Source organism: Microcaecilia unicolor, chromosome 9 (assembly GCF_901765095.1).
Source record: "Microcaecilia unicolor chromosome 9, aMicUni1.1, whole genome shotgun sequence".
Taxonomy (NCBI): domain Eukaryota; kingdom Metazoa; phylum Chordata; class Amphibia; order Gymnophiona; family Siphonopidae; genus Microcaecilia; species Microcaecilia unicolor.
In genome coordinates, this window is record NC_044039.1 from 10,955,288 (window position 1) to 11,243,645 (window position 288,358).

General features: G+C 44.3%; 3 protein-coding genes across 9 annotated transcripts in view; 1 reads left to right on the forward strand and 2 right to left on the reverse strand.

The window, feature by feature from the left end:
- Positions 1-98,879: 98,879 nt before the first annotated feature.
- On the reverse strand, positions 98,880-218,518 carry KCNC2 (potassium voltage-gated channel subfamily C member 2). 3 transcript variants are annotated; one of them, XM_030215267.1, is made up of 6 exons: positions 218,286-218,518; positions 216,904-217,498; positions 115,137-116,064; positions 108,948-109,112; positions 100,990-101,088; positions 98,880-99,621 (listed from the first exon to the last, which is right to left on the reverse strand). In XM_030215267.1, exons 2-5 carry the CDS (start codon positions 217,477-217,479, stop codon positions 101,027-101,029), a joined length of 1,731 nt encoding a protein of 576 aa, XP_030071127.1. In that variant the 5' UTR covers positions 217,480-217,498; positions 218,286-218,518; the 3' UTR covers positions 98,880-99,621; positions 100,990-101,026. The 3 variants fall into 3 exon arrangements, with proteins under 3 accessions (XP_030071127.1, XP_030071128.1, XP_030071126.1); XM_030215268.1 differs by lacking the exon at positions 108,948-109,112; XM_030215266.1 differs by lacking the exons at positions 98,880-99,621; positions 100,990-101,088 and adding an exon at positions 101,099-101,926.
- A 13,786-nt stretch (positions 218,519-232,304) lies between these two features.
- On the reverse strand, positions 232,305-280,764 carry CAPS2 (calcyphosine 2). Of its 5 annotated transcripts, none has more exons than XM_030215148.1 (18): positions 280,688-280,764; positions 275,323-275,421; positions 273,104-273,150; positions 268,033-268,078; positions 263,703-263,819; positions 262,959-263,144; positions 259,822-259,944; positions 257,422-257,489; positions 256,034-256,153; positions 253,455-253,529; positions 249,659-249,754; positions 249,374-249,467; positions 245,963-246,081; positions 244,903-244,976; positions 244,614-244,768; positions 239,429-239,548; positions 236,454-236,550; positions 232,305-232,835 (listed from the first exon to the last, which is right to left on the reverse strand). In XM_030215148.1, the coding sequence occupies exons 2-18, from the start codon at positions 275,401-275,403 to the stop codon at positions 232,660-232,662; spliced, it is 1,794 nt and encodes a 597-aa protein (XP_030071008.1). In that variant the 5' UTR covers positions 275,404-275,421; positions 280,688-280,764; the 3' UTR covers positions 232,305-232,659. The 5 variants fall into 5 exon arrangements, with proteins under 5 accessions (XP_030071008.1, XP_030071006.1, XP_030071007.1 ...); XM_030215146.1 differs by lacking the exon at positions 280,688-280,764 and adding an exon at positions 277,329-277,422; XM_030215147.1 differs by lacking the exon at positions 280,688-280,764 and adding an exon at positions 277,223-277,298.
- The window catches only part of LOC115477769 (coiled-coil domain-containing protein 107-like), a 14,282-nt gene continuing 6,582 nt past the window's right edge, over positions 280,659-288,358 (forward strand). The window contains exons 1-3 of the mRNA XM_030214845.1: positions 280,659-280,854; positions 285,668-285,864; positions 286,945-287,017. Coding sequence (XP_030070705.1) covers positions 280,704-280,854; positions 285,668-285,864; positions 286,945-287,017 — 421 coding nt within the window. The 5' untranslated portion in view covers positions 280,659-280,703. The remainder of the gene's footprint in view (positions 280,855-285,667; positions 285,865-286,944; positions 287,018-288,358) is intronic.

Below are 288,358 nucleotides of genomic sequence, written 5' to 3' on the forward strand. Positions count from 1 at the left end.
TATCAGTGTTTGTGAAGACAGCCTGATGAACGCCTTTGTTCTAACTCAGTATGGTGCTAGTCACTTGGGAGGGGAAAACATTGAATTATGGCAACTGTGTGGTGATCATGCCAGAAAGTATATGTGCAGGTTTCTGTCACTGAAAGGCTGCATGTGGAGGAGAAGGAGGTGATTTTAGAAGGAGGAAGCACCATTTGCACATGTGAAAAGCTGACTAACGTATATAAATAGACATCATGTGTAAACAGCAACTTTTAGAAATTTCACTGCTTAAAAGAGTGTAATCTGTAGCATGCATTGGTTTCAAGAGGTTATGCTCAGAGAATATAAAATGACCCCTTATTTGGAATTTCCTCACACCTTTTTCAGTAGTAGCTCAAGGTGAGGTACACTGGGTACTTCTAATCTAAGTTTGTACCTGAAGCAATGGAGGGTTAAATGACTTGCCCAAGATCAAAAGGAGCAGCAAAAGAGTGGTGCTCTAACCATTAGGCCACTGATAAGTACATAAGTGTTGCCAAACTGGGACAGACTGAAGGTCCATCAAGTCCAACATCCCGTTTCCAACAGTGGCCAATCCAGGTCACAAATACATAAGTACATAAATATTGCCATACTGGGAAAGACCAATGATCCATCAAGCCCAGCATCCTGTTTCCAACAGTGGCCAATCCAGGTCACAAATACCTTGCAAGATCCCCAAAAAATGATATATATTTTATGACACTTAGCTTTAAATCTCTGTTTCACTCTACTCTTGAGTGTCGGCATCTTAGAGTCAGTGGGCGCCATTTTGAAAGGTTTCAGGCACAGTGAAAGGCTGTAATTTGCTTAGCTCCCTGAGGAAGCTCAAGAGTAGAGTGTCATAAAATATATATTTCATGATGTGCCTCAGAAATGTTATAAATCGTTAAGAAATATCAAATAATTTATGGAATGAAAATTGATGTAATAAAAATGTGGAATTTTTCGACCAATGATAATAACAGCGTCTAGAAGAAGCTGGCACTTAGAAAAACAATTTTTTGATCTGCTGCCAATCGTAGACTATTGAGGTCTTTTTCTCCACAATAGAAATTAGAATTACATCACATGGTAACAGCTCATGGTGATAAGTTGTTATTTTTTTTTTAATTTCAGCTTGCTAAGTGTATTTTCACATTCGATTTCGCTGAAAAGTTGTCTGGTCAATGTACTAACGTTCCCAATTAGCAAACCAACTTTTTTAAAATTACCGCCGCATATTTTGAAGGCAGTAGGGGCTCACGTGGTATCCATGCCCTAGTTAGCGTGTCGTAATGTAGATGTGCACACTCTCTACTCCTCACATGCCTCCTGAAAAAAAAAACACAACATTTTTTTTATCGCGCGTGCATTTCGAAATTACTGCACGATGCCTGAGCATGTCCTATGGTACTACATTTGTTGTTGCATTAGGTATTCTTCTAATGTGCTCATTAAAGGCTTCCAATCCTCGGGTTACCATATTTGTGGAGACAAAAAGAAAAAGAGGACACAGAAAATAAAATGCCACCCTGCCCCACCATGCCACAGAGTTGCCTTGACCCCCCTCCCCCCCCCCATCACACACACACACACAAGAAAGACAGATTCTATAACCAGTGAAAATACTGGTAAAAGTAAAAGAAATGCATTTTCTTCCGTACTCTGCGAAATACAAAATTAGAAAAGATGTACATTGCCAAACAAGCAAACATCCATGAGCAGGATCTCCCCTTTCCTGAGTGGAGGAGTAGCCTAGCGGTTAGTGCAGTGGACTTTGATCCTGGGGAACTGAGTTCGATTCCCACTGCAGCTCCTTGTGACTCTGGGCAAGTCACTTAACCCTCTATTGCCCCTGGTACAAAATAAGTACCTGAATATAGGTAAACTGCTTTGAATGTAGTTGCAAAAACCTCAGAAAGGCGGTATATCAAGTCCCATTTCCCTTTCCCTATTTGAGATTCTACATGGAATGTTGCTATTCCACTAGCAATGATTCCATGTAGAAGCCTGCCCACATTGCTGATCTGCAAGGGCAGGCTTCTACATGGAATGTTGCTAGTGGAGGAGTAGAGGAGTAGCCTAGTGGTTAGTGCAGCGGACTTTGATCCTGGGGAACTGAGTTCAATTCCCACTGCAGCTCCTTGTGACTCTGGCAAAGTCACTTAACCCTCTATTGCCAAATAAGTACCTGAATATATGTAAACCGCTTTGAATGTAGTTGCAAAAACCTCAGAAAGGCAGTATATCAAGTCCCGTTTCCCTTTCCCATCCGTTAGCAGCATGTCCCTCTCTCCTCTCCATCCATATGCTGTATTTTCCCCTTCCCCGCCATATACGATGTCCCTTTCACCATTCTTTTTTCCAGCAACCCCTCCCTGCACCCACACTCCATTCACCTTTTTTTTACAGCTCCCTCCCTCCACCCACCCATGCGACTCCATTCATCCATCCAGCCACCTCACCTCCCTTCCAGCCCTAACTCAGGGCGTCCTCCCCAAACGTACCTTAACACGCCATGGTGGTCTAGTCTCTTCAGGGCAGGAAAGAACCCCAAACTGACCTGTTTACTGCAGCTGCTTCTTCAAAATGGCTGCTGAGACTTCAAGCAGTGACCTCGCAAGAATTCCGTCTCACGAGGTCACCACTTGAAATCTCGGCAGCCATTTTGAAGAAGCAGCTGCAGTGAGAAGGGTCAGTGGTAAGAGGCAGGAAAGAGTGGGATTCTTTCTAGATCATCAGGGCACCCTGAGGCTCGGGGGAGGGGAGACTGGCATTTCTATATGTTTTATCTACGTTTAAGCAGGGCACATTTATGAAAGTGTATGTCTGTGGTCAAATATACTGTTTTATCTATAGAAAGGTAAAAATTGTTCTCCATAATAAATACACAGGAGTCCTTTTACCATGCTGCACTAAAAAGGGTCCTGCGGTAGAGGCGAGGGCCGTTTTCCCACATTCCAGGGCCCTTTTTACCGCAGCAGGTAAAAGCCCCCCCCCCCAGAAATGGCCATGCGGTGGGAGGCACTTACCACTACCTATTGAGGCTGCGATAAGGGCTTCCGTGATAACCCAGCAGTAACCGGGCAGCAATTGCCATCGGGTTAGCCAGGCGGTAAAAATTACAAAAATATTTTCCGACGTACTGGATATGGCGCACACTCAAGCTGGAACTGCCGCCAGCAGCCGCATTAGGCCAGTGGTAGTTTCAGGTTGCCATGCGTAGAGGAGTGTGGTAGCCGTGTTAGTCCACTCTTAAGGTTATCAATAGAAATCAAACAAAATAAAACATGGAAAAGAAAATAAGATGATACCTTTTTTATTGGACATAACTTAATACATTTCTTGATTAGCTTTCAAAGGTTGCCCTTCTTCGTCAGATCGGAAATAAGCAAATGTGCTAGCTGACAGTGTATATAAGTGAAAACCTTCAAGCATTACTATGACAGTCTGACAGGGTGGGAGGATGGGGGTGGGTCGGAGGTATGCATGGGGACATCAAAGCATATCATTGATATTCTAACAGGATGGGTGTAAATAATTGAGGGGTGGGGTGATCAACAGAGAAATACAGCTTTATGGTTTATAATGGGCTAGGAACCCCAGATCCTTGTTAAGTCCTTTCTGTTGAGTGTTAAAATATTCAATCATTCTGACTTCAAAGGTCTTACGTTCTTGTATGGTTTTAAAGTTACCTTTCAGGATTCTCACTGTGAAGTCACTGGTACAGTGTCCTGGTCCTGTAAAATGTTGACCAACAGGCGTGGGAACCCTGCTGGCACCAGTATTGTTCATGTGATGTCTATGTAAATTGAATCTTGTCTTAAGCATCTGGCCTGTTTCTCCAATATAGCATCCTTCCTTACATTTTTTACACTGAATGATATATACAACATTAGAAGATGAGCAAGTGAAAGATCCCTTTATGTTGAATATCTTTCCTTTGTGGATGACTGTGGGGTCCTGTGAAATATTTTGGCATAGTTTGCAACTGGATAAATTACAGGGAAGTGTGCCCTTCTGTTCCTTTTCAGTCTGTGATGGAAGTTTACTTCTGATTAGCTTGTGTTTTAAGTTGGGTGGCTGTCGGAAGGCCAGTACTGGTGGGGATGGGAATATCTCTTTCAGTAATTCATCCTCCTGGAGTATAGGTTGCCATGCGGTAACCCTTTCATAAAAGGGCCCCACAATTTGGATATCTATAGCCAGCTTATGCAGGCAGAGCAGCAAAATCAACTTAATGTTTGTTCTTCTTATCATGTTTGCCAGGACAAGTTCAAGGTTTCCAGCTTTGAAATGATATCACAGAGCACATTTGTGCAATGGACAGAGCTGAAAGAGCAGCATTTAAAATCTTGTAGCAGGATCCGAAACAGTAAGCACCGCTAGAGAGCAGGTTGAATCTGAACTTTCTTAGTCCTTTATGACCGAGAAATCATTTTCAATTATTTATGTCTCTCTAACAAAGGCCAAATTGTCAAATTGAGAAACCTCATCCAGCCTCGAAGAGCTGCATTAGACTTTCTAGTAGTCACAGCTTTATGGCTTGTTTTGCTGTTCTCTCCAATCCTGGGTGGACCTCAGGATTTTAGATTCCAGTTTGCCATCATTTTCCATTTCAGAAAACGATCAGAAGCTGTAAAGGTCTATCTGCCAAACCACAAAGGCTTTACCAGATGCAATACACCCTTCTCAGAATTTGTAATCAGGGGCGTAGCCAGACCTCGCGGTGGGTGGGAGGGAGCCAGAGCCTGAGGTGGTGGGGTGGCACATTTTGGTCTGCCGCCCCGCCGCGCCGCTCCCCACCCACTGCTTCAGCAAATACCTTGGCTGGCAGAGGTTGCTGAAGTGTTGTCCAGCGCCGGTCTCCGGCACCTCTGCGTTGCCTGCCCTGCTCTGTCTTCCCCTCGCGTCCTGCATGCTCCTTGTAGTGATATTGAGCATGCTGGATCTGAGGGGAAGACAGAGCAGAGCAGGCAACAAGGCGGTGCTGGAGAACGGCGCTGGACAATGCTTCAGCTAGCGGGGGTTGGGGACCCAGGCCAGCAAAACCAGGAGCCCACAGGAAATTTGGGGGGGGGAGGGGTCCAGGGCCCCATGGCCCCATGTAGCTATGCCACTGATTTACATATGTGCATCACATGGGCAGCTGTTACACGTGGAAACCCACACCATGCAGAGATGAAGGGGCAGGGCTTTTTTTGAGGGGGTACTTGGGGGTACTGAGTACCGGCACCTTTTCCACTGTCTGCTAAACTTGACCCATGGTTCTCGTATTTTAATGAAAGAGCTCAGGTTCTACATACGTTCCGCCTCGTCAGAGATTCTATGACTGGTTGCAGGGGTCCTGGCTATTGTGGGGTGGGTCCCTCAATGATCACTCCACCCCTGAAGGGTGGCCTGGCATTTGAGTACCGGCACCTTTTTTGCTAGACAAAATGCACTGTGAAGGGGGCCACAGTTTAGGCAGGACTAAAATCTATGGGCCCAATATTCAGAAAATGCTGAGCCCTCAAAGTAGCTTCTTAAATTTGTGCCCTATTTTCAGCCAAATTTTGTATCTTAATTTAGGCGCTTAAATGTTTTGCTCATAAATTTAGGCTGCATTATTTATTTGAAGAACGTAGATTTAGGTGCAAGTTAGAACACTGAGTACTAGAGCTAACGGACCGCTACCCTGAGGAAGGTGTCAAAACACTGGCCATGTTGGCAGTGGGTCCAATAGTATAGAGATAAATAAACCAATAATAATTATAATAACTGGAGGAAATAAAAATGCAACTTGATAAAAAGGACCGATGAGGACAGAGCGACATGAAAAGCAATTCTATACTGCATTGATATTATTTGCTATTTCTGATGGTCCAAAAAACATATTTATAAAAATGAAATGAGTCAAGGAATGTTACTTGGGAAGAAAATATAGCTGGCATTGATGTTAACTGTTCATAAATTTAGGCCTGCCATTTGTTTGCCTAGATTTATGAGCTTAAGGGGCCCTTTTATTAAGCCGTGTTAAAAAGTGGCCTTCGGTAGTGTAGGCACGTGTATTGGGTGCGCTCCAGACTAAGTTATACTGCATCTACAAAAAATGGCTTTTTTTTTTACTTGAACGGGAAAAGGGCCTACGGTAAAAATGACCTTGTAAAATGTCCAAATCCGGATGCGGGGAAAAGCGTATTTTTGAAAAAAGATGGACGTCCATCTTTCGTTTCAAAAATACCAAGGACATCCTTGGATTTGGACGTCCTTAGATATGGACGTCTTTGACTTTCGGCGATTTTCGAAACCAAATACGTCCATGTCTAAAACGTCCAAATACAAGCAATTTGGACTTGGGAGGAGCCAACATTTCTAGTGCACTGGTCCGCCTGACATGCCAGGACACCAACCGGGCACTGCAGTGGACTTCATAAAATGCTCCCAGGAACATAGCTCCCTTACCTTGTGTGCTGAGCCCCCCAAACCTCCCCAAAACCCACAACTGTACACCACTACTATAGCCATTACAGGTGAAGGGGGGCACCTACATATGGGTACAGTGCTTTTGTGGTGGGTTTTGGAGAGCTTGCTGTTTCCTCCACAAATGTAACAGGTAGGGGGGGATGGGCCTGGGTCCGCCTGTCTGAAGTGAAACTACTCCAGGGACCTGCATGCGCTGTCATGGACCTGAGTATGACATCTGAGGCTTGCATTGAGGCTGGCACGTAATATTTTGATTGATGTTTTTTGAGGGTGGGAGGGGGTTAGTGACCACTGAGAGAGTAATGGGAGGTCATCCCCGATTCCCTCCGGTGGTCATCTGGTCATTTCGGGCACCTTTTTGTGCCTTATTCATAAAAAAAAACCATTTCCGGGTGAAAACGTCCAAGTGTTCGTCATGGACGTCCCTGCTTTTTTCGATTATGGGTCAAAGACGGTCAAGTCTTAGGCATGCCCAAGTCCTGCCTTTACCATGCCTCCAATACACTCCCTTGAGATTTGGACGTCCTTGCGACGAAATTCAGCTAGAGACGTCCAAAATCAGGTTTTGATTATACCGATTTGGACTTCTCTGAGAGATGGACATCCATGTTCCAATTTATGTCAAAAGATGGACGTCCATCTCTTTCGAAAATGAGCCTGTAAGCATGTTATTTTTTTTTGCACTGATTTTTCAGTGCTATTTATAGAATTTGGTCCTATATGGATAAATTCTGGCTATTTAATTTTATAAATGGCCACATTTTGTAAGGCTAATAAGGCACTAAGACTGGGGGAGGAGATGAGGTGAAACCAACAATTATCCAATTAGCAGAGTGAAAAGCAAACTTAAGCAGTCACCAGTGCAGTTACTGCTTATATGTATACTCAACGGCACTACTTAAAGGATAGTGCTACTAAATATAGGGATCCTTTTACTAAGGTGTGCCAAAAAATGGCCTGCGCTGGTGTAGACGCATGTATTGGACGCATGCAGGTCTATTTTTCAGCACGCCTGCAAAAAAAGGCCTTTTTTGTCCGAAAATGGACATGCGGCAAAATAAAAATTGGTGGGCATCCATTTTGGGTTTCAGACCTTACCACCACCTATTGACCTAGCAGTAAAGTCTCACGTGTTAACCGGGCGGTAATGGTCTATGCGCTTACAATGCCAATTACTGCCCGGTTAGCACTGCGCACCAGAAAATTTCCGGCACGCTTAGTGGACACGCGTAAAAAATGAAATTACTTCCCGGGCCACGGGGTAGCCGGGTGGTAGTTCAAAACTGACATGCGTAGGACGCACCTACGCAGCTGCTGGTGGACGGATGCAGCCCACCAGTTCCTGGATTCATCTGCTGTGACTAAAGGAAAGAAAATTATCAGGTATGTCTTAATTTTTCCATCATGATTGCTTCTAAAGGAGCAGGGGGAAGTTACTTAACCAAAAGCACATCCAAGTCGAGAAACTTGGAAGTCCGATCTGTATGTCCTTTCTAAAATCTGCTTCCATGAAAATCCCTACACTGATTCTCTGGATAGTTTTGTTATGATGTGCTTTGTCCTAATACTCAAATGTTTTAGTGAAAACTGTCACTTCCATTAACATTGCATTAATATGGATATGCAAACTCCATATGTAGTTTAAATGGCAGCTTGCTAACAAGTAAAACTGATTATGTTTAAATAAGGGGCACATACCAAGCTTCTCTTCTAGCAGAGCTAAATAACCAATTTATAGCATAACACACTCAACCATGTTACCAGGCTGTCATGTTTTCCAAGGGATTTCTAGCAACTGTCATAAACTACAAGTAGCCTGAGTGGTTTATATTAAACTAGTAAAAAAGGCCCGTTTCTGGAACGAATGAAACGGGCGCTAGCAAGGTTTTCCTGGGAGTGTGTATGTTTGAGAGAGAGAGCCAGAGTGAATGTGTGGGTGTGTGACAGTGTGTGTGTGAGAATGAGAGTGTGTGACAGGGCCCCCTCCCCTGTTCCTAATGACCCTCACCCCGTTCCCTCCCCTCCTTTTCCTCCTCCTTCCTACACTTTGGGTTCCTTAAGGCTTTGAAAAGTCTATGTACCCCCGTGGCCCTAACGCCCAGTATCCGGATACCCCACCGCTTTCCTCCTCACCCCTCCCCCAAGATGTAATACTTTCACGTCCTTCAGTTTTTTTTAAAAAGTGTCCTATGTACCCTGTGTACAAATGCCCGGCATTCAGATTGTGTTCCTCTCGTAAATTTTAATTTCTTTCATTCATTCAGAACTTGCCCCCCCCCCCCCCCCCTGAACACTTTTGGTTCCTTCAGTCTTTTAAAACTGTCCTATGTATCCTGTGTCCTAATGGCCAGCATTGAGATTGTTTTCCTGTCCCAAATTTGCATGTCTTTCAGTCATTCACAACTCCCCCCCCCCCCCCCTTCTCCAGTTTAACACTTTCGTTTCCTTCAGTCTTTTAAAACTCTCCTATCTACCCTGTGTCCTAATGGCCAGCATTCAGATTGTTTTCCTTTCCCAAATGTTCATGTCTTTCAGTCGTTCAGAACTCCCCCCCTCCCCCCATTTAACACTTTCGGTTCCTTCAGTCTTTTAAAACTCTCCTATCAACCCTGTGTCCTAATTGTTTTGCTTTGCCAAATTGTCTGTCACTGATGTCACTGAGGTCAGTGCGTGCCTGCCTAGCAGACCACTTCCGGCAGGCACGGTCCCAAGCACATCCTGTTGGAGGTGAGAATTATTATATAGGATCTGGAATCTCCATAATAGCTTGTGTAATATGCAGTTTTGATTAAGGATGTGTATTCAGTCAGCACATTTGGTTCAGAAAGACGCCAGTGCTGGTATCACAAAACGGCGTCCCCGAGAAAGAAATTTTGAAACAGGAACTCCTGTAGGACGTTGGAAACTTTCAGTGTATTAGCGACTAAGCTGATAATACAGATAAGTCTGCTCCTGTTAGCGTCATACTTCCAGTGCTTTGAATCCACAATTGTTATGGATCCTCAGAAGCTTAGCAGAGATTGGGTGGGCAGCACCAGTGGTTGGGAAGCAGGGCTAGTGCTGGGCAGACTTCTACGGTCTGTGCCCTGAAAATGGAAGATACAAATCAAGGTCAGGTATACATATAAAGTAGCGCTTATGAGTTTTTCTTGTTGGGAGACTGGATGGACTGTACAGGTCTTTTCTGCTGACACAAATTGGGAGACGACCGACCTTCTCTTAAGGCCGGCCAAATCGGTATAATCGAAAGCAGATTTTGGCCGGCTTCAACTGCTTTCCGTCGCAGGGCCAGCCAAAGTTCAAGGGGGCATGTCAGCAGTGTACCAAAGGCGGGACAGGGGCATGGTTAAGAGATGGCTGGCCTAGGCCGATAATGGAAAAAAGAAGGCCGGCTCTGATGAGCATTTGGCCGACTTTACTTGGTCCTTTTTTGTTCATGACCAAGCCTTGAAAAGATGCCCGAACTGACCAGATGACCACCAAATGGAATCGGGGATGACCTTCCCTTACTTTTCCAGTGGTCACCAACCCCCTCCCACCCAAAAAAAAATTAATTAAAAACAATTTTTTGCCAGCCTCTATGCCAGCCTCAAATGTCATACCCAGCTCCATCACAGCACTATACAGGTCCCTGGAGCAGTTTTAGTGGATACTGCAGTGCACTTCAGGCAGGCGGACCCAGGCCCATCCCCCCTGTACCTGTTACACTTGTGGTGGTAAATGGGAGCCCTCCAAAACCCACCCAAAACCCACTGTACCACATGTAGATGACTCCGTTACCCTTTAAGAGCTATGGTAGTGTTGTACAGTTGTGGGGAGTGGGTTTTGGGGGGCTCAGCACCCAAGGTAAGGGAGCTATGCACCTGGGATCAATTTGTGAAGTCCACTGCAGTGCCCCCTAGGGTGCCCGGTTGGTGTCCTGGCATGTGAGGGGGACCAGTGCACTACAAATGCTGGCTCCTCCCATGACCAAATGGCTTGGATTTGGCCGGGTTTGAGATGGCCGCCATTAGTTTCCATTATCGGCAAAATCCAATGGCAGCCATCTCTAATGCTGGCGATCTCTAAGGGCGGCTCAAATGTTGAGATTTGACCAGCCCCGACCGTATTATCGAAACGAAAGATGGTCGGCCATCTTGTTTCGATAATACAGTCAGGTGCGCCGCTTGATGGGGCCATCATTCATAGGAGCCAACTTTTCAAAATTATTGGGGGTGCTAAGCCCAATGGAAATGACCCCTCCCTGGACACATACAAGGAATTTTCTCAATATTGGGGGTGCTCAAGCACCCACAGCACCCACAGAGTCGGCTCCAATGCCATCATTAGAGATGGCCGCCCTTATAGATGGTTGGCCCCGTTCGATTATGCCCCTTCACATTACTAAGTAAAAGGGCCCCAAACACTTTAAGTTCACTGAAAATCCAGACCCATTCTAATCAGTATTCAGTATGGTCCACAAGATGGCAGCACAGCCTTTTGAAAAAAATGGCCTAATATTTATGCAGCAGCAAAACTCCCCCCCCCCCCCCCCCCGTTTTTATTTGTAATCTTATAATTACACTATTATAGCTGGTTATTTAAGGAAGACCATGCGGTCCAAAACTCATTGTTTAGAGTACCTATTAGATTGTAAGCTCTTTGAGCAGGGACTGTCTTTCTTCTATGTTTGTGCAGCGCTGCGTACGCCTTGTAGTCCTATAGAAATGCTAAATAGTAGTAGTAGTAGTAGTAGTAGTAGTACCTATGATAGTTTCATTTGATATATTAACAGTTTCTTGAACTTTCTATTCACTCCAACTCACATCTGGGAATACCCAGGACAAAATTCATTTTATGGGTTGTTATTTTGTTTTTTTTATAAACTACGTAGAACAGAGCAGAGATCTCAGTACAACTGTGCACTTTTCCCTTCAGATAACAAGCTTGGATCTTTTGAATGAGTGGACCTAGAACTCATATTAGGTAGATATTTAGATACCACAGCAAGTGAAAGACAGTCAGTATGCTTCATCTGACATGTGTAACACAAGCATATAGGGGGAAAGTTATAAGCATGAGCTACTGCTGAGGAGATTTTACTGTTAATCCTAGTTATTAGTAACTGGGTCTCATTGCATAAAATAGGACCTGTGCTAAAACAGCACGAGTTAATGGTAAAATAACCCATCTTAACGGTAGCCAATGTTGATAACTTCCCCCCTTAGTTTGAAGAGTTTCAGTTTCTGGTAACCAGAGCTGATATTGCGATGTCATAGTGCCTCATTCCACCAATGCCTAAGAGCCAACCCATCAGTGATGTCACAATGGCTTGATTGTCCTATACTTGGCTCACTCTTATTACAAATAGCAGTGATTTAACCAGAGCAGAGATTGTGATGTCATAATGCCTCATTCCACCAATGCCTAAGAGCCAACCTCATCAGTGATGTCACAATGGCTTGATTGTCCTATACTTGGCTCACTGTTATTACATATAGCAGTGATTTAACCAGAGCTGAGATTGTGATGTCACAATGCACCAATTTCAAAGAGCCAACCTCATCAGTGATGTCACAATGGCTTGACTGTCCTATACTTGGCTCACTCTTATTATATATAACAGTGATTTTGATTTCTACAGACATTTCTCTTTTATTTTTTAATTAAGGGGGGATGTTATCAACATGGGCTACCATTAAGACATGATACTTTACTTTTAATTCCAGTTATTAATAACTCTCATTGCATAAAATGAGACCTGTACTAAAATAGCATGAGTTATTGGTAAAATAACCCATCTTAACGGTAGCCCACGTTGAGAACTTTCCCCCTTAGTGTGAAGAGTTTCAGTCTCTGGTAACCAGAGCTGAGATTGTGATGTCATAATGCCTCATTCCACCAATGCCTAAGAGCCAACCTCATCAGTGATGTCACAATGGCTTGACTGTCCTATACTTGGCTCACTCATCCTATATAATAATTCTCACCTTCAACATTCTGTCTAGCTGCCTGGGACTGTGGCTCCTTCCGAGTTGGTCTGCTAGGCTCCGTAGATCAGGCTGACATCACCGTAGCCATTATGATGTCAACTTCAGAACCCGGGGAAAAAAAAAACATACCTCGCAGCCGATCCATGTCCAGAGGAGGGTCGGGCGGGACTCAGGGAGGGAAGGCCCGAAGGGAGGCGATCTGCTGGCGCTGCGCTTTGACACGGAGGTGAAGGGCTGCCGATTTGAATGCAGGGGGCCCGGTGGCGGATGGAGGGGGGGCTGTCGATGGAGCCCTGGGAGGGCGGGTGAGACCAGGGACTGCGGTGCCGGGCCCCCCTTGGAGGCCCGGGCCCGGGGAATTTTGTCCCCCCTGCCCCCCCTCCCTCAGCAATGGCATGTCAGCACAAATCCAGCCACCCACAGGACTATTGGATGCTATGCAACCAATGATTTCTGGTACACAGTTTGGATTCAATGGCATTTCTGAGGCCCCTTAAGATGGCGGGAAAAGCTAGGATGCTTGGGTGTATAGGGAGAGAACTTTCCAGCAAGAAAAGGCGGCGATAAAACCTCTAAGTCGAGACCTCGTTTACAGTACGGTGTACAATTCTGGAAGCCACACCTATCAAAAAGATATAAAGAGGTTGGAGTCAGTCCAGAGAGCAACTACTGTTGTAAAGTACATGGGATCTAAGGGAGAGGAAGGGATAGTAGATGGCATGGATTTGGTTTTTGTCTTCATTTTTCTCTGTTTCTATTTTACGTTGAAATGATGGCATGTTCAATGCCATTGGCTTATTTTTTTGTGGCTTATGAGGCAGCAAACATGCCTTACTTTGGTTGTAACGTTTCATAATCAGGAATAAAATCTACTGGAATTTATTTAGTCTCTCTAGCAAACCAATGTTGCAAGTCTTTAATGAAAGCTCTATGCAGACATCTGTTAAAAAGTGTAACCTCAGCATGACTTCCAATCAAGCTTTATTGTACACAGTTTGGTTCCATTGTGCAGAATGGCAAGCTCTTAACTCAAGTCATTGAATACAAGCATGTTATGATAGCTCCCATTTCCCACCAGCAGTAGCTAATATTTACAGGGATTTTTATTCTCTCCTTGTGGCCTGATTTCTAAAGAGATCCTTTATAAAACAAAGCTTTGTTCCACTCTTAGAATAATGGATATTATTGCTTGTGGAAATTGCTCCAGCTGGGATTTTACATACTAGCTGACATCAAAGGAACAGGTCAGGTCGGCCAATGTCAGAGAGGGGAAGGGGAAGTGGGAATTTCTCCTGCACCCATCTGCCTTTGTATATATGTGGGGGCAGGAGAAGCTAAAGTATCAGACTGTGGAGGCCGTATTGGGAGGTGCTGGCGCGAGGTCAAAGAGCTGGAGGGGTTTGCTTGTTACCCTGCCTTATTCTTTTTGGCATTCTTTACAAATATTTCATTGTTTTTAATGTTATCGTAAGCCACCTTGACCTGGTTCCAGATTTGGCGGGATTTCAAATTTGAAATAAACATTAAACTACAAAAGCCCTTCATTGATAGTGGGGAGTGCAAAGAGCAGGATCAGATTGTATCAGGCCCGACTCAAGGGGATGCAGGGGAAAATCGAGCCAGAGCAAGCCATTGACATTGAGAGGGCATTGAAGGGAATAGGAGGGAATAGTGAGTTCGTTATTAACCATAAGTGCCAGAGGATTCTGGAGAAATGGCAACAGAAAAGCCAGCATTGCAAATACTCAGTGGCGTACCAAGGGGGGGGGGGGTGGTCCGCCCCTGGTGTTAATGGGTGGGGGGGTGCTCTGTTGGCGAGTCCAGCTCCATCCACCCGGCAGCTGCGTAGTGCGGCGCCTCGCATCTGCGCTGCTGTAAAAGAAGAAAATCGCCTTGTTGGCCCTTCCCTTACTCTCTCTGTCCTGCCCTCGAGGAAATAGGAAGTTACATCAGAGGGCGGGACAGAGAGAGTAAGGGAAGGGCCGACGAGGCGATTTTCTTCTTTTACAGCAGCACAGAGTCGACGGAGCTGGTAAGACAGGTGGGGACTGGGACTGGGGGGGTACCATGTCACCTGGGTCGGAGGGGGGTCACGCCGGGAGGGGGGTGCCGTGTTGCCCTGCAGCCGGGGGGGGGGGGTGCACGCAGCAGTGATCCGCTCCGGGTGGCAGTGAACCACGGAACGCCACTGCAAATATTACACCAATCCTAGGAACACTTACAACCTCTTGTTGAGAAAAGAGAACATGGACTGCTACAAATCCCAAAAACCTCCGAAGAGGAGTGAAGTAGTACTTCACTATATCAATGTCCAGTCTTCTTAGAGACCATTATAAACTTGTCTCTGTATTTGAGACTGAAACTACCTAGTCACAAAACACCTCATCTTGGTCACATATGCAAAATATGGATAGACCCTGACCATCTACAGCAGTGGTTCTCAAACCTGGTCCTGGAGACACCCCAGCCAGTCAGGTTTTCAGGATAACCACAATGAATATTCATAGTAACATAGTAGATGACGGCAGAAAAAGACCTGCACGGTCCATCCAGTCTGCCCAACAAGATAAACTCATATGTGCCACTTTTTGTGTATACCTTACCTTTATTTGTACCTGTCTTTTTCAGGGCACAGACCGTATAAGTCTGCCCAGCACTATCCCCGCCCCCCAACCACCAGCCCCGCCTCCCACCACCGGCTCTGGCACAGACCGTATAAGTCTGCCCAGCACTATCCCCGCCTCCCAGCCACCATCCCCGCCTCCCACCACCGGCTCTGCCTCCTTATCTCGGCTAAGCTTCTAGGGATCCCTTCCTTCTGAGCAGGATTCCTTTATGTTTATCCCACGCATGTTTGAATTCCATCGAGAGAGATTTGCGTACCGTGGAGGCAGTGCGTGCAAATTTCTCTCATTAATATTCATTGTGGATATGCTGAAAACCTGACTGGCTGGGCCCCAGCCGCTGGGGTGCCTCCAGGACCAGGTTTGGGAACCACTGAACTACAGAATATATGATCACATATTCAAAATAGAAATGTGCAGACAAAAACTGAACTGGTAAACCCAAGAAGCTGGACCGTATCTGTAATACAACACATGAAAAATAGAAACAGAAGTGCATTCCCTCCTGTATTATGCAAAATACAAGATATCAGAAATGTTGCACAGATTCCCTAAGCTAGAATCATCAAATCACTATAAACCAGAACTAAAACATAGTTTTCCATCTTCCTTGTCTGAACAGCTCAGTCTCTGTAGCCCATGACTCTCATATTTTGCAGGGACTGTTATGTGCTGGCTGCAGCTTGCGCCTCCACCTTCTCCCGTGGTCTTGCGCGCTGAAGATTTTGCTTTCCTCCTGGGGGGCATTCTCTATGTGTGCATTTGGGGTGTGCAAAGCCTGGACTCTGTACTTTGGAACCATTGGTCAATTTTTAGCAGGCAATGAAAAAGTAGTATTAATAACACTGTGTATCCCCTGAAAAGAAGGCCCTGTTTTCAAGCCAAATCACATGACATCAATGTCCAATCACTAGCAAGAATATCAGAATCAAACCAAAGATTTACTCAATGAAAATTCAAATAATCTTGTGCCACTCACATCTTCAGCATTCAAGCTGCAAGTATTTGCAAAGTCTGCAGGTATTCAGCCTATGACTTTCCATTTTCCCTTTAAAAATTACCTACACTCTCTTCAACAACCGTTATATTTAATTATCAATCTTTATTAAATGTTTAATTCAAATTTTAGTCTTGTGATCCATATTTTAAAACCTTTTCACACAAACCACCATTCACACCTCACTCTTACTTTCATTCACACTAAACAGAATAACTTCATCTCTATTAAACATTCTAAAAATCAAATACAATTCTCATTTTCATGTTCCTCTAAAGTCATTACCAGAAACTACAATTCAATAGTCATTCTTCTTCAAGTCACAGTCCGTTTTCCCAAAAGGGTTACTAATTCAGTTTTCAAGATGAAGTTATACTATCACGTCTCTGATCCCGCCTACTTTCCTGCAGAAAAAAAGTGCACACACACACTTTTATCCAAATGCAAGGTGGGCAGTATTCAGGAGAATGGCACTACCCTCCCTCCACAGAAGGAAGATCTCAACCACAGATAATTTAACAAACAAGGATTACCCATTAAAAATAGCGCATGCCATCGAATTATTTGAACTTCTACCTTTAAAAAGCCACATAAGGTTAAGACCAGGGTCTAGTCATAAAAAGCTGGATTGGTTTTGTACACAGACTATTCTGAAATCAATCTTCTACCATTTTGGGCCCAAGATTCACAGTCAGCTCAAAAACATTGTTTTAGATGTTGTGGCCTTGAATTAAAGATTTAAGTGAAGCCATTGGGATGGTGACATTCACTGTGCCTTCACGTTTTTCAGGGGAGATAGCAGGCAGGTTGCCAATGTATCCACAGTGAGCTATAAGAAAAAAGTCTCTCTTAAGGTCTAAAATATATAAGAGAGGCCACCGCATAGCTGTTCAGCTTTACTTCCTACTTCCCAAAAAACCAAAGCAGCACCAGGAAAGATAAGGCAACAGCTATGAACAGAGTCTATAAGAGAGTCATTTTATAACTTGGCACTGAAGTCAAAAATCCACAGGGAGCCTATTTTTACAAAGGCAATTTACCTGCTTATTTCTGAAGGAGAAGGGCTCCCATCTTCCGACACAAACCGGGAGATGGGCGTCCTTCTCCTAAGGTCGCCCAAATCGGCATAATCGAAAGCCGATTTTGGGCATCCTCAACTGCTTTCCATCGCAGGGATGACCAAAGTTCAAGGGGGTATGTCGGCAGTGTACCAAAGGCGGGGCGGGGTGTGGTTAAGAGATGGGCATCCTCGGCCGATAATGGAAAAAAGAAGGCTTCCCTGACGAGCATTTGGCCAACTTTACTTGGTCCCTTTTTTTTTCAAAACCAAGCCTCGAAAAGGTGCCTGAACTGACCAGATGACCACCGGATGGAATCGGGGATCACCTCCCCTTACTCCCCCAGTGGTCACCAACACCCTCCCACCCAAAAAAAAAATAAAACACATTTTTTCCAGCCTCTATGTCAGCCTCAAATGTCATACCCAGCTCCATCACAGCAGTATTCAGGTCCCTGGAGCAATTTTTAGTGGGTGCAATGCACTTCAGACAGGCGGACCCAGGCCCACCCCCCCCCCCTACCTGTTACACTTGTGGTGGTAAATGGGAGCCCTCCAAAACCCACCACAAACCCACATCTAGATGCCCCCCTTCATCCCTAAGGGCTATGGTAGTGGTGGACAGTTGTGGGATTTGGGGGGTTCAGCACCCAAGATAAGGGAGCTATGCACCTGGGAGCAATTTTTGAAGTCCACTGCAGTGCCCCCTAGGGTGCCCGGTTGGTGTCCTGGCATGTGAGGGGGACCAGTGCACTAGGAATGCTGGCTCCTCCCATGACCAAATGGCTTGGATTTGGTCGTTTTTGAGATGGCTGTCCTCTGTTTCAATTATCGGCAAAAACCGAGGTCGCCCAGCTCTAAGGACGGCGATCTCAACATTTAGGTTGACCTAAATGTTGAGATTTGAGCGTCCCCGACCGTATTATCAAAACGAAAGATGGACACCCATCTTGTTTCGATAATGCGGGATGCCCCGCCCCTTCGCCAGGACGTCTTTAGAGATGGGCGCCCAGTTCGATTATGCCCCTCATTATTTAGATTGTAAGCTCTTTTGAGCAGGGATTGTCTTTTCTTCATGTTCAATTGTGGAGCGCTGCGTACAACTGGTAGCACTATAGAAATGATTTATAGTAATAGCAGTCATAGGTACCCATATTCCTTTATGAAACAGGCTCATGCAATGACCGTCAGCAGTGTACAAAATCTCTCACACCTGCTCTGAAGAAGAGGTAAATGTGTGCAAATTGGGGAAAATTCGATAAATGGGGGTCAAAAATAAGAACTGAAAAAAAAATCAGCACGCAATGCTATTCTGTAATGAGCATTCAAAGATGAACGCCCATTGTCAATGGCATTGAGTGCCGATATCAGCACCCAAATTTAGGTTCCAGGGATGGCGTCTGCAGAAACCAGGTGAAATTCCCGGTGCACAGTTTGGGCATACATCCTTGTAGAAACGCCCCTGTCCTGCCCTTGTACCTTCCATGGCCACACCCCCTTTTGGGTTGTACACTGTGGGATTTCAGTACACATTGTTATAGAATAGTTCACAGCTAAATGTGCACCCAATTATTGACACTAATTGGTTTCTTAGCTCATTCAATTGGGCGTACATCTTGGAACGGTGCCCAATGTTTGGTGCCATATATAGACTCTGGGGGATAGGAGTAACTCTTTAGACGTAGCCTAATATTATGTCATGGGGTGACATTAAAAGTAGTAGTAAAGAAATGGGTCTTTAGTAGGGACTTAAATTTAGGTATTGAGAGTTTGTTCCATATATACGGAGGGAGATCCTTCCAAAGCTTCGGTGCTAGAATAAAGCAGAATGGTGAGTAGTTTCGTGAAGAACTACCCTGGAATTTGGAATAAACCAATTTGAGTCCACAAAATGAAATGTATATGTGAGAGTATAGGGTATTGCCAAAGCCGATCAACATGGTGGTTCATTTAACTTATGGGCTTTGTATGTCAGGAGAGGTACCTTCAATAAAATGCAATAGTGAACAGGGAGCCAATGCAAACAAATCAGTAAAGGAGTAACAAGGTCGAACTTTTTAGCCCTACACAAAAGTCTTGCTGCAGTGGTTGAATGCATTTGAGCTGAGTAATGGGCAGGCCAACATATACGATATTACGATAATCTAAACAAGACGTGAAAAGTGCATGACATTTCTTTTAAAAAGTGCAGCTTTTATTTTTTTTACCAATACCTCCACCCAGCGATAATCAAATTCTGCAATATAAGAACTTCTTAAAAGTCTCTCAACACTACCTAGAAATCATTCATAGATCTTTTTAGTACCAGTCAATAATGTTGAGATTAATAACCACCACTAGAAGTCCTGCTTAAGAGAAGTACAATCCATAATTCCACAAGCGTCCTTGACAATCATGTATCTGTTGCACACTATCATACCTTCTTCAACACATCATTTTTTTTTTTTAAATCACTGAGAACAATATTGGATTTTTATGTTAAACACAGCGACTCCGAACTGCAATGAATGCCAAAGTAGAATACAAATCAGATCAAGCAGTGCTTTGATTGGATTTGGAGGATCAGCTGACCTGATAAAATAGTCACAGAAGTGCAATTGGAAGCGTTCCACTGGAGAGGTAGAAGATCTATGAATGATTTCAGCAAATTAAATGTTTGGCCCTTAGAGCAGCTCTTACCCTGCTCTCTGCTTTCCACTCACTTTAGAAACTGAAAAATGTTTTCATGCAAGAGTCACAACAATAGAAATGGCTGGCTTGGTATAACTACCTATTATGGTGAGTTATAGGAAATACAGGTATCTAAATTTTTAATTATCTAAAAATAAGGAGGAAACGACCTCATTAAGTCCTTTATCAACAATATTAGGGCTTAAAGCCACATATTAATGTGATTGGTCAAAAAAGTCATCATAGGTCTAGAAAAACATCCTAACGATGGTTGTATGATAGGAAAAAAAATTTTAACTCTTTAATTCAAATGAAAAACGTCTACCAACAGCCAAACAAAACCCAATAACGTTAATACTTAACTTTGAGCTGCACAGCAAAATGACTTTACTGTTGATAAATATAATATCTTCTCATCAGTTTCACTGTCGCCAACTTAACATCTTCTCATAGGATTATTGGGAATCCAATTGTTTCCATAGGCATCATCAATGCAGCATCTGAATAATCAATTTCTACAGGCAAAGGTCCCAGTCTGCTTGGTATAACCCCATCCCCCCCCCCCCACCCCGAAGCATAGGAACCAGCTTTATGGGTGCTTGAACATCCCCAATATTGAGAGAGTTCCTTGTATGTTGTAACCAGGGACCTCTAGGTGCAGCCAAGGATAGAACAATCTCCTCCAGCCACAGGCTCCCGGTACAGTCAAGAAATAAATGTCCACCAGCAACTTCAATCTTAAAGACTTTATTCCATGCAGGTTTCTAGTAGACCTGATACACAGTTCCAACAGTAGCATTCACCTTCAATCTTAAGCACATATAAGCCACCTGAAAGTGTGTGGCACATAGTCCCCTTTAAGCAGCAGGCTATCAGCACATACCAGGATTCAATACAGGCTCACAGTCAGCTCCAGTCTGGGCTCTTTATCCAGTGCACAATAAACAGTAGTTCAGTTCCAAATAGAAGCAGTTCCTTCAATTCATCATCACAGTTAAATCACAAAGCAGCAGTTTCTACCTTCTACTCTCTTTACCTTCAGAAGAGTTCAATACTTTAGGGACTCCTCATGCCCAAGGGATTTCACCCTGCATCAGCTTCACTGGTAAATTCAATACTTTAGGGACCTGCCTTGCCCAAGGATTTTCAGCCTGCAAATACTTTTGGGACTTCCTCACACCCAAGGGATTTCAGCCTGCTTCAGTACTTTAGGGACCTCCCTTACCCAAGGGTTTTCAGCCTGCAACTGCTTCTCCCCTTCTGCTTCTCTCTTTCCTCCCTAGTGGCAGCCCATCTACACGTCCTGCCAGCTTACACCCATGTCTTCCCCCATTGCAGCTAGGAGTCCAGTCCGGGTTCCTCATCTCACCCCCTGGCTCCTTGCCTGCAATGCCTTCTGGGACTTGTATTTCAAACTGACACTGCCTTAACCCAACTATCCTGGATGTGACTTTATCACAATATGTCCAGGGAGGGGTTATTTCCATTGGGCTTAGCACCCCCAATAATTCTGAAAAGTTGGCTCCTATGCCCCCAGGCACACCTATTTTAAACCCTGGTAAGGAATCTCTTGCCGGAGTTGGAAGGGGGGAATAATTTACCTATAGGGTCCACGGTATTTAACTGGAAGCAGTTCCTAGAAAATGCTGAATAATACGATAGGATACGGTTGCAAATCAGATCAAGGATTTCTCTTGGGACATTTTTCTTCCCTTTCTTGAACTTTAGTTCCCCTTTAAACCGGTGGCAGGTTCCCTGATTCTCCAAGGATCTTTGCTGTAGCAGTTTTTTTTATTTTTGGGGGTTTTTTTTTTCTGTAATGCTTGAATTTAATGCTTTTCTCCTTTTTCCTATTACACAACTGGGAATTTCTGAATAAGCACCTGACACACACTTCTCACTATTCCTTGATTCGTTCCTAGAGATCGGAGATTTATACTATCAGGGCAGGCACATTCTCCACTCTGCTGCTGGATCCCTCAAGAACAGCTTTTTATTGATATAACAGCCTGAGGAAACCAGCAGTAAGGAGTGTTATATGAATCCTCAGTGCTTCGACCATAATCCATCAACAGAATACAACCCTTTAGCTGACCTCTAAGTTGGCAGGCAGACTGCTGTCCTCTAGGTGAACTTTGTAACTTTCTGATTTTCCCCCGAAAGGGATAGAAGATACAGGAAACTTGTAGAACAAAAGATCAATGTGTATTTTAACACAATTATTTGGATAACAGCATCTACTTAATGGATAAGTGCTATTGACTGAGAAAGAGTCACTATTTGGATAAATGCCTCGCCTCTACACTGTGCATATAGTTCTGGGATGTGGGCGGAGCCAGGATGATCTGGAACTTACCCGGATAGTGGCAATATTCAGTATGCTAGCTGGACAACTTATCTGGATAATTTAGTTATCCAGATAAGTTGTCCATATAGCAGGCTGAATACTGTACTTTTCTGGATAGGTTCCAATGCTGACCACCTATCTGGATAATCTGCTCTGGCCACTATCCAGACAGTGGCACAGAATAGTCACATATTTTTGGACTTCCATAGTCAATGTTTAAAAAAAACCAAACAAACACTGACCATGGTGGCTGAATATTAAACCCTTAGGGATCCTTTTACTAAGGTGCGCCAAAAAGTGGCCTGCGTTGGTATAGACGCATGTATTGGATGCACACAGGTCCATTTTTCAGCGCACCTGTAAAAAAAGACCCATTTTGGCCAAAAATGGATATGCAGCAAAATAAAAATTGGTGCGCATCCATTTTGGGCCTGAGACCTTACCACCACCCATTGACCTAGTTTTAAGGTCTCACGCATTAACCGGGCGGTAACGGTCTATGCATGTACAATGCCGCCTACTGCCTGGTTAGCGCCACACCCCAGAAACTTTCCAGCTTGCTTAGTGGATGCGCGTAAAACATGACACTACCACCCGGGCCACACGGTAGCTGGGCGGTAATTCAAATTGATGTACGTAGGACGTGTGTAGGCGCGTACGCAGCTTAATAAAAGGGCCCCTTACTTATTTCTAGTTTGACTCTGTACGTAAAATAACCTCTGATCTGTATTGTGCTTCAAAATGGAGTAAAAATTCAAGTGTTACAATGTTGCAATATAAATAAAAGGTATAATTATTGAAACAAAGTTATAATATGAATACCACAATGTTACAAATTATAGATTGACTGCCTTACTTCCTAGAGGACTTTTATTCAGACAGATCACAGTTTTCATAAAGGAAGGTGCATCCTTCATGGTTTCATTGTCAATCTTACTCAGTAAATATTAATTACAATTTGCAGAAGAAACCCTCAGCAGACTCTAAATTACAATCCAGTCAAGGAGACTGAACTAATATGGTGCATTTAGAGCAATCTCTCCCGTCCCCCTCCCTTCATCCATTTAACTAAGAGATAAGCATCGCCACACTGGGACAGACCAAAGGTCCATCTAGCCCAGCACCCTGTCTCCGACAATGGCCAATCCAGGTCACAATCACCCAACAAGACCCACGGAGCAAAGCATTTTGTACTGCTTGTCCCAGGAATAGTGGATTTTTCCCTACGTCCATTTAATAACATTCTATGGCCTTTTCCTTCAGGAAGCCGTCCAAGCCTTTCTTAAACTCTGCTAAGCTAACCGCCTTAACCACATTCTCCGGCAACGAATTCCAGAGTCGAATTTCATGCTGAGTAAAGAAACATTTTCTCTTATTTGTTTTAAACTTCCTGCACTCCAGCTTCATCGCATGCCCCCTTGTCCTAGTCTTTTTGGAAAGCGTAAACAGACGCTCCACATCTATCTGTTCCACTCCGCTCATTATTTTATATACCTCTATCATATCACCCCTCCGTTGCCTGTTTACTAAGCCGTGCTAGCCACTACGGTGCGCTAATGCCGACACATCCCGTTCACTTTGAGGGATCATTTTAACAAAAAGGGCCCTGCAATAGCAGTGAGGGCTATTTTTGCCATGCATCAGGGCCCTTTTTACCGCAGCGGGGAAAGCACCCCTAAAAAAGACATGACCATGCGGTAAAGTTGTTTTTACTGCATGACCATGTAGGGGGGGGGAAGCAGTTATTGCCACCCACTGAGGTGGTGGTAGAGGCTCCCATGGTAACCCAGCGGTTACGGGACAGCTCACGGTGCTGCCTGATTACCGCTGAAATAGCACCACACTAGAAAATCTGGAATTATTTTCTGTAGCACCGGAAACGATGCGCTCGAGGCGCAACTACTGCAGCCGCGTTGGACCAGTGATAGTTCTGGGTTGCCGGCACAGCAACCCTTTAATGAAAGGGCACCTGAATGGGCCATGTCGGCATTGCCGCATGGCTTGGTACACAGCAAGCTATGTTCATGACTTTGCAACTTGAGCGCAATGCATTACAGTGTTCTAAGTTCGTTTCAACACTTAGTTGTATAATGGGGTCTTTTACTAAAGCTTAGCTTGAGTTATCTGCAGCAGGGCCCATTGGAATAAATTTGAAATATATATTTAAAAAAAAGTATATTTATATCTTACAACTGTTTGTCATTGTAAGGTGGTTATATGTGACCGCTCATTTTGAATAGGAATCCTAAGCGCAAAGGACCGCTTTCTATAAATGACCTCTAAAAATTGGCACTGAAAAAAAAAACATGATTAGCGCTATTCTATAAACCTTACCTAAAGTTAGGTGTGGTTTATAAAATACACACAGTGACCATCCCCGTGACTAAAATTTAGGCATGACCATGTACACCAATGGAAACCTGGGGTAAATGCCCCCGCCTAACAGACGCGAATCAGGGATAACAGTACATTTTAGGAACACCTATGACCTACCCATGCCCCTCCCATGGCCACACCCCTTTTGTGGTCCGTTCATTAGAACTTATACACATAAATTCTAATTAGTTGCCAATTATTGGCACTGACTGGTTTGTTAAACAATTAAGTTGCGCATGTAATTTGGCCATGTGGCCAAAATTGCATGCGCAACTTGTTGCCATGTAGAGAATCCAGAGGCGTAGCCACAGGTGGGCCTGGGTGGGCCGTGGCCCACCCACTAAGGGCTCAGGCCCACCCAACAGCAGCACACATTTAGTGGTAGCTGGTGGGGATCCCAAGCTCCGCCAGCTGAAGACCTCCTCCTGATGGTGCTGAAAACATTGCTCTCCAGAAGTCTGAGCTTCCTAAGCTGCCGATACTGGCAACTGCGCATGCTCAGTTTTCAGCGCGTGCCTGCTGCAGGCTGCCAAGGTAGAGAGCAGTGTTTTCCTGCCAGCTGAGATATTTTTTTAAGTTGGTGGGGGAGGAGGGAGAACACTTGTGCCCACCCACTTCTTGTCTAGGCCCACCCAAAATCTGCTGTCTGGCTATGCCCCTGACAGAATCTGGGGGATAACATGGTATGTCAGTTGGTAAGTGATAACACAGGCTGATAAGGTCAAAAGTAGACTCGAGGAAGAACTGTGGGTCAATTTTAATGCAATGAATTGAAATCATGTAGCTAAGTGTTCAGACTGGCAATCATTCAATTACGGTTTCAGGAAGTAACGTGCAAATTGATTTTGTCCCAAATGCTAGGGAAGCTCGCTCTGTTTTAGTTTGCTGATAGAAAATCCGCTTAAACGTCGATATACAAAAAAAAAAAGAAGAGACAAATATTTTATCATATTATATTTACTGCGGCAGTGTTTATGTGGACTATAAAATGTTGATTTTGCTCATCATGAGTATTTGATGTAGGAATTAGATGTCACTTCTATCGTACTATTCTAAAGCCATTGTAATACGTCAAAGGCAAGGATCGGTTTTACTTATGGTGGACATAACCACTCTTTCCTGGGCTTACTTCCCCCATGGTCTTCCTGTCCTCGGTAATTGATCACAATTATAAGACATTGGTATATATTAGTATACATTTTAAGTCATCTGCAGTTCAAAATTGTTTGTTTAGCTCACAAAGCTTTTCACACAGGTCCCCCTTCCTATTTAACATCCTTAACTACACCCCTATACTCCCAATCATGCTCTTAGGTCCCTTGATGCAAATCGCTTTGTTTTGCCCTCATCGCAATCAGCTCATTATGGGCCCCTTTTACTAAGCGGCAGTAAGCCCAATGCAGGCTTACCACTCGCTAAACAGGAAGTACTGCCAGGCTACTACATCCCAGCGGTACCTCCCACCCCTAGCATGCTGTCAGTGGAGTAGCTGGGGGGGCGCCAGGGAAGCGACCACTCCCCCAAATGGAGTTCTGACGGTGCCAGCGCCTATTTTTTTCCCAACATGTTGCATTGAAAATGTGTGCCGGTGGAAATCCGCTCTCGTGCCGCTTTTGCTCCCCTCGCGCCATCAACCTGGATCCACTTCTGCATGCCGTCATATCCAACGCTACAAAAATATATTTATTTTTGTAGCGCCGGAGTGTACCTGGTGGTAATCTGCCTGGTTACCACTGGGTTAGCACAGGAGCCCTTACCACCACCAAAATGGTGTGAGACTTGTGAGTTCTTGTACCAAGTAGAGCGCTGCTGAGCCCAGTACTCGGACCAGGTTCTGCTTAGCGGCTGGACAACCCCGGGTTTCACCTGCGCAATCCGCCGTTCCCCAGAGGTTGAGCCCCTAGGTGCGGGCGGCCTGCAGGACTTATGGGACAGAGCTGGAAGCGGGGTGATGAATGTATCGGCCAGGCAGGCAGCAGGTCAAGAGAGTAATCCAGGTACAGGCGAAAGTCAATAGGCAGGCGGCAGGCAAGAGAGTAATCCAGATGCAGGCGAAAGTCAGTAGGCAGACGGCAAGCAGAAGGGTAAACCAGGTACAGGCAAAGTCAGCAATGAGGGACCAGTAGATAAGAAGCAGACTACAGAGAAACACCTACCAAAGTAGAAGCCAAAGCATGGAGTCCACAGAGAGCTCAGCTGATAAAGTGCTGGTGTATGACATCAGCAGGGAAAATGGGCACAGCCATAGGACAAGAGCAGGGGAAGGAGGAACCGGAAGACCAATAGGAGAGAAGCAAGGGAAGCCAGGCAGAGGAAGAGCAGACCCAGGTGGGTGGAAGCAAAGCAATCAAGGAGCCTGGAAGCCAGAGAGAGAGCAGAAACAGGTGTATGGAAGCAAAATAATTAAGGAGCCTGCAACCACCGCTTTCTGAACAAACCCAGAGAGGACTACACACACATGACTCAGGCAGTGCCAGTCAAGTGTGCGTGTCGACGCCGCTTGCATTGAGGGCGGGGACATGACAAATGTCTACGCGGCCAGTGCTTTACTTGCCACACGGCCATTTCCTACAGGAAAGAGAGAGTTCTCTTTTACCTGCTGCAGTAAATGGGGGCCTCGGCGTGCGAGAAAAACACACGCCGAGGTCAGCGCAGGCCCCCTTTTACCACAGCTTGGTAAAAGGGGCCCATCAGCTTACCCAGTCTTCTGCATTTTTCTTTTTGGTTCCTTGTCTCTGGAATGATCTGCCTTCTCATATTAGAGGTGAACCTTCATTTGCTACATTTAAGGCTCATGACCCTGTTGTCGAAGAAAGACAAGGAGGCCAGGGCTTTTCAGCTTGGAGAGGAGACGGCTGAGGGGAGACATGATAGAGGTATATAAAATAATGAGTGGAGTGGAACAGGTGGATGTGAAGCGTCTGTTCAAGCTTTCCAAAAATACTAGGACTAGGGGGCATGCAATGAAACTACATTGTAGTAAATTTAACTCTGGAATTCGTTGCCGGAGAACGTGGTGAAGGCGGTTAGCTTGACAGAGTTTAAAAAGGGGTTAGACGGTTTCCTAAAGGACAAGTCCATAAACCGCTACTAAATGGACTTGGGAAAAATCCACAATTCCAGGAATAACATGTATAGAATGTTTGCACGTTTGGGAAGCTCGCCAGGTGCCCTTGGCCTGGATTGGCCGCTGTCGTGGACAGGATGCTGGACTCGATGGACCCTTGGTCTTTTCCCAGTGTGGCATTACTTATGTACTTATGTTGTTAAGCCATGAGCTTGGTGTCCTGTGTCCATGGTCCTCAGCACTCCAGTGTCAGCCTCCTTCTTCCCCTTTGGTATGTCTGGTTCTATCCCGTTGAATAATGGTGTTCTTTTTTTTTTTTTTTTAAGGGTCCAAAAAAAACATGTTTTATCAAATGATGTCAAATATTGCATTTACAAGGAAATCTTAAATGAAATACTCCTCTTTTTTTTAATTCATACTTCTTTTTATGGAGAGGTGGTCCTATGGATATTAACTTATTGCGTAAAGAGCAACAATTAATTTTCAATTTAAATACTCTTTATCCGAATGGTCTGAATGCAGATACAGATCTCTCTGTATATCAAATTTTTAATAAGCTGTAAACTTTATATCCTCTATCTCTGTAGTAAAAACTGTTTCGAGAACAGGCCCCCAAAATAAGAAGGCCCTTGACAAAACATTATCTTAATAGGTAAATTATTCCAGCACATAATTCAAATGCAAAATAATGTTCAAACAGAAAGGCATTGTTGTTTTATTTTGCTGTACATTGTGACATACTTTCGTTTATGTAAGCCAAAGTAATGATATGTGCATTGATTGTCTAGAGATAACCGTGTGTCATGGAAAACTGCAGGTCCCATGATGCTGTTATAATCAGATTCCCCAGGTGCCTGATTCTTCACAATAGCCACATGCCTTGAAGTTGAAGTCACGCTGCTATGAAACGTCTTTTGTGTTTCACATGCACTTTGAGGAGGAAAATTTCTTTATGCTGGCAGCTGATGTCAAAATATTTCTCTCGTCACATTAGACAAGATTTAATGTACCTCTGACATGGTTAGCTGCCATTATCATTAAAATGTTCTTTCAATGTACTGCGCATTATAAAGTGTTCCATTGTAACTACAACTGTACTGAATACAAATAATGAAAAATATTATTTGGCCGAATATTAACAGAGGGCATTGAGCTTTAACATAATGAATAATAAAAGAAGCAAATTGAAATCAGAGATCCAGTGTTTATTTCAGTACAATTTAGCACAGTACAGCCCTGGGTTCTTCGTATTCAAATTGAAATCACTATTCAGCTGAAATACGAATAATGTATTTGGGGCCAAATCGGAACACAGAAAAGCGTAAGTATATTTTATTTTATTTATTTGTTTGTTACATTTGTACCCCACATTTTCCCACCTATTTGCAGGCTCAATATATAAATATTGAGAGGAGGAGTGGCCTAGTGGTTAGGGTGGTGGACTGTGGACCTGAGGAACTGAGTTTGATTCCCACTTCAGGCACAGGCAGCTCTTTGTGACTCTGGGCAAGTCACTTAACCCTCCATTGCCCCATGTAAGCCGCATTGAGCCTGCCATGAGTGGGAAAGCACGGGGTACAAATGTAACAAAAATAAAATAGATACTATTGGAGATTCTACATGGAAGGTTGCTATTCCACTAGCAACATTCCATGTAGAAGGCTGCGCAGGCTTCTGTTTCTGTGAGTCTGACGTCCTGCAGGACGTCAGACTCGCAGAAGCCTGCGCGGCCACATTGGTGATTTGCAAGGGCCGACTTCTACATGGAATGTTGCTAGTGGAATAGCAACATTCCATGTAGAATCTCCAATAGTAGCAACAGTGGAGGAGTGGCCTAGTGGTTAGGGTGGTGGACTTTGGTCCTGGGGAACTGAAGAACTGAGTTGGATTCCCACTTCAGGCACAGGCAGCTCCTTGTGACTCTGGGCAAGTCACTTAACCCTCCATTGCCCCATGTAAGCCGCATTGAGCCTGCCATGAGTGGGAAAGTGCGGGGTACAAATGTAACAAAAGAAAAATACCCTAAGATCTATCCAGTCTGCTTATCCCATGCCATCTATTCTCCCTGTCACTCGCAAAGAGGCAAAAACTGATCAGACAGCCCTTCAGTAATATTTATTTATTTGTATTTATTTAGAACATTTATATCCCACAGATTCCCACCATGGCAGGCTCTATGTGGCTAACAACATTAGGAAATGAACATCAAACTAATTCAAAGTAGAGAATAAGGTACCTCTTAGGTGGGGCAAACAACAGGGGGTACAAAAAAAGAACTGTGGGAAGTTAAGTAACAGAGGAGTATGTTCTACCACATAGATAAGTCTTAACGGACTTCTTCAACAGATTGTGGTCGGCAGTCTCCTTTAATGTTGATGGAAGAGCATTCCAGTAACGAGGACTCGCAAAGCAAAAGGAGGAGGCGAAGAGTAATTTGTATCTCAGATTCCTACAGTTAGGATAGTGGAGATTGAGATAGGTCCGAGAAGGCTTGCAGAAATGCTAAAAAGAACTGGCCTAAGAACCGAACCTTGTGACATACCACTGGTAACATCCTTTTCCTCAGAATGAGCTCCATTTACCACTGCCCTCTGTCGCCTTCCACTCAACCAGTTCCTAATCCAGTCAGTCACTTTAGGGCCCATACTAGGGCGTTCCGTTTATTTATTAGTCGTCAAGGGCTTTGCTAAAATCTAAATACACCACATCTAGTGCTCTCCCTTGACCCAACTCTCTGATCACCCAGTCAAAGAAATGAATCAGATTTGTTTGACAAGACCTGCCTCTCTCTAGTGAAACCATGTTGCCTCGGGTACTATAATCCATAGGATTCCAAACACTTTACTATTCTCTGTTTTAAAAGTGCTTCCATTCATTTACCAGCCTGTAGTTCCCAACCTCTTCCTTACTTTCGCTTTTATGGAGAAGACTCACATCTGCTCATCTTCAGTCCTTTGGGACCACTAGAGAAGCATTGAAAAGGTCAGCCAGCGGCACCGCTAGAACTTCTCTAAGGGGTTCTTTTACTATGGTGCGCTGAAATATAGCCTGCGGTAGCTTAGGCGTGTGTTTTGGGCACGCGCAGATCCATTTTTCAGCGCGCCTGCAAAAATTACCTTTTTTCATTTTTGCCGAAGATGGACGTGCGGCAAAATCAAAATTGGCGCGTGTCCATTTTGGGCCTGAGACCTTACCACCAGCCATTGACCTAGCGGTAAAGTCTCATGCGGTAACCAGGCGGTAATGACCTACACGCGTCAAATGCCACTTGGCACATGTCGATACGCGCGTCCGAAAATAAAAATTATTTTTCGGACGTGTGTATCGGACGCACACCAAAAATGAAATAACCGCAAGAGCCAAGCAGTAGCTGGGCGGTAACTCCATTTTGGTTTACGTTGGGTGCGTGTAGATGCTTGCACGGCTTACTAAAATGACCCCTAAGTTCCTTCAGTGCCCTCGGATGTAGGCCATCCAGCCTTATCTCTTTGTTCACCTTTAGATTAGCCAGCTCCTCATGAACACTGTCCTCTGAAAATCATTCAGGGACTACCACCCCTCCATTTCTATTTGTGTTGGTCTTTGCAGTCCTGCTCCTGGCCCTTCAGCTGTGAACATCTAATGAAAACTGTTATTGTTGACATCTTTCTACAATGCCATTCTAAAAATCTGTCTGTGTTCTTAGATGTTTCAATACATTGTCAATGAGAGTTTTAATATGGATTTTTAATAAATGCAGCATTGTATATACAATAACTAGGGTTAACAGTAAAACAACATATCTTAACAGCAGCCCATGTATATAACTTCCCAACTTAGTATGAAGAGTTTCAATTTGTGGTAATCAGAGCTGAGATTGTGATGTCATAATGCCTCTTTCCACCAATGCCTAAGAGCCAACCTCATCAGTGATGTCACAATGGCTTGATTGTCCTATACTTGGCTCACTATCAAACATATAAACGGCAAGTGACCGACTCACCTGCAAATGCGCAGAAGAGTCAGAACGCTGAGAGTGTAGAAGTCCAAGCCCCGCCTCCACCAGCAGTACAGCCCTATAGGGAGGAGGGCTTGGACATGGGCGTGGAAATCGGAGGAGGAAGGAGCAGGGAGGGAAGGAGGGGGCGGAACTGAGGGAAACAGACGCTGGGGGAAGGCAGGGGAAAGAGCAGGGTTGGTGGATGGGGGGGGGGAGGCCATAGGAAAACAAAAAACTAGCCCGTTGTTACGGGCTTAATGGCTAGTTATTACATATAGCAGTGATTTTGATTTCTAGAGACCTTTCTTTTTTTCTTTAATCAAGGGGAAAGTTATAAACATGGTAACTAGGTCTCATTGCATAAAATGGGACCTGTGCTAAAATAGCATGAGTTAGTGGTAAAATAAATAACACGTCTTGGTATCCCACATTGATAACTTCCCCCCTTAGTGTGAAGAGTTTTAGTCTGATATTGTGATGTCATAATGCCTCTTTCCACCAATGCCTAAGAGCCAACCTCATCAGTGATGTCACAATGGCTTGACTGTCCTATACTTGATTCACTTTTATTACATATAGCAGTGATTTCAATTTCTAGAGATATTTCTCTCTCTTTAATCAAGGGGGAAATTATAAACATGGGCTACCGTTAAAACGTGTTATTTTACTATTAATCCCAGTTATTAGTAACAAGGTCTCATTGCATAAAATGGGACCCTGTGCTAAAATAGCACAAGTTAACAGTAAAATAACACATCTTAACGGTAAGCCACATTGATAACTGCCCCCCCCCCCCCTTAGTGTGAAGCATTTCAGTCTCTTTTAACCAGGTCTGATATTGTGATATAATGCCTCATTCCATCAATGCCTAAGAGCAATTCTGGTCGCCACATCTCAAAAAAGATATAGTGGAATTAGAAAAGGTGCAGAGAAGGGCAACAAAAATGATAAAGGGGATGGGACGACTTCCCTACGAGGAAAGGCTAAAGCGGCTAGGGGTTGTTCAGCTTGGAGAAAAGACAGCTGAGGGGAGATATGATAGAGGTCTATAAAATGGACTTGGGGAAAATCTACTGCTTATTTCTGCAGCATAAAATGTTTTGTACTTTTATTTTGGGATCTTGCCAGGTATTTGTGACCTGGATTGGCCACTGTTGGAAACAGGATGCTGGGCTCGATGGACCTTTGGTCTGTCCCAGTATGGCAATGCTTATGTACTTAGGCGCGTATGGCAGATAACAACCTGAATGGCAGTCTGTCCAGGAGGAGAATAATTCTCAGAGAGGCCAATTTATCCAGGTAAATGGCTTTGAAAATTGCCCTCTAAAGATCGTTCTGTTAGATGAACTACAGAGAAGGACAAAGCTATTCTCTTTCACTTTGCAACAGCCACTGTTGTTTAACATTCAAGTACAGTCCTACTGCAGCATAGCCAAGCCCTGGAACCAGAAATAGCTTAAGGGGACAGCAGCTCTTTTCTGTAGACTTGTACATTTCCATCATTATCAAGCAACAGATATCTTCAATAGAGCCAACCAAATGAACGATATTTTATCATAATACAGTAAATAGCAAGCTGATGTTCAAAAAACTGTGTCTGGGTAACTTAACCCAGACAAGTATTTGGTTTTTAAAATTCTTCTCCCACACCCTCTGCCCAGCGTCTGGCTGACTCATTGGCCACAGGACATCGACTACTGTTAAAGAGGCAGCACTGAAGGCAGTATACGAGTATGGTTTAATGTTTTCCAGACAGCACTCATATTTACCACAGATTAGGGGCCCTTTTACTAAGGCACACCCAAAAGTGGCCTGCGCTGGTGTCGGTGCGCTGGTCCATTTCCTGAGCATGCCTGGAAAAAAGGGGATTTTTTAAAATGTGCCGGAAAATGGACGTGTGGCAAAACGAAAAGCAGCACCTGTCCATTGGCCGCCTGACACCTGCACGCCACCCATTGACTTAGCAGTAAGGTCTCACGCGCTAACCGGGTGGTAAATATTCAGCACGCACCAACTGCCGATTACCGCCGGGTAAGGGTCCCATGGTAAAAAAAAAATAGAAAATATTTTCTACCACGTGTTTTGGGCGCGCACCAAAAATGAGCTGGACGCACGTAGGTGCCTACATGCCTTTCAGGCTCATTTTCGAAAGAGATGGACGTCCATCTTTCGACATAAATCGGAACATGGACGTCCGTCTTCCAGAGATGTCCAAATCGCTATAATCAAAACCCGAGTTTGGACGTCTCTAACTGAAGTCCATCGCAAGGACGTCCAAATTTCAAGGGGGCATGTTGGAGACGTAGTGAAGGCAGGACTTGGGCGTGCCTAACACTTGGATGTCTTTGGCCCATAATCGAAAAAAGCAAGGGCGTCCCTGATGAACACTTGGACGTTTTCACCCAGACGTGTTTTTTTTTAATGAATAAGGCACAAAAAGGTGCCTGAAATGACCAGATGACCACCGGATGGAATCAAGGATGACCTCCCATTACTCCCCCAGTGGTCACTAACCCCCTCCCACCCTCAAAAAACATCTTTAAAAATATTTCGTGCCAGCCTCAGATGTCATGCTCAGGTCCATGAAAGCGCATGAAGGTCCCAGGAGCAGTTTTAGTAGGTACTGCAGTGCACTTCAGACAGGCGGACCCAGGCCCATACCCCCCTACCTGTTACATTTGTGGAGGAAACAGCAAGCTCTCCAAAACCCACCACAAACCCCACTGTACCCACATATAGGTGCCCCCCCTTCACCCATAAGGGCTATAGTAGTGGTGTACAGTTGTGGGTAGTGGGTTTTGGGGGGCTCAGCACACAAGGTAAGGGAGCTATGTTCCTGGGAGCATTTTATGAAGTCCACTGCAGTGCCCCCTAGAGTGTCCTGGCAAGTCAGGGGGACCAGTGCACTAAAAAATGCTGGCTCCTCCCACGTCCAAATGGCTTGCATTTAGACGTTATTGACTTGGATGTCTTTGGTTTCGAAAATCGCCGAAAGTCAAAGACATTCAAATCCAAGGATGTCCAAATCTAGGGATGTCCAAATTTAAGGATGAAAATACCACACACAGATCGGTGCTGCTCGCTAATATTGATAATCTCAAAAACCAAAACAAGCAGTTACATAGTGTCTACAAGGGGAAAAGTCTCAACTGTTGCGGCAACAACTCATGGCTGTTAGTTGCATGCACAAAAAAAGTCATCATCGACTAAAAAACTCCTGTGTAACTTTTTCATATTTGATATTTTTATATTTTAATTCAATTATTGAATTTGTTCATGCATCATTTCATATTGTTATCATAGAGGGGCATAATCGAACAGAAACGCCTATCTCCATGGGCGTTTATCTCCGAGAACGGGTCCGTGAAGGGGCGGACCCAAGCGTATTTTCGAAAAAATTAGACGTCCATGTTTTATTCACCAAGTTATGAGCTGGGCGTTTTTGCTTTTCAGCGATAATGGACAATGAAATCGCCCAGCTCAAAAACGAATAAATCCAAGGCATTTGTTCGTGGGAGGGGCCAGGAGTCGTAGTGCACTGGTCCCCCTAACATGCCAGGACACCAACCGGGCACCCTAGGGGGCACTTTTACAAAAACAGAACAAAAGGTAAAAGAGCTCCCAGGTGCATAGCACCCTTCCCTTGTGTGTAGAGCCCCCCAAATCCCCCTCAAAACCCACTGCCCACAAGTCTACACCATTACTATAGCCCTAAGGAGTGAAGGGGGGCACCTACATGTGGGTACAGTGGGTTCGGGGGGGGTTGGACGACTAAGCATTAAGCAGCACAATTGTAACAGGTAGGGGGGGGATGGGCCTGGGTCCACCTGCCTGAAGTCCACTGCACCCCCTAACAACTGCTCCAGGGACCTGCATACTGCTGCCAGGGAGGTGGGTATGACATTTGAGGGTCAAAATAAAAAGTTGTGAAACATCATTTTTTGAGGTGGGAGGGGGTTTATGACCACTGGGGGAGTCAGGGGAGGTCATCCCCGATTCCCTCCAGTGGTCATCTGGTCATTTAGGGCACTTTTTGGGGCCTTATTCGTGAAAAAACAGGGTCCAGGAAAAGTGCCTTAAATTCTAGCTAAAAACGCATACTTTTGTCCCATTATCTGTGAAATGCGCCCATCTCTGTTCGGCAGATAACCACACCCCAGTTCCGCCTTCGCCACACCTCTGACACGCCCCCATAAACTTTGTCCGCATCCGCGACGGAGTGCAGTTGAAAACGCCCAAAAATCGGCTTTCGATTATACCGCTTTATTCGTTTTTGTGAGATAAACGTCCATCTCCCGATTTAGGTCGGAACTTGGGCGTTTTTCTCGTTCGATTATAAGCTGGATAGTCTTTCAGGCAGTCAAATCAAGGTTTCTATGTGCGAATACACTTATCTTTCAACCATGTACTCCATCTTGTGTGATGATTCCAACGGTCCCGCTTCGGTAATCTTCCTCAGGGAACCACATAGCAAGACATCTGTTGTTAGCTAATGCTGGAGCAAAGAAAGAATTTATGATCAAGTTGAATGCATGAATCAAGCAAAAACACCTTGTATTGTGCATCTATATTGCGTGTTGAAAAAACGTGTTGAAAAAAAACGTATTAAAAAAATCAAAAACTAGACACAATGTCCTCATGCTATTACCTTCATGCTGGAGAATTTTTCAACTGACATCAGCGATACTGGATCAGGTAGAATTTAAAACAACTAATTACCCAATCCAAGGCTGACACGTCATTACTGATGCGTACTAGTCAACTGCCTCCTAAATCAGCTGATGCTGACATCTAACTATAGCAGCGCCATCCTCCAGTAAGGAAATAATGAACTAATCAATTGATTGGAGGTAATCACATCACAGGCGTTCTGATCGTCAGAATCATTCTTGCAGAAGCACATGGAACAGACTTTAAATAATTGGTAAACAACTTCTTTTGACAAAAAATCTAACTATAGCAGCGCCATCATCCAGTGAGGAAATGATAATAAGACTGGAGGTAATCACATCACAGGTAGCTAAGCGTGAAAATTATTCTTGCAGAAACACTTAGAACAGACTTTGGATACTAGGACAAAAATCAATCACTGTATGACACATGATATGAATACAATAGTGAATCAAAGAAAAGCTGCCCAATGTATAGTTGAATTTAAACCATGCGGTTCCAAGGTTTTTAATCTATAAATCCATCTCTGTTCTATTTATAATAGCCTTTTGCTGCGGTCTCCACCGCGGATGTGTTCGTTGACGCAATCAATCACCCAACAATTGAACTCATCAAAACTGTGGTTCAAAGTTCTGCAGTGAGCCACTAATGGTCTCCAGCATGAGGACATTGTGTCTAGTTTTAGATTTTTTTTTATACGTTTTTTCAACACGCAATATAGATGCACAATACAAGGTGTTTTTGCTTGATTCATGTATTCAACTTGATCATAAATTCTTTCTTTGCTCCAGCATTAGCTAACAACAGATGTCTTGATGTGTGGTTCCCTGAGGAAGATTACCGAAACGGGACCGTTGGAATCATCACGCAAGCTGGAATACATGGTTAAAAGATAAGTGTATTTGCACTTAGAAACCTTGATTTGACTGCCTGAAAGACTATGATAACAATATGAGATGATGCATGAACAAATTCAATAATTAGAATTAAAATATAAGACTATCAAATATGAAAAAGTTACACGGGGTTTTTTTAATCGATGATGACTTTTTCTGTGTGTGCAACTAACAGCCTTGAGTTGTTGCCGCAACAGTTGAGACTTTTCCCCTCGTAGACGCTAGGTAACTGCTTGTTTTGGTTCTTGAGTTTTTCAAATTTAAGGATGAACTTGGATTTGGACGTCTTTAACGGTATTTTCAAACAAAAGATGGACATCCATCTTTTGTTTGAAAATTCGGTTTTCTCCGCCTCCAGATTTGGGCGTTTTACAAAGACGTCCAAATCCAAACTTAGACATTCAAAAATGCCCTTCCACGTAAAAGAGCTCCTCAGCTAGCTGGATAAGCCTTATCACAGCAGTGGACTGTCCTAAATCCTCTGGTTAACTCTAACCAGATATATTCAGCAGCAGCCTTATCCAGATAGGTAAATCTCAGCGATGAACTTAAACTGCTACTCGATGGGACCTAATAGTTAGAGAAGCAAGCTGCAAACCAGTAAGACCAGGGTTCAAATCCCAATAACACTCCTTGTGGCCTAGGACAAGTTACTTAACCCTTCATTTCCTCAGGTACAAACTTAGGGTGTAACCCCCTGAGGACAGAGCAGTGGCGTAGGAAGGGGGCGGTGGGGCGGTCCGCCCCAGGTGCACGCCGCTGGGGTGGGTGTCGGCTCCGCTGGTTCCCTGCTCCCTCTGCCCCGGAACAGGTTACTTCCTGTTCCGGGGCAGAGAGAGCAAGGAACCAGCGGAGCCGACGCAGCTGCCATAGAAGTGCACTCAGGGGCGGATCGGCCCTCTTGCCCGCCCCTCGCTTCCTAATTGAAGTAAGAATGCGCTCCGGGGGGGGGAGGGTTCACTCCGGAGGGAGGAGGGTGCGCGCCGAGAGGGGGGACGCTGTGCTACACCCGGGGGGGTGTGCAGCGGCGACCCGCCCCGGGTGTCATCCACCCTCGCTACGGCACTGGGACAGAGTAATATTCACTGTACCTGAATGTAACTCACCATGAATTACCACCAGAGACTGAGCCAAATTCTAAATAAATGCATCTGATTGCTGATTTGTGCTTTCTAGCTGTGCTTCTCAACTCTCTTCTGGAAGCACACTTTTCCGCTCAGTTTTTCCCCAATTACCACAATGAATATGCATGAGACAAATTTGTGTGCAATGAGTCTTCTAAATATGCAAATCTATCTTTTGCATGTTCAGGTTCTTTTCCAAGCCTGAGCTCACAGCAGTTACATTCAGGCGTATGCCTAGGTCCCTGCCACAGAGAGCTTTCAGTCTAACACTCTGAATACCGACCTCTGTTGATATATTAGCCTGCGTTATTGCGATGCAATGCGTGCCCTGATACTGTCAATGGGGACTGCACTGTGCATTGGCAGGTTGGAGCCCTTTTACAAAGCGTCCATAATACCCAACGTGGGATTACCGCACGCTAACCCAGAACTGCTGCCGGCACACAGTGAATGCCGGTGGTAGTTCTGCCTCAGTGAGCTGCTGCGGCTAAGAAAGCAAATAGAATGTTAGGTATTATTAGGAAAGGAATGGAAAACAAAAATGAGGATGTTATAATGCTTTTGTATCGCTCCATGGTGTGACCGCACCTCGAATATTGTGTTCAATTCTGGTCACCCTACTAGACCCCAGAGACCCCCCCCCCCCAGTAATCTCAGGGAGTAGACCAGAGGTGAGGGGCATATGTAGGGGGCTGCTTCTTGAAATATTTAATCCTCGGGGGGAGGTGGAGCCTCAGCAGAGGGTGGCACATGGTGAACGGTTGCCGACACATGACGGAGGATTATATTAAAGACAGTTGCAACAGGGAGGACAAGTATCAAGGGTTGCATCGGGGGAGTGATTGTGGAAGGTAGCCATCAGGTTGAATAATCAAAGACCATCTGCCCTTCAGAAAAATGTTGAAGATCCATCTCTTCAAAAAAGCTTACCCTAATGACCCAACTTAACTTTTTAAGTCCACCCACGTGATTCCTGTCCTGATGATTATTATAGCTTAGACCATGTCTCCCAATCTCCTTATGCTTATCCCCAATCTTGTCTTCTCCATTCTTCCTACTCCTTACCTCTCCCAATCTCCTTTCCTTTTGTACATCTTTGTTTACCTCTCCACGTTCAATTTACATATCCTTAAAACCCCTATGTTTACTACAATTTGTAATACTCTCATTCAAAACTTGTAATTCTATTTACTACGTAAGCCGCATTGAACCTGCTATGTGTGGGAAAGCGCGGGGTACAAATGTAATAAATAAATGAATCAGGGGTTCCAGACCGATAGTTACAATTATCTGCTTTAAGAGGTAAAAAGTACCTTGGTAAAAGGTCTCCTTGGTGCACAAAATTGCATGTGCAAGTTATCAAATACTGTCAGTTTCACTCATAACTTAACAATTAGATGTTAGCGTAAGTGCTCACGCCAAAAGTTAGGCATGTAAATATGGACTTACACTATTATTCTTTATATAGAATTTGCAGTTAGCGGCACCATCCCTTTACAGGGCCTGAACATTAACTGTTGGGGGCACTATGTGCGTGTTACCGTTCAATTACTATACAGAAAAGTGCTTTAGCATGCGATAAGCATACTGACAGTCTGCTATTGAGATAGACATGGGGAGAAAGCCACTGCTGTCCCCTGGGATTGGTAGCATGGAATGTTGCTATTATTTAGGATTCTAGAATCTTGCTACCCTTTGGGACTCCGGAATCTTGCTTCCCTTTGGGATTCCGGAATCTTGCTTCCCTTTGGGACTCCGGAATCTTGCTACCCTTTGGGACTCCGGAATCTTGCTACCCTTTGGGACTCCGGAATCTTGCTACCCTTTGGGACTCCGGAATCTTGCTACCCTTTGGAATTCCAGAATCTTGCTTCCCTTTGGGACTCTGCCAGGTACTTGTGACCTTGATTGTCCAAGGTTGGAAGCAGAATATTGAGCTAGATGGACCGTAGGACTGACTCAGTATGGCTATTCTTATGTTCTGATAGCAGTGGAGATGCAACTTAGCAACTATTTAATTGGTGGTAAATGCATTTGTACTAGCTGTACTAATGACAGTGCATGATAAGTGACTGTACGTGGACTTTAATGTGCAGTCTCTGCCCATTTCCCTCTCATAATAGGTATGCAATTAGCTTATGAATTAGCACATGCAGCTGTGCCAACACAATTATGGTTACCATGGCTGTACGCAATGCACTAATTCACATGCTAACTGCTTAGCACCCTTCGCTAAAAGGACCCTTTATATATAGGGGTAAGCAGCAAATACCTTGAGAAAAAATAACAGCAGAGCTTATTAAAGGAACTAATTTAAGGAAAAATGGGAAATATTTAATAGTCTTAATTTTGCTTTGTTGCTGGGAAAAAATCTGCCCCGCATTACATTTTAATTAAACAGATAATTCCACCTCTCCAGTGTGGGGTTGTCAGACTAATAAGGAGATAGAGCAGCAGCTGATAACAATAAATGTTAAGTAGAGCAGGCAATATAAATTGACAGGTTCTCAGCTCTTCTATCCCTACCAGTAATTCTAGCCTTGGAAATGATAGAGAAAGGTTGGGGGGAGGGGGGGGGGGAATCACAATGACTTTTTCCTGCTCGTTAAAACATAATCAGTGTACATCACCACGTGCCGGATTTTTAAACCAACTGATTGGAATCTTGTTCTTATAGACAGAAATATGTGAAACATGCTTGCATACAGCTCTAAGGACAGGGATGAACCAAGTGACATTCATTTTCAGCTAAAGGGAACAATTTTCTATCGCTATTTTGTTTCACACAACAAAATGTCTTTGATTGAACTAGATCTGAAAATAATAGAAGGCCAAGCTTGCTGCATTATTCAAAAAAAAAAAACCATGCAAAATCCACCCTCAATCAAAATTTGCTTGTAAGTTCTTATGTAAATAACTATTCTGGGAAGAGATGTTGATCTTAAAAAAAAAAAATCTGCTTCTAAGCAGCTGTGTAATATAAAAAAAAAAACCATAAGAAACAAAACACGTTTTATTTTTAGAAGCGTTATAAGAGAAAAGAGCTGTGGCAATTACTGATCGCAAAGCTTGAATCAATCCTTGTTCAGAACATACACCTCGGCACCCATCCATTCATTCAAGAATGTAATAACATAGCATAGGCCGTGCTGGGTCAGACCTATGTCCATTGAGTTCAGCATCCTGTCTCTGAGATTGACCAGTCTGGATCACAAGTAACAGGCAGATTCCAAAGCATGGATCTATTTCTCATAGCTCCTTTCCAGGGATAACTACTACTACTACTTATCATTTCTATAGCGCTACTAGACGTACGCAGTGCTGTAGGCTTGAACACGAAGAGACAGTCCCTGCTCGACAGAGCTTACAATCTAATCAGAACAAACAGGCCAGATAAGGGACAAGGACAAAGAGTAGCAAGATTCCAGAATCCCAAAGAGTAGCAAGATTCTGTGCGGAATCCCAAAGAGTAGCAAGATTCCGGAATCTCAAAGACTATGATATGATACAGACGTTCAAATATTTGAAAGGTATTAAACTGCAAACAAACCTTTTCTGGAGATGGGAAGGCGGTAGAACGAGAGGACATGAAATGAGATTGAAGGAGGGCAGACTCAAGAAAAATGTCAGGAAGTATTTTTTCCACGGAGAGAGTGGTGGATACTTGGAATGCCCTCCCGCGGGAGGTGGTGGAGATGAAAACGGTAACGGAATTCAAACGTGTGTGGGATATACATAAAGGAATTGTAACGATATTTACCTCCAGTTTTCCGGTTGTTTGAGTTTCAGTGTAAAATGTTTTTCTAACTGGATTTGTCCTCCGCCTAGAATTTAAAGGTTAAGCGGACTATAAATGCCAAAATTAAATTAAATAGTAACCTATAGTAACTAATTATACCAACATAAAAACACCAAACCACACTCTTCCAATTGCGGACACACTGAAATTCCTGGGCGTCACTATAGACCGAAATCTCACTCTAGACAACCATGTGAAAAATGTTACAAAGAAGATGTACCATGCAATGTGGAAACTTAAAAGAGTGAATCCTTTTTTCCCTAGGGAGGTTTTCTGCAATTTGGTGCAATCATTAGTACTAAGCCATCTGGATTATTGTAATTCCATCTATGCCGGTTGCAAAGCACAAATTATTAAGAGACTCCAAACAGCCCAAAACACTGCTGCTAGACTCATATTCGGAAAAGCGAAATATGAAAGTGCCCAACCCCTCAGAGAAAGGTTACACTGGCTTCCACTAAAAGAACGCATTGCATTCAAGATCTGCACTCTAGCTCATAAAATCATACATGGAGATGTCCCGTCATATATGTCTGACCTCCTAGACTTTCCAGCAAGAAATAGAAAAAGCTCATCACGAACTTTCTTGAACCTCCATTATCCCAACTGCAGAGGACTTTAAGTTCAAATCGATATATGCGTCCAGCTTTTCTTACATCTGCACGCAATTGTGGAATGCACTGCTGAATACCATAAAGAGAACACACGACAACCTTCCGGAAGCTACTGAAGACAAATCTATTCAAAGAGACTTAAAGCAAAAATCCATCACAAAAGACTTGATATCTAAGATGCATTAGAACAAACGAACATGTTTTCATCAATCCGATTACTTAATTCAAATCAATGCTATTGAACGTTTTATTGTGTTCTACTCTTACACGCCTGTTATGAATTACTCATCTATTTCTCCTATTCATTCGTTACTTAATGTTTGCAACTAATTCTTATGATATTTCCATTTATCGTCATTGTAGCACTCTCTGTATTATTACTCCGTTAATGGTGATCGCCATTGCAGCATAATGTAAGACATTGAGCCTGCAAATAGGTGGGAAAATGTGGGGTACAAATGCAGCAAATAAATAAATAAATAAATAAATTTAGGGTTTCTTTTACAAAGCTGTGCTAGCCATTCTCATGCGGCAAATGAGAGGAAGCCCATAGGAATTGAATGAGCGTCCTCTCATTTGCCACACCAAGAATCGGTAGCGTGGCTTTGTAAAAGAGGTCTTTAGTGCTTTGAAAGTGAGCCCAATAACCACAAAGGCATGGTACAGTCGCATTTTCAATATGGTAATACTAGAGTCCAGCTGAGGAACAGATTATTTTGAGTTAGTCTTCACAGGACCAAACTTGCTTTCCTTGTGCCTTCACCATCCAGCTGGATAGGCAGTGCCTTAAAAAGTGGAAGATGAAGATTTTTATTTTTTGACATTTATATCCCACATCATGCCAAGCAAACTCGGGTTCAATGTGGCTTACATTTGAAAATACAGAGTGTGTGTGCCAGTGGCGTTCCTAGGGGCGCTGACACCCGGGGCGGATCGCCGATGCACCCCGCCCCCCCCCCCCGGCGAAAGGACACCCCCCACCCCAGTGAAAGAACCCCCTCCCCCCCGGGTGCACGCCGCTGGGGGGGGGGTGCCGCGCACCAGTCAGCATCGTTCGTTTCCATGCTCCCTCTGCCCCGGAACAGGTTACTTCCTGTTCCGGGGCAGAGGGAGCATGGAAACGAACGACGCTGACCGGCACGCAGCACCCCCCCCCCCCCCAGCGGCGTGCACCCGGGGCGGACCTCCCCCCCTTGATACACCACTGGTGTGTGCGTGTGTCTTTGTCCCTCTCTGGGGGTTTAAAAACTGAATTCTTTTCCCCACACACCAGCCTATGATATAATTTGGTTTGCTTTGGTCCTATGTCTCCTGATTCATCAAGGAAGTATGAATGCCTGTGAATCGGCACAGTTTATGGAGATAGTGGTTTTATTTCTATGGTTACCCTGTGCAGATTCTGGTTTTCTTTTTTTGCTCAGCAGTACATCCTGCCTCTCACTGACATTCCCAAGGATCAGACTATGAGGGGAGGAGGGAATGTCAGAGCTGCTCTCCCAGAGGTCTTAGGCTGATTCATAGTAGGCCCTGAAGCCTCAGTTAAGCTAACTCTTAGGGCCTTGCACGGAATAAGGTAATGCTGACATTCATAATCTCGTAAAAAACCAGACACTAATAGAAAGCAGGGCTTTTTTTTGAGGGGGTACTTGGGGGTACTGAGTACCGGCACCTTTTCCATTGTCTGCTAAAATTGACCCATGGACCCCAAGTTTTAATGAAAGAGCTCAGGCTCTACACACATAGATTCTGTGACTGATTGCAGGAGGCCTGGCTATTGTGGGGTGGGTCCCTCAGAAATCACCCCACCCCTGAAGGGTGGCCTGGCATTTGAGTACCGGCACCATTTTTGCTAGAAAAAATACACACTTAGAGAAAGTGAAATAATAATGTATCTTTGGAGCAAATGGCTCTCTTTACTATAAAGAAAGGTAAACAAGTAATCAAATCTTCAGGAGCAATCCCCTTAAATCTCCTGTAAATAAAACAGGCCAATTTAAATTCAGTGGAAACCTGAACCAGAAGGCAGTATAATCAGCTCAAAAGAGGAGTAACCCTTTTCGAACTTATATAATTTAAATATCAACCTAGCAGCAATAATTTCAAAATACTTGAAGTTCTTTATGGGTTTTTTTTTATTATTATTAAAGTTCCAACTGACACCTGAATAAAGTGTTACAATAATGTGGTTGGGGAAAAATCTAATTAATTGTAACTGACAGACTTTCCTAAAAAAAAAAAACGTTTTATAATCATGTTTAACTGACAATTTAAAGATGGTGAAGATTCCAAAATAATACCTTATATGCTAAATATTGACCCTATTGGAAGAGAAAGGCCAAAAGGTAAAGAAACTCTCTCAGGAATAGAATCATGAAGGTTACTGGACCATAAAACCTTCATCTTAGCGCTATTCAATTTAAAGAAAAGAGACGACCACTGAGGTTCTTCTGTCTATATTGCTTATCACTCGTCCTTCCCTACACCCCTTCCCATGCACTCCGCTCCATGGATAAATCCTTCTTATCTGTTCCCTTCTCCACTACTGCCAACTCCAGACTTCGCGCCTTCTGTCTCGCTGCACCCTACGCCTGGAATAAACTTCCTGAGCCCCTACATCTTGCCCCATCCTTGGCCACCTTTAAATCTAGACTGAAAGCCCACCTCTTTAACATTGCTTTTGACTCGTAACCACTCACCTCCACCTACCCTCCTCTCTTCCTTCCCGTTCACATGAATAGATTTGATTTGCTTACTTTATTTATTTTTTGTCTATTAGATTGTAAGCTCTTTGAGCAGGGACTGTCTTTCTTCTATGTTTGTGCAGCACTGCGTATGCCTTGTAGCGCTATAGAAATGCTAAATAGTAGTAGTAGTAGTATCACATCCTGTCTCGTGTTCTTTGAAAGATTCCGTAGCATAGGATGGACATTTTTAATCTTAAATCAAGGAAAATACAGCATTTTGACAAGCAAGCTTTCAAGAGATTCCAGTCTGCTTCACTGCTTATGAAGACGGATTAGATGCTTTTCCTCTGCTCTTTTGTGAAGCTCTAAAAATGATTCTCCACCTGCCTCCCCCACAATACCTAAATCACAAGAGAGTCTATAATGGATTACTTTCTTTTAGTTCTTTGACTAGTCAACTTATAATTTACTAAGGGGCCTTTTTCCCAAAAGGCAGAACGAGCCCAGTGGTTGTTCTGGTTTTCCTGTGCCAGGGGGTGTGCCCAGTGGTAATCAGGCAACATCGTGCACTGCCCGATTACTGCTGGGTTACCTCTGGAACCCTCACTTTAATAGGAGCCTTACCTATATACTACTACTACTACTACTTATCATTTCTATAGCGCTACTAGACATACGCAGCGCTGTACACTTGAACATGAAGAGACAGTCCCTGCTCGACAGAGCTTACAATCTAATTAGGACAGACAAACAGGACAAATAAGAGATAAGGGAATAGTAAAGTGAGGATGATAAAATAAGGGTTCTGAACAAGTGAATAAGGGTTAGGAGTTAAAAGCAGCATCAAAAAGGTGGGCTTTTAGCTTAGATTTGAAGACGGCCAGAGATGGAGCTTGACGAACCGGCTTGGGAAGTCTATTCCAGGCATATGGTGCAGCAAGATAAAAGGAACGGAGTCTGGAGTTAGCGGTGGAGGAGAAGGGTGCAGATAAGAGAGATTTACCCAGTGAATGGAGTTCCCGGGGAGGAATATAGGGAGAGATGAAAGTGGAGAGGTACTGAGGAGCTGCAGAATGAATGCACTTGTAGGTCAATAAGAGGAGTTTGAACTGTATGCAGTGGTAAGGACTCCAGTAGTAAATGGCACAATTTTTAAATTACCGAATGGCCATTTACGAACCCTTTTAAAAAAGGCCTTTTTACCGGCAGCGGTAAAAAATTACCTTTGCGCATGACAATCCCAAGTACCGATGCCACCATGGGCTACCTTTTACCGGTATTTGGTAAAAGGGTCCCTAAAAGGGCGGAATTCCTTTTTTCACTTATATATATCCAATCATGGAGAATAATTTTATCAAGATACCGAGTAGATGCGTGTAAAGTGCCTCATATAAATCACGCCACACTTAAAAATATACAAAATGGGCTCAATTTTCAGAAAATGCTGAGCTCCAACATTTATGCTCCCCAGTTAGCCCCCTAAATTGTGCCTTATTTTTAGCCAGAAGGGCCCTGTTTACTAAGCCCTGGAAACAGGATGCTGGACTTGATGGACCTTTGGTCTTTCCCAGTATGACATTATCAACGATTGTACTATTAGCCAAAATGATTGTCTGTGGAAATAGTCTCCGATCCTTCTCAGTTTCCATAGTGTTCTGAAGCATTTTGCTGTGCCTGCTGATACTTGGCTATCCAGAGATAGATGTTTATCTAGAATGATTCCCAGTATTTTTAATTGTGGTTTGATTTGGTATGTTTGCTGGTTGATTGTGAATTGATGTTGGGTGCTGGGATTATAACACTAGGAATTTAGTTATTTCTTTATTGGAGCTTGGGTTTGTAGGTTGTGGCCCAGTTTTCCATATGGTTAAGACCTGTTTTCACCTTATCCAGTATTCTTTATTCATCATTCCTAGTTGGGTGCCGTTTATAGAATAGTGCTTAGCACTGGGATCCAAACCCAAGTTTGGGCGCAAGGATTTACACCAACTGAAGCCTAGTATAAATCCTTGCACCTAAATTTGGGGCACATCTGTGGTATTCTATAATAGTGCGTGCACCCACTCATGCCCCTCCCATGCTCACACCCCTTTTCAGTTATGCACTGAAAAATGTATGCATGTATCTTTATAGAATGGCACCTAGCAAGATGAGTAGCCTAGTGGTTAGAGCACCAGTCTTGCAATCCAGAGGTGGCTGGATCAAATCCCACTGCTGCTCCTTGTGATCTTGGGCAAGTCACTTAACCCTCCATTGCCTCAGGTACAAACTTAGATTGTGAGCCCTCCTGGGACAGAGAAATATCCAGAGTACCTGAATGTAACTCACCTTGAGCTACTACTGAAAAAGGTGTGAGCAAAATCTAAATAAAATAAATGGAATGTTGCTACACTTTGAGATTCTGCATGGAATCTTGTTACTCTTTACAATTCCAGAATCTTGCTACTCTTTGGGGGTTCTACATGGAATGGTGCTACTATTTGAGATTCTACACAGAATGTTGCTAGTGGAGGAGTGGCCTAGTGGTTAGAGCACTGGTCTTGCAATCCAGAGGTGGCCGGTTCAAATCCCACTGCTGCTCCCTGTGATCTTGGGCGAGTCACTTAACCCTCCATTGTCTCAGGTACAAACTTAGATTGTGAGCCCTCCTGGGACAGAGAAATATCCAGAGTACCTGAATGTAACTCACCTTGAGCTACTACTGAAAAAGGCATGAGCAAAATCTAAATTAATAATAATTTCTTGCCAATTAGCACCAATTATTGCCCAATTATTGGCACTAATTGGTTTGTTGCTCAAATTGTGTGCACAAATTGGGTACATGCTCAATTTTGAGTGCCATTTATAGAATTTGGGGTCATGTGTCTTTATTAATAAGCTAAAAAGTAGGAGCCTTCATGCCTTCTCCACAGACGTGATTTGTTATAAAATTACCTTCATAGTCTATCATAAGCTGATTTACTCTTCAAGAATTGTTACACTATTGCCGTTCCTGTGGAGCGTCTGTACTGTAATTTGAAAAATCAAGGTACTTACGCAAGTAATGTACACCCTGTGATTTATAGTTACTAAATAAAAGGGTTGACAGCCACACACATATATTAAATTGTTCTTATATTCCTTACTTGTTTTTCAGTACAATATGTCTCCTAGTGGAACTATGTATGAGCCAAGGAATGAATAAAAGCTATTTTGTCACTTCAGTTTCCAGGAGTCGCTACAGAATAAAAAAAAAAAGCTGATCATATTCGTGAGTATTATTCCCAAACCACAGTCAAACGTAAAATATCAGCCATGTGTTCTAAAGCCAGGGACTTTGTTTGAAGTGTTGGAAAAACATAAATATCCTTAGGGCTCTCTTTATTCATTTTTTAAACTCTATCAATGGAGGTCTTCTGTAAATAGATGATCATTGTATAATTGGATCCAGTAAGAACATTGTAGTTTTGACCAGGAGAAATTGGCCTTTCAGGTCAAAACTTCCACATGGTCTTGTTTTCCTCCCTAACCAAGTCTGTCCATACAGTAACTTTTTATAATCCACTGTCTCGGATCCTGCAAATGGGATATTATGAAGAACTCATTTTGAAAAATCTCAGATGATCATCTTTGCTCCTGAATCATTTCTTTCCCCCCCCCCCCCCCCCCCCCCAGTGTTATGTAATATTCCCAATCTTATCTGGACCTGAGTCCACAAATTAAACTTATCTGTCCCATTGGAAAGAGCACACTGACAGTAACAAACCATGAGATGAGCCTTCCTTTGATTTAGGCTACAATGTTCTGCAATGCAGTATCATGAATTCAGATTTGAATTCTCCTTCCCAATGGAGAACTTTGGTCTATACTTACTGTGGCAGTACATACGGCAAGGGGAGAGTGAAAGTAAAGGTAGCTCCAGTCAATGATGACTCCTTTCTGACCAAACAGTGGTGCTGAAAATATACCTTGGAGGAGATAAACCTCCAGACCAGATGGTAGCAACAGTCACCAATACTAGCTGGGCATTTCATTTAGGAAGGAGAGGGGATGGCAGAGATCACAGAGGGATTAAAAGGAAAAAAAAAAAAACCTCCACAAAAACCTCTTCGTGAAAAACTTCATTGGCTCCCTATCAGAGAACGAATAAACTTCAAGGTCCACACATTGATTCACAAGATCATCCATGGAGAATCTCTAAACTACATGATTGATCTGATAGACCTTCCAACCAGAAACAGGTCAGAATCTTCTCAAACATACCTTAACCTACACTATCCTAATTGCAAAGGTCTCAAGTACAAAACCTCTTATGCATCTAACTTCTCCTTCATAGGCAGCCAACTATGGAATGCACTACCCAGATCCATTCGCTCAATCAACAATTATCTACTCTTCTGGAAATCGCTGAAAACCCATCTGTTCAAGCAAGCATACCCAAATGATCTAACCTAATCTTATGAACCCTACCCAACACCTAATCACTTGACAAAGACTATGACTTAGACCACGTCTTCCATCAACTCCCCCTATGTTATCCCTCAATCTATTCCCTCCTCTGGCCACCCCCATCCCTTTATCCCTTGTTCATTTCAACCTTCCCCCCTCCTGCCTCTCCTACACCCTTCTTACTTGCCCATCCCACCTATCTGCATATCTCCATCATTATTCTATTATACCACAGCTTGTATTCTCTCTGCTATACCTTGTAACCCCTATTACTATGTAAGCCGCATTGAACCTGCCTTGAGTGGGAAAGCGCGGGGTACAAATGTAACAAATAAATAAATAAATAAATATGCAGAATTTGAACCATTAAGGAAAAGACGTAGCATTTTGAAACTGCTACTTTAAAACTCAACGAAACGCCTATCAGGAAAAAAGTCTACTATAACGACAGACTTGAAGAGAAATAGATATCCAAATAAAGAGAAGCACACCAACTGGGAAAGAAACATTCTTATCTGATATTTATGCTCAGAACTTTAGAAACTTTTCAAGTATCTCTCGGGAACTAATTAGTAAGGGGTGCTTCATCGAGAAGATCGCTTGCAGCATATCTTCAGTGAACGGGCTGTGTCGGCATTACCGCACCACAGCCGTGAGCGAGGCTTAGTAAACGGGGGGGAGGGGAAGTTAGGTACAGGATCCGTACCTAAAATTTATGTGATCCCGAAAAACGGGGCACGGAAATGGGAGGGTCACGGGCGTTTCAACGCGGGTCGGGGGTGTGGTTTTGAGTTACATGCAAAATTGTAGAATAACGGAGTTCCACGAATAAATTTAGGCACGGGCAATTTCCTTCACGCCTTTGTTGGTGAAAATGGCAGCACCTAAATTTACACGCAACCTCTCTGCTTAAGCGTTAATTCTATAAGCCACGCTGAAGTTTAAGCACTGCTTATAGAATACCACTTGAGGAGTAGCCTAGTGGTTAGTTCAGTGATCCTGGGGAACTGAGCTCGATTCCCACTGCAGCTCGTTGTGACACTGGGCGAGTCACTTAACCCTCCATTGCCCCTGGTACAATAAAATAAGTACCTGAATATATGTTCACCGCTTTGAATGTAGTTGCAAAAACCTCAGAAAGGCAGTATATCAAGTCCCATTTCCCCTTTTCCCCTTTCCCTTATGACATCACAATATCAGAAGTGAGCCAAGTATCGGGCAATCAAGCCATTGTGACATCACTGATGAGGTTGGCTCTTATTGGTGGAATGAGTGGAGGAGTAGCCTAGTGGTTAGTGCAGTAGACTTTGATCCTGGGGAACTGGGTTCAATTCCCACTGTAGCTCCTTGTGACTCTGGGCAAGTCACTTAACCCTCCATTGCCCCTGGTACAAAAAAATAAGTACCTGAATATATGTAAACCACTTTGAATGTAGTTGCAAAACCTCAGAAAGGCAGTATATCAAGTCCCATTTCCCTTTCCTCTTTCGGCATACATCGAATCTAGCCCAGTATCCTTCTATTCTAAACATTTATGGATCTAACTAGGTAACAGAATCGACCCTGTAAATTCAACCTTAAAGTGCAGGCCTAGTTTTGAATGCATCTCCCTCATATTTCAAAAAGGGAATTGTACGTGCATGGCTTCAAAGTTCAACTATATTTAATACACTGCAGGTCAACAAATTTTCTAAGCCAGTGGCTTAACCACAGGTAAGCCTGGGTCCACCCGACCAAAAAAGTGGCATTCTTGCTGTGGCTAATGGGGATCCCTAAACCCTGCTAGCTGAAGATCTCTACCAGCCAGCACTCTTCCAAATGGTAGCCGGCGGCATATGTCTCGAGCTGATGGCGGCATTGTCACCTCTGCACACGCTCAGTTTTTGCACATGCTCAGTTTCTGCACATGTCCAAGCACTGGCTGGCCGAGGAGGAAATCTTCGGCTAGAAGGTTTGGGGATACCCACCAGCTCATGTATTTAATATTTTGGTTTTGGCAGGCAGAAAGGGGTAGAGAGTGGAGCTGGGGGGAGAACAAATACTATGCCCACCCACCTTGGGCTTATCCTCTCCCCCCCCCCCCCCCCCCCCCCCCAAATTAGCCAACTGGCTATGCTCCTGACCTAAATTATTTACAAAATTAAATTTGAATGGCATATAAAATAATTTTAAAAAAGAGAGAGAGATAATAAAATAAAAATAAGATGGGGGGAGGACCTCACAGGGATACTAGGCTACAAATGTGTATATTATAAAGGAAGGGGACAGGAAGGAAATTACTATACCCCTAATCAAAGACAAGAGGAGGGGAGGGAATAACAGAGACAAACGCCCATAGGTAAAGCATTCAGCAGAGCCATGAGCCAAGGTAATTTTCAATGAAAAGCCATCTTAATTCAGCTTGATTGAGCTAAAAAAGTAAATTTTAGAAAGAGAGAGAAAAAGAAACTCTAAGACCAGCTGATAGTTCCATCATGGATTGCTCCAGGACACTCTTTTACCATTAATTCTGAGAGACATAATTGGAAAAGAGGTTCACTCACCAAAACCAAGACTGAAAGGCGAAGAGATTAAAGAAATAAGTATGTGCCTTTATTATTTTAGGTGGATTTTTTAAATCTTTACCTCCCGAGGTATGAATGACCTTGCCTGATATTGTTGTACGGCTAAACCTGTATCTTAAAATGCACAGAGCTGCTGTGTTCAGCAGCAGCAAATCACTCATTCACCGAGAGCAAGCGTCACTCATTTCACACTCTGATGGAAACCGTAATTTCACAAAAGGTGATCGTTGAAATCCCCTTGGGCTCCTGGGAATGATGATGCTCTTTCCAATGCCATAAAAAGCATTTGCAACAAGTATTAGCAATCTAGCATCGCTCTCAGTGTAAAAATAGCCTCGTCCCCCTTCGGTTTCTGGCACTAAAACCTATTTCTTCTGCAGAGTGAATGCATCTGCTAATTATGCTGGATGTGGGTCAGTTTTCAAACGGGATGTTCAGTGATATCTGCTAATTTGCCTGAAATACACACATAGATTAGGCACATTTTCAGCAACGCTACATACATCATGTGTGTCAATGAAAATACACACCTACCCTACCCATATAGTTATGTGCTTATTCTTTTTGAGTGCTTATGCACTAAAAAAATAAATAAATAAATTCACTACAAAGAAAATGTTCAACATGATGTGGATACTGAAACGCGTAAAACCATATCTTCCCTTGAAAACATTCCGGAACTTGGTGCAATCCACGGTACTCACCAACGCCGACTACTGTAATAGCATTTTCTTAGGCTGCAAGACCCATATCCTGAAGAAACTTCAGACTGCCCAAAATACAGCAGCAAGACTCATTTTTGGCAAATCACGATTTGAATGCGCTACATCTCTTCGTGAAAAGCTTCACTGGCTCCCTGTCAGAGAACGAATCAACTTCAAGGTCCACACATTAATCCACAAGATTATCCACAGTGAATCTCCAAGTTATATGCTCAGTCTGATCGACCTTCCCACCAGAAACATGTCTGAAACTTCACAAACTTACCTCAACCTACATTACCCCAATTGCAAAGGACTCGAGTACAAAACCTATTATGGATCCAACTTCTCCTTCTTAGGCAGCCAACTCTGGAATGCCCTCTCCAGACCCATCCGATCAATTAGTGACTATCTACCCTTCTGGAAATCACTAAAAACCCATCTGTTCGAGCAAGCCTACCCAAATGAACCAATCTAATCCTAGGATCCCTTCTACCCAATACATATCCAGAAGACAACGACAATGACTCAGACTATATACAGTGGGGGAAATAAGTATTTGATCCCTTGCTGATTTTGTAAGTTTGCCCACTGACAAAGACATGAGCAGCCCATAATTGAAGGGTAGGTTATTGGTAACAGTGAGAGATAGCACATCACAAATTAAATCCGGAAAATCACATTGTGGAAAGTATATGAATTTATTTGCATTCTGCAGAGGGAAATAAGTATTTGATCCCCCACCAACCAGTAAGAGATCTGGCCCCTACAGACCAGGTAGATGCTCCAATTCAACTCGTTACCTGCATGACAGACAGCTGTCGGCAATGGTCACCTGTATGAAAGACACCTGTCCACAGACTCAGTGAATCAGTCAGACTCTAACCTCTACAAAATGGCCAAGAGCAAGGAGCTGTCTAAGGATGTCAGGGACAAGATCATACACCTGCACAAGGCTGGAATGGGCTACAAAACCATCAGTAAGACGCTGGGCGAGAAGGAGACAACTGTTGGTGCCATAGTAAGAAAATGGAAGAAGTACAAAATGACTGTCAATCGACAAAGATCTGGGGCTCCACGCAAAATCTCACCTCGTGGGGTATCCTTGATCATGAGGAAGGTTAGAAATCAGCCTACAACTACAAGGGGGGAACTTGTCAATGATCTCAAGGCAGCTGGGACCACTGTCACCACGAAAACCATTGGTAACACATTACGACATAACGGATTGCAATCCTGCAGTGCCCGCAAGGTCCCCCTGCTCCGGAAGGCACATGTGACGGCCCGTCTGAAGTTTGCCAGTGAACACCTGGATGATGCCGAGAGTGATTGGGAGAAGGTGCTGTGGTCAGATGAGACAAAAATTGAGCTCTTTGGCATGAACTCAACTCGCCGTGTTTGGAGGAAGAGAAATGCTGCCTATGACCCAAAGAACACCGTCCCCACTGTCAAGCATGGAGGTGGAAATGTTATGTTTTGGGGGTGTTTCTCTGCTAAGGGCACAGGACTACTTCACCGCATCAATGGGAGAATGGATGGGGCCATGTACCGTACAATTCTGAGTGACAACCTCCTTCCCTCCGCCAGGGCCTTAAAAATGGGTCATGGCTGGGTCTTCCAGCACGACAATGACCCAAAACATACAGCCAAGGCAACAAAGGAGAGGCTCAGGAAGAAGCACATTAGGGTCATGGAGTGGCCTAGCCAGTCACCAGACCTTAATCCCATTGAAAACTTATGGAGGGAGCTGAAGCTGCGAGTTGCCAAGCGACAGCCCAGAACTCTTAATGATTTAGAGATGATCTGCAAAGAGGAGTGGACCAAAATTCCTCCTGACATGTGTGCAAACCTCATCATCAACTACAGAAGACGTCTGACCGCTGTGCTTGCCAACAAGGGTTTTGCCACCAAGTATTAGGTCTTGTTTGCCAGAGGGATCAAATACTTATTTCCCTCTGCAGAATGCAAATAAATTCATATACTTTCCACAATGTGATTTTCCGGATTTAATTTGTGATGTGCTATCTCTCACTGTTACCAATAACCTACCCTTCAATTATGGGCTGCTCATGTCTTTGTCAGTGGGCAAACTTACAAAATCAGCAAGGGATCAAATACTTATTTCCCCCACTGTATATCTCCCACCTAATTTCCCTATACTTTTCCCTGTCCCATCCTCCTCCTGCCCCCTCTACCCCTCTTCCAATGCTCATCTACCCCTTGCTCATACCTCTCCTACTCCCTTCACCCTTCCCCATCTTTACCTACCTATCTCTTTTATTATTCTGCTATTATTAACCTATATTTTCTCTATCAATACTCTGTAATCCATATTATTATGTAAGCCGCATTGAACCTGCTTTAAGTGGGAAAGCGCAGGGTACAAATGTAATAATAGATAAATAAATTATACCTAGTTTTGGCATGTCCAGCCCAAGCATATACAGGGAGACAGATTTTAGAAAGACGTGGAGAAGGGAACTTGCATATCCAACTCAGGACGTGTGGAATTCTCACACTATTTCACAAGATGCTTTGTAAACATAGAACCTCACGTGAAATAGAAGCAGGATTGCACGCACCAGCCCCCTACATGTATAAAATAAGGGACCCCTTTTACAAAGGCGCAAGAGAGCCTACTCATGTCCAGCGTGCGCCAAATCCGCATTACCGCCCAGCTACCGCATGCCCCGGGCGGTCATTCTGAATATGGCGCGTGTCAAAAACACGCAACAGAAAATATTTTCTATTTTCTACCGCTTGACGCTTACCCAGCGGTAGATGGCAGCATGCACGTGCTGCATGCCTACCACTCGGGTAGCGCGTGAGACCTTACTGCTAAGTCAGTGGGTGGCGGTAAGGTCTCAGGCCGAAATTTGGATGCGCGCTGGTTTTTATTTTGCTTCACATCCATTTTCTGGAACCCTTCAAAATAAAAAGGGCCCTTTTTCCAGGACGTGGCAAAAAAATGGCCCAGCGTGCGCCCAAAAGACGCACTTTCACTGCAACTACTTGTGATGTTGGGCAAGTCACTTTACCTTCCATTGCCCCAGGTACAGAATAAGCACCTGTGTATAGTATGTAAACCGCTTTGATTGTAACCACAGAAAGGTGGTATAACAAATCCCATTCACTTCCTGCTGAAAATGACATGAAGCTGGCACTCGGACATCTGGCAGAGCGCCAAATGTCTAGGTGATGTTTGAAAACTGACCTCGTGGACTCAGGTAGATTATAGGGATTGGTGTTTAAAAGTGTATTTTCATCTTACAAAAACATTTCTCCCTTGCAACCCCGTTTGAAATGTTTCTTTCAAGAGTTCTACATTTACTTCAGACATTCAAGAGCACCACAGGAGCTCCCCTGAGAATGGAGCTATAGGCAGGAGCCTTCCGCTCTTCAAAGCTCAGCACAGAGAAAGGTCAAGGTTCTCATCGCTTTATTTAAATTTCAATCGCTTGCTGCTTTAACACAGAACCCTTCCTTCCTTAAGCATTCAGGTGGCATGCCTCAGCTTCATGTTAAGGCATTTCTCTCCTCTATCATCACCCTGCTGGAGTTTACTTTTTGCAGTAAAACCTTCTATCACTAATCATTTCTCTAGCATTAATAGATGTACGCAGCACTGTACACATTCTGCCCCTAGAGAACTCACAAGCTAAAGGGCCATTTTACTAAGCTGCGGTAAAAGGGGGACTGTGCTAGCGTCAGCGTGTATTTTGATGCGTACTGAGGCCCCTTTTTACCCCAGCGGGTAAAAGGCTGTCTTTTGTTCTTGAAAAGAAATGGCCATTCGGTAAGTGACCCATTTACCGCGTGGCCATTTTGAGGAGGGAGCACTTCCCACCACCCATTGAGATGGCGGTAAGGGCTCCTGCGCTAACCAGCCAGTAACTGGGCAGCACGCGCTGCTGACCGATTACCGCCAGGTAAGCACCAGCACTGCAAAAATAGAAAATATTTTTGTAGCACCGGAAATAGCACGCATTGGGGGGGGGGTGTGGGGGAGCTACCACTGGGCTCCTGAGGTAACCCAGTGGTGGTTCCTGATTGGCACACAGTAAGCCCGCGGTGCAGGGGCGTAGCCAGACAACAGATTGTGGGTGGGCCTAGGCAAGAAGTGGGTGGGCACCAAGTGCTTGCCCTCCCACCACCACCACCACCACCAAGAAAATATCTAAGCTGGCAGGAAAACGCTTCTTTCCACCTTGGCAGTCTGCAGAAGGCATGCGCTGAAAACTGAGCATGCGCAGGTTCCGGTATCGTTAAGAGTAGCACTTTTGTCACCATTAGGCGGAAGTCTTCAGCTGGCAGAGCATGGGATCCCCACCAGCTACCAATAAACGTGTGCTACTGTTGGGTGGACCTAAGCCCTAAGTGGGTGGGCCCTGGCCCACCCAGGCCCACCTGTGGCTACGCCACTACCGCGGTGGGCTTAGTAAAAATGCCCCTAATTTTTTACCTGGGGCAATGGAGGGTTAAGTGACTTGCCCAGAGTCGTGAGGAGCCACAGTGGGAAATGAACCCAGTTTAATCAGGTTCAAAGCCCACTGCACTGACCTCCTTTTCTGTGGTTTTGGCCAGACAATACTTCCTCGACTTCACCAAGTCATCTACATCGACTTGGAACCTTTAGAGGACATGTGATGTTAGCACTATGCATTTCACTTAAATTCAAAGGTTTGGTACCAGTGACATGCTGGAGGGAATGTTCTGACAGTAGAAATGTACGTACTGCCTCCTATTTAGATGTGATCACAAAAGTATCACTGTAGAGGAATTCAAAGGACTAAATATGATGGTATGAAATGTTTTAACAAAAGATTTGCTAGTTTGTGTGATCTTACTTCCTACCTATGTTGCCTAGAGACAGATTTGTAACTTAAGAGCATGGGTGTGACTGAGCTAGGAACCCCCCAAATATTTTTAGAGGAGATTGTTTGGTGTCAGCTTACCTTCTGGATTAAACCAGCGTCTTCTAGACTCACCTACTGAAGGATACCATAAGCTACACTAATGTAAGTCTCTGTGTTGAACTGTAGCCACCCCTACGTGGACATCATGATTCTGTTACTCTATATATCCAAGATACCTGACTGCACATTTCAGAGAAAAGATGACTCTGTGTTTCTGTAGCACAGGCACCTGCCTGAGTTAAATATAGCCCTGAGATTTTTGGTGCCCTAGTTGAATGTCAACTTTGTCCCCTTCATCCCAGCCTCCTACTCCTCCTGCATTTTGGATGGTTTTGGGGTGTAATAATCATGTATAGATGTCAGTGATGAATGTTATCCTGGGAGGTGCAAGGAATAAAGAGTCAAGGAAGGGAGTGAAGATCAGGCACATGCTCGATCCCCACGTTGGATCTACTGTGACTATGGATGGTATCAAAGTAGCATTTACAGTCTCCAAGGAAGGAGATGTGATCACTGCACTCACAACCTCCAGGGAATGAGATGTGGGATAAACATAAAGGAATCCTATTCAGAAGGAATGGATCCTAAGGAGCTTAGCCGAAATTGGGTGGCAGAGCCAGCCGGTGGTGGGAGGCGAGGATAGTGCTGGGCAGACTTATAAGGTCTGTGCCAGAGCCAGTGGTGGGAGGCGGGGCTGGTGGTTGGGAGGCGGGGATAGTGCTGGACAGACTTATACGGTCTGTGCCCTGAAGAGGACAGGTACAAATCAAAGTAGGGTATACACAAAAAGTAGCACATATGAGTTTGTCTTGTTGGGCAGACTGGATGGACCATGCCAAAATCCATGCCCACGCTACCGCAAACCATTTTTTTAGCGCACCTTTGTAAAAGGAGCCCTAGGTAATCTAACAATTTTGTCATTTACTATGTTACTATGTATTCATGGCCCCCAGTGAATGAGATGTGGTCACTGCATTCCAGGAGATGTGGTCACTGCATTCATAACCCCCAGGGAAGAAGATGGGATCAAGGCGGAACAGGTGGTTGGGAGGCAGGAAAAACTGCTGGGCAGACTTATACGGTCTGTGCCCTGAGAAAGACAGGTACAAATCAAGGTAAGGTATACACACGAGTTTATCTTGGGCAGACTGGATGGACCGTGCAGGTCTTTTTCTGCCGTCATCTACTATGTTACTATGACCCCAAGGAAGGAGATGTGGTCACTGCACTCACAACCTCCAGGGAATGAGATGTGGTCATTGTATTCATGGCCCCCAGGGAATGAGATGTGGTCACTGCATTCCAGGAGATGCGGTCACTGCATTCACAACCCCCAGGGGAGGCGTTGTGGTCATTGCTTAAGGGTGATAGCTTTTATCCAGATTCAGGGGATGTGACTGTAGGTTCTAGAAGGAGCCCAGGCGCAATGCCCCTGGCCCAGGACCCTCACTGCAATGGCCAGTCTAGATGCATTGGGGGGGAGGAGGATATAAAATAAGAGAACATGTAATAATATTTGTTATTTTACAGCCCTGGTTCCAAATGAGCCAGAAATGAAACCGAGTATGAAGAGAAATTTTCCTCCAATGTGGTATATATCATTCAGTGTAAAAAATGTAACGAAGGATGCTATATTGGAGAAACAGGCCAGATGCTTAAGACAAGATTCAATTTACATAGACATCACATGAACAATACAGCCAGTAGGGCCCCCACCCCGGTGGGACAGCACTTCACAGAACCAGGACACTGTATCAGTGATTTCACAGTGAGAATCCTGAAAGGTAACTTTAAAACCATACAAGAACGTAAGACCTTTGAAGTCAGAATGATTGAATATTTTAACACCCAACAGAAAGGACTTAACAAGGATCTGGGGGTTCCTAGCCCATTATAAACCATAAAGCTGTATGTCTCTGTTGATCACCCCACCCCTCACCTATCCACACCCATCCTGTTAGAATATCAATGATATGCTTTGATGTCCCCATGCATACCTCCGACCCACCCCCATCCTCCCACCCTGTCAGACTGTCATAGTAATGCTTGAATGTTTTCACTTATATACACTGTCAGCTAGCACATTTGCTTATTTCCGATCTGACGAAGAAGGGCAACCTTCGAAAGCTAATCAAGAAATGTATTAAGTTATGTCCAATAAAAAAGGTATCATCTTATTTTCTTTTCCATGTTTTATTTTGTTTGATTTCTATAGATTCTACATGGAATGTTGCTATTCCACTAGCAACATTCCATGTAGAAGTCGGCCCTTGCGGATCACCAATGTGGCCGCGCAGGCTTCTACATGGAATGTTGCTAGTGGAATAGCAACATTCTATGTAGAATCTCCAATAGTAGCAACATTCCATGTAGAATCTCCAATGGTATCTATTTTACTGTCATAGTAATGCTTGAATGTTTTCACTTATATACACTGTCAGCTAGCACATTTGCTTATTTCCGATCTGAGGAAGAAGGGCAACCTTCGAAAGCTAATCAAGAAATGTATTAAGTTATGTCCAATAAAAAAGGTATCATCTTATTTTCTTTTCCATGTTTTATTTTGTTTGATTTCTATTGATAACCTCTTTCGTATGCATCCCTGTGGCAAAGGCCATGAGGACAAAGCACGGGATGGAAATGTTGCCTGTATAAAACAGATATTAAATGAGTCCCCTCATGTATGTAGTAATGTGAATTTTATACAGCTCAGTGCAACGTGTATAAAGCCCTCAGCAAACATCATTTTAAACAGGAGACAATAATGTGCTCTGCGGCACCCTTTCAACACAGTTTAGTAAATAGGCTCTTTGGTTTTGATTGTAATTCTATTCTTAGAAATGCCAGAAGCAACGGGTTGGGCTCTTCAGCCTGGCTTCCCAGGTTTCTATGACTTCTGCATTATCTCTTATCTATTTACAAGCGCTTGGGTGGCTGCACAGCCACAAACCCCTAAAGGTTTTCGTCTGGGCAGTGATTCTACCAGGCAAAGAAGGAGGAACAACAGATCATGAAGTCTAATGGGAGGAAAATGACATTGCTTGTGATAATATTGCATTTTATTTCCTTCCCCTAGGAAACATGCACCATGGAAGGCAAGATCCCTTGAATTACTAGAAAAACAGGTTTAGAACAGTCCAAAGGCCCTCCTCTATCATCTGAATTAATGTACAGTATAAGCCCCAGTCCTCCGTGATAAACATATTATCTGATCATCATTTCCGAAATGGCTCACTAGACTTACTGTGCAATTTAATATTGCTTTCAGTGATTTGCACAGCCAGGTAACTCCACGGGAAAAGGAACAGACTGAAACAGTCCTGGCTGTAAGCCATTTCATGCAGGGAGATAGCCTAAGGAACACAAGACTGCACCTCCCTGCATGAAAAAGAGCAAAGAAACCCCAGGAGTGGCTCAGCATGTTGCTTTTAAAATACATTTATATGATCACCTAGGCCTGTTGTGTATGGATGCTCTTTGAAGGCTTTTAATTTGGCCTTCAGTTCAGCACCACACTCCCATTCAGTCTCACTACCTGGGGCAGACTCAAGAAAAATGTCAGGAAGTATTTTTTCACGGAGAGAGTGGTGGATGCTTGGAATGCCCTCCTGCGGGTGGTGGTGGAGATGAAAACGGTAACAGAATTCAAACATGCGTGGGATAAACATAAAGGAATCCTGTTCAGAAGGAATGGATCCTCAGGAGCTTAGCCGAGATTGGGTGGCAAGAGCCGGTGGGGGGGGGGGGGGGGCGGGGATAGTGCTGGGCAGACTTATACGGTCTGTGCCCTGAAAAAGATAGGTACAAATCAAGGTAAGGTATACACAAAATGTGGCATATATGAGTTATCTTGTTGGGCAGACTGGATGGACCGCGTAGGTCTTTTTCTGCCGTCATCTACTATGTTACTATGTTACCTGCATTTGAATCTGTTTTAGTAATAATTGTCCTGTAGAATTCCATAGAAACCTTTTTTTCCCCCTAAGTTAAAAGGCCAACCTTAGCAGCTAGCTTTTCTTACAGTTCCATTTTTGAGCGCAGTAAATTGTCCACTTTAATCCAGCACTACTTTATCAATACTTCATTTGCATAGATTCCTTTGGAATCTTTAGCAGTAGAAACGATATAGAGTATAGTGGTGGGAGTCTACTACCATCAACCTAGACAGGATGAAGAGAGAGGTAAACGCTAATAGAAATTAGGGGGTCCTTTTACTAAGCCGCGTCAGCATCTACGCGCACCTGACGCACGCCAAAATGGAGTTATAGCCCAACTACCGCACGGCTTTTGTGGTAATTTCATTTTTGGCGCACGTCTGATAGGCACATCAGAAAAATATTTTTTATTTTCGGGGGGGGGGGACATAACGGATGCGCGCCAAGTGGCATTTGGTGCACGTAGGTCATTACTGCCTGGTTACCGCACGAGTCTTTACCGCTAGGTCAATGGTTGGCGGTAAGGTCTCAGACCCAAAATGGACACGCGACAATTTTTATTTTGCAGCACGTCCATTTTCAGCAAAAATTTTAAAAAGGCCTTTTGTACACTAAAAAATGGATCAGCGCATGCCCAAAACCCATGCCCACGCTACCGCAAACCATTTTTTAGCGCACCTTTGTAAAAGGAGCCCTAGGTAATCTAACAATTTTGTGACACAATAACAGGAGATTCCAATTCTAATTGCATTGTGTTAATTCCCGTAGAGTTGAGGGCTGTGTCAGAATTTAAGAAAGTGTGGGATAGGCTCGTGGGATCCCTTAGGAAAAGGAGGAGTTAGTGGCTACTGAGGAGGGGCAGACTGGATGGGCCGTTTAGCCCTTATCTGCTGTCATGTTTCTCTGTTTCTAATTACGGCAATATTCAGTCTCATCTGACCATGCTAGGGAAGTAAAGTTTCTAGATGCCATGAAGGACTGCATGATGGAACCGATGACAGGGAAAACAACTTTAAATCCTGTTCATACTGGAATGCAGGTGTATGGTTATTGGGGCTGCATGAGAATAAGTAACACAAGGCGGGAGGTGGTGGAGATGAAAACGGTAACGGAATTCAAACATGCGTGGGATGTGCATAAAGGAATCCTGTGCAGTAGGAATGGATCCTCAGAAGCTTAGTCGAAATTGGGTGGTGGAGCAGGTGGGGGAAGAGTGGTTGGGAGGCGAGGATAGTGGAGGGCATACGGTCTGTGCCAGAGCCGGTGATGGGAGGCGGGACTGGTGGTTGGGAGGTGGGAAATACTGCTGGGCAGACTTGTACGGTCTGTGCCCTGAATAAGGCAGGTACAAATCAAGGTAAGGTTTACACATATGTTTGTCTTGTTGGGCAGACTGGATGGACCGTGCAGGTCTTTTTCTGCCGTCATCTACTATGTTACTATGTTATGTTTGTCAGAATTTGTAGAACAATAAAGATAAGTACTACTGTATAACGTTTAATCTTAAAAGGGGAGACCAGGATAACATGAGGAAAATTAGAAATAAACTAAATGGACCAGTTGCCAAAGTCAACAATTTGTATGGACATTATTTTAAAATACCATTTTGGAACCCCAGATAACATATATTCAATGCTTCAAAAAGGGTTGAGAAAAAGAAACTAACCCACCTCCCTCCTGTTTACCAAGTCGTGCTAGCGGCTGCCGTGCGCTAATGCCGACACAGCCCATTCACTTTGTAAACAGGGGGGTAAATGATTGCCCACATGATTTAACGGTAATGTGGAAAAGGAAGTGAAAGTCTAAAGGGAATCATTCAGAAAATGAAAAGCAGAACCTAATGAGGTACATAGGGATGAGCAAAAGCACTGATGAGTCAGATGTAAAACAGTAATAAGACCGACCAAGAGAGGCTTTGAAAAAAACAAAAAAAAACTTGCCAGAGACTAAAACTAACACTAAAATCTTTTTGAACTACAGTCGGGGGGAAAAAAATCCATCAGGGAGTCTGTTGGGCTGCTGAATAGAGGGGTGAAAGGAGTTCTCAAGAAAAGATAAGGAAATAGCAGAAAAATTAAAGGGTCCTTTTACTAACCTGTGGTAAGAATCGAACTTATCGTGCACTTACGTGGGTCTTTCCCATGCACTGCTTATTACGGCCATAAAAAGAGCCTTTTTAATTATTTTCACTAATGGCTGTGTGCTAATGTTACCATTATTATGTGCTAAAGAAAGCACAAGGAGCTTTCAAAAATGAGAGCGTCTCAGCTGTACTTTATTAATCAGACCCGACAGGGCTCACAGTGCCTGCATCAGGGGGTCTATTTTCTTGGAAGAAATAGATAATCCAGTGCTGGAAAAGAAAAAGACAGGTCCACTCAATATTTCATAAAAGAGACGCCGAGAAAGCGCGGGAATAAATTGTGAAACTAGTAGGAAGTTCCGCGGTATGAGGATGGCCAGATATAGGCGTGATCAGGGCTGCACCATTTTCGTGTGGCCATTCAAAAAAATCTGTGCAGGAGCACACCGTCACCTATTATTTAGGAGGCGGTAAGGGCTCCCACATTTACCATGCGTTAACCAGTTAGCACGCGGGAATGTAGATATACTAACTGGTTAGCACATGAATGCCAACTCTCCGCCCCGTTAGCACGCACACATGCCAAAACTAACTCAGAAAGCTTTAGTGCACCCTATGTTAGGCACTTAAATGCAGCTTCTTAAAAGGACCCCCTAAATTAATTCTCAACCTGTTCAAAAAGGCATACCATAATGATCCATCCTAAACACTAGACAACAAAACTCATACCAGAACTGGACAAAACGGAACTCTCTATTCTTGAATGCCTAAGTTACTCTGTCACGATTAAACCTTAACGCATTACCATTTTATTTCTCATCACGAAAATGAATTCTTTTTACTTGATTGCCTAATCTACGAACCGTAATGCAATATAACTCTGTATTTCTCCTTCCAGAAACGGCGATCGCCATTACGGAACAATGTAAGCTACATTGAGCCTGCAAATAGGTGGGAAAATGTGGGATACAAATGCAACAAATAATAATAATAATTCTCTGCTTCGGTCTTTTCTGTGTAAAAATATTGGACTTCTACTCATAGTGGAAATCTTCTGTGATAGTAATGATTCCTAACAAGTAAATAAAATCTCTGTAAATTTAGAAGATATAAGATATAAAAGAGCAAACTAATAAACTAAAGTGTAAGAAATCACCAGGACCAAACTGCATAAATGTGAAAGGAAACCGGTGCATGGATCATCTTTTATTGAGATATCAACAGTCTCAGATAGTCAAGCTCGCACATTGACTATCTGATGTTGATTGTTGATATCTCAATAAAAGACGATCCATGCGCCTGGTTTCGTTTTCCTCATTTGTTGGTCAACCCTGTTGTGTTTGCTTGCCTTCGTGTATTGGGGGGGGGGGGGTTCCAGTTCTTCTCTCTCCGACATGCATTCAGTGCACTGACTCACATAGTATCTGTGGCCTGTTTCTCTCAAAGTATTTATTTATTTACGACATTTATATCCCACCCATAGGCAGGCTCAATGTGGCGTACAATAATTAATAAGCAACAATAGTACAAAGTACAGTAGACAAGGTCACAGGAGAGAGAAGAGAAACAACGAAGGAGGAAGAGGAAGAGAGGGGAGGAGATAAATCAGCAAGGAAGGAGTCGTGGGCTAAAAGGGTACAGCACCTGTAGGCCTCTTAGCGTATGCACTGCCAAAGAGGAAGGTCTTGAGCCGCTTCTTGAAGGTGGGGTGATCAGAAGTGAAAGTATCATGTGGCAAAAACTAAGCCATGACACCCAGGGGTATTTATCCTCCGAGTAAGCTTTCACATTCTTTCTACTAAGCACAGGTAGGAGGGGGTGATCGATTCAGGGTGGAGTGGAAGACCTGCAGTTGGAAAAAACTGGTTTAGATCCAGATATGTGGGTAGGAGGGAGGAAAGAGAGAGAGGGGGGGGGGAGAGAACACAGGAAATATAAAAAGTGAATGAGGAAGGAGAAAGAATTGGGAAAGCAGAAATGCAAAGATGGTCTAAGGAGTGTTCTCCCCACTTCAACCTCAGACGGTGGTTATTTCCAAATGGGATATCTACCTACCATTAACAAAATGCTGCTGTAAAGAATTGAAATTTTACATTCTATCAGAACATTCCTTCTTCTTCTGAATGTTTGAAAACAAATTCAGCTGTTAATAATTGTTAATTTATATTAGGAAAAATCCTCCTCCACTGGCAGTTGTTTGGCATCTCGGCTTCATCTAAAGAAGAAGAAAAAAAGCAGCTAATTTGCTTCCAGATGACCCTGAAGGGGAAGTTCTGTCAAACTCCATCTGTCTGCATTTCAGTGGGAAGCAAAAGAAACACCAGGCTGAAAGCTGGAGCCCGGCATGTCCAGGAGGGAATCCTTAGTTCAAGTGCAACAGATTCTTTTACTTACATCTTCTTCTGGTGAGCTCAAAGACCTGAAAAGTGAAGAATTTAAACAAGTCCAGCTAATTGAGAATGCGTCGGTAGATGAAAGTTTAATAATAGAATCACTTTAAGAGGTGGTACTGTGCAGTATATTGTGAAAACATTTCCACCCAGAATTTTAGGAGTCTACTGTCTGGGATGCACCTGTGTGTATGTCCATGGAGCAGGGATATATGTGAATCCAGAAAAAAAAACCCCGTCAGAGTGCGCCTGTTGCTTTTGATGTGTCCTGGAGAAGACACCAAAATCAAACGTTCCTAGAGGGATACACATGCATAGCACACAAACACACACCCCAATCTCATAAGCCTTCTTTCCTGTAGGAAAATTAGCTAAAACCTGGATATATTGACTTAGATATTCAATGCCAGGCCATGTCCGTCCATGCATTAAATATCCAAGCATGACTGGCCAGGAGCTTGCTGCTGATACTTATTCAACTGGGACCCGCATAAAACGCTTATGTGGATCCATGCTAAGTATCCAGCAGGATCCACATAAATGGATCTGTTAGCCCAATCCCCCCCATATACTTCCAAACTCTCCAACCCCCTCCCTTTCCAATCTCCCTCAATCCCTCACTCTACTCCCCCAAACCCCCATGGTTCTGTACAGTCGCCTCATTCTGTTTCCCACCTCCCCATTCCTAGGACCAGAGGTGATCTTTGGTGTCTATGGTGTCTTTGGTGTCCTTTCCAGGAACTCCGTTCACTGGGTAAATCTCTATAATCTGCACCCTTCTCCTCCACCGCCATTATCTTGCTGCACCATATGCCTGGAATAGACTTCCTGAGCCGGTACGTCAAGCTCCATCTCTGGCCGTCTTCAAATCTAGGCTAAAAGCCCACCTTTTTGATGCTGCTTTTAACTCCTAACCCTTATTCACTTGTTCAGAACCCTTATTTTATCATCCTCACCTTAATATTCTCTTATCTCTTGTTTGTCCTTTTTGTCTGTCCTAATTAGATTGTAAGCTCTGTCGAGCAGGGACTGTCTCTTCATGTTCAAGTGTACAGCGCTGCATACCTCTAGTAGCGCTATAGAAATGATAAGTAGTAGTAGTAGTCTAGTGGGCTAGATCAAGAGTGGCCTCCCTCTGCTTCTATCCCATCTGTCTCGGGATTCCAAAATGGTGCACTGACCTCTAGTGGTACTCTCACAGTACTACTGCTGGTGGTCAACCTTCCAAATAAGGGCAGTTCGGTTGGGTACAACTGAATATTGGCAGCCTGTCCTACCCACTTAAACCATACTGAGTAATGACACCATCAATACCAGATTTGTAAACAGAAATATGTAATTTCAATGTATTGTTGTGTTCTTAATGAGTCTCTAAAATGGTATGTGGGTTTTATTAATTATGATTTTTAATAGTAATACCCCAGTTATGGATGTCCCCGTAGCCAGTCTACTTTTCAGGATATCCACAATAAAAATGCATGAGAATTAAGTAAACTAGGACTCCAATTCATGTCACATCCATTACCTGCCTGACTATTGGATCCCCAGAAAGATAAGGAAAGACCTGTGCTATGGTATATGCAAAATATTACTCAGAAAATAAAAACTACAAGGATATTTCAGGCCTCTGCTTATTATTCAAATCCTAAACAGGTAGCCACCCTCGTGTACCATCAGTTTTACCATCTTTATCTGAGAAATAATCTGTTTTTGCAGACAATATCATTGCCTCATTAAAGTTTGTTTTCAATTTGAGTCAAGCACATTGCAATCCAGTTTCCTAGCATAATGAATTAAGTAGATTCCTCCCCTCTATCAGAGTCCAAACGCAGTGTCTCACCGGATGAATGTATCTACACCGAACCCTGAAAATACTTTCATCTGTAATGTTTTAGGAAACTCTAAAATAAATCTGCAACAGTGGGTAGAGATGTCACTTTTATTATTTCCGTCATGAAATATGTGCATATTTTCCAGCAAAGTTTTATTTTCAAATGTCAGATGCTAAGCTTTTTGCATATAGCGGGCTGCAAATCTTCATCTTTTTTTTTTTTTCATAGCAGACATTGCACTATTCTGTTCTCCTTTCCATTCAGCCAGGTTACATTGCTGGAAGGTGGCAATCAGCTGCCCATTAAAAATGTGTAAATCTTCTGCGTTACTTTGCAATAACACACTAGAGCCATGAAAGAACTGAGTAGCATTACTAAAACACCACAGCTTCCAGCAGGCACTCTGGAGACTCAGCACAAAGGGTCCTCAGGAGATCCATGGCAACTTCAGCACTCCATGGTGCTGCCCCTAGGTTTCTGCTGACTATTCATGGATTCAGCTGCAATAATCTAAAGCCGGGTTTCCCAAACCTGTCCTTGGGAACCTCGCAGCAAGTCTGGTTTTCAGAATATCCACAAGAAATATATTTTGCATAGCCTGGGTCTCCAATAGCTGCAAATTTATCGCATGACTACTACTACTACTATTTAGCATTTCTATAGCGCTACAAAGCGTACGCAGCGCTGTACAAACATAGAAGAAAGACAGTCCCTGCTCAAAGAGCTTACAATCTAATAGACAAAAAATAAAGCAAGCAAATCAATTAATGTGTAGAGGAAAGAGAGGAGGGTAGGTAGAAGCGAGAGGTACAAGTGGTTACAAGTCAATAGCAATGTTAAAGAGGTGGGCTTTCAATCTAGATTTAAAGATGGGCAAGGATGGGGCAAGACGTAGGGGCTCAGGAATATTCATTGTGGATATCCTGACTCTGGGGTTGCCAGGATGGCTTTGGGAAGCCAAAGTAAAGTATTAGCAGCATTTCTTTTCCTTGTTCATGTTAGGATTCTAACTGTAAAGAAACTCTCTAATCACAGTAGGAGGTGGTTATTTTGGAAACAGCATCTGCTTTAAAAAAAATAGCTCTCTTTTTTTTATATGAATATGATGCTTAAATCAATCTGGTTCCGAGTGTTTTTATGCAAGCTAACAAACACATAAATATACAGACAGAAAGAGAGAGAGAGAGAGAGAGAGACCAAAATTGGTGAGTGGTAAAACCTTCCATCTCAGATAGCGAAGCAGGAATATAAAATGCAAATGAAGCCAGTTTCTGAACACATAGAGGGGCATAATCGAACGCGAACACCCATCTCCATGGGCGTCTATCTCCGAGAACGGGTACGTGAAGGGGCGGGACAAACCGTATTTTCGAAAAAAAAATGGGCATCCATCTTTTTTCCGAAAATACGGTTTGTGCCAGCCAAATGCATCGGATTTGTGCGGATTTGAGCTGGGCGGTTTCGTTTTTCAGCGATAATGGAAAACGAAGGCACCCGGCTCAAAAACGAACAAATCCAAGGCATTGGGTCGTGGGAGGGGCCAGGATTCGTAGTGCACTGGTCCCCCTCACTTGCCAGGATACCAACCGGGCACCCTAGGGGGCACTTTTACAAATTAACAAAAAACAGTAAAAGAGCTCCCAGGTGCATAGCACCCTTCCCTTGTGTGCTGAGCCCCCCCAAATCCCCCCAAAACCCACTGCCCACAAGTCTACACCATTACCATAGCCCTAAGGGGTGAAGGGGGCACCTACATGTGGGTACAGTGGGGTTTGGGGGGTTTTGGAGGGCTCAGCATTAACCAGCACAAGTGTAACAGGTGGGGGGGGTGGGCCTGGGTCCGCCTGCTTGAAGCCCACTGCACCCACTAACAACTGCTCCAGCGACCTGCATACTGCTGTGATGGAGCTGGGTATGACATTTGAGGCTGGCATACAGGCTGGGAAAAAAAGTTTTTAAAGTTGTTTTGTTTTGGTGGGAGGGGGTTAGTGACCACTGGGGGAGTCAGGGGAGGTCATCCCCGATTCCCTCCGGTGGTCATCTGGTCATTTAGGGCACTTTTTTGGGACTTGTTCGTGAAAAAAAAGGGTCCAAAAAAAGTGCCCTAAATTCTCGCAAAAAAATGGCTATTTTTGTTCCATTGTCGGCGAAAGCCGCCCATCTCTCCTCAGCCAATAACCACGCCCCAGTCCCGCTTTCACCATGCCTGACACGCCCCCATCAACTTTGGCCGTTTCCGCAACAGAGTGCAGTTGAAGACACCCAAAATCAGCTTTCGATTATACCGATTTGGGCGCCCACGGGAGAAAGACGCCCATCTCCCGATTTGGGTCGAAATATGGGCGTCTTTCTCTTTCGAAAATAAGCTGGATAGAGGACCAAGAAAGGACACATGTTCTTACCATTTCAGTCCTTTAAAAAAAAGGTTTGGATGGCTTCCTAAAGGAAAAGTCCATAGACCATTATTACAATGGAAAATCCACTGCTTATTGCAACATAAAATGTACTGTACTGGTTTGGGATCTTGCCAGGTACTTGTGACCTGGGTTGGCCACTGTTGGAAACAGGATGCTGGGGCTTGATGGACCTTTGCTCTCTCCCAGTATGGTAATACTTATGTGCATGGATGATCCTAATGGCTAAACATATAAGAAGTGCCATGCTGGGTCAGACCAAGTTTGTTATGAAATTGCGGACATACCACCATAGTGATACCAAGATTTTAAGCAAGGTGGAAACAACCTGTATGCTGTGTCAACAGCAGTGCTTCAATGTGATATTGTAAATGAGGGGGCATATGACACAGTTAAGAGGGAATAGGCTTAGGAGTAACCTAAGGAAGTATTATTTCACAGAAAGGGTGGTGGAGGCGTGGAATGGCCTCCCGGTGGAGGTGGTGGAGTCGAGGACTGTTCCAGAATATAAAAAGGCATGGGATAAGCATGTGGAATCGCTTAGGAACAGGAAGAATTAGGGGTTAAGAGGATGGGCAGACTGGATGGGTCATATGGCCTTTATCTGCCGTCATGTTTCTATATAAAAGATTGTGACCCTTGTGGAAACATTATTGTCAAAAGCTGGCCATGTTGGGTTCTTATTACAAAAAAGCCTTTAGTGACAACCTGGTTGTTCTTTCCTCACTTCTGTTGACCACCTCTGCACTTGACTTACACTAGTCGTTCACCAATCCATATATGCTCCAGCATATATGGATGCCCTTGTCAACTTACCACCAAGGAATCCGCTTCGATCTTCTGTTCGTACTTAAACCTCCATTTTCCTGCGTGTTCTGGTCTCAAGTATAAAACCACATATGCTTCCACCTTTTCCTATGTCAGCACTCATTTGTGGAATACATTACCTAAATCTGTAAAAATGGTTCAAGATCATCTGACTTTCCGGAAGTCTCTCAAGACCTACTTATTTGGGCAAGCTTACTCTAAAGATCCCGTCCTGCCTCTACGATTCCTGGATCCTCTAAACATCTTGTGGACTTAACTACTTTCTCTTAACCCTGTACCTTTCCGCCCCTCGTATCACTTTCCATTTATTGTACTTCAGTGGCGTTCCTAGGGGTGCTGACACCTGGGGCGGATAGCCGATGCGCCCCGCCCCTCAGGTGCAGCGCCCCCCCCCCCCCGGAATAGCATGACCCCCTCCCCGGCAAAATAACCCCCCCCGGGGTGCAGCATGACCCCCCCGGTGAAATAACCCCCCTCCGGGTGCACGCCGCTGGGGAGGGTGCCGCGCACCTATCGGCTCTTCGTTTTCATGCTCCCTCTGCCCCGAGGGAGCATGAAAACAAAGAGCCGGCAGGCACACCGCACCCCCCCCAGCGGCGTGCACCCAGGGCGGACTGCTCCCACCGCCCCCCCCCCCCTTGGTATGCCACTGTTGTACTTGCCTGTTTGTTACTTAAATGTTGTAAGCCACATTGAGCCTGCCAGTGGTGGGAAATTGTGGGGTATAAATGATATAAATAAATAAATAAATGACAGAGGTAATCCCTCTTTTTTTTTTGTACCCTTTAGTACCGTTTACAAAGGGGCACTTTTACTAAGCCGCGTAAGTGTCTATGCACTCCCAATGCACGTCAAAATGTAGTTACCACTCGGCTACCACGTGGCTCTTGCAGTAATTTCATTTTTGGCGCACATCCGATACACGCAGTTAAAAATCATTTTTATTTTCGGACTCATGCCAAGTGGCATTTGATGCGCATAGGTCATTACCACCAAGTTACCACGTGAGACTTTACCACTAGGTCCATGGCTGGTGGTAAAGTCTCAGACCCAAAATGGACACGTGGCAATTTACATTTTGCCACACTTCCATTTTTTGCAAAAAAAATTTTTTAAGGTATTTTTTGCAGGTGCGCTGAAAAATGATTCTGTGCGTACCCAAAACACATGCCTACACTACCACAGGCCATTTTTCAGCGCACTTTATTAAAAGGACCCCTAAAATATCTTCACACTTTAGTACCTGAGGGCCTCAGCAAGTACTTTCTCCCTCAGGGTCTGCATCAGGAATCAAAGCAAAACTACAAAGTGGTTCTAGATTTTTAGAACCGATTTGACAAAGTCTTTCATGGGAGATTTCCTGGGGCAATCTGCTGCTTTTAACATCTCGGGACTGGGGAGGGAACCTGGGAGCACCTGAAGGCACAGAATTTGTGATATGAATGTTACAGGCTTTTCTAGGTCATTGCAAATACAGAAAACTCTACAGTATGTTTTTAAATTAATTCCTTAAATTAGAAAGGGTAGAATCTTTGTATGCTAAATCCTTTGGGACTTAAGTATTTAGCAATGCAAACACAACTTGACATGCCATCAACTGATATCATTAATCATTTCTGTCTTACAGTTTTCTCATTGAATGATGTTCAATGGAGGAATGATTGCACCATACTAAATTATTTTTTTTTTAAGTTCAAATTTCTTTATTCCAATTTTCAATAAAGAATAACCAATCAACCAGTCCATACCAAAAAAAATACCATTCAAGCACACTAACCCCCCTGTTTACTAAACTGTGCTATCTTGGCTTAGTAAACAGGGGGGGGATAAGCAATTAAATACCAGATATTAGGAGGGCAATTTTTGATATGATGTCTAGGCCCGAATTGAGATTTTTGCCAAAAATGTCTCAATCCAATGTCTAGCACAAAGCCATAATTGAACCAGAAAAACCTCTAAATTTATGTTTTGATTGGCTTTCAGCTGATCATGTCCATCTGTTAGTATCATTTTCGGGGGGGTGGGGGAGTCCCTGGGATAAACTTAGAAAAACAAGCTATAGGGAGGTCTGTCTGGCAACATTTATTTATTTAATACATTTATACCCCACATTTCCCACTAGTTGTAGGCTCAATGTGGCTTACACAGAACCGTAGGGTATGCTACAGTTCAAAAAAGCACAACTAAAAAAAGTAATAATAGGCATATATGTATCATATAAATAACAAAGAATAACAAGGGTAATACAAGGTAATAGAGTCCAGGAAGAAGTAAGATTAGGTTGAGTCTGGGAAGTAAGCCTTCTTGAACAGGTTGGTCTTCAATAATTTTCTGAAATTTTAATAGTTCCGAGTTGATTTTAAGGATTTGGGTAAAGCATTCCATAGTTGTGTACCTATGAAGGAGAAGTTGGAGGCGTAGGTAGATTTGTATTTAAGGCCAATGCAGTCTGGATAGTGTAAATTAAGGTAGGATAAAGGTACAGACCTTAAAGGCAATACGTTCTTTGATGGGAAGCCAGTGTAATCTTTCACAAAGGGGCTTTGCAGATTCAAATTTAGATTTACCAAAAATTTCTAGTGAACTGGCCATAGAGACATCCCAGAAGTGCAGAGGGTCAGTACAGTGAACTTCACATAAAGGGACCCAGATACAAATCCCACCTAAACCCCGTCAATATTGTATGGTGAGCCCTTCAGGAACAGAGAAAACCTACTGTATCAAAGGTCCACCATTACAATAGCCCTAAGGCTTGCAGATCACATATAATTTAGGTACAGGAGGTATTTCTATGATCCAGGAGAGCTCACGTATTGGTATTGAAATTAAAGCGGTGACATGTGAATTGAACCTGGGACCTGTTGCTCACTCACCACTGCACTGACCAATAGGCTACTCCATCGACTTCCTCGCTGCTGTCTTAGAAATGATCATAATATCTGGCGTTGTCATAGAGCCTGATCTACTGTCTTTGGGAGGTGGGAAGGGGTCAGTGACCACTGGGGGACTAAGGAGGTGTCATGCCTTCATCCATCCAGTGGTCAGTTGCTCAGTTAGGGCACCTTTTTCTGACTTAATCATGACTGAAACAGCATTCCAAAAGAAGACACGGTAGTACTTAATCCCCTGAGGAAGCCGAACGGTGAAACGGGGCACCGTAGGGATGATGTTTCCACTGCCCTGCACTGCCATACAAAGCTAAGTTCAACTTTTAGTTTTGTGGATTTGTCACGTCATTTTCATAGTTGAGGATGCTTTTGGTGTGGTTGGGGGTTTCTATGACCAATGATTGAAGCTGGTGCTATGACTTAGATGCTGGAATTTGACATTATAACAGCACAGAGGTTGTCACGGGCATCCGAGGTCTTTTCCCCCACCATTCCTTTATAGTGCCGATTTACAGAGAATTCATTTCTCACTCTTATCTTTAAACTGGCTTTTGAACATGAGCGCCATAGAAATTCCTATTTTAGAATGTTTAGCCTTACTCAACGTCCACTTGTCCTCAGCTTCCTTCTCGTATCTAGGGTACAGGCAGACTATGTTCCATCATCAAGTACCAGTTAATAAGGACATCTCTTTCCAATGACTACATATAAGTTTTTAAGTGCTATAGCAAGTTAAAAATCCAGAAGTGAAGCACTTCCACTTGGCAATAAGCTCTCCAGATTTAAAAAAATAATAATAATAATAAGATCTTGTAGGTCAAACTTTCTCTTTCATGCAGCAGCTGTTGACCATCCTAAAAAAACTTTTAACCACTAGCCTGTCGTGGAATAACTAGATGATTTTTTTTTGAAGATCTACAAATTAGTCGATTAGGCCTGGCCTTGAATATCCAGGTCAGATTCAACCGACGATGGTCAGTGCCTTTAAATTTGCCGACTACTGTGAGCTGAATATCAGGTCCCTTGTTTCCCACCTTTATGTTGCTGTTCCACAGGTGACCGTAATAATTTGAATGGCAGAGTTTTGCAGTAGGCCACCGATTGTTTGTACGGACGAAAGACCAAACTTTTCTATCTATAGTGTAAGATCTTGAAGCGGCAGTTTACCTCGGACCACTCATCTTATGACAGATGAATCACTAGGAGACAGTTCAATGGCTTTGAATTTCATTCAGCAAGTCAACTGCATGAAGATCATTAGACGTTGAAGGGGAAACCTAATTAATTTGATGACTAATCCAAGGATGTGTGTTCTCCACAGCGCTTCTCCTCCTAATGGAGTCTTTGCTTTTAGCTTAAAACAGACTTTTTTTTCTCTTCCGTACTTATGAAAAAAATATTATTCAATAAGCCTCTTAATGTTATACCAAGCAGTTGTTTTGCTGGATTGCAATTCTTAACAAACACACACGTTCACATTTATGCATATATACAAATATAAACACACACACACGCATATGCATATACACATACACATACACATACCTCATATCTTGTTTAACTGTACATATAATTTGTCTTCAGTTTAGCCACCCATTTATGCCAGTTGACTCTGCATTACCCTTCTTGTATCTATCTATACATAAATACGTAAGTATTGCCGTACTGGGAAAGACCAAATGTCCATCGAGCCCAGCATCCTGTTTCCAACAGTGGCCAATCCAGATCACAAATACCCAGCAAGATCCCCAAAATGTACAAAACATTTTATACTGCTTATCCAAGAAATAGTGGATTTTCCCCAAGTCCATTTAATAACGGTCTATGGACTTTTCCTTTAGGAAGCCGGCCAAACCTTTTTTAAACTCCGCTAAGCTAACCGCCTTTACCACATTCTCTGGCAACGAATTCCAGAGTTTAATTACACGTTGAGTGAAGAAACAGTTTCTCCGATTCGTTTTAAATTTACTACATTGTAGCTTCATCGCATGCCCCCTAGTCCTAGTGTTTTTGGAAAGCGTGAACAGACGCTTCACATCAGCCCTTGACCCCTCAGCTATATAATAAGATGTTTCATTATAATGAAAGAACAGCATTAGCATCATTTCTGTTATTTGAATGCTCTAATGTGTTTATTACGTGTTTCATTGGTATTGTGCTGACATCATATTATATGTTACTTGAATGTTCTTCCATTTCATTATGGAATCATTTGTATTGTACTGACATATATCATATTTCTGTTATATGATTGTTCTTCAGTACTGTTAGATGTGTTTATGTCTGATACTGTTTCTCGTTAGTTCTATCACTAAATTTCAAATTTGCCATTTCCAAGTTTACCTCATTGATTACTTATGCTTATGTTTGATCATTTTACTATTGTTATGCTATTAACAAAATTGTAAATTTTATGTTAAACGGTACTTGCTGTACACCACCTTGGGTGAATCTCTTTATAAGGGTGGTTTATAAATCCCAATAAATAAATAAACCGCAGTAACACAAAGCTGACAGGACCTATTTATTTTATAATAGAAATATAAATGTATATATTGACGAAATCTCAAAATCTAAGTTACAGATTATCTTTTTATAAAATTCAAAAGGTAAAACCAGGCCTTCATTAGGCTAGAGTTTATTTCGGCCTACCTTGTCTTTAGAAGCCTTGGACTCAAGTAACTTATTTCCCAGGGGAAGGCCCTCCAGATTGAGCTCAGCTCCTTGCAGGACATAGGCTTAGTGTTCTAGTAGTGTTTTCAAGTGAATTGCTGATGGTGTTTAACCTAAAGTTGTAGATAAAACCAGAACTGGCTCAGAGTGAACTTTCTGACAGAGAATAGGGGTTCCCTAGTTTGTCCCCAACCAGTTATGCTATTTTAAGAGGAAGGTTTTGAATTTACATCTGAAAGCATGGTGGTATTTGTAGTTCCTGATTCCACTTATTGAAACCAGTGCAAGGACTGGCTTAAAATCTCCATCTTAGAATAGAGTAACTTGGCTGCACATAACTAGATACAGCCCTGCACAATGCATATGCATGAGACAGATTTGCATACCAAGGAGGCAGAGCATGCAAATCTATATATTTATTGTGGATATCCTGAAAATTTGATTGGCTGGGTGTGCCCTAAGGACTGGATTGAGAACCACTGTGGTAGGCGTAGGGCTACCATATGGCTCCAGAAAAAAGAGGAGAGATTGAGCCAGTCTGGGTTTTACTTCCATGGAAGCAAAACCCGGACTGGACCAATGTGTCCTCCTTTTTCTGGAGCCATGTTATTATTTATTGCATTTGTACCCCACATTATCCCACCTTTTTGCAGGCTCAATGTGGCTTATGGTAACCCTAGGTAGGCGGACACTTTGGCAAAAGCCAGAAGGAGATTGAGGAGAGGTTTTCCTGCCCAGTGTACCAAACTGGCCAGTGTATCCAGAACTCTGAAGACTTACTAGTTCCCTAAATTATTTTGATTTAAGGGATTGATGCTCGTGCTTTCTCCTCAGGGCCTCCAATAACCAGAGTCTGTACAGGTGGCCCTGGGTGCAGAGCTGCAATGTTACCCTTCCCATGAGGGAGACTTTTTTTTTTTTGGCCAGCCCTGGATTTCTGCCAACCTCATCCTGGTGCATTATGGGAACTGCAGCACTGATTTCAATGGATAGTATCATGGACTACAAACACTGCACCGCTTTGGGATGTGAGTTTAAAACCAGGACCGGCCAAAAAGTCTCCCTTCTGGAATGGGTGGCTTGGCAGCACTGCTGGGCGGCATCCTTCACAATGTCTTTCTCTGCTACTTCACTCCCTCCTTCCTCTTGTACTTTAGGTAGAGGAGTAGTGGTTAATGCAGTGGACTTTGACCCTGGGGAAGTGGGTTCAATTCCCACTGCAGCTCCCTGTGATCCTGGGTAACTCATTCAACCCTCCATTGCCCCAGTTACAAATAAATACCTGTATATACTATGTAAACCCCACAGAAAGGTGGTATATCAAGTCCCATTTCCCTTTCCCTATTTGAGATTCTTCATGGAATGTTGCTAGTGGAGGAGGAGGAGCCTAGTGGTTAGTGCAGCAGACTCTGATTCTGGGGAACTGGGTTCAATTCCCACTGCAGCTCCTTGTGACTCTGGGCAAGTCACTTAACCCTCCATTGCCCCTGGTACAAAAGAAGTACCTGAATATATGTAAACCGCTTTGAATGTAGTTGCAAGAACCTCAGAAAAGCAGTATATCAAGTCCCATTTCCCTTTCCCTAGTTGAGAGTCTACATGGAATGTTGCTAGTGGAGGAGTAGCCTAGTGGTTGGTTAGTGTAGTGGACTTTGATCCTGGGGAACTGGGTTCATATCATATCCCACTGCAGCTCCTTGTGACTCTGGGCAAGTGACTTAACCCTCCATTGCCCCAGGTACAAATAAGTGCCTATATTATATAAACTATGTAAACTGCTTTGAATGTAGTTGCAAAAACCACAGAAAGGCAGTATATCAAGCCCCATTCCCTTTCTCCCTTGTTTATCCTTTCTCTCCCCTCCCTCCCCCAAACAGTCCTTTTTAATGCATTTGTAACCTTGACCTCCTTTTGCAGTATTCCTACCCATCTTCCCCTTCTTGCTTGCTGTTTTTTTTTTTTTTTTGTAAACTGCTTGGATGTTACTTATTAACGGTCTGTCAAATGAACTTCTGCACAGAGCAGAAAGCAAAGCTCAGTGCCGACTGTGTCGGATCTACAACCCCGACTCTTATCTGCCCTTCCCCCTTCTGTTTCTGAGGCTGAAAATAACAATATTTGCAACAGAGGGAAATTGAAGTGAACCTTTTGTGACTAGGTCAGTGATTCCCAAACATGTCCTGGGGGAACCCCAGCCAGTCAGGTCTTCAGGATATCCACAATGAATATTCATGAGATTGGGTTGCATACACTGCCTCCTTGGTATGCAAATCTATTTCATGCATATTCATTGTAGATATCCTGAAAACCTGACTGGCTGGGGTTCCCCCAGAATAGCCTTAGGAACCCCTGGACTAGATACTTGGATTATTGGGGTGAAGGCTGATTTCTTGCTCTTATATTAACCACACTCCTCGGAACCCTCATGCCTTGCAGCCTTAGTTGCTTCAATTCCCCCCCCCCCCCCCCCTTATTTAAGTCTACTGATTACAGGTACCTGCATCCCCTTCCTCTCTTTGCCTATCAGTATGTTTAAATTGACAGTCTCTCTAGCTCCCTACCTTTTAACTTTCACGGACACCCAGCTATCCCTCTGTGGTGACTCTTTGTTATACAGGGTACCTTTTCTCCCCCACTATCTCTCCCATACAGTATGCTCCCTTCACACCACCTCTCCTCCATGAGAAAACCTCTAATTCTAAGCCAGGCTAAAAACTGAGAGGCTGCTTTTTAGAATTGAACCTATAATTGTTTCTGAATATGGCTTTTTACTTGAACCAAGGGCTGCTTCCTCATATGGAGGGGCATTTTCGAAAGAAACGTCTGTTGGAATTTGGACGTCTTTGTAAAAAGTCCAAATTCGGAGGCGGGGAAGAGGTCATTTTCAAAAAAAGATGGACGTCCATCTTTCGTTTCGAAAATACCAAGGACATCCTTGGATTTGGACATCCTTAGATTTGGATATCTTCAATTTTCGGCAATTTTCGAAACCAAAGACGTCCAAGTCTAAAACGTCCAAATGCAAGCCATTTGGACGTTGGAGAAGCCAGCATTTGTAGTACGCTGGTCCCCCTGACATGCCAGGACAGCAATCAGGCACCCTAGGGGGCACTGTAGTGGACTTCATAAAATGCTCCCGGGTACATAGCTCCCTTACCTTATGTGCTGAGCCCCCCCCCCCCCCCCACAAAACCCACTACCCCAAACTGTACACCTTACGGGTGAAGGGGGCACCTATATGTGGGTACAGAGGGTTTCTGGTGGGTTTTGGAGGGCTCACTCTTTCCTCCACAAAAGTAACAGGTAGGGGGGTATGGGCCTGGGTCCACCTGTCTGAAGTGCATTGCACCCACTAAAACTGCTCCAGGGACCTGCATGCGCTGTCATGGACCTGAGTATGACATCTGAGGCTGGCATGTAATATTTTTAATGATGATTTTTGAGGGTGGGTTAGTGACCACTGGGGGAGTAATGGGAGGTCATCCCCGTTTCCCTCCAGTGGTCCTCTGGTCATTTCGGGCACCTTTTTGTGCCTTATTCATAATAAAAACATGTCCGGGTGAAAACATCCAAGTTTTAGTCTTGGACGTCTCTGCTTTTTTCCATTATGGCTTAAAGACGTCCAAGTCTTAGGAACGCCCAAGTCCTGCCTTTACCATGCTTCCGATACGCCCCCCTCAAATCTGGATGTCCTTGTGATGAACTAAATCTAGAGATGTCTAAAATTGGGTTTCAATTATACCAATTTGGACGTCTCTGAGAGATGGACATCCAAGTGCCGATTTATGTCAAAAGATGGACGTCCATCTCTTTCGAAAATGAGTCTGATGGTCTCCAATTAGGCCTCATTCCTTGTGGTTGGCCTCATTGTTTAAATGTAAAGACCCCTCCCAGCTAGTATATCATCTGCCTGTCTGTCTTACATAAGAACATATGAATAACCAAACAGTGATCAAGCCAGGTCACAAGTACCTGGCAGAAACCCAAATAGCAGCAACATTCCATGCAGAATCTCAAATAATAACAAGATTCCAGAATCCCAAATAGTAGCAACATTCCATGCTACCAATCCCGGGGCAAGCAGCAGCTTTGGCAAGTCTGTCTCAATAGCAGACTATGGACTTTTCCTCCAGGAGTTTGTCCAAACTTTTTAAAATCCAGATGCGCTAACCGCTGTTACATCCTCCAGGAATGAGTTCCAGAGCCTTTTCGTTGAGTTAAAAAATATTTCCTCCTATTTGTTTTAAAAGCACTCCCATGTAACTTCCTTGAATGTCCCCTAGTCTTTGTACATTTAGATCGAGTAAAAAATTGATTTACGTCTACTTGTTCTACACCACTTAGGATTTTGTAGACCTCAATCTTAGTAGAGTAAGTTTCATTAACCAAAGTCTATTGTTATTGTAATCTATACAAATTGATATACTTACCCTGACTCTGAAGTGATAGTCTTGTGGCTTCTTAAAGATGATTATTGAAGTTATTTAGATTTTTGCTATTGATATTTTTTCAACTGAATGACGAAGGGGACCTGTCATTTCATCTGATATTTTCAAGTTATATATTGTGTTGATTTCCTTTGGACAATACTCAGCATGATGTAGTTTTTAATGGCCATCTTTGATTGGTTTTCTGAAGTTTTGAAATACACCATTTAATAAGTGGAGAAAGCACTAGGAGCGTGACTCCTGGAATTCTTTCCAATTCCTCTGTTGTTGGGGGGGGGAGGAGAGGGGGAAGGTGGAGGAGGGGTAATTGTGTATGTATGTGTATATGTCTTTGACCTTCAGGAGAGAGGACAGAGGGGTGAGACAGTTTGAATAGAGCACACCAAACATTCCTTTGGTTTAGAAACAATAATAAAATTAAACCAAGTGCGGTAATATATCAAACCATTAGATGTCGCTGTCAGCACATTTAGAAGGATGGATTTTATGGTTTTTAACCACACAGGGTGCTGTTGTCCAATAGCCACAGGTGCTGTCGTGCTTCTCCACCACCATTAAGCTATTTGCATTGCAGTCGGTAGCAAACTATACAGTTCAGTTGGTAGGTGTCATTATACATAGCAACCCTTAAGAAAGCTATATGGTTCAGTAACTAGGTTTCACATTCACAATAAAGTTTACAATGAAGAAAATGGCATATACATCTAAATCACTAAAAGCCAGCCCAACAGGGACACAAGTATGGCAGCAGTTCAGGGGTACATGGCAGGGAAACCTTTTGGAGAAAGCCTCATAAAATTATTTCCAATCCTTCTGTGTATGTAGCATGTGTGTGTAAGTGTGTAACTGTCTATGAGTGTGTTTCTGTGTTGTTTGTGCACGTGTGTATGTGAATGTCTCTCTCTATATATCCATGTTCTGTGGCTATGAGCTTTGTGTGTATGTTTGTGTCAGAGTGTTTTATATGTGTGTGTTTGTTTGTGTGCATGTATGTATATGTAAGGAGAACAGGAAACCACCTCTACGGGAACGCAAGGGCAATAAAACAAAGTACAGGAAACAACAAGCAGAGCCGCTCTGGGGGTATATGTGACTTGCCCAAGATCACAAGGAGCAGCAGTGGGATTTGAACCGGCCACTGCTGGATTTCAAGGCCAGTGCTCTAATCACTAGGCCACTCCTCCACTTATTATTCTTTAGAGTTCTACATGGAATGCTGCTACTGTTTGAGATTCTGCATGGAATCTTGTCACTCTTTAGGATTCCAGAATCTTGCTATTCTTTGAGATTCTGAATTGAATCTTTATTTATTTATTTAGATTTTGCTCACACCTTTTTCAGTAGTAGCTCAAGGTGAGTTACATTCAGGTACACTGGATATTTCTCTGTCCCAGGAGGGCTCACAATCTAAGTTTGTACCTGAGGCAATAGAGGGTTAAGTGACTTGCCCAAGATCACAAGGAGCAGCAGTGGGATTTGAACCGGCCACCTCTGGATTGCTCTAACCACTAGGCCACTCCTCCACTTGTTATTCTTTAGGGTTCTACATGGAATGTTGCTACTGTTTGAGATTCTGCATGGAATCTTGTCACTCTTTAGGATTCCAGAATCTTGCTATTCTTTGAGATTCTGAATTGAATCTTTATTTATTTATTTAGATTTTGCTCACACCTTTTTCAGTAGTAGCTCAAGGTGAGTTACATTCAGGTACACTGGATATTTCTCTGTCCCAGGAGGGCTCACAATCTAAGTTTGTACCTGAGGCAATAGAGGGTTAAGTGACTTGCCCAAGATCACAAGGAGCAGCAGTGGGATTTGAACCGGCCACCTCTGGATTGCTCTAACCACTAGGCCACTCCTCCACTTGTTATTCTTTAGGGTTCTACATGGAATGTTGCTACTGTTTGAGATTCTGCATGGAATCTTGTCACTCTTTAGGATTCCAGAATCTTGCTATTCTTTGAGATTCTGAATTGAATCTTTATTTATTTATTTAGATTTTGCTCACACCTTTTTCAGTAGTAGCTCAAGGTGAGTTACATTCAGGTACACTGGATATTTCTCTGTCCCAGGAGGACTCACAATCTAAGTTTGTACCTGAGGCAATAGAGGGTTAAGTGACTTGCCCAAGATCACAAGGAGCAGCAGTGGGATTTGAACCGGCCACCTCTGGATTGCTCTAACCACTAGGCCACTCCTCCACTTGTTATTCTTTAGGGTTCTACATGGAATGTTGCTACTGTTTGAGATTCTGCATGGAATCTTGTCACTCTTTAGGATTCCAGAATCTTGATATTCTTTGGGATTCTACATGGAATGTTGCTATTCTTTCAGATTCTGAATGGAAGCTTTATTTCTTTAGATTTTGCTCACACCTTTTGCAGTAGTAGCTCAAGGTGAGTTACATTCAGGTACACTGGGTATTTCTCTGTCCCAGGAGGGCTCACAATCTAAGTTTGTACCTGAGGCAATGGAGGGTTAAGTGACTCGCCCAAGATCACAAGGAGCAGCAGTGGGATTTGAACTGGCCACTTCTGGATTGCAAGACCGGTGCTCTAACCACTAGGCCACTCCTCCACTTGCATGTTTGTTTGTGTTTTTGTGTATTTATATAAGAATTTTATATATTGATTGATTTGTATTTTATATTGTGTCCTTCTCTACACAAAGACTACAGGGTAGGTGAGCAACAATGTGACTAGATGTGTGTCTGTGAGCAGGAGAGTAGAGGACAGAAGAACAAATAAACAATTACCTGACTGCTGTGTGTCAGTGCTTATATGTTCACATCAAAAAGCACTAGGCAGCATTTTTTTTTTGGGGGGGGGGGGTCTTTATTTCTCTGGAATCCCCAAACCAATCTGGCTCATTTTCAAGTCTTTTCACTAGGGGGCCCTTTTACTAAGCCGCTTAAGTGTCTATGTGCGCCAAACATGCGCCAAAATGGAGTAACCACCCGGCTACCGCATGGCTCTTGCGGTAATTTCATTTTTGGCGCGCGTCTGAAAAATAATTTTTATTTTCGGACACACGTATCGGATGCGTGCCAAGTGGCATTTGACGCGCGTAGGTCATTACCGCCCAGTTACCGCATGAGACTTTACGCAAGGTCAATGGCTGGTGGTAAGGTCTCAGACCCAAAATGGATGCATGTCACTTTTGAATTTGACGCACGTACATTTTCAGCAAAAATTTTTAAAAAGGCATTTTTTTGTAGGTGCACTGAGAGATGATTTTGTGCGCAGCCAAAACACGCGCCTACACTACTGCACAGGGGCGTAGCCAGACCTCGGCGGGAGGAGGGGCCAGAGCCCGAGGTGGAAGGGCACTGTTTAGCTGCCTCCCCCCGCCGCCGCCGCATCAGGTACCTTGTTTGCTGGCAGGGGTCCCCAATCCCCGCCAGCCGAAGAGTCTTCTTTAGCGCCGGTCAACTCCGGTGCCTTTGTTGTGTGATCATCGGTTTCTGATGCCTTACATCCTGCACGAGGCTACATGCATGGTGCAGGACATAAGGCGTCAGAAACAGATGATCACACAACGAAGGCGCCGGAGTCAACTGGCGCTGAAGAAGACGCTTCAGCTGGCTGGGATTGGAGACCCCTGCCAGTAAACAAGGTACCTGATGCAGGGCGGGGAACAGGCGGCGGTGGGGGGATCATATGTAGAGGGGGCCAGAGCGTAATCTGTGGGGGCCCATGCCCCCGTGGCCCCACGTACCTACGCCCCTGCTACTGCAGGCCATTTTTCAGCACACCTTAGTAAAAGGGCCCCAAGGTTTTTCCCTCATGCTAAAGTTTGTCCCTTTTTAAAATATTTGCTGCCAATTTTCACCCATCAGTCCTGCATTTGAATAAAAGCTGACCTGTGTAATATAATAATGCTTTCATTTTGATTATAAGATTTACAGAATTCCACCTGTTATCAATCCACTTTGATAAAATGAAGATCCACCATAGAAGCAGGAGGATTCAATTTATGAGTGAGTTAATCAATTTACCACCACGAAAGCAGACCAAGCATTAAATTCTACACATGAACTGTAGTGCTGTAGTCCACATACAAACAGATGGATGGTAATTTACAAGGTATTCAGTTTAAAAAAATCAATTTCCTTTTAGTTGTCAAATAATAAAACTTCTTTATTATTTTTCACACCTATCATATACACTACTGAGCGCCTTCAGGTACCTTTATAAAAATAAAATAGGGCCCCTTGCGAAGAACTGTTTCTGGAGTGGGAGGTCTAGGTGAGGGGGGGGACTTTTAAATACCCCCCTGCTCACAGCACCCCTGATTACAACTGATCTGCAGGCCTAAAGTTGCTTTAGAAAATCCTGGAAAATTATGGGAATGATATTCAGCCAGCCGCAGTTAGCACTTCTCGAAACGCTGGCTACCACTGGCTGAATTAAACACAGTTGGTTCAGTGCTAACCCCTATACCAGTGGTTCCCAAACCTGGTCCTGGAGGCACCCTAGCCAGTCAGGTTTTTGGGATATCCACCATGAATATTCATGAGAGAGATTTGCATACAGTGGAGGCAGTGCATGCAAATCTCTCGCACGAATATTCATAGTGGATATCCCAAAAATCTGACTGGCTGGGGTGCCTCCAGGACCAGGTTGGGGAAGCACTGCCCTATCCAGATATGGGCACTGAATGTCCAGGGACTCGGCAGCCTGCTTGGAATTACCAGGTATTGGATTATATGCAAGATGGGTTGGTGATATATATGTATTGCACCCAGTGATCCCTCTAAGCGGAGCACAATTTCGGGAATAACATGTATAGAATGTTTGTACGTTTGGGTAGCTTGCCAGGTGCCCTTGACCTGGATTGGCCGCTGTCGGGGACAGGATGGTGGGCTTGATGGGCCTTTGGTCTTTTCCCAGTATGGCATTACTTATGTACTTATGTACATGAACGATTGCTCATACATTTTAAGAGCGTTACTCACAGTTTTTATATGGTCGGTCACAAAACTGTTTTGTTTTGGTTTTTTTTGCTTTTTGTGCTATATACAGAAATGCATTGCTAATACTGGCACTCAAAAAATGTTGGTTTTTAAAACTTGTTGCTCAAATGAAAAAAAATTTGCACGTGCCAGGCCACTCCTTAGAGGAAACATTGATTGCATCGGCTCTGTTTTGTTTTGCGTATACAGAGCAGAGCTAATTTCACCTCTACTGCAATCAGTATGTCATACTAATATCCTTGGTGTTTATCCCATGTCTTTATGAAATAAGGATCCTCTAGATAGAAAAAATGGTGGTGATGGAGGTGAAATTTCCTATAGCGCATACCAACATCAAAACCCTCCACTCCAAATAGCCAGGAAAAGTGAAATATTATTTTATTTTATTTATTTATTTATTTATTATTTGTTGCATTTGTATCCCATATTTTCCCACCTTTTTGCAGGCTCAATGTGGCTTACATATTGCCGTTATCAGCGTTAGCCGATTTCGGTCTGAACAAATACATGGTTTGAATGAATACAAAGTGGATTGTGGTAGAATGAGGTACATGTGAGGTATGGACAATTGGGGGAACTTAGAGAGGGAGAGGGGAGGAAGGTAATGTCCAATTACGGTCCTTGGTCACATTGTCGCAAGTGTCCGGTGTTTTATGTTGGGTCGGTGGGGTATGCTCTTCTGAACAGTTCCCGTTATAAGGTTAATGGGAGGAAAAAGCCTCAAGGAGCTCTTGACCAATAGATCTACAGAGCTGCTGATGATCCTATAGACCTATCTCGCGGTCTCAAAAGGATCCTGTCCTCATCATAGGCAAAAGACCTTCCCAATACCTTAAATATTAAGTGATGGGGAAAAACTCCTTTCTAGTCCACATCGAAACAATGAGCTTAATACCAAAATAACGACACTGGTTGCTGCTAAACCACAAGACTCAAAAATAGGTAAGAGTGTCGTTCAATTGTGTATGCTTTCATTTCCTGCTTCAAAGCCTTCTAAACCCCCAGACCGACCACGGCCAGCGTTTCGCTCATACTCCAGCGAGCTATGCTGCTTCAGAGTCCAAACGGGTGGCGGTTCAACAATAACTTTCCAGCCGGTCAGTCAAGCCATCAATTGTGAGAATATCATCTGCGTTCTTCATCTTTTACCTTTGGGGGTCCTTTTACTAAAGGGTTGCCGTGGCAATCGGGAACTAGCAGCCCGGCGGTAGTCTCTCAAGACCTACTTATTTGGGCAAGCTTACCCTAAAGATCCCGTCCTGCCTCTGTGATTCCTGGACTCCAACTCCTCTAAAGATCTTGTGGACTTAACTACTTTCTCTTAACCCTTTCCGCCCCTCGTATCACTTTTCATTTTTTGTAATTTCCTGTTTGTTAACTAAATGTTGTAAGCCACATTGAGCCTGCCAGTGGTGGGAAATTGTGGGGTATAAATGATATAAATAAATAAATAAATAATTCCACCCCAGTGAGCGCCATTTTCAACGCTATGAAAATGTATTTCTGTATTTTTACTGCCGGGGTACCCCAGCGGTCATTGGGCAGCACCATATGTTACCCGGTTGCCACCGGGTTAGCGCGGGAGCCCTTGCCGCAGCCTCGATGGGGGGCGGTAAGTGCTTCCCCCGAAATGGCCACGTAGCAAGTGTGATCTTACCACATGGCCATTTCTATTTCAGCCTTTTTACCCTCTGCAGTAAAAGGGGCCTCGGCACGTGGCAAAAAACACGCACTGCCGCTAGCGCAGGTCCCCTGTTACCGCTGCTTGGTAAAAGGGCTCCTTTGCTTGCTCTCTCCATCACTTTTATCTGATTACTGAATGATCGACTGCGATGACAAAATGAATACTTTAATTTGTTCAGGGCTTTTTAATAGTCTGTTCCTATTAATATATGAAAGAAATTACTTTCATATCACACTGCTGTTCCTCTGTTTGTTTTACTCATAAGGCACATTCCTTCCACTGGTTTAATTACATCCATATAATATTCTTTTGGGGGGCTCACAATTTTAGCCTTGGCAGCACTAACTATCAGAGCCCTGTCGCACATTACCCAGGCGTTACTCTTGCATTTGAATTTCAGAAGGTTTTCAGTCCTTGGCCCCATGCTAATGTGTCATTAGCTTTTTGAATCTTAGGTGCAAACTTAGATTGTGAGCCCTCCTGGGACAGAGAAATATCCAGAGTACCTGAATGTAACTCACCTTGAGCTACTACTGAAAAAGGGGTGAGCAAAATCTAAATAAAGAAATAAAGATTCCATTCAGAATCTCAAAGAATAGCAACATTCCATGTAGAACCCCAAAGAATATCAAGATTCTGGAATCCTAAAGAGTGACAAGATTCCATGCAGAATCTCAAATAGTAGCAACATTCCATGTAGAACCCTAAAAAATAACAAGCGGAGGAGTGGCCTAGTGGTTAGAGCAATCCAGAGGTGGCCAGTTCAAATCCCACTGCTGCTCCTTGTGGTCTTGGGCAAGTCACTTAACCCTCCATTTGCCTCAGGTACAAACTTAGATTGTGAGCCCTCCTGGGACAGAGAAATATCCAGAGTACCTGAATGTAACTCACCTTGAGCTACTACTGAAAAAGGGGTGAGCAAAATCTAAATAAATAAAGATTCCATTCAGAATCTCAAAGAATAGCAACATTCCATGTAGAACCCCAAAGAATATCAAGATTCTGGAATCCTAAAGAGTGACAAGATTCCATGCAGAATCTCAAATAGTAGCAACATTCCATGTAGAACCCTAAAAAATAACAAGCGGAGGAGTGGCCTAGTGGTTAGAGCAATCCAGAGGTGGCCAGTTCAAATCCCACTGCTGCTCCTTGTGGTCTTGGGCAAGTCACTTAACCCTCCATTTGCCTCAGGTACAAACTTAGATTGTGAGCCCTCCTGGGACAGAGAAATATCCAGAGTATCTGAATGTAACTCACCTTGAGCTACTACTGAAAAAGGGGTGAGCAAAATCTAAATAAATAAAGATTCCATTCAGAATCTCAAAGAATAGCAACATTCCATGTAGAACCCCAAAGAATATCAAGATTCTGGAATCCTAAAGAGTGACAAGATTCCATGCAGAACCTCAAACAGTAGCAACATTCCATGTAGAACCCTAAAAAATAACAAGCGGAGGAGTGGCCTAGTGGTTAGAGCAATCCAGAGGTGGCCAGTTCAAATCCCACTGCTGCTCCTTGTGGTCTTGGGCAAGTCACTTAACCCTCCATTTGCCTCAGGTACAAACTTAGATTGTGAGCCCTCCTGGGACAGAGAAATATCCAGAGTATCTGAATGTAACTCACCTTGAGCTACTACTGAAAAAGGGGTGAGCAAAATCTAAATAAATAAAGATTCCATTCAGAATCTCAAAGAATAGCAACATTCCATGTAGAACCCCAAAGAATATCAAGATTCTGGAATCCTAAAGAGTGACAAGATTCCATGCAGAACCTCAAACAGTAGCAACATTCCATGTAGAACCCTAAAAATAACAAGCGGAGGAGTGGCCTAGTGGTTAGAGCAATCCAGAGGTGGCCAGTTCAAATCCCACTGCTGCTCCTTGTGGTCTTGGGCAAGTCACTTAACCCTCCATTTGCCTCAGGTACAAACTTAGATTGTGAGCCCTCCTGGGACAGAGAAATATCCAGAGCACCTGAATGTAACTCACCTTGAGCTACTACTGAAAAAGGTGTGAGCAAAATCTAAATAAAATAAATGGAATGTTGCTACACTTTGAGATTCTGCATGGAATCTTGTTACTCTTTACAATTCCAGAATCTTGCTACTCTTTGGGGGTTCTACATGGAATGGTGCTACTATTTGAGATTCTACACAGAATGTTGCTAGTGGAGGAGTGGCCTAGTGGTTAGAGCACTGGTCTTGCAATCCAGAGGTGGCCGGTTCAAATCCCACTGCTGCTCCCTGTGATCTTGGGCGAGTCACTTAACCCTCCATTGTCTCAGGTACAAACTTAGATTGTGAGCCCTCCTGGGACAGAGAAATATCCAGAGTACCTGAATGTAACTCACCTTGAGCTACTACTGAAAAAGGGGTGAGCAAAATCCAAATAAACCTCTGTAATGTTTTATTACAATAAAAGTCAAATTAACTATGAAAACGGACCATATTTAGACATGAACAGTAGAACAGGAAAAACCTCTACGGCGGATCCACACTACTCTAAAGATGATGTTGATGAAAATAAATATAATATTTTCATCAACCTTATCTCCAGAGTTGGTCTAGTCTGTGGTCAGCCTCTACTCCTTGTGTACTTATTTAGACTTGGGCCATTTGGAATCCAGCTTCAGGTTATTAATGTAATAAATACTTGGCTCAATATTCAAATACTATGGTTGGTGTATTTAAAATGGCAGATGTGGCATTTAAATATTTAAATGAAAACTTGAGAGGCGACAGACCACAAAAAGAAAGAAGATAAATGGAGAGGTCTCAAAAAACCAGAAAAGGTAAAACCGTTCTTAATTATTTTGTGAACACTATTGAGTAGAGAGGTGTGGTAGCCGTGTTTAGTCCACTTTTAAAGGTAATCAATAGAAATCAAACAAAATAAAACATGGAAAAGAAAATAAGATGATACCTTTTTTATTGGATATAACGTAATACATTTCTTGATTAACTTTCGAAGGTTGCCCTTCTTCCTCAGATCGGAAATAAGCAAATGTTGGTAGATGACAGTATATATAAGTGAAACATCAGAGCATTTCAGTGGCAGTCTAACAGGATGGGGGTGGATAGGTGAGAGACAGGGAGATATTCATGGAGACAGGAGGATGACAAACAAAGCAGTACATTTTTATGCTTTATAACTGACACCCACCAGACAGGGCTTAACAAAGATCTGGGTTTTCTAGCCCATTATAAACCCCTTTGCTGCCTCTTACATTCCTAAGTGTTCACCTACCTGTGCAAAGGACAGGGTTCTGTACATTTATGTGTGTAAGTGGTGCTTCGTAGATGTCCTGTTATAAAATTGGCTATTCATGTGGATAGTGCTTGGGCAGATTGTAAGAATTTTCAGTGCCATGATCTTAATATTGCCAATGACCTAACCTGTTCAATATAGCCGCTAACCAGATAACATTTGCCTCCGTCCTCGCTCCATATCCATAGCACCCTAGTGCTCTCCGGCTACCGCTGCGCGGTCTGCGCAGAAAATCAGCAGATGGCTCCGGTCCGTGGCACTGTCGTGTGGCTAGCAGGTGCTGTTATCCAGTCAAGTATGTTTGAATATTGGGCCCAGTATGAAAATGGAGTCTATCTTATGCTTCTTTTAAAAAAAGGTAAAATAGGAAATATGCAACTCCCCATGAAAGGCAGCAGTAATGCTTCGCTGAGCTGCAGTGGCGTAGCCACAGGTGGGCCTGGGTGGGCCAGGGCCCACCCACTTAGGGCTCAGGCCCACCCAACAGTAGCATACGTTTAGCAGTAGCTGGTGGAGATCCAAAGCTCTACCAGCTGCAGACTTCCCCCCGATGGTAATGAAAACGCTACTCTCCACGATACCGTCACCTGCGCATGCTCAGTTTTCAGCGCATGCCTGCTGCAGACTGCCAAGGTGGAAAGAAGCATTTTCCTGCCAGCTGAGATGTCTTTTGGTGGTGGGGGGGGGGGGAGGAGAACATTTGGTGCCCACCTACTTCTTGCCTGGGCCCACCCAAAATCTGTTGTCTGGCTACGCCCCTGCTGAGCTGCAACATTCATACAGAGTGAGAAGTAAAAATGCAGAGAGGAAACTGCTTCTCACACTCCTTGATTCAATCCCAGCCGACTGCACGTAGAGCATACGTCGAAAATGGCCACTTTGAAAGAAATATTTCCCAATGCACGTAAAATCAAGTATTGTAACTGTACTTATCTGCATCATAATACCCTACGTACCAGACCTGACTGCAATGAATAACTGCTGTGATTCGCTCGACTCGAGCGTCATTGATACACAGCTGCTTCACGGACTCTCAGCATCTTAGCTATACAACTGCATTTGGATTTCTCAGTCAGCTTAAATTGCTTCAGCACTGCAGATCAACCCATTTCTCTGGCTGCAACGTTCGCAGAAATGCCACTGTCTTCCTTATAAAAGGGCGACCTGCTCACCCAGAAACAGGAAATGAGAAATGTGATGTCAAAAGTTCTAACATCACAAACACACAGCAAACATTTTGTTAAGTATGCTCAGAGCTTTTTTTTCCCTGCCTTCCAAATGTGCCCCTGCCCACCCCATTACATTTACTACTCAAGGTCTCCCAGCTTGCATTTTCCCCCAATGGGTGTATGAGTCAGCCTTGAGTCTGTGACCCATAGATTCAGCAGCAGCAGCCCTCCAGGTAGAGCTATTCTGGGGAACACAGTTATGGAATGCACTACCTAAAATCTTAAAATTAACTCAGGACCACCTACATCCTCCCCGTCTCATCTGCCTGCAACCTCGGAGTCATCTTTGACTCCTCTCTCCTTCTCTGCGCATATCCAGCAGATAGCCAAGACCTGTCACTTCTTCCTCTTTAACATCAGCAAAATTTGCCCTTTCCTCTCTGAACACACCACCCGAGCTCTCGTCCACGCTCTCATTACCTCTCGCCTGGACTACTGCAACTTACTCCTCACCGGCCTCCCACTTAGCCATCTATCCCCCCTTCAATCTGTTCATAACTCTGCTGCATGTCTCATATTTCGCCAGAACCGATATATCACCCCTCTCCTCAGGTCACTTCACTGGCTTCTGATCAGATACCGCATTCAATTCAAGCTTCTCCTTCTTACCTACAAATGCACTCAGTCTGCTGCCCCTCACTATCTTTCTACCCTCATCTCCCCTTACGTTCCCGCCCGTAACCTCCGTTCACAGGATAAATCCCTCCTCTCAGTACCCTTCTCCACCACCGCCAACTCCAGGCTCCGCTCATTGTGCCTCGCCTCACCCTATGCTTGGAACAACCTTCCTGAGCCCTTACGCCAAGCCCCCTCCCTGCCCGTCTTCAAGTCTTTGCTTAAAGCCCACCTCTTCAATGCTGCGTTCGGCACCTAACCCCTATAGTTCAGTGAATCCAGACTGCCCCAATTTGACCGTTCACTTGTCTTCTAGATTGTAAGCTCTTTGAGCAGGGACTGTCTCTCTTTGTTAAATTGTACAGCGCTGCGTAACCCTAGTAGCGCTCTAGAAATGTTAAGTAGTAGTAGTAGTAGTACATTTCAGGAAATTACTGAAGCCCACCCTGTTTAAGAAGGCTTACCTTCATGACTCAACTTAATTTACCTCTTCCTGTTACAGCAAATTCCATGGACCCTTACCTTTATTATTCACTCTTATTATCTCTGTTGTTCTTTACGATACCTATACGTTTACTATTTTTTAAAATTACATTATTAAGTTATTTTACTGAACTATAGTGTAACAAAGAGAGGGAACGAAGCACAAACAAAGACCAAGCAAAAAAACAGCACAAAGGGCCTTTAAAAACAAAAGGGACACAGTGCTTATGTTAAAAACCTTTAATAATCCAAATTTGATTGAAGGGAGACCCGACACGGGCCATGTTTCGGTGTCAGCACACCTGCATCAGGGGTCACACAAACGACAAGGTGGCTTATACAGACAAATTCAGTGCCTCTGTTGACTTGCAAAGTTGTCTCTAAATATATTCCTCCTTATGTAAACACGCTCACTTCAAGAGTGAAATTCAGATTGAAGTGAGCCTCCACCCCACCGCCGCTGCCACCCCTCGAAGCTGCAGTCTCCAGTCTCACCTGCTTGCCTGCTCGGCTCCAGGCCCCCTGCATTCAAAGCAGCAGTCACAGATCACCTCTCTTCAGTTCTGGCCTTGCCTTCCCTCCCTGTGTCCCGCCCTCGTCTGATGTAACTTCCGGTTTCCGCGAGGGCGAGACATGAAGGGAAGGCCCGAAGGGAGGCAATCTGTGACTGCTGCTTCAAATGCATGGGGCCCGGAGCTGAGGAGGCAGGCAGGTGAGACCGGGGACTGCAGCACCAGCGGCCTGACCCTGGCGCTGGGCCCCCCTTGGAGGCCCGGGCCCGGGGAATTTTGTCCCCCCTGCCCTCCCCCCTCTCGGTGGACCTGGTATTTTCTCACTTAACCAAAGTGATGCAAAAGGGGCTGTAACCATGTCAGCGCAATTCTCAATGTGTGTTCAGTGCGTTTTCAGATGCCTAACTATCCTGTCCACATAGATCTTATTGAAAGGACATATAACGTATACTACAAAATACCCCCCCCCCCCCCCCCCCGATATTCAGTCAGTAAAGGACAGCACTTTTTAAAGCGATTTCTGTCGGATTCTATATATCGAGCCTAGTATTCCGCGCATAAATCTAAGCCTATTCCATAACAATGCGTGTAACTTAATTGGCTTAACATGCAATAATGAGCACTAATTGACAGTTCGAATTTACGAGCATAACTCGCTAAGCGTATGCTGTAATAAACTGCACCTAAATTCTAAAGTGCGCAGTTCCAAAGGGGCATGGCTATGGGTGGGAATGGGCATTTCATAGGTGTTCCCCAACGTATGCGTGTTGTTACAGAATATGGCCCAGTCTGCATAAATCTACGCGCAGGGATTTACGCCATGTTTTCATTGGTGTAAATGGATGTGCGTAGTTTCAGGCACTGAGGTATCAACTGAGGTTATTCTATACACTGCACCTAAATCTTATAGGATACACTTAGGCGAAAATTATTTCCATGCGGATTTTCCAAGCGCCATAAATAGAATCTCCCCCTTTATGCCTAAATATTTAGTGCCAGCACCTATCCGGTTTCTGGCACTGAATATCTGGACTCTGGCCCCGTCCCCTAAGTTAATTGGGTTGTAGGCTGAATATCAGCATTTTTTTTTGTCAATCCTCCTACCAAATCCATCCAAGTGCTTCCCTGCTTCCAAACTCCCCCCCCCACCCCCCATCCCTTAACAATAGCATCGCTCTTGCCGAACATCCCCACAAGGGCATTCCCTGAACCAGGGGCGTAGCTACGGGTGGGCCTGGATGGGCCCAGGCCCACCCAGTTTTGTCTCAGGCCCATCCTCACCTTCTCCCACCCCTGCCGTAGCGCTGACTCCTCTCCTGCACTTCACGGTCTCTGTCTCCCACCCTCGCGGCAGCGCTTTCAATTTGCTATCAGCGCTGCCTGCCTGACAGCTGACAGACGCGGCGCGACGTCCTCCTGCTCCGCGGCCTTCCCTCTGCCGCATTGATTCAACTTCCTGCTTACGCAGGGCGGATTGCATGCGGCAGAGGGAAGGCCCCGGAGCAGGACGTCGTCACGCCGCGTCTGTCAGCTGTCAGGCAGGCAGCGCCAATAGAGCGCTGCCGCAGGGGTGGGAGACGGAGACCATGAAGTGCAGGAGAGGAGGCAGCGCCACAGTGGGAGAAGGTGAGTGGAGGCAGCGCCGATAACTTTAAATGTGCTGGACCGTGTGTGTGGGGGGGGGGTTGTAGTGCCCACCCATCCAACCTGCTGGCCCACCCAAAAATTGTCTTCTGGCTACGCCACTGCCCTGAACAGAAGTACATAAGTATTGCCATACTGGGACAGACCGAAGGTCCATCAAGCCCAGCATCCTATTTCCAACAGTGGCCAATCCAGGTCACAAGTATCTGGCAAGATCCCAAAACAGTACAATACATTTTATGCTGCTTGTTCTAGAAATAAGCAGTGGATTTTCCCCAAGTCCATTTTAATAATGATCTATGGACTTTTCCTTTAGGAAGCCATCCAACCCTTTTTTTAAAACCCCGCTAAGCTAACCGCTTTTACTACATTCTATGGCAACAAATTCCAGAGTTTAGTTACACATTGAATGTAGAAATATTTTCCCTGATTCATTAAATATCAATTTAAGAAATGGGAAGGAGAGAAAATTACAGTTTAAATTTTCTCTCCTTCCCATTTCTTAAATTGATATGATTGTAAAACCGCTGTTTTTCCTCTAACAAAGGATATGATGCAGTAAATTAATTATCAAATAAACTGAGCTAAATTGGTTTCATCTTCTGGCCCCTGTTTTTCCTGTGTTGGGTTCTTCCATTAGATGTTCATTTACAAGGAGAGCCGACAGGGATTAAAAGCGCTCAGCTCCGAATGCCTCCTTTACAATCAGTCAAAATAATCCATTTCCCATTGTTTCATAGAGACGTGAAAGACCAAGGTTTCCCAATAGTGATAGTCTGTAAACAACTTATTTTTCTGTTGTCTTTGGTCCTCTGTAGTGTTTTTGAGAGAACAGGGTAAATGAACTAGGCAGACATGCTACAGGATTTACTTTCTCACCAAGAGTTATTCTAACATTTATCATCCAAAATAGAAAACTGTGTAAGGAATCCATTCTTGCCGTCATACCTTTTCTCCAAGTTGACTTCTAAGCACGGTCATTGTTCTTTCTCAGATGGCTCCATTCGTGCTCCAACCTCTACTTGCATCATGCAGATGGCATCAGAGAGTATAAATAAAGCATGCAGGTAGTCCTGGAATATTATACATAGTAATGGGAGGGATACTGGACCATCGTTCCCTCTAAGCTGAGCAGGAGTCCTCCAACTGCATTGCTGTCAGTAGGGGGTGGTGTTTCAATGTTGTTTTCAATCACTAGGGACAGACAGGTTCCACGGAGTCCTGCAGAGCTTGCCTGTCCTTCACTATTGATAGTAAAACAATGCCCCTCACTGGCATTACTGTAGGTTGAGGCAGGGCCACTGAGAGACAAAGCCAGGCCCGCCCCCTCCCCCTCCAGGCCCACCCCGATTACTTGTCCTGCTCCTGTCACTGTGCGCGGCAAAATTCCCCAGGGCCCAGCAGGGGCGTAGCCAGACTTCGGCAGGAGGGGGGTCCCAGATCCCAAGGTGGAGGGGCACAGTTTATCCCGCCTCCCCCAGCCACTGACCACCCCCCCCCCCGCCACTTTCGACACCCCCCTCCTGCCGCTGACCCTCCCCGGTCGCCGCAGCCACCAGGTACCTTTGCTGGCAGGAATCCCCAACCCCCGCCAGCCGAAGTCTTCTTCAGCGCTGGTCTCCAGCGCCTTCGCTGATCTGTTTCTGTCAGTCCTGACTCCTGACGTCCTGCATGCACGTCCTGCACGGGGCTGCATACAGAACGTGCACGCAGGATGTCTGGAGTCCGGACTGACAGAAACAGATCAGCGAAGGCGCCGGAGACCAGCGCTGAAGAAGACTTTGGCTGACAGGGGTTGGGGACTCCCACCAGCAAAGGTACCTGGAGGCGGCGGGGAGGGGGATCGAAAGTGGCGGGGGAGGGTCGGTGGCGGGGGGGGTCGAAAGTAGAGGGTGCCAGGACTAAATCTGTGGGGGCCCATGCCCCCCGTGGCCCCACCTAGCTATGCCTCTGGGGCCCAGTACTAGCATGGATCCCCTGTTCCTGTGCACGACGGTAACACAGAGCAGAAGTCCTTCCTTCCTGCCGCGTCCAGAGGCTGTTAGGACACGGCAGGAAGGAAGTACTCTGCTCTGTGGCGCTGCCGCACACAGGAACAGGACAGCAATTCCAGTGCCAGGCAGGACCCCCTTGGATGCCGGACCCTGGGGAATTTTGCCCCCCTCCCCCCCCCTTAGCGGCCCTGGGTAGAAGACTCCCACCCTAGAGGGAACAATGTTCTGGAGCCGATATTTAAAGGATTTATGCTCCTGACTTTGAGAGTTCTGCTCCTAAATTTAGTCTCTTTGAAAGTTTACCAGGGCTGAGGACCTAAATTTCTACTCAACATTTCACTAAACTCCTAAATTTAGGAGCATAAAAAGAGAGCAGCACCAGGGTTGCGTTTAGGCTACAGAAAAACAGGAGCTTAGCCCTGATTTTTGGTACTAAGCTCCGTAGTCCTAAATTTATAACTTTAACCTCCTAAATTAAGATGAATTTTCAGCTGAAACCTTAGTAGCCTGGCTAAAAAAAAAAAAAGCACAAATTTGGGAGCTCAACTTTTTTTGAATATTGGGCCTATTGTGTATTTGTCTTCTTGTTCGCTGATCTGGATCAATAGTTACAGTTCATCTCCATTTCTATCCAGTTTAGATTAAAGCCAAACCACATTCAGATTCAATTTACAAGAGCTCACTTATCAGTCCCCTCACCCCAGCCCCCCTCTTCCAAACAATAATTTTACAGTGTAAATAGGCTGATACAGGGCTTCTTTTGACACCTAACCAGCATGGAACGTTCTGAAATTTCATAAAAGGCTTTGTCATGTTAACATCGGTAATTTGCATAAACGAAGCATGACCTTGCAGGGTTGGAAAAAAGCATTGTTTTCAGATTGGAAATGCAGAAGCATTGTAAACACAGGCTGGGCTCAGCATAGCACTCAAGCACTGAAAAGCTTCTCACACAGAAAACAGACTCCTTTGTGGGCTAGAGCTTTTTAATTGCAGGTTTCATATATATTCTGCCGGCTTTCACTCCTCTGACACAGCAATTAAGTAGCAAACAAAATATTCTGAACGCCAGGGTTTTTATTCATTTATAATACTTAATAGTTTCGAGGTACTCTAACAATGAAAAAATAATATGTACTATGAACAGAGTCTGCGGTGTTTGTCTGTGGTCGCATTTCTTATCAAAATATACATTGAATCAATATTGATCTCTTTTACAATTATACACAGGAAATCATATCAGAGCAGCACAGTGGAGGAACAGCTTTAGGAAGGATCTACACAGACAGCATCCATGACTCAAGACCTTTTTCAGAAACCACAGCATTTATCAGTAAATCGTGGTGAACAGAAGCTAAAAAGTGCACAGATGGATTTGGTAAGTGTGCTTTTGGGATGACTCACAGTACAGCTTATCTCAGGAACGATGGGAGGAAAAAGAGACAGCATTAGGGGCCTTTTGACACAAGAGTCTCTGCAGCGATGACCTTTGGAGTCCGGCTACGCCGATGCAGAAGGCAGATGCAGAGTTTCCGTGTGCACATTTCATTTACAATGGACTCGTCGGGCGTGGAGAAGGTACTGCTTCCGCTGGCAGCACCGGGCGGCTTCAGTCCATCATCTGCAAAACCCATGTAACCTCTTCGAGGGCATGATATCTTAGCATGACCCCCATTCGTCAACAGCGGCCTCTTTTCAGTACAGTACTTGCCATGGTTACATTCCATTGTCCCTTTGTCAGCGGTCAAAATTCCATGATAAATTCTGCATAACACTGTATTTAATAACAGCAGCACCAAACAGAATATTAATTTGCAATTATATCTTGCTACGGGTGATGTTAGCAAAATGTATCAATGCGCATCTCTAAATATCAGAAAATATCGGGAGGGGAGGGACAGATTTTGTCAACAGATTATTATAAAAATGGATGTCCGACATGCAAGTCATGCTACACGCTTAGGTAGTCTATTAACGTATACATGACATTGTTAACAGTAAAAGTGGTTAGTTTTTCTCTTGACAAAGATAACATGGATGGGAATCAGGGATTATTCAACAGTCTCAAGGATTTTTGAAGCCCTTATTTATTTTTTTTCCCCTCTATTTCCCAGCCTCTTTTGTTCCCTACCAGCCCAAAACATCCCATTTGGTCCTGTGTTTATACTGAGGCAAGGACTAGCTCTTTTTCATCTTAGGCTGGAATAACCAGCCGCCGGGGATTTAGTATCAGTACAGTAATGAATGCTGGTTGCTAAGCAGAGCAAGGTGTCGCAATGGCAGCAAGTTAAAGTGACAAAACCATTGCTAAATACATTGTAGAGGGGGGGGGGATTCTTAACAATACCCACATTAGGTGGTATAAAGGGCATCGGCTTATACTTGAAGCACTCCGTCCGTTGTCAAAAGCAAAAAGGAAGGGATGGTGTGCAAGGCAAGGGCGTAGCCAGACAGCAGATTTTGGGTGGGCCCAGGCAAGAAGTGGGTGGGCACCAAATGTTCTCCACCCCCCCCCCCCCCCCCATGCCAAAAAAAATATCTCAGCTGGTGGGAAAATGCTTCTCTCCACCTCGGTAGTCTGCAGCAGGCATGCACTGAAAACTGAGCGTGCGCAGGTGCCGGTATCTTGGAGAGTAGCGTTTTCATTATTATCAGGGGGAAGTCTTCAGCTGGCAGAGCTTGGGATCCCTACCGGCTAACACTAAGCATGTGCTACTGTTGGGTGGGCCTGAACCCTAAGTGGGTGGGCCCCGGCCCACCCAAGCCCACCTGTGGCTACGCCACTGGTGCAAGGACCGGATATCTTTTGAACCTCTTTCTGCACCTTATTGAGACAGGTGAAAAAAATGCAAATCAAACAAGCAGCTGGACAGACAGGTCAACGAAAAGCAACATACAGGACAAGGAACCTCAAAAATACTGATCAGAGAAATTTCTGAAGCTTGCAAGTCAGATGTTTAAGGCTGGTCAGAACCCCTTCTTGAGAATATCACTCTCCTAAATCTAAAATACAAGACCCACCCCCACCCCCCTCTTGCTTCTCATTCTACCTCTGAAAATGTTGAAGAATCCTGGAGTGATGGTGGTGATGCTACCATGCAGCACTTGGTAGCGTCAAATTGCAAGTCTGGATGGCGTTTACCTTTCGTTTTCACATGTTTTGTGCCTTCCCCAAGCCATTAAGAAAGACATCGGGCCTCTGCTTGCGTGTAAGCAGTAATGACAACCTCTTTGCAGTTATCTGTGTGCAAACAACCGGAGACATTCAGAACTCTAATAAGGGTAGTCCACTGCAGAAGTAAATGAGCCAAGAAATCAAACCATTTAAAGAAAGTGAAGAAAAAAAAAAACCTAAAGGAAGAGATGGGAAATTAAAAAAAAAATGATGATCCCACATGCAGAACACTTGGGTCAGTAGGTTTCATCCCAGCAAGACGGTACAATGCAAGCACATATATCCAGAGCCATCAGAGGTCCGAGAACGCTGGATGATGTAGAAACAGAATGGTCCATGCAAGTGACCTGAACCCCAAGATACACTGCGTGCAACCAAGACAGGGTTCCAGACATCTTCAGAATGAGTTAGAAACCACAGGAAATGCAGGTCCAGTGACGTCATTACCATTTGGAAGCCCATTGGTTTAAATAGGTTTAATCTCCCTGAAAAATGCACGTATTTATTGGATGTACTGGCCAATGGAGCCTGATCCCTGTCCTGTTATTGCCAGAGGAAAGGAAAAGTGCTATTTTGGGCGACGTCAAAGTCAAGAAAATGAGTCTTCTACTAACCAAATGGTTTTTCTTATTCTCTAAAGTGATATCATGCAGGCTTTATAGTATATTACTGAAGCCTATAGTTGGTTCTAGATTGATTGATTGATTGATTGATTGATTTCCATTTTATGGCAAATAGTACTTGGATTAATTCTAGTTAGCAGATTGATGCAGTCTGGTTTACAAGATAGATGGGATGGGAGATCGAGAGCGTCTGAGAGGACAAGGTGATGTCGCTGGAGACAGTCTCAGTGCATTGCCTGCCAAGCCAGCTATGTTGTTTAAGCTTCTGGATTTTTCATACCCTTGTACAAAAAAATGCACAGACGATCAGTTTTCAGCCAGAAAATAGACAAAGACAAACAATGCAATGCAGTTAAACACGACACGTTTGTGTCTGAAGAGGCGGCTTTGCCTGCATAGAACAGATGCTGAGACAATTTATAATGCTGTAAATGATGATGCTTATTGTTGCAGTTAGCGCCAATTCATGACAACAAAATGCTCTGCGTTATCATTGCGACAGAGCTTGGGATTCTGGGAGTGGGGGATTCGGTTAAGGCGGGGGGGCGGGGCTCTCTGGAGAAAAGCAGAGCAGGTTAAATTGTGTCAGCATAAGAGGGAAGAAACTCACATTCCAAAAAAATAAAAACCCCACACAAAAAAAGAGCAACAGGCAAGCAAGTGAGTTAAAAGACATTGCTGTGAAACCCAGTTCCTTGTTTGAACAGATTTACCTGAAAAAATACAGAAAATGCATAAAACTGGCCTATATTAGATTGTACGTTACAGTGGATCAGTTGTCAAAGTACAGAAATAAAAAAGGGTTCACATTAAGCTCACATTTCTAACTAAAAGGGAAAACAATTCAACGCCTGATTGGCTGTTTCTTTTCTGGATCAATAGCAATATCTTATCCGTGCCACTTTTCTGGCACGCAGAACAGATGTAATATTCTGAAAAGTGCTGAAAATGAGTTATAAACATGGCGGCCGTGTCAGGAGCACTCACAATTTGGACGGCTACGTTACATTTATGGGCGTTATTTTGCACGTATACTAACGCTTCATTTCATGGTATATTCCCTCAGATTCTATATAGTGCGCCTAGAGATCAGCGCTGAAATCGGGGAAGATTCTATAACAATGCGCATAACTTAACAAACTAGAGGGTCCTTTTACTAAGGCGCGCCTAAAAATGGCCTGCACTAGTGTAAAATATAGTATCTGTTTTTAATTTTTAATTTTTTAATTCTCTTTTTTTCTCAAAATTTTTCTTCTTCTATCCTTTATCTTGATTGACCACTTCTTTTAAACTAGTCAGTTTAACCCACATATATTATGTATATATGTCTCTGTACTTCAACAGATAAGTGCTCGACTTTTTTCCTTCTAATATAATATTGTCTACAGTGCAGAGACATCCTATATAATAAAAAGCACCTCCAACGTTCTGAAGCTGACTCCGTGGCAGTGAACGTTTGAAGGGTTCATGCTGCCTCTAACGCTGTATCCATCTCCTGAATTGACGTCACATACCTCCGGGTTCGTCACAAACAGCGCTGACCAACCACAGATAGCAGCACGAGGCAGAACCTCATCTATAGCCTTCCCTTCGACTTCATTCCCTCTGATCGCGGAAAGAGGAAATGACGTCAGCAGGCGGGACTCAGAGGGAACGAAGTCGAAGGGAAGGCTACAGACAGGCAGGGCTTTCAAAGACACGGCCGCTTCGACAGAGGTAAACAGGGGAACGAGGAGAATCTCTGGGTGGCTGGAGGGGGAACAGGGGAGAGAGCACAATTGCTGGGTGGCTGGATGGGGGGCAGGGGAGATAGGACAATCGCTGGGTGGCTGGATGGGGGGGCAGGGGAGATAGGACAATCGCTGGGTGGCTGGAGGGGGGGCAAGGGCAGGGGAGAGAGGAGAATCACTGGGTGGCTGGAGGGGGGGCAGGGGAGAGAAGAGCATCGGTGGGTGGCTAGAGGGGGGCAAGGGAAAAAGGAGAATCGCTGGGTGGCTGGAGGGGGGGCAGGGGAGAGAAGAGCATCGGTGGGTGGCTAGAGGGGGGCAAGGGAAAAAGGAGAATCGCTGGGTGGCTGGAGGGGGGCAGGGGAGAGAGGAGAATCACTGGGTGGCTGGAGGGGGAACAGGGGAGACAGCACAATTGCTGGGTGGCTGGAGGGGGGGCAGGGGAGATAGGAGAATCTCTGGGTGGCTGGATGGGAGGGCAGGGGAGATAGGACAATCGCTGGGTGGCTGGAGGGGAGGCAGGGGAGATAGGAGAATCACTGGGTAGCTGGAGGGGGAACAGGGGAGAGAGCACAATTGCTGGGTGGCTGGAGGGGGGACAGGGGAGATAGGAGAATCACTGGGTAGCTGGATGGGGGGCAGGGGAGATAGGACAATCGCTGGGTGGCTGGATGGGGGGGCAGGGGAGAGATGAGAATCGCTGGGTGGCTGGAGGGGGGCAGGGGAGGGAGGAGAATCACTGGGTGGCTGGAGGGGGGGCAAGGGCAGGGGAGAGATGAGAATCGCTGGGTGGCTGGAGGGGGGGCAGGGGAGAGAGGAGAATCACTGGGTGGCTGGAGGGGGGGCAGGGGACAGAGGAGACACACTCACACCCAGCGGTCTCACTCTCTCTCTGTCACACACACACACTCGCACATTCACTCTCTCTCTCTCACACACACACAGTCACTCTCACACACACTCCGAGAAAAACCTTGCTAGCGCACGTTTCATTTGTATCAGAAATGGGCCTGTTTTACTAGTACATACATAATATATGTGGGTTAAACTGACTAGTTTCAAAGAAGTGGTCAATCAAGATATAAGAAGAAAAATTTTTTATAAGGATAAAGAAAATGAAGAAATATGAGGTTTTTATGACCTGTGATGAACTCCACGCCCCCATTTAAAGCCGCCGAAAATCAATAAGTAAACGGTTGGGCGTTTTGAGGTCTTTTCCTCGTTTTTTCCGAAAAATTTCGAGAAAAAAAAAAGAAAATTTAAAAATTAAAAATAGATAGTATATTTGTCCCAGAATTTTACTGGATTCTTCATTACAGTTTGGACTACCACATATTTAGAGTCTCAGTTTGCTTCTTCTAGTTTTAGTGTTTACTGCGCTAATGTAGGCACGTGTTTTGCACACGCGCAGGTCCATTTTTCAGTGTGCCTGTTAAAAAGGCCTTTTGGGGGGCTGAAAACGGATGTGAGGCAAAATAAAAATTGACGCATCCATTTTGGGCCTGAGACCTTACCGCCACCCATTGACTTAGCGGTAAGGTCTCACGCGGGCAGTAATCGTCAGCGTGCATACACTGCTGATTACCACCTGGCTAGGGCAGCGTGCCAAAAAATAAAAAAAATATTTTCCGATGCGCGTATCGGACGCGCTGAAAAAAATGGAATTACCACCCGGGCCACGCGGTAGCTGGGCAGTAGTTCCAAATTGACACACCTTAGTAAAAGGGCCCCTTTGACAATCTAATGAGCGCTAATTGGCACTGATCATAATTTGCACTCACAACTCGCTATGCACATTCTGTAACAAAATGTGCCAAAATTCTAACATGTGCAGGCAAAAAGGGGTGTGGTTACGAGCAGGGAAATGGGCGTTTTTGTGGGGTTCTCAAATTTTCATGCTGTCATGGAGTGAGTGGTTTAGTAAAATCTCCAGGACCCCCTGCTAAGAATGTCTGTTGATGGAACCTTGCAAAAGTTTGTTTCAAAGCATTCTGGTATAGGGATTTAGATTTTAAAATATTATACATTGACCCCAGGATTCTATATATTGCATTTAAGTTCCACACGGAAATTAAAACGTATTCTGTAACAATGTTGCGTGACTTAATTGCTTAACTAGCTAATCAGCACTGTTAATTGGATGTTAACAAGCAATTATCAGCATTAATTGGCATTAAGATTTATGCTCAGAACTCACTAGGCGTATTCTGTAAGGTGGTACGCATAAATTCTAAGGGACCCTTTTACTAAGGCGCGAACACATTGGTGTGCCATATTGGAACTACCGCCCAGCTACTGCGTGCCCCGAGCAGTAATCCCATTTTTTACGTGCGCCCAACCTCAGGCGGTAATTCCATTTTTGACACACAACCAAAACACGCAGTAGAAAATATTTTCTATTTTCTACTGCATGGCGCTTACCCAGCAGTAATTGGCAGTTTCTGCGCGCTGGCCGCTTACCGCCCGGTTAGCGCGTGAGACCTTACCGCTAAGTCAATGGGTGGCGGTGAGGTCTCAGGCTGAAAATGGACGCACCTTGGTTTTAATTTTGCCGCGCGTCAATTTTCAGCCACAGAAAAAAAATGCCTTTTTTTTCAGGATGCGCTGAAAAAATTGACCTGCGTGCTTCCAAAAAAATACACCCTTACACCTGTGCAGGCCACTTTTAGGTGCACCTTAGTAAAAGAGCCCCTAAGTCGCATAGTTGAAAAAGGGGGCATGGCTGGGATGGGGCATCGTGTTTCTAAAATCTATGCACGTTGTTGTAGAATATACCCGCTCTGCACCTAATTTAGACATCGGGATTTATGCCAAGTAAAACATGGCGTAAATGGCCGCAACTATATTTGGCCACATGGCGAGGCGCTCGGCGTTATTCTATATACCACACAGAAATTTAAGCCAATTCTATAAGATTTAGGCATGCGCCTAGGAGCATTCTTTTCTATGCGGAATTTTCAGGCAGCGTATATAGAATCCAGCCCTGATTGTACAAAATGGAAATGTGCTTTACTCCAGTTTAAATATCCTGCTACTGCGTTTCCCACAATCTGATGAAAGTCTACGTAATGGATCGCACTACATTTTTTTCTGCTCAAATGATTTATTGCAGATTCTAAACTTTTAAATTAGACAAATACATCTTTTCCAATTATTAATGCTATTGATAGAGAAAATCTTTGAAAACGGATGGATAGCAATCTAAGGTGAACTGTCTTCATCACATCGTTCAGTTACAACAGACATGCCAGCAAATATTAATCCATGTTAAATTAGTAAATAAATCTATGATTGACTAAAAGCATTGAAAGGGCATTTAAAACAAATGAATTGCCAATCCAGCACAAAAAGAAAATACAGTGCTTCCCCCGGGTTGCAAGGAGAAGTTGGACCAACCTATTATTACGCACTCATCTACATTCGCATAGCTTTCATAGACATAGGTTGGACAAAAATCTCAGTGTTTTGGCACTGCAGCTTGCTGTCACTTGTTTTGTGTCCAGACACGCAGTAAAAACAGAGTAACCATGAGAGCATAGTCTTAGTGAAAGGCTGAAGCAGATGATTTCCATCCAAAGATTAGAAAGATAATCTCTTATTTTCCTTTTTTGGACCAAAGCAAAGAGGGCCCAGGCATGGAAAGGCATGAGAAGGCCGGGTAGCAGGAGCAATAAACGGAGGCAAATGACCTGAAAATAAGAAAGCTCAAAGCTACTAAGGCTATATGAAAAGGAGCAGAGAGACAATGAAGGCGTAAAAATGGAGAGAGGAAGATGAATGGAAAGAATTCCAAATTTGAATCAATTTTGGAAAACAACAAGATAATGAATACTAAAAAAATTTTAAATTAAATTTTTTTTTTAAAAAAAGCTGAAAAAAATTGAAAACTTATGTGGCAAGAACAAATCAATAAATATGTCTGAAGTAAAAAAAAAATTTTGATAAACAAATGACATGCCTTTAAAAAAAAAGTCTAGGTGGCAAAACTACTACAGTCTTCTCTCTCCCTTCCCCCAACCTCCCAGTCACTGACACAATTACGATACAAAATCGATGTTTTTTTTTTTAAATCCTGCTTTATATTTCAGTTCAACCACCTTCAAAATTGGGAAGAACATTAGATACTGACTGTTGAAGCATTCAAGGACATAACAAATTTTTTTTTGGCCTTCTGTTTTGTGAAAATCCCAATGGTAATTAAAAAAAAAAAAGATACCAGGCTAAACCCAGTGGGAGCTCTCATTCACCATCCCAGCTGCAACTGGAGAAAGGAAGCAAGTTCAAAAAGATCCCAAGTCAGTGACCTGACATAACCTAGCAGAAAATCCCCATTGGCAAAACTCTCTATGTAGCTGTAGCTTTCCTTTTCAATTAGTAACTGTGAGGAAATAAAGGTCAACAACCAAGCTATTGGTGAAACCTTTTTATTGGACTAAATGTACCTTTGACAGGTTTTGAGAAGCAAAAAATACAGTGAGGTGAGTCCAAGGAGGATAATAAAAAAAAGTCTTTATTGAAAATACTTTAAAACGACCCTTTCTTCCTCCTTGCTGTTTTTTCCTTAGACAAAAATTTTAGACTTATCTTCTCTTCATCACGTCACTGAAGTCCACGTGGACTAACAGTAATCACAATTCTCAATTCAATTATTAGCTGAAAACTATTGCCTGTCATTAACTAATCCGCTTGCCCTTCTACCTTTTCCCATTGGGAGAGTTGGAAAGCATTAGATGGTGATTTCATAGAGGAATCTAGATTACAGTTTTATCCAGGGGTGTGCTGGTAAAATTTTAACAACGGGCTCTCTCTCCGGACATAGCCGGCCCTGAAATTTGGGGGGAGGAGGGAATACATGCCTCTCTCTCCCCTCCCTTGTGCGGGCACGCTAGGCATACCTTTGCCGAGCCCCACCAGCCAATAAACGGACTGCCACCATTCTCTGCTGCTTGTTTCTGGCTCTGAGCAGCATGATGGAACCTTCTTGCGCTTGCATGAAAAGTCCCAGCCTGACGCTCAGAGTCAGAAACAAGGAGCAGGGGGGCAGCAGCAGTCTATTTACTTGGCTGGTGGGGCCAGCATCACTGCCAGCAAAGTAAAAGAGAATTCAGGAGGGGGCCCAAGCCTACATTTTGGGAGTCAGTTGTTAGAATAGCCATGGGGAGGCCTACTTTAACAACCGGCTCCCAAAATTCTTAAAAACTTAACAAACGGCTCTCGCGAGCCCGTGAGAGCCCGCTCCAGCACACCACTGGTTTTATCCCTCAGAAGAAGCTGTACAAGCAGATGAAGACAGAAGACCCTAGCGCAAAAGACTTTTGGTTTTTTTTTCTCAGACATAGAATAGGAGAAAACCTTAGTAAAAACAAGCCCGGAAGTGGACACACGTGAAAAGACCATCACATGCAACACCAAACAGTTTTTCAGTAAAACATCCAAGAGAAAGGAGAAGGAAGAGAAAGAGAATTTGAACAGTATACAGCCTTCACTATCACACACATTTACATAAATTTTACATAAATTTTGGCCGAAGTCCAGAGTCAAGTGACTTTTTGTATCTAATTAAAGAAGTCCATACCTTTCCTGATCCCTCCATCCGTAGCACACGTGTAATCGCCAGTTGTCAACAGGAAACACGTCCCCCCTCGTCGGTTTTTATCTCTGGTGCTAGAACGTCTCATTGGGTGCCTTTCACCAGGGGACAGTGGCTGGTCACTTCCTGCACTGTCGTCACCTGATAATACTGGTCAAAGCATCATGCCAATTTGCATGCAACAATGAATGAAGAAATAGACATGGCAAATTTATAGTGATATTCCAAGACAATATAACACTACTTACAGTATACATCAGTCTGTGATCCAACACCTAGAACAAACTCTATCATCACTCACCGGCTCCCAGCAAAAATCCAGCAGGGCAAAAAAATCACTGAACACATTCTCGAATGTATCCAATGTATTCTTTCCAGGTTGCGATAGTTTGGTTTGAAAATTGTCCAGATCTGTTAATATCCATGAGCTTTGAAGTCTACATGGAGGGGCATAATCGAACGGCGCCGGCCAAATCGATTGCCGGCCATCTTCGGGGCCGGCGCCATAAGCAGGCATCAGCCAAATCGCTCGCCGGGTTTAGAACAGGATCGCTGGGTTTAGATGAGATGGCCGGCTCCGATTTTCAGCCATAATGGAAACCGGACCCGGCCATCTCAAACCCGGCGAAATGCAAGGCATTTGGCCGTGGGAGGAGCCAGCATTTGTAGTGCACTGGCCCCCCTGACATGCCAGGACACCAACCTGGCACCCTAGGGGGCACTTAAAAAATCTTAAAAAAACAAAACAAAATTAGCTTCCAGGTGCTTAGCACCCTTCCCTTGTGTGCTGAGCCCCCCAAATCCCCCCCAAAACTCACTGCCCACAAGTCTACACCATTACCATAGCCCTAAGGGGTGAAGGGGGGCACCTACATGTGAGTACAGTGGGTTTGGGGGGGTTTTGGAGGGCTCAACATTAACCACCACAAGTGGAACAGGTATGGGGGGGAATGGGCCTGGGTCCACCTGCCTGAAGTGCAGTGCACCCACTAAAAATTGCTCCATGGACTTGCATACTGCTGTCAGGGAGCTGGGTATGACATTTGAGACTGGCATACAGGCTGGCAAAAAATGTTTTAATTGGGGTTTTTTTGTGTGTGGGAGGGGATTGGTGACCACTGAGGGAGTAAGGGGAGGTGATCCCCGCTTCCCTCCGGTGGTCATCTGGTCAGTTGGGGCTCTTTTTTGGGACTTGGTCCTAAAAATACATGGACCAAGTCCGGCCGGCGAAATGCTTGTTCAAGCCAGCCTTTTTTTTCATAATAAGGTGAAGCCGGCCATCTCGTAACCCCGCCCCTTCCCGCCTTCGCTACCCTACCAACACGCCCCCTTGAAGGTTGGCCGGCGCCGCAACGAAAAATCAATTGGGGCCGGCCAAAATTGGCTTTCGATAATACCAATTTGGCTGGGATTGAGAGATCACCGGCGATCTCCCGATTTGTGTCGGAAGATCGCCGGCGATCCCTTTCGAAAATAAGCCTGATAGGCACTCACATTTTCGACGTGACATGGCATCAGAAAACTATCACAATTACCGAGACCTTTTAACTGATGGAAGAAACTTTTTTTTTTATTTTATGCTTTGCACGTCGTGAGATTTCCTATTTAATCATAGAAGCTTCTGGAATCTAAGCGGCAAATTTTGACTTGCTTGCTAAAATAATGAATGTCACAAAGGAGGGAAGTTATCAGGGCAGGCTTTGGTTAAGTCAGGTTATTTTAGAACAAGGTCCCATTTTATTCAGTGAGACCCTGTGCTAAACTAACCCGACATGGTAACATAATCCGACCTAACAGTAGCCCATGTTGATAACTTCCCCACTAAATAATGTTTCAGTCAGTATTACAAACTATATCTAATGAGAAAATTGGAACTTCATTACTAAGTTCCATCCAGGATCTGATTTAATAATTCCAGATTTAAATCAACGGCTTAGGCCTGAAAACTTCTTCAAAATCTGGATATTTTGTGTTTTAGGAAAGGATGAATATATTATGTTGGTGACAACTTAAGCTTCTTGACATTGTGGATCAGGTGGAGGACTCAGTTGCAATGCTGTGGAGGCAGAGATGTCACCAAGATGGTCTTCACAAGCCCCTGCAGTAAGGGAGTCATGTTCATTGCTCACTAGCGACATCCAGTGGCCAGATTCAGGTCCCATGATTGCAAGGTTCCAGAAGGAGCTCTGACACTTGGGAGCCCCCCTTTACTAAGCCACGTGCATCAATTTTGAACCTCTGCCCGGCTACCGCGTGGCCTGGGCGGTAATTTCATTTTTTTACTCGTGTCTACTAAACGTGTCGGAAATTTTCCAGCGTGCGGTGCTAGCTGAGCGGTAATCGGCATTGTATGTGAGTAGACCATTTCCGCCCGGTTAACGTGAGACTTTACTGCTAGGTCAATGGGTGGCGGTAGGTCTCAGGCCCCAAATGGACGCGCACCAATTTTTATTTTGTCGCAAATCCATTTTTGGCGCTGAAAAATGGACCTGCGTGCATCCAATACACACATCTACACCAGCACAGGCCCATTTTTCAGCTCAGCTTAATAAAAGGGCCCCTTAGTCCCCTATCAAATGCTATTTGTACAATGAGCAAACCAAGAAGGCAATTCTATAAGTGGGTGTCTCCATTTAGGCACTCCATGGTCATGCAGTAGAAGCCTATTCTAAAAGAGAAACTGGGCATCCAGGTTCCATTACAGAATACAAAGATAAGCTGGTATCGGTGTGCATAACATTTCAGCACCCACAGTTATACCAGCTGTAGAACTGGCATTAAGGGGCCCTTATACTAAGGTACGCTGAAAAATGGCCTGCGGTAGTGTAGGCGCGTGTTTTGGCTGAATTACAATAATCACACTTTTAATTGGCTCACAAATTAGGCAAGTATGATTTACTTCCGGTTCATGACTTCTTTCCCTTATTTAAGCTTCCTTTTTGGCCATCTTGTTTTTCAGCATTTCAGAGTCGTGTGGGTGTAGGACAGACCTCGCGTAAGTCACTTTGTTCTTTTATTGATCTTTTTTCTTATTTGAATTTGGGACCAAAATGTTTAATGAAGGTTATTTAATTCAAATTGTTAGCTGTGAGCAAGGAATTGACATATAACATCTGTAATTTTTTTCACTTTTTTCCACCTTTGTTCAACCTTTTCTCATCAATTTGGACGTGATACCACCAGCACACAATAGATTTTTGTAAAACATATAGACTATCTTATAAGTCTTTCACTTAGAACAATTTAAAACTAAATTTTATTATTAATCACCATTTAGGTCGCTACCTTTTGTGACATCTGTTATGCTGGGTTTTTTTCCAACTACCCTTTGAAGATATATGCTTCCTCCATTTCTGGACATGTGAGTTTATGATATATTTCATCACATTCATTTGTTTTATTTTTATATCCATTTAGCAATTTTTTTAATATCTATTTTAAATTTTTGATGATTATTTGTATTTTTCCAGTTTATACAGCGATACTAATATTTCCTCGAATGTAAAGGAATATTATATAGGTGGGGGTCTTGTTTGTTTATCTAATTGCTTTTAGGTATTTATGCTCATGAATAATGTTTATGTTTCATTTAATCAACCTGATCTTGAATCACATTACGGGGCATAATCGAACGGAAACGCCTATCTCCATGGGCGTTTATCTCCGAGAACGGGTCCGTGAAGGGGCAGACCGAACCGTATTTTCGAAAAACATGGACGTTTATCTTTCTTTGAGCTGGGCGTTTTTGTTTTTCAGCGATAATGGAAAATGAAAGCGCCCAGCTCAAAAACGAATAAATCCAAGGCATTTGTTCGTGGGAGGGGCCAGGAGTCGTAGTGCACTGGTCCCCCTCACATGCCAAGACACCAACCGGGCACCCTAGGGGGCACTTTTACAAAAACAAAAAAAGGTAAAACAGCTCCCAGGTGAATAGCACCCTTCCCTTGTGTGTTGAGCCCCCCAAATCCCCCTCAAAACCCACTGCCCACAAGTCTACACTATTACTATAGCCCTAAGGGGTGAAGGGGGCACCTACATGTGGGTACAGTGGGTTTGGGGGTTTTGGACGACTAATAAGCATTAAGCAGCACAATTGTAACAGGTAGGGGGGGGTGGGCCTGGGTCCACCTGCCTGAAGTCCACTGCACCCCCTAACAACTGCTCCAGGGACCTGCATACTGCTGCCAGGGAGGTGGGTATGACATTTGAGGGTGAAAATAAAAAGTTGTGAAACGGCATATTTTGTGGTGGGAGGGGGTTTATGACCACTGGGGGAGTCCGGGGAGGTCATCCCCAATTCCCTCCTGTGGTCATCTGGTCATTTAGGGCACTTTTTGGGGCCTTATTTGTGGAAAAACAGGGTCCAGGAAAAGTGCCCTAAATTCTCGCTAAAAACGCATATTTTTTTCCATTATCGGCGAAAGGCGCCCATCTCTGATCAGCAGATAACCACACCCCAGTTCCGCCTTCACCACGCCTTTGACACACCCCCATCAACTTTGTCTGCATCCGCGACAGAGTGCAGTTGAAAACGTCCAAATTCAGATTTTGATTATATCGCTTTATTCGTTTTTGTGAGATAAACGTCTATCTCCCGATTTGGGTCACAATATAGGCGTTTTTCTATTTCGATTATAAGCAGGATTGTTTTGTGGCTCATTCTTCTGGTATTATAAAAGAACAATATATCATATTAACATGTCATTTCGTTCTCTATGTGGGATATCTATATTTCATTGTTTTATAATGCAATAATTTATATTTTATAATTTAGTTTTGGTAGCCTTACGTATTATTAAGATTTTATAAAAGTTTTATATAAAAATTTTTACATTAATTTATATATGTTGCTTTTAGAATATATATATCATTTTTATTGGTTGTTATTGAGTATATAAATCATTGATTTTTATGGACATCAATACATTTCTAAATGTTTTTAAATTTTGTATATTTAGACATATCGTGTTTGTGATTATACAAGTTTTTAAATGTCATGTCATTTGTTTTGTAGCCCCTGACGCAGCCCTGCTGGGCGAAACACGGCCAGTGTCGGGCTGATTCTGAATATTTTTGTCATATAATAAATTGATATTTTTCTCTTTTATCGATCTGCTCTTTTGTTTTTCCATCTTGGAGTTTGCAGACCGGTTGCCCTGTTGTTTTCTTGGACCCTCTGTGGTAGTGTAGACACGTGTTTTGGATGCGCGGTAAATTCTCAGACACAAAATGGGCACGCGGCAATTTTCATTTTGTCGCACGTCCATTTTCGGGAAAAATTTTAAAAAGGCCTTTTTTGTAGGTACGCTGAAAAATGATTTTGCGTGCGCCCAAAACACGCGTCTACACTACCGCAAGCCATTTTTCAGCGCACCTTAGTAAAAGGACCCCTCTGAGCCCATTAACTAATTCTTCTGTGTGTGGATCTGGGATCCACACCAAATTATAGGAACCCAAATTTGGGTGACCTTTATAGAATCCAGGGGGAAACGTGCACAGAAATGCAGGCACCTATAGAATTGTCCTTCACAAATATATGGGAGGGTTTATAAAACAAAAGGAAGGATCCCGGGTAGTCCAAATGAAAAGTTCATGCACCAGAATCCCAGTTCTGGAAACGCAAATGAGAAAGCAGAGACCACAAGCTCAAAGAAAAATATATTCATAGGATAAACAAAGACATTACTACGAAAATCTTCACTTGAAGTTCAGGTAATGAATGAATGAAATTGGTTGCTAGTAATTATAATCTAGAAAATATCTTTCAGCTTTCCAAATTGCTCTCTCTTTTAAGTAGAGCCTTGTTCAATGCAATGACTCATTTGTGTTTGATATTATATAATGTGTTGGCTCGGAGAGCATGACATCAGCAAAGATAGCGAAAAGGCACAGAGTTCAATATATTCTCAAGTCATGCGAGACAAATAGCCACAATGCAACCAATGCATGTAAAAGAAAGAGTAGACCCACCCATGAACAAAGCATTCATGACCCAACAAGCCAAGTACATTTGGATGAACGTAGAATATCATCGCTCTCATTCCAATGATACAAACTTGTGTAAGGGTGAAATAATTACAGCCGCTATCGCAGAAATGTTAATGCTGTCAGATGCCTGCACAAACCGTCGGCCCATAATGCATTGCTGCGCATGCAATCTTGCTAATAGCCTACCTGATCTGTTGTGTTCCATCAGCCTGTTGTCTTGGCCCAGGCATATATCACTCTGCATGCTATTGCATGCCATGTTCATGTCCGTCTTGCATAAAGTAGGGGATCCCGCCTGAGGAGCATGTGGGATGTATTTTTTTCTCTTCCTCGGAAGCTTCTGCTTGGCCATTGCCAGAGAGTAGTACATTCCAAAATTGTTGACAATGACTGGCACAGGCATGGCTATCGTAAGCACGCCAGCCAGTGCACAGAGTGCCCCCACCAACATGCCTGACCAAGTCTGGGGATACATGTCTCCATACCCCAGAGTTGTCATGGTGACGACCGCCCACCAAAATCCAATGGGAATATTTTTAAATTGCGTGTGATTGCTTGCTGAGGGGTCATTCGGGTTGGCTCCTATTCTCTCCGCATAGTATATCATTGTTGCAAATATCAAAACTCCTAGAGCCAAAAATATTATGAGAAGCAGAAATTCATTAGTGCTAGCTCGGAGAGTATGCCCAAGCACTCGCAGTCCTACAAAATGACGGGTCAATTTGAAAATCCGCAGGATTCGAACAAACCTCACAACCCTGAGGAATCCTAATACATCTTTAGCTGCTTTCGAGGAAAGTCCCCTCAATCCCACCTCTAAATAGAACGGAAGGATTGCCACAAAGTCAATGATATTTAAGAGATTTCGGATAAATTCAAGCTTGACCGGGCAGAATATGATGCGCACTAAAAACTCAAATGTAAACCATGCCACGCAGACTCCCTCTACGTATATCAAAGCAGGGTCCGTTTCAATTTCGTAGTGCGAAAGCATCTCCGTTCCATTGTCTATTGGTTCTGTTTTGTTTACAATTCTATTGAAGGCCTCGTGGGTCTCCAAGCAAAAGGTAGTAATCGATACCAGGATGAAGAATAAAGAGGCAAATGCGATGAACTGCAAAAAAAAAAAAGAACAGGAAAAGACACGTGAGTTAAATCCTATACTAACATCAGTCTCAAAGAGGCAAAGTTGAGGAATCACAGAGTATTACAGAGTCACATTTTAAAAGATATTTTTAAAATTCCAAATGTAAACTTATTAGTTGCAAGGTTTACTGCTATAATGTCTAGTAAACCCCCTATCTAAAAAATCATTCTTGATATAGATTAGATATGGCTAGATACAGATGGTGAAGTGATAGGAATGACCACAGTACAAAAGGAGTAGAGGCTGACCACAGACTGAACCAACTCAGGAGATGATGTTAATGAAAACACTTTATTGATTTTTCAAGGGACCCGACACGGCCCGTGTTTCGGTGCACAAAGGCGTCTGCCTCAGGGGTCCAAAGGATGTTCTAAAAAATATATATACATGAATATTATACATATAAAATGGAGAATTTCACCCTTCACCACTTCACCCTATTCTGATAGTCATCTTTCTATAACTGTCTGTATAGATCTTTTTTCTCATCCCTAACCTTGTTGTAACACCAATTGTATCTGCTACCCTGGAATGGCGATGCCATAACAGGACTTTGTAAGCCACATTGAGCCTGCAAATAGGTGGGAAAATGTGGGATACAAATACAATAAATAAATAAGTTTTTAAAAAAAAACAAGTATTAAAAACAATTAAAACATATACATTTCAAATAAAACCAAATTACAAAAAATGCATAAAGATAAAATCAGATTATAGGTTGCCTTTATTTTTAGCAGCAGACCTATTAGCAAAGAAAATGTATATCATACTTGTGAACCAACAAAATAAAATATAATAAATCAGATATCATTGGACTGAGGGAAATCATATCAATGAACTGGTTTAACCAATAAAACAATTTCATAACTATCCCATATGAAGGACATAAAATGTACCACAGTGCAGTGGCGTTCCTGGGGGGGGGGGGGGCAGTGGGTGTGGTCCACCCTGGGTGCATGCCGCTGGGGGGGGTGCCGCGCGCCTGTTGGCTTCGCTCGTTCCGTGCTCCCTCTGCCCCGGAACAGGTTACTTCCTGTTCCGGGGCAAAGGGAGCATGGAACGAGCGAAGCCGACAGGCGCACGGCACCCCTCCCCCCCAGCAGGTAAAAATGCACCCGGGGGTGTCCTTTCGCCGGGGGGGGAGGTGTCCTATCGCCCGGGGGGCGCATCGGCGATCCGCCCCGGGTGTCAGCCACCCTAGGAACGCCGCTGCCACAGTGTACACACGTTAAGCAGAATTATAACCAAAGGTGAACTCTATGAAATTGAAACCAAGTTCCGCCACAATTCATGCAAGAGTGTGGACATAACCGTACAAAGTGGGAGTCATGAGAGTGAGATATATATATTTACATTTGTAGTTTCCCACATAAATCAAGTTGATATTGCCTATTTTTGTAAGTTTAATATATGTAAACCACTTTGGTTGTACTACGGAAAGGCAATGTATCAACCCCCCCCCCCCCCCCCCAACTTTCTACTCCTAAATATACCACTCTGCAACATCAATTCATGTCCTCTACCTACTCCCTATTTATAAAAATGCTTTCTGAAATTCTCTTATTCCTCTGGTCTTCACTGTCTCTACAAGCCGGCTATGTCATTTCTTCCTACCCCATCCATGAAGACGTATGTTAGTCCTCAATCTGCCCCTTTGAGCCATATATCATGACTTCTTGTCCTAGAACTTCCTTTCCATTGAAAAATGCTTGTTTTGCACAAGTAAGGTCAATGGAAAACCATGCAGGTTGAACCACGCAGCTAAAAAAATACCTTAAAACAATTAAAGAAAAATATACGATAAAAAAAACAATGTAAACCATGTCAAAAAGGTTCCCAGACAGTGCTTGTGACTTTAAAAAGGTCCATGGTGTGGCATTACTTATGTACTGTGCTAGCAGCAGACCCGAAGTACTCGTAAACCAACTTGAGATGTTCTAGAATCTACAACAACCAAAATATCTGGAAGAAGCCACCCTAAAAGTCCTTAAAAACATGAAAATAAGTTAAAATAGTGGTGGATCGCATTGAAGACAATGTTCTTCAAGAATTTTATAACATTTATGAGACTTTGAAACCTCTTCTCTGGTTGGAATGCATCACTGTATTTTTCCTAGCGAAAAAAGTGCCGGTACTCAAATGTCAGGTCACCCTTTAGGGGTGGGGTGATCACCGAGTCATCCACCCCACAATAGCCAGGCCCCCTGCAACCAGCCACAGAATCTATGACAAGGCAGAATTGGTGTGTAGGGCCTGAGCTCTTTCATTAAAACTTGGGGACCACGGGTCAATTTTAGCAGACAATGGAAAAGGTGCTGGTACTCAGTACCCCCAAGTACCCCCTCAAAAAAAAAAGCCCTAGAATGCATTGACGACGTCATTGAAACACATTGACATCATTGTTTTAAGGTATGTTTTTACAGGTTTATTTTGTCAGTTATTACGCATGCATGACATCCTTAGGTTTAAAAGCTAGGGTGTCATAGCAAGTTTGTTTTACCTCTAAACGCCTCCAGGTATATGAGCATGTGAGTAAATCTCTTTTCTTGAAATTCTACATCCTAGTTTTGAGATGTTTTTTTTCAGTAATTGTGTGGTTATTTTACTTCTTGTCAGTCAGTGCTTATGTCATTTTGTTTGTTGGACCAGAAGAGGTGACTTTTGCTGTTTTACAACAGCTGGGTAAGCCCCTCTGTTTTCCCCTCCCCTACCTTTCTTCAGGTGGTTTTTAATTTTAATTAGTGGTTCTTTTACAGTTATTTACATATTGATGCACTTTTTAAGTTCTTTTTATTTATTCTGTTCTTATGTATTGATACAGTAGCATTTTTATATTTTAGGTATTAAACATTTGTATAGTTTTTACTTTCAGTCCCCTTCAGGTTTTATAGTTGTTATGCTAATGTCTGTATTTTTGAATGTTTGTTTTTTTTCAGTTGTTCGTCCCCTGATGCAGCCAATTTCTTTGGTGAAAGATGGCCATGTCAGGCACAGATTGTCACATACCCGGAATCTGACACTGGGCGCCCGGCGTGTGCGGCCACGGCGTTCCTGACTCTGACGCTCTGGACGCTACACGTGTAGTCCCGCCCATTCTTGGCGCGTCGTTTCAGCACATCCTCAGACAGTCGCGTGTCATCCTGGCGTGCCTTCAGGTTGCAGCGCACGCAGGAGGGGTGCGGTCCTCCTTGACGTCAGGTGCCTTCAGCTCTTAAGGAAGGAATCCCCCAGTGTGTCTTTGCCTCAGCTACTACTTTGTCGGTTGCATTGGTGAATTTTCTCTTGTTGCTTTACTGCCTAGCCAGACCTCTGCTTGGACCTGACCCTGTTTCCTGATTGCTGACTGCCTGGAACTCTGCTGAGACCTGCCCCTGCTTTGGCTGTCTGCCTCGCTCCCTTGCTGTCTAGACTGGTACCCTTCCTGGTAGTGCTTGCTGCCCAGATCCTCCGGAAGTCCTGCCGGCCGCCTGCACCCAGGGGCTGAACCTTTGGAGAATGGTGGCTACCGCAGGTGAAGCACTGGACTTTCCGACTGCCTATTCTAGAACTGATCCCATGCCTTTGGGCCAACACAAGGGATCACAAGCGGCAGCTGTTCCCAGGTCGCTCGGGATAGACCGTGACACAGATGACTGAAAACCTGGGAGCATTTTACTGAATAAAGACGGCGTCATTGTAACAAGACCTGCTTCTTTGTTTTAACTTCCTCATTGGATATGGTAGATCGCCTGCCTAGCTGTTCCCTGACACTTAAATCTAAATACACTTAGCTGAAAGCAACAGATGTTAAATTTATTTGTAAGGTTAAATATTACTGTTGCTCCTTTGCTTATAAGGATTTTCTCTTGACACACTGTACACTAACTGTAAAAAGAAAACAAATGAATATTTTATAAGCACTATGAAATGCTGTTTTTAATATTTCCTTTTGCAGGCCCAGCGCTAACCTAAAAAAATGCAGAACACTTTTCCTCTCAGTTGGAGCAAGTATAGGGAATTACCCAGTAACACATAATTTAAAATTACGTTCACAGCGGCCAGGACACAGAGCAACAAAGTACTTGATTTTTCTTTTCTTTAAAAGCCGTGGTTAGCTCATAAAAATTGCAAATGCTAAAAAAGAAAAATCTAAATGAACTGTTGGGATGAAAAGAAAATCCTATTGCATGGCATATGTGTGAAATCAGAGTGAATGCCAATAGCTGGGAAAAGACTACAATTGTTTGTGTGAGAGAGAGGGAAAGAGGTTGTGGATGCATTTCTCAAGATGAATGAAAAAAAGGTTTTATCATACCAATAACTTTATATTTCAGGACATCGGAGGACATGTTCTGAAACAGCATGATTTTTAATCACTTGTTCAGTGGCTAAGAATGCAGAGAACTTTCCTATCTGTGGGGCCCTTTTACTAAGCCGCGTAGATGCATACGTGCGTCCTACGAGTGTCAGTTTTGACCTACCACCCAGCTCCCGCGTGGCCCGGGCGTTAATTTCATTTTCTACGTGCATCCACTAGGAGCTCCAGAAAATATTTTGCATTTTCCTGAGCGCAGCGCTAACCGGTTGGTAATCGGCATTCTACGCGTGTACACCATTACCTCTCGGTTAACGGGTGAGACCTTACCACTAGGTCAATGGGTGGCGGTAAAGTCTCAGGCCCAAAATGGACGCATGCCAATTTTCATTTTGCCGCACATTCATTTTTGGACAAAAAAAAAAGACCTTTTTTGCAGGTGCTCTGAAAAATGGACCTGCGTGCATCCAATACATGCGTCTACACCAGCGCAGGCCATTTTTCAGCACACCTTAGTAAAAGGACCCCTGTCTGTAAGACCCCCTGTCAACGTTCTACTGTTTTCATTCTCTCTCTGACTTTGCTCACCCTTCTCATAGAGTGACTGCCTGCCTGTCTGAAAGACCCCCTGTCAACGTTCTTCTGTTTTCATTCTCTCTCTGACTTTACTCACCCTTCTCATAGAGTGACTGCCTGCCTGTCTGAAAGACCCCCTGTCAACGTTCTTCTGTTTTCATTCGCTCTCTTAGGGGCCCTTTTACTAAGGTACGCTGAAAAATGACCTGCGCTGGTGTAAATGCATGTATTGGATGCGTGCAGGTCCATTTTTCAGTGCACCTGCAAAAAAAGGACATTTTGGGGGGGCCGAAAATGGAATGTTCGGCAAAATAAGAAAATATTAAGTCGACTTTTGACCACTTTTCGGTAAAAGAGCCCCTTAGATTGTGATCTCTCCGGGGACAGAAAAATCTCTTCCATACCTGAACGTACACTACTTCAATAGCTCTCAAGCTTGTAGGTGGTATATATATAAGGAATTAAGGTGATTTTTAACTAACACCCAAGTATCCATAGTGGTGTCCGATGTCTTTATATCACTGTGGAAATTAAAAAGATTGAGACTATACTTTCCAAATTCAGGGGTCCTTTTACTAAGCCGCTTAGGTGCCTACATGTACCGAACGTGTGCCAAATTGGAGTTACCACCCAGTTACCGCATGGCCCTTGTGGTAATTTCAATTTTAGCATATGTCCGCTATGCACATCTGAAAAATATTTTTTTATTTTCTGGTACACATGATGGATGTACGCCAAGTGGCATCTGACGCGTGTAGGTCATTACCGCTCAAATTTTTTACCACTAGGTCTATGGCTGGCAGTAAGGTCTCAGACCCAAAATGGACGCGCAGCAATTTTGATTGTGCCGCACGTCCATTTTCGGCAAAAAAGAGGCATTTTTTACAGGCACACTAAAAAATGGATTTGTGCGCGCCCAAAACCCGTGCCTACACTACCGCAAGCCATTTTTCAGAGCGCCTTTGTAAAAAGGACCCCTAAGTCTTCAGATCCCTAACTCAATCGCTAGTATTATCTAAATGTGATTTTTACAAATGTCATCTATGCAGGTCTAGAAACCTCATTAATCAGAAAACTACACGTTGCCCAGAACACGGCAGCTCGCCTTGTACTCAGAGCTCCCCGTTATTCTAAAGCGACCTCACTACTACTAAAATTACGTGGAGGGGCATTTTCGAAAGGTCATCAACGTATGAATTAGGACGCCCTCAGGAAGTTGGCCAAAATCAGGTAGGTATAATCAAAAAAATAGTATGGACGTCCTTAGACATTCCATTATTGCAGTGCAAAACGCCCAAATTAGGGACGCCCAAAGTATAGTAACTACGAAAGGACGTCCCTAAAACATTCACTGTCCTTGCCAATTTATCATATCAACGTCGTTCGCCGGTTCTACGAGAAAGACGTCCTTATTACTATACTTTGGACTTCTCTGATGTACCTAGTTGTTCCGCAAGTACAGTGCATGTAGTTGCGGACATCTAGGTACGGGAAATATAAGGAAAATTCATACCTACCTTATCCAGCCTTAACATCACATTGTATTTGTTCCCCTACCGGACTTGGCGATCACCTTTACAGTACTATGTAAGCCACATTGAGCCTGCAAATAGGTGGGAAAATGTGGGGTACAAATGTAACAAATAAAATAAATAAATGTTACTATGTTACTCTTTGGGGTTCTACATGGAATGTTGCTACTAACTGGGATTCCGGAATCTTGTAAGTCTTCAGGATTCCAGAATCTTCAGAACTTTTAGTACAAGAAGAGTGCTGGGCAGATTTCTACGGTCTGTGCCCTGAGAACGGCAAGGACAAATCAAACTCGGGAATACATATAAAGTATTACATACCATGTAAAATGAGTTTATCTTGTTGGGCAGACTGGATGGACTGTACAGGTCTTTATCTGCCGTCATTTACTATGTTACTATGTTACTTCATACTGCACTGAATGACAGCTCAGAATCCTCTAAAAAGAAGGAAGCATTGCCCTCGACAGCAATTCTCCCATTAAGCACTTTGTCAGAGCATCAACAGACACACTTAGACCCTAACACCACATGTCTCTGAGCAACAGAAGGACGATCATCTCATCAGACTCTTCAGTGCTAAAAATGATAATTGTTTTAAACAAATACAGCCTGCACCCTCGAATCAAGCCAGACTCCGAGCGCTCTGAAAACCAGAATATCTCCAAGACTGCATATCAGCCTCTTTTCTGCAAAATTCCCGTGCCAAGCGGCCATAAAATCAACAGAATATGTATTATGTTACGGCCATTATTTTAGAAAAACATCTACATGTAAATAGCAGCATTTACACATGTATTTCACGTGTATGGGTAAATACCAGTTTCAGACGACTCATTTATACATGAGTATCCATACCAGATTTCAAAAGGGCGTGGCTCAGGCAGGCCTTCAGAATCTCTATATTTTTGCCATTTTACAAAGGAAATACATGTGTATGGGAAATAATTCCTCAATGCACATAAGGGATTCAAAAAAGTGCTCTTTTCAACCAGAGTTTTATACAAGGGATTAAGGGGGTCATTCTTCTTGATCCCAAGTATTTTACACCCACCTTCAAAATGAAATCATATTTATTTATTACATTTAAACCCCACATTTTCCCACATATTTGCAGGCTCAATGTGGCTCACATTAAACCGAAAAGGCATTCACCAGTCCGATAATTGTACAAATACAATATATTGTAGTAATATTAGCAAAATTTGCCCCTTCCTTTCTGAATACGCTTCCAGAACCCTTATCCACACCCTTGTCGCCTCTCGCTTGGACTATTGCAATTTACTTCTCACTGGTCTTCTGCTCAGCCATCTCTCTCCTCTCCAATCTGTCCAAAATTCTGCGGCACGACTTGTTTTCCGCCAGAATCGTTATACCCATACTAGCCCACTCCTCAAGTCACTTCACTGGCTCCCTGTCCACTTCCGCATTCAGTTTAAACTTCTCGTACTGACCTTTAAATGCATCCACTCTGCAGCCCCCCATTACCTCTCCGCTCTCATCTCTCCCTACATTCCTCCCCGTGAACTCCGCTCGCTTGACAATCTCCTTCTCCTCCACTGCTAACTCCAGGCTTCACTCCTTTTCCCTTGCGGCATCTTATGCCTGGAATAGACTTCCTGGACCTATACGTCTAGCTCCATCTCTACCTGTTTTCAAATCTGTGCTGAAAACCCACCTTTTCACTGCTGCTTTTAGCCCCCCATTACCTCTCCACTCTCATCTCTCCCTACGTTCCTCCACGTGAACTCCGCTCACTGGACAAATCTCTCATGCCCTCCTTCTCCTCCACTGCTAACGCCAGGCTTCGCTCCTTTTGTCTCGCGGCACCTTATGCCTGGAATAGACTTCCTGGACCTATACGTCTAGCTCCATCTCTACCTGTTTTCAAATCTATGCTGAAAACCCACCTTTTCACTGCTGCTTTTAGCTCCTAGCCACAATTGCCCTCCCCTTGTCCCTTCCTTCCTTCTCACCCATTACTTCCCTCACCCTTGTCTGTCTGTATTATTTAGATTGTAAGCTCTTTTGAGCAGGGACTGTCTCTTTGTATCAGGTGTTCAGCGCTGCGTGCGTCTGGTAGCGCTATACAAATGCTAATAATAATAATAATAAGAGAGTCCAAATGGTCCATTTATGTGCTACTACTACTACTACTATTTAGCATTTCTGTAGCACTACAAGGCGTACGCAGCGCTGCACAAACATAGAAGAAAGACAGTCCCTGCTCAAAGAGCTATGTAATAAAAGTGAGCCAAGTATAGGACAATCAAGCCATTGTGACATCACTGATGAGGTTGGCTCTTATTGGTGGACTGAGGCATTATGACATCACAATATTAGCTCTGGTTACAAGAGACTACTAACCTACTATTTATCACTTCTATAGCACTACAAGGCATACGCAGCGCTGCACAAACATAGAAGAAAGACAGTCCCTGCTCAAAGAGCTTACAATCTGTTTCAAAGGGATTTATGTTAGGTCCTAGGGGTAGGCCTTCCCGAATAAGGTGGTCTTGAGTAATTTCCGGAAGTTGAGATGATTTTGAATAGTCCTGACAGCTATTGGCAAGGCATTCCATAATTGGGTGCTGATAAAGGAGAAGGAGGAAGCGTAAGTAGATTTATATTTCAGGCCATTACAGGTAGGATAATGGAGGTTTAGGAATGAATGGGATGTTCTTGATGTGCTCCTGGATGGTAAATTGATTAGGTTATTCATATATCCTGGGGCTTCTCCATAAAGAATTTTGTGGACTATGGTGCAGATTTTGAAGCTAATTCATTCCTTTATTGGGAGCCAGTGCAATTTCTCTCGAAGAAGCTTAGAGCTATCAAATCTGGATTTTCCAAAAATTAATCTGGCTGCTGTGTTTTGGACAGTCTGAAATTTCTTTACAAGTTACATAAGTACATAAGTAATGCCATACTGGGAAAAGACCAAGGGTCCATCGAGCCCAGCATCCTGTCCATGACAGCGGCCAATCCAGGCCAAGGGCACCTGGCAAGCTTCCCAAACGTACAAACATTCTATACATGTTATTCCTGGAATTGTGCATTTTTCCCAAGTCCATTTTTCCCAAGTTGTTCTTTGCATCCTGCTTATATTCCATTACAGTAGTCTAGGTGACAATACCATTGATTGAACTAGGTATCGAAATATTAAAATTGTGGCCTCACTACTTAGGGGGGAAGTTATCAACATGAGCTACTGTTGAGACAGGTTATTTTACTGTTAACCCCAGTTACTAGTAACTAGATCTCATTGCATAAAATGGGACCTGTGCTAAAATAGCATGAGTTATTGATAAAATAACCCATCTTAACGGTAGCCCACATTGAGAACTTCCGCCCTTAGGGGTCTTTTACTAAGGCACGCTCACGTTTTTAGTGCACACTAAAATTGGGCATGCGCTAAACGTTAGAGATGCCAATGCATTCCTATGGGCATCTCTAATGTTTAGCGTGGGCCCAATTTTAGCACACACTGAAAACGTGAGCGCGCCTTAGTAAAAGGGGGTCTTAGTGTGAAGAGTTTCAGTCTCTGGTATCCAGAGCTGATATTGTGATGTCATAATGCCTCATTCCACCAATGCCTAAGAGCCAACCTCATCAGTGATGTCACAATGGCTTGATTGTCCTATTCTTGGCTCACTCTTATTACAGTGATTTAACCAGAGCTGAGATTGTGATGTCATAATGCCTCATTCCACTAATGCCTAAGAGCCAACCTCATCAGTGATGTCACAATGGCTTAATTGTCCTATACTTGGCTCACTCTTATTACATATAGCAGTGATTTTGATTTCTAGGGACTTTTCTTTTTTCTTTGATTAAGGGGGGAAGTTATCAACAGTGGCTACTGTTCTGTTGAAATGTGTTATTTTACTGTTAACGCCAGCCTGGAAGGTAATAGGGACCTGGCTGTATTCACGATCATTTTGCTATTTTTTGTGAATGTATATATATTTTTTTATGTTAGGATAGGGGGTGATGATGTGTTTGTATTAAGGGTTCTTTGGAACTTTGGGATAGTTGGATTTTAATTTGTAGACCACTTTGATTGCTTTTATTAGCACGTGGGTAATATATAAGAACTTTTAATAAATAAATAAATAAAGCAGCTAGGGCTCTTCAGCTTGGAGAAAAGGCAGCTGAGGGGAGATATGAGAGAATTCTATAAAATAATGAGTGGAGTTGAACGGGTAGATGTGAAGCGTCTGTTTACGCTTTCCAAAAATACTAGGACTAGGGGGCATGCGATGAAGCTACAATGTAGTAAATTTAAAACGAATCTGAGAAAAATTTTCTTCACTCAACGTGTAATTAAACTCTGGAATTCGTTGCTGGAGAATGTGGTAAAGGCGGTTAGCTTAGCAGAGTTTTAAAAAGGTATGGACGGCTTCCTAAAGGAAAAGTCCATAGGGAAAATCCACTATTTCTGGGATAAGCAGTATAAAATGTTTAGTACTTTTTTGGGATCTTGCCAGGTATTTGTGACCTGGATTGGCCACTGTTGGAAACAGGATGCTGGGCTTGATGGACCTTTGGTATGTCCCAGTATGGCAATACTTATGTACTTATGTAGGAAGAGGGAGGTTAAGGCATCTGCACTCAGCACCCTGGTGGAAGGTTACTTCCTATTCCAGGGCAGAGAGAGCAGGGAACCAGCAGAACTGACAGCCACACGGCTGCTCCCAGCAGGTAAGAATGCACTCGGGGGAGGGGGCTTGGGTCATACGCTGGGGGGGGGCTTTGATGTGCAGAGGGGGGGTGTCGTGCTGCACCCGGGGGGAAAGCCGCTGCACCCAGGGGGTGCGCAGCAGCGAACTGCCCCAGGTGACAGCAGACCAAGGATCACCACTGCATGTAACTGCAAGGGGGTGTGGACATGGGCGGGTCAGGGGTGTGCAAGCACTTATGCACTAAGGTTAGAGAATACTAGCAGTTACATGTGTAGCTATAATTTACACAAGCCTTTGACATGGTGCAAGCAACTGCGCTGAAATGCTGGCGCATTAATGTCAACTAATAAGAGTAAGTCTATAACAACAATTACATGCATAATTCCCAATACAGAATTCACACTTAGGGTCCCTTTTACTAAGCCACATTGAGGGGAATAATCGAACGGCGCCGGCAAAATTGATGGCCGGCTATCTTCGGGCCTGGCGCCGTAAGCGGGTGGAGCCAAGCATATTTTCAAAATACACTTGTCGCCGGCCAAATCGCTCACCAGGTTTAGAATAGGATCGCCGGCAGATCGCCGGGTTTAGATGAGATGGCCGGCTCCAGTTTTCAGCCATAATGGAAACCGGACCCGGCCATCTCAAACCCGGTGAAATGCAAGGCATTTGGCCGTGGGAGGAGCCAGCATTTGTAGTGCACTGGCCCCCCTGACATGCCAGGACACCAACCGGGCACCCTAGGGGGCACTTCAAAAAATCTTTTTAAAAAATGCACCCTTCCCTTGTGTGCTGAGCCCCCCAAAACTCACTGCCCACAAGTCTACACCATTACCATTGCCCTAAGGGGTGAAGGGGGGCACCTACATGTGGGTACAGTGGGTTTGGGGGGGTTTGGAGGGCTCAACATTAACCAGCACAAGTGGAACAGGTAGGGGGGATGGGCCTGGGTCCACCTGCCTGAAGTGCAGTGCACCCACTAAAAACTGCTCCAGGGACCTGCATACTGCTGTCAGGGAGCTGGGTATGACATTTGAGGCTGGCATACAGGCTGGCAAAAAAAAATTTGTGTGGGAGGGGGTTGGTGATCACTTGAGGAGTAAGGGGAGGTGATCCCCGCTTCCATCCGGTGGTCATCTGGTCAGTTGGGGCTCTTTTTTGGGACTTGGACCTAAAAATACATGGACCAAGTCCGCCGGCAAAATACTCATTCGAGCCGCGTCTTTTTTCATAATAAGGTGAAGGCGGCCATCTAGTAAACCCCACCCTGCCCCGCCCACTTCCCGCCTTCGCTACCCTCCCAACACGCCCCCTTGAAGGTTGGCCGGCGCCACAATGAAAAACCAATTGGGCCCGGCCAAAATCGGCTTTCCATAATATTGATTGACCGGGATTGAGAGATCGCCGGCGATCTCCCGATTGGTGTCGGAAGATCGCCGGCGATCCCTTTCGAAAATGCGTCAGTTTTGAGTTACCACCCACCTACCCCATGGCCCTTGCAGTAATTTCATTTTTGATGCGCATCCGCTACGCGCACTGGAAAATACTTTTATTTTCTGGTGCGCAGGCGGTAATCAGCATTTTACGCACACAGACCATTACCTCCTGAGACCTTACTGCTAGGTCAATGGCTGGTGGTAAGTTCTCACACCCAAAATGGACGCTTGGCAATTTTCGTTTTACCGTACGTCTATTTTCAGCAAAATTTTTTAAAAAGGCATTTTTTACAGGTGCGCTGAAAAATGATTCTGCGTGTGCCTAAAACACGCGTCTACACTACCGCAGGCCGTTTTTCAGTGCACCTTTGTGGAAGGGCCCCTTAGCACGCGGCATCTCAGCACCTAAATTTAGGTGGGTCTGTAGGAAATCACTCCCATAGTGAATTTAAGGTCCCTAGACATTTATCATGGTGCAAAATGTATAACAGCCGTTTGAAAATTGATGCCTTTGTTTACAGATCAGATCCGATGTCAAAATAAGCCAAGTACTCATTTCATCTTGCTCAGTAGACCATCCTTAGTTACCAGGTGTGTTTAGCGCTGAACACTCATAAATAGCGTGAATCATCTGCTGCATTGGAAAATCACAGTTCACTTAAAAATAACATCTACCTGAGAAAATTCCCTGTGAAGGAAAGCTGAAGACCCCACATGTAGGATTACTGCTATTTTTATCTATCTGAAGCAAGGGAACAGGATTATTTTTATCTCGCTCTACTCTGATTGCAAGCAACTTGGCAAGTTCACATGGAAATCAGTGACAGCACTCCAGCACACTCATCCTGCACCCAAGCACAGCTCTTCCCCGACTGCCTACACTTATAACAGGTTATGGTGATCAATCTTCATGGCAAATGGATGGCAGAGGTACACACCAGGTCATAAACAGGGTGTGGGTGAAAGAAATGATACCGCAGACACTTTCAAACATTTAGAGCCCAATATTCAGCAAGTGGCATTGAGCGTTTTGTTGACCGCCTCCGGCTTTATTCCTGGATACTATGCCAGGCCTGGGTATATGAGGGCGGAGAAAACATAGCTGGCTGATGCAAAATTCAGCGCCAATGAGTCCTTTTAGAAAGTTGCGGCAAAAGGGGGTACCTGCGCTGGCGTTGGTGCATGTTTTTTGATGTGCGCAGAGGCCCTCTTTTACCACAGCAGGTAAAAAGCAGGTTTCCCTTTTCTTAAAGAAATGGCCGTCCAGCAAGTGAACCACTTGTCATGTGGCCATTTCAGGGGGCAGCACTTACCACCACCCACTCAGGTGGTGGTAAGGGCTCCCGCCTTACCTGGCGGTAACCAGGCAGTGCGTGGCACTGCCCGATTACTGCCGAGTACACACCGATGCTACAAAAATTGAAATATTTTTGCAGCACCGGAAATGGCGCTCGCTGGGGGAGGGAACTACCGCTGGGCTGCTGTGGTAGCCCGGCGGTACTTCCTTTTAATGAGTGGTAAGCCCACATTGGACTTACTGCTCCTTCGTAAAAGGTCCCCTTAACTGGCTAAATAAACTGCTTAAGGATAGCGCTGACTTTTATACAGTTATCTTAGCCAATTAGGGATTGAATATTGGCAGTTAACCAGCTACGTGCCGAATCACTCCTGGAACACCCACACAAAATAGCCGGTTTCTGCTTAAGCCCTCACCAAACGTTTTCAGCAGCTCTATCTGGTTAAGTGTCGTCCCCCTTCTCCTCCACTGCTAATTCCAGGCTTCGTTCCTTTTCCCTCGCGGCACCTTATGCCTGGAATGGACTTTCTGAGCCTGTATGCCTAGCTCCATCTCTACCTGTTTTCAAATCTATGCTGAAAACCCACCTTTTCACCACTGCTTTTGGTTCCTAACCACTACTCAATTCCCCTATCCTTGTTCCTTCTCACCCAGTACTTTCCTCACCCTTAATTGTCTTGTCTGTCTGTATTTTTAGATTGTAAGCTCTATCGAGCAGGGACTGTCTCTCTGTGTCAGGTGTTCAGCGCTGCGTGCGTCTGGTAGCGCTATACAAATGTTAATAATAATAATAAGTGTCACTGAATATGTCCGGTTAGCCCTGGACAAGGAGCCATTTAAGGAGCCATTTTAAATCGCTTTAAATATCTAACCCTTACTTTAGGACATGGGTTCGCAACCCACTCCTTGGACACACCCAACCACTTACGTTTTCAACATATCCACACTGAATATGCATGAGATAAATTTGCATGTGCTACCTCCATTGTATGCAAATCTCTCTCATGCATATTCAGTGTGGATATGTTGAAAACCTAACTGGTTGGGTGTGTCCAAGGAGTGGGTTGAGAACCTCTGCTTTAGAGAGTCAATCTACAGTGAATAGCCATCAAAATTCAGAAAAATAACAACTCAATGCTCGAAGAAAACAGCTGAGCTCCTAAATTTAGGTACCTAAGTTAGATTCCTAAAGTTGTCCCCTACTTTCAGGCAACTTCAAGGGCCTAACTTTTTCATCAGAAAAGTCACTCAAGGATATGCACCAATATTTTGGGGGCAATTAAGTTGGTGCTTCCATTCAGGTGTCCTGACGCCACACAGTAGGAATCCATTGTATACCAGAACTTTGGCACCTGTTGGAGTGTCCGCCTCTTGTAATATTTTGGCCAGACGTTTGGGAAAAATTGAAAAAGATTTTTGGGTTCCAAGAATCTTTTTTACCTAAATATGTGATATGGAAATCAGTTTGTATCTCATTTCTCTTTATAGAAAATGATAAGTTTGACTTTTTGGTCTCAGTTGCACTGAAACTGATCATTTCGCATTGGAAAGATAATTCCCACGTTAATGTGGTGGTCTGGTGGAACTGGATTCCGCTTTACAAAAAATATGAGCAATCTACGGTATTTTCCATGTTTGGACATAAATCAGCTATTCAAAAATGGAAGTCTCTGGACCTTTTTCTATCCAATACGGACTAATTTTAGGTTTTGAACTCGGTTCTGTGTATTGTATTGTGTATTTTGTTTTGTTGTATTGCCTTTTTGGTGGCTGTATCTTTAAAATCTAATAAACATATTTTGGAACAAGAAAAAAAAAAGAACTTTGGCACCCAGGCTCCATTGTAGAATATGAGCGTAACCTCGTATCGATGCTCCTAACATTCGACGCTCCCACTTACAGCAGACATAGGGGTGACGTAAATACAGGCACCTAAATGTGGCAAGATATTCTGTAAGTTACCCATGAAAGTGGGAGCCCCACCCATGTCCAGCCTAGGTTCCTCCCTGTGTACACCCCTTGCAATACACGCTCTTTAAGTTAAGTGGGTATTGGCAGAACAGCTCTTAGGTTCCAGCCTCAGGGATAAGCAGTGGCTTTCCCCAGGTCTACACTAGCAACAGTTTATTGAACTTTTCCTCCAGGAATTTGTCCAAACCTTTTGGAAACCCAGCTCCATGAATTGTTTTTACCACTTTCTCCAGCAACAAGTTCCAGAGCTTAATCATGCACTGAGTGAAAAAAAAATATTTTCGAGTGAAAAAAAAATATTTCCTTTATTTGTTTTAAAATGTGGTACTATGTAACTTCATGGAATATCGCCTTTTGTACTTTTTGAAAGACGAAACAATCGATTCACGTTTACCCATTCTACTCCACTAAGTATTTATAGACCTCTATCATATCCCTCCCTCCCTCAAGTGTATCTTCTCCAAGCTGAAGAGACGTAACGTCTTTAGTCTTTCCTCACATGAGTGACATTCCATTTCCTTAATCATTTTAGTCGGCCTTCTTTGTACTTTTCCAGTTCAACTACGTCTTTAAGATGCAGTCTCATCATGGAGCAATGCATAGGCATTATTACATTCTCTGTTTTATTCTCTATTCCTTTCCCAATAATTCCTAACATTCTGTTTGGTTTTGGGGCTGCTGCTACACACTAAGCAGAAGATTTCACCTAATGCCTTTTCTTCAGTGATGACTCCTAATGTGGAACCTAGCAACATGTAGCTATAATTTGAGCTATTCTTCCCAATGTTCATCCCTTTGCACTTGTTCACATTAAATTTAATCTTCCACTTTGAATGCCCAGTTTTCCAGCCTCCCAAAGTCCTCCCGCAATTTAATGCAGTCTGCATGCAATATAACTACTGTGAATGTGATCACCTCATTCGTCATTTCCATTTTCAGGTCATCTACAAACATGTCAAAAAGCACTCCACCACTCACCTTCTTCTACTGAGAGACCTGGCCACCCAACCCCACTCTCTGCTCTCCATCCCTTAACCAGCTTCAAATCTCCTCTCATCTCATGGTCCTCCAACTTTTTCAAGAGTTTCTCATGAGGAACCCCATCAAAAGCCCTCTTAAAATCCAGACACACTACATCAACTGGCCCACCTCCATCCACATATTCATTCATGTCCCCCAAAAAAGCAGCAAGCCGGTGAGGCAAGACTTCCCCTGGCCAAATCCATGCCAACTCTGTCCCATCCAATCATGTGTATCCAAGGGTTCAGTAATTTCAGTCTTTCTAATAGTTTCTACCATTTTGCCCAACACTGATGTCAGGCTTACTGGTCTTCATCCTCCCTGATGACCCCTGGAACACCCTTCAAAAATCATGCACCCCTAAATTTCATAGCACAAAACTCAAAAGGGGGCATGACCATGGTTGGGGAATGGGCGAGTCAGGGGTGTTCCCAGAAATTAGCTGCAATGTTATGGAATATCAGCATTTGTGCGCCTGACTGCCATCATTTCAACGCGAGCATTTACACCTTTGGCAGGCGTAAGTACTTGCACCCAAAGCTAGGCACAATGGACTAGATTCAGTAATGGCGTTCAAATTTGGGTGCCAAAAAAAATGCCCACCAAGCATGGCTCTCTGAGTTGGGTGCCATTTATAGAGTAGCGCGTAGCTCCAGAATCTGTGCCCAACTTTGGACATGAGGATGTATGCCAACTGAAACCTGGTGTAAATTCTTATACGCAAGTTAGGCACGGATCCCCTGAATTTTATAATACTGCACTCATCTTAAGTGAACACCCCTGGCCAGCCTATGCCCCTTCCATGGCCACACCTCCTTTTCTATTGCATGCTAAAAGACTGCATGTGCATCTTTATAGAATAGCGCTTAGCAAGATGTACACGCAAATCCTAATTGGAACCAATTAACAGCAATAATTGGCTGTTAACACCCAATTATTGCTAGTTATTGGCTCATTACTCAATCAAATTGTGTGCACATTCAATTTGAATGAAAGGTTGTCCAAAAAAAGGGATGCACATATTTTGTACACATAAATAGGCTGCATAGAGCAGTTTGAGAAGGTTAAAATGCAACCCTATGGTCATTGCATATTAGCTTCTAAAGAAGCTGTTCAAGCCATTTAAGAGATTTATAGTTCTATTTATTTACTACAGATAAAATGTCAGCATACTTCAAGGTTACTAATATTTCACAAGACCATGGCACAGAACTGCAAACCTCTAATTACTCCATCACCCGTTCAACTAAAGCAAGTCACTGAAGCTAGGCATACAGGTCTATGTGTCTTTATCAAATACGAGCACAAATCCTGCAACAATGGTGCTACTAATTGGGTTTCTGCCATGTACTTGTGACCCGGGTTGGCCACTGCTGGAAGTAGGATACTGGGCTAGATGGACCATTGGTCTAACCCACTACAGCTAATCTTATGTTCTTATGTAACAATCGTGCATAGATTGAAGGCCCTGACATGATGCCTGCTTAAGAGTAACTGTAAATGTCTGTACGTACAATACACATGTAAATCAACACTCAGCCCAAGCGCCACTGTAACTCCTCCCCTGAACGTGGTTACTCTACAAAACTTGCATCAGGGGTCAAACAAATCTCTTGAGTTGTCACTGACTAAAAGACCAAGAGAAATATGGCTGTAGGACTTCCTTAAAACCCAAGAATTAAGCAGTCAACTGTGAAACGCCATTAATGTGTATTGCCGTCGAGGCGTTTCACGGTTGACTGCTTAATTCTTGGGTTTTAAGGAAGTCCTACAGCCATATTTCTCTTGGTCTTTTATTCAGTGACAACTCAAGAGATTTGTTTGACCCTGATGCAGGCTTTGATGCCGAAACACGGCCGTGTCGGGTCATCATTTTATCATCAATAAAGATTTTTGGATTTCCTCTTCAACTCGTCCTCACTTTTTGTGTCCATTGCTTTTGCTATACTTGAGGATTCTCCTCCCCGCTTTTTGTTTTCTTACTCTACAAAGCTTGCACATATTTTTAGGTGTGACCTAATTGTAAGAGTTCATTTACCTGCCTAAGACAGCATTTTAGCCACAAAAATGGTTTAGAATATAACTCTGCTATAAATCAATAAAGTTTGTTGAATACAAGCGTTCACTCTTAGTGCTGTGTATATTATAAATTAGACAAAGGGAACCTCAAACCTCCCAGTAGGAGAATTCGTACTGAATATGTAACCCTCTACTATCTCAGGAGCAGGGAGAGTTTTTTTACATTGATTCTTTTTTCCCTCGTGATAGTGGAACCAATGATAGGAGGAGGAGGTTACATGGAGGGGCACAATTGAATGGGGCGCCCAAGTTTTCCTGAGGACGTCCTCACATGACGTCCAGGCGAAGGGGCGGGGAAACCTGTATTATCGAAACAAGATGGACGTCCATCTTTCGTTTCGATAATACAATCGGGGACGCCCAAATCTCAACATTTAGGTCGACCTTAGACATGGTCATCCCCGGTTTTTGGCAAAATGGAAACCGAGGACGCCCATCTCAGAAATGACCAAATGCAAGCCCTTTGGTCATGGGAGGAGCCAGCATTCATAGTACACTGGTCCCCCTGACATGCCAGGACACCAACCAGGCACCCTAGGGGGCACTGCAGTGGACTTCATAAATTGCTCCCAGGTGCATAGCTCCCTTACCTTGGGTGCTGAGCCCCCCCCCAAAAAAAAACCAAAACCCACTCCCCACAACTGTACAACACTACCATAGCCCTAAGGGGTGAAGGGGGGCACCTACATGTAGGTTTCTGGTGGGTTTTGAAGGGCTCACATTTACCACCATAAGTGAAACAGGTAGGGGGGGATGGGCCTAGGTCCGCCTGCTTGAAGTGCACTGCACCCACTAAAACTGCTCCAGGGACCTGCATACTGCTGTCAGGGAGCTGGGTATGACATTTGAGGCTGGCATAGAGGCTGGCAAAAAATATTTTTAAAGTATTTTTTAGGGTGGGAGGGGGTTAGTGACCACTGGGGGAGTAAGGGGAGGTCATCCCCGATTTCCTCCAGTAGTCATCTGGTCAGTTCGGGCACCTTTTAGAGGCTTGGTCACAAGAAAAAATGGACCAAGTAAAGTAGGCCAAGTGCTCGTCAGGGATGCCCTTCTTTTTTCCATTATCGGCCGAGGACGCCCATGTGTTAAGCATGCCCCAGTCCCACCTTCGCTAATCTTGCGACATGCCCCCAGAAACTTTGGTCATCTCTGCGACGGAAAGCAGTTGGGGACGCCCAAAATCGGCTTTCGGTTATGCCAATTTGGACGACCCTGGGAGAAGGACGCCCAGCTCCCGATTTGTGTCGTAAGATGGGCGCCCTTCTCTTTCGAAAATAAGCCTGATATTCAGTACGAATTCCCCTACTGGGTGGTTTGAGGTTCCCTTTGTTTAATTTATAATATCCACAGCACTGATAGTGAACGCTTGTATTCAACAAACTTTATTGATTTATAGCATTGTCATTAGTGGCAGTTTGCTGGTCCCAATTTCATATATGCATTAATTTATAATATTATCCCCCCCCCCCCCCTCTCATCTGTAAAGTGCAATCTCTACTCATTCACCACCTATCTTTTATCTCGATTCTCTTTAGCTGCTATCACGGCACATTAACTGCTAAGTTGTCATGTTAACTGTTTAATAAGGTTAGTGTTTGCTAATTGCGGAATTAACAGCTAACGCAGCTTTAGTAAACAGACCTTTAAGGCGGTAAGTGCTCATTAGGATCCTGCATGAGCCTAGTTTTGAGCTGCACGAGTCTAGCCAATTTGGAAACCTAAGGTACCCATATACATTGTTTATTGATTGATTAGATTGACATGGGCAGTGATGGGTCAGCATTCTGGGACACTGGCAGATATACAAGTCTGCAGGAGAAATGAGTGACAGCAGAATGTGGGTCAAACAGCAACTTTGCTCTCCTAGTCAGAGGCCTTGTAGGCCTTCCATAAATCTAAGCCTAGTCATCATAGGCCTGATATTTAAAACAATGTAAATGTACAGGAGAGGTTCTTGTCCATTTAATTTGTCTGTTGGGGGGGCAAGGGGGGGGGGTCAAAATTCCCCAGGACTCAGCCTCCAGGACTCGGCCTCCAAGGGGGACCCACCTCCTGCCCGGTGCTGGCATGGCTGTCCTGCTTCTGTGTGCCACAGGTCCTTCTTCCTGCCGCATCCCACCTCCTATATAAAGTACTTCCTGTTTGGATGCGGCAGGAAGCAGGGCCTGTGCAGCAGAATGGAGCTAGCAGGAGAGAAGACAAGCATGTAAGGAGGCCTGGTGGGGGCATGCAGGCCTAAAGGGGGGTTGTTTGCCCCAGGCCCCGCTTTGTCTCCCAGAGACCCTGTTTGGGGCTAACCAGGCATATTCACTGGTACTTAACCAGATAGTGCTGCTGAAAATGTCTGGTTAGCACCCAAGTCGAAACTGGATATTTTGGGGCATTCTGGGGGCAGAGTCAGTACTTGGCCAGTGTGGAGGAGTGGCCTAGTGGTTAGGGTGGTGGACTTTGGTCCTGGGGAACTGAGGAACTGAGTTCGATTCCCACTTCAGGCACAGGCAGCTCCTTGTGACTCTGGGCAAGTCACTTAACCCTCCATTGCCCTATGTAAGCCGCATTGAGCCTGCCATGAGTGGGAAAGCGCGGGGTACAAATGTAACTAAAATAAAATAAAATAAACGTAAGCCGCATTGAGCCTGCCATGAGTGGGAAAGCGCGGGGTACAAATGTAACAAAAAAGAAGTGCCAATATTCATAAACTGGACTGCATAAAAGTCAACCCTATCTTTATGCAGTTCACCATAGCCAGTTAAATGCTGAATATCGCACTTAACCAGCCATGTTTTCACCACCCCTGTATACCCAGACATGGCCCAGGATTGAATTTCCAGGGATTACTCCCGCAGCACTCAGCCAAATGCTGACCACCGCCGGCTGAGTATAGGGCCTATTATGTTTTAATGCACTGTAAGTTACAAACAGTTTGTCAACGTTTTTAGAGAGCCTTCAAATGTGCCTCTTGGAAAAGCTCTTGTGAGGAGAACCATCTGCCAATTTACTGGATAGAGTGTCAGTCTTAAAACACAATCTGTTACACTCGGCAAAGTCTTCTTTTCACTTTCCGTCAGTTTGCCAACTTATTTTATTCACCACTGGACTCGACAACAACCTTTCAATTACAATCTACTTGAAGAAACTAATTAAAGTGATAGCAGCAGGCCCTGTCACCTGAGAGCTGCCTATGCAGGAAGGCCACAGCCGAAACCCAAGGCCAGGGTCATTCCCTAGTGACAGAACACACTGACAAGAGAGCTATCACAGTTAGAAAAACAAAATTACTCAACACTGTAAAACTCTTCTTTCTCGTAAGTCGCTCACAGTCGCGGGTGACCTAACCACTGTTCCCTCTAACCTGAGTGGGAGTCCTCCAGCTACAGTCCTGCCAGTGGGTGGTGCTGTTTCACTATCACATTTTCAATAGTGAGGTACAGACAAACTCTGCAGCACTTTAAGGAACCTGCTTGTCCCTAGCAATTGAAAGAACAATATTGAAGTACCACCACCCACTTGGCAGCAATGCAACTGGAGGGCTCCTGTTCAGCTTAGAGAGATCTAACCCCAGATATTCAATGCTAGGGTATAAGCAGGCCCCAGCCTTGAATGTCTGGGTATGTGTGCTGATCTGGAAGTTAGCCAGGCACTAGCTGATACTCAGAGCGTTGCCCGGTTAAATCGGCACATAACATTAGGACAGCCTTTATTGCTGTCCTAATCCAGTTAGCCACTAACCAGCGACATTGTGGCTCTGACCAAACTCCTCCCCCTGGGCTGTTCCTAACCTGACTGGTTAGGAAATGGCCAATTAGCAGAGCTATTACCCAGCTTGACCACTGTTTGAAACAGGATGCTGGGCTTGATGGACCTTCAGTCTCTCCCAGTATGGCAACACTTATATTCTTATGCTGCTGTATATAGGCGGCCAGCCAGCTCAGCAGAGTTTTAACTGGGCTGGAGTCTCTCCTGCCCGATTAAACCCGTATATTAACAAGTTTCCACTGGCATTTAATTATGCTCACTGGGTGGGAGCAGTCATCCTCTTTGCAATAGGCATGATTTCTGCATGGAGTGTTTTGGTTCTGGTTAGCACCGATGTTCAACCTACTATCCAGATAGGGTTGCCAATTGGATCCAGATTTGCCCGACGGGGTTGATCCAGTCCTGGGCTTCCCCCAATGCATCCAGGGACTTGTGGCCTTGCTTTTCTTAGGGAATCCAATGGGGAAATCAGAACCACAAGTCCCTGCATGCAGTGAGGTAAGCCCAGGATTGGATCAACCCTATATCCAGATAGGGCCACAAGTCAAGTGTCCTGAATTTATCTGGATAGTTACGCCATTAGATGGCTGAATATTGGCGCTATCCAGAAAACTTAACCCCACCCATGAACTGATCCAGCAATGGCCAGATAGTGCTGAGGTGCTTTTAAGGATACATAGCAGCGCTATTCAGCTGGAGTGGCATTTTGGAAAGGACATCCAACTCAAAATATGGCGACCAAGTCAGTATATCACATATGGCCATCCAGCATGAACATCCATGTGACAAATGTGGAATGGAGGAGTGGCCTAATGGTTAGAGCAGCCGTCTTGACATCCAGATGTGCTGGGTTCAAATCCCACTGCTGCTCCTTGTGATCTTGGGCAAGTCACTTAACCCTCCATTGCCTTAGGTACAAACTTAGATTGTGAGCCCTTCAGGGAGAGAGAAATACCCAGTGTGCCTGAATGTAACTCACCTTGAGCTACTATTTGAAAAAGGTGTGAGCAAAATCTAAATAAACTGAAATGTCCAAATTATGAACAGGCAAAACAAGGTCAGCATAGAAACATCCATGACAACATAGGAAGTTAATTGAAAAAAGATCTTAGTACCATGACCATCCATAGCGCCTGAAATTGTCATAAAGCCCAGCGTTCCTTGCTAGTTTCACATTCAGGGGAGGGAGGGAGGGAGGGAGGGGGACAGCAACCTCTGAGGGATTAAGGAGGTGATGCCTTAATCCCTCCAGTGGACAGCTGCTCAATTAGAACACCTTTCTGTAACCTGGAGGTGCCAAGTACTTGGCCTAAATAACAATGTCCATCTTTTTGAACATAGATGTCCCTTCCCCTTCTGTGATCAGAGTTGGACAGCCATATTGGAGCCCCTCCCTAGTCCCACCCACAAGCCCAGACCACACCCCCTTCTCATAAAGACATACTGCAATTTAAGATGTCCAAGCCTGGGTTTATTAAATTGAGATTTGCACATCCATACAATATGGATGTCTAAATGATGATTTTCAGTCATCCAAAACATGACTAGAGCTTCTAAAATACAGGTCACAGTGTCAACAAATATGGGCAGATAGGTCCAGCTGAGGCATTTATCAGATATCAGCTGTCATTATCTATATAAAAGTAGCCAAATACCAGCCTGGTCGTGTCCAATCTGAAATTCTGTGAAGACTTAGAAAATGCTTTTTCTATACTTTCCCTCCCCCTCTCCCCCTCCAATCTCTTCAGGAAGGGAAACTGCTTATTAGGAAGATCATTTTATGATCATTGACAGCACATGAAGACGTCAAGCCCTAGCTAACTTGCCCATTTTACTGAGTACTGGAGTGGTGCCAATTTTGCTAGGGTGTCCAGGAGGGGGGCTTTTCAGTATAAACAGGCCTGTCCCTTTAAATTACCCCCATGGGAACATTGATACCACCATGCTCTTGGCTTTGAATAACACAGCTGGTGAAGTTTAACCTAAGCTGATTTACTGTTCCTACATAATAATGAGCTGCTTTGCATTTATTGCATGCGAATCAGCTCATTATTTTTAATGGACGTTGGGCAGCACAAGGGGAGAGTAAGGACAGAAACAGAGATGCAGGATTAGGAAGAGACAGCGGGGAGAGAAATGGGACAATGAGGGGTAAAGAGGAAAAGAAAAGAACAGCAAGGAACAGGAAAAGAAAGTATTGTATCCACTGCTAAAGGAAATAGATAAAGAAAGAAGGGAACAGAAATAGAAAAAAAAATTGAAGGAGGGCACTGGAAACACAAAACATAAAACAGAGTAGAGATAAAGACAGAAAATGAGAAAAAAAAAGACATTGAGGGCCCCTTTTACTAAGCCGCGTAGGCGCCTATGCGCACCAAATTGGAGTTACCACCCGGTTGCCACTTGGCCCTTGCGGTAATTTCAATTTTGGCGCACGTCTGCTATGCGTGTCTGAAAAATAATTTTTATTTTCTGGCACTGGTAACGGACGCACGCCAAGTGGCATTTGACGCACGTAGGTCATCACCGCCCAGATTCTTTACCGCTAGGTCTATGGCTGGCGGTAAGGTCTCAGACCCAAAATGGACGCGTGGCAAATTTTCGTTTTGCTGCACGTCCATTTTCGACAAAAAAAAAATAAAGAGGCCTTTTTTACAGGCGTGCTGAAAAATGGATCGGCGCGCACCCAAAACCCGCGCCTACACTACCGCAAGTCATTTTTCAGCGCGCCTTTGTAAAAGGACCCCTGAGACACCAAAATAGGGCACCACTTTACTCTCTACTAAAGTATATTAATTAAGTAGAAAGTACTTTTCTGTGGGCAGGGCCGCTGAGAGGGGGGGCGGGGGTACAAAATTCCCCGGGCCCGGGCTTCCAAGGGGGGCCCAGCGCCGGGGTCAGTCTGCTGGTGCTGCAGTCCCCGGTCTCACCTGCCTGCCTCCTCGGCTCCGGGCCCCCTGCATTCGAAGCAACAGTCACAGATCACCTCCCTTCGGGCCTTCTTTCTCTGTGTCCTGCCCTCGCGGAAACCAGAAGTTACATCAGACGAGGGCGGGACACAGGGAGGGAAGGCCAGAAAAGAGGCGATCCGTGACTCAAGAGAGGCAATCTGCGACTGCCGCTTTGAATGCAGGGGGCCTGGAGCCGTGGAGGCAGGCAGGTGAGACCGGGGACCTCAGCGGTGGGGGTGCAACAGTGGACGGCAGCGGCCTTGCCCCGGGCCCAGCCTAGTCTCTCGGCAGCCCTGCCTGGGGGAGGGAGGTTGTGAAGAACGAGAGACAGTCTGAGTAGCCCAGCTCCCCACACTCCCTGCTTCAGCCTCCCCATACAGGTGAGTCACCAGTCATCTATGCTGTCACAGGAAAAAAATGTGATTTACTGTCATTTGCGAACACTTTCGCTTTTTCTTCTCACCCCACAGTTTGTCCTGCTCGCTTTTCTGCTTCTAGTTCAATGGAAGCCAAGGCTGGGACCTAGTACAACCATCCTCCAATCACAACTTCCGTTCTTACAACACCCCTCCCCTATAACAGTCCCAGTCCGTTCACTGCAGAGAGGGTTATGTGCCAGGGGCAATGGCCAGGGCTTCTTCTGGACTCTGCAATTATAAACCCGAAATCTGACCATGAGGGGTGGAGGATGGGGTTATTTTTAAAGGTTTTTCCACGTAAAAAGCCTGTTTTACTCACAGAAAAAGGAGTTTTTATGTTTATCTAAGGGTTGATATACCACCTTTGCTTCCAAAAAGGCCAAACCCGGATAACACATTCAAAAGAAAACCAACAATTTAAAAAGAAATGGAATGACATAATAAACAGGAAAGAATATCATCATTCATCTGTGATAATAGGAAAGAAAGAAAAAAGGTAATAAGGTAAAAAGTAAAAAGATACAGGCTGTCTAGACCAGCCACAGGAAATACTCTTAGTAACATAGTAACATAGTAGATGACGGCAGAAAAAGACCTGCACGGTCCATCTAGTCTGCCCACGATAAACTCATATGTGTATACCTTACCTTGATTTGTACCTGTCTTTTCCAGGGCACAGACCGTGTAAGTCTGTGCAGCAGTATTTCCCGCCTCCCAACCACCAGTCCCGCCTCCCATCACCGGCTCCGGCACAGACCCCGTATAAGTCTGCCCTCGACCAACCTAGCCTCTCAACCACCAACCCCTCTTCCCCCCGCCACCCAATTTCAGCTAAGCTTCTGTGGATCCATTCCTTCTGCACAGGATTCCTTTATGCCTGTCCCACGCATGTTTGAAATCCGTTACCGTTTTCATCTCCACCACCTCCCGCGGGAGGGCATTCCAAGCGTTCACCACCCTCTCCGTGAAGAAATACTTCCTGACATCTTTCCTGAGTCTGCCCCCCTTCAATCTCATTTCATGTCCTCTCGTTCTACCGCCTTCCCATCTCCGGAAAAGATTTGTTTGCGGATTAATACCTTTCAAATAATTGAACGTCTGTATCATATCACCCCTGTTCCTCCTTTCCTCCAGAGTATACATGTTCAGGTCAGCAAGTCTCTCTTCATACGTCTTGGAACGCAACTCCCATACCATCCTCGTAGCTTTTCTTTGCACCACTTCCATTTTTTTAACATCCTTCACAAGGTACGGCCTCCAAAACTGAACACAATACTCCAGGTGGGGCATCACCAACGTCTTATACAGGGGCATTAAAACCTCCTTTCTTCTGCTGGTCACACCTCTCTCTATACAGCCTAGCAACCTTCTCGCTACGGCCACCGCCTTGTCGCACTGTTTCATCGCCTTCAGGTCCTCAGATACTATCACCCCCTCTCCCCGTCCGTGTCTATCAGGCTCTCCCCACCTAACACATACGCCTCCCTTGGATTTCTACTCCCTAAGTGCATCACTTTGCATTTCTTCGCATTGAATTTTAATTGCCAAACGTTAGGACGGGGAGGATCTGAAAGCCAACTGAAAATAACAGGTTTTCAATTTTTCCTTAATGTCCGGGTGGAGACCATTCCAAAGACTTGAGGATAGAAGGAAAAAAGTAGATGAACAAGTAGACTCATAATAAGCCTGCCTGGGTGAAGTTAATACTAAACGATTAGAATCCATGCACGCTAATTAGGTTGTCTCTCAATGCGTTCAAAACAAAGACCGTCCCTTAGTTCAATCAATTGAAAAGTTCCATTGCTGCACATTGAATCTAGTAGACTCAGGGCTTTTTTTGAGGGGGTACTTGGGGGTACTGAGTAGCGGCACCTTTCCCACCCTCTGCTAAAATTGACCCACGGACCCCCAAGTTTTAATGAAAGAGCTCAGGCTCTACACACCAATTCTGCCTTGTCATAGATTCTGTGACTGGTTGCAGGAGGCCTGGCTATTGTGGGATGGGTCCATCAGTGATCACCTCACCCCTGAAGGGTAGCCTAGCATTTGAGTACTGGCACCTTTTTTGCTAGTAAAAACACACTGAGTAGACTTCACATCACATTTGACCCCTGACGCGGGCGCTGTGCACCGAAACATGGCCAGTGTCGGGGTCACCGATTGTTTTTCAAGTTACACCATTAAAGAAATTGTGTCCCATTTTTGAAGGCTGTTTGCGTAACCACATAGAAATTTTTTTAAAAACTGAACACAAAAGCATTTACTGCCTCTTAGTTTGTAAGTGAAAGTGTGTTACGTTGCATTAGTCGCTTAGCACATGCTAATGTCAACAAGCTGGCTGGATAGTGCTTCTAAACAAACAAAAAAAGTAAACACTGGGCCTTCAGGAATGAGAAAAATGCAATCCATTATTAATGATGAATACCCGACACGGGCCGTGTTTCGGCGTACAAACGCCTGCATCAGGGGTCTCAGATGCTTCGCGCCCGCCACCACCGCTTGACAACGGCCGTCTCTTGGTATGTATGCTAATGAGCTAGAGTGTCAGTCCAATCGGTGGCGCCTTGTTCTTGGCCGCAACACGGCCCGTGTCGGGTATTCATCATTAATAAAGGATTGCATTTTTCTCATTCCTGAAGGCCCAGTGTTTACTTTTTTTGTTTGTTTGGTTGCTTTTGTATGCTGTTTCCCCTCTTTTTTGTGACTGGATAGTGCTTCTACCCACATTCTCCAACCATGACATGCCCCCTCCAAAAAAATTTAAAAAATAAGGCCCCCTTCCTATGGGTGTCTGTAACATTTAGCGCATCCACAATTTTAGAGCACGCTAAAAACGTGAGCGCCTTAGTAAAAGTGGGCCTAAATGCCACGCAGAGTGGGCAGATGAGAAAACTAATGCGGAATGCTTTTGCACATCCCACATTGCGCCATTTTTGCTGTGTTAGGTGCATGATAGCACCTAATGTAGTTTAGCAAATGAGCCCTTAAGATAGAGTTAAGTGTGATGCCAGCTTAGGAGATGATATTGATGTACTGTAATACCACAGTTTTTGTCAGTTTGATGTAGATAGGCCAACCAAAATAAGGATTTTTTTTGTTTGTTTCTGCTGAAACGGAATCAGCGGGATAAATTCACCGTTCGATTTTGCCCAAAACCAAAACTGGTCCAGCCCTGCCCCTGAACAGCACCCATCCACCTGTAACCAGACAGATCCTCCTCTTCCCCCACCCCCAAGACCAGACAGAGTCTCCCTCCAGGACTCACCCGTGAACCACCCCCAGGTCTATCCCAAAAATACCTGGCAAGATCCCAAAAAAGTACTAAACATTTCTGGGATTAGCAGTATAGAATGTTTTGTATTTTGGGGGGACCTTGCCAGGTATTTGTGACCTGGATTGGCCACTGTTGGAAACAGGATGCTGGGCTTGATGGACCTTTGGTCTGTCCCAGTATGGCAATACTTATGTACTATCTTAAACCCTGGTAGTCTAGTGGCCTAACTGGGGCACAAGCATTCCACAGTCAAGGAGAGCCATTTTGACGGTGGAGACGGCAGGGACATGAAAGACTTGGGATCGCTCTTGCCCCGATTAGGCCACTAGATCACCAAGGTTTAAGGTAGGTCTGAGGGAGGGGCTCATGAGAGGGTTCAGGAGGGAGGAGGAAGGGATGGCTCTTCCTTTCAAGAAAGGGCGAGACAGAGACAGAGAGTTGGACGTGGTCCATGCATCCTCCAGGAAGAAGGGGAGAGACCCAGCCCAAAGATTCGGTATCAGCCGAAAATGCATTTTTGGCCATAACCAAACCAAGACCAAAATATGCATTCTGGGTCAGTTTTGTGTCAAAACTGGAACCGAAACCAAATTACAGTCAGTCTCTAATTTTATTTATTAGGATTTTTGTTTACCGCCTTTTTGAAAGAACTCAAGGTGGTGTTTGGTTTTAATAAAGCTGCAACCAAGATTTGCTACTATCTGTGTTGGACTTCTTGCCGCTTCTTCCTCTTTAACAACAGCAAAATTCGCCCTTTCCTCTCTGAACACACCACCCGAACTCTCGTCCACGCTTTCATTACCTCTCGCCTGGACTACTGCAACTTACTCCTCACCGGCCTCCCACTTAGCCACCTATCCCCTCTTCAATCTGTTCAGAACTCTGCTGCACGTCTCATATTCCGCCAGAATGCTTCGAACAACCTTCCTGAGCCCTTACGCCAAGCCCCCTCCCTGCCCATCTTCAAGTCTTTGCTTAAAACCCACCTCTTCAATGCTGCGTACGGCACCTAACCCTTACCGTTCAGTAAATCCAGACTGCCCCAATTTGACCGCCCCTATCGGACTGACCGTTCACTTGTCTCTTAGATTGAAAGCTCTTTGAGCAGGGACTGTCCCTCTATGTTAAATTGTACAGCGCTGCGTAACCCTAGTAGCGCTTTAGAAATGTTAAGTAGTAGTAGTATTTGTTACATGACACTACACTGGGGGCTTATTACCCGCATATACCAAAAGGTTCAATGCAGGATACAAAAAGAGAAACCAGAGCATCCTCTGGTAAATACATTACATAGGACAACAATAATTCATACAAAGACTTAGAAAACTACAAACTTACAAAATAAAAAAGTTTTCAATAATCTAAAAAAAAGGTAATCATTTGCTATCCTCATTGGTACAGGTCCTGACAAACCAAAGAGGACGGAAACATTGTAAAAGAGGTGATCCCGTATGCGTGAGTGATCCAGAAGTGCAAATGTCTTGGCTAATTAACCCCGGAAATTTGTGCACAGTCAAAAAGCAGGGATAACTGGAAATCGAACACACTCCCTGGAGTTATTTTCATAAGCGATGTATTCACATGCTTTCGTTTGCTGGTACCCGCAAAGGTTAAAATATATTTGTACTATTAACTTTCAGAAACCTAATGCTATTGCTTGGCTGCTATAATCCCCTCTGAGGCTACTGCATGAGGTAGAATAAATCAAATTTAAAGGTGCGTTTAGTTATAAAATTGCACCCCTAATGTATCTGCTAGCTTTTGCATTTGTGATATTTCAATTACTTTCTAGCACAATAATTCAACGAAAAAGATATGCATGGAGGGGTTTCTTGTTTGCAAAGTCTAATCATATTATCTCGGATTTACGAGACGCTTTTTTTTTTTCTCAATGTCCTTGTGCTACTCCACGCTTTGGCATGATTTAAGTTGGCAGGAAACGTCAAAGAGAAGCACCGTTGTCACTTTCTATTGTTAGCTGCACAATTAGACGTGTGAGAAGCCAACAAAAGGAAAAAATTTCCACTGGTTGGAAGCAACATGCTGTGTATTGCTAAGTTTTCACGTTAAATGCTTATGCATTCTAAACGCACACTGCCTATGAAAGGCAAACAGGATGAACTATAATGCTGTCGATGTGAATATTGCTATTGGAAATCATGATTTTTGAAACACTTAAGGAGCAATTCTATAACTGGGCACCCAGGAGGAGGAGTAGCCTAGTGGTTAGTGCAGTGGACTTTGATCCTGGGGAACTGAGTTCAATTCCCACTGCAGCTCCTTGTGACTCTGGGCAAGTCACTTAACCCTCCATTGCCCCTGGTACAAAATAAGTACCTGAATATATGAAAACTGCTTTGAATGTAGTTGCAAAAACCTCAGAAAGGCAGTAAATCAAGTCCCATTTCCCTTTCCCCATTTCCCTTGTGACATCACAATATCAGAAGTGAGCTCGGGCAATCAAGCCATTGTGACCTCACTGATGAGGTTGGCTCTTATTGGTGGAATGAGTGGAGGAGTAGCCTAGTGGTTAGTGCAGTGGACCTTGATCCTGGGGAACTGGGTTCAATTCCCACTGCAGCTCCTTGTGACTCTGGGCAAGTCACTTAACCCTCCATTGCCCCTGGTACAAAATAAGTACCTGAATATATGAAAACTGCTTTGAATGTAGTTGCAAAAACCTCAGAAAGGCAGTAAATCAAGTCCCCTTTCCCTTATGACATCACAATATCAGAAGTGAGCCAAGTACCGGGCAATCAAGCCATTGTGACATCACTGATGAGGTTGGCTCTTATTGGTGGAATGAGTGGAGGAGTAGCCTAGTGGTTAGTGCAATGGACTTTGATCCTGGGGAACTGAGTTCGATTCCCACTGCAGCTCCTTGTGACTCTGGGCAAGTCACTTAACCCTCCATTGCCCCTGGTACAAAATAAGTACCTGAATATATGTAAACCACTTTGAATGTAGTTGCAAAAACCTCAGAAAGGCGGTATATCAAGTCCCATTTCCCTTCCCCATTTCCCTTATGACATCACAATATCAGAAGTGAGCCAAGTATTGGGCAATCAAGCCATTGTGACATCACTGATGAGGTTGGCTCTTATGGGTGGAATGAGTGGAGGAGTAGCCTAGTGGTTAGTGCAGTGGACTTTGATCCTGGGGAACTGTATCGGGCAATCAAGCCATTGTGACATCACTGATGAGGTTGGCTCTTATTGGTGGAATGAGTGGAGGAGTAGCCTAGTGGTTAGTGCAGTGGACTTTGATCCTGGGGAACTGGGTTCAATTCCCACTGCAGCTCCTTGTGACTCTGGGCAAGTCACTTAACCCTCCATTGCCCCAGGTACAAAATAAGTACCAGAATATATGTAAACCGCTTTGAATGTAGTTGCAAAAACCTCAGAAAGGCAGTATATCAAGTCCCATTTCCCTTCCCCCTTCCCCCTTTATGACATCACAATATCAGAAGTGAGCCAAGTATCGGGCAATCGAGCCATTGTGACATCACTGATGTGGTTGGCTCTTATTGGTGGAATGAGTGGAGGAGTAGCCTAGTTAGTGCAGTGGACTTTGATCCTGGGGAACTGAGTTCGATTCCCACTGCAGCTCCTTGTGACTCTGGGCAAGTCACTTAACCCTCCATTGCCCCAGGTACAAAATAAGTACCAGAATATATGTAAACCGCTTTGAATGTAGTTGCAAAAACCTCAGAAAGGCGGTATATCAAGTCCCATTTCCCTTTCCCCCCCCCCCCCCCTTATCCCCCCCCCTTATGCGTCTCTTCTGTTCACGAAGTTACGAAGCACTAGCACATTCGTGTGTATGGGCCACTGAACTGCTATTTCTGTACAGGTGCACATAATTGGCATAGGCTGTAAATGCAAGAGGGACATACACATGAGCGGGGATCCCAGTTTTGAACTTAACTTACAGAACACTGTAATGTTACTCATGTCCCTGCCAATTCAGGCATCCACAGTTACACCAGGGAGCTTATTTTCAAAGCATATAGACATCTCCACCATAAATGAAATGTTCACTGCAATGTGGAAACTCAAACGCCTGAAACCATTCTTTCCAAGGGAAATATTTTGGAACCTGATACTGTCAATGGTAATAAGCCACGTAGACTACTGTAATGGAATCTATGCGGGATGCAAGGACCAAATCATAAAGAAACTTCAGACCGCCCAAAACACATCCAGGGTACAAAAAGATACTCTCAGTGAGCCGCTGACCACTGGAGGGATTAAGGCATGACCCCCACCTTAATTCCCCAGTGATTGCTGTCCCCCTCCCTTTCCCCTGAAAGTGAAACTGAGGATATCAGGCTCTATGACAGCTTCAGGAATTCTTAACAAAGTAGAAAGTAAGCCTGAGGAGCAACTGCAGTGGACAATACTGTAGATGCTTAAACCAAAAGACCTGAGTTCAAATCCCACTTTAACTCTCTTTTTTATTATTATTGTGAGCCAGGGGCCTAGCTATGTGGGGCCACGGGGGCCTGGGCCCCCATAGATTTGGCCCTGGACCCCCCTGCCAACAACCCTCTCGACCCCCCCTCCCGCCGTCAACCCGCCGTCGCAGTCTGCTACCTTTGCTGGCGGGGGACCCCAACCCCCGCCAGCCGAGGTCCTCTTCTTCCTTCGTTCTGTTTCTGAGTCTGACGTCCTGCACGAAGGAAGAAGAGGACCTCGGCTGGCGAGGGTTGGGGTCCCCCGCCAGCAAAGGTAGGCAACAGCGACGGCAGGGGAGGGTTGGCGGCAGGAGGGGGCGGGGTCGAGAGGGTCGTCGGCATGGGGGGGCTAAAATGTGCCCCCTCACCTCAGGCTCTGGACCCCCCCTCCCGCAGAAGTCTAGCTACGCCCCTGTTGTGAGCCCTCCAGAAACAGAAAAAAAAAACCCTACTGTACCTAAATATATAAGCCACCTGCAAGCCTGAAAGCTATTGAAGTGGTGTACATTCAGGTAGAATAGGGATTTTTCTGTTCCTACATGGCTCACAATTACAAAATAAAAGAGTTAAAGTGGGATTTGAACCCAGGACCCTTAGTTTAAAGTCCACTACAGTAACCACTAGGCTACTCTGAAATGTCCGTGTGGCCATTCTTTTAAGAATGCTGCCAGACAAATGTTCTTGTCTCTGCCTTTTTGGCCTTCATATGTTGGATGTTCCAGTTTGTAAAATAGCTGTTCGTGCTGGACGTCCTCAGCATACAGATGTCCATCTCACGTTTTTTTCAAACAGGAAATCCTGCCATATTTCCTGTTGGAAAGTACGTGTGAGATGGACGTCTGGTTTTGTATTACGAGTTGGACATTTCTATTCTGACTTGGATAGCCTTTTGAAGGTGCCCCTCTGGGTCTGCGGTGGGCAGGAGCGGGCCGACCATTAGAAATGTGGTATTTATAATCACTGATTTTATCCTTTGAAATCAGATCTGCAGGACCCATAATGCACCGGGACAGGGTGGTCAGAAATCCAGGACTGGCTCAAAATGTCCCTACTGGAACTGGACAAAATCAGCAGATATGACTTATTTTCATGTTTTGTTGTATTTAAAATCTAAGAAAGAAACCTGGACATGGGAGATGAGTAATGCTAAGATATGGCAGGCAAGTTCGTGACACTGTAAAATGAGTCCCCTCAGGCACAAACCGAAGGTTTATAGGGTCACAGATCAGCCAGGCCTTTAATAAAGCCGCTGAAATACGTCTGTTAGTGTGGATTACTCAAGGTTTGTCACACTAGAATATAGATGACTCATTTTCTACTGCCTTCCCACTTCAATACGTCCTGGGTTATCTCTGTCAGACGACTCATTTCGGTACAGGGTTACATCTGTACAATTGACAAGACTGATCAAGAGCAGCAGCAGTTGAACACAATTTCCGTCCTAACCGAGTCGGAGACTGAATTAATAGGCCAAAAAAGGCTTAACCTTATTATTAATAAAGTCATTACAGCACACTAATTAAGAAGTCGATTTCAACAACGTTTGCTGTGCACCCTTCAGTTGTGCTAAATGAAATGTTACGCTATCATTAGCTACTGGAAAAAGCATTAGCAGAGATCCACTGATTGAATCTATCTAGTCCAGAGACCCTATAACCTGATGTAATGATGTCTAGCTTTGTCCCAGTGACTGACTTGCATTACCCCTGTCACCTCTTCCTTCCTTCCTCATTCTGTAGTTCCTCTCCCTTTTCATCCTCTGGACATTTAATACTTTAATGTCAACAGAGACACTGGGCACTATTTTTTTATAGGGATGGCACATACACTGTAAAGGTAATTCTGTTTACTGCAGGCTCTATTATTATTATTATTTATTGCATTTGTACGGTGGCGTACCAAGGGCGGTCCGCCCCGGGTGCACGCCGCTGGGGGGTGCCGCGGCGCGCGCCTGTCGGCTCCGAGTTCGCTAACTTCGCTCGTTCGCTGCAGCTCCCTCTGCCCCGGAACAGGTTACTTCCTGTTCCAGGGCAGAGGGAGCTGCAGGGGGGGGCGCTGCACCAGGGGGGGGGGCGCATAGGCGATCCGCCCCGGGTGTCATCCAGGCTAGGAACACCACTGCATTTGTATCCCACATTTTCCCACCTCTTTGCAGGCTCAACGTGGCTTACAATACATCATGAATAGTGGAAACGTAAGAAAATATATATTTGGCATTACGGGAGGATCTTGGGTTACTTGATAATGATAAAACATATTAGTAGATTTAACAATCGAATATTATAGTCAGTTCTGGATATTTGTACAGGAATTCACATTTGATGATCTTTGTGGTATGCCCTATCAAAGAGATGGGTCTTCAGTAGTTTGCGGAAGTTAGTTAGTTCATAGAGCGTTAGTTAGTTCATAGAGCGTTTTTAAGTTGCACGGCAGCGCGTTCCAGAATTGTGTGCTCAGGTAGGAAAAGGTTGACGCATGCGTTAATTTGTATTTTAGACCTTTACAGTTGGGGAAGTGAAGATCAATGAATGTGCGGGATGATTTTTTTGCATTCCTGGGTGGTAGGTCTATCAGGTCTGACATGTAAGCTGGGGCGTCTCCGTGAATGATTTTGTGAACTAGGGTGCATATTTTGAACGTGATGCGTTCCTTGAGTGGGAGCCAGTGTAGCTTTTCTCGTAGGGGTTTTGCACTTTCATATTTTGATTTGCTGAATATGAGTCTGGCTGCAGTTTTCTGAGCTGTCTGAAGTTTCTTGATTATTTGCTCTTTGCAGCCAGCGTAGAGTGCATTGCAGTAATCTAGATGACTGAGTACCATTGATTGTACTAGGTTGTGGAAGACTGTCCTTGGGAAGAAAGGCCTTACTCTTTTTAATTTCCACATTCATCCTTTGTTAAGTTAGGGGTCCTTTTACAAAGGCGTGCTGAAAATTGGCTTGCGGTAGTGCAGGCACGGGTTTTGGGTGCACGCCGATCCATTTTTTTTATCGCGCCTGTAAAAAAGGCCTCTTTTTTTTTTGACGAGCATCCATTTTTGGTCTGAGACCTTACCGCAAAGCCATAGAGAATGTATGGGCGGTAATGACCTGCATGCATGCGTTACGAGCGCCAGAAAATAAAAATATATTTTTCAGACGCTCGTAGCAGATGACCGGGCAGTAACTCCATTTTGGCGCACATTCTGCACACATAGGCGCCTACGTGGCTTAGTAAAAGGGGCCCTAAATGTCTTTCTTCTTTTTCTATTTTCCCCAGTGCCTTCAAATAATACCCTAATAATAACAAGGGGCCGGATATTCAAAATTATTTAACAAGGCAGAAGAGGCTCTTGCCCTGTTAAATCAGACTGACTTGAGCAGATCTGAAAAACATGCAAACCATGTTGAGCTGCCTTCCCTCATCACTGCACATGTCATCGGGATCTCCCCATATGCCCAAACCCAAAGATGAGCCCGAAGATGTGTGTATTGATGAGAGAAGGCTGCCCAACATTGCTTGGACATGGTATATGGGTCTCTCTTGAACGCGGGGTCATCTTCTCCATTTCAGCAGAACTAGACTGTTTCATACTGAGGACTTCCCCATTTATTTATTCACTCGAAAAATGATTATAGTCGTAAATTTATCAGTCTTATTGTATTCAATTTATTGCTGTTTGTGAACCTTAGAATCGTCTTTAAAAGTGTTGCCTTAATAGATAGGTTTTTTATTCAGGCGTCAAGCTTTCCCTTCCTCAGCGCGCAACTATGGAATGCACTTCCTAGAGACATCACCAGTCTGGGAGACTACCTTACCTTTCGCAAGGCGCTGAAAACGCATCTTTTTACCAAAGCATTTTCACCGAGAACACTGTAGGACTCCAGCCTATGCCAGCTGGCTGGCATATGTGGATCCTGTTTAGTCCAATTCTTCTGAATTGCTATATGTCACGTATTCTTTCTTTCATTCTTGCCATACTACTCTATTATTCTCATTTGTATCTGTTATCGCCCAGAGTTCTCTCTCTCTCTGGCTAATGTAAGCCACATTGAGCCTGCTTGATTGTGGGGATAATGTGGGGTATAAATACACTAATAAAAACACATACTTCTTCTTGATCTATCCATGCCATTTTCGGGACGCAAATCGTAGAAGTCTGCCACGCCTGGGCCTCACTTCCAAATTTCTGGAGTTGCTGTGAAAGCCCACTCCAGCCCATCCAGAACCATCTTTCCATAATTGGGACACAGAACGTAGAAGTCTGCCCTGTTTTTGCAATATTTGGGACACAGGTGTCTTTATACGCATTTTAGAAAAGGATGCATATCAGATACTGGAATATTCTGCCTTGGGCATCTCCTTTCAGATCTATACATCTATGCAACATGGGGCTTCCTGTGATTAATCAGCAAGCTTGAATTTCTTGGCTAAATACACTGCTGGGTCTGTCACATCTTGCTCAGTTATGCTGCTACAACGTTTAATCTCTACTTGTGATTTCTTCTTTAAGAATGGGTAACTTGCAGGTCAGTGGGGTTAGAGCATTTTAAGGGGCCCTTTTACTAAGCCGTGTAACATACATAGTAACATAATAGATTACGGCAGAAAAAGACCTGCACGGTCCATCCAGTCTGCCCAACAAGATAAACTCATGTGTATACCTTACCTTGATTTGTACCTGTCTTTTTCAGGGCACAGACCGTATAAGTCTGCCCAGCACTATCCCCTCTGCCCAACCACCAGTCCCACCTCCCACCACCGGCTCTGGCACAGACCGTATAAGTCTGCCCAGCACTATTCCCCGCCTCCCAACCACCAGTCCCGCCTCTCACCACCGGCTCTGGCACAGACCGTATAAGTCTGCCCACCACTATCTTCGCCTCCCAACCACCAACCCCTCTTCCCCCCACTGGCTCCACCACCCAATTTCGGCTAAGCATCTAAGTGCGCCCGACGCATGCCAAAATGAAGTTACCGCCCAACTACCGTGTGGCTCTTGCAGTAATTTCATTTTTGGCGTGCGTCCGATATGCACATCTGAAAAATATTTTTTTATTTCCAAGCGCACTTAACAGATACTCACCAAGTGACATTTGACGCACCTAGGTTATTACCGCCCGGATTCTTTACCGCTGGGTCAATGGCTTGTGGTAAGGTCTCAGACCCAAAATGGAAGCGCAGCAATTTTGATTTTGCTGCATGTCCATTTTCGGCACCAAAAAAAAAAGGCTTTTACAGGCGCGCTAAAAAATAGATCGGCGCACGCCCAAATCCTGCTCCTACGCTACTGCAAGCCATTTTTCAGTGTGCCTTTGTAAAAAGACGCCTAAGTTCTGTGCACCGCTACTCTGAATGTTTGACTGGATGAATTAAAGGCTCTTCGGGACGTTTCTGAGGTTCAAAGACAATTGAAGACTAATCTATTTAAAAATGCCTGTAAATTACAATAATGCTTTTGGAAATTGACTACTGCTTGTCTGCGTTACCTGGTGTGTATTGTATATGTTTCATGTATTCCATCTTGAACCAAGGTGATGAGGCAGATTGTACAGTAAATGTTATAAATAAATCAAAATATCAAACATATAAACGGCAAGTGACCGACTCACCTGCAAATGCGCAGTAGAGTCGGAATGCTGAGAGTGTAGAAGTCCAAGCCCCACCTCCACCAGCAGTACAGCCCATTAGGGAGGATGGCTTGGACATGGGCGTGGAAATCGGAGGAGGAGGGAGCAGGGAGGAAAGGAGGGGGCGGAACTGGGGGGAGGGCAGAGGAGAGACCGGGGGGGGTGGAGGCAGGCCATAGGAAAACAAAAAACTAGCCTGTTGTTACGGGCTTAACGGCTAGTTTAAAATAAAATAAGGAAGAACTGGAATAAATCCAACGTTGGGCAATGGGAATGATTAAAAAAACATGCCCTGAGCTAAACAGAACTGAAAAATGAATGACAAAGGACATTCTAGACCAGGGGTTCTCGACCCCATCCTCAGGTCATATTTAGCCAGTCTGGTTTTCAGTAATGAATATGCATCAGTGGCGTTCTTAGGGGGGCTGACACCCGGGGCGGATCGCCGATGCGCCCCCCCCCCCCCGGATGCAGCGCGACCCCCTCCCCCCCGGCGAAAGGACACCCCCCACGAATGAACCCCCCCCCTGGGTGCACGCCACTGGGGGGGTGCTGCGTTCGCCTGTCCTCCATTTGTTCCATGCTTCTTCTCTGCCCCGGAACAGGAAGTAACCTGTTCCGGGGCAGAGAAGAAGCATGGAACGAACGGAGGACAGACACGCGCGGCACCCCCCCCCCCTCCCCCAGTGGCGTACACCCGGGGCGGACTGCACCACCGCCCCCCCCAGGAACACCACTGATATGCATGGAATAAAATTTGCATTGGCTACCTCTATTCTATGCAAATCTATCCCATACATCTTCATTGTGGGGATCCTGAAAACCAGATCGGCTGCACATGTCACAAGGACAGGATTAAGAATCTTTGCTGTAGACCAGAGATGTCAAAATGCAACACTGTAAGGCTGTAAGGAAATGAGATTTTCAGGATATCCCTAACAAATAAGCATTTGAGATATCTGCATGTCCTGCTTCCCTCATATGCAAATATATCTCAAGCAAAGGTGGTTTATGACCTCATGAAGAAATTTGCACTGGAAGGATTAAGCTATTGTTTGCGCTACGTGTGGGAACTGCAATCATTGGTATAGAAACAACAGAGATAAGTGAACATTACCGTGAAAGCGTTTTGAGTAACGATGGACAATTGTTAAAGAAATATGAATGGGAATATTACGGAGAAACAAAAGTGGATAATCAGTGTTTGAAGGGAGATATATTGTGTATGGAATGATGAATAGAAATATCAGAAGTTTATACAGTTCCATGGTTGTGGGAACCCACATGATGGGTAATATATAACAGAAAGTGAGAATATGGAATGAATGGTGTGAATGGATTAGAGTGCTGGGTTAATATTATTTTGGTGTTTGAAAAGATTTTATATCATTTTGTAATTGAAATATATCAGTAAAGTAATTGCTGAAATTTTCGAATAAAATGTAAGGTAGTTACTGGATAGTTGATGCATATTGCTTAGGGATATCCAGAAAAACAGCCTAGGGGCCCTTTTACTAAGCCGCGTAAGCGTCTACGCGTGCCCAACATGCGCCAAAATGGAATTACCACCCGACTACCGCGTGGCTCTTGGGGTAATTTCATTTTTGATGCGCGTCCGATACGAGCGTCTGGAAAATATTTTTTGCTTTTCGGGCGCAGGTAACGGACGCACGCCCAGCGGCATTTGAAGTGCGTAAGTCATTACTGCCCAGTTACCGCGTGAGTCTTTACCGCTAGGCCAATGGCTGGCAGTAAGGTCTCAGACCCAAAATGGACGCGTGGTAAATTTTCATTTTGCCGCACGTCCATTTTCGGCAAAAATTTTAAAAAGGCCTTTTTTACAGACGCGCTAAAAAATTGGCTCGGCGCATGCTCAAAACCCGCGCCTACACTACCGCAAGCCGTTTTTCAGCACACCTTTGTAAAAAGACCCCCTAGTTTGCAGACCTCAAGGACTGCAGTTGGATAAGAACTCAGGACCCACCAACCCATTCACATTTTAGGATGTCCCTAATGAATGTGCTTGAGAGTTCTGTTCGTAAACAGGGAACAATGCATGCAAATGATCTCATACATATTCATTAGGAGTTATCCTGAACACCTACCTTGCAAGGGAAAAACTGAAGGAACAGCCTAGCTCTAGAACGTATAAGTACATGATTCAATTTATTCAATTTGATTTTACTTTGGAAATTCTGCAGCGCACTTAATCATTCTTTCATGCACCTTGCCCACAGGGTTGTAAAAATTCGGTGGCATACAAATACCTCATTGCATTTGCCAGAATGTAATGAATAAAGACTCCTCGAGATGCCTCATTTGTTATTTGTAATGTAGAGTTTCACTGTAATTAGTTGTGCTGTCAGTCACGCAAGAGATCTGCCAAGCTTCACCGGCGATCATGCCAGTTTTCGTGGCAGGCGTTGGCATGACTCTGAGGTTAAAATATCAGCCATTAATTTCAAGCAAAGTCCTTAAAAGAGGGAGCAGCTCAAGCCATTAACAAAGCTGACACACTCAACCAGTTCTGTAATGCCATCTGTCATTTTAGGGGCGACGAGAATGGTTTTGCTATTTTGTATGCGTAACCTGTGGCACGAGTCCTCCTAACAAATTTTCTGACTCTTCCAAAAAAAAGACTGATATGGAAAAATTGAATAATCTGGATGATGGTGTAAGAAATATACACTAACCCACGAATTCTATATATCGTGCCTTAATTTCCACACAAAAATCAAAGTGTAATCTACAACAATGCGTGTAATTTAGAGTCCTGTTTACTAGCCATGCTGTAGGTGCGCTGAAAAATTAGAGCACACTAATGATAGAGATAGCCATTATATTCCTATGGGTGTCTCTAGCATTGATGCGTGCTAATTTTTAGTGCACGCTAAAACATTTGCATGCCTACAGCGCAGCTTAGTAAACAGGTCCCCAAATTGGTTAACTAACTAATCAGCTATGTTAATTCGATGTACATAAGTATTGCCATACTGGGAAAAACCAAAGGTCCATCAAGCCCAGCATCCTGTTTCCAACAGTGGCCAATCCAGGTCACAAATACCTGGCAAGGTCCCCAAAAAGTACTAAACATTTTATACTGCTTATCCCAGAAACAGTAGATTTTCCCCCAAGTCCATTTAATTATGGTCCAAACCTTTTTAAAACTCCGCTAAGCTAACCGCCTTAACCACATTCTCTGGCAACGAATTCCAGAGTTTAATTACATGTTGAGTGAAGAAAGATTTTCTCCGATTTGTTTTAAATTTACTACATTGTAGCTTCATCGCATGCCCCCTAGTCCTAGTATTTTTGGAAAGCGTAAACAGACGCTTCACATCTACTCGTTCAACTCCACTCATTATTTTATAGACCTCTATAATATCTCTCTTCAGCCGCCTTTTTTCCAAGCTGAAGAGCCCTTGCCGCTTTAGCCTTTCCTCATAGGGAAGTCGTCCCATCCCCTTTATCAGCATTAATTGTCATTAATTAAGATTTATATGCACAACTCGCTAAGTGTATTCTGTAACATGGTGCACATCAATTCCAAGTCGTATAGTTGAAAAAGGGGTGTGGTTATGGGCATGGAATGGGTGGGTTGTGGGCATTTCTAAAATCTATGCGCATTATTATAGATTACACTCATTCTGTGCCTAATTTAGGCATCGGGATTTATGCCAAGTAAAACACGGCCTAAATGGACGTGACCAAATTTAGTCACGTGGTGAGGCGCTTGGCGTATACTATATACCGTGCAGAAATTAAAGCCTATTCTATAAAATTTAGGCGTACTTTAGAGAATACACCTAGGCGTATTTTTTTACCATGTGGATTTTTCAGGCACCATATATAGAATCTAACTCTAATTATATTTGTCCTGCCCTATAAAATAATGAGTGGAGTTGAACGGGTAGATGAGAAGCGTCTGTTTACACTTTCCAAAAATACTAGGACTAGGGAGCATGCGATGAAGCTACAATGTAGTAAATTTAAAACGAATCAGAGAAAAGCTTTCTTCACTCAACGTGTAATTAAAGTCTGGAATTCGTTGCCGGAGAATGTGGTAAAGGCGGTTAGCTTAGCAGAGTTTAAAAAAGGTTTGGACGGCTTCCTAAAGGAAAAGTCTACAGACCATTATTAAATTGGACTTGGGGAAAATCCACTGTTTCTGGGATAAGCAGTATAGAATGTTTTGTACTTTTTTGGGATCTTGCCAGGTATTTGTGACCTGAATTGGCCACTGTTGGAAACAGGATGCTGGGATCGATGGACCTTTGGTCTGTCCCAGTATGGCAATACTTACGTACTAATTTTGTAACATTTTTTAAAATGAAAATGGTACTTCCACCACAGCGAACAGCGTCCACCCTTTCTCCCACAATCACAAACAAAAATCATGAACTGCTTAGCTTCTCCCTGGCTGAAACAATGAAACGATGGCTGCAGACTTTTATCTCACATTTGTCTTGAAAATAACATATGTCATTGTATATTTTCTCTCTTTTTTTTTCTAGAATTCTTAATTAAGCTGAACAAAGGGCTTTGACCTTCTATAACAATGAGGTGAAGGGTGGGCTTCCTCTCACTTGCTGCACGGGAAATCGCTAGTGCAATTTAGCAAAAGAGGCCCCAAGTGATTAATAGACATCTAGGATGCCAGGCAGTCAGTGCCAGCGAAAATCCTAAGTCTGATTTTTACATATTTTTCATGAAAACTAAAAATGATGTTCTGTAACTTTCCTGAGATGATTAATAACTGGGGCTCAATGTCCAAAGCTAATTATATTAACAAAGTTGATTTTAATGTTTATTCGTGGGATAAACATAAAGGAATCCTGTTCAGAAGGAAGGGATCCTCAGGAGCTTAGCCGAGATTGGGTGGCAGAGCCGGTGGTGGGAGGCGGGGCTGGTGGTTGGGAGGTGGGGCTAGTGCTGGGCAGACTTATAGGGTCTGTGCCAGTGCTGGTGGTTGGGAGGCGGGACTGGTAGTTGGGTGGCGGGGATAGTGCTGGGTAGACTTATAGGGTCTGTGCCAGTGCTGGTGGTTGGGAGGCGGGACTGGTAGTTGGGTGGCGGGGATAGTGCTGGGCAGACTTATAGGGTCTGTGCCAGTGCTGGTGGTTGGGAGGCGGGACTGATAGTTGGGTGGCGGGGATAGTGCTGGGCAGACTTATAGGGTCTGTGCCAGAGCCGGTGGTGGGAGGCGGGATAGTGCTAGGCAGACTTATACGGTCTGTGCCAGAGCCGGTGGTGGGGGGCGGGGATAGTGCTAGGCAGACTTATACGGTCTGTGCCAGAGCCGGTGGTGGGAGGCGGGGATAGTGCTAGGCAGACTTGCTTCTGGTAGCAGGGGATCCCAGCACAACCGGGTTTCCAGAACCCCCATCCTGCCATCACATGTTGCTTTTCTCATCTGCACAATGTGAGCACTGTAAGGAACTAGTTTCGAAGCCTGCAAGCCAGCTGTGCATTGTGAAATCAGCACAGCCAGGCCACCACATCTGAAATGTTCATTAACTGCGCCAGCATCATTCTACAATACGTTGTATGAATTTAAGGCTGGTTTAAAATCATCTAATGTCCTGGTGTCCCTCTTAAATCTATCATTATTTCCCCAGTCTTTATTACATGCCAAAAGACTTTATGCCAATCCGACTTGCAAATGGAAGATGAACAGAGACTGTTAGAATAATTATTTTGGCACGCTAAATAAATGGCATCACTCTGCTTTTTGTAATGACTTGTTAAGTCTACAAATTATTTTATTAAGGGTAATGCACTGTATTTTATTACATTTCAATTATCTCATCATGAAAAACTACAGTATGATACAAATTATTGGATAAGGGTAAGTACTTAAGTGAATTTTACAAGTAAAGTTTAAAGTAAATTTTATGACAGAAAGACAGTAGAGGTATGCCTTTTTCACCTTTTGTATCATTTTAGTTTTGGGATTTTTTTAAATGTAGTATTTAATAAAATTCAGTCATACTGTTCCACAGAAAATCTATTTTGTAACCTATATGACTGACTTCAGAGTTTACCATTAAATCCTACAATGTATCATAGAAAACATAGAAACAGTGAAAAATGTAGGCAGATAAAGACCATATGGCCTCCCCAGTCTTATCATCCATGCCATCTACTCTCCCGTTTACTCCCTTCGAGATCCAATGTACTTGTCCCAAGCTTTCTTGAATTCAGTTACAGTTTTCATTTCCACCACCTCCACCAGGAGACCATTCCACAAATTCACCACCCTTTCTGTGAAGACGTATTTCTCAGTTTACTTCTGAATCTATCCCCCTTTCACTTTCATCCCATGCCCCCATAATTCTAGACCTTCCTATCAATTGACAGAAATTGACCTCCTGTGCATTCATGCCATGGCGGTATTTAAACATCCCTATCATATCTCCCCTCTCCAATCTTTCCTCCAAAGTGTACATATTGAGGATCCCTGTTACCGAGCGGCAATAAGCCCAACACGGACTTAGCACTCGCTCTTCCGGAACTACCGCTGGCCCAATGCGGTCGCTGGCGGTAGTCCTGGCCCAAGCGCACGCCATTTCCGACGTCTGCTGCCTGGTCACCGTCGGGTAAACGTGGGAGCCTTTATCGTCACCTAAGTTGGTGGCGGTAAGGGCTCCCAGCTACATGGCCAAGTGATAAGAGTTCTCTTACCACATGGCCATGTGTGTCTGGGGGCTTTTTTTTACCTACTGCAAGTTCACGACCTCCACATTAATCATACCTGAGCTTGTCTTACCGATCTCTGAGTCTCTATAAATATTAGGTGTAATTGTTGACAGACACTTAACTCTGGAGCAGCAAACAACCTCTACCACCAGACAAATCTTCTTCTCTCTTTGGAAGCTAAAACGCATCAAACCTTATTTCCCTAGGGAAGTATTTCGAAGTTTAACTTAGTCTTTAGTCCTTAGCCGCCTTGATTACTGTAATGGGATATATGCAGGGTGCAAAGACATGCTTCTGAAAAAATTACAAACTGCCCAGAACACAGCTGCTAGGCTTATTTATGGTAAATCGAGGTTTGAAAGCTCAAGACCACTGCGTGAGAAACTGCACTGGCTCCCTGTCAAGGACCGAATAACATTTAAAATTTGCGCTCTGGTGCATAAGATCCTCTATGGTGAAGCTCCTGTGTATATGGACACCCTTGTCAGCTTACCACCTCGAAACTCTCACAGATCAGCTCGCTTGCACTTAAATCTGCATTACCCAATCTACAGTAGCCTCAAGTATAAAACCACCTATGCCTCCGCCTTTTCCCATATTAGCGCACAACTGTGGAATGGTCTACCTAAATTTGTGAAAATTACCCCTGATCATCCGACCTTCAAAAAAATACCTTAAGACCTTCTTATTCAGAAAAGCTTATGCTCATAACCCGCCCCGCACCGCTACCTATTGAATTCCATTTCTCCTTCCACATTTCCCCACCTCTGCTATTACTCACTAGCCTCTTTCACTACAATGCCGTTGACTGTTTGTTGTAGATTTGATGTATGATTTTTGTAAATTACTGTAAGCCACATTGGGCCTGCTTGTGGGTGGGAAAATGTGGGATATAAATGCTATAAATAAATAAATAAAAAGGGCCCTGGCATGTGGGAAAAATGGCCCCCACCGCTAACGCAGGGCCCGTTTCCCACAGCTTGGTAAAAGGACCCCTGAGATCTTTAAGTCAGTCCTCATACGCTTTATGACAAAGATCACTGACCATTACAGTAGCTGCCCTCTGGACCAACTCCATCCTGTTTATATCTCACCAGAGTCTTATACAGGGGCATCATCACCTCCTTTTTCCTACTGGCCATTCCTCTCTCTCTTTGCACCCAAGTATCCTTTAAGCTTTCTCCGTCACCTTCTCTACCTGTTTGGCCACCTTAAGATCAACACATATGACCACACCCAAGTCCTGCTCCTCTTTCATTCACAAAAGTTCTTCACCCCCTGTACTGTTCCCTCAGGATTTTGCAGCCGCATGAGTCTCATGGTTGTGGTGCCCTAATGCAGTGATAATTTGGTCACCTTGCATTACATAGTAATGAGATACAAAACACACAAATGCTTATACAGTTCTTACTAAAAAAAAACATGACCTCTTGCATTAGTTTCACAGACTACTGTTAATGATCACTGGTATCATTTTGGAAGAAGACGTTGGCAAGGGCTGGAGTGCCTGGGGATTTTTTTTCTGCCCACACCAATAGACACCAGGGATTTAGAGTAAGTTAGGTCCGGGGGGGACCTTCAGGAGGGTGAGGGGGCCTGGAGAAGGGGTTACTGCCTGGCTAATGGGACTTCGGATGGGGCAGGCAAAACGCGGGTAGGCGGTCAGCCACTAGAGGGGGCCCTTTGGATTTAGAGGGTCTGGTTGGAGTGGCACAAGGGGGGCATTCAGCCTGGAGGGGATTGCACTGGTTGCCACTACTGGGTAGGGGTACCAGCCCCTTTAAGAAACAGCCCAGGAGCATTGGACTGCAGCTTGGCAGCCTGATGCTACCGGGAATACAATGACACTCCTGGTAGCATTATTATTTGACCACTGGCGTCACCAACCTGCAATATAGAGATTCTACAAGTTGGGTAAATTAAGAGCAGCAAAAAACCCCGCCTTTTACCACACCCTCGCTAACTTGCCCCCAAAGTCTTTGCAAATTGGCCAATTTTAGCCATATTAAACCAAATGTGCCCTGGGCTATTTTTAGCATATGGGTTTCCCAACTCTCTGGGGCCACTTTTAGTGTGGCAGTACAATGGCCTCAATATTGGAAAAACGAGATTCGAAAGCGCCAAACCCTTACGAGAAAAACTACATTGGCTCCCAATCAAAAAACGAATTGCGTTCAAAATCTGCGCCCTGGTTCATAAAATTATTCAGGGGGAGGCCACGGTCTACATGGCAGACCTTATAGATTTACCAACCAGAAACACAAAAAGGTCAGCACGCACGTACCTAAATCTCCACTACCCAAGCTGCAAAGGACTAAAATATAAATCAACCTATGCATCCAGCGTCTCCTACATAAGCACGCAACTATGGAATGCACTACCAAACGTCATGAAAACAATGCACGACCTAACAAACTTCCGGAAATCATTAAAAACCAACTTGTTCAAACAAGCATACCATAACGATCCAACTTAAACACGTGAACCCTGCAACACAACGAAACCTATACCAGAACTGGACTAAACTTATCTCTTCCTCCTTCGTTACCTAATTTACTCTGTCACTCATGAACTCTAACGCAATACCACTCTGTATTTCTTATACCAGAACTGGCGATCGCCATCACGGTACTATGTAAGCCACATTGAGCCTGCAAATAGGTGGGAAAATGTGGGATACAAATGCAACAAATGAAATATCTATTTTTCCCTTAATGGCTACTTTCTCAATTAGCACTTGGCCATTAGTAGATGAGTTCTTACCGCCACCTATTTATCAGGTATTAAGGACTCCTGCGCTAACCCCGCCCTAATCAGGCAGCATACAGTGATTTACCCATACTACCTGATTCGCACAGGACACGCCTACTCTCCGCCTCCGAACATGCTCCTCTGTGCTGAAAAATATTTTATCATTTTTAGCGCAGGATTGGTGCTCACCGATCCCAGAGCTAACACTGGAAGCCTGATCACATCCGATGGTATTGCCTTTTTAGCGTGCGGTAAACACGAGTTAGTGCTTACCGCCGCTTTGTAAAGACGCCCCTAAGTCTTTGAAAATTGCCTACCTAATGGACATTGCTCATTGTCTATACAGTTTAAGATTCAAAACGAATGGCGTAATTGAATAATTACTAGTTTTGATTAAAAAAACTAAATGAAAGAGACTTCCAGAAACAACTTGACAATTATTCATACTTCTCCTTGTCAGAGTTAATTCTTTTTAGTATCACATCAAACAAAGCTACATTGTCGGGTGCCCCTGCACCGCAAGGCCATGTTTAGCTCCCCACCGATTTGACTGATTGCTTTGAAATCTAGAGCTATATATTTTTGTTTCATGTGCATGACATTCCCACTGACATTTATTCAGGCGATCAATCTGCTTCTGAAGTTCTGTTGACTGGTTTTACTAAAGTTAGGACGCTTTTAAGTTCAAGGAAGTGACCCTAGTTGAGTTCCAGATCCAAGGAATGTATATTTTGGAAACATTTGGACTGCATGTGTGTGGATGTGTCGAGTGACGCTTAGAGGGTGACTCCAGCTATGATGAACTAGGGTCTGCTGCCGAGCAGACTTGTACAGTCTGTCTCTCGTATGTGGCAATCCGGTTTAGGATGGGCTGGAAAGGGTTTTGACAGCAACTTCAGTGGCTGGAACCTGAGGACAGTGCTGGGCAGACTCTTACGGTCTGTTTCCCGCAAATGACAAGATGGCTAGGCTGGCGTGGGCATCGACACAAACTCCTCTAGTTGGAATGTAAGGACAGGGCCGGGTGGACTTCTATGGTCCATGTCCCAGAAACACCAAAGAAAGACCAAGATTAAGTATTTTGCCTCATATTCGTTGTTGATTTAATCATAAATTAATAATGAGTGTGGCTGTTGGGCAGACTGGACGGACTGTTCAGGTCTTTATCTGCCCTTGGCCTGGATTGGTCGCTGTCGGGGACAGGATGCTGGGCTTGATGGGCCTTTGGTCTTTTCCCAGTGTGGCATTACTTATGTACTTATGTCCTCTACGTGGCTCACTTTTATTACATAGAGCAGTGATTTAACCTATTGTGATGTCATAGTGGCTCATTCCACCAATAAGAGCCAACCTCATTAGTGATGTCACAATGGCTTGATTGTATAGAATGTTTGTACGTTTGGGAAGCTCACCAGGTGCCCTTGGCCTGGATTGGCCGCTGTCGTGGACAGGATGCTGGGCTCGATGGACCCTTGGTCTTTTCCCAGTGTGGCATTACTTATGTACTTATCATTTACTATGTTACTATGCTATCTATTGACCCCTTTTTAGAGGAATCTTCTTTTCCTTCGCCGTTTCTCTCTCTTCTTCTTGTCAACTCTCGGGACCTACCAATGAGCGCAGACGTGTTTCCGCAGCAAAAATGCAAGATTTACTAAACTGCTGTACTCATGTATTTCAGTTGAGCAGTTCTTATGGGAAATAGCTGTCATTTAACACAGCTTAGAATATGTATCCCCCCAACCCCCCCCCCCCCCCCCCCCCCCCCCGGTTTGGAAACAACACTGCCTGAAGTTCCAGCTGGAATGTAACCAAGGAAGCTACTGGCATAAATAAAATGACAGTCCAAAATGACCCAGTTAATCTGCCCTGTTGAAATGTATGCACTTAATAGATGGATCTACAATAATCCTAAATGCAACTAATACCAACTCCCCCAACTTCCGTTAACCACCGCGTGTTTCCAGCACATGTCAAATTCAGAATTACTGCCCAGGGCTCGCGTTAGCCGGACGGTAATGCCGATTTGGCCCACTCTGGATGCCCTTACGTACCTTACGGGCTGAATATCAGCGCCGAACCTGACTCCGCCCTGGCATTCCCTTCAAGCAAGCTGCTTTTGAATTTGGTGCTAACCAGTCATTTCCAGCGGTGATAACCGGTTAGCTGCAAACAAGCGCTTTAACTGGTGGGCGGTCGTTTCCAGCCAGTTAAATCATTTTGAATATCAGCCGGTGGGTGTATAAAATGACCCCGTGTATGTGCATCATCTGTAAAACGTACAATGGTGTTTTGACTGCTTACCAGTGGCTTAGCAAGGTCGGCTGCCAACCGGGGTGGATCACCGCTGCGCAGCCCCCCCCCCCCCCCCCGGTGCATCGAGCCCCCCCCCCTCTGGCACAATGACCCCCCCCCCCCAGGTGCATTCTTGGCTGTTGGGAGGGTGCAGAGAGCAGCCGCGCACCTGTAGGCTCAACTGTTCCGGGGCAGAGGGAGCAGGGAACCAGCGGAGCCAACAGGCGCGCAGCTGCTCTCTGCACCCTCCAGCAGCGTGCACCCAGGGCGGACCGCCGCCACCGTCCCACCCTTGCTACACCACTTACTAGGGGTTTTTCCAACTCCTCTGCCTTCCTCGTTTGCATCTTCTTTTAAAAAGGTCTGTTTTTCTTGAATGTCTTACACAAACCCCTACAAATCCCCGTGGACTCAAGAACGCCCAGATTAAAAGGTCATATGGCACAGAATTTCTGAAAAATACCATCCACCTGGCAGTCCTTGCTGACTGTACCTCAGTCTTCACTACCCTATATGATCAGATCATTTTTACTGGACAGGTTTAATTCATAACTCAGATACCAACAGTTCTCTGTGATGTTCCCTTCGGGGGGTGACAGCCCCAGCTGTTCCAGGTCTATTACCAGATCACTGCAACCCTGTATCAAGTGTGACTCACCCAAAAGCAATGTTTCTTTATTTCGAGAGTTTCGTAAGGCTATGTAAAGTTATTTCTGAAAACTAGATTACAAACGTGCACTGTGCAGTCTGACTTGATTAATTCCTTCTGTCTTGTAAAACACTGTTTTCTGACATTTATCTTTTGTGACTCATATAATGATTTACAATATCAACATATCTGATGAATGTTTCAGGTCAGCGTGAGCACGCGAAATAGCTGAACGCTGGATAGGATGAAGCTGGGCTCCCCAACGGTTGGTTGCATCTGTTGTATGACAACATGCAACAAAAATAAAAGATCCCTCGTGTCTCATGAGAAATACCAAGCGAGGTGAACGAGGTGCAGTGTGTATTTGCCAAATGCTTGCAGATAAGTCACACAGCAGAACGGTCCAGCTTCAATGTCTCGGTCGTGCTATAGTTTTAATTACTGAAGCTCTAGGTTGATTCTTCCCAGTCCTAAATCCGCACAGTTGGAATTCACTAGACATGGTCCCTTTTATATGGAAATCCGTTCCTCTACACAATCGTTTTGATCTTTCTTTTAAAAGTTTTAAAGTGGCAATAAAAACTTGACTTTTCCATCAGGCATTTAACACTGCCTAAAATTTTTATACTTGTCCATCTCAGCTGTAGGTTATCACCCTTTCGTTTTTCCAACTTCTACCCTCTCTGTCTACTCTCCCTTCCTTTCTTGCCCTCTCTCCCTACTGTCCCCCTTCTGCTCTCCCCACCACCCTTTCCCCTTTATACTTAATTAGGACACTTTCTAAGTATGAATGTCCCTTGGATGTATGCACTAGCCCAGTGGTTCCCAAGCCTGGTTCTGTAGGCATCCCAGTCAGTCAGGTTTTCAGGATATCCACAATAAATATTCATGAGAGAGACTTGCATGCCGTAGAGGCAGTGCATGCAAATATCTCTCATGAATATTCATTGTGGATATCCTGAAAACCTGACTGGCTGGGATGCCTACAGAACCAGGTTCGGGAACCACTTTACTAGCTTTTCCTGTCAATTTTGTAGTTATTTTCTAAACTTTGGAAATTATGTTGTACTCTGTACGAGAAAAGAGCACAGCGAAGGTGACAAAGTCGATGATGCCCAACAAACTTCTACTGGACTCAGAAAAAGTTCACATTTAATAATAAACTCACGCTGTGAACTTTTTCTGAGTCCAGTAGAAGTTTGTTGGGCACCATACAATACATCCACTTTGTCACCTTCGCTGTGCCCTTTTCTTGGATTTTCCATTGCGGAGGCTTGCTTTCTTCTGTGCTCATCATTGTCCACCATACAAAACCACAAAGGAGTATTCACTCAGGGGTCCTTTTACTAAGCTGCGCTGAAAAATGACCTGCGGTAGTATAGGAGTGGGTTTTGGGGGACGCCAATCCATTTTCAGTGCGCCTGTAAAAAAAAAGTCCTTTTTTATTTTTGCAGAAAATGAACGTGCGGCAAAATCAAAATTGGCGCGCATCCATTTTGGGTCTGAGACCTTACCACCAACCATTGACCTAGCGGTAAAGTCTCACGTGGTAACCGGGCGGTAGTGACCTATGCGCACCAAATGCCACTTGCGCCAGAAAATAACAAATATTTTTCAGGCGTGCGTAGTGGACATGCACCAAAAATGAAATTACCGCAAGGGCCATATGGTAGCCATGTGGTAACTCCATTTTGGCGCACATTGGGAACGCATAGACACTTACGCGGCTTAGTAAAAGGGCCCCTCAATAACACATATTGTAAGGTCTCCACCACCGGGAGACTCTTGGAAAAGTCTCCTGCACCAGGAGACTCTCGAGTCCCTCGGCCCTTTAGCTGAGCCGTGTGCTGTAATCCACTGCTAAAGAGCACACGGCAATCCACAAGGTCAGATCATTATACTCTATTGTAATCCCTTTGTGTCAACTGCTCCTCCAAAGGTAGTTCCCACCACAGCATTTCTCAAGAAACGTAGCAGTTCAACAGCATAGTATTAAAAAAAAACCAAAAGGTTCCAAAATCTCAGCAGTTCATATAAAGCCATTATGCAAAGCAATTCTTCAAACAAAGTAGCTCAAAAAGAGCTCAAACTCCCAGCAGTTCATGTATAGCAGTTATGCCCAAAACCACCACTTCTCCTCTCTCCCTTTCAAAAGAAATCAACCTAGGGAGAGTGGCAAGGGTCCCTCCCCAACCAGGCAGCATTACACCCTGACCACCACCCACATGACTCTTCCGTGGTAAGCCTGTTCTCTCAGCTCCCCTCGTGGGATAGCCACCTTTTCCCTTCTTCTACCAGGCTCTCTGTTTGTGCAGCGCTGCGTATGCTTTGTAGCGCTATACAAATGCTAAATAGTAGTAGTAGTAGTAGTAGTCATGGCAGGCTCAATGCGGCTTACGTGGGGCAATGGAGGGTTAAGTGACTTGCCCAGAGTCACAAGGAGCTGCCTGTGCCTGAAGTGGGAATCCAACTCAGTTCCTCAGTTCCCCAGGACCAAAGTCCACCACCCTAACCACTAGGCCACTCCTCCACTGTTGCTACTATTTGAGATTCCACTAGCAACATTCCATGTAGAAGTCGGCCCTTGCAGATCACCAATGTGGCCGCGCAGGCTTCTGCTTCCGTGAGTCTGATGTCCTGCACGTACATGTAGAAGGCCTGCGCAGCCTTCTACATGGAATGTTGCTAGTGGAATAGCAACATTCCATGTAGAATCTCCAATAGTAGCAACATTCCATGTGGAATCTCCAATAGTATCTATTTTATTTTTGTTACATTTGTACCCTGCGCTTTCCCACTCATGGCAGGCTCAATGCGGCTTACATGGGGCAATGGAGGGTTAAGTGACTTGCCCAGAGTCACAAGGAGCTGCCTGTGCCGGGAATCGAACTCAGTTCCTCAGGACCAAAGTCCACCACCCTAACCACTAGGCCACTCCTCCACTGTTGCTACTATTTGAGATTCTACATGGAATGTTGCTATTCCACTAGCAACATTCCATGTAGAAGTCGGCCCTTGCAGATCAGCAATGTGGTTGCGCAGGCTTCTGCTTCTGTGAGTCTGACGTCCTGCACGTACGTGCAGGACGTCAGACTCACAGAAACAGAAGCCTGCGCAGCCTTCTACATGGAATGTTGCTAGTGGAATAGCAACATTCCATGTAGAATCTCCAATAGTAGCAACATTCCATGTGGAATCTCCAATAGTATCTATTTTATTTTTGTTACATTTGTACCCTGTGCTTTCCCACTCATGGCAGGCTCAATGCGGCTTACATGGGGCAATGGAGGGTTAAGTGACTTGCCCAGAGTCACAAGGAGCTGCCTGTGCCGGGAATCGAACTCAGTTCCTCAGGACCAAAGTCCACCACCCTAACCACTAGGCCACTCCTCCACTGTTGCTACTATTTGAGATTCTACATGGAATGTTGCTATTCCACTAGCAACATTCCATGTAGAAGTCGGCCCTTGCAGATCAGCAATGTGGTTGCGCAGGCTTCTGCTTCTGTGAGTCTGACGTCCTGCACGTACGTGCAGGACGTCAGACTCACAGAAACAGAAGCCTGCGCAGCCTTCTACATGGAATGTTGCTAGTGGAATAGCAACATTCCATGTAGAATCTCCAATAGTAGCAACATTCCATGTAGAATCTCCAATAGTATCTATTTTATTTTTGTTACATTTGTACCCTGCGCTTTCCCACTCATGGCAGGCTCAATGCGGCTTACATGGGGCAATGGAGGGTTAAGTGACTTGCCCAGAGTCACAAGGAGCTGCCTGTGCCTGAAGTGGGAATCAAACTCAGTTCCTCCGTTCCCCAGGACCAAAGTCCACCACCCTAACTGTTAGGCCACTCCTCCACGCTTATCCTGGGCGATGTGTAGCCAGTATGAATTCTTTTTCTTTCCTACCATACTTCCTCTACAGCAGTGGATACCTAACCTGTGCTGGGGGAACCCCAGCCAGTCAGGTTTTCAGGATATCTGGAATTAATTTTCATGAGATTGATTTGCATGCACTGCTTCCACTTCATGCACATTTCTCTCATGCATGACCAGTGTGGATATGCAGAAAATCTGACTGGCAGATGTTCCCCCAGCCCAGGTTTGGGAAATAATACTCTACAGCAGCCATTCCCAGCCCAGTCTTCAGGGTACACCTAGTCCAGTCAGGTTATCCACACTCAGGACATCCACAATGAATATGCATGAGCTCGATCTGCATGCACTTCCTCAACTGCATGCAAATCTAACGCATGAATATTCATTGTGGATATTCTGAAAACCTGATGAGACTAGGTATGTCCCAAAGACTAGGTTGGGAATGGAAATTTGCTATGGATCATATACAATGGGAGCAAGACTTGAGGACAGTGGCGTAGCTATGTGGGGCCAGGGGAGGCCTGGGCCCCCGTAGATTTGGCCCTGGACCCCCCTGCCGACGACCCTCTCGACACCCCCCCCCCCCCCGCTGCCAACCCTCCCCCACCGCCGCCGTCACTGTCGGCTACCTTTGCTGGCGGGGGACCACAACCCCCCGCCAGCCGAGGTCCTCTTCTTCCAGCGCAAGGCTTCGTTCTGTTTCTGACGTCCCTGGGGCTTCGTTCTGTTTCTGTGAGTCTGATGTCCTGCACGTACAACATGCAGGAGGTGAGAAACAGAGCGAAGCCTTCGCGGGAAGAAGAGGACCTCGGCTGGCAGGGATTGGGGTCCCCCGCCAGCAAAGGCAAGCGACGGCGGGGGAGGGTTGGCGGCGGGAGGGGGGGTCGAGAGGGTTGTCGGCAGGGATCGTCAAAGTTGGCAGCGGCGGGGGGTGTCGGCAATGGTGGGGGGGTCAATAATGGCTTGGGGGTGGCGGCACCTGGGGGGGCTAAAATGTGCCCCCTCACCTCGGCTCTGGACCCCCTCCCGCCAAAGTCTGGTTGCTTGAGGAGAAAAGATTATTCTTTGTTCCGCTTTCTGTTTGGTTCCTCACATGTCCTTTTGGTTATGCACCTTTATAAACTGCAAACCTTGGAAAATGAAACTCAACCCAAAATAGACTTTTTTTTCAGTCTGCTGAGCTGCTAAAGAGCTGGTTGCTTTGAAATGTAAAGTAATACATAACTACTGATTTTTCTATTCAGTACTGTCTGCGTCATGAAAACCACAGGGAGTGTGTCTGGCTCTTCTGATTCTCTCGTTTTAACACACCACTAAAACCTCAATGCAGAGGGCTGGGTGCACGATGTTTCCTATTTCCTGAGAAGAAAATAATTCTTTCATGTAGAAAGAGATTCCTTCTTGTCCGTTCGCAAACTCTTCCCTTAAAGGCTTCTGCAAGAACCTGAGGGCTCCTTTTACTAAGGTGCGCTGAAAATTGGCCTGAGCTGGTGTAGATGCGTGTATTGGGCACACGCAGGTCCATTTTTCAGCGCACCTGCAAAAAAGGCCTCTTTTTTTGGACCAAAAATGGACGTGCGGCAAAATTTAAATTGGCCTGCGTCCATTTGAGGCCTGAGACCTTACCGCCACTCATTGACTTAGCGGTAAAGACACACGTGACCCTGCATAAGGGCACAGTAATGGTACTTTTAAACACAGTTTAGTAAAAAGGGCCCCGCAAGAGTTATCACATGGGTAACGGCTGGTGTCGTCATTCATGATACGTTGAAACCTTCTGCTCAGTGTGCTGCTGCGGCTAAGAAAGCAAATAGAATGTTAGGTATTATTAGGAAAGGAATGGAAAACAAAAGTGAGGATGTTATAATGCCTTTGTATCGCTCCATGGTGCGACCGCACCTCGAATATTGTATTCAATTCTGGTCGCCGCATCTCAAAAAAGATATAGTGGAATTAGAAAAGGTGCAGAGAAGGGCGACGAAAATGATAAAGGGGATGGGACGACTTCCCTATGAGGAAAGGCTAAAGCGGCTAGGGCTCTTTAGCTTGGAGAAAAGACGGCTGAGGGGAGATATGATAGAGGTCTATAGAATAATGAGTGGAGTTGAACGGGTAGATGTGAAGCGTCTGTTCACGCTTTCCAAAAATACTAGGACTAGGGGGCATGTGATGAAGCTACAATGTAGTAAATTTAAAACGAATCGGAGAAAATGTTTCTTCACTCAACGTGTAATTAAACTCTGGAATTCATAAGTACATAAGTAGTGCCATACTGGGAAAGACCAAAGGTCCATCTAGCCCAGCATCCTGTCACCGACAGTGGCCAATCCAGGTCAAGGGCACCTGGCACGCTCCCCAAACGTAAAAACATTCCAGACAAGTTATACCTAAAAATGCAGAATTTTTCCAAGTCCATTTAATAGCGGTCTATGGACTTGTCCTTTAGGAATCTATCTAACCCCTTTTTAAACTCCGTCAAGCTAACCGCCCATACCACGTTCTCCGGCAACGAATTCCAGAGTCTAATTACACGTTGGGTGAAGAAAAATTTTCTCCGATTCGTTTTAAATTTACCACACTGTAGCTTCAACTCATGCCCTCTAGTCCAGAGAATGTGGTAAAGGCGGTTAGCTTAGCGGAGTTTAAAAAAGGTTTGGACGGCTTCCTAAAGGAAAAGTCCATAGACCGTTATTAAATGGACTTGGGGAAAATCCACTATTTCTGGGATAAGCATTATAAAATGTTTTGTACATTTTTGGGATCTTGCCGGGTATTTGCGACCTGGATTGGCCACTGTTTGAAACATGATGCTGGGCTTGATGGACCTTTGGTCTGTCCCAGTATGGCAATACTTATGTACTTATGTACTTGGGATTCTGAATGGAATCTTGCTACTCTTTTGGGTTCTACATGGAATGTTGCTACACTTTGAAATTCTGCCTGGAATCTTGTTATTCTTTAGAATTCTAGAATCTTGCTACTCTTTGGGGTTCTACATGGAACGTTGCTACTATTTGGGTTTCTGCCAGGTATTTGCGACCTGGATCGGCCACTGTTGGAAACAAGATGCTGGGCTCGATGGACCTTTGGTCTTTCCCAGTATGGCAATACTAGCATCAGCATCTGGTCTGCAATCACTAGTAACGCTATGTGTTTACTTTGAAACAGAAAAATGCAACAAAGCAGGTTGTTTCATTTCACATCATTTCAATACGAAACAAAAATATCACACACAAAATTAATCAGTTTTGCAATATGTGCTATTTTTGAATTGGGTGCACTAAAGAAAAACATGAAATAAAACAGAAAAAGAAAAAGAAACAAAATGAAGTAAAAATATCCCCCAAAACAATCTGAAAGCAGTTTTTTATATAAAACCAGCATGCACACACTTCGAAACACCAGTGAGAAAAAGAGGAAATATTTGCAGTGCAGGAAGGGACAGTGGTAGAGCTGTATATCCCCAGTGCAGCTGCAGAGAGTGCCAAAGCCACCTTAAAGGGTGGCACGGCAATGCCCTAGGCAGGGCGGGAGAAGAGCTACAGACCCCTTCCCCCTCCCCCGCTTTTGGCATCTCTAGCCAAAATGAATTAATTGCTAAAGTGACGCCGTTTAGCCTTGCGGGCTATGAAGCTGACAACATTATTATGGAGCAGTTTGAGGAACGTTGGTAAAAATGTGTCATTTTGCAACTCAAGTCCCTGAAGCAGAAGATTCTAAACCCATAAATGACATTGCAAGTTCATCACATACTGATACCTGCATTTAAAAGTAGCTTCATTTTCATGTCATTCTTATACAGGGGGTGGCTGAATAAGTGTCTCTGTCAGTATCTTTCCCCATCCCCCCCCCCCCGTCGACCTCCCCCCCACACTGATTCAGATCCCCCTCCCAAACCACCTCCATCAAATCAGATCCCCTCCTGACCCCCCCCCCCCCCCCACACTGATTCAGATCTCAACCCCTCCATGGATTCAAGCCACCCTCCCAAACCCCCGTCCATTGAACCAGATCCCCTCCTGAGACCCCCCCCCCCCATTGATTCAAGCCACCCTCCCAAACCCCCATGCATTGAATCAGATCCCCTCCTGAAACCCCTTTCCTTTGATTCAGACCCCCTCCCAAACCCCCGCCCATTAAATCAAATCCCCTCCTGACCCCCCCCCCCTCCATTGATTTAGGCCACCCTCCCAAACCCTCATCCATTGAATCAGATCCCCTTCTGAAACCCCCCTCCACTGATTCAGATCCCCCTCCCAAACCACCTCCATCAAATCAGATCCCCTCCTGACCCCCCCACACTGATTCAGATCCCCCTCCCAAACCCCCGCCCATTAAATCAAATCCCCTCCTGACCCCCCCCCCCCCCATTGATTTAGGCCACCCTCCCAAACCCTCATCCATTGAATCAGATCCCCTTCTGAAACCCCCCTCCACTGATTCAGACCCCCTCCAAAGCCCCCATCCATTGAATCAAATCCCCTCCTGACCCCCCCTCCATTGATTTAGGCCACCCTCCCAAACCCCCGTCCATTGAATCAGATCCCCTCCTGAAACCCCTTTCCTTTGATTCAGACCCCCTTCCCAAACCCCTCCCCCAACAATTCAGCCCCCACCCCCACCGTCGGCTGTCATGCAGGTGCCCTCAATATCCAGTGTTGGTGCCCATATAGCTGCGCATAAATTAGCAGCCCTAACTCCTGCTCACTTAGTTGTGTGGTCGATGGCACTGAATAACAACCAGCACCTGCATAGTAGCTTAAGTTGTTCCCCCTTCCCCATCACCAACCCTCTTCCCAAGATCAGCTCCTCCCCCCCTTGAGATCAGCTCCCCCCTCCGGTGGCGTAGCAAGGGGGGACAGGAGGGGCAGTCCGCCCCGGGTGTCAGCTCAGGGGGGTGCTCCCTGCCAGCTCCCCCCCCCGGGTGCAGCACGATGACACCCCCCCCCCCTGACCCAGTGCCTACCCTCCTCAGCTCCCTCCAACCAGCTGAGCACCCTACCTTGAAAGAATTTTCGGAAGCCGTGGAGAGGCGAGGCGCAGCGCCTCGCTCCTGCAAGTAAAAGAAGTGAGGATCGTCATCGGGCCTTTCCTCACGCTGTCTGTCCCGACCTCTGCTGACGCAACTTCCTATTTCCACAAGGGCGGGACAGACAGAGTGAGGGAAGGCCCGATGACGATCCTCGCTTCTTTTACTTGCAGGCGCGAGGCGCTGCGCCTCGCCTCTCCACGGCTTCCGAAAATTCTTTAAAGGTAGGGTGCTCAGCTGGTTGGAGGGAGCTGAGGAGGGTAGGCACTGGGTCGGAGGGGGGGTGTTGATGCGCTGAGGGGGGGTGTCATCGTGCTGTACCTGGGGGGGCTGCAACGGCGAACCGCCCCGGGTGGCAGCCCTCCTTGCTACGCCACTGCTCCCCTCCCTGAAACCAGCTCTCTGACCCACCACCACCTACATCCCTGATAGTCCAGCATTTGTAAGAGACTGTGGTGGACAGGGCTCAGGGTTCAGGGATCTTTGCGATTGTTTTGGATTTCTAAGGTTAAACAGGGTATAACCAGGACTAAGCCCCAGACATCAGCTCTAGACTTCCCTGCAACCCAGCTACGATCTGAAACTGAGCAGATTCCAAATGGGCCAGTAGCCCAAAAGTTGGAGGAAGTTGACCAGACGAAAGAAAAACTAAGGGGTCCTTTTACAAAGGCGCGCTGAAAATGGCTTGCGGTAGTATAGGCGCGGGTTTTGGGTGCGCGTCGATCCATTTTTTAGCACGCCTGTACAAAAGGCCTTTTTTTTTATTTTTGCCAAAAATGGACGTGTGGCAAAATGAAAATTGCCACGCGTCCATTTTGGGTCTGAGACCTTACTGCCAGCCATTGACCTAGCGGTAAAGACTCATGGCGGTAATGACCTACCTGTGCCAAATGCGACTTGGCACGCGTCCGTTACATGCGCCCGAAAATGAAAAATATTTTTAGACGCGCTTATCGGACGCGTGCCAAAAATGAAATTACCGCAAGAGCCACGCAATAGTCTGACAGTGACTCCATTTTGGCACGCATTGGACGCTCGTAGACACGTGGCTCAGTAAAAGGACCCCTAAGAGATTTTACGCTGTTCCTACTTTATTTTTACTCCTATTGTATCTGTGAATCATGAGTCACATACTCTAAGCACCATACACGGAGTTTCATGCTGTTAAATGAAATATTGGCATGACTGACGGTGCTTGAATAAAGGTTTAATAATGCTATGTTGAATCTGTAACCAAAGCCAAAGGGGATCAAGTGGCAGACTCATAGTGCTTTTCAGAAAAATACAACTATTTTCCCTGAATGTAACAGTGTGAACTCCTTTCCTCTCACAGCCCCAAACAAATCAAATTACTCTATGCGTTTGTGAAAACAAAGAAGAGGGGAATTCACACATCCAAGTTAGGACATGAGGAATTCCCCTACTATTTTACAAGAGGCTCCGACAAAATTAAAGCCCCTTTTAAAATAGGAGCAGGACTGCCTGCAGGGCCGTGCCAAGGGTCTGTGGCGCCCCCCTGCAGAAGATCAGTTGGCGCCCCCAGCGCTCCCCCCCCCCCCCCCCGCAGATGAACAGTTGGCGCGTGCGCCCCCTCCCCCCGTGAAAATGATCGCTGCCCTCCCATCCATGCTCCTCTCTCCTCTGCCCTCCCTCTCCCACGTCCCAAATGCCGGCCCTCTTCTTCCCCCCCAACAAGGAAATGACGTCAGAAGAAGGCGGGACATTGAGCGAAGGGAAGACTAGTAGAGACGTCGGGAGCGCCGCCTCTTTCACTGACGCTGCGCCTTTGCTGCCGGACGGAGGTAAATTTAAAAGGGAACTTGTTGGGGGGGAGAAGAGGGCGGGCAGTTGGGACATGGGAGAGGGAGGGCGAGGTAAGCATGGTGCGGCGGGGCGCCCTCCAGAGGACGGCACCCTCCTGCCCTGCTTACCTCGCTTACCGTGTTGGCACGGCCCTGACTGCCCGTCCCAGCCAGGGGCGTATCTGCTATGAGGCCCCTGTAGATTTGCCCCTGGACCCCCCTACCGACGACCCTCTCAACCCTCCCCTCCCGCTGTCACTCCGCCGTCGCGCCTCACCCCCACTGTGGGCTCAGGCCCATTCATAAATGACTATTTGGCTATGTGGCTGCCCCCATAAAGATATTTGCACTGAACCTTTCAAGCTGTAAATCAAGGAAATGTCAATAAAAAATATTCTGTTTAGTTGCCATGACCCAAAGTCTACAATCTCATCATAAAATGCTAAGGCAAAATTAATAAAGATAAAAAATATATATATATATATATATATATATATATATATATATATAATAAAACGCACATCCAACATTCTGAAGCCGAGAAAGTAAAGCCTTCAAGCCTTGAAGCATTCCTGCAACGTTCCGGAACTACGGTTTCAGAATGTTGGAGGTGCATTTTATTATATAGGATGTGCTCAGTGCTTTTCTGTAGCACATGGGGGGAATTTAATATATGCTGATTAAAGTGGAGGCAAGGGAAAAATGAGAATCGCTGGGTGGCTGGAGGGGGGGCAAGGGAAAAAGGAGAATCGCTTGGTGGATGCAGGGGGGGGCAGGGGACACAGGAGAATCGCTGGGTGGCTGGAGGGGGGGCAGGAGAGATAGGACAATCGCTGGGTGGCTGGAGGAGGGGCAGGGAACAGAGGAGACTCGCTGGGTGGCTGGAGGGGGAGCAGGGGAGAGAGGAGAATCGCTGGGTGGCTGGAGGGGGGGCAGAGGAGACACACTCGCACCCAGCAGTCTCACTCTCTCTCTCTGTCACACACACACACTCGCACATTCACTCTCTCTCTCTCTCTCTCTCACACAGTCAATCTCACACATACTCTCTCAAACATACACACTCCGAGGAAAACCTTGCTAGCGCCCGTTTCATTTGTGTCAGAAACGGGCCTGTTTTACTAGTATATATATATATACTTCAGATTTTCAGATGGTTGATCATCCGTGTGGATTTTCCGTCACAGAGATGACACAGTCACTCTCTAAAATCCGTATGAGACTGAGTAGCCCACTTTTAATGGTGGCAGGAAGTTGTAAGACAGCCTGTTTCTATGGTAGCACTAGCAGCAGCCTTGAAAATCCCTTTCCTGATGTGCTCTTTTTGGCCGAGTATTCCAAAACATTCCAGCTTAATGGAAACTGGTTCGGCTTTCATTGTAGAGGTCATGCATGAAGCACCAGATGTCAACATATTGCATATCAACTAAGCCACTTGCAATCAAGTCTCAATCTATTTCATCCAAAAGGGGAAAAAAAAACCCAACAGTCAATTAAAATAAGATATAGATGACTTCATTTCAGATGACTCATGATTCAATGCAGCAAAGAGCTCTGCAGGCATCATATGAATACTGAAAATGCTGCAGTGATACCATGCTTTCTTCTCAGGAAAACACAAGGGTCGTTGTTTTGAGACAGCACAAGTGTCTCAATCGTGACATATTAATGAGTTATTTTTTTCATCCGGGGCTACTGGGAATAGGTAGCTCCTAGAAAAAAATGTTTTGTTTCTTGCATTGGCTTACGTTGTTGGGAATTATCCAGTAATATGAAGTATGGTACCTATCACGTCTGTCAAAAATCATAGGGAAACTGCCACTTTTCCGGTATAAAATCATCACAACTTAGTAGGAGGTCCTTGAGGATTCTCCTTTATCCTATAGAGGAAGAAAGTACACTTGAGACCTTTACTGGAGATTTACTTTCTTCCAGTTGTTTTTTCCTAGCAAAAAAAGGTGTCGGTACTCAAAAGCCAGGCTATTCTTCAGGGGTGGGGTGATCACTGAGGGACCCACCCCACAATAGCCAGGCCCCCTGCAACCATCACAGAATCTATGACAAGGCAGAATTCGTGTGTAGGGCCTGAGCGCTTTCATTAAAGCTTGAGGACCATGGGTCAATTTTAGCAGACAATGGAAAAGGTGCCGGTACTCAGTACTCCCAAGTGCACATAAGCCATCCAAACCTTTTTTAAACCCCACTAAGCTAACTGCTTTTACCACATTCTCTGGCAACGAATTCCAGAGTTTAATTACACATTGAGTGAAGAAATATTGATAGTGTGAGAACTTCACTCCTCTTTTCCTGTGATTTATGTCCAAAATTAGATACAAGATCTGCATTAAGCATGTATTCTGCACAGAGGTACCTTTACAGTCAGGATACTATCTTAAAGTGGATCTTCCTGGTACCTACCTTTGGGTGCCATTTACTGAGTTCTTCCCTATGTAACCCCTGGATTTTGTGGGGGTCTCAGCGCCCTTACGAAGCCAATAAGGAGAGTTTATTAACCAACAGTTGGTATCAGTGAACAAGAAAAATAAGATTTAATTCTGCTGACAACCAGCAGACCAAATAACAAGGATTCATACAGGTATTATTATTGGTACTACGTAAACAAGTACTTAGCTAGTGCCTGGGGAGGTTCAGGCTAGGCACTTCTCAATAGGATATATGCAGCTGGGCCAGGACCCTGGCACAGATTTGCTGTCTCTAAACAACCATACCAAGACTGGAGTTCTGGTGAAATCTAGACTCCAGATCCAGATGTGCCGTTGAGTCAGAATTAACTCCAGGTGACCACACAATGAGGGACACCCCCACCCCCATGGCTTTTTTGGCATGATACAGGAGTGGTTTGCTATTGCCTAATCTGTTCTGAAGCTGGTACTGTCCAAGCAATGAGAGTCTAGGGCACTGACCTCCTGACCAATCACAGTACAGGATGTTGCAACCTTAGAACTCCCAAAGAATATCAGAAAACTTGCTATGCAATCTTCGCTTTAAATGAATGTACAACACCTGCAGGTTAACCTAAGGGAAAGGAGATAGGCCACCGCCTGCCTATCGGTTTAAGGATTGCTACTGGGGGGTGCAAAAGGTTTCAGTGCACAGAAAAGCCCTATTTTTGCCATGCGAAGTCCTTGTATTTCAGTTCTGTGTGGTAAATTACTGTAAGTATAAAATAATGATGTTTCTAACTTGGCATCACTTACAAACTTTCTGTACTCAGAAACACAGTCATTGCCAGATTTATAGTATTTAGCTTTCTATGAACTTTCAAAGAAAAGAAACAATAATTATGCAATTGTGTTTTGGTCAAAATAATATGCATGTTATGGTAAATATTTTTGTTCTGAATGGAAAACTGATCCACTTTGCTCCAAGACGAAAGGCAGAAGAGGATGTTCAGCTTAACATTGGTGCCCGTATAATTGTGTGTTCTGGCATAGAAAACGGGCTATTTAAGGTAATTAGCTTGCCTACAGAATGAGCAAATAATTTTATATAAACCAAATAACTTCCTGGCCTGCTCTTTACTTATTCACATTTTGCTACAAGGTTGTGTAATGCTTCCTATCTGAAACAGAATGGTCAGTTTTGTAATCATAAACGTTGCCCACTTTTGCTATTATGATAACCGAAATGAAAACATTGTCTGCCCAATATACAAAGAAATTGAAGTGGGCAGGAGCAGTGGCGTACCAAGGGGGGGGGCGGTGGGGGCAGTTTGCTGACTTCACGCGTTCGCTGCAGCTCCCTCTGCCCTGGAACAGGTTACTTCCTGTTCCGGGTCAGAGGGAGCTGCAGCGAACGCGTGAAGTCAGGGAACTCTGAGCAGGCGCGCGCTGCAGCCCCCCCCCAGCGGCGTGCACCCGGGGGGGGGGTCCGTGCTGCATCAGGGGGGTGCTGCACCCGGGGGGGCGGGGCGCCGCCCCGGGTGTCCGCCCCCCTAGGAACGCCACTGGGCAGAAGAGACTCCTGCCTGCTTAAATCGCTAACCAGCCACCTAACCACTGATATTTAGTGGCATTTAACTGGCAGTACTGCTGAATATCAGCTCTGACCAGCCATTTGTGAAGTGGGTGGGTCAAGGGGCGGAGTTGGGGAAGAGCCGGAAATTATGCCGGCACCTGCATAACCAGTGCCTGGCCCCCCAAATTTGCTCTGGGCCCCTTGTTTGACTGGCAGGGGTCTCCAACCCCTGCCAGCTTAAGCCTTCTTCCAGCGCTGATCTCCAGCGCCACCGCATTATCTGCCCTGCTCTCTCTTCCCCTCACATCCAGGACGCTCCTTTTAGTGAAATTGAGCATGCTGGACGAAGGCTTCAGCTGGCGGAGGTTGGGGACCCCTGCCAGCCAAGGTATTTGCAGTGGTGGTGCTCAACTGGTGGAGCCAGCCGAGATGTACAGTAGCAGCAGTATGTGGGGAGTGGCAGGGAGGCAAGGCGGTGGAGGGGGGCAGTGAGGTGGTGGACGGGGGAGGCGGCGGAGAGGGGGGCAGTGGCGGGGTGGTGGACCAAAATGTGCCCCCCCCCCAACTTTGGGCTCTGGCCCCTTCCCACCTCAAGGTCTGGCTACGCCCCTGTATAATTAACCGAGTGAATTTAGGACTACTCAAAAGAACTATTACTGAAGTACCACGAGGCTGCCATTAATGGTTGCAACAGCCATTTTGTCAAGGCAGTTGCTAGGGGCAGGAGTAAGTGAGGCTTGTTTCTGCCCCCACTGCACTGATGAACCAGCATGGAATTCTAAGGTAGGCCTGAGGGGGCCTATCTGGACTAAGGAGGGGTGGGAGGGGGGGGTCTTTCTCTATAACATCACCAAAATCCATCCCTTCCTATTTGAACACTGTGAGGGAGTGGTATTGCCACAGGTGTTCCTAGGAACACTCCCTCACTGAGGATGCAGGTTAGCCACCTTATGGCAGGTGGCCATGTCAGAGACTGAGTCAGAGAGGCAGGGCTCAGGCCGGGAGATGGTTAAATGCCCTAGAGCAGAGTGGATCAGAAAGCCCCAATACAGAGACCTTCAGTAGAATGAGAGAATGGAATCTGAGGAAAGAGGTCCCCATTCTAAGGTGAATGCACAGTATCAAGGAAGCGGCACGTCTCAAGCTTAAGGCTTCAGAGCTGGTGTGTGTGCAAACCGACAGACTGAAGGCACCTTGAGTGACAATCAGAAAGTACTTGCTTTTGATGTATGTCCAGAGGAACCCAAGAAGGTGTGAACAGACGTTGTGTTGGGCTAGGCTGGAAGCCAGCCCTAAAGAGAGAGTGCTGACAGTGGTATGTGAAGAACCAGAGAGAAATAAAGAGACTGTACTCGTGCTGGACTAAAGCCTGTGACGTAACAGGCAACCCTGCGTGTACAACTGATTTTGTGCCCAATCCTGTAGCCAACCGCCAGTTACATTACCAAAAAAACATACTGGCAAAGGCCTTCTCATCACTTCCTGCTTAGACTACTGCAACTTGCTCCTCACAAGTCTCCATTGAACCATCTCACTCCCTTTCAATCTATTCAAAATTCTGTACACAATTTACCTTCCACCAGTACCACAGTAAAATAGTAAATGTCGGAAGATAAAGATCAATACAATATCTTCCCAAACACATATACGTTTACTTAATTTTCTTTAGTTTCCGTAAACATTTCATATGGCAATCTAGCAGTGTAGCTACCAAACATTTATTGCTTATTAATCGGGGATCTTCAGATTTTCAGATTGTTTCCACCATACGGGGATTATACCCCAATTCTTAATGGTGTTCCTTTCATCCTCATGGATCAACCCGTTTTTTTAAAAATTTTAGCTATTTTTATATATATATATGCATCTGTATCTTGCTTTTAATCTTATAAATATTTTTTTATGTTACATTTGTACCCCGTGCTTTCCCACACATGGCAGGCTCAATGCGGCTTACATGGGGCAATGGAGGGTTAAGTGACTTGCCCAGAGCCACAAGGAGCTGCCTGTGCCGGGAATTGAACTCAGTTCCCCAGGACCAAAGTCCACCACCCTAACCACTAGGCCACTCCTCCACTGTTGCTACTATTTGAGATTCTACATGGAATGTTGCTATTCCATGTAGAAGTCGGCCCTTGCAGATCACCAATGTGGCCGCGCAGGCTTCTGCTTCTGTGAGTCTGACGTCCTGCACGTGCAGGATGTCAGACTCACAGAAACAGAAGCCTGCACAGCCTTCTACATGGAATGTTGCTAGTGGAATAGCAAAATTCCATGTAGAATCTCCAATAGTAGCAACATTCCATGTAGAATCTCCAATAGTATCTATTTTATTTTTGTTACATTTGTACCCCACGCTTTCCCACTCATGGCAGGCTCAATGCGGCTTACATGGGGCAATGGAGGGTTAAGTGACTTGCCCAGAGTCACAAGGAGCTGCCTGTGCCTGAAGTGGGAATCCAACTCAGTTCCTCAGTTCCCCAGGACCAAGGTCCACCACCCTAACCACTAGGCCACTCCTCCACTGTTGCTACTATTTGAGATTCTACATGGAATGTTGCTATTCCATGTAGAAGTCGGCCCTTGCAGATCACCAATGTGGCCGCGCAGGCTTCTGCTTCTGTGAGTCTGACGTCCTGCACGTGCAGGATGTCAGACTCACAGAAACAGAAGCCTGCACAGCCTTCTACATGGAATGTTGCTAGTGGAATAGCAAAATTCCATGTAGAATCTCCAATAGTAGCAACATTCCATGTAGAATCTCCAATAGTATCTATTTTATTTTTGTTACATTTGTACCCCACGCTTTCCCACTCATGGCAGGCTCAATGCGGCTTACATGGGGCAATGGAGGGTTAAGTGACTTGCCCAGAGTCACAAGGAGCTGCCTGTGCCTGAAGTGGGAATCCAACTCAGTTCCTCAGTTCCCCAGGACCAAGGTCCACCACCCTAACCACTAGGCCACTCCTCCACTGTTGCTACTATTTGAGATTCTATATGGAATGTTGCTATTCCATGTAGAAGTCGGCCCTTGCAGATCACCAATGTGGCCGCGCAGGCTTCTGCTTCTGTGAGTCTGACGTCCTGCACGTACGTGCAGGACGTCAGACTCACAGATACAGAAGCCTACGCAGCCTTCTACGTGGAATGTTGCTAGTGGAATAGTAACATTCCATGTAGAACCTCCAATAGGAGCAACATTCCATGTAGAATCTCCAATAGTAGCAACATTCCAAGTAGAATCTCCAATAGTATCTATTTTATTTTTGTTACATTTGTACCCTGCGCTTTCCCACTCATGGCAGGCTCAATGTGGCTTACATGGGGCAATGGAGGGTTAAGTGACTTGCCCAGAGTCACAAGGAGCTGCCTGTGCCTGAAGTGGGAATCGAACGCAGTTCCCCAGGACCAAAGTCCACCACCCTAACCACTAGGCCACTCCTCCACACTGCTAGATTGCCATATGAAATGTTTACGGAAACTAAAGAAATGTATATGTGTTTGGGAAGATATTGTATTGAAATTGAAATACTCCCCACACTATAAGTTAAGGTCTACTTAATTGGATTGGGAAGATAAAGACCTGCATGGTCCATCCAGTCTGCCCAACAAGATGACCAGTTGCATCTGGCGCTCCGTGCAGGTTCCACTTCGTCTCGAATGAACACTGGCATCATAAACAGGACAGTTGGCTCCTTGCCTTGCCAACCTCATACGGGCAGTTATATGATGGAGTCTTTGAACATAATTCCTTAATAGCATTGCTTTCAACCCTAGGAACGTCTTCCCCTCCCCCACCAATGACTAAGCATCATTTTTCTGCTACTATCAACTTCATGATTCTACCCCTCCCCCCCCCCCCCCCCCCCCCCATAGAGATATGCAGCTCCTGCAATCACAGCATGTGCTTTGAAGGTGATATGATATGCACATACTTAATTCCTAGCTCTCCCTGCCAATTTTAGGGCACAGAGCACAGAAATCTGCCCAGCACCGGTTCTACTTCCCAAGTACTGGAGTTACCTGCACTCATATAACCCCTGTTCTCCAGTCACTTGATTGGGCTTCCTATTTGCACAGAGAGCTTTTTCCTACTTACAAAAACAGAGAGAAATGAGCTCATTTTCAAAAGAGAAAAACGTCCAGAAAGTGGCATAAATCTGCATTTGCACGCTTTTCTCACAAAAACGTCCAAACTGGTATTTTCAATTTTTTTGTTACATTTGTACCCCGCACTTTCCCACTCATAGCAGGTTCAATGTGGCTTACATATTATATACAGGTACTTATTTATAGATGTTTTTCTATGAAGTGCGTTCAAATCACATGGGGGGCATGTCAGGGGCGTGTTAAGGGTGGTATCAGGGCGTTCCTAACACTTTGACATTTTTCAGCCATAGTGGAGCAAAAGTGTCCAGAACTAAAACTAAGACTTTTTGAGCTAGACCTGTTTTTATAACGAATAAGGCACAAAAGGGTGCCCTCAATGACCAGATGAACCCCTAAGGGAATCTGAGGTGACTCCCCAATACCCCCCAGTGGTCACTGACCCCCTCCCACCCCCTACAAATGTGAATTTGACAGCCTCAAATGTGAGAGCCAGGTCTATCAGAGCAACATGCAGGTCCCTGGAGTAGTGTAGTGGTCAGTGCAGTGCACCATGGAGTGGGGGACTCTGGTCCCTATCTCCCTCTACCTGTCACATTTGTGGGGGAAACTGTGAGCCCTCCAAAACTCACCAGAAACCCACTGTACCCACATATAGGTGCCCCCTTCACCCACAAGAGCTATTGTAGAGGCGTACAGTTGTGGGCAGTGGGTTTTAGGTGGGTTTGGGGGGGACTCAGCAGACAAGGTAAGGGAGCAACTGTGAGATGTGTACCTGGGAGCATGTTTTTGAAGTCCACTGCCGTGCCTCCTAGGGTGCCCCATATATCTCCTGAGATGTCCGGGAGACCAGTCTACTGCTGGCCCCTCCTACATCCCAATGGCTTGTTTTTCTACATTTTTTAACGTGGACTTGTGTTTGTTTGTTTGTTTGTTTGTTTTTGAAAATCAACCAAAAAACAAAACTTCCAAAGCACAAAACCTTGTTAGAAACAATATTTTCAAAAACAAAAGATAGACGTCTTTCTTTTTTGAAAATGAACTTCTTTCCTATTCAGGTTTTGGACGTTTTTTTGCAAAACATCTAAAGTCGGACTTAGACGACATATTGAAAATGCCCCTCCATATGGCCTATCCAGTCTGCCCATCCATGCCATCTACTTTGGCTCTTACAGAACACATCTGCTAGACTAATTTTTTATTCAAAAATGGTAGGGAAGTTTACTTTCATTTTCAGTTAATAGGAATCATTTGAGAAGCTCAAAAACTTTGATATTCCCTCCATAAAGAAGATGAACTTGAAATCTATATGGATCACTCCTCCGCATTCCAGAGAGCTAAAATATAGAACAGTTTACCTGTTGACATTTGTCTAATTACAGCCTATACTTCCTTTCAGAAAGCCCTTAAAACATATTTATTTTCATTTCAACGTTCTGACTCAAAGTAAGTCAATTTAGGATATCATTTATGTATGTTTTTTTTGAGAACTTAATATTGTTTTTGAAAGTTGAATATTTTTTTAGATTTATTTATTTATTTATTGCATTTGTATCCCACATTTTCCCACCTTTTTTCAGGCTCAATGTGGCTTACAATACATCATAAATGGTGAAGATATAATAGAAAAATAGACATTTAGTTTACAGAAGAATCATGGTAACATGATAATGATGTAACAGGATAGTAATATAACAAGCAGATATCATAAGGCAGTTCTGAATATCTGTGAAGGAGTAGTGTATGTTTACATTTGTTGATCTTTGTGGTATGCTTTATTAAAGAGATGGGTCTTCAGTAGTTTTCGGAATTTGGTTAGTTCGTAGCTCGTTTTTAGGTTGCGCGGCAGTGCGTTCCATAGCTGTGTACTCAAGTAGGTGAAATTCGACGCATGCATTAGTTTGTATTTTAGGCCTTTGCAGTTTGGGAAGTGCAGATCAAGGAATGTGCGGGATGATCTTTTAGCATTCCTGGGTGGTAGGTCTATCAGGTCTCACATGTAGGCTGGTGCTTCTCCGTGAATGATTTTGTGAACTAGGGAGCAAATTTTGAACGTGATGCGTTCTTTAAGTGGGAGCCAGTGTAGCTTTTCTCGTAAGGGTTTAGCATTTTCATATTTTGTTTTGCCGAATATGAGTCCGGCTGCAGTGTTCTGGGCTGTCTGAAGTTTTTTGATTATTTGCTCTTTGCAACTGGCGAAGAGTGCGTTGCAGTAGTCTAGATGGCTAAGCACCATTGATTGTACCAGGTTGCGGAAAACATTCCTTGGGAAGAAAGGTCTTAGTCTTTTCAATTTCCACATTGATTGGAACATCTTCTTGGTTGTGTTTTTTGCATGGCTTTCAAGTGTTAGGTGTCGGTCGATGGTTACTCCAAGAATTTTTAGGGTTGAATTTTGTGTTTCACAGGAGGTTTTTTGACCAATGATTACTTTTTCACTGTGAGCATCTTGACTAGTAGTTGCAGTCCAGCTTTACAAGCCGTTATTTGCCACAGTAGTATGAGGTCTTTCCTCCTTGTTCAAGAATAAAGTATGCTACAATTTTGATTTACAGTAGATAGTTTTTAAATGACTGAATGGTTTGTTTTTAATGTGAATCCCTTCCAATTGAAATGTTCTTTTTGATTTTGTGATCCACTTCGCACTGTCAGGCTAAAGCCGGAATAGAAACGATAGAATAGAATCTGATACATATTCCATTGTGGAAATCTTGAAAACTAAGGTCAGCAGTTGCCCGTCTCTGTCCTAAGGGGTAGTGGATTTGCTATATTGCCTTCCCGTGGTACAATCAAATCAGTTTACATTTTTATCATATGCAGTAGAGAATGACACGGGGACAAAGTTTGTCCCCATCCCCACAAGCTCTGTCTCCATCCCCGGCCTGTCCCTGCAAGCTCTGTCCCTGTCCCTGTGGGCTCTGTCTCTGTCCCCACCCCATCCTTGTGGGATCTGTCCCCATCCCCACCTTGTCCCCTCCCTCCGCAGGCTCTGCCCTCATCTGCAGAAGCCTTGAACACTTATTTTATATTTAAATCTTTTTCTTAAAGTATAAAAAGGTACAATACTCTCAAACTGGGGCATTCGGCACTGCTCCTTCGTCCACTCTCCTTTTACCACCAACAGAAGACACAGAACCAGCTGCTTCTTTGACAAATTTGGAATTTATTATGGCCGCAGCCAAGCAGTTGGCATTACATCTCATAAATCGCATTTACTTCTGTTGCCAATTTCATAACTCATAGGAAACCCCTGGGTACACAGCTTGTCATTCGTTTCTTGCTGCTTGCGCTGCCGGTTGTGCCGTAAAAGCACCCCCCCCCCCCCCCGGTGATTAGGGTGCCTCCCGTTTAAGGACGCACCCTGCGTAATCTCAGGGCCCCCAGTCGTTTAAGCCAGGCACTGACGCGATCACGCCAAATGAACTTCAACCTGGCCCCTTGCCGGTCGTAAACTTGAACTTGACCTTGAGCTCAGCTCCTCTGGGTTGCTGATTCCTGCTGGAAAGGACCTTTCCTTACCTGCTGACCCCTTTTATGTCTTCCCTCTCCGTCCCGCCCCCCCCCTTTCCCTATTTTCCTTAACCCTTTCCTTCCCGCTGGCCTACAGCCCAGTTGTGTCCGGCCTCCCTAATTGGTTTGGCCTCCTTTCTATTTCTGATTTCTAAACAAGAAGCAACTACAACAACCCCACCCCCACCACCACCACCCTCTACCATTCCAACCCCAACAATAGCTGACTTCTACTACCCCAAGGAACCCTAATGAACCCAGGGGTACAAAATGCAACCTGCTCTGTATGCCCTAGCATGGGAGAAATATACCCTATGAAAATGTATCATAAGTCATCAACAATCTCAGGATTCAGTCTAGCTCTCCTGTCTTCCACAGTCCTTCCCACAATACGAAAAGTCCTCCCAGAAGGCGTGCTGGTAGCAGGAATGCACAAGAGCTCCTGTGCAAGTTTTGCACTTTTGCTTGTTTTTCCAAAACATCAAAACGCCGTTATCTGCGTTAGAGAACGAGACAGGGATGGGGACAAAGCTTGTCCCCGACCCCATGGGCTCTGTCCCCATCCCCACTCCGTGAGCTCTGACCCCGTCCCATCCCTGTGTCATTCTGTAATATGCAGGTACTTTTGCTGTCCCTAGTGGGGCTCACAATCTAAGTTTTTGCACCTGGGGAAATGGAGGGTTAAGTGATTTTTTTTTTGTTACATTTGTACTCCGCGCTTTCCCACTCATGGCAGGCTCAATGCGGCTTACATGGGGCAATGGAAGGTTAAGTGACTTGCCCAGAGTCACAAGGAGCTGCCTGTGCCTGAAGTGGGAATCGAACTCAGTTCCTCAGGACCAAAGTCCACCACCCTAAACACTAGGCCACTCCTCCACTGTCTATTCCACTAGCAACATTCCATGTAGAATCTCCAACAGTAGCAACATTCCATGTAGAATCTCCAATAGTATCTATTTTATTTTTGTTACATTTGTACCCCCCCGCGCTTTCCCACTCATGGCAGGCTCAATGCGGCTTACATGGGGCAATGGAGGGTTAAGTGACTTGCCCAGAGTCACAAGGAGCTGCCTATGCCTGAAGTGGGACTCAAACTCAGTTCCTCAGTTCCCCAGGACCAAAGTCCACCACCCTAACCGCTAGGCCACTAATTTGCCCAGCATCACAAGGAGCTGCAGTGAGAATTGACCCAGTTCCCCAGGTTCTCAGCCCACTGCACTAACCATTAGACTACTCCACCACTCCCACCCTATGTAATAGCCTTGGGCCATCCATTGCGCTACCAACAGACTGCCGTTGAAAGGGAAGGTCTCCAGGAACAGCAGTGAGGGCATTCAGCACTGTCATGACAAAGCACAGCACAGGAAAAGTCAGAGCAGTAGTGGGCACCCAGGGAAAGCCACAGCACGGCACAGTCCCAGCACAAGGGACCTCAGTGGCCAAAGCAGCAGCACTGCACAAAGGCAATATGACGGCCCTGGAAGGTGAATGCAGTAGAGGTGAGGTAGGGAAAGACTGTGTCTGTCCATAATGGGCTTTGTCAACGCTGTTGAGTTTATCTTCATCAAAGAAAATAAAGCATCATTTAGCAGATCTCTCAGTGAGAAATAGTAATATTTCTGCTTGAGTCAACATCCTATCAGCAATGTGTAGTCGCAGAGTGAATTTTAATTTTACAAAGTAAATATTAGTGACAAACAGCTCATCACATAAAAATGGTTCACAAAAAGGGAAAACTCAAACTCTGAAAAGATCATGGCATGTTCGGTTCGTCCTCTTTGTATCTACATCATTTCAATCAGTTTAAAACCATTATTTTCCACATGCATCTGCTCCTAGCTTTCTACCATTTTTCTACTTCAGTTTTTTCCTTTTACTCATCCTCCACCTCAGACAGCATGCATTGATCGCTCCAAGAACCAAAGGGATATCTCTTCTGGAACAAATGTGCAGTGCTGCCCTATGACCAGCAAGGGTCACTGCCATGGAAGCAGCTGTCTTCCCTGGCCCTTGGGACAAACCCATTCTCCATTAGATAGGAAATATCAAGAGTTTACTGCACTGCAGCGCAGTGCAGAATACTGCTACTACTATTTAACATTTCTAAAGCGCTACTAGGGTTATGCAGCGCTGTACAATTTAATACAGAAGGACAGTCCCTGCTTAAAGAGCTTACAATCTAAAGGATAAATGTACAGTCAGTCAAGTAGGGGCAGTCAAATTGGGGCAGTCTAGATTTCCTGAAAGGTATAAAGGTTAGGTGCCGAAAGCAACATTGAAGAGGTGGGCTTTGAGCAAGGATTTGAAGATGGGTAGGGAGGGGGCTTGGCGTAAGGGTTCAGGAAGTTTATTCCAGGCATAGGGTGAGGCGAGGCAGAATGGGCGGAGCCTGGAGTTGGCGGTGGTGGAGAAGGGTACTGAGAGGAGGGATTTGTCCTGTGAAGCATGCCAGCTGCAGTGCACAGGACTGGCTGTCGAGTTGGAAAAGCAGAGCAATCACTAGAGATGCTGCATAAACCGGGAGAGCCACATGGCTCCCTGCATACCCAACTCAACTCCTTTGATGGGGGGAGGGGGAAATGGCTGTAAGAGACAACCCCTCTATGCGAAAGAAGGTTATTGCTAAATAGTACATAAGTACTTAAGTAATGCCACACTGGGAAAAGACCAAGGGTCCATCGAGCCCAGCATCCTGTCCACGACAGCGGCCAATCCAGGCCAAGGGCACCTGGTGAGCTTCCCAAACGTACAAACATTCTATACAATCAAGCCATTGTGACATCACTAATGAGGTTGGCTCTTATTGGTGGAATGAGCCACTATGACATCACAATAGGTTAAATCACTGCTCTATGTAATAAAAGTGAGCCAAGTAGAGGACGTAAGTACATGCCACACTGGGAAAAGACCAAGGGTCCATCGAGCCCAGCATCCTGTCCACGACAGCGGCCAATCCAGGCCAAGGACACCTGGCGAGCTTCCCAAACGTACAAACATTCTATACATGTTATTCCTGGAATTGTGGATTGGGCTGTTGTTTGCAATGACATATCCCATGTCATTAACAAACAAAAATAAGTAGGAAAAAAAAACATATTTTCCCCGTGATTCCATAAAGGGTGCTCAATTTTGCATGCCCAGATTCGAGCACGATCCTGAGATCTGCATGCAACGAAATTGGGAAACAAGCCAATTAACGTCAGTAATTACTGACGCTCATTGGCACCAATTTGGATTCCTGTGTGCATCTTGCTTTGCGCTATTCTATAAAACAGTGCGCCCAAATCCCAGGGGGCAGGAGCGGGTCAGAGGTGGGGCAGAAATTTGCACACAGTGTTATGGAATACCACAGATGCACACCCAAATGCCAGGAATTACCCCTAGGTTCAGCAGGCGTAAGTCCCGGCACCCAAATCTGGGCAGGGGGATCAGTGCTATGGGCTAGATTCTATATATGACCCAACTTAACTACCTAAATACAGCAACACAAAGATATCCAAACTTGTATTGAATTGTATGATTGTTATATAACCTCCCTCTCTATGATTCCCCGATGTGTCTGTTCATCTATATTTCATTGTAAATAACTTCACTCTATATTTGTTTCTTCACCGTAGGTGGCTATCGCCTCACGGCACTATATAAGCCACATTGAGCCTACAAATAGGTGGGAAAATGTGGGGTATAAATGTAACAAATAAATAAATATATATATATGGCGCCTGCAAAATCCACGTGGAATAAATTTCCTCCTAACCGTATTCTATAATCGGCATCTAGATTTAGGCACGGTATATCCCAGCGCCTAGAACTACGTGCGTAAATACTGGCCCGTAGATTTAGCGCAGAGGGACATATTCTATAACAGTGTGCGTAAATTTTGGAATGCCCATGAAACGTCCATTTCCCCACCTATAATCATGCCCTAATTTGACTCCGTGCATTAGAATTTAGGTGCTGTGCGTTACAGAATACACTTAGCGAGTTGTGCACGTAAATTCTAATTAGTGCTCATTATTGCTTGTTAAGTGCTGTTAGAAACACTGATTAAGCCAATTAAGTTATGAACATTGTTATAGAATACACTTGGATTTCGGCGCAGAACGCTAAGCGCGATATATAGAATCCCAGGGTATGTGCTGATCTTTAAAGCGCTCAATCCAGAGCACCCTTTATAGATGAGCTCTGGGTACCGATTTTTTCTGGAGCCCAAATTTGGGCTCCATTTACTGAATCTGGTTGTTTGTGTTTTTTCATTCGCTGATGACAGTGCGCATTATTTGCAAACTAGTAAAAAAGGCCCGTTTCTCACACAAATGAAACGGGCGCTAGCAAGGTTATGTAATGGCGATTATGTTTTTAAGGGAACCGTTAGGAGAAATGTTCTGTCATGATAAGTAATAATTGGGAAGGGTGTATAATGAGTAATATGCTCCAGGGGTATGAGATACGGATTGTTTTATCTATGTTTTTTTTGTTTTAATCTTTCTTTTTTTGTGATTTTTATTTATAGTATTTTCTAAAAGATAAAGAGTACGCAGACTCCACCCATGTCCAGCATTTCTCCTCTTTTCCCTCCCCTCCATCCATGTGCATTTCCTTCCTGACTTCTCTCCCCTCCATCCATCCATGTCCAGCAATTCTCCTCTCTCCCCTGCCCTCCTCTCCTCTCCTGTCCAGCGATCTCTTTTCCCCCTCCCTCCTCTCCAATTCCAGCCATCTGTTCTCTCCTCCTGCCCTCCCATCCATGTCCAATGATTCTCCCTGCCCTCCCTCAGCTCCCTGACAGCCCTCCTCTCCATTTCTGCCCCCCCCCCCGCCCCCCGCGCGTTTAACCCTTTTATCTTCAGATGCAGCAACGGCAGTGAAGAGGACAACACAGCTTCTCCCTTCCCTCACACAGTGTCCTGCCCTCGCAGAAACAGGAAATGCATCATCGCAGAAGGCGGGACACTCTGTGAGGGAAGGGAGAAGCTGGAGGCGAGCCTGCTGTGTTGTCTTCTTCACTGCCATCACTGCGCCTGAAAGTAAAAGGGTTAAACACGCGCAAGGGGGGAAGAACGGAGAGGAGGGCTGTCAATCAGGGAGCTGAGGGTGGGAAGGAGCAGAGGGAACGTCCAAGAGCTTCCTAGCAGCCCTGCGTTTGGGGGGTGGGGCAGCAGCCAGGGGAAGGTCATGGTTGGGCTGGGGAGGCTTAGCCTCCCCAAGCCTCTTATACGGGGCACCTATGACTGCCCTCCCATCCCATCCATGTCCATCAATTGTCCTCTGCCCTGCCCTCCCCTTCCTCCCTCCCTTCTCTCGATATCCCGCGATTCTCTCCTCCTGACATCATCTCACCTCCAGCGTTCCCTTCCCCCTCATTGTTCCGCCCTCTGATGTCATTACGTTTTGACGTGAGGGCGGGGCAATGAGTGGGAACAGCTGTTACGAACCCAGGCATCCAGACGTAGAATGTTGGAGGTGCAAATAATTATATAGGATAGTGCATACTCAGACCATCGCGCACGCATGCGTTGTCAGGATAGGGTGCGCACTCCTTCCAAAAGAGCACACTGTGGAGCCCTTGTACAAAGATGTGGTAGAGCTACCGCGCATATAGTGTGCGCCAAATCAACACTACCGCCTAGGTAGCGCACCCACCTGGCGGTAATTTCGAAGTTGATATGTGTTGTTTCCCACAGTCGAAAGTATTTTTCTATTTTCTACCACAGGGGGGCGATGCCACCAGTAATCGACAGCGCACCCACATTGGTGCGTGCTGCCTGAGTACCATGTGTGTAGCGCATGAGCCCTTACCGCTAGGTCAATGGGTGACGGTAAGAGCTCTGGCAGTAAACAGCCAAGTGCTACTTTTAATTTTAGCGCAAGGCCATTTACTGCCCCATTGTAAAAAGCCTTTTTTCCTAGCCATGGTAAAAAAAAAAAGGGCCCAGCGCACGCCAAAAAACCACGCCCACACTACCACAGACCACTTTTTACTGCAGCTTGCCCCTGATATGAAAACTAACCAAAACAAAATAAAATGAACAATGCTGCAAACAACATGGGAAACGAAATTAAACAAAAATTGGAGGGGGGCTGCTTATCCCTGTTGTCAAGTGGGTGGGGGCCACCATGTCAGGGACCCACCCAGCCTAAAGCCTCACCAGACAGCAGGGGCGTATCTGGACTCCGGCGGTAGGGGGGGCCAGAGCCAGAGGGAAGGGGCACATTTTAGCCCCCCCCCCCCCCACCATTGTCAGACCCCCCCTGCCACCAACGACTCTCTCCACCCCCTCTCCCGCCGCCAACCCTCTCCCGCTGCGACATCAGACTCCGAACTGGATTCAACAGCTCCTATCAACAACAGCACGGCCACGGAGGCCGAAGATGAACTTTAAACACCTCGGATCGGCTGGCGGGGGTTTGGGGTCCCCCGCCAGCTGAAGAAATACTTTTTAAGGCAGCGGCAGGTGGAAGCGGACCTCGGCTGGCGGGGGTTGGGGCCCCCCCCCGCCAGCAAAGTTAAGCAACGGCAGCGGGGGACGGTTGATGGCGGTAGGGGGGTCCAGGGCAAAATCTGCGGGGGCCCAGGCCCCTGAGGCCCCACGCAGATACGCCCCTGCCAGACAGAGGTCAGCAATTTAACGAAATGGGAGCAAGAGGGTAGGCGTGTGTATCTGTTGGGGTAAAGATCATGAATCCTTCGCAACTTATTCTTGGACCCACTCATTAATATTCAGATTCAGAGATTAATAGTCGTTCAGATTTCAAACAAAATGCAGAAGCTACAGGAAGGTAATGCAGTTCAGCATTATTGCAGCTGCAGAGATGTCCAAATTATAAAAACGGGTCCTTTATCCTCCAAGAAGCTGATTTCACCATTTATATAATGCTGCTTGATCGTCTCTCACTGGAATAATGTCTTCCCTTCCTGCTCCACAACAGGTTGCCATGACAACTTATATTACAAGTTCTGTAAATTGCTATTTTTAGACACCAGTTCAGGATAGGAAAAAAAAAAAATCACAAATTACAAATATTACATTCCAACCATACCATCAGATAGCAGGAGTGAAACCTTTCTCTTTCTTCTTTTTATTCCCCCCCCCACCCCACCCCCACCCCCACCCCCACTTCCCAGTACCAGACGACCACGGTGCTCATTTTCAAAGCACATAGACTTACAAAGTTACATAGGGATCAGGGTTGCCAGGTGGAAAATATTTTTCCAGCCTAAAGGAGCCCAAAATCCAGCCCAAAACCCGCCCAAACTCAAACCCCGCCCCTGACACCCCCGCCCCCGCGTCATCACCCCCGCCCCCGCCGTCATCAACCCCGCCCCCGCCGTCATCGGCCCCGCCTTCCCCGTCACTAACCCCGCCTCCCACGTCTCTAACCCCGCCTCCCACGTCACTAACCCCGCCTCCCACGTCACTAACCCCGCCTCCCACGTCACTAACCCCGCCCACCGCGGCCGAAAAAGGCACCTAAAAAAACCGCCCGAAGCACAAAAACCAGCCCAAAAAACCGCAACCCGCCGCGGGCAAAAATTTCCCGCGGCGGGTCGCGGAAAACCGCCCAATTGGGCGGTAAAACCGCCCACCTGGCAACACTGATAGGGATCCTTTAACCAAGCTGCGGAAAAAGGGGCCTGTGCTACTGATGGGGGGACCTTTTTACCGCAGTGGGTTAAAAGGTCAAAAAATGGCATAGCCATGTGGTATGATTTCACTTACCATTTGGCCATGCGGGGGCAGTGGCGTAACTATGGGGGGTCATGTAGGCCTGGGCCCCCCACAAAATTGGCTCTGAAGCGTTTATGTGTCCCGCACTGGCCTCTCACACTTGCTTCCTGTCCTGTTTCCAGTCGCGCAGTGCATGCTCTAGTTAAATGAGCGTGCAGTGCACGGTGTGCTGAAAACAGGAGAGGAAGCAAGTGCGAGAGACCAGCGCGGGACAGATAAACGCTTCAGCTGGCGGGGGTTGGGGACCCCCCCCCCCCCCCCACCAGCAAAGGTGCATTGCGGCGACAGCAGGGGGTCGGAAGCAGTGGGAGAGACGGGCCAAAATGTGCACCTCCCTCTTTGGGTTCTGGACCCCCCTCCCGCCAAGGTCTGGCTACGCCCCTGTATAGGGGGAAATACTTAACGCCACCCATTGAGGTTGCGTTAAGGGCTCCCGCGCTAACTCGGCAGTAACCGGGATAGCACTGTGCTGGAAAATATCTAGCTATTTTTTATAGCGCAGTAAATGGCGCGCTCCAGAGCTGGAACTTCCGCTGATACCTGCGTTTGGCTGACGGTAGTTACAGATTAGCGTGCGGTATTACCACCGCTCTGTAAAATGGCCCTTACGTAACCTATGGGGCTCATTTTCAAAGCACAGACTGACAATGTTCCATAGGTTACTATGGGGCTCATTTTCGAACGAGGAAAACATCCAAAAAGTGTCATAAAAGCATCTTTTGGACAGATTTCTTCTCAAAACGTCCAAATTGGTATTTTTGAAATCTGTTTTGCAGACGCTTATCTATGCATTTCGTCTGCAGTGCGTCCAAATCACAAGCAGGCATGTCAGGGGGCATTTTGAAGGAGGGGTTAGAGCAGGTTTAGGGTGCGCCTAACACTTGGACATTTTACAGCCATACATAATGGAACAAAATGAAAATGGCTAGGTTGAAAGAATAAGGCACAAAAAAGTGCCCTAAATGACCAGATGACCAAAGGAGGGAATCAGGGATAACCCCCCCCCCCCCCTTACTCCCCCAGTGGTCACTGACCCTCTCCCATCCCCCATAAATGTGAATAAAAATAAGTAGATAAGTATTGCCACAGTGGGACAGACCAAAGGTCCATCAAGCCCAGCATCCTGTTTCCAACGGTGGTCAATCCAGGTCACAAATATCTGGCAAGATCCCTAAATAGTTCAATACATTTTATGCTGTTTATCCCAGAAATAGTACTCACCAGCCTCTATGACAGCCTCAGATGTTATAGCCAGGTCCATTAGAGCAGCATTCAGGTCCCTGGAGTAGTGGAGTGGTGGGTGCTGTGCACTGTAGACAGGTGGACCGAGGCTCATATCTCCCCCTACCCGTTACACTTGTGGTGGAAACTGTGAGACCTCCAAAACTCACCAGAAACCCACTGTACCCACACATAGGTGCCCCATCACCCATAAGGGCTAGTGTAATTGTGTACAGTTGGGGGTAGTGGGGTTTGAGTGAGTTTTGGAGGGCTCAGCAGACAAGATAAGGAAGCAAAGGTGAGATGTGTACCTGGGAGCATTTTCATGAAGTGCACAGAGGTGCCCCCCTAGGGTGCCCCATTGCTCTCCTGGGATGTCTTTTAGAATGGTTGTTTTAGCTTGCTGTGCTTTCCTATCATATTGATGGAGTTCTTTTTTTGTTTGCTTTTATTATGATTTTATATTGATATGTAAACCGTTCTGTTTTGTGAATACAATTTGAAATGGTATAGTAAATGAATAAACGATAAACGATGTCTGAGGGTTCAGTCTGCTAAAAATGCTGATCCCTCCATCCCAATGGCTTGATTTTCTACGTTTTCCCCTTGTACTTTTTTTTTTTTTTTTTTTTTTCGAAAATGGCATGAAAAGATAAACGCACAAAGCACAAACCTTGTTACAAATGGTGTTTTTGAAAAAAAAAAGATAGACGTTTTGTGGGTTTAAAAACTGGTCATGTTTTCTATTAGGATTTGGGACGTTTAGCGCAAAACATCCATAGTCCAACTTAAACGTCATACCGAAAAGGCCCCTCCACATAACTTTGTAAGTCTACGTGCTTTGAAAATGAGCCTCGTGGCACATGAACCAGCCATTGAAAAATGTGAAATTCAATGCATTAAAATCTGCGTTATTAGCAAAGGTGGGTCTTATTTTCTGTAGCACTTGAATCTCATTTCCTATAGAAATTAAAAATGACAGCTGCTTCAAATTATAATCATTCAATAAATACAAAACAGAGCAGAATTACAGAAGAGGGTAATTTTATAACAGGGAGCCTAGGTTAATAGGCCAGGAAGGTGCCTTTTGGCCTATTTCATAAAGACATATTTGGCCTCAATTCAAGAAAGGTCAGCTAACTTCGGGCACCAAACAGTCTCCCGCTAAATGCGAATTCTATAATAGAAATTAGGCATTCAATCGCTGTTCCAGAATACTAGAGTAAGTCAGCATTTACACACCAACATTTAGGCGTGAGAATTTTATTCTATGTTAGTAACAGGCGTAAACGCTCGCACTTAAGTGTGTCAGCTGTACGCTTATATGACATTATTCTATCAAGTTAGTGTGTAAGTGCTAGGCACATCTCTGCCCCACTCATGCCCCTCCCACATTCACACCCCCTTGCACATCCCTGTCCCTCCCACATTTACGCCCCTTTGCATATCCCTGCACCATCTTAGGCGTATCCTAATTTCATCAGAGCCCATATACATGTAGTCATGTTTAATGAAACTACCTTCTCACTGGGCTCGATTCATGAAGATTTTTTCCCCGTTGACACCAAATATAAAAAGTAAAGCTTCACTGAATCAGATCATTTATGTTTTCTGCTAAAAAAAAAAACAACAATATTTGAAGATAAATGCTGCTGAGTAAATACATTACCAGGTCGCAGGATGTACTTTCTGTTAAAGGTCATTAAAATAGTGTTGTCCACCTAAAATAAACTCATTTTTTTTAACTTTCCTATTGCACCAGGCTATACGCCTATGGAAGTCTTTAAAAGATATTTACTTGAAATACTTAAATTCAACCCTGAAACGATACCTCCAATTAATCGAATATATCATTTGCCAAACAAAAACTTATCAGGAAATATGACGGAAGTACCTGTTCAGGAGAAGAAAGAACTTCAAGACATTTCCGACATACTGGAAGCGACATTATCAACAGAACCTGAAAGGTCGACTTTATTAGTTTCTTTTGTCTTTGAGCAGGATTCGGAAGCAGTCAGGAGGCTAGCCCTCCTTAATATTCAGACTGTCAAAGTAATGCTTTGATGTTTCTCTTATATATACTATCTGCTAACACGTTTGCTTATTTCCGATCTGAGGAAGAAGGGCAACCTTCGAAAGCTAATCAAGAAATGTATTAAGTTATGTCCAATAAAAAAGGTATCATCTTATTTTCTTTTCCATGTTTTATTTTGTTTGATTTCTATAGATTCTACATGGAATGTTGCTATTCCACTAGCAACATTCCATGTAGAAGTCGGCCCTTGCGGATCACCAATGTGGCCGCGCAGGCTTCTGCTTCTGTGAGTCTGACGTCCTGCACGTACGTGCAGGACGTCAGACTCACAGAAACAGAAGCCTGCGCAGCCTTCTACATGGAATGTTGCTAGTGGAATAGCAACATTCCATGTAGAATCTCCAACAGTAGCAACATTCCATGTAGAATCTCCAATGGTATCTATTTTACTGTCATAGTAATGCTTGAATGTTTTCACTTATATACACTGTCAGCTAGCACATTTGCTTACTTCCGATCTGACGAAGAAGGCAACCTTCGAAAGCTAATCAAGAAATGTATTAAGTTATGTCCAATAAAAAAGGTATCATCTTATTTTCTTTTCCATGTTTTATTTTGTTTGATTTCTATAGATTCTACATGGAATGTTGCTATTCCACTAGCAACATTCCATGTAGAAGTCGGCCCTTGCGGATCACCAATGTGGCCGCGCAGGCTTCTGCTTCTGTGAGTCTGACGTCCTGCACGTACGTGCAGGACGTCAGACTCACAGAAACAGAAGCCTGCGCAGCCTTCTACATGGAATGTTGCTAGTGGAATAGCAACATTCCATGTAGAATCTCCAACAGTAGCAACATTCCATGTAGAATCTCCAATAGTAGCAACATTCCATGTAGAATCTCCAATGGTATCTATTTTACTGTCATAGTAATGCTTGAATGTTTTCACTTATATACACTGTCAGCTAGCACATTTGCTTACTTCCGATCTGACGAAGAAGGCAACCTTCGAAAGCTAATCAAGAAATGTATTAAGTTATGTCCAATAAAAAAGGTATCATCTTATTTTCTTTTCCATGTTTTATTTTGTTTGATTTCTATAGATTCTACATGGAATGTTGCTATTCCACTAGCAACATTCCATGTAGAAGTCGGCCCTTGCGGATCACCAATGTGGCCGCGCAGGCTTCTGCTTCTGTGAGTCTGACGTCCTGCACGTACGTGCAGGACGTCAGACTCACAGAAACAGAAGCCTGCGCAGCCTTCTACATGGAATGTTGCTAGTGGAATAGCAACATTCCATGTAGAATCTCCAACAGTAGCAACATTCCATGTAGAATCTCCAATAGTAGCAACATTCCATGTAGAATCTCCAATGGTATCTATTTTACTGTCATAGTAATGCTTGAATGTTTTCACTTATATACACTGTCAGCTAGCACATTTGCTTACTTCCGATCTGACGAAGTAACCTTCGAAAGCTAATCAAGAAATGTATTAAGTTATGTCCAATAAAAAAGGTATCATCTTATTTCTTTTCCATGTTTTATTTTGTTTGATTTCTATTGATAACCTTCTTTGAGAAAAACGTTTGGACATATCCTGATATAATAAAATCAACGCAGGTCAGGAGGAAAGCCTTCCTGGCTTTAAGACCAGAAATATTAGCGTTAGGAGGTTTTTTCCACTTAAATTATCCCTGCAAATGTAATGTAAAGTATCTGGGTGAGAAATATGTTTTCTTTGTGCCAGACCAGCTACGTTGCCTTTATTGACTTGAGAAAGATAATTTAGGATATTTCTAATAGTTTGTTAGAATTAACACTGTTTTTATATTAGGCTTATAAAAATATAAATATTGGTGAGTTAAGTGCTAAGCCTTATGATTGAAAAAAGTTTGTTTTTATACTCTTCCTCTGAGTTTAGATGATTCTACCCCCCCCCCCCCCCCTCATCTTTTGGTCTAAGACAAGGAATTTAATTTAACTTTCAGTTTGTTAAGAAAGGGAAATCCAATTTCTACTATTGTATTTTCCTTCCTGATTTTCATGTTCAAGATTTAAGGCTTGTAAAATGTTTAAATACTAATAAATATACATTTTAAAATATCAAACATATAAACGGTGAGTGACCGTACTCACTCGCAAATGCGCAGTAGACTTCCCTCTCTGTCCCGCCCCCACGTCAATACGTGATCATGGGAGGGCGGGACAGAGAGGGAAACTACGCGAAGGGGAGGGAACCACCGAGGTCGCCACTGCTCCCCCTCCCCCCCGAGGTCACCGCCACTGGTACCCCCCCCCCCCCGGAGTCGCCGCCGCTGCCACCCCTGCACCCGGCCCGTCTCTTCGCTATTCAACTTACATCTCCAGAGCAGGCAGATCAGCTGAGCTGCTGTTGGCCTTCCTTCCCTGCCTGTGTCCTGCCCTCGCCGACGTTACGTCACACGAGGGCGGGACACAGGCAGAGAAGGAAGGCCGACGGGAGCTCAGCTGATCTGCCTGCTCCGGAGATGTAAGTTGAATAGCGAAGAGACGGGCCGGTGGCGGCGGCTACTCGGGGGGGGGGGGCCAATGGCGACCTCAGGGGGAGGGGCCAGCGGCCACCCAATAGCCCGTTAACGGGCTCAACGGCTAGTAAATAATAAACAAACTCATTTGTTGTGCGAATCATCACCCTTTCCCTTGAAGAAACTACTTACTAAACTGATGATAGACGTTTGAACTGGTTCCTTCAACAACTTTTAAAGCTACGCTGATTATGCTTGATGTATGCTGTCATTAAGAAATGTGGAAAGTCACCTTCTCTGTTCAATGACTGCCATAAAATCTAGTGCCAGACTTAAGAGGCTGGAATAAAATCTATATACAAAGATCAGTTATAAGTCTGGCAAAGAGCCCTTCCATTTTATTACCAAGCAATCAATCAAAAGGCATATTTGTCCAACCGCGTTTTTAATCTATGTATAGAAAATGTCATGAAGGGGTCGAGGCTCAAAGCGATTTAACCAGCCAGACATGGCCGCCGTCTGGTTAACTCGCTTGTTTGGGGCTATCTGCTAATTTTCAACGACACTTAACTGGTTATCGCTACTAAAATTTAGTGCTTAGCACCTAAGTGAAAACCTGCTATTTTGGGGTTGTTCTGGGGTGGATTCAGCACTTAACTGGCCAGGTTAAGCATATAAATAGGACCTCATAAAACTCAGGGGTCCTTTTACTAGGGTGTGCTGAAAAACGGGCTGCGTAGGCGCCTGTTTTGGTTATGCACAGATCCAATTTTCAGCGTGCCTGTAAAAAAAGGCCTTTTTTAAAAATTTTGGCCAAAAATGGATGTGCAGTAAAATAAAAATTGGCGTGTGTCCATTTTGGGTCCGAGACCTTACCGCCAGCCACTGGCTTAATGGTAAGGTCTCACGCAGTAATCGTCTACGCGCGTAGAATGACGATTACTGCCCGGTTTCTGCCAAGCGCCGGAAAATAAAAATTATTTTACTGCCCAAGGGTATCTGATGTCCCAGGTGAGCCTTCCCCCTCCCTCCACCCCCAGGGTCAGCTCAAAGCAATCTTCTGCTCGAGACAAGGAATGAAATAGTGCCCCTGCTCAGGCAGGGTCATCAAGGAAAGCAAGAGTGAGATTTCAGAGGGGGGAGGGGGGATGGAAGTAAGGGAGACCCAGAGAGGGGGTGCAGGGAAGCAAGGGGAAATGTCAGACAAGGAGGTTGAAGAAAACAGGAGATGAGGTGTTCCTATCTAATCCATTATACAGACTTTAGTTCACCCAAAACAATAGTAATTGCTAAAGCAAAAGCAAAAGTTTATTAAAAACTAGTGAAACATGCCGGTTTCCTGCGGCAATGAAACGGGCGCTAGCACGGTTTCCGTCCGGACCTCCCCCCCTCCGTACTCACCCCGTCGGTTTTCGTCCGCCATTGTTGCGGACCTCGGCACGTCGCCACCGTCAATCTGTTGACATTGCTCCGCCCTCGACGTCATCACGTTTGACAGTGACGTCAGTGTCCTCAGAACGTTGAGGGTGAGTTTTATTATATAGGATAAATACGTGGTCTAAAGCTGTTCTAGTTGGATAGGCAGTGCCTAAGATTTTGATTTCTTACTTATTTGATAGCTTTTTAATTTATTTGAAAGCTTCCCTTATCTAGATATAAATATCCAGGGCCGCCGAGAGGGGGGGGCAGGGGGGACAAAATTCCCCGGGCCTCCAAGGGGGGCCCGGTGCCGCAGTCCCCTCCACCTGCCCCCCTCCATCCACCACCGGGTCAGGCCCCCCTGAATTCAAATCATAGTGCCTCACTTCGACCTCGCTCCGTGTGAAAGAAGCGCAGCAGCGGCAGTCTGCAGATCGCCTCCCTTTGGGCCTTCCCTCCCTGTGTCCCGCCCTCGCGCAATCCCTGTGCCCCGCCCTCATCTGACATAACTTGCGCGAGGGCGGGACACAGGGAGGGAAGGCCCGAAGGGAGACTGCCGCTGCTGCTCTTCTTTCACACAGAGCGAGCTCGAGGTGAGGTGCTAGGAGTGGCCTAGTGGTTAGGGTGGTGGACTTTGGTCCTGAGGAACTGAGTTCAATTCCCGGCACAGGCAGCTCCTTGTGACTCTGGGCAAGTCACAACCCTCCATTGCCTGCCGCATTGAGCCTGCCATGAGTGGGAAAGCGCGGGTTACAAATGTAACAAAAATAAATGATTTGAATTCAGGGGGGCCCGGCCCGGTGGTGGATGGAGGGGGCAGCGACAACAACAACCTCGGGGGGGCGGGGCCCCGGGGGCGGCCTTGCCCTAGGCCCAGCCCAATCTCTCAGCGGCCCTGTAAATATCATGAAATAAAAATTGAACACCACTAAAACAGGTTTAAAATTATTATAGCTGGTAGAAACAGCAGTTATAATCTCTGTATTTTGTGCTCATTTTTCTACACTGTTCTATACAAAGTTTCAGTGAGAATATCCTGCTTCTTGATCTTAACTATTCGTCTTAACTGTTGCTGTAATCTGCCTTTGGGAAGCCTGGCGTTAAAAAGGTGGAATATACAGAAATTAAATGGAAGTAAAATTAAACTCTCCTTTTCGTTGGGGCACATGGAATCACATCTGCATCTGATGTGTGTTTTGGTGGCCCTTTACTAGGTGAAAACATTTCTGCATGAATACGGGGGGGTGAGGGAGGGGGAGTCCCTATAGCCAGCCCCTCCAAATGACACAATGATTTAAAATGTAGTGCTCTAACCAATGAAACCAGTACTTCCTCTGTGTACATCCATATGTCTATGTAGCTGTTGCAAAATTGGGCAGACTGGATGGACCGTGCAGGTCTTTTTCTGCCGTCATCTACTATATGCTGCACAAGCGAGCATGTTTAATATAAGTGAGATTAAATCAAAATGCTAGGAACAGTAAAGAACAAGGATGTACCGTATTTCCCCGAAAATAAGACACTGTCTTATATTAATTTTTGCCCCCAAAAATGCGCTAGGTCTTATTTTCAGGGGAAGCATCGGGGTTGGCCCGCCCGCCCTCCGTCGCTCCCGGAACTAACCTTAAACGCCTCCTTTCACCTTCGCAGCAAGCAGCAGCAGGGCAGGCCACTCCTTCCTTCCGTGTCCCGCCCTCGCCTGACGTAACGTCCACGAGGGCGGGGCACGGAAGGAAGGCGAGGTCTGCCCTACTGCTGCTTGCTGCGAAGGTGAAAGGAGGCATTTAAGGTTAGTTCTGGGAGCGACGGAGGGAGGGAGCCCAGCGACCTCGGGTGGGGGGGCGGCCCGGGGGCGGCCTTGTCCGGCTCTTGGCAGCCCTGCTTTCAAACAAAAATTTGCTAGGTCTTACTTTCGGGGGAGGCCTTATATCTACCAATTCAGGAAAACCTCTACTAGGTCTTATTTTCGGGGAAACAGGGTAGCAGCTCATAGGTTTGCTTGCTTTATTTTGAGTGTACTGGATGACGGTTGCGCAGGGAAGGAGGACACATAGACTAACTTAATTGGTTTCAACTTTTTTGACATCATCCCCGTTTCCTGTTTTCTTCAACCTTCTTGAGGCTTCACACAGTATCTGACAGGGGAGGGATTTTGTGTTGCTGTTACTGAGGGAAAGGATATCACAATTGTACCAAGGATAGTGAAAAGAAAACTAGGCAAAAGGAAAAAATGGGAGGGGAGAGCAAGGCAATCAAATTCTCAGAGGTGGGCATAACTCTCAGTAAAGAGCATAAATCCTTTGAATATTTAGCTCATAATTGGTACTCTATGCTGGGTTTTCTGCATTTATTCGAGTTCAACTTTGTTTATTCAACTTCAGGTTTTTCTCTCTGTTTTTTAAGAGGCATAATACAAAACTTGTAAGTTGATTAAAGTGTCTTAAGTTTCAGTAAAAATGTATCAGCGTATATATTTGCTTTGTATTTATTAACCTGTATTTCTGTGCATTCAGATTCAGTACTGTACCAGCAGTGTCACTAAATTCACCTGAGCACTTTTTGGCTGCCTGTTGTATGAAATCCCACTTCACAGTACACAAATGCCAACATCTTGCCATGCTAATATAAGCTTCAAGTGTAAAAAAATATATATTTCTCTGTATTAGTGTTTACACTTGGCTGCCACTTGGCAGTACAGTGTAAATGGTCAGAGAAGTTCCTGTTTGGTTGTTTCCTTTATAGGAGCAGGGCCACCAAGAGACTGAGCCGGGCCCGGGGCAAGGCCACCCCTGGGGCTCCGCCGCTCCTTCCCAAAATCGCCACTGCTCTCCCCTCTACCCACCCACCCCCCCCCCCCCCGAGGTCACCACCGCCACTCCCCCCCCTCTGTCAGCCACCGGGCCGGGCCCCCTGCATTGAAATCGCAGTCTCACCTCTGTGAAAGCAGCGCTACAGGCAGCAGAACACCTCCCTTCGGCCCTCCTTCCCTCCTTGTGTCCCGCCCTCACAGAAGTTACGTCAGACGAGGGCGGGACACAGGGAGGGAAGGAGGGCTGAAGGGAGCCGTTCTGCTGCCTGCAGCGCTGCTTTCACGGAGGTGAGACTGCGATTTCAAAGCAGGGGCAGACGGTCGACGACAGAGGGCGGGTGGGACTGCAGCGCCGGGTCCCCCTTGGAGGCCAGGACCCGGGGAATTTTGTCCCCCCCTGCCTCCCCTCTCTGCGGCTATGTATAGGAGAGTCAGAGTCTAGGTGCATTCCCCTTGGAAGATTTGCTAATCCCAATGAGAAGCAGCCACCAGTGTCCCCTAGGCTTGTCTTTTCCTAAAATGTCTAGTTGCACTAGTGCCGATCCTAGGTCGGCCGCCACCTGGGGCAGATCGCCGCTGTGCACCCCTCCCCCCCCCCCAGGGTGCAGCACCCCCCTCCCCGGCACATTAAGCCCACCCCACCCCCGGGTGCATTCTTGGCTGCTGGAGGGTACAGAGAGCAGCCGCGCGCCTGTCGGCTCCACTTGGCTCCCACTGCCCCGGAATAGGAAGTAACCTGTTCCGGGGCAGAGGGAGCAGGGAACCAGCGGAGCCGACAGGCGCGCAGCTGCTCTCTGCACCCTCCAGCAGCGTGCACCCGGAGCGGACCGCCCCCACCGCCCCGCCCTTGCTATGCCACTGAATTGCACCTTCTCTGCTGTGGAATGCTATGGCCTGCCTACCTTCTGATGCCTATTTTACAAAAGTCTGCTCCCCCAGACGTCAAGACCTAGCTACGCCTCTGGTCTCCCTGGTTAGAGAGTAGAGAGGAAGGGAAGATCCCTTTACTCAAAACACTGGCCAGGCAGTTGAACCAAGAAAAAAGAATGCAACTTCTATTCCAGGCTATATAATAAAGAAATGAGGGGGGCTTTTACAAAGCAGCAGTAAGACCAAAGCAGGTTTACCACACGTTGAAATGGAATTACCTCTGGTACAACACAGCTGCCAGCGCTAGTTCCCGCTGGAATGGATGCCATTTCCGGCGCACCATCAGGGACTGTCTTTCTTCTATGTTTGTGCAGCGCTGCGTAAGCCTTGTAGCGCTATAGAAATGCTAAATAGTAGTAGTAGTAGTCTCTTGTAACCAGAGCTAATAGTGTGATGTCATAATGCCTCAGGCCACCAATAAGAGCCAATCTCATCAGTGATGTCACAATGGCTTGATTGTCCTATACTTGGCTCACTTTTATTACATAGCTCTTTGAGCAGGGACTGTCTTTCTTCTATGTTTGTGCAGCGCTGCGTACGCCTTGTAGCGCTATAGAAATGCTAAATAGTAGTAGTAGTAGTAGTAGTACAATAACATTTTTTTCTTTAGCGCGCTGCCCGGTTACTGCCGGGTTACCATGGCAGCCCTTACCACCACCTCAGTGGCTAAAGCAGCTAGGGTTCTTCAGCTTGGAGAAAAGATGGCTGAGGGGAGATATGATAGAGGTCTATAAAATAATGAGTGGAGTGGAACGGGTAGACGTGAAGCATCTGTTTACTCTTTCCAAAAATACTAGGACAAGGGGACATGCAATGAAGCTACAAAGTAGTAAATTTTAAATGAATTGGAGAAAACTTTTCTTCACTCAACATGTAATTAAACTCTGGAATTCGTTGACGGAGAATGTGATAAAGGAGGTTAGCTTAGCGGAGTTTTAAAAAGGTTTGGTCGGCTTCCTAAAGGAAAAGTCTACAGACCATTATTAAAATCGACTTGGGGAAAATCCACTGCTTATTTCTGGGATAAGCGGCATAAAATGTTTTGTACTTTTTTGGGATCTTGCCAGGTCTTTGTGACCTGGATTGGCCCCTGTTGGAAAGAAGATGCTGGGCTTGATGGACCTTTGGTCTGTCCCAGTATGGCAATACTTATGTACTTAACCCCCCTCTGCTACCAGGCTGATGCACAGACCTCAGCCCTGACACAGGCATGAGCTTCAGAGGTCACCTGACCTACTGACGCATGCATGTGGCAACCTCTCAGTACACAGTGCCAGCAAATCAGGGAAGAGCCTTCCATGTGTGCACCAGAGTGTTCCAAGCTCCAGCTTTTGTTCCTTCCTTGCCTGCAGTGCAGCGACTTGAACCCAGAGAGAGACTGTGAGAGCTGACCTGAATTTTTTTAGGTACCATTAAATTCTTGCAGGGACGGGTTAGATTCCAGTGGGGATGGGTAGGAACTTGTTAGATTTCTGTCCCTGTGCAACTCTCTACTCCACAGGTCCATCTTTTCTTTTTCTTTTTTTTTTTGTCTACAAACTAAACCCTGGGGCTATGAATTGAACACTTAATTTAGTTTATTTAAAGATTTTCTACACTGCATTTTGAAAGTCACAACAAAGCAGTTTACAATAACATTAACATCAAATAAATAAAACAAATGACAAAAAAAAATGACAGATAAGCATGATAACCTGGGTGGAGCCAGTCAACCCAGCAAGTGAACTCCAGGTCTGGGAATTGAATCCAGGTTTCCCACAGACCATAGGACAACCTCTGTAGTGGAGCCAGTCAACCCAGCAAGTGAAATCCAGGTCTGGGAATTGAATCCAGGTTTCCCACAGACCATGGGACAACCTTTGTAGTGGAGCCAGTCAACCCAGCAAGTGAAATCCAGGTCTGGGAATTGAATCCAGGTTTCCCACAGACCATGGGACAACCTCTGTAGTGGAGCCAGTCAACCCAGCAAGTGAAATCCAGGTCTGGGAATTGAATCCAGGTTTCCCACAGACCATGGGACAACCTCTGTAGTGGAGCCAGTCAACCCAGCAAGTGAAATCCAGGTCTGGGAATTGAATCCAGGTTTCCCACAGACCATGGGACAACCTTTGTAGTGGAGCCAGTCAACCCAGCAAGTGAAATCCAGGTCTGGGAATTGAATCCAGGTTTCCCACAGACCATGGGACAACCTCTGTAGTGGAGCCAGTCAACCCAGCAAAGTCAACCCAGCAAGTGAAATCCAGGTCTGGGAATTGAATCCAGGTTTCCCACAGACCATGGGACAACCTCTGTAGTGGAGCCAGTCAACCCAGCAAAGTCAACCCAGCAAGTGAAATCCAGGTCTGGGAATTGAATCCAAGTTTCCCACAGACCATGGGACTTTCCTTGTCATTCTTGGGCCCTGGGCAGAAACTTGGGAGGGAACCCCAAAACCCACCATCAGGCTGCTTTTCCTTCAGCTTTAAGCATGAAATCCCAGAGCAATTGCCTTGTTTCCACCCCCCAATGGTGGCCTTCATGTCACTTAGGGGATACAACCAGCAGAGAGCTACACAGGAAGGAAACACCAGATTACTGATACCTTAGAATGAATAAAGACTCAAATTTGTGACTTGAGACCTGTGATTTATGTGCATCTATTAATTAATCTTTTTTTTCCATAATAACATTAGAACATAAGAGTAGCCATACTGGGTCAGACCAATGGTCCATCTGGCCCAGTATCCTGTTTTCCAAACAGTGGCCAAGCCAGATCACAAGTACCTGGCAGAAACCCAAATCATGGCAACATTCCATGTAGAATCTCAAAGAATAGCAAGATTCTGGAATCCTAAAGGGCAACAAGATTCCATGCAGAAACTCAAAGAGTAGCAACATTCCATGTAGAACCCCAAAGAATAGCAAGATTCTGGAATCCTAAAGAGTAACAAGATTCCATGCAGAAACTCAAATAGTAGCAACATTCCATGTAGAACCCCAAAGAATAGTAAGATTCTGGAATCCTAAAGAGTAACAAGATTCCATGCAGAAACTCAAATAGTAGCAACATTCCATGTAGAACCCCAAAGAATAGCAAGATTCTGGAATCCTAGAGTGACAAGACTCCATGCAAAATCTCAAAGAATAGCAACATTCCACGTAGAACCCCAAAGAATAGCAAGATTCTGGAATCCTAAAGAGTGACACAATTCCATGCAGAATCCCAAAGAATAGCGAGATTCTGGAATCCTGAAGGGCAACAAGATTCCATGCAGAAACTCAAAGAGTAGCAACATTCCATGTAGAACCCCAAAGAATAGCAAGATTCTGGAATCCTAAAGAGTAACAAGATTCCATGCAGAAACTCAAATAGTAGCAACATTCCACGTAGAACCCCAAAGAATAGCAAGATTCTGGAATCCTAAAGAGTAACAAGATTCCATGTAGAATCTCAAAGAGTAGCAACCTTCCATACTACAAATCCCAGAGCAAGCAGTTGCTTCCCATGTCTGTCTCAATAATGGTCCAGGTCTGACATTGAGTTCAAATGTAACCTGTCAATTACAAAAAAAAATCATAAATATTTAAATTGTCAAGGTATTGAAGTTTGGGGAATGAGGAATCATGGTATTTTAGCTCTTATTACTAACATGGATTTTATGACTGATAATTTCTCTGATCTCAAAAGTAGAGATTCTTGAAGGAATGCCCTTTGAAATGGCTGTGTGAAACATTGCAGATCACTTTAGAATTTCAAAAAGACTTCTCAATGATCAAAGAGAGGAAAAAATGTCTCCAGCATTCAAAATTACTACTTCACTCATTTCTGGCAGATAAAACTTAAAGCTATGGCTGAAAAACAACTGGCAGAAAATTAACTTTTATTTTTGTGCTGTTAAAATCTCCCGCATATCTTGTTGCTTTTTTTTTTTTTTTTTTTTAATTTTTATTTATTGAATTTCAAATTTTACAAATGAATATCAATTTGTAAGGTAATACAGAGAAACAGTTATAAGGCAATTACAAAATAAAAGATATGCATATCTAATCGTAATATTTCTTACTCTTCCTTAGACCACAACAATTATTTGGGGGGAGTGGGTTTAGAAAACTAAAAGGAGAATTCAATAAGGAAAATCAAATTTTAAACCACAATTGGCATAGTCCTATGTTTTATCCCGTCATATTCTATTCGCTGATTCAGTTGTTCCAATCTGGCGGCTAGTTGGAATCTTAGAGTCCAGAAATACCTTCAGCCGACTTGGCTCAAAAAAAAAAACATATTTAACACCTAATAAACGTATCACACATTTACAGGGATAAACCAATGTAAAAATTGCACCCAAAGTTTTTACATCTTCTCTCAGGATATCTTGTTGCTTTTTAAAGTTTAACTCCAGCCCTTGCTTTCTTTTGGAGAGCTCGGAAATGGGAATTTCTAGATTTCACTAATTGGAGCTCAATCACTGGATCAAAATCAAAAACCAGGTGGGCCTTTCAAATGAATTATATCCTCTAGTGATGAATCGTAGCAATGGATTGCAAATATAGAAATAGCTATTGGAAGAGCAGACATTATCAAACAAAGGAAGCGTCTTTAAAAAGCTTAAATTCTATAAATGGCAGATTCTGAGTTTTACAGTCATTTCTGTAAAATAATTAGATTATTGATATAAAATATCTTGAGGAATAATAGACTGTCATATGAAATGGAAGCCATAAAGCCAAAAAGAGAGTTTTGTAATGAGAAGGTCTGTTTTAAAGCTAAACCAGGGCAATTCTATAAATGGACATCTAGAAATACGAGCTACTTACATGTGTCATTAGTGCCAATAATTGACAATGACGCATATATATGCACTAGGGACTAGATTTTATATATGACGCCAAAAAATCAGTGTGGAAAAAAATGCACTTAGCTCTATTCTATAAACCATGCCTAACGTTAGGTGCAGTTTATAGAATACGCATAGAACCCGGACCCATGACTAAATTTAGACACGACCGTTTACACCAACTAAAACCTGGCGTAAAATGCCCACGCCTAACTTAGGCATTGATCGGGCAAATTCTGTGACAGTGTGCATAGTTTGTAGGAATGCCTCTTTCATAGCTATGACCCCTTTTGAGATCCAAACATTAGAATTTACGTGTCCCACTTATTACAGAACATGCTTAGAAAGTTGCATGCATAAATTGTAATTATTTTTTATGTATTTATTTTACTTGTTACATTTGTATCCCACATTTTCCCACCTATTTGCAGGCTCAATGTGGCTTACATAATACCGTAGAGGTGTTCGCCATCTCCGGCAGAGAAAATCATGTACAAAGAGTTGTACTGGTCGAAGAAGGCTCACGTGTTATAGACACACTGGGATTCGTAGAGAGGAAGAGTTATGCAATGTCTGTTTCAGGCTTTGGTTTCGTTGTGTTGCAGGGTTTAGGCATCTAAGTTGGGTCAATGGGGTATGCCTTTTTGTGCCAATTAGTACTGATAATTGCTCATTATTGGTCAATTATTGGTACCAATTGGATTGTTAAACAATTAAGTTGCATGTGCAATTTGGCAACGTTAGTCATCATATATAGAGTCTAGGGGTAGGTGCAATTCTATAAGGTAGCACCTTAGTGCTATAGTGCATAAATGCAAGGGCGTCATACACATGGGCAGAGAGAGTCACCAACCAATGCTCACTATCGGTTGAATACAATGATTGGCAGACCTAGACACATCCACTTACATCTACCATTGACTTGGCGTACGTGAATGTGCTTAACGTTTGGTGCGCCAATACAGGTTTGCACTAGCATTCTATAATGACTTACACATACCTAAGTGCCATTATAGAACTGGCACTAAGCGAGCTCCATTGTGGAGTCTACAGGTTGACAAGAAATTATAGAATTGTCCCCTAATTGTTCACTAAAACAAGGGCTCAGTTAAACCAGAAGCTGCTACTAAGCGGAGATCAAGACCAGTGTAAGAGCACTGGGCACCCTACAGAAAGCTTCAACTTTGCACCTACCAACAGCAGCTCTAAGGCAGTGCCCCTCATTTGGTGGTGATTCAGCATTCATTCATTCATTCTAATTTGATAGCTTGCTCTCCTCAAAACCAAATCAGAGCAGTTTACAATAAAAACATCAAAACAGTTCAGTAATAAGCTGCAAAAGTAAAGGCCCCCTTCCTGTTGTAATCAAGCATATTTCAGAAGGGCTGAGGATCTGCAACAAAGCTTGTTCAGATGGTCAGAAGTACTATTTAGCCTAGGACAACCTTACAACCAGATAATGTAGAATCCCATCATGTAATGCTACTACTACTTACTACTTAACATTTCTAAAGCGCTACTAGGGTTACGCAGCGCTGTACAATTTCACATGGAAGGACAGTCCCTGCTCAAGGAGCTTACAATCTAAAAGACAGGTGTACAATCTAAAGACAAGTGTACAATCTAAAAGACAAGTGTAGAATCGAACTGATAGGGCATACTATATTTCTCAAAAGGTTAGGTGCCGAAAGCAGCATTGAAGAGGTGAGTTTTAAGCAGAGATTTGAAGATGGGTAGGGAGGGGGCTTGGCGTAGGGGTTGAGGAAGATTGTTCCAGGCATAGGGTGAGGCAAGGCAGAATGAGCGGAGCCTGGAGTTGGCCGTGGTGGAGAAGGGTACAGAAAGGAGGGATTTGTCCTGTGAGCGGAGGTTACGGGTGGGAACATAGGGGGAGATAAGGGTAGAGAGGTAGTGAGGAGCCAGTTAAAATGAGTCTAGCTGAGCATCTGCCCCCTCTCCTCACTTTCTTAACAGTATCATCCTTTTCTCTCTTCCCCTTCCAACCTCCTGTCTAGAATCTCCTCTCTATCTCTCCCCTCCTTCTGCCCAGTATAGAACCACCACTGTGCACATATCTTTTCTAAATGTGCAGAGGAAGAAATCCCCCATCTTGTGCTAGTTGCACACACCCTTTACCCCACGAATTATTTCTACTGCCACTACACCGCCAGCAATAGAACCTCTATTTTTCTCCCTGGTTCCCTTCAACTCTCTTCTCAGCTTCCATTTTTTCATTGCTCTGTCTTCTCATCTCATTGCTCCCTAGCTGTTTTGAACCTTTCAACTCTTGTCATGCCCCCTCTGACTCAACTTCCTGTTTCCGCATGGGCTGGGGGGGGGGGAGTGAGATGCCAAACCTAGGCTGGCAAGAGAGAGGGAAGTGGAGGGAGAGATGCCAAACTGTGCCGCTAACAGGGGTGGGGAGGGGGCAATACATTTTATGAGCCACTATGGAGAGCAACTCATAGATAAGACAACTCTGGGTTTTTAAAGGCATTTTGAAATCAACATGAGTATATATGGTAATACACTTTTCACATAAGCACCTAGACTCCTTAGCTAAATTTTAATCTACAACTAAGGTCACGTTTTGAAACAAAGAGTACATCAGGTTCACCTCATAGATGATACTACAAGAATAACTGCCCAAAACAGTAAACAAAACTATCATTATATCAGCGTTTTCCCAACCCTATCCTGCAGTCAGACACACCTAACAGGTCTGATTCTCTGCATAGCCATATTGAATATACATGAGATAGATGTGCATATTGGATTATCAATATCCTGAAAACCAGACAGATTAGTTGTTCCTCAAGGACTGGATTAAGAACCACTATTCTAGAGACTCAGAATTATACACAAACCTACCCCCTCAAACATGCATATAGATTGGTAATCCCAATAACTGTGAAATTAAATGGAGGTCAAAGTTCACTATCCTAGTCAAACAGATAAGCTTTAAGTCTAGATGAGAATTAAAAAGCATTCAACTGCCCAACAAATAATTCTGACCCAACAAAGTCACCCACTAAAGTTCAATTAATGATCAAGTGAGCTAATGTGTTTAAATAAAAAGCCTAAAAGTTAGAGGTTCAGTGTTTTGTGAGACCACATTAGAATTATTGTCTAAGTGGAAAATTAAATGAAAGGGTCAGCTCATAAATCAGACTCAAAATATAGAACTAAATTAAGTTGGCATTAGCCAATAAATTATGCTATAGATTAAGGCAATCTATGGACAGGTTAGTAATAGCAGCAAATAAGATACATAACATGACCTTACCCGGGCAGCCCTGGATGAGTAAGGATCCTCAAATAGAGCCCAGACACGAGGCCTCCACTTTTTCCACCGGTTGACCTTGCCATCAGGCCCCACCACGTCCTCAATGGCCATCCTTTTGTCCAGCTCTTCATCATCTCCATCCAAAATTGGTTGCTCTCCACTGATGAGGTCTGGGGCTTCGAAAATGTCTAGGGCCTCTTCAGCATCCCTGTGCTGGCGGTACGTCATCCAGCAGCATGGTTCCACATCTGTTTCATCGATACCCCAGAAAGCCAGTTCCTCCTCGAAGAGCGGGCCACACACATCGGCTGGACAGTGCAGCTTGCCAGTCCGGTAGTAGTTCAGCACGTAGGCAAAAACCCCCGGGTGCCGATCAAAGAAGAACTCATTGCTCTTGGGATTGGACTCGACCCCAGCGGGAACTTGTTGTTGCTGCTCCCCAGATTCAATCCGGTGCTCAGAAGCGAGTAGGGCCAACCGAGTTCCAGGCAAAGTCTTCAATGTGTTCCGGTAGGTTTCGTGCCTAGTGCCCCCAACGTTGAGGACTATCCTCTCGTTGTCATCAATCTTGCCCATCTCTCTGGATCAGACATGACTTGAGAAAACAAAACAATTAAAAACAACATTAGGATCCCAAAATTCAAAGATTAAAAAAACAACGTGGAAAGAAAGGAAATTGGAAAAGAAAATCAGAAATGTGTGTAACAGAACATCTTAATCCCCAATGACACCAGTCTTAAAGTATCCCTTTTTTAAGAAATGCACCCTCTGAAAGCAACACCCAGCCTTGTCCTTCCAACTCCCCAACTAGCTTTTTCCCCCGAGATGCAGGAAGTAACCTTCCTCTTTCTTTCAGTCTGGATCAAGGGCTTTTCTGCCATGTACAAGTTGGTAACTGGTAATAACGTCTTCTTCTGGTCAGGCATTGTATAAAGCTTCTCTGTTTTCCTGTAAAACGCAGCATCCTTCACCACACTTTAAACGGGTTGCAGCTATTAATTTCGTGTCTCCTTAATAATCAATGGTCTGCTGTCCTTGGCTTTGCCCACCCCTTCCCTCTCCCCCTTTTGCAGTCCTGCTCTATAACTGCGCTACATTCTACTGACCAGCCACCCCTGCTTTTCATTTCTTTTGGGTGCGATCAGCCTATATGTCTCAGACTGAACATAACGTGTTTCGTTTGATTAATTCGTCGCCCCCTTTGTAACAAAATGTTAAATTCTAGGAGGTGAAAACAATGTGGGGCACACCCAAGGCACAGTTATCAGGTAGCCCCCAATGCTAGTTTGAACCCCTTAATCTTCATACTTGTAAATTAAAAAAAAAATGTTTTGGGGAAACAAAAGAAAACGGCTGTCAAGCTTCCATTCTAATCTCCATACCTTAATGAGAAGAGAGAAAAGGCTCTGTATTTATTGCAGTAGCTTACGATCCAAGCCGATCTGAGAGTCTCAGGTGAAAACTACTTGTTGTGTTTTTTCCATTTTCAGGTGGCTGCTCTATGTCCTTCAGTGAAGCCAGGGAGAAGACACAAATTCAGCCTCCGCCTGCTCGTGGCGTATTCTTGCTTGCTCATGCTGATGCACAGGTCGAAAAGGTTTTAGCTCCGAAAAACCCAGCATCACCGATAAACAAGTGGCTGGCTGGGGCAGGGACTCATTTAGGGATAGTCCGACGGCGTATTGCCAATGGCCAAACCGTTTCACTAGGGCTGTAACTCGAGTGCATGTTTTTGAAGATGGTAATATTATCCTATCCTACACTGAAAGTTGAAAGGCAAGTGCCGCTCGGCAGCTGTTTGGCCCTTCCCCTGAGGAAGCGAGCACGCCAGAGGAGCTGTCCCTTCAGCACCGCGCCAGAGGAGCTGTCCCTTCAGCACCGCGCCAGAGGAGCTGTCCCTTCAGCACCGCGCCAGCAGCAGTTCTGTCATACCTGCCTTTCCTGCCTGCGTCCTCCTCCAGCAGCACATTCTGTTTTCCCAGGAGATGGAGAAAAAGCCCTGGAGGAAAACTCCGCAGACTGAGGCAAGAAGAAAGCCGGTGCCTAGCTACAGGTGAAGAAGGGTTTTGCCCAGCCGTGTGTGTGTCTATGTACGAACGGATGATACAAGCGGATTCCCAGAACCTGCGGACGGGAGGCGCCACCCACCCTTTTCCAGTCGCATCCTTGGCATTTCATCCACCCGCTGGTATCTCTTCTTCCATGGTAAACTCTTTGCCACAAGGTTCCAGTTTAGCTTTCCTGCTGGTTGAGGTTTGTCTCTCTGTAGGTGGTGCTCGAAAACATCTGATGTGTAGTCAGTGTACTGTTTTACGCTTCCTCCTTTCATGCTACGAGTTCATTTGTCTCCCAAAGGTTGAGGTCTCGAACCTGTGGGGAGGTTAGATCTGTTCTAGGAGTTACTCTTCGGCATCGAACAGCTCACACGGTCCATTAACATATTTTCTTCTTTCTTCACACTAAATGCATTGTAACCAGTTGCTTAAAGTTGTTCTTACATACCTAGAGTTGCTGAGCAGTATGGTCTTTTAAGGAACATAACAACCCAGAAGCAGGGACAGTCTGCACCGGAGACATGCAGAAAGGAAAGGAGAGACCGATCGGAGAAGCTACAGCAGAATCAGGCAGAGTAAAAAAGGAGGGCGGGACCTTCAAAGGTTTCGGGTTGCCCAGGGTGAACCCGGTTATTCAGATGGCTCTGGATTATTGCTTTTGATGTTTTGTCCTGGGGGGGGGGGGGGTCAAGGCAATGCAGACCTCTTCCGTGGTGACAGGGAGGCCATTAAAACAGTGTGGGGAACCGAAGGTTGCTTTCGGCACCTAACCTTTATACCTCTCAGGAAATCTAGACTGCCCCTATTTGACTGACTGTACATTTGTCCTTTAGATTGTAAGCTCCTTTGAGCAGGGACTGTCCGTCTATGTTAAACTGTACAGCGCTGCGTAACCCTAGTAGCGCTTTAGAAATGTCAAGTAGTAGTAGTAAGGTAATAGACCCTGTTTGTTGGGCCCAGACGAGGATTAGCAACTGAGCAGCCTTAAAGAGCTCCCAAGTTACCCAGTTCCCAGCGGGAGATGAGCCAGTCCCGGTTTTCTGGCAGCCCTCTCGTGATGCATTATGGCACTGGCAGCATTGATTTCAGTGGGCAGGACTACAAATACCACACTAACCGCTAGAGTTACTAAAGTGTGCTATTCTTTTAGTGTATGCTAATTAATTTGCATAAGATTCCGGCTAAAATAATGTGTGGAGTGTGTTAGCGTGGGCTTATCTATTTTAAACTGCTGTAATGTCATTTTTCAAATGGCAGCCTGTTCAATAAAGCTTCAATTCAAAATTGGTATTAAGCTCGAAAACAGGGCTGACCAAGGTTTCTCCATTCTGTAACTGGGTAACCTGCTAACTCTGATCTCTTAGCAAGAAAGTGTAGACCTAAAGGCAAGAGACAGAGCAGCATCATGTCATTGCTAGGAGAAATGTAGATTCCAAGTACTTAGAAACCAGAGAGAAAGTCAGGCAATGTTACAGGAACCTCTCTGTCGCCACACCAGATCCTCCACAGGGAGTGAGATTCATTCCTGTCATAGTATGCACAAAACTAATGAAATTACCACCCCCCCCCCCCCCCTCCATACTGAATAACAGCAACAGGCTGACAGTACTGTAGCTGTTACAGAGAAGAAAAACCTCTGGAATTTTCTGTAGGAGAGCGGTCTGCTCTGATTTTCTGTGAGAATATATGTTTTATCAGGTTCCTCCTAATGATGGGGGTTGTCTGGGACCTTTGACCATTTAATAGGCTTGAAAGAGTCTTCCAAGCTGCGCAAAATACAACCAGAGTGCTGAAGTTCATTAAGGGATGACAGAGAATAACAGCAGTGCTGCCAACTTACCCAGTTTCAGAAGAGAGACGTTTTTGATAAGCCCTGAACTAACATCCCAAACACAGTGTGGAATTTGCAGGTCTTGATTCTTGAAAACAATGTTGCCAGTCCCATAATGCATTAGGATAAGGGTGCCTGAAATCCAGAACTGGCCTGAAATCTCACTTTCAGAGCTGGGTAAATTGACTGCTCTGTAAAAGGAGCAAACTAATGGTGTGAATGAGCCTTTCAATATCTTTGATGATAGAGGAATTCCAGGAAGAGCAGAATACCTTTTTTTTTCTTTTTGGGGATGGGGGGTGGGGAGGGGTGCAAACCAAACAAGTTTCATCCCTGCCACACAAGCTCTTTTATACCACGTTGGGCAAAAAAAGGCTGATTGGACTATGGCCCCGGTGGACAAACGTATTCTGCTGCCCATGAGGAATTCTGAAGGACTATCATCATGCCGCCTAATATTCACTGTGATTTTAACCAGGCAAGAGAGGATACTGCCCAGTTATATCACTCGTCTCCACTTAAGCACCAATATTCAATGGCACTTAACCGGACAGTGCCACTGAATATTCGTCCTTACACCATCCAGTTAGGGCTGAAGTAGTTTGGAGGTGGAGCTAGGGCAGAGCCTGGGAGAAGCCAGTACTTAACCAGTTAGCTGAGATATTCACACCAGTTATGTAAGTGGCTAGAGTTAGCAAACTAGGGTGACCACATGGCTCCAGAAAAAGGAGGGCAGATCGAGCCAGTCTCGGTTTTACTTCCATTGCGTTCAATGGAAGCAAAACCCGGACTGGATCAATGTGTCCTCCTTTTTCTGGAGCCATATGGTCACCCTAAAAAAAGGCTATCCTAACTTTAGCCATGGAGATAGGTCCAAGGGGGGTGGGGGGTAACTCAAGAACTGCACTGTTGTTCCAAACCAAATCAATTTACTCATGCAGAAAGAGAACTGAGAGAAAAAAAACGTCTTCCAAAATAGTTAAAAGAAAACAAAGAGGCAGTCCATCTAAACACCCCAAAGCCATTAAATGAAGATGTTCTACAGGGTGAGACAAACCTTTTGGAATTTCAATGTGAAATTTTACCACTTCATTTGTTGTTACTATTTACATTTATTTGTTGAGTGGAATGAGATTATCTTTAAACACAGCAAAGTTACAGATTTCTTTAGCGTGACTGCCCAGTGATTTTCACATGTTCAAAAATGTTTGCACTGTAAAACTACCATTATTTGAAATAAAAAAAACAGGCTACCAGCTTACTGCTAATGACATCACAGCGATGTAGACTTTTGTCTGGGGAGAAATGTTGGAGGCCTATCACAAGCTCCACTCTAAGTCGCAATCGCCAAACTCAAGGAAGCGCTGCAAATGATCTGGGACAGCCTGCCACAGGGACCGATTGACAAGACCATCCCTTGAAATATACAAAATAAATCTTGGATTGATTGAGTACATCATGTTCACTATGAAAATGTGGCAAACCACACTTCATCTGAAGCATGAAGATTGGCAACTTGTCATTACTAACATGATCTAGCAAAGTGTATTTCAGGGAGACTCCCTGTCACCTTTTTTGTTTTGTATGGCACATTTAATCCACTGAGTTCTCTTATTAACTCTATGGCTAATAATGGCAACAAGCCACAGGTTATATCACACTTATTGTTTGTAAATGACCTGATGCTCTACAGTTCCAATGACCAACAACTAGCAGAGCAACTCTGAATAATGAAAGCTTCGCAGATGACACCAAGATGAATTTTGGTCTAAAACAAATATGCTCAGGTAACCTTCCTTAGAGGGAATTTGTGCAAAACTAAAAACATCCTGACTTGATGACTGTGAGACAAAAGAAATTGAATAGGAAGGATTTTGTAAATATCTGACAATCAGGCATAAATCACTGAGAGAAAAGATTAGTACAGAATATAACAGGACACTAGACTTGGTATTGAAGAGTGCATTAACATCATGGAATAAGATGCAAGCCATTAATCTGCTGACGATTCCTACATTCCCATCCAGCTTTTGAACTGTGCACCGGTTTCTTAAATATCTTGAAAAACTGACTGTATGAAAAACAAAATTCCTCCACGCCCACAAGGTCATATGATAAAAAGACTATACATTCCCCAAACCAAAAGAGGACTGGGCCTCATAGAAATAGATTATACCTATTTATCTATTAACATTTCCCTGAATGGTTGTGGCCAGAAAGAAAATGTTGAGAAGCAGCTAATCAGTGTCGGAAGCCTCTTGCCCGTGACACTGGATATGACCTGGCATGGACTAGCCATGTTTAATTTAGCTGGTGCCCATCAGTGCTTAAAAAGCTTCTGACCGATGCCAGCTGAATACTGACTGGTTTATGACTTTAGTAAATCACACACCACAAAAGCATATTAATAGTTTTGGTAAAGAGCTGGAGGATTTTGCATGCAATTTAGCATCAGTCCTTGAAGTGAGGCCATTCACTAGAGCTCTTTCTGAAACCCTGTAATCATGGGTCCTAGTTGATGTTGTTGAATGATGACTATGACTCCCTCCCTTCCCCGGAGTTGTGAACATTACCGCTGAAGGCTCTTTAGCCCTGATCTACCTAGGATGCTGAAGACCTGACCTGGGATCAAACTCAGGCCCACTGAGCCACTGGCCCAGGCCATATACACTTCTCTATCCCTTTTAACACAAAATCTCAGCTAGCAACATGATTACAGTCCCTGGAATATTTAAACATCAACAGAACATGAGAAGGGGCACAAATTATATGACTTTGGCATGTTTGGAGGCACACCTAGTCCCATCGGGTTTTCAGAATATCCACAATGAATATGCATGAGATAGATTTACATACCAAGGAGGCAGTGCATACAAATCTCTCTCATACATAACCCTTCCTCGCTACGATTCCCTATGTCTGTTCCACACAAACTTCATCCTACCTCAACATCACTGTGTATTTGCTTTATACCGGAATTGGCGAACACCTTTACGGTTCTATGTAAGCCACACTGAGCCTGCAAATAGGTGGGAAAATGTGGGATACAAATAATAATAATAATAATAGTAATCTTCATTCATCGCATGCCCTTCATTCAATCCTACTCCCTTGTTCTCGTGATCTGGATCTGTCATTCACTTCTCCTGTCTGTAATTTCAGGTTCATGATTGGTAGCTACATTTCTTTCCAATCATCTGTTATTAAAACCTGTCATTAGCAGGATCTTAATCGACTTTGAATTTGCTCCCTGTTTTCCTTCTGTTGATGCACTGTAGCTGCCTCTAGTGGTTTCATTGGTTGGTTTCAGTGCCCAGAAATCTGGAAGTTGACGGCCATGCTTCAGCAAGTTTCTATGGAAACCTGAGGTTGGCAAACCTGCACAGGGGGTATGGGAGGAGTAGGAGGCTGCAGTGGGAGATAGAAGCACAGGACAAGAGAATTTTTTAAAAAGGAGAAAAAGAGATAGACATAGAGAAACAAGGAGAAAAGGGAGAGGGAGTAAAACAGAAGACAAAGAGAGAAAGAATAAGAGATGAAAGACCAGAAAGTGAAGAACGACACTTCTTTAAGAAAAAGAAAAGATTCAACAAGAAGAAAAGGCAGAACAAGAATTAAATAAAGACCATAGAAGAGAGAGAGTCAGAGATGTGAGAGATGTTACCGATTACTGCTTGAAAGCACCCCTTTCCCCCACCCAGATATGCCATATGCCCCACTAGAGGCTGAGGAGCCTGTAGAAGACCCTACCGCCACAGGTGGCAGGTTGTGCAGCTGGCCACCAAGCACCTGGCGTAAAATGTGCAGCTGGCTGATTACTGGCACCAGAAGCTACAGCTGCTGAGTGAGGAGGTGCAGGTTGAGCAGCAGAAGCTCCAAGCCCAAGAGGATTCCTGCAGGTGCTGCGTACCATGCAACAGGAGAGCCGGGCTGCTAGGCACAATATGTGGCAACAGCTTCTAGGGATTTGGCAAGATCTCCGTGATTACATTCAGGCCATATCCAGCAAACTGCCCACCCAGCAGGCACCTGACCCTTCCAGTGGAACCAGGGAGGCCATCAAGCCTGTGGCACCACCCTCCACACCAGTGGCAAGTGGCACCAGTGCCCATATCACCCAGCACAGCTTCACAGCGACTGCCTCAGCTACGGAGAAGCAACCAGCATCCAAATGGCCACGGATAAGACTCGCTGGATCCCAGGCCAGTGGGCCAACCTTGATGGCCCTGTTTACTAAGCCATGCATTAGTGTTTTTAGCACGCATTAAACATTAGCATGCCCTAACCGTGTAGATGCCCATAATATTCCTATGAGCGTCTACACAGTTAGCACGTGCTAAAAATGCTAGCACACCTTAGTAAACAGGGTCTTCTTTAATGTGATATAATTTCCATCTATATTCTGATACAACCTATAAAAGTTGTTTCTTATAATGGATCTCCTTATCCATGGAGCGGAGGAGTGGCCTAGTGGTTAGTGTAGTGGACCTTGATCCTGGGGAACCGAGTTCAATTCCCACTGCAGCTCCTTGGGCAAGTCGCTTAACCCTCCATTGCCCCTGGTACAAAATAAGTACCTGAATATATGTAAACCACTTTGAATGTAGTTGCAAAAGCCTCAGAAAGGCGGTATATCAAGTTCCCTTTCCCTATTTGAGATTCTACATGGAATGTTGCTGTTGCTACTATTTGAGATTCTGGAATGTTGCTAAGATTCTACATGGAATGTTGCTAGTTGAGGAGTAGCCTAGTGGTACCTGAATATATGTAAACTGCTTTGAATGTAGTTGCAAAAACCTCAGAAAGGCGGTATATCAAGTCCCATTTCCCTTTCCCCATGTGGACCTAACTCCACCTATTGTCTTATACTCAAAGAAAGTAGCATGCTCCCTGTTCTTGGTTGACTGATCAGGTGGCCCATGTGTGATTTTTATACACAATCTTCATAAGGGAAATGGGATCACGAGTATGACTTAACTGTAATTCAGTAGAAAAATCAGGTATAGGGAGCTACAAGTGGTTGGACCCGATTCTAGAATATCAGTAGTAGCACAAAAGTTCAGACTCGCCTCCCAGGATGGCCTACCCAGCCTTCAAATCAGACTCTTTATATTTTCTGACAAACGAGGCAGGCTCACAATTCCATCCACTTGTGGAACGATATCGGCTTTGGTGCCCTAAATTCATACTGCTCAACCCAGTTCTAGAGATACACCTAATTTTTCTGGTTTTCAGGATAACCGCAACAGAATGTGCGGGAGATGGATTTGAATAGATTGCATACGTGGGTACACACTGTATGCAAATATTTCTCTCTTAGGTATGCACTACGGATCTCTTGAACACCAGATTGAAACTAAAGCACTGCGAGATTTGTGCTGTTCAGATAGGTTGAGCGTGCATTTCTAGAATTTGTCCTCTACGCAGGGGTGAGGCAGAGCTACTTAACGAGGAAAATGAGATGTAATAATGTTAAGATCAATAAGTGATAGACCATATTTTGTGGTTTGTCGGTTACAAAAAAAAATGTCATATGTATACTTGCATAAATGAAATGTAAAGTTGATTTAAATAATGCTTTCTGGGCTTGAAGCTATTGATGATAGGACCAGGGGAACCTTGAGGATATTGTTATTATTACACGGAGTCCCCGTATCGGTCTGATTTAAGATGGGGAGAGGTGGTTAGTTGATAGGGTAGTAGCTCAAGGATTGGGGGGTGGATTTCTGGGTTCAAGGAAGTTGGTGTTATTGTGCATTTTAGGTCCATAATCGGTGTTAAAATGGGGTGGGTGGGAGGGAGGAAGGAGGGGGCCTGACCGCAAATTGTTAGTACTAGGCCTTGTTTGTTGTAAAATGCTGACTGTTCGTCTCATTGTGTTGTTGGGCATATCATCAGCCTGAACTTTTCAACAGAGGGCTGGGGGGAGGGGGGGTTTCAAAAACAGAAATTTGGATGATGAAAGGCATCATTTTGGATTTAACATGTGTATGGCATTCTCTGACTTTTAGTGGCTTTATATTATTGGCTGTATTTTCTTTGATGTGTCATCAATAAAATGTTAAACCATAAATAATGCTTTCTATTATTATACCATTACCATGAATTTGTACCCCAAAAACGCAAAAATATTTATATCACACAACAGCAATCACAGTAGCATGCCATGGCTACACAGAAATTATGACTGTCACATTAAATTATTATGAAGTCGACATTTCTGTGGTTAAAATGGGATCCTTTGCAGACTGCGATTAAACAAGGTGGTCAAAATCATGCATACACATTGTGGTATGTAGCCTGGAGGCTACCGTGGATGCAGCCAGAAAAAAACCAGAGAAAATCCTCTGTTCAAGTTCAGGCACTTTTAAGCTTCGCCCCTTTAAAATGGGATTTGACTGCATTTCCCAGCAGGCAGTAGGGCTGGAACTGAAAGGAGCATGTGCCTGAGGGGTGGAGAAAGCCAGACTACATTTCCCAGCAGGCAATTGGGAAAGAGCAGGTGCTTGCATGCTATATGGGGAATTTAAAAGAGGGTGTTGTCTTTTAGAATAAACACAAGATATGGCGAAAGGAGGAAGTGTTTTCCTAAGAGAGTGGGTGATTAGCTACTGTAGCACGGTTCCTTCCCCTTGTTTTCCCAAGCACAGGCAAATGGGCTTGAGGAGTTGGTTGGTCTCTACAATAGGTAGCTGGGAGCCTGAGGAAGAAGAGGTTTGCCACCAACAGGCTGCCATGTCAGCTGCGTAAGGTATTTAAAAGCCCGTGGGTGAAAGGGGGGAAAACCAGTCTAAGACGAAAGAAGTATGCTGGAAGCTACCTCTGAGTTGGGTTTATAGAAAGCTTTGGTTCTAGTTTGCAGAGATTTGTAAAAGGGGGAAATAAGAAATTATCTGTCGTAACTGGCAAAGATATGAAGATGCCATGAGTTTTGTTTTGTTAAGAAACATTAAAGCTTTTGATTTTGAAAAGTTTTAGTCTGGCTCTGCTGTGTGCGAGGCCCTTGAAAAGTACTGACTGATTAATAAGGACCTGGACAGGGTTGTCTTACTGGCTTATAGAGGACACTAGGCCCAGAACATTAAGGAGCCGGGACTAGGACAGCCTGGGATCATCACAACATTTTATTTATTTATTAGGATTTATTTACCGCCTTTTTGAAGGAATTCACTCAAGGCGGTGTACAGTAAGAATAGATCAAACATGAGCAATAGGCAATTAGAGCAGTAAAAATATTCGAACAACAATACAAAGTATGACAGTATACTACTTACAATGACAACACAATATGTACTAGAACATTATAATTGGTAGTGAAGGGTAAGGCAGAGTTGTAACATACAAATGAGTAAGAAAGTAGGAAGAATTAGAAAGTAAGGTGATTGATTTGAAGAAAGTTGCACGTGAGGTCAGAGAGATGGTTAAATATTATCTCAGCTAGGGTAGGAGTGGATAAACATACAGCTCTGCAGTGCTTTTCAACTTTTCTCTTTAGTCTTTAAACAAAGTACAGGAACGAGAAGACATCCCTAGTAGGAATCAACTCAGAAAAGTGCATTTTTTTCTTTCTAATCTCTCTGATCTAAGTTGCCCTATAAAACTTTTCAGAACCGCACGAAAGACTCCTGAAGAAATTGCAGAGTCATGGAATCGGAGGTAGGGTACTATTATGGATTAAGAACTGGTTGAAAGATAGGAAGCAGAGAGTAGGATTGCGTGGCCAGTATTCTCAGTGGAGGAGGGTAGTTAGTGGGGTCCCGCAGGGGTCTGTGCTGGGTCCGTTGCTTTTTAATGTATTTATAAATGACCTAGAGATGGGAATAACTAGTGAGGTAATTAAATTCGCCGATGACACAAAATTATTCAGGGTCGTCAAGTCGCAGGAGGAATGTGAACGATTACAGGAGGACCTTGCGAGACTGGGAGAATGGGCGTGCAAGTGGCAGATGAAGTTCAATGTTGACAAGTGCAAAGTGATGCATGTGGGTAAGAGGAACCCGAATTATAGCTACGTCTTGCAAGGTTCCACATTAGGAGTTACGGATCAAGAAAGGGATCTGGGTGTCGTCGTCGATGATACGCTGAAACCTTCTGCTCAGTGTGCTGCTGCGGCTAGGAAAGCGAATAGAATGTTGGGTGTTATTAGGAAGGGTATGGAGTCCAGGTGTGCGGATGTTATAATGCTGTTGTATCGCTCCATGGTGCGACCGCACCTGGAGTATTGTGTTCAGTACTGGTCTCCGTATCTCAAAAAAGATATAGTAGAATTGGAAAAGGTACAGCGAAGGGCGACGAAAATGATAGTGGGGATGGGACGACTTTCCTATGAAGAGAGGCTGAGAAGGCTAGGGCTTTTCAGCTTGGAGAAGAGACGGCTGAGGGGAGATATGATAGAAGTGTATAAAATAATGAGTGGAATGGATCGGGTGGATGTGAAGCGACTGTTCACGCTATCCAAAAATACTAGGACTAGAGGGCATGAGTTGAAGCTACAGTGTGGTAAATTTAAAACGAATCGGAGAAAATTTTTCTTCACCCAACGTGTAATTAGACTCTGGAATTCGTTGCCGGAGAACGTGGTACGGGCGGTTAGCTTGACGGAGTTTAAAAAGGGGTTAGATTCCTAAAGGACAAGTCCATAGACCGCTATTAAATGGACTTGGAAAAATTCCGCATTTTTAGGTATAACTTGTCTGGAATGTTTTTACGTTTAGGGAGCGTGCCAGGTGCCCTTGACCTGGATTGGCCACTGTCGGTGACAGGATGCTGGGCTAGATGGACCTTTGGTTTTTCCCAGTATGGCACTACTTATGTACTTATGTACTGAAACCATTATTCGGTGGGTCAACAGGGGTCTAGTCTCTGTAGAACTGAATAATGACTTATTTTGGATTGCATGTAGTCTTACAATTGTGTGGATCTTTCCTATGTATTATGGAGTTCTTTGCATTTTTTTAAATAATTTGAGTGAAATTTTATTTTGCAAATGGGGTAGTATAGCAAATCTCTAATAAACCATATGCTCAGTGGTCTTCGTCATAAAGTGTATGGGGGACAGACTTAAAAATCTCAATATGTATACTTGGAAGAAAGATGGGAACGGGGTGATATTATAAAGACATTATGTGGTATAAATGGTTAGGACGTGAGTCTCTCAACTGGAAAGGAAGTTCTGGAACGAGGGGGCATAGGATGAAGGTGAAAGACTCAAAAGTAACCTGAGGAAATACTTCTTCATGAAAAGGGTGGTGAATTTGTGGAAGCCTCCCATTGGAAGTGGTGGAGATGAAAACAGAATCTGAATTCAAGAGAGCTTGGGACAAGTACATAAGATCTCTAAGATACTGACAGGGAGAGTAGATGGAACGGGTGGGCAGACTGGCTACACCATATGGTCCTTATCTGTATAAGTCGTTGGTGAGGCCCCACCTGAAGTATTGTGTTCAGTTTTGGAGGCCGTATCTTGCTAAGGATGTAAAAAGAATTGAAGCGGTGCAAAGAAAAGCTATGAGAATGGTATGGGATTTGCGTTACAAGACGTACGAGGAGAGACTTGCTGACCTGAACATCTATACCCTGGAGGAAAGGAGAAACAGGGGTGATATGATACAGACGTTCAAATATTTGAAAGGTATTAATTCGCAAACAAACCTTTTCCGGAGATGGGAAGGCGGTAGAACTAGAGGACATGAAATGAGATTGAAGGGGGGCAGACTCAAGAAAAATGTCAGGAAGTATTTTTTCACGGAGAGGGTGGTGGATGCTTGGAATGCCCTCCTGTGGGAGGTGGTGGAGATGAAAACGGTAACGGAATTCAAACATGCATGGGATAAACATAAAGGAATCCTTTTTAGAAGGGATGGATCCTCAGGAGCTTAGCCGAGATTGGGTGGAAGCCGGAGGGGGAGGCGGGGCAAGACTTCTACGGTTTGTGCCCTGAAAATGGCAGATACAAATCAAGGTCAGGTATACACAAAGTAGCACATACGAGTTTATCTTGTTGGGCAGACTGGACGGACCATGCAGGTCTTTTTCTGCCGTCATCTACTATGTTACTATGTTATCTGTGTATGTTTTTCTCTGTTTCTACTATACAATGATTTGGGGAAACCAAGATGAGAGATGGACCATTACACAGACTTTCTTCCCAAAACGTTTATATCTACATGATTCGTATTATATTCTCTTGTTCTGCTGCAGTAGGACCCATGGATGCTTTTATAGTTATTTTGGTGGCAGAAGACAAGCAGGAACAGTGAGTGGACTGCATACCTGAGAGCAGTTATGTCAGGCAGTAGGTATTGCATTGTGCCTGAAAGTACAGGATTCTCCCCTCATCTCAAGCACTGCTAGATGGCACAGCTGACCTGGTTTCTTCCTTGACCAGAGCTGTAGTGTCACTCAAGGATTCCCTTCACTTACCTGTGGAGTGCAGGGAGTCCCAGATGCCTTTCCCCGCCTGCCTCAGCATCTCTGTGTACAGAAGTGCTGAGTGGCACAAGGAAGATCAAGAACCCAACAAGCAAAGTAACCAGTTCACAAAAACCAAAATGACAATGTATACAGAAAATAATTGTTTTTAATTAGTATTGTTAATATTAAACAACAAAAGCATTGACATGAAGGTAAATGCAAGCAAAACAAACAAACAAAAAAATAACAATGACTTGAATTTGGCCAAGTTTGTGTTTCTTCCAGTTACAACTGATTAGGTTCTGCTGAATTTTAGTAGGCTAATATCCAAGACCATAAAAGGCTTTCATACAAAGTCTGAACCTGATCAGCCATGTCACTAGCGGAAGGATTTGTTTCATTAATAGCCATGCACTAAAGTTAGCATAACACTTACAGCCTCCTATTTAGGAGGTGTTCGGTGCTCCCACGTTATGAATGCGCTGACCAGATAGCACGGTGATAATGTGTATCCACACCCATTCTCCGCCTCTGACATGCCCCCTCCAAAAAAAATAACCCCCAAAAAAGATGATTTTAAAAAATTACTGCAAGCTTAGCGCACGCAGATGTCAAAACTAATATGGAATGCTTTAGCGCATTCCACGTTAACCTATTCTTTTGCTGCGTTAAACGCTCGTTAGCGCTTAACGCAGCTTAGTAAAAGGGCCCCCTAAGGCAGGAAGAGGTTCCAAGCCTTCTCATCATCGGTTCCCTTAGAAAAATTACAAAATAAAGCCGATCAATAGAAATCAAACAAAATAAAACATGGAAAAGAAAATAAGATGATACCTTTTTTATTGGACATAACTTCATACATTTCTTGATTAGCTTTCGAAAGGTTGCCCTTCTTCGTCAGATCGGAAATAAGCAAATGTGTTAGCTGACAGTGATATACACATCTCCTACCCACCCTGCTAGACCATCTGTGAGGGACCGATATATACACTGTCAGCTAACACATTTGCTTATTTCCGATCTGACGAAGAAGGGCAACCTTCGAAAGCTAATCAAGAAATGTATGAAGTTATGTCCAATAAAAAAGGTATCTTATTTTCTTTTCCATGTTTTATTTCTATTGATTACCTTTAAAAGTGGACTAACACGGCTACCACACCTCTCTACTCAAAACAAAAGCTGCAAACCCATGCCACTCGATTAAAAAAGACAAAACGAGGTCCATATTTACACTGGCCAGATGAATGACTTTACATACGCTATAGAAAATTTGTGTCAAACACGCAAGATATTAGATCTCCACATAATGAAATTTTAAAATATACAATCAAATATTTTAAGAAATGTTCCTTCATAAGGAAAAAGACTATTTAGAAACTTCTAAAATGAAGGACAAAAAAAAAACCCTTTACATTTCACATGAAAAGATTCTGTAACGGCAGGGTATACTGTTTTTCTGTTCTATACGCCCCAGGAGTTCCTTAATACATTCACAAAATCTTCATCATCAGACATTCCAAGACTTAAACCTTCATAATAGTCTTCAAACTCGCAATAGGACACTTCATTGGGATTACTGCAGGCATCTACTAACGTTTCTAACAAGGAAGATTTAATATCGTCCTCTGTGGCTGTACCTATTAAAAACATTGTTAGATTAAAGCAAAATTTATAACTGTGGAAGAAATTAACTCAAACAACACATAGAAGCCGATTTAAAAATATACCAACCTCCAACAGAAATACTGCAGCCATTAAATTAAGTCACGGTCGTTTAGCAAAGATTTATTATTATTCTCCACGTAGAGGCTCTATTCATCCTCAATTACAAATAAATTGTTTCACCATATGAAAACTATTCAAGCTTTCAAACCCAGATTGATGCTGGATCACTGTAAACTCTCGTCAGATGAAGACCAGTTTAGGATCAAGTCTGCCCGTGTAATCAAAATATCCTTTCACATTTTAGCCAATGAAGAGCATTTCAGAGTGCAGAAGGAGCCTAATGGTTAGAGCAGTGGACCCGGAACCAGGAAAGTCTGAGTTCAAATCCCACTGACGACATTCCTTATGACCTTAGGTACGTCACTTCGCCCTCCACTGGCTCGGGTACAACGTTAGGGGGTGATGCAGAAAGCTAGGTCAACCCTTGCTAGCTTGCCTGCCACCTTCAGCCACATTCTCTGCCAATGAATTCCAACGTGCAATTAAACTCTAGAATTCGTTGCCAGAGAATGTGGTAAAGGCGGTTAGCTTAGCGGGGTTTAAAAAAGGTCTGGACGACTTCCTAAAGGAAAAGTCCACAGACCATTATTAAATTGACTTGGGGAAAATCCACTGCTTATTTCTGGGATAAGCAGCTTAAAATGTACTGAACTTTTTGGGACCTTGCCAGGTATTTGTGACCTGGATTGGCCACTGTTGGAAACAGGATGCTGGGCTTGATAGACTTTTGGTCTGTTCCAGTATGGCAATACTTATGTACTTATGCTCCACCCCAGTGCCAGCCATTCCCAGTTTTCCACTGTACCCATCCAGCCAGCTTAAGGAAGCCATTCTACCCTCCCAATGTGGTGCCTTCCTTCCCAAACACTGCCACCACCATCCTGCACACCTAGTCTGTTGCAGCTGGGGTTTGCACTGCATGGTTCTGTGAATGTGAACCATGCTATACTCAAACTCATGTGATGATCTTGCCAGACCCGAGACCAGCTCTGGAGCATGATAATCCCACGTGAAGGATAAAAGCAACAGGCAGACGTTATAAGAAAGCAAACAGTCTATTTACAATTCAAAGGCTCTCAGAGATTTAAACATCTGTGCCCGGCACGGCCATGTTTCGCCTGGAAACAGCTGCGTCAGGAACTCAGTTACCAGCTGGTGGAAAATTACAAACTTCGCCACGTCTAGTCCAACATATAAAAAGTTTTTTCAGTTACACAAACGCACCCAGAGGAAGGAGCATTGCTTTTAACCATTTTATCTGTGGGACCAGATGTGATGAAGCTTGTAGTTTTCCCACCAGCTGGTAACTGAGCCCCTGACGCAGCCATTTCCAGGCGAAACACGGCTATGTCGGGCACAGATGTTTAAATCTCTGGGAGCCTTTGAATCTTAAATAAAGACTGTTTGCCTTTTATAATGTCTGCCTCTTGCTTTTATCCTCAACGTTGGATTTGGTGGACCATTTGCCTTGTTGTTTTCTTTACACATGAAAATCCCAGACACTACAGCAAACTAACACCCTGGATTTCTCTTTAGGGGGGGGTCGATATTCAAAGTGATTTTACTGGCCAGAAATGACTCCTGGCTGGCTATATCGCCTGTTCGGGGCTAATTGCTAATTTTCAGTGGTACTTAACCGGCAGAACTGAAAACCTGCTATTTTGAGGGTGTTTCAGAGGTGGAGTCGGCACTTGGCCGATTAAATGCTGGTCAGCACTTATTGGCCGGGTTAACTGCATAAATAGGACCACATAAGTCAGTCCTATCTTTATACGGTAGCCCAGCATTTTTCAGCCAGTGTGCCCGTGCCACATTGGTGTGCTGCAGCTGACCCCCAGCTGTGCTGCGGGAGTTGAGCCAGCTTAATTTGTGCCAGAATGGAGTATGTTTTCTTGTCTCTAGCGGTTCTGTGGCAGGGAGCAGTGATTCTTACAGCCTGCTCACTAGAGACGAGAAAACGTTTAAAAGGTGCAAGGGCGGGTGGGGGAAGGGGTCGAGAGACAAGGTGAGATCCCTGGTTGCAGAAGGGGACAGGAGGAAGAGATGCTGGACTATTTTTGTGGGAGAAGATAAAATAAATGCTGGACTAATTTTGTGAGGGTGGGGGGAGGAGGGAAGTTAAAATGCTGGACTCTTTGTGACGGGGCGTACCTTGACAATTTTAGTGCCATATAGGTGTGCCGTGAGACGAAAAAAGACTGAAATTTTCTGCAGTAACCCACAGCCGGTTAAGTGTTGAGTGCTGAAGTACACTTAACCGGCTATGCATTAGCCGGCTCAGTGCTGAAGTGCACTTAACCGGCTATGCATTAGCCGGCTCAGTGCTGAAGTGCACTTAACCGGCTATGCATTAGCCGGCTCAGTGCTGAAGTGCCTGGGTTTAACGTCAGCAGCGTTCAGCAAAACACTGATCCCCCACCTAATGAATATCAGGCACCTGATGTACAAAGTGAACAATAGCCCGCAACCAGATAAGTACAGTTATCAATTACACTACAAATCTTTGTATGTATTGTTTTATGTTAAAAATAGTTATCAACACTAAATGCTTCCCACTGCCCACGTATGGAAGAAAAACAACTTCGGGTGGCTAAAAAAGTTTAAAACATCACCCCACTGATACAAATGGGGAAAAAGCCTCAAGGTGCTGCAGGATCCAACTCTGATCTCTCTAGCAACACTTACTCCCGTTGACCAGTTGCTGGTCTTAAGGGGACTCGTACCTCATCATAGGCAAAAAAAACCCAATATTTTTAAACATTAACTCAACGCTACGGAGCACCTACAATGCTTCCTAATCATAAAGAATGATGTCACTTTGTTACAAGAAGGTCTGAAACACTTAACTTCTTGTGTGGTGTTCTGCTCTTGATGATTGCCTCATTCCACTCTTCCTCGGCCGACGTTGGCCAGCGTTTCGCTGGAAAAAGCTGCGTCAGGGTCCTTTCAGGAAGATGGGTGCTTCAATCTACTATCGCACACAGTCAGGTCTAAAGGGCAAAGGCCCGACTGCGTGCGATAGTAGATTGAAGCACCCATCTTCCTGAAAGGACCCTGACGCAGCTTTTTCCAGCGAAACGCTGGCCAACGTCGGCCGAGGAAGAGTGGAATGAGAGCAGAACACCACACAAGAAGTTAAGTGTTTCAGACCTTCTTGTAACGAAGTGACATCATTCTTTATGATTAGGAAGCATTGTAGGTGCTCCGTAGCGTTGAGTTAATGTTTAAAAACATTGGGGGTTTTTGCCTATGATGAGGTACAAATCCCTTTGAGACCAGCAACTGGTCAACGGGAGTAAGTGTTGCTAGAGAGATCAGTTGGATCCTGCAGCACCTTGAGGCTTTTCCCCCATTTGTCACTATCAGTGGGGTGGTGTTTTAAACTTTTTTAGCCACCCGAAGTTGTTTTTCTTCCATACGTGAGCAGTGGGAAGCATTTAGCGTTGATAACTATATATTATACCTTATCCTACCACCACCTATTATGTTAAAAATAGCAAGATCTGTATTTTATTCGTTATGCTCTTTACCTGTTAGAACCTGAGGGTGTTTCCTTGCAGAGTAGAACTTAGTGATATCTGTCATAGACACACTGCCAGTCTTGCTGGGATCTAATTTCATGTAGACCTAATTAGGAATAAAAATGAAAGGCAAGAAACAATAACCCCAAAGTATTTGCGTTATTTCGTCAAAGGACAGAGTCACTGTGACTCCTATCATCCCCCTCCTCCCAATTATTTCTATTTAAACCAATGAAAGTTAAGAATATATAAACGACAATTTGGGTTTTTCATGAATTTTAATACTGTAATCTGTAGCGACCAACAGAGGTGCTCTGCTACCATTGCAGTCTCTAAATAAAGGCTAATACATACCAAGACCTTTATTAGGTCATCACCTATCAAATATAAAGTGAAGTTTGCCTCTGAGAGAGCTGGCCTGACCTGCTGTGAGTGGGAAAAAGAGGGGCCTGAGGAGTACGGACAGCTCCCAGTATAGTCAAATTAAGCACTTCCTGAATCATAAAGCACTGAAAGATATCTTTGGGGAAGAACTGTCCATAGAGATATTATTATTATTATTACATTTGTACCCCGCACTTTCCCACTCAAAGCAGGTTCAATGCAGCTAACATAATAATATGGATTACAGAGTATTGATAGACAAAATATAACTGGATATGTGTTGGGTAGATGGGTTCATAGGATTAGTTTGGATCATTTGGGTATGCTTGCTTGAACAGATGGGTTTTTAGTGATTTCCGGAAGGGTAGGTATTCGCTGATTGAGCGGATGGGTATGGGGAGGGCATTCCAGAGTTGGCTGCCTAAGAAGGGAAAGCTGGATCCATGGTAGGTTTTGCACTTGAGTCCTTTGCAGTTAGGGTAATGCAGGTTGAGGTAAGTTCGTGAAGTTTCAGACATGTTTCTGGTGGGAAGGTTACTCAGATTGAGCATATAGCCCGGAGATTCACCATGGATAATCCTGTGGATTAATGTGTGGACCTCGAAGTTGATTCGTTCTCTGATAGGGAGCCAGTGAAAGTTTTTCGCGAAGAGGTGTTGCGCATTCAAATCATGATTTGCCAAAAATGAGTCTTGCTGCCATATTCTGGGCAGTCTGTAGTTTTTCAGGATATAGGTCTTGCAGCCTAAGAAAATACTATTACAGTAGTCGGCGTGGGTAAGTACCGTGGACTGCACCAAGTTCCAGAATGTTTTCTGGGGGAAGATATGGTTTTACGCGTTTCAATATCCACATCATGTTGAACATTTTCTTTGTAGTGAGTTTTGCGTGATTTTCGAGCGAGAGATGATTGTCTAATGTCACTCCAAGTATTTTCAGGTTGACAGATATGGGGATTGTGATGTCGGAAAGTGTTAAGATTAGTTGGGAGGAGCGTGGAGTGTTGAGATAAGAGGATTAGGCATTGCGTTTTCTCCTTGTTCATTTTCATCATAAAGGCGTTGGCCCAAGAGGTTAAGATGTTCATGCCCAAGACTTACCCCTCAACTTACCATGTTGATTGATGCATTCCTTGTCCCTTACCCTGCCTAGTTCACGCTGTTAGTTTCTCCCCTCCTACTTACTTCTTTTATGCTTGCCTAAGCTTTTAAGTTTGTACTCTTATTTAATTCTCTGTAAGCCACATTGTGCCTGCATAAGTGGGAAAATGTGGGATATAAGAAACAAATAAATAAATAAATATTTTGTCGGAGATTTCTGTTAGATTAGATTTGAAGGGAATGAATATTACTCTCTTCTAGGGCATCTAAAGGGGTGATCTCATATTTACTCCACTCTAGCTTCATTAAAAGCTTGGGGGGAGAGGAGGGGGTAATTCTATAAATTGGCACCATAGTTTTGGTGCCTTGATGCAGGGTGGGGAGTCCAATTCCTTTAACCGTATCAAGACACCCTGATTCACTTATAGAAAACTTGCATAAACCCCACTGGCATGCGAAAAAGAATGCATGCCCGCTTATGCCAAGTGAATGGCAGTTGTAAGTGGGCACGCCTAGCTGCACATGTTGATGGTTGACATGCCGGTGTCCCATCCAGGTGTACACTCACCTGTAAAATATCCACTATGTGCCTGGGTGGAATTTTGGCAGTTAGGTGCATATGTGTACTGTTTACCAAATCATATATGGCTTATCACCCTCCTACATGCAACAACTAATTCATTTACCTTCACGTAATACAGTAAAACATCTAGAGAATACCTCACGGGCCATTAGTTCCTGGATACATGTTGGACCTCATAAAACTAGAAACAGTACCAGCCTATCCCGAACATTTAAATCTGCATTATCCAGACTGCAATGGACTTTGTTGATTCATACTGATGTTTCTTACATGCTTACTACTGTACTATGTATTTGAATTATTGAACTGGAGCCTACCTCTACGGTATTGTGTAAGCCACATTGAGCCTGCAACTAACTGGGAAAATGTGGGATATAAATGTGTTAAATAAATAAATAAATTATCCAAACTACAAAGGTCTTTCTTACAAATCAATCCTTGTCGCAGGCTTCAGATATCAGAGTACAGAACTTTGGAATTCTCTACCCGAGCAATTAAGGCACTTAGAAGATTATCTGAGATTCCGTAAATTACTAAAGGTTTTTCTTTTAAGTACTTATCTTATCAAAAGACAACAGAATAATGTTGCCGTCTCTCTTACATGTTTCAACGTAACCAGTACTCTCGCCTAGCTTCATGGCAAACACACAATTATTCCTAAAGTGTTATAATTATCTGACTATATCATATTTTTGATGTCTTTCTTGAATGCAAACCACTTTGAACCTGAGCTTGCTCGGGATAATGTGGGATACAAATGTTATTAATAAATAAATAAACCAACCATTATTCTCAACATTTATGTTTTATAAAATTAAGCCCTAAAAATTCTTTGACTACCCCCAACCCCTCAAAAAAAAATGTCACCCGTTTTAATCTCCCATTAATACTTTCCACTACGCAAAAATATTCCTTACTTTTCTAACAAATTCTTTCCGGTATTCATTCATTTCTCCAATTACGGCACGGGTAAATTCTCCATAATCAACTCGATCATTACAATTCTCATCCAAAATGGTCCATACAGATTCAAAGATCTAGAAGTCAGTGCGGAAAAAAAAAAAGCAACAATAAATTTTCAATCCAACAGAATCTGCTTCAGTGCCAATATATCCAAATAGTAACAGGAGCTGCTAACAAAGGAAAGAAAGCGCATGTCCCTCTGTAAGCATTTTAAGTCAGAGCTACATTTAACAACATGTCTCTAATTTTTCTAAAAGAATGTAAATTGAGATTTCCAGCTTTGACAAATATGACGTATCATCAGTGTACAGCAAAAGCGATTGTCGAGATGCTGTTCTGATGTACCTGCACTAAGGGCCCCGTTTACTAAGGTGCGTTAGCATTTTTAATGCACGTACAATTAGCCTGCGCTATCCGTGTAGGCACCTCTAGGGATACTGTAGGTGCGTACACAGTTAAAACATGGTTAATGCGCATTAAAAATGCTAACACGCCTATAACACAGCTTAGTAAACAGGGCCCTAACGGTTCAACCACTATGGTGGAAAGACACCAGTATTTAACCGAGTACATAGCTTCTGAAAATTGCCCTCCTGAAGCTTAGAGCGGATTACTTCTTTAACCAAGAGCCTTTCTTAAAAGGGGATTATTCTTAAACGGAAATATTTCCTATTCTGATATTTATGACGGGCATCGATACGCTGTTTTCATGTCTATATTTATTTGTACGGGACACGCTGAGGAAATAATCCAAATCAAGTATAGCGCAAGCTAAGGGCTCCTTTTACAAAGCAGCGGTAAAAAGAGGCCTGCGGTAGTGTGGGTGCATCGTTTGGGCATGCGTTGAGCCACAGATGGGGAAAAGGTCATTTTTTTAATGGGCCTACGCAAAAATTAAAACTAGCGTGCGCCTATTTTACAGCCTGAGCCCTTACCACCAGCCACTGACTTAGCGGTAAGGGCTCATGTGCTACCGGCGCGGTAACCAAGCTGCCGATTATTGTCGGGAACGCCCATCAGAAAATAGAAAAATATTTTCTACCGCAGTAAAAGGCCCCCTAAATGCGAAGAAGCCAATTCAATTCCCATAAGACTTCTTCACGTTCAGCGCACACTAAGGGGGTCTTTTACTAAGGCACGCTGGTGCTTCTAGCGCGCGTTAAAAATAGGCGCATGCTAAAGACGCCCATAGGAATACATTGGCGTCTTCAGCGTTTAGAATAGTAACATAGTAAATGATGGCAGATAAAGACCTGAACGGTCCATCCAGTCTGCCCAACAAGATAAACTCATTTACATGGTATGTGATACTTTATATGTATACCCGAGTTTGATTTGTCCTTGCCGTTCCCAGGGCACAGATCGTAGAAGTCTGCCCAGCTCTCTTCTTGTGCTAAAAGTTCTGAAGATTCTGGAATCCTAAAGAGTTACAAGATTCCGGAATCCCAGTTAGTAGCAAAATTCCATGTAGAACCCCAAAGAGTAACATAGTAACATATAGTAACAGTTAATGATGGCAGATAAAGACCTGAACGGTCCATCCAGTCTTCCCAACAAGATAAACTCATTTCACATGGTATGTGATACTTTACATGTATACCCAAGTTTGATTTGTCCTTGCGTTTCTCAGGGCACAGACCGTAGAAGTCTGCCCAGCTCTCTTCTTGTGCTAAAAGTTCTGAAGCTAATGTCAAAGCCCCTTAAAATTTACACTCAAGCCCATCCCTTTCTATTCAATCACGATCAGAGCGTAGACTGTAGAAGTGTGCCAAGCACCGGTTTTGCTTCCCAATTACCAGTGTCGCCACCCAATCTCTGCTAAGATTCCACGGAACATCCCTTCTAAACAGGATTCCTTTGTGTTTATCCCACGAATGTTTGAATTCCATTACCATTTTCATCTCCACCACCTCCCACAGGAGGGCATTCCACATATCCACCAACCTTTCCGTGAAAAAATACTTCCTGACATTACTCCTGAGTCTGCCCCCCTTCAACCTCAATTCATATCCTCTAGTTCTACCGCTTTCCCGTCTCCGAAAAATGTGCCTATTTTTAACGCGCGCTAAAAGCGCCAGCACGCCTTAGCAAAAGACCCCCTAAATCGGTAGTGCCGCTTTGTAAAAGGAGCCCTAAATATGCAGCTCGGCATGCAATCCCTTGTTCAACAAAAGCTTAGCATACTTGATACTTTTTTGGAAACATTTGTCTCTTAGATTGTAAGCTCTTTGAGCAGGGACCGTCCCTCTATGTTAAATTGTACAGCGCTGCGTAACTCTAGTAGCGCTTTAGAAATGTTAAGTAGTAGTAGTAGTAATTTTTAAGATACTAGAAAAAAAATACAAATTAACAGAACACAGTAACATAGTAGATGACGGCAGATAAAGAACTGTACAATCCATCCTGGTCTGCCCAACAAGATAAACTCATTGTATGAGCTACTTTGCATGTATACCTGACCTTGATTTGTCCTTTACATTTTCAGGGCACAGACTGTAGAAGTCTTCCCACCACTAGCTTTGCTTCCCAATTACCGGTGTTGCCACCCCAATCTACGCTAAGCTTCTGAAGCAGACAGCTTTTGAGAATGAGGCTCATTTTCAAAGCATGAAGACTTAAAAGTTACATAGGCCATTGAGACGTATGGGGGGGGGGGGGGGCCCAGCATTTTTAGTAGACTGGCCACACAGACATCCCAGAAGAGCAATTGGTCACCTAGAGGGCACTGCAGTGGACCTCACTTAAGAGGTCCTAGGTACACATCTCACTGTTGCCCCCTTCTGCTGTATAGTGAGCCCTCCAAAAACCTATTGTACCCAACTTTACACGTCTACAACAGCCCTTACGCCTGCGGGTGTCACCTATATGTACCTATATGTATTCACCCCCCCCCCCCCCCAATATTCAAAACTATTTAACTGGCCAGGAACTACTCCTGACCAGTTAAATAACACTTGAGCGCCTAACTGTGGATATTACACAACCTAACCGGTTTGGCTTGAATATTCAGCACAAACCGGCTATGTTGAGCAGTCAAAATAGGCCACTTAAACAGCTCCTTTTGACTGCAAAAATGTTAACCGGTTGGCGCCGAATATCAACGTAGCCGGTTCACTTTTTAGAGAGGCAAAACAAATGCAGATATTCAGTGTCTGTCGCCGGATATGGCCCGGCATTGAACATTTGGGTTTAACGCCGCCGGCGGTCCGCAAATGCGCTACCCGTTGCCGGCTGAATATCGGACCCTTAGTGATTTTTGGAGGGCTCACACGCTCCACCACAAGTGTATCCGTTAGAGCGGGATATGGGCCGAGCACTAGGCTACTCCTGGGACCTGCCTGCTGCTCTAACAGGACTGGCCATAACATCTGATGTCTATCTTTTGGCACTGGAAATTTCAATTTACTGCTGAACCCCTCACGCAAGTGATCCGTTCCACGATTCGATACAAAGGTCTTTTTTAAGACCATTTATAGACTATTCGCCAGTATTTCTTATTCTGGATCATCATTAGCTGTCTACCTTGGTATTTACTACTACTACTACTACTTAACATTTCTAGAGTGCTACTAGGGTTACGCAGCGCTGTACAAATTAACAAATAAGGACAGTCCCTGCTCAGAAGAGCTTACAATCTAAAGGACGAAATGTCAAGTTGGGGTAGTTTAGATTTCCTGAGAGGAGGTGTAGTGATTAGGTGCCGAAGGCGACATTGAAGAGGTGGGATTTGAGCAATGATTTGAAGATGGGTAGGGAGGGGGCCCGGCGTATGGGCTCAGGGAGTTTGTTCCAAGCTTGGGGTGAAGCGAGGCAGAAAGGGCGAAGCCTAGAGTTGGCGGTGGTGGAGAAGGGTACTGAAAGGAGGGATTTGTCAAGAGAGCGGAGGTTACGGGTAGGAATGTAAGGGGAGATGAGGGTAGAGAGGTAAGGAGGGGCTGCAGATCGAGTGCATTTGTAGGTGAGTAGGAGAAGCTTGAACTGTATGCGGTATCTGATCAGAAGCCAGTGAAGTGACTTGAGGAGAGGGGTGATATGAGTATATCGGTTGAGGCGGAAGATAAGACGTGCGGCCGAGTTCTGGATGGACTGAAGGGGGGATAGATGGCTAAGTGGGAGGCCGGTGAGGAGTAGGTTGCAGTAGTATTTAGACTCCTGATGCAGGCCTTTTGGCCGAAACACAACGGTTGTGTCGAGTCAAATACACTAATTAATAAAATTTGGTTTTAGCTTTACTGTGATCCAGTCTCTGGGACTCCTGGTTTTGTGCCCACTTTTCTGTTTGTTTTACAAAGTATCCTTGGGTCTTCTTTGAGTTCTCCACGCTTTGTGGATTCTCTATTATCTTTTGGCACCGCCCATGTCCCGCCCAAAACCACCCCCAACACACCCCCTTGAAATCTGGATGAACGGTGGAACAAAATGTCAAAAATCGGGCTGTTGAAAATGGCTTAGTAAAATGGCCCCTGTAACTGCTAAATTATCGCAAAGCCCTCAATGTGGTTCTGCACGACCACTTACTATATGGTTAACTGCATGGTATGTGCTTAAGACAGTTTAGTAAAAGGGCCCCATTAGAATTTAACAGAGTATCAGATCATCTGTTTTTTTAAAACAGAAAAAAAAAATTAAGAATGGCCCACAACCTGTTATTGGGGCTTAAGAAACGACCTTGTAGGTGGTTAGAAAAAAAGAAGCGAAGCTAAGCAATAGGAAGCCTCAGAATTTTAGGCAGAGAGGGTTATTGAAGACTAGGAAAAAATGCCCGTTTCTGAGCGCAATGAAACGGGCGCTAGCAAGGGGCCCCCTCCCTCTGTCCCTCCGAGCTACTTGCCTTGTTGGGGGTTGGCGTTCGCCTCGCGTTTTGGCCCTCCGAGTGTTATAGCTCCGCCCTCGACGTCATGACGTTTTGACGCGAGGGCGGTGCAGACCCTCCCTCCGTCCCTCCGAGCTATTTGCGTTGTTCGGGGTTCGCGTTCGCCTGGCGTTTCGGCCCTCCGAGTGTTATAGCTCCGCCCTCGACGTCATGACGTTTTGACGCGAGGGCGGTGCAGACACTCCAGGGCACACCGGACATCTCGGGCGCCTCAACTTCCGTGGAGGCTTCAGAACGTTGGGGTTGCCTTTTATATAGAGAGATACCTTTTCCGGAAGTTCTAAGTGAAAGTATTTAAGGGCTTCTTTGAAGTCAGACTTGCAAAGCAATCCATTTCCCTTCTTATCCTGTTGCCGGAAGAATTTTCCCAATCTTGTTACAGTGCGAACTCCTCTCTTACTCAATTTCTCCTTCACCATATCTGAAAAGGAAAAAAAAAAATTTCTGTGTTTTCTGTTTCTGCTGCAGTCTTGGACATACGAAGATTACAAAAGGAAAAAGCAGCTCCATCACATAAAATATAAAAAAAAAACAAATTATGCCACATGTGCTTACTTTGTACAGCTAGGAAGGTGGCCTTGTCATCAAGCTCCTTAGTGAGACCTTGCTGGTTTTCCATCAAAGTAGATCTGAAATGAATCAATCCATCTCTAATTATTTTATTTCACAATATACTTTTACTATGATGGAAACAAAACAGCCCAGCCCAGTGGTTCCCAAACTGTGTGACGCGACTCCCTGGTGCGAACTCTAAGGGGTGCCGTGGCGCATCGCTCCCCTCCCGCAGGTTTAGCATCTGCTTCTTCCCCTGCCGCCGCTGCAGCTTACGTATTCGGGCCATCCGTGAATCACAGAGGCATTGCGAGGGACTTCTCTCTGCCACGTCCGGCCCTCATAACAGGGAGTTGCATCAGAAAGGGCCGGACGCGGCGGACCGGGAAGGCCCCAGAGTACCCGTGTGAATCGCGGACGGCCCGAAAGCGTACGCCGCGAGCACTGCAGCGGCGGCAGGGGAAAGAGAAGGAAAACAGCAGCAATCCTGGACCTGCAGGAAGGAAAGGCAGCAAGCGATGCTGGACTTGGAGAAAGGCAGAGGGCTGCAGGGAAAGAGAGACCTATGTGGCTGGGGGGACGGGTGCCGAAATCCATGTGGCTGAGGGAGGTGCCACGGAGACCCATGTGGCCAGAGGGGGGGGGGCCATGAACCGAAAAAGTTTGGGAACCCCTGGCCCAGCTTATGCCCCCCTACTATAAACACAAGGTGCCTGAATGCGATATTTTAAATATTTGTGCTAATTCAATCAGGGGGTCTTTTACAAAGGCACACTAGCATTTTTAGCCAGGGGACACAAGATGAAGTTAGAATATGGTAGATTTAAAACAAACAGGAGAAAGTTTTTCTTTACTCAGCGTGTAGTTAGACTCTGGAACTCGTTGCCGAGAGAATGTAGTGACAGCAGCTGGCCTTACGAAATTTAAAGGGGGTGTGGACAGATTCCTGAGGGAAAAGTCCATTGAACATTATTACATTTTTTTTTGGGGGGGGGGAAACATGTACCCCATCATCCTATATTCCTTATCAAGACCTAATGATCCGAAAACATGAGATACTTACTTGAAAGAATCCAGAGCCTTGTCATCAATATCTATCAGTCGAAGAGTAAGTAACGGGTTCTGCTTAACACTGTCCGAAAGGTTAAGATGATCACAAGTCAAAAAGGTGAGATTAGCACCCTGTGAAGAACGGTGGATATCAAATATTGGCAAAAAAAGCTCAATATCGAATAAACAATACCCACCAACAAAAACACGAATGAAAGCGCCTTTAAAACACATCATACTTTTTATAGATATAACATTTATTTTATCTGAATATCCCTTTATTACTTATACATTCATCAAAAATTTAGACTATATAATTCTCAAAAATAATTTACTTTGACATACAATGAAGCTGTATGGAAAACCACATTACTTACCTGGAGCAGGTGTTCTTCATACACAGAAGGATGGAGGACCTAGACTTTTAAATTAGTCACCTTATTCTCTTTCCTTCTTACCTATATATATGTTCCATCTTTGCTTATACCCTATGCTGTCTATTAAAATGTTCTAGTACGTATTGTGTTGACATTGTAAGTAGTAACTATGCCATACTTTGAATATTTTTACTGCTGTAATTGTCTATTGCTCATGTTCGATTTATTCTTACTGTACACCGCCTTGAGCTAATTCCTTCAAAAAGGCGGTACATAAATCCTAATAAATAAATTAAATAAATGGGTGATGTCAGCCGACAGAGCCTGCACAGTAAAGCTGTCCTGTAGCCTTGAATTTGCAATGAAAGTTTTGAGCTTGACTGCTTGTGCAGGGTCGATTCAGTCCTTTCCGCTGCTTAATATGGAATTCAACTATAAGATGAGCAGGGAGTGTTATATGACGACTTCCATTTTGCTGTTCATGCTACGTCATGCAAGGTTCCATGTTTTAGGAGTTACGGACCAAGAAAGGGATCTGGGTGTCGTCGTCGATAATACACTGAAACCTTCTGCTCAGTGTGCTGCTGCGGCTCGGAAAGCAAATAGAATGTTGGGTATTATTAGGAAAAGTATGGAAAACAGGTGTGTGGATGTTATAATGCCGTTGTATCACTCCATGGTGCGACCGCACCTTGAGTATTGTGTTCAATTCTGGTCGCTGCATCTCAAGAAAGATATAGTAGAATTGGAAAAGGTGCAGCGAAGGGCGACTAAAATGATAGCGGGGATGGGACAACTTCCCTATGAAGAAAGACTTAGGAGGCTAGGGCTTTTCAGTTTGGAGAAGAGACAGCTGAGGGGAGACATGATAGAGGTATATAAAATAATGAGTGGAGTGGAACAGGTGGATGTGAAGCGTCTGTTCACGCTTTCCAAAAATACTAGGACTAGGGGGCATGCAATGAAACTACAGTGTAGTAAATTTAAAACAAATCGGAGAAACTTTTTCTTCACCCAATGCATAATTAAACTGTGGAATTCGTTGCCGGAGAACGTGGTGAAGGCGGTTAGCTTGGCACAGTTTTAAAAGGGGTTAGACGGTTTTCTAAAGGACAAGTCCATAAACCACTACTAAATGGACTTGGGAAAAATCCACAATTCCAGGAATAACATGTAAAGAATCTTTGTACGTTTGGGAAGCTTGGCAAGTGCCCTTGGCCTGGACTGGCCGCTGTCGTGGACAGGATGCTGGGCTCGATGGACCCTTGATCTTTTCCCAGTATAGCATTACTTATGTACTAACACCTGTTTTGAGTAACTGCATTTTCTCCAAAGACAAGCAGGATGGAAAAGTCCTTCAAAGTCCTCTGCCCTCTAGTGGCCATGGGAAGGAGAACACTCAGTGGCCACAATTGAAGGAAGACATTCATAGTCCCTTCAAATTGCACTCTCCAAGGTGACATGATAAGAATGAAGGCACCCCCGCCCCAGAGAGTTCCCAATCTCCAGAGACAAAAGAATGACTGCTGAGGTAGTCTGCATGAAAATAAAAAAGCCTTAGCAGGGTGTGCCACCCACATCAATAGATGTTTCTCTACCCCTTGGAAGAACAGACAGGCCTCCAATGCTAATGGAGTATTCCAAGTTCCTCTTGCTTGCTGATATATGACAATATCACTGTGCTGGTTTTAATGAACTAATCTGAGAAATCTACTAGTGCCCAGCGAACCAATCTCAGAACAAGGTGATTAACTGACCAAGTCATTCCACTAGAGGTCCACTGCTCTGAGCCGTGTGCGGAAATCAGTGAGCCCTGCAACAAAATAGACTGATATCCATTATTCTAAATGGGGCTACCAACGATATTCCTTGTGTCTATGAAAAACTGTAGAGAAATCTGGAGCTAAAGGAGATCCTAGAACAAGTCAGGACCCATCCTGATCACACTGTACTTTCGAGGAGCGACAAGTCCCGGTGATCACCCATTGAGGTGGCTTTTCCTCATAGTGACCCTGGCCTAATACAAAAGTGAATGACCCTCATCTTGACCTGTGCAGCATGAAGGAGTGCTATGCTGAATGGCAGGACTGAAGGCTGCCCAATATTGATCTTAAGACATTGAAGACTCAGGAACTCAGGATGAACCACCATGGGATCTGTACTTGGGTCTTCTCACTCCCCGTTTGCTGTTCTAAGCAGGCAACTCCCCCACTCTAAAACTCAAAGTATGGAGGATTATCAGCCTCTGAGAATAAGGATCTGCAGAACATGTTCTGGAAGCTCCTCCAAACTGTTGCAGGAGGCGACATTTCACTGTCGATTCTGCAAAGCAAAGTTCTCGAAGCATTGAGAAGGCTACCTTTGATTTGCTGTCTGAGCATCGAGTTTAATGCACAAGATTTTTATTGGGTAATATGTCGACAGACACATGATTGTATCCATAGGCAATATTTCAAGACTTCAAAGACTCCTGAGGGCAGGCCAGTTGGCGGCTGTGTTGAGTCTTTAGAGCCACACAATAAATCTGGACTTTTCAACATCATCTTGAAACCATATTCCTGTGTCATCTTCACTTTACTTTTATTTCTGCGTGTAATTTTTGTACACGCTTATCCACTCTTACTCTAGCTGAGATCATTTTCATGTACCGTTTCCCCAAGTTGGAAAGAAGAGTGACTATCTTATCTGTTCCACCTCTGCTCACATCCTATGCCGGTGGTTCCCAAACAGGGTTCTGGAGGCACCCCAGCCAGTCAGATTTTTGGGATATCCACAATGAATATTCATGAGAGAGATTTGCATGAACTGCCTCCACTGCATGCAAATCTCTCTCATGAATATTCGTCGTGGATATCCCAAAAACCTGACTGGCTGGGGTGCCTCCAGGATCAGGTTTGGGAACCACTGATATTATAAGTGTGTATTTTGTTGACATAGTAAGTAGTAGGGGACTATGCCATAATGTGTATTGCCTATGTCCAAATTGTTTTTGCTGTGGGTCAATTTCTTCAAAAAGGCAGTAAATAAATCCTAATGAAAGTACTTACACTATAAAAATCTCCAAGTTCATAGGGCTTCCCTTTCCTCCTTCCACGCTGATGACTATAGATTCCCTTCTTGATGAAGGGTAGCGTACTTGTCCTTTGAGGAAAGAATATATAACAAATTTTAAACTGCAACAGAAAACTGAAAAGCCCAACAGTACACCAAGGTGCTCATTTTCAAAGCTCATAGACTTTGCATATGTAACTCTGAAAGACTGTGTGCTTTGAAAATCAGCCTGCAAATGTAAAAATAAAATAAATAAAAAAAATCAGTAAGTTTTTCCTTACCTATTTCTTCCGAATTGTCGATACTCGTATATTGTAAGAGATTTGTCATAGCCAAAAAAGAATCCAATTAACTCTCTACAAGCATCACGCCCATTCCTAGAACAAATAACTCTTTTTTTTAAAAAGAGATTTAGAATACGGATTCCTTTCAAATATAGAGTGAAATCTATCACAGGTGAAGCCTCATTTTGCACAGCATGTTGAGGTAGGAATTGAAACACCCAGACCAGGACATTCACAGTTCTCCTAGGGTTTTTTTTTTTTTACAAAAGGCTCTACAATGGGCAGAGCCCTCTGTAAAATATATATGAATGCCATTCATTTAGCAGTTAACTCCAAAGGTATTAATGTCCAATTTAAATATCAATACATTTAAATATCATTGGATACATCAGAAGCGCATCATTCAACTCTTTAGGCAATAAGCTTAGCCATATCAATTTAGGGTGAAGATACTCAGAGGTTGACTCTGCTTGTTACTTTTGTGCTGGAGCCTGACAGGAATGCCGTATTAAGGCTTTCCTTGAGACACTTAGAAAATCTGTTTTTGGGCTCAAAAATTCGTATTTTTCCTGATCTCTCAAGGCCTACACAGATGAGACGGAGGGCCTTTTTGGAACTCCGCCTTAGGGTGGTGGCACTGGGAGCAACTTTCATATTACGTTTTCCTTGTTATTGTAATGTAATGCTTGAGGGTAAACAGTTTCAATTTGTAGACCCAAAACAGTTAAAACAATTTCTAGATGCTATATACACCATAACAATGCCTCAAGACATTACCTCACGTACTCCACTTCCCCGTACTCTCTCCCATTCAATAATCTACCCACAGATAAAAACTGTTTACCCCATCGCTCTCTTGCTATTATTCGATCACCGTAGTAATTCCCCAACGTCATATCCTATAGTTCCTACGCCCCAAAGGTGATTGACCTGACTCTGTCTTCCTTAACTCTTCACAATGTAACCCATAATCGTAATGTAACAAACTGTATTTCCATCATTTACAATGTATTGTAAGCCACACTGAGCCCGCAAATAGGTGGGAAAATGTGGGATACAAATGCAATTAAATAAAATAAATAAATAAAATAGAGTGGAATTGAATGTTGTGTGCCCTCCCTAAATGCAGGCTGGGGTCTGAACCAGAGGTTGCAACCACTAGTCCTTAATTATTGCTATATTGTTTTACTTTAAATTCTAAATTCTTGGATTCCAAAATTTCCTAAACTTGTGGACAGAAAGGCTGTTAATGATATTTCTCTTTATTTTTGCCTTTTGTATAAATGCCGATTGCATATTCACGTATTGTGATGATATATGGAAATATATGAATAAAGAAATAATTTTAAAAAAAAAAAATTTAGGGTGAAGATGTAATCCTCATCGATCCTTAAATACAAAATCCTTATTGATTACCGTATTTTTTGGACTATAAGACGCACTTTTTTCCCCCAAAATTTGGGAGGAAAATGGGGGGTGCGTCTTATAGTCCGAAGGTAGCGTTTTTTGACCTCCGTTCCGTACTTACAGGATTCCGTGTTCCCTGGTGGTCTAGTGACGTCGGGGCAGGAAAGAGCCGAGATTCTCGGCGGCCATTTTGAATCTCGCCGAGACCGTCGGAAAGCATTGAGAAGCACGGAGAGCAGCGCGATGGGCAGGAAAGAGGGGGCTCTTTCCTGCCCCGACGTCACTAGACCACCAGGGAACACGGAATCCTGTAAGTACGGGACGGAGGTCCAAAACCCGGACAAGACGCACCGGAGCACCTAGGTTTTAGAGGAGGGAAAGAGGAAAATTTTTTTTTTCCTATTTCCCTCCTCTAAAACCTAGGTGCGTCTTATGGTCCGGTGCGTCTTATAGTCCGAAAAATACGGTACTTGCAAAGGAACAAGTACTTATCTTTTATTTATATCATCTTTTTATTCTTTTTTCTTAAAACTCAGGAGACCCACTAGACCGGCATGAATTCACGTTTCACCATGCAGCTGTATCACGGTCTCTCTCCAATAAGGATTTTGCATTTAAGGATCGATGAGGATTACATCTTCACCCTATTTTGATATTTAAATTGGAGATTAATACCTTTGGCGTTAGGTGCTACAGGGGGGTCTTTTACTAAGCAGTGGTAATCCCAACACAGGTTTACCGCTCGCTAATTCGGAAGTACTGCCGGGCTACCGCAACAGCCTGGAGGTAGCTCCCACCCCCAGCGCTCACCATTTCCGGCGTTACAAAAATATTTTTATTTTTGTAGTGCCGGTGTTTACCAGGCAGTAATCGGCGCTGCCTGGTAACTGCCGGGTTAGCGCGGTAGCCCTTACCGCCTTCTCAATGGGTGGCGATAAGTGCTCCCTCCTGAAATGGCCGCGTGGCAAGTGTTTTACTTGCCGCAAGGCCATTTCTTTAAAAAAACCAAAAAAGCAGCCTTTTACCTGCTGTGGTACAAGGGGGCCTCAGTGTACGCTTTCCAAAAATACTAGGACTAGGGGGCATGCGATGAAGCTACAATGTAGTAAATTTAAAACGAATTGGAGAAAATGTTTCTTCACTCAACAATGTAATTAAACTCTGGAATTCGTTGCCAGAGAATGTGGTAAAGGCGGTTAGCTTAGCAGAGTTTTAAAAAGGTTTGGACGGCTTCCTAAAGAAAAAGTCCATAAGCCATTATTAAATGGACTTGGGGAAAATCCAGTAATTCTGGGATAAGCAGTATAGAATGTTTTGTACTTTTTTGGGATCTTGCCAGGTATTTGTGCCCTGGATTGGCCACTGTTGGAAACAGGATGCTGGGCTCGATGGGCCTTTGGTCTGTCCCAGTATGGCAATACTTATGTACTTATGTAATAACTTAGGGGTCATTTTACTAAGATGCGGGAGGGCTAAAGTGCAGTAGCACGAGCCAAATCGGCACTACCGCCGGGCTAGCACGTGAACCCGGTGGTAATTCTGAGTTTGGCATGCGCCAAATCCCGTGGTAGAAAATAATTTTCTACCACGGGGGAGCATTCCCGGCAGTAATTAGCAGTTACCGCGTGGGTAGGGCGTGAGCCCTTACCGCTAGGTCAATGAGTGGCGGTGAGGGCTCAGGTCGTAAACAGACGCATGCTAGTTTCAATTTCAAAACACGTCCATTTTCCAGCCCATTAAAAAAAAGCCCTTTTTCCCCAGCCAAGGTAAAAGATGGCCCAGCGCACGCCCAAAACACACGCACATACTACCGTAGGCCACTTTACACAACGGCTTAGTAAAAGGACACCTTAAACAGAAAGGCTGGTAAACCAGAAGTTTGACTTTTACATGTCAATGATAAGATTGTATATGAGATCCGCACAGAAACTTGTAACCAGGGGTACAGAGAGAGAGAGAGAGATGCTGGAATATTTAATCACGCTACATAAAATTTATAGCACGATCAGTTTATAGCTCTATCATAGGCCTATTTGTGAGTCGAGTTTTATTGTTGTACATCCAGCCTTTATTTCTTATAGAGAAAAAAAAAGGGCTCCTATTATTTTCAAACATGATGTATATTTTTCTTTAGGGAACAGATGCCTTGATTACACAGAGAAATAACCATTTCCAGATCAGTGTGTACCATGACACTATACAACAGAGTAAGATACAGCAGCGTATCAGTCTGATAAGTGATCTGTTCTGTAATAGTACTTTAATTTCAAAATCTGGCATTACTTATTTTAAATACTGTATTTGAAACAGTCAGAAAGCTGCCTGTTCCCTTACAGAATTAAAAATGGTGTATGGTAGCACACAAATATTCATTAAGTATGTTTACCTTGATATGATTCTAGCATCAAATCGCAGTTTGTTTGAAAGTACATTTTCAGTTAGTGATAAGTTTGTCTTGATTCTGTAAAGAAACAATGCATGTAAGTTTGTTATTTGGGATTGTTCTGTAGACGCATGGGGTACTGGTGTGATATCGGATTTAAATAAATAAACAAACACACAAAAGCAAGCGAGCATCTTCCGAGAAGACACAGCACACAGTTTAAAGTTAAAACGCAATTTCCAAAGGCCAGTGTGTTAGCATTTTTTTTCCTCCAATCCGTGAGTTTCCTTCTCTGGACTGGAACAGGTGTGGGATCTGGCACTCCCAGCCTTCATCTGCAGCTACCCAGAGGCTTTCCCCCTATTTTATTACCTCCCCCAACTTACTTGTATCTAGTCATTGCAGCAATCCACAGTTGGAAGCCCATTCACCAAGGCTCCTGTTGGAACCATGCAACACAGACCCTAAATTCAGCCTCTAGGTGTCACTGTCATTTAGCCTTTGGATCCGACCTCATCACTGCTTGATTCTGAACTCATCATCTCAGGCTCTTCAGTATCCCCTCCCCTTCTACTGTGATTGATTTCCTGTCCTATCTCCTGATGGCACTTCCTTTCCTTTATTTGATTATTTTACTGTTTTTATTGTTCACCGCTGCGATCAGTTGTGTTGCAACAGCGGTATATCAAGTCTCGATTAAACTATTAAATGAAAACTAGGAGTCTCCTCCTCCAGTTGCTGTGAATTGTGCTTCTGTAGTGTCCCCAGTCGACCAGTAGGGAGAAGACTGGAGTAGGTGGTGAGTTTTCAAGATATCCACACAGAACATTCACGAGAGAGATTTGCACGCACTACCTCCATTGCGTGCAAATGTTATCTCATGCATATTCATTACAGATACCCCAAGAATCAGACTTGCTAGGGAATAATCTAGGAACATGTTAACAAACCAATGCGATGTGCTAGCTTCCTTGAAAGGACTCCTAGCAGCAGTAACACCAACATAATTTCCCAATTACTACCACTGCTATCTGCTACGGAAGAATAAAACAGATCATTTCCATCCAGGTAAGCTAATGCAAAACTTGTTTGCCCAATACAGTGGAAGCTTTATCTAGCTGAATATCAGCAGGGCCGCCGAGAGACTAGGCTGGGCCCGGGCAAGGCCGCCCGCTGCCCCCCCCCATCGCTCCCCCGCCTGCTGCAGTCCGCAGTCTCACCTGCCTGCCTCCACGGCTCCGGGCCCCCTTCATTCAAAGCGGCAGTCGCAGATCGCGTCTCTTCTGGCCTTCCCTCCCGCCCTCGTCTGATGTAACTTCCGGTTTCCACGAGGGCGGGACACAGGGAGGGAAGGCCAGACGAGACGCAATCTGCGACTGCCGCTTTGAATAAAGGGGGCCCGGAGCCGAGGAGGCAAGCAGGTGAGACCGGGGACTGCAGCGCTGGTGGCCTGACCCCGGCGCCGGGCCCTGAATATCAGTATGCTGCCTTGAAATGAGAAATATTATTTAAAATAAAATCTTAAATATTCATTAATAAAAAAGGTTGGAACAAAAAGGGGGGATGGGGACAAGAACTGGTTTAAATTGCTTTTGCCATGGTGTTAAGAGGTTCTAAGATTTCGGTCCTCCAGAGGTATAGATGGGGAGGGGAGGTTAGTAGCAGAGGAGGAGAAGTTTCAAGTTGGGGTGAATTAAAACTCAATAAGACTTTGTGGTCACAACATATCTTTTGAGCTGTTGGCCAGCACTGGCAGGTGTATAATGTTATTGTTTCAAGTTATTATTTTATGTTTCAAGCGGTGATCTATCATTAGAACAGGGGGAGGGAGGGAGAGGTGGGGTGGATGGAAGAAAGTGGGGGAGAAAAACTTTTGATGATGATTATCATTATTACTAGCCGTTGAGCCCGTTAAAACGGGCTGGTATTGGGGTTTTCGGAGGTCGATGCTGGCTCCCCCCCACCCCCGGAGTCGCCGCCGCCGCCAGCCCTCCACCCGGCCCAGGCCCTCTCTCCGCTACTGAACTTACATCCATTTGCCAGAATGCAGCACGCACATCAGTTGAGCTGCCGTCGGCCTTCCTTCTCTGCCTGTGTCCCGCCCTCGTGTGACGTAACGTCAGCGAGGGCGGGACAAAGGCAGGGAAGGAAAGCGGATGGCAGCTCAGCTGATGTGCGTGCAGTGTTCCGGCGAATGGATGTAAGTTCAGTAGCGGAGAGAGGGCCTGGGCCAGGTGGAGGGCTGGCGGCGGTGACACCGGGTGGGGGGAGCAGTAGCGGCGACCTCGGGCGGGGGGGAGCGGTGGGGACCTCAGCGGCTTTGCGCAGTTTCCCTCTCTGTCCCGCCCCCATCATCACGTATTGACGCGGGGGCGGGACAGAGAGGGAAGTCTCTACTGCGCATTTGCGAGTCAGTCGGTCACTCGCCGTTTATATGTTTGATGTTCACATGAAACATGTTCTGATATTTAACTTTTGCAATATTGTTGGAAATGTTTAATATGCTGAATTATTAATAAAAAAATAGTTGAAACATAAAATATAATCTTAAAATATTACTGTTTAACGAGGCAGATTCCTACTTGGTGTCATGTAGAGTTCTTTTCCTAAAGCGCAAAGGTACAGGTCCAAACCCTTGGAGGCGATGAACGGCCTCATCATTACCAGCGATTGTGTTTTGCTCTGGATCACTTATTACAGCTCTAAACACAACACAGGGGAAAAAAATAAATATGCACAGAACAACTGACCTTCATTTCTTAAATATATTTTATTAGCACACATATTAAAGCATACAAGTTATATCTCAATGTCAACTGATCATAACAAGCACTGTGGAGATACCTGCAATGGCTCTAGAAGCAGTGTAGAATTCTTTCATATGGTTATTTATTCATGAAATTTTCATAAAACATGACATACCGTAAAAGAAAACCAACAATTACATCCAACAGACCAACACAGTCATACCATTACTCTTCGGTACAAGGCAAAATACCACACAGATGAGAATAAAATCCCAACCCAAGCCCCCCCCCCCCCCCCCCCCCCCAAGGCAGTGTAGAATTCTAATAACTGTATCAGCCCAGGAGGAAAAATATTAATTTTTGCGGGATGACAGCTTTAAAAAAATAATAAACAAGAGAGCTTGATTTCAGAGCCCACGGTTTACAGTGATTCTACAGAGCCACAAAAATCCAACCCTTGCAGTGAAATTTAGTCATTCCTAAGAAATTGAGAGAAACCTGGAGGACAACAGCGTTAAAACGCTCGGTTCCTCTTCCAATCCTCCTACTCTTCCCCCACCACAAGTTGATCTGCAGGACTGTAGGAAGAGCAGAGTGATACCTAATACTGGGTCCCCCTCCTCTGGTCCCAGAAATCAAAGCTGTGCTTTCACAGGACACCAACAGGGCAGTTCTATAAAGGGGCACCTATTTGGCGCTTATTCCATAAGGGAAAGCAGGCTCCGACTTTCCCTTATAGAATACTAGTATAACCGTGTATATACTCAAGTATCTGTTTAGACCTGAACCAGAGGCGTAGCCAGACCTCGCGGTGGGAGGGGGCCAGAACCCGAGGTGGGGGGGGCACAGTTTAGTCTGCCAAACCACCGCCTCCCCCCCTCCCACAGCACCAAATACCTTTGCTAGCGGGGGTCCCCAACCCCCACCAGCAGACGCCTTCTTCAGCGCCGGTCTCCTTGCCTCCCCCCCGCTACCCCCGTCACACCCCATAGCACCAAATACCTTTGCTGGCAGGGGGCCCCAACCCCCGCCAGCAAAACCTGGGGCTCGGATGAAGTCTGGAAACGGCACGTGCCAGAAGCTGAAACTACCTCTGGGCTTCTAAGCGAGCCTGGCGGTAGTGCCGATTTCCTGTGCGCATACCCGGCGGTAGCCCTTCCACTGGGTAGTAAAAGGGCCCTTTGGTTAGCTGGATTGTCTTCATTTTGCAGGTTAACTCTTACCTAGATAACTGATCTATCATCACTTGCTCTACAACAGCCTGTTTTCTCCGCTGAGCAGCTAAGTCTTCCTAAAACAAAAACCCGTGGTTACAATTTATTTCAAAACATCTGGAAAAAATTATCAGTGGCAGGAACAGATGAGCTATGATCCAGAAAACAGCAGCATTTTTTTTTGTTACATTTGTACTCCGCGCTTTCCCACTCATGGCAGGCTCTATGCGGTGGGCAATGGAGGGTTAAGTGACTTGCCCATAGTCACAAGGAGCTGCCTGTGCCTGAGGACCAAAGTCCACCACCCTAACCACTAGGCCACTCCTCCACTGTTGCTATTTGAGATTCTACATGGAATGTTGCTATTCCACTAGCAACATTCCATGTAGAAGTCGGCCCTTGCAGATCACCAATGTGGCCGCGCAGGCTTCTACATGGAATGTTGCTAGTGGAATAGCAACATTCCATGTAGAATCTCCAATAGTAGCAACATTCCATGTAGAATCTCCAATAGTATCTATTTTATTTTTGTTACATTTGTACCCTGCGCTTTCCCACTCATGGCAGGCTCAATGCGGCTTACATGGGGCAATGGAGGGTTAAGCGACTTGCCCAGAGTCACAAGGAGCTGCCTGTGCCTGAAGTGGGAATCAAACTCAGTTCCCCAGGACCAAAGTCCACCACCCTAACCACTAGGCCACTCCTCCACTCCGCATTGGGTTAAACAACAAGAGTTGCTCAGTGGTCTTCATTAAAATAAGGACAAATTGGTTTTCATTTCATTTCATGATAACGTGCCTTTCCTTACTTCATCAAGGTGAGGAACAATCAGTTACATAAGGTTTCATGTGTATATATCTTCAAATACGAATGATAACCACAGAAGAACCAAAGTCCTCGGCACAAACAAGTTCACTTTTTTTTTAACTAAAGCATCTGATGTGAACTTTTTAGTCTACTGAACGTGTTTGTTCTGCATCATCCTTCATGTTAGCCCCGCTGTGTTTGCCTATCTGTACCTTCAAATACCCATTAAACATCTCCTATAGAATTACCTCAAGTGAAAAGGTATGCGTGGTGACAAGAAGGCATGGGCTTGTAAGGGAATGGGACTTGATATACTGCCTTTCTGTGGTTTTTGAAACTACATTCAAAGCAGTTTACATAGTATATACAGGTACTTATTTGTACCTGCGGGCAATGAAGGGTTAAGTGACTTGCCCAGAGTCACAAGGAGCTGCAGTGGGCAACAAACCCAGTTCCACTAGCAACATTCTATGTAGAATCTCAAATAGGGAAAGGGAAATGGGACCTGATATACTGCCTTTCTGTGTTTGTTTTGCAACTACATTCAAAGAGGTTTACATAGTATATACAGGTACATATTTGTACCTGCGGGCAATGAAGGGTTAAGTGACTTGCCCAGAGTCACAAGGAGCTGCAGTGGGATTTGAACCCAGTTCTCCAAGATCAAAGTCCCACCGTACTAACCACTAGGCTACTCCTCCACTACCAACATTCCATGTAGAATCTCAAATAGGGAAAGGGAAATGGGACCTGATATGCTGCCTTTCTGTGGTTTTTGCAACTACATTCAAAGCAGTTTACATAGTATATTCAGGTACTTATTTGTACCTAGGACAATGGAGGGTTAAAAAACTTGCCCAGAATCACAGTGGTCACTAACCCCCTCCCACCCCCCAAAAATGTGATTTAAAACATTACTTGCCAGCCTCAGATGTTATACTCAGGTCCATTAGAACAGCATGCAGGTCCCTGGAGTTGTCTAGAGGTGGGTGCAGTACACTGCAGACAGGTGGACCCAGGCTCCTACCTCCCCGTACCTGTTATACTTGTGGAGGAAACTGTGAGCCCTCCAAAACTCACCAGAAACCCATTGTACCCACAAATAGGTACCCCCCTTCACCCATAAGGGATATGGTAGTGGTATAGTTTGGGGTAGTGAGTTTTGGGTGGGTTTTGTGGGGCTCAGTAGACAAGGGAACAATGGCGGGACGTGTATCTTGGAGCATTTTGTGATGTCCACTGCAGTGCCCACTAGGGTGCCCTATTGCTTTGCTGGGATGTCTGGGGGACCAGTCTACTAAAAATGCTGGCTCCTCCTACTTCCCAATGGCTGATTTTGTGCGTTTTGCAATTGGACTTTTTTTTTCCCCGAAAATGGACCAAAAAACAAACAAACATTCAAATCACAAAACTTTGTTCAAAACACTATTTTGGTGGGGGGGGGGGGGGGGAGAACAGACGTTTTTTTCTTTTTTGAAAATGACCTTCTTTCCTATTCAGATTTTGGATGTTTTTTGCAAAACGTCCAAAGTCGGACTTAGACGTCATATCGAAAATGCCCCTCTGTGTAAATTTACAGAATCCTTATAAAGAAAAACTTACAGCTTCTAGCTTCCTTATGCTCTGTTGTACGGTATAGGGTTTGCTTGTGTAACACTGCTGCACGAGAGCTTTCATATCAAGAGCTGTTATATCATCATAACTTTCGTCTTCAGGCTGTACTGCCTAAAGACAAACAGCAAAAAAAAAAAAAAAATCAACCCCATGCCTGGTTCAGAGTGTTTAAAGTGGTCTTAAAGGCCTCTAAAACCTCAAACAGAAACAACGTGAGCCATCAGGAAAGCCGTGGGTTTACTCAACTGTGCTACGTGTGTCAGGTGCTCATTTCAAACTAACATAAATCTTTAGCACTTACAAGTGCTCTGCTTGAGATCTGTACAAAGGGTTATTTTTGTAGTTAAAGAATTTTTTATTTTTAAGATAGTTTCTTGGAGGTTTTTTTTTTCTCTGGTCCTAGAAGTTCAGAAATCACAAAATTTATTACTCTCTAAAGAATCAACAGGTTGAAAAGGTACACGTAAATAAGGCAGATTTATTTTATTTATAACCCACATTATCCCAATAAATCAGGTTCAATGTGGCTAACAACTTATTGTAATTAACTGTACAAAACGTGATACGGGATAATATACATTAAGTAGTAATAACAGAGGCACCCTTTTTTGCTAAAACGCGTCGGCGCCTACATGCATCAAATTAGAACTACCGTCCAGCTACCGCGTGCGCCGGGTGGTGATTCTAATTTCTATGCATGTCCGAAACGCACGGCAGAAAATAATTTCTATTTTCTACCACGTGGTGCTTACCGGGCGGTAATCGGCAGTATATGCAAGCTGACGATTACCGCCCCTGTTAACGCAAGACCTTACCGCCAAGTCAATAGGTGGCGGTAAGGTCTCAGGCCCAAAATAGACGCACACTTAACATTTTTTTGCAGCTGCGCTGAAAAAAAAAATGGACCTGCACGCATCCAATACATGCATCTACACCAGCGCAGGCCATTTTTTGGTGAACCTTAGTAAAAGGGCACCTAAGTAAATGAGGATTGAGTGCAAAAAAGGTAACAATTTATAGTCATGTAAAACAGTTAAAATGGAACAGTGTAATTGGAATAATTGTACAATTAGGGGATTAAATTAATTATGATTATCCGTGAGAAAGTGCTTAAATAAAGAGGCTTTAAGGTAGTTCCAGAATATCAAATAATTAGGTTCCCATCTGATGAATTTCGGGAGGGAATTCCACCATTTGGTACAGAGGTAAAGGAATCCCTGATGATGGTAGACAGTGAGCATCCAGACTGTCCAATCGTTCTGGTCCACACTGATAAGGACATGTGCAGTTCATGGATACTGGACCACTTAGAGGATACCACTCATTAGCTGGGCTTTCTTACATACTTAAGTGCTGTGCCGAGACCTTTTTCAGCACTGAATAAAGACTTTACTTTTTCATCACACCTCTTTGGGTGTTTGGAAGTGTCCTGTTGATCACACTACATCCTTGTTTTGATACATACTCAAGTTCACATCAGAATTTTATCTGCTATTTATTTTCCTTTTGTAGTTCTCAAGACTAAGAGAGAATTAACTGTAGGCAGTTAAGTGCATAAATGATAGTATTCTATGATACGCACGCCTAACTGCGTGACATACCCCTGAGCTGCCCATGCCTCTCCCATGTTCATGCCCCTTTGAAGTTGGAATTTGAGGATAGTGACTAGAGAAAAGTTTTGCACATAACCACTAATTAAGACCAATTACAGCCAGGGCCACCGCCGCTGCCGTCCCCCCCCCTCCCCATCGCAACATATACCTTGGCTAGCGGGGGTCCCCAGGTCCCAACAGCAGAAGAAGCCTTCCTTCACTGCTGTTCTTCACTCCATCACATTGCCTGCCCTGTGGCTACTTCTCCCCTCACGTCGTGCATGCTCAGTTTTGATAAAATTGAGAATGCGCAATGCGAGGAAAAAAAAGCAAATGCAGAGTGAAGAACAGCACTGGAGGAAGGCTTCTTCTGCTGGCAAGGCCCGGGGACCCCCGCCAGCCAAGGTATATGGAGTTGTGGCGGAGGGTGGGGGGCAGCAGTGGCAATCCTGGGGGAGGTGGAAACTTGTGCCCCTGTCCTCCCCTCTCTATGGCCCTGATTACAGCCAATAATTGGCTTTTAATTCCAATTAGGAACCAGTTATGAATTGTGGGTGCAACTGACCTTATTCTATAAATTGTGCACATAAATTTGCGTGCTAAGGACTAGATTCTATATGGTGCCTGAAAACTCGGCGCTGAAAATACGTCCGCCTAGGTGTACTCTGTAAGCCACGCCTACAATTAGGCACGGTTTATAGAAAACGCCAAGCGGCCATGCCTGTGTCTAAGTCTAGGTGCGTCTATTTACGCCAAGTAAAACATGGTGTAAATACCGGTGCCTAAGTTAAGTGCGAGGCCGGTGTACTCCATAACCCTGCGTGTAAATTATCAGAACACCCATGGCCCACCCCCCACGCCCCCTTTTTAGCAGCGCGCATTAGAATTTACGCGCAGCACTTTACAGAATACGCTTAGCAAGTTGTGCGTATAAATTTTAATTAATGCCAATTAGTCAATAATTGCTTCTTAAGTGTCAATTATCAGTGCTGATTGGCTTAAGTAACTAAATTGCACACGCAAAATCCAGAATACGATCATATTTGCAAAATTTTGGTCACGCCAGGGGCATAGCTACGTGGGGCCATGGGGGCCTGGGCCCCCGTAGATTTGGCCCTGGATCCCCCTGCCAACGACCCTCTCAACCAACCCCCCCGCCGTCAACCCGCTGTCGCCTACCTTTGCTGCCGGGGGACCCCAACCCCGTACAACGTGCAGGACATCAGAAAAGAACGAAGGAAGAAGAGGACCTCGGCTGGCGGGGATTGGGGTCCCCCAGCAGAAAAGAGCGCCAGTGGGGGAGGGTTGGCGGCGGGAGGGGGGGGTCAAAGTTGTTGGTGGTGGGGGGGGGGGGGTTGGCAATGGCAGGGGGGGGGGGCTAAAATGTGCTCCCTCACCTCGGGTTCTGGACCCCCCTCCTGCCGAAGTCTGGCTACGCCCCTGGGTCACGCTATATAGAATCCAGGGGTAAGCGTAGAGCAGGGCACCCAAATTTCTAAAACTTGAGGGTGTGTCTTTTAATCTATACTTTACCTCCTTGTCTGCTACTTTCCTCTCAGATAGTTGAGGCTGTGCATTTTTGTTTTTTTCTGCAACTTCCTGTGAATATTGTTTGTACCCTTCTTTCATTTCAGCTTCATACTGCTGATACTTTGATTTGTATTTGTCCGATGGTTGCGGCAAATTTTCTGGAACTATCTTTTGCTCTAATGATGAAAGCTAAAAGCAAAGAATACGCATTACTATTTGAAACTGCCCCCTTGTATATAATGTAAATACCCAGTTTACCACTTAGTACTAATGGGCCTGATGATGCTTGATATCGTAAACATGCATATAAATAAGCTTAGCTACACTTTTCTGGCTATGTGTGTTAGGAAACTACTTTCTAACAGGCAACATAATTTGACACCCAACAAACAAGACTTAATAAGCATCTGGGTTTTCTAACTCATTATAAAACATAAACATGTCGAGTCTTTTGTACTATTAAAGAACTTCTTTTTTTCACTTCTCGTCTCCTTGGTCTTGCTTGAAAGTGTCCTGTTGATCACGCTACTCCTTTGTCTCAACATTAGCGTATCGTCATTAATTGGGGAAAGTGGAAAAATCGGCCATTTTCTGGCTGTGGTAAAACCAGCCTTAGCGCAGCGTTACGCGTGTCTTTCTCATGCACTAAGGCCACTTTTTACCGAAACTTAGTAAAAGGACGCCATAGAGCACTTTATATTAAGAGATGAAGGCTGTTGATACTCTAATAACACTCTCTTAACTGACCTTCTGACTGCGATGACGACGAACAGGAGTTTGTAACGGTGTGCCCCAACTAACAGTTGACGAGGAATCAGGACAACCAAGGCGAGGATACCATTTACTGAGTGGAGTATAATTGTTCTGTTAAAATATAAATTAAAAAGCACAGTAATCATCCAAGTAGCCTTCAACGCTGAAATCCAAGTTTTGGCTACAGTCTTACCTCCAACATTTGCTCACATTTTCTCTTTAAATCCATCTCCCTGTCAACACTATTACGAAACAAATTCTCTTGGCCAGGTCTGCCATTTTTATTTTTAGTGTACTTTACCTTAAGGGTTACTAAGCTGAAAAAAATGAGGCCAAATCTTTTCTAAGCCTAATTAGGGGGGGAACTGGAAGAAGCATGTCTGCAGCCTGTGCTGGAACTTAGGCATGACAGTGGGATCATTAATCATCATCTGAACTGTTCTGCTACGGGTTCTTTCACACACCAGGCAATAAGAGCTCCCTTACATGTCCCATCTAAAGGATGCTTCCCCTCAGGAGCACAGTACCCACTAATACCACACCTGGGTATTAGTGGGTACTGTGCAAATGCAGAAAAAAGGGTTCCCCTTATAAAAATAAGAAGCATTCAGTGGGGGGGGGGGGTTAATCTGTAAATTTGCGGAATAAGTAGAATATATTATCAGAAACTTTCCAACAATTCTACCATGTAAACAACATGTTTGTGGGCAACTGTGGCAGGTGATAATGAAAAAAGTGGAGAAAAAAAAAAAGACCTCAGAGATATCAGCAACACCTCATTTTTAAAGGACACACCTTTGATATAATGAGGGCACCACTTTAATCATAAATCGTCAAAAAAACTCCACATCAAATTCACAATAACTCTTGCCACTGTACCCTTACAAGCACTTATAAAAGAGACACTATGCTGAGTTAAGAGTCACTTGAAATCATTACTTATCTTGGATGACAATTGTTCCGCGGACTTTTTAATCTCCCATCCAAGTAATACTCAAGAACTACGCTGTAAAGTGTTTAAGACGCTCTTCTGTTTACAAAACTATCCCGTCTGATTTGTCTAGGGGTGTCATAAATTAGTATCACCTGAGAAGTCATATGTTAATGCAAGAAGCCTTTGTTTTTGCTGCACACATGGCTTTTATTGAAAGTAACTTACTGTATGTTTCAACAATTTTTATTGACGATTCAACACAAGAAACAATCACCACCTTCAAAATACAATGCTAGAATACATGGAGGCAGATTTTCAAAGTACTTAGACTTACAAAGTTACATGGTAACCTATGGAACTTTGTAAGTCTAAGTGCTTTGAAAATGAGCCCCATTGTGAACCAAATCAACTAAGTATAAACAAATCTATGGTTGCATCATCAAATATTTTTACCCATAACCCCCCTCCCACCCACTCCCCTCCCTCCCTCTTTTATTAATTGTATATATATATATACACCAGTTTTTTTTTTTTATTAAAGGGTTAACCAAGTATATAATGACAACATTGTCTGTTATGTATATCGTTCTAACGAAACATCTTGCATAGTAACAACACATACTTATCCAGTATCAAAACTAGTTAACCCCCATTAACTCCCTCCCTCTCTCCACTAGTGACCCTCTAAACTTATCCCTATCGTAACAGTATTATTCATATGAATATATTTCAAACTCCCAACAAGGGATTACTTAGAATTACTGAAAAAGAAGTCACAGTTAGCCACCTACCCCTCCCCTTTATACAGAAACTCTCCTCATCAATACCCCTTGAGATCTGGGCTCTGGTGACCTGCCGGAGTGACGAAGAAGAACTATCTAACATACTTTACAACTCCCCCTGCGCCTTACCCTGCTATAGCCATTATGTAAATACGAGTGCCTACGCAACCAAACTAAAAGAAAGGGAAAAAAAAATTTTTTAAACACAGAGGCTCCCCCCCCCCCCTCCCCGCCCGGGTCCAGCGCGTGCTGCCAAGAAGTCCCTCCAATCCGCCTCTACCCATTGAGGTCCCCCAGCACCTATAAAACAACGATTAAATATTATTCAAAACTAAACTCCTCGCCCTATGAGGAAGTGACTGGAGATATGCCTCCCAAACAAGCAAAAAAAATGCTTCTTTCGTTTTGGAGAACCCCAGGCCTCTCTTTTTTCCAACAACTTTAGCCCGTGTAAACGATTCCTCCAAGCCCAAAAGGAAGGGTTCCCATCTCCTACCCATCCCCCTAAAATGATTCTTTTCCCCACAACTATCGCCTTCCTTATAAAAAGTACTGGTTCCCCGTTTACGAACCCCAAATTTCTCGTACTGATCCAACAGTATTCCCACAGGTGTCATCGGCAGAGAACAGTTCCAGTTGTCAAAAAGTAACTTACTGTAAAGTTTGTTTGACACTTAGCAGGCTGGATTGATTTTTGCGACTCTCTTCCATTACCTTCCTTATTCTAGTTTTTAGAGCCCAGGTGCTCTCAGCCTATGGTTCAATATTGCTCAATTTGTACTAAAATTTGACCCGGTACTAATTAAATAGGATTACCATGCTGCACTTGGATGGGTTAACCCTTTGGTGCCCAATGTTCCCGTAATAAGCCATATGGGAACAGATTGATGGGAACATTTTCAAATCTCTGCTTAAAACTCACCTCTTCAATGCTGCTTTCGGCACCTAACCTTTGTGAATCATAGTATTCCTATCAGATGGACTCTATACTTGTTTTAGATTGTACACCTGTCTTTTAGATTGTCTTTTATGGGCGATCGGGTAGGACGCATGGATGGAACGCTCTCCTCTTATACTAACTAAATTACTTATTACCTGTAATTGTTACATTTGTGTTTTTGCAAGATAAGGAAGCGATGCTCCGCTTATACTTCAAAAATATCAAACCTGAATTTCTGGGAAGTAAAGTCCTAATCTTTCCTGATATTTCCCGTTGGACACAACATAGAAGGAAGAAATTTTTGGAAATGAGACAAAGAACTCTGTTGATTAGTGCTTCCTTTCAGCTGAGATTTCCCTGCAAGTGCTTGATTACCTTTAAAGAAAATCAAACATATAAACGGCGAGTGACCGTACTCACTCGCAAATGCGCAGTAGAGACCTTCTCTGCCCCGCCCCCACGTCAATACGTGATGACGGGGGGGCGGAACACAGAGGGTCTGTACTGCGCATTGCTGAGGGAGGGACACCGCCGTCTAACGCTCCCCCCACCCGAGTCGCTGCCGCCACCCACCTTCTACCCGGTCGGGCCCTCGCTCCACTATTGAAACAGCGAGGGTCCGGGAACGCAGCACTGAGCTCTGCTGAGCTGCTGACATCGCCCTTCCTTCTTCTTCTCTGCCTCTGTCCCGCCCTCGACGACGTTACGTCACACGAGGGCGGGACAGGCAGCTGCAGGCAGAGAAGAAGAACGAAGGCCGACGTCGGCAGCTCAGCAGAGCTCAGTGCTGCGTTCCCGGACCCTCGCTGTTTCAATAGCGGAGCGAGGGCCCGGCCGGGTGGAAGGTGGGTGGTGACGGCTCGGTGGGGGGGGCGCGAACTCGGAGGGGGAGGGGCAGCGGCAAACTCGGCGGTGGGGGCGGGCCTTTCAACCCCCCCTTCCTATAATAGCCCGTTTTTACGGGCTCAAAGTCTAGTAGATATATATTCTATGAGCAAGAACAGTTGTGTGCCTTTCTAGATATGCAAGACACCAAGAAAGACTGACCGATAGAATTAGCTGGACTATAAGATATAGGATAACCACCTACTCATATTTCCTTGTTATAATTTTGCTGTTAAAAATTCAACTTCCAGTGTTGAAACCTTGGATCTCTCATTTTTGTGGACTATAAAGATCCAATATTTTTTCTTGTATAAATATGATTTCTTTGTGTTTAAATAACATAGTAGGCTTTATGTAATATTGGTATATCAGTCAAAGATTTATGTCTTTGTAATTATGAAAAATTAATAAAGAAATTAAATATAGATTGTCTTTTATATTGTAAGCTCCTAGAGCAGGGACTGTCCTTCTATGTTAAATTGTACAGCGCTGCGTAACCCTGGTAGCGCTTTAGAAATGTCAAGTAGTAGTAGTAGATGGGTTAATCCTTTAGTGCCCAATGTTCCCGTAATAAGCCATATGGGAACAGATTGATGGGAACATTGGACACTAATTAATGCAAACCACTATGCTATACCTATTTAGTGTTTGTGGCAATATAAAATCAAAGCACCTTTCAAACTGTCAAAGAAAAACTAGCAGAGATTTTCTAAACAAGCTGTAAAGTAACTTTTACAAAATGACATTTTTACATAGAAAGATACACACTAACTTAAACATTACCTCATCATCTGAATCTCCAAGTTTGCCAAGGTCAAGAGATGGTACTCTACAAAGGAGTAATTTTAGAAACATTAGGTGCTGTTTACCGTGCAAATCCTCAAATACACGCACATATCAAGTTTCTGAAAAAGTGCTACTTACGTGTATCCGTGGCAGCGTGCAGAATGATGCGTGGTTTGGGAAGCACTGTTCCTGCTAAGCTGAGCAGGAGTCCTCCATCTACAGTCCTGCCAGTGGGAGGTGCTGTTTCACTAACACATTTTCAATAGTGAGGGATTGGCAAGCTCTGCAGGATTCCAGAGAACCTACCTATCTCTAAAGAATGAAGACACAATGCTGAAGCCCCCCCCCCCACCCCCCCACACACACACACACTTTGCTGCCAGCAATGCAAGTGAAAGACTCCTACTCAGCTTAGAGGAAACAGACTTCGGAGGTCCTTCAAAGTATATGTTTTTTTCATGTTTTTGAATGGAAACATATGTATCCCTTAGAACATAAGAACTTAAGCATTACCATACAGGGACAGACAGAAGGTCCATCAAGCCCAGTATCCTGTTTCCAGGCCAATCCAGGTCACAAGCACTTGGCAAGATCCTAGGTTTTATGCTGCTTATCCTAGAAATAAGCAGTGGATTTTCCCAAGTCCATCTTAATAATGGCTTATGGACTTTTCTTTTATGATCCAAACCTTTTTTAAATCCTGCTAAGCTAACTGCTTTTACCACATTCTCTGACAAAGAATTCCAGAGTTTAATTACTTGTTGAGTGAAGAAATATTTTCTCTGATTCGTTTTAAACTTACTACTTAGTAGCTTCTTTGCATGTCCCCTAGTCCTAGTAATTTTGGAAAAAGAGTAAACAAGCAATTCACATCTACCTGTTCCACTCCACTCAGGATTTTATAAACCTCTTATCATATCTCCTTGGAAAATGTCCCATTCAGCATTAATACGCTGGTTTTGAGACACGCGTAATCCATGGTTAACTTCGCTCGGACTTGGGTTTAGAGAAGTGTTTGAGGGGAGAACTTTGTCCATCTTTAAGTCACTCAAACCACCTCCTTTTGAAAAACGTTTTTGAGTGTCAAAGGACAGCTCCTTGGTTGGCTCTATCTCCATTTACACATATATGCGCCTATGTTAGACATCTAAACAGATGCACATTCTAAGCCTATTTGACAAAGACGGCATAGGCGCCTATGTGCCTTTATAAAACAAGTTGCCAGAATCAGCCCCTGTAGCGTCCGCACATGCGAACTGCACATTTGTACCTGTTCAAAAGCCGGTATAAATGTCTGCATGTACTTGTGTATTTTATAAAATGCGTACATACATTGCAACCCCAATCTTGCTCTGCTGAAACTACATTCCCAGGACCGCCTAATCGACACTTATACATATACCACCATACAATTTTATTAAAAGGCCTTACCTTATAGCTGAGGGGCCAAATGCAGATATATGGATAGGAACAAGATGGGTGGTACAGAGTCAGTCGGGATAAATAAATGGGTGGCTTAAGTAAAGGCAAGTTTTTTGTATAGTTAAATCAAGGCATAAGAACCTGGTCTGAGCTACAGTGGGTGTACTACTACTACTTAGCATTTCTATAGCGCTGCCAGGGTTACACAGCGCTGTACAAGTTTAAACATGGGGAAGGACAGTCCCTGCTCAAGAGAGCTTACAATCTAAAGGTAAAAACTATGTAGTCAGTGTAGGTATCAGGAATGGGAAGGTGGTTAGGCGCCAAAAGCAAGGGAGAAGAGATGGGCCTTGAGTAAGGACTTGAAAATGGGCAGGGAGGGCGTATGGGCTCAGGAAGTCTGATCCAGGCATAAGGTGATGCGAGGCAGAAGGGGTGGAGTCTGGAGTTAGCGGTGGTGGAGAAGGGTACAGAAAGGAGTGATTTGTCCTGAGAGTGGAGGTTACGGGTGGGAACATACGGGGAGAGGAGGGTAGAGAGGTAATGGGGGGCTGCAGATTGAGTGCACTTGAAGGTCAATAGGAGAAGCTTGAACTGTATATGGTAGCGGATCGGGAGCCAGTGAAGCGACTTGAGGAGAGGGGTGATATGAGAGTATCGGTTCACGCAGTAGATAAGACGTGCAGCGGAATTTTGGACAGATTGAAGGGGGGATAGGTGGTTAAGCGGGAGGCCAGCGAGGAGAAGGTTGCAATAGTCAAGACGAGAGGTAACGAGCGAGTGGACGAGGGTTCGGGTGGTCTGTTCAGAGAGGAATGGGCGGATTTTGCTAATATTATAGAGGAAGAAGCGACAGGTCTTAGCTGTCTGCTGGATATGGGCAGAGAAGGAGAGGGAGGAGTCAAAAATGACTCCGAGATTGCGGGCTGAAGAGACGGGGAGGATGAGGGCGTTGTCAACAGAGACAGAAAGTGGAGGAAGAGGAGAAGAGGGTTTGGGTGGAAAGACAAGGAGCTCAGTCTTTGCCATGTTCAGTTTCAGATGTCGGTTGGACATCCAGGCAGCGATGTAGCAAGCTAGTCCAGGTGCAGAATGGGTGTATAATCAGTCACCCTATATATTAAAGGCTTGGGAGAAGATGCAGATTGGTACACCTGGCCCTTCCCAGTCCCTTGCTAAATTTGGAGGGAAAATGCACTAAGGGGCCCTTCTACTAAAGGCCATTAAGCACTTAGGGCTGGATTCTATAAATGGAGTGCACTTTTTCCGCATGCACAGTTGCACGCTATCCAGAGATGCATGTGGAACTAGATTGGTTAACGAGCCAATTAGCACCGAAGCAGGAAAAAGGAGGTGATAGTGCCGTTGTATAAGTCTCTGGTGAGGCCTCATTTGGAGTACTGCGTGCAGTTCTGGAGACCGCACCTACGGAAAGATATAAACAGGATGGAGTCGGTCCAGAGGGCGGCTACGAAATTAGTAAGCGGTCTTGAATGCAAAAATGATAGGGACAGGCTTATGAACCTCAACATGTATACGCTGGAAGAGAGGAGGGAGAGAGGACACATGATAGATATCTCAAGGGCATTTATGTACAGGAAGAGAGCCTTTTTCAAATGAAGGAGAGCTCTGGAATGAGGGGGCATACGACAAAGTTAAGAGGGAATAGGCTTAGGAGTGACAAGATTCCACTCAGAAACTCAAAGTAGCAACATTCCATGTGGAATCCCACAGAACAGCAAGATTCTGGAATCCTAAAGAGTGACAAGATTCCATGCAGAGTCTCAAAGAGTAGCAACATTCCGTGTAGAATCCCAAAGAATAGAAAGATTTTGGAATCCTAAAGAGCGACAAGATTCCATGCAGAATCTCAGAGTAGCAACATTCCATACCACAAATCCTAGGGCAAGCATTTGCTTCCCCATGTCTGCCTCAATAGCAGACTATGGACTTTTCCTCCAGGAATTTGTCCAACGGCACAATCTGTTCTCCAAGACTTCCATCTTCTCCCATAGGGCCTGGCTGTCCGTGCTTGATGAGTCGTAGAAATGGTAAGTAGGAGGAGGAGGAGGAATGCAGATCCATCAATCGCTTTCCTCTTGATTTCTTCTTGGCATTCTTCCATTATTTTAATATCTTTTTTTCATATCGTCCTGCACTTCTTTTACATCCTGACGCACCACCAGAATTTTTTTTTAAATCTTCATCCATTATTTAAGATCGCACCTGTGCGTCCGAACACTCCACCTCAGAACTTAGCTCACCCACCGAGTCGGCTGTCTCTGTTTCTCCTGAAGTACTGCCCTACACTTTAGCACACATTTGCGCACAAGTATGCAACGTCGATTTACCCGTATCTGCCCGTTTCCGAGCCGACATTGTTTGCACAGGTATATTCTCATTCGACAGACAGAGAAGCGAAGTAGGGTGTGGAGGGATTGCACTATTTTTTTTTTTTTTTTTTTGCTGAGCCTGAAAACAGCGCTGGCTGTTTGTTTCCATCTCAGGTGCTGATGTCACTTCCTCCCCACCCTTCTAATTGTATTTCTAAGGGGACAAGTGTTTCTAGGTTTTGTTTAAACTCCTGCTAACATCTATATAAATAAAATCCCCCCTCAGACGTTCTGAAGCTCACTCCTCTGTCCTGAACTCCTGTCCTCCTGGTAGGCTAGGCTATTCGGACTACTCACCCTCAGTCTCAGCCACGCCCATCTGGGCTGTAGGCCACGCCCCATCTGCACATAAAAAGCACCCTCAACGTTCTAAAGCACATTCTGAGGCTTCAACAGTTCGTATGTTCGAAGCTCTGTAACCATTTTTAAGCACACTACATCTCTGCCCCGCCCTGACTTATCAGAGAAGGGAGGAGTGTCACAGCTGCACCGCTCTGATCTATCAAAGGGAACTGAAACAGGAAAAGGGAGGAGCGTCACACCGAATGACGGACCTATCAGAGGGAAGTCAAATAGAAGAAGGGAGGAACGTCAGAGGCCAAGGGGACGGCCGTATCTACGTCTCATAGGTTTCCTTGCTTTCTTTTCAGTGTATTGCAGCTGCAGCCACTTAGGTAAGTCTAGCAAGCCTGTCAGCTACTGAATACAGAAAGCAAAAGATAGCATGTGGGAACTTGCTCCATTTTGTTCTCTGGAATGCAGTGATTATTATACAAATGGTCTTGCTTTTATTATTTTGGTAGGGGCTGCCTTCATGACCGGCCACAGTCCCCCCCAGTCCTGACACCTGACAGGGGGGACAGGGAAGGACACTCACTGTCTCACATACGCACTTGCACACACTCTCTCACAGACACACTCACACCCACTCTCTGTCACACACACACACTTGCACATTCTCACTCTCACACAGTCACTCTCACAGACACTCTCTCAAACATACACACTCCACGCAAAACCTTGCTAGCGCCCGTTTCATTTCAGCCAGAAACGGGCCTTTTTTACTAGTTGATTTATAATGCTGGGAGAGGTTATGAAAAGTTGGGTGTTCTGTTATGTTAACAAAAAAAAAAATGCTGAAAAATTTCTCAATGATGAATCCTATAGACTCTTCAGTTGATAATGATAATCGATAATCTACTTTTCGTTACTTTATGAAAGTGACAGGTTGAAGAAGCAAACCATTAACTTACTCTGCTGGGCGATCTTCATGTGTAGCTCGCGATTTGGATCGCCAACCCTATAAAAATAGACAAAATGAAGTCATGCTATTCATAACCCAAAAAAATATAGCTTGTCTTCAAATAAATATATCCTTAGGAACAAAGGGCCCTTTTACAAAGCCGCGGTAAAAATTGGCCTGCAGTAGTGTAGGCGTGTGCATTGGGCGTGCGCCGGGACAGTTTTTAACCGTATCTACAACAAAAAAAAGGGGGGCTTTTTTTTTTAATGGGATGGCTAAAGGGCCTGCGGTAAACCTGAAACCAGCGAACGCCCAAAACCGGCCTGAGCCCTTAATGCCACCCATTGATCTAGCGGTAAAGGCTCACCCTACACACGCAGTGACCGGTATATGCGGTACAGCACACGCCATATGCCGATTACTGCCGGAACCGGCGCACGTAGGAGGAAATAAATAAATAAATAACTCATCCACGCTTTATGGGTGCGCACCAAATCTGAAATTACAGCCAGGAGGCCGCATTGGAATGGCAGTAGTCTCATTTGGGCACGCACTGAATGCACAAAGAGCCTACCGCGGCTTAGTAAAAGGGTCCCAAAGGTATTTAAGCAGTATTCACAGTTCATTATACACAGACATCGACTCCCCATTTTTAGTCACATTTCCCATACAATCGTAACTAATTGTTTAGCTCAACCAAATATTTATTAGGCTTTCACTGCCCCGTCTAACCCTCAACAAGTCACAGGCAGCCTGCCTTCTCACTAGGGGATAAGGGTAGTCCCAGAGGTCATACACAAAAGAATTTATTTTGGGATGGCTATCACTTTAAATTGGAAAAACACATAGCAAAACATTAAACCTGTGCAGTAAGATGTAAAATAAAAGGGTGCTGGTGAATACAAGGAGATGAAGTCCACAGATCCTACACTGAAGGGAAACTGGAAAGACTAAAGGCACAACGGCACCAACAGGTGTATTTTAGCAAAACACCTTTATTAGGTGATCTCCAAAAAATAATGCATCCACAGTCCTTTAAAACCAGTCAACACCAATACTAAAAACAAAGGTAAACTTCAGGAAATCACTTAAAACCTACCTGTTCTAAAAAGCATACCTTACTGACACAACCTAAAAGCCTGAACCCTGCTACACAACTAAGTAAAGATAGTAATGGACTTGACAACTCCTCCTCTCTACGATTCCCAAATGTGTCTGTAACACATGTATCTTATTCTACCATAATACCACTTTGTATTTGTTCTTTACCGGCTTGGCGTATGTAAGCCACATTGAGCCTGCAAACAGGTGGGAAAATGTGGGATACAAATGTAATAAATAAATAAATAAATAAAAATTAATTTTGGTCACATGCAAGGACCCGGAAATCATTGAGATATCAGCAGAGACTGTATGCTGTTATAAGTAGGGTGGGTTTTTTTGGAAAATTGATGGGATTATATTTTTTAACAAAGGGGTATGTTTACCAATGTGCGTTAGCATTTCTAATGCACCCTTAAATTTAAGGCGCGTTAAACACTAATGCGCCTATATATTTCTATGGGTGTTAGCATTTAACACGCGTAAACCATTTACAAGCGTTAAAAACGCTAACGCGCCCATAGTGCACCTTAGTAAACATAGGCAAAAATGTCCAAGAATTTGGGGATTATTATTACTACCAATTTATAAAGGGACTATCAAATAGGAGAAAATCTTTAGTCAATATTCCTAATAAAACCAATAAAATATTCACTCAGTAGCATGGCACAGCTAAATTATATTAGGGGGTCTGTGCCCTGAAAATGGCAGATACAAATCAAGGTAAGGTATACACAAAAAGTAGCACATATGAGTTTATCTTGTTGGGCAGACTGGATGGACCGTGCAGGTCTTTTTCTGCCGTCATCTACTATGTTATGTTACTAAAGCTTAGCTTCAGTTATCTGCAGCACGGCCCATTTTATTCCTATGGGTCCTGTTGCAGATACTCAAACTAAGCTTTACTAAAAGATCCCCTTAGAGGCATACTTTCAAAGCACTTAGCCTTCCAAAGTTCCATAGGTTTCTATGGAACATTGGAAGGCTAAGTGCTTTGAAAATATGCCTCTTAGTGTATTAACTGTCTACTCTCTGTGCAAGATATTCCACAAAACACAGTTGGCAGCAACTTAAAAAAAAAAAAAAAAAAGCAGATTCACAAGTTCCCCCTCCCCCCACCCCTTTTACCTTAAGGCTTTTCTTCCTTGCTGAAAACAAAACATCTTGCCCTTTTGGGGTTGCTGCTATTCCCTTAATCTGAAGATCCATTCAGAAGAGATAACAAACCTTCCAGTAAAACAAAGGTGTATATTAATAACATGTAATTTGTTTAATAACAGTCTCCATTCTATACAACTTGGGAAAAGTTATGCACAGAATATCATGTTGGGACAAAGCTAAATAGCCCCAAATCAACCCTAGGGTCCTGTTTACTAAGCCATGCTACAGGCACGCTAGCGTTTTTAACACACGCTAACACCAGAGACACGATGGGTGTCTCTAGCGTTAGCACACGCTAAAAACACTACCGTAGCACACCTAAGTAAACAGGGCCCCGTATCTCTTATGAAAAGATGAGAAAAAATGTCAAATCAAATGTCATCTGACCACCAGCAAACCCCATGAACTGTTGTGGAGTTGGAATCACAGAAATTAAGGAATGGTGTTAAAGCAATGCAAAGTTGCTGATAATACTAAAGATAAAAATAAAACACAAAAATACATGTTTTTTTTTCCTTGAACAGAGCAGGGTAATACCCTCTACCTTTTCTATCATCAAATACTCTGTGAAGATCTACTACTACTACTATTTATCATTTCTATAGCACTACAAGGCATACGCAGCGCTATACACCATACACAAAAAGACAGTCCCTGCTCAAAGAGCTTACAATCTAGATAAGACAGGTAAACAGACAGAACAATTAAGGGTAAGGGAATAAATAGGTGAGGTAAAAGGACAGGGCAAGTGAGTAGTGGTTAGGAGTCAAAAGCAGTGGTAAAGAGGTGGGCTTCAAGTTTGGACTTGATAACGGCCAAAGATGGGGCTAGACGCACAGGCTCGGGAAGTTTATTCCAGGCGTGGGGTGCAGCAAGACAAAAGGAACGGAGTCTAGAATTAGCAGTAGAGGAGAAGGGGACAGATAAGAGAGATTTATCTACAGAACGGAGTACCCGAGGGGGGGGGGCGTTGGGAGAGACGAGAGTGGAGAGGTAACGGGGAGCGGCAGAGTGAATACACTTATAGGTCAATAAGAGAAGTTTGAACTGAATACAGAAATGGATCTGATCTGTGTCAGTAAAAGTATGCAATATGGATATTATAACAAGTACTTTAGTTACTACTATACTACAGCGAATTGAGTGGGCCTTTTAAAAAGGTGCACTAGCATTTTGTTTCGTGCATACTAAAAATAAGCGTGCACTAATGTGATAAAAATGCTACCCTGCTTTTGTAAAACACCCCCAAAATATTAGCTGTCCAAAAGGTATCCCACCCATATCAAGCTCCCACCCCCTCCCCATCCTCAATTAACGTTTCGTAGGAGCATTACCTAAATAATGCAGTGACATACAGGGGGGAAAAAAAAAGGAGATGTCCAAGATGGTCACTTTTTCTAACTTTGAAATTATTTTCCAGCTGTCTTCCCAAATAATGCAGACAAGTTGCATGAGTCCTCGGTGCAGCACCCCACCACGATCTGCAATAAACTGAACCTGCTGCAAGGAAAGGAGCCACCCGCTCAAAGAATAAGAAGGGTGCGTTGTTAGCATTATTATTCTTTAAATATTTACAAATGTTGTAGCCCACTCTATGTCGCGATTCTATGCGGTTTCCAAAATAACATCCACAATAAAAATAAAAAAAAATCATTAACATAAAATGTAACATCTTAACCAGATACGCCCTCATCTATCTTACTACCATGTAACACAAAACCCTCTGTAAACCAAATGTATTTTCAGTGCTATTTCCAGGATCCATGACAAAATGTAAGCCACATTGAGCCTGCAAAGAGGTGGGATAATGTGGGATACAAATGCCATAACATAAATAAATAAATAAATACACAAAAATAATACATACAAGCAACAGTCAAACATGAAATGATCCATCACAGCAGTTGCTTTAAAAGTAATGCTCGAGTAAACATAAATATCAGCAAGTGCCCGTTCAGTACGTTTCCTGTTACCTTTTCACGTAAACACCCCCGAGCCCAAAGTCTGATCTAGCCCCGGAACCGGGCGGAAGGAAACGGCTGTCGCTTAGGTTTCAGACAGTAAACAGAGTCGGACGCCTGCAGCCTGCACTTCAAGGAGGTTTACATTGACAACAGGAGGCGGCATGACGTCAAAAAAGCTGAAGCCAATTGGGGGTGATATCCCTTTCCCTCTCCTCCGCGCAGCCGTCATCCCCGTTCACCCAAAGCAAAGCAAGCAAACCTATCAGCTGCTCTGTCCACGTTGACGTTCTTTATTGTTGGTAGCATTTTTATTTGATTATACTTATATATTTTCAAACATGCAGGCTTGTGCAGCATGCAGACGTACATAGAGGAAGTATTCGTTTAATCGGTTAGAGTACTAACTAGTTCAAAATTGTGTCATTTGGAGGGGCTGGTTATAGGGACTCCCTGTATTCGTGCAGAGATGTTTTCACCTAGGGCCCTGTTTACTAAGCCATGTTATAGGCGCATTAACATTTTTAACATGCGTTAACCATGTACGGCCGTTAGCTGTGTACGCGCCTACAATATCCATATAGACGCCTACACAGTCAGCGCACATGCTAATTGAAGGCACGTTAAAAATGCTAGCGCGCCTTAGTAAACAGGGCCCATAGTAAAGGGCTACCAAAACAGAAATTATGTTATGAGAACCAGGTGCTTAACAATAAGACTTACTATTTATAAGTACAATTTTTTTTTAGCATTAATAAGGTTGAAACCTGGGACCATTTAACATCTTTTTTTTTTCCTGTGCATACATCAGAAGGAAAAGATGGCATGAGGTAACTTGCTCCTTTTGTTTTGTGGAATACAGTGGTATATTATAAAAATGTACTTGCCTTTTTTATTACTACTATTTCACCTGCGGGGGTGGTAATGAATAATGAGGGAACGGCTTCCTTCACGCAGACGTTCTGTCCAGAGTCAGTCTAAATGTGCCAACATTGTCCAGTTCAACACACTATTAGCCCCCAAGTTCATACAAACTTCATTATGTTCAGTAGAAAATAAATCTGTAGGCTCAGACTACTTGCAACGTGAATATTCCATCACTTTTTCATTATTGCTACCAAGTATTACCTATTAAGAGGTATTTGCTTTAAACTTTCTTTCATTTGTTTATCTAGTCCTTACATGCACATGGTTTTGATTCTTAACCCAAAGGTGAATCCTGAGGGTGGTTGAACAATTAAGGTATAAGCTATTTTGTGTCTGACTTTTCTTGTTTTGGACTGCTTTGGATCCTACTGATCTGTATATCTGCTGTCTAGAATTTTGGAAGATGGAAATGAGCAAATAAAAATTACATTTTGGATGTACTCTGTAGAAGTTGTTGTTTACTTTTGTAATGTGTGTATGGATGCCTGTTCTGGTGTGTGCGTGTGATAATGTTTCAATAACTGTCTATACTTGCGGCTATGATTTCTGAACATGTGGCATCATTACTCACTTGTTAAGTACCCATGTTTTATCATTCCCACATTAGTAATTCCCTTATCCCATATTTGTCTTGTTTGTCCATGTTTTAGACATATCCATCTATTTGTTCTCATGATATAACTGAATTCTATTATTCTAATTCACTGTATTTTCAAAAATATGCCACATTGAACCCAAGTTTGCTTAGGATAATGTGGGATGTAAATAGTAGAAAAAAATCCCTTTATCCTCCACCTTTGAAGGACACTGCCTATCCAGCTGGATGGTGATGGCACAAGGAAAGCAAGATTGGTCTAGCGAAGACGAACTCAAAATAACCTGCTCCTTAGCTGGGCTCTAGTGTTACCATATTGAAAATGCAACCATGCCATTCCTCTGTGGTTATATTCCACTAATAAGTTAAAAAGGCTTTCTTGGAAGAATGATATTACCTTTGGATACATGACTAGGTACAAAAACACAATACTTATTTATTCAATATCACAATTCCTCATGAGCAGCCACAAACAACCTTTAGGGTGGATAGTGTTCACAATGAGCTCCTTTATTATCAACCAAATAGAAGAGATAAGAGTTTTCAGTTTTGGCACAGTATAAGTCATCAAAAGAACAAAATATAATTTATTTATTTGGATTTTGCTCACACCGTTTTCAGTAGTAGCTCAAAGTGAGTTACATTAAGGTGCACTGAATATTTCCCTGTCCCTGGAGGGCTCATGATCTAAGTTTGTACCTGAGGCAATGGAGGATTAAAGTGACTTGCCCAAGATCATGAGGAGCAGCAGTGGGGTTTAACAGGCCACCTCTGATATCAAAACTAGGGCTCTAACCGCTAGGCTACTCTTCCACTCCTATAATATAATAAAACCAACTGACTGCATTGAGGGCTTCTTCTACAACGCTGTGCTATCCGCTACCGATTCTTGGTGTGGCAAATGAGAAGAAGCCCATCCAATTGCTATGGGGTTTCCTTTCATTTGCCGTGCGGGAATTGCTAGCATGGCTTTGTAAAAGAAGCCCTTAGTTTATTTTAAACAAAATAGATCTGCATGAATCAAATAGTTCTTTTTCTTTTGACTTATAAAACCAATTTGTCCCTGAACATGCTCAAAACAGCATAATCCATTTGTGTATCTAAAATGTAAACTTCAACAAAAACAGATCAAGTGATGTGATTCCATGTGCCCCAATGAAAGGACAGCTTATTTCTACTTCAATTTAATTTCAGAATATTCCCATCTTTATATCACCAGACTTTCCAAGGAAGATTACAACACAGTTCAGATGAACCCATGAGGAAACAGGATATTCTCAATTAAAATGTGGGGCCATCTATCTAGACTGTAAACTCTTTGAGCTGGGACTGTCTTTTTGTATATGGTGTACAGCGCTGCGTATGCCTTGTAGCACTATAAAAATGATAAGTAGTAGTAGTAGTATTGTATTGTATAGCACAGTGTGGTACCTGCAACAATCATTTTAACCTGTTTTAGTGAAATATTATATCTATACATGGGAAGTTTTGCAAATAATAAAAAAAAATCTTTTGTCCTCCACCTTTTGAAGGCATGCCTATGCAACTGGAACAGCTTTTCACTTTTTGCAGACGGACCGTGCATAGGCAGTCCGCTATTTCTAACCTTTTGCTATTGTTTTCAATAGCCTTTGCTGTTGTTGTGGTGTGAGCGAAAATGGTGGCAATCTCCGCCTACTGGCTTCAGCCCATTAGAGGACGGCTGCGCGGAGGGGAGGGAACGGGTCGGGAGACTAACCTGATTGGTTTCAGCTTCGTGACGTCATGCCTATTCTCACGCTAACCTAGTCCTGACTCCCTCCTCGACTCGTCCTGGCTGGGTGGGGTGGGAAGTACCTGCTGCACTTACCAGCTGCGCTGCGACTATGGCGCTTTCGCCCTTTCATCAGGTGCTTTTCGCCCTGTCTTTGGGCCTCTGCGTGTTTGTTGTTCTCCCCAGGCTGTTCGGGGGAGCAGAAGTTGGCAGGGCTGCGCGAGAGAGCCCCGGACGCCTCCCACCGTTCCGGCGAGGCAAAGGTACTTTAGCTTTCCTTTTCCCAGCTCAAGGCAAAACAAGAGAAGGGTTCCTGCTTGGGTTACCACCTCCTGCACCTCAGGAGGACTATACTTTAGCAAATAGTCCTGAAATCCCAGCTGATAAAGATTGTTCCTACTAGGGCTAGTCATATTTATTGCATTTATTTATTGCATTTGAATCCCACATTTTCCCACCTCTTTGCAGGCTCAATGTGGCTTGCAATACAGATTGCAAGGCAGTGAAAGGAGATGGTACTAATTCATTTTCTATGCATTTCAAGTTTAGGTTTAATCATTTTTATTGATGAATGCAGATATAAAACAATTCCATGCCCATCAGTATAACTCTGGCCATAAACATTTCAAACCTGTACTAATACAGCTGAACTGCTATCATCAACTTTTCTTGTATTTCTCCCCTCCAACCTTCCCCCTTCCGTAGTACTATATTGATTAACATTGGCATATATATATATGCAAAAGTGTTGTACATAACTATTATCAATAAATCTGCATATTAACTTTAAAATGTATCAAATAGCAACTTGAACATTATGCAACAAAATTTAAAAATAAATATAGACTACTGGTGCCATTCTGTGGTCTTGGTTTTTATTTCATTGCTCTATTATACTGTAGTTCTGCCAGTCTGCAAATTATCACCCACTTGGCAGGAGAATCACGTCGCATCTATATGGTGCCACTTTCTCTGTCCCATAATCTACCCCCCTATACTATAGCTACCCCTCTTCCCTTCCCCCCGCCCCCAAGGTATCTTCTAGAATTAACCCACCTATAACCCATGCCCTCTTCCGACAAAGTCAAAGGGAATTTAGTACCAGACTTCTACCTCTTGTATGCAGCGACTGAATGTATGCATTTCAAGTTTAATGGTTAAGAGTAGTCTACTAAAATCTAGCACAGCTTTTACTCTTTTTCTAGTGCCAAATGTTTATGCCTGCTTTAGGCTGGTATATAAAGATGCAGCACAGAAGCAAAGGGGGGGGGGGCATCTGAGGTGGAGTGCAGCACGCCACTTCTGATGATCAAACAGCCCTGGTAGCCCAGTGGACCCTGCATCCATCCATCCACCCACCCCCCCCCAAACACATGCTTACAATGAAGAAGCAGGAGTGATGCCAGTTCACTGCTGCCTCTGTACCATCCTCTTGGAAAATGCAGCAGTGAGCTTGCCAAATAAAGGAATCATTGTCTTATTTGGCAGACTGACAAAGTTTGCCATTATAATACACACAGTTCCAACAACCCAAGAATTCCAAAACTGAGCTGTATAATATAACACAAATAAATCGAAAAGAAAAAAAAATGAAACCTTACACTATATGGGTTAACAGAGATTACAACATAACGTTTAGCAGCAAATTTGATGAATTGCTGTGTTCTTGCTGGAGAATAGAGTACCTAGGTATGCTGGCTCCATTGTTTTAAAACAAAGTGTCAGAAAAGCTTACACAATACAGTTAAAAGTATGGTAGGAAGCAAAAGAAGAATGTTTACTGCTGCTTGCACATTGCCCAGGATTAAAAGGTACCCTCCTGCAGCTTATATTAATTTTTCTAATTTTCTATAACTATACTTCCTTATTTTGTTAATATTGTATTGGTAAATTGTACTTTTCTCCTTTTTTACTTTCTTTGCCTATTTTTTTTTTAATTTTTATTTTATCGATGCTGAGATGAGCAGTATTGCAAAACCTTCAGGAGAAATAACATTCCTGTAGCAGCAGTTTGGTGAACTTGTTCGCTGAAATAGGACTATTAGGTGGATTCTTGGAAAGTAACGTACTAACACAGAAATAATTCCTATTGTGATGAAGGTCTCAGATCTGATGTAAAAGCAATTTCCAAGCAGACCTTGATACGTTGCCAATACATATTACATTGTATGAACTCCAGAAGCTCTCTTAAGTGCAATGCAAGTACTGTGGTATTCTGATTAAGATACTCTGAGGCATATTTTCAAAGCACTTAGCCTTCCAAAGTTCCATAACTTTGGAAGGCTAAGTGCTTTGAAAATGTGCCTCTCTATGTACCCAGGTTCAAGGGAAAGAGTCTTTACTGTTTGTATTATTTGTATTGTTTGAATATTTTTACTGTTTGTATTTGTCTATTGCTTATGTTTGATTTTATTGTTACTGTACATCACGTTGAGTGAATCTTTCAAAAAGGCTGTAAATAAATCCTAATAAATATATAAGTATGACAAAGTATACTACTTAAGTCAACACAATATGAAATAGAACATTTTAATAGACAGCATCGTGTATGTGTGTGTGTATACTTTTGATCTCAGCGATTGATATTGTTGCAGTTTAATAGAGAAAGCATCGGGTATATCTTGTAGTTGGATTGAGTCCCGCTGTCGGACCAAGACCTGCTTTTTGTTTAGTGATTACCGGCTTATATGCCATAGTCTTACTACGTTTTTAAACTAAAGACACACCAGGCGGATACATTTGTTTACATCCTTAAGAGACTCCTGATGCAGGCCTAATAGGCTGAAGTACGGCCTGTCTGGAGTCTCGGATGTCAATAAATTGTTGAACTTTTTAACATCGTCTAGCTCATTTTTGTAGTCGCCTTTGCTGTGTTTGTGTCTGGTTGACTGCGAGGGTTTGGTTCTTCTGTTTTTATGATGATTTCTGATTTATACAACATTCCCTGAGCTTTCAATGTGAAAGAACAATTTTAGAAGAACTTAAAGTAACTGCATATGAAAGCAAAGTCTGTCACGGGCAGGGATATTGAATTTGAGGCCCGCTGAGCGTGGAGGTCTCTGGGAGACTATAAGAAACCCAGTCTCTCAGGCTTTATTACGGTGGGGTTGGGGTTTTATTGTAGGGTGAGTTTCGGCAGCACCCTTACTAGTTAGGGATAGGTGGGTGTGGTTTCTATGGGATACTTTCCCCTTTTTGTGCAGTACTACTCTTTCTAAGGATGCTTCCCATTTAATATTTTGCTGTTAGTATTCTATACATTACGGTTCTGCATATGGCTTTAGCTTCTTGCCATCAACCTATGGATACAATGTTGTATAACTTAATGGGGGGGGGGGGGTAGTAGGGTTTATGATGGATACAGGGTTGCCTTTCACTTCATTTGATGATGGAGTGTTACCTCTGGTTTCGCCTTTGTTGGTTGACTGCTTTGATTTTTGGACTGAGAAGGTTATTGGAGTTATGTACGTCACCGAGTCATCACTAAAAATTGTTTATAATAGAGGGTAGGGGTGGGTTTTCGGTAGGAGTTTGGGGGGGATATAACCTTGTTAAAAGTTTGATGGCACATCATATCATTCTGTTTTTACTGTATGCGCAGTGAGATTTGATTTCTTTGTGTATACTTAAAACATTCATTGTGTTTACTTTGCATCGTCGTGAATAAAAAAAAAAAACGTTGAAATATAAAAGCAAAGTCTGGACTGAATGAGTCTTTACTCTGTTTATCATAGCGGACCTAATTAAGCTCCATTTCCAAAAATTGCTTTAGGGTCCTGTTTACGAAGCAGCGTTATAGACGTGTTAACGCACGTTAACCATGTACATGCCTACATGGTTAGCGCGCGCTAAGTGTAGGAACGCTAAAAACACAAACTCACCTTAGTAAACAGGGCCCTAAGAGTCCACCTGTATCAAGCCACAGTAGGGAAGATGCTTGGAATACTCTTAGAAGAATCAAATTGCTTCTATTCTACAAAGTGAATTTGAAGCAAAGGTCTAACCATGTCAAACATGGAACTGCTGAAAGAACTCCAGGAACGAGTTATTCAGAGGTACAGATTGGGGGAGATCTATAAGAAAATTTCAGAATCCCTTAGGGCGTTGTTAGGTGTAAAGTGAAAAACATTTAGTACCACCAAGTCTATGCTTCAGTTAGGCTCAGTGGCGTAGCTACGTGGGGCCTGGGCCCCCGTAGATTTGGCCCTGGACCCCCTGGACCCCCCTCCCACCGCCAACCCTCCCCCGCCAGCCGAGGAGGTCCTCTTCTTCCTCCAAAGGCTTTGTTCTGTTTCTGACGTCCTGTACGTTGTACGTGCAGGATGTCAGACTCACAGAAATAGAACGAAGCCTTGCAGATCAGCCAGCAATGGATGTCAGACTTATAGAAACGGAACGAAGCCTTTGGAGGAAGAAGAGGACCTCCTCGGCTGGCGGGGATTGGGATCCCCCGCCAGCAAAGGTAGACCACAGCAACGGCGGGGGAGGGTTGGTGGTGGTGGAGGGGGGTAGAGAGGGTCGTCAAAGTTGGCGGTGGTGCGGGGGGACAGCAATGGCGGGGGGGGGGGGGGGCGCGGGGGGGGGGGGGGCTAAAATGTGCCCCCTCACCTCGGGCTCTGGACCCCCCTCCCGCCAGTCTGCCTACGCCCCTGGTTAGGCTGTCCTTCCAAATGGAGTAGGTGTGGGTTAAGCAAACTGCTGAGGAAGGTCACTGTGAGGCCTAACATTACAGCTGCAGAGGTCTCTGGGTGAGACGAGGGCAATAGGAGGGTGGAAAGAAAGAAACTATAATTGTATGATGGGACACAGTCTTAATTACTTGTATTAATTTTGAACACTTCTGTAATCATTTCATGTTGAAAGAGCAGAATACGTTGTGTAGACCGATGAAATAAACTTCCATTTTAATGCATTTTGAATCATTTTTTTGGACAGCAGAATATGAAAAACAGAGAGGGTGAAGAAGACACTTGCAAGGCACGGGGGTAGAGATGATACCTTTATAAGCAAGTGTTGGTTATGCTGTAAAGTAATTTGGAGTTTGTTTATGTTGGTGTTTCTCTTTTCTGATTATAGATAATATTGGGAGTGGTCACCAGAATTTGGGACATCAGGAAGGCAAGACCTATGAGAACATGCAACATGTGCGAAATGCATTAGAAGAGAACATGAAGAATGAGAGGACTAAAGGAAATCGCAAAGGCTTGACTTTCACACTGATGCCCTTGTATGCTATTGGTGTGGGTGTTTTTGCAGCATACAAATTCGTAAAGGTTGGTGATGTATTTCCCAAAAAAATCAGCTTATTTGTGTATTTTCACAAATACATAAACATTATGGACTAGAATCTATTTATCACGCCTAAAACCAGCGCCATAATGAAATACGCCTAGGTGTATTCTATAAAGTACGTTTACATTTACAAGTACTTTATAGAATAAGCATAAATTTCTGCACAATTTGTAGAATACGCCGAGTGCCCGTCCACGTGACTAAACTTAGTCGCAGGCAGTTACGCCAAATAAAACTTGGTGTAAATCCCGAAGCCTTAATTACGTGGGGACCAGATGTATTCTATAACAATGCACATAGATTTTAGAAATGCCCACAACTCGCCCATTCCACACTCCTTTTTCAACTATGGGACTTGGAATTGACGCTCATCACGTTATGGAATACCCTTAGACAGTTCTGTGCGTAAATTCTAATTAACAAGCAATTATTGACACTAATTGGCAAATGCCTGTTAGCACTGATTGGCTTGTTAACTAATTAAGTTGCGGGCGCAAATCCAGGATACGACTGGATTTGCGCTTGCAACTTAAGTTGCGCTATATAGAATCTCACAAATCCTGAGTGGTGTAGAGCGAGTAGAAGTAAATCAATTTTTTTTTTTTTTTTACTCATTCCAAAATTACAAAGACTAGGGGACACTCGAAGAAGTTACATGGAAATACCTTTAAAACAAATAGGAGGAAATATTTTTTCACTGAAGGAATAGTTAAGCTCTGGAACTCTTTGCTGGAGGATGTGGTAACAGCGGTTAGCATATCTGGGTTTTAAAAAGGTTTGGACAAATTTTAATCCTTTTATATTTCAGTGGTTTTTGGAATGGATCTTCAGGAGCTTAGTCAAGATCGGGAAGCGGGGCTGGTGGTTGGGAGGCGGGGATAGTGCTGGGCAGACTTATACAGTCTGTGCCCTGAAGAGCACAGGTACAAATCAAAGTAGGGTATACGCAAAAAGCAGCAAATATGAGTTATCTTGTTGGGCAGACTGGATGGACCGTGCAGGACTTTTTCTGCCGTCATCTACTATGTTACTATGTAATGCTGATAATGATTTTATTTTAGATAAAATCTAAAGAAGAAGAAAGTGCTTCCAGGAAGGCAAAAAATGAAGACGATATAAAGACCAAAGAAACAGGTATTCTGCTACACTGTGTTTCTTGAAAAAAATGGGTTACTTTTTGGGCCCCCCATTTTTAGCAATGGACTCTGTTTTTCTGGAGGAGGGGTTTCGGAATCTCAAGAAATTTGGGGCTCCTTTTACAAAGCTGCGCTATTGATTCTGGCACGCAATGAAACCCATTCAATTCCTGTGGGCTTCGTCGCATTTGCCGCATGGGAATCGCTAGTGCGGCTTTGTAAAAGGAGTCCTTATTTAGATTGGTTGGATATGTTTTCCAGTGACGTTATTTTAGCCCAAATATGTAAAAAAAAAAAATGTCGAACACAAGACTAGATTTTTCTGTGAACTGAGGCAAGAGATTTGACGGCATTGCTAGACTTCCACAGTGTGTTTGCTATCTCTTATTTTGTTTTGCTACATTTTCATCCATGTTCACACATTTTTTTTCTGTTTCATGCAGGAATTTCTTGATTTGAGACACTGCTTTCTGTTACATTCTGGCTCATAGCAGTATCGTATGCAGGACTATCTACTGCAATTTGCGAATGCTTGACTAACATTTGTTATTGTTTGAGGGGTCCTTTTACTAAGGTGCGCTGAAAAATGGTCTGCAGTAATGTAGACACGTGTTTTGGGCGCGTGCAAAATTATTTTTTTAGCACACCTACAAAAAATGCCGAAGACGGACATGCGGCAAAATGAAAATTTCCGCACATCCATTTTGGGTCTGAGACTTTATCGCAAGCCGTTGACCTAGCAGTAAGGTCTCAGGCGGTAATGGTCTACGCGCGTAGCTGTAGCGCACCAGAAAATAAAAAATATTTTTCAGATGCGCATAGCGGATGCACACCAAAATTGAAATTACCGCAAGGGCCACACGGTAACCTAACTCCAATTTGGCATGCGTGGGCGCCTACGCAGCTTAGTAAAAGGGCCCGAGTGATTATTCCTGGGAGGCAGATATTTTGCATAATTTAGTGAACCAATTGTTAAAAATATGCTGTCCTGTGTTGTGCTTTTGAAAGTTGACAAGCCAAATTGTAGTCTTTTTTTTGTGTGTGTCTTTGTTTAGTCAGATGTGCATTCGGTTATGGTGTGTTAAATCCAGATTTTGAAAAAGATCACAAATCAAATGGTTTAGATACAGGCTGCCTACCAGCAGTGAAACAGCACTGATTTTGGTCCCTGGGGGAGATTTGAGCTACTTGTGAACATCTGACCTGCTGTTGAAAATCTATGCATTCTTGTCACAATTCTCAGCAATCTCATCACTACTGATTATTCAACAATGTGGTGACTTCAGTGGCCCAGTGGTTCCAGGTCTATTTCAAATGATGATCTGGCCTTTGCCATAGG

Bases quoted from the DNA above. Each gene is read 5' to 3' on its own strand.
- KCNC2 (XM_030215266.1), bottom strand. From the start codon at position 217,479: ATGGGCAAGATTGATGACAACGAGAGGATAGTCCTCAACGTTGGGGGC. The intron at 116,065-216,903 runs GTAAGGTCATGT...TTTTTTTTGCAG, and splicing joins ACTCATCCAGGGCTGCCCGG to TTCATCGCATTTGCCTCTTT. The intron at 101,927-108,947 runs GTATGGACTTCT...TTTTTGTACAAG, and splicing joins GGATGGAGGGATCAGGAAAG to GGTATGAAAAATCCAGAAGC.
- CAPS2 (XM_030215148.1), bottom strand. From the start codon at position 275,403: ATGGATCTTCAGATTAAGGGAATAGCAGCAACCCCAAAAGGGCAAGAT. The intron at 273,151-275,322 runs GTAAAAGGGGTG...CTATTTTTATAG, and splicing joins CAAGGAAGAAAAGCCTTAAG to GGTTGGCGATCCAAATCGCG. The intron at 236,551-239,428 runs GTAAGGAATATT...ATTCCTAATTAG, and splicing joins GGAAAGAATTTGTTAGAAAA to GTCTACATGAAATTAGATCC.